General features: G+C 40.9%; 6 protein-coding genes across 8 annotated transcripts; 2 read left to right on the top strand and 4 right to left on the bottom strand.

Annotated features, from left to right (window-relative positions):
• Window positions 1-84783: 84783 nt before the first annotated feature.
• LOC133403727 (protein phosphatase 1 regulatory subunit 29-like) lies at window positions 84784-89502 on the top strand. Its single transcript, XM_061678916.1, has 5 exons — window positions 84784-84960; window positions 85884-86033; window positions 86109-87103; window positions 87975-88503; window positions 88579-89502. Exons 1-5 carry the CDS (start codon window positions 84784-84786, stop codon window positions 89500-89502), a joined length of 2775 nt encoding a protein of 924 aa, XP_061534900.1.
• A 60495-nt stretch (window positions 89503-149997) lies between these two features.
• On the bottom strand, window positions 149998-158652 carry LOC133403835 (GTP-binding protein 1-like). Of its 2 annotated transcripts, none has more exons than XM_061679156.1 (14): window positions 158581-158652; window positions 158075-158273; window positions 157348-157459; window positions 157103-157283; window positions 155462-155645; window positions 155213-155377; window positions 153427-153550; window positions 152518-152632; window positions 152270-152414; window positions 151889-152071; window positions 151662-151797; window positions 151282-151460; window positions 151088-151210; window positions 149998-150634 (listed from the first exon to the last, which is right to left on the bottom strand). In XM_061679156.1, exons 2-14 carry the CDS (start codon window positions 158264-158266, stop codon window positions 150509-150511), a joined length of 1965 nt encoding a protein of 654 aa, XP_061535140.1. In that variant the 5' UTR covers window positions 158267-158273; window positions 158581-158652; the 3' UTR covers window positions 149998-150508. The 2 variants fall into 2 exon arrangements, with proteins under 2 accessions (XP_061535140.1, XP_061535141.1); XM_061679157.1 differs by lacking the exon at window positions 158581-158652 and adding an exon at window positions 158410-158574.
• Window positions 158653-160416: 1764 nt separating this feature from the next.
• Window positions 160417-162971, top strand: lgals2b (lectin, galactoside-binding, soluble, 2b). The gene is made up of 4 exons (XM_061680177.1): window positions 160417-160451; window positions 161796-161869; window positions 161971-162130; window positions 162782-162971. Exons 1-4 carry the CDS (start codon window positions 160449-160451, stop codon window positions 162926-162928), a joined length of 384 nt encoding a protein of 127 aa, XP_061536161.1. The 5' UTR covers window positions 160417-160448; the 3' UTR covers window positions 162929-162971.
• A 3026-nt stretch (window positions 162972-165997) lies between these two features.
• Window positions 165998-168116, bottom strand: LOC133404545 (urotensin-2 receptor-like). Its single transcript, XM_061680527.1, has 2 exons — window positions 167757-168116; window positions 165998-166965 (listed from the first exon to the last, which is right to left on the bottom strand). Exon 2 carries the CDS (start codon window positions 166848-166850, stop codon window positions 166083-166085), a length of 768 nt encoding a protein of 255 aa, XP_061536511.1. The 5' UTR covers window positions 166851-166965; window positions 167757-168116; the 3' UTR covers window positions 165998-166082.
• An 84-nt stretch (window positions 168117-168200) lies between these two features.
• On the bottom strand, window positions 168201-179553 carry zgc:92360 (uncharacterized protein LOC436988 homolog). Of its 2 annotated transcripts, XM_061680525.1 has the most exons (11): window positions 179236-179553; window positions 175708-175838; window positions 175512-175603; window positions 175180-175262; window positions 174465-174577; window positions 173054-173200; window positions 172890-172973; window positions 172321-172383; window positions 170809-170880; window positions 169864-170092; window positions 168201-168522 (listed from the first exon to the last, which is right to left on the bottom strand). In XM_061680525.1, exons 1-11 carry the CDS (start codon window positions 179312-179314, stop codon window positions 168494-168496), a joined length of 1122 nt encoding a protein of 373 aa, XP_061536509.1. In that variant the 5' UTR covers window positions 179315-179553; the 3' UTR covers window positions 168201-168493. The 2 variants fall into 2 exon arrangements, with proteins under 2 accessions (XP_061536509.1, XP_061536510.1); XM_061680526.1 differs by lacking the exon at window positions 172321-172383.
• Window positions 179554-195589: 16036 nt separating this feature from the next.
• On the bottom strand, window positions 195590-287369 carry LOC133403676 (voltage-dependent T-type calcium channel subunit alpha-1I-like). The gene is made up of 36 exons (XM_061678796.1): window positions 287256-287369; window positions 283473-283606; window positions 271824-271921; window positions 264995-265154; window positions 263594-263936; window positions 263432-263524; window positions 256899-257238; window positions 255431-255708; window positions 249197-249348; window positions 246532-246717; window positions 244128-244245; window positions 243464-243619; window positions 243233-243320; window positions 242347-242516; window positions 240430-240500; window positions 239791-240262; window positions 238616-238716; window positions 233320-233443; window positions 232960-233028; window positions 227911-228089; window positions 227715-227841; window positions 225995-226120; window positions 225765-225854; window positions 223139-223331; window positions 221591-221742; window positions 217810-217919; window positions 213099-213232; window positions 209200-209270; window positions 207665-207743; window positions 207125-207246; window positions 204036-204461; window positions 202315-202449; window positions 202115-202249; window positions 201808-202003; window positions 200129-200307; window positions 195590-197348 (listed from the first exon to the last, which is right to left on the bottom strand). Exons 1-36 carry the CDS (start codon window positions 287346-287348, stop codon window positions 196977-196979), a joined length of 6072 nt encoding a protein of 2023 aa, XP_061534780.1. The 5' UTR covers window positions 287349-287369; the 3' UTR covers window positions 195590-196976.
• Between the last annotated feature and the right edge of the window lie 989 nt (window positions 287370-288358).

The following is a 288358-nucleotide window of genomic DNA, read 5'->3' as shown; positions in this document are numbered from 1 at the left end:
CCAAAACCTCATGCAACTTTCAACCACCATGTCTTATATTGTGAGACTGTTAGAGGGAGCATTAACACTAAACAAAGGGTAGCATATGCAACCATTTTGGTCACAGTCTGGAGCCCTGGTGAGCCCTGACTCAGTTGAATGTTTGTGGCTTTTTTACATGTCCTTCATTATTCACTCCATGAATTGCATCATCTTTTCTCACGATCGCAGCACACTTTCTACTACCAACCGCAACACATACTTTGTTTATACCATCCATATACAGTACATACTCATCTTGAGTATGAGGTGCCTAAAAAGGTGCTAGGTTGTATTGCACTGTTGATCTAGAGAATTATTGTTGCTGCTATATATTTCACATATGTGACTAGTTTTTACATATGTAAGTTGGAAATGTTGAGGTGTGATGCCTCATGTCAGTGTGTGTCAAACGTGTAGGGGGGGCGAGAATAGCAGTGACACAGCTCTGTGGGAGAAAGTATTATGCAGTCTGGGGGTACGTGCTTGTAGCGCTCTGTAGCGCTTGCCAGAAGGTAGGAGGGTGAACAAGGGGCTTCAAGGGTGCGTACTGTCCACGATGATGGCCATGGCTCTCCGGGTGCAGTGTGTCTGGTCCAGTCTGTGGAGCGGGGAACAGATGATCCTCTCTGTGGTTTTGATGAGACATTGGTATTGAAGGCAGAACTATAATCGATAAACAGCATTTGAACATAGCTGTCTTGCTGTTACAGGTGTGTCAAGGCAGACTTGAGCGCCATTGACACAGTGTCCTCTGTTGACCTGTTTGCACTATGGGCAAACTGGTACTGGTCCAGGCCAGGTGAGATGTTGCTGGTGATGTGTGCTACAGTGTGTCTCTCAAAGCACTTAACCGCTACTGGAGTCAATTCCACCGGTTGGCAGTCATTCAGTGACCTGATCGCTTGGCTGACTTGAATAAACATGGAACTCTTTATTTACTGTGTTTTATTTCTAGCCACTCTGTTTGTTTCTATTGTTTAAGTGGCAAGGAATGATGACCTAATTACACAAGTGCCCGTGGTTCACAAGCTGTGTCAGTCTCCATGTATATCCGTATGTCTGTATTATACTGGGGGTCACTGATGGTGTAGTGGTACACTCGCCTGACTTTGGTGCAGGCAGCGTAGGTTCAGTTCCCACTCATTGACAGTGTGAATGTGAGTGCAAATGGTTGTCCGTGTCTATATGTGCCCTGCGACTGACTGGCGACCAGTTCAGGGTGAAGTCCGCCTTTCGCCCGAAATCAGCTGGGATAGGTTCCAGCGCCCCGTGACCCTGAACAGGATAAGCGGTGTTGAGAATGGATTGATGGATGGATGTATTATACTGCCCTCAGGTGGCGATGGCGTGTACATCAGAAGGAGCAGCACAATGTCCTGTGAACTGAAGTAAAAATTGTAGCAAAAACTATTTAATTATTTTCATTATATTTGCTTGTGTTTTCAAACAAAGTAATAATATTAATAATAATAATATAATAATAATAATATTATAGAGAGCTATTTTTGTTATTAAATTTTTTTGGGGGGGCAGGCTGGAATGCAGTAATGGGATTTCTCTTCATATCAATGGGAAAAGATGATTTGAGATATGACTGTTTCGAGTAACGAGCATGGTCACAGTACAAATCAAACTCATATCTCAAGGCACCATTGTAATTATATGATGTATGCATGACAATTGTGCACCTACATGCCTTTTTCTAGTCATTCTGTTTAATGCCAACCGTGCACTGTGCCAGTGATTTACTCAGTTCTGTTTCTGCTGCATACTGGCCCTGAATCAGTTGAAATTGCGCGCCATCAAATCATATTAATGTGTTTTACACGGGCAGATGATATTAAACACAGGATGAAGTCAAATGAGGTCTACCGTTAGGCTAAACTTTTATCTCCTCCTCCTCCTCAGCGAGGCGGACCCGCAGCATTTTTTTATCTGTTAACTAATTTGCCGTCGCTAATCTGGTTTTTGGAGTTCCTGGACAAATATTTAGACCTATTTGACCAGCAGCCTCTTTTCAATTAGGCGTGGGTCGCCCGCACTGTCTGCTTAATTTCACTCTACCATTGATTTGATTTTTATCTTCAGCTGCCAGGCTTCTGCTTCCCCGACTCGGCTGTCATCAAACTTTTATTAACTACTCCTCTGTCTCTCCTTCTCTCGCTCTCTGTTTCTCCATCAGCTCCTGAGACTTCCTGTTCGCTTTCTTGCTTTCACTTGGAGAAGCGAACACATTTTGGGACGTTGTTAAGGGTGGAAAAGCTTGCTAACGAAGTTTCTTCATGGTCGAAAAAGTCCCTCATCGTTGAAAAGTGAAGATTGGCTTTATCCAGACCAAAAAAAAGGAGCAATATTAATAGGATTTTTGAGAAATATGCACCTGATTGGACTTGAGTTGCCTCCAAACAAATAGAGTTCTTGCTTCACCCACCCTGGAAATGTGAAGATGTTGTAGAAAAGGTTGGTTTCACTGTAAGAGTGCTCTCGAGGAGCATGCACCGGATTGGATCTCAGCTGACTTGATGTAGCTCCAAATCAACAGGATTCTTGGTTTTTAGAGGAAATATTCACCCCTGATGTATCTGGGTGTAGTTACGAATCATTAAGGTTCTTGCGCAGACATTGGTAAACAATATTTGAAAGTTTGAAGATGTTAAAGACCCTGTCAAGTGCATTTGTTTGTAAGTACTGGACATTATACATGTTTGCAGATAATTGGTAACAACTGTTTACTATGTCACACTCACTTGTGGTGATGTAGCGGTAAATTGTTTTTTAACCATTTCAATTGTCCTGATTTGTTTTAATGTGGGCCCAGTGATGCACTTGGGGGTCTGGCATGAGTTACACCTTTATAAGAACTTGAGCACCTTCACTCCCATCGGCTAATAACTAGGCTTTACACGAACAGAATTTTTGGGGCCGATCACCGATCGAGTTTAAAAAAACGATAACCGATCACCCATCCAATCACAAGATGGAGCAAGGTGTCTATTTAAATGACCTGTTCATTTACTGTATATACTTGTGTACTTAATTGCTAAAACACATTTTTATTTACAATAAATAATGTATCCTCTTGTTCATCTATTTATGCCAGTGAGGCATAGTGACAGACAGAACAAATGAATGGTCTTCTATTAGATGGCAGGAAGTACATACCGTAATTAATGTATCCACCTTTTGTGACATTTTTTTTTGTTGGTGTCCCGTGAGATTTTTCAATTGTAAAATATGTTCCGTGGCTCCATAAAGGTTAGAAATCACTGCTCTAGTCAGATTGTGTATTCTAATCAGTCTGGTCAAACCAACATTACATGACAGAAATAATGGGTGCTAACTTACTGTAATTAAATTATTTTATTTTAATTAAATGACTTCACCCACACCGAAACTTTACAGCATGATTCGACCGAACGGCGGCATGTTTGCGTAGAACAGTTAGCGCTAGCACTAGCGTGCTAGGCTACATAACATTTTTGTTGCCTGCTTGCGAGCCATATCGTATTAAAAGTACGGGAACATACCTCAAACAAGCCTTAAACGAACGCCCTCTCCTGTCCTGAGCACCGGTGACCACCAACACGTTTTCCCCCATTTTGTCCTTATAATACAGATAATGTCCTTTAGAGTACCTTGTTGTTGGACGTTAGTGCACGCATGTCACGCAGAGAAATGCAGAAGAAGCAGGAGAAAATAATTCAAGACATATTCCGACTTGACACCCAGGGTGTTGACCGCTGCGTCGGGCTGGCCTGGGCGCTTTGGATCGCCTCGTTGTTGCATCGTGGAAAGCCCATTGGGATATATTCCAGCAACCGGAGGCTCTAAGTGGGTATATTTTTACAGCTTGAACATCTAGGGTTGTGTAGGCATAAGAAAGATGCTAGACGCTGTGGTAATTGATTGACGTTTGAACAGGGTATGGTTTCAGTGCTTCAGCAGACATGCTCACAGCGTTTGAGAGCAGAAGCAACTGATTGATATTTCACAATTTTAAAGTACATGCCGATTTGTTTAATCGTACAAATTTAGCAGGGTTGTTAATAGGGCTGGGGGGAAATAAATTGAATAAGTCTGCTAAGTCGACTTAAAAAAATAGGTCGACACGAAATTTCTGCCTTGAAGCTCCGCCAGGACCATAAAAAAAAGTTCCGCCTGCAACCGTGTTTGCACTGCCGGAACCCATGGTTTACACAGACATTTATTGCAAACAGACGCAGTGTTGGGCCACTGATAAACTTTGCCAAAAACGACAAATGAGTCTCTGTAAAGGATTTTTAAGACACTGTTAGATATGTAATGTACATATAAAATGATAAGTATGAGGGAGCGTAATGATAGTTTGCGTTATTAAATTTTTTTTTGTTTTTTACCTCAGATTGTAATTGCTAGTGCACTAATGCTAATCGCGTTTGGTAACTGTTTAGCATTTAGCATTTTGCTGTCACAAATTCTGTATACCAAATTTATACCATCCACTCAGTACCAACATATGCAGTTTAAGGACTGAAGTCCATCCTTCATAAATGAGATTAGTAATAGTTGGGGGTAATTATTATTATATTATTTTATCAGTAATCAATCGGAGAATCATTTCTAAAAAGATTTGACAGCCCGAGTTGTTAACAACACTCTTCTCAGTGGTGTGTCAAATTTACAAGACATACTTATTTTCACTTTAGAGGGCCTTTATAGTTTTGAAATTTTTATCTGGTCAGGCAATGTAACTGATTTGATTTCAAACATCTAAGATTTGATTCAAAAATCAATAGGGTTCTTGGTTTTGAGATCCAATAATTACCCCCAAAAGACTGAATATTGGTTGATAAATGGAGTGGACAAATATCTAGTGCCAACATCTAGTGTTTGAGATTATTAAACTCAATATGATTCTTGCACAGACATGGGCAATCAATCTCTGAAATTTGTATGATGTTAGATTGAAAACTGGATCTGGTAAGGCACTGAACTGATTTGACCTGAAACATCTCAGGTTTGATATTGGCTCAAAATGAATATGGTTCTTTTTGTGCTGTGACAGTCATTCTCGAAAGTTTCCAGATCATGCCTGTCTTTGAATGCTCTGAATTTGTACCTTTTATGTCTACTCCCTTATCTTAATTGCTGTTGATATACCCTAAAATGAATAGTGTTCATGATTTTGGATCAAATAATGGCACCTGAAGGTTGACAAATGGATCTGGTAGAGTACAATACAGTGAAGGCGCATGTGCTAGTTAGAGTTTTGAGCTCAGCTACCACAAACATACAGGAAAGATATTATTGAAAATCAATAAGATTTTTTATATCCAAACAATCCCTGAATAAAAAAGAATAATTTTTTTCCCCACTCGATACACCCCACCCATTGTCATTGTTAACACTCAGACAGCTTATCAGTGACACACTTTTGTCAGCGTTGACTTCGCTCTTTCACTGTCGCTAATGAAAGCTGAGCTAATTTGGGAGTTTAAAAACTCATTAAGACCAAACAAGCCACTAGAAAGACACACATTCTGTATTATTAGACTGGCAGCAGTGGATGTTTTTTTTTTTTTTTTTTAAGTATGTCTCTGTCACTCACCACCACCTGTCAGATAAAATGTGTTGGGGATTATTGGTGTCAAATTCTTCTACAGCAGAAAAATCTCAGGATAATGGATATTTGAATCAAACTCTGTCTTGAGGCATTAGCAGAACATTGGACTTCACTACTTCATTTCATTCAACTCATTGCCTAGATGGGCTGCTATAGATGCGAAAACGGGAAATGAAAACCTGCTGATTCTATGTGATACCTCTAAATGGTTGAGCGATTAAAATCCAATTCCTCTGAATCTGACGCAACCAGCAGACAAGGCAGTAAATTCAGGCCCAACTAGTTTGCTGCCTCTAGAAGCTGCTGTAGTTGTGAGAATATGGAGTAAACAGCTTTTGAGTCCATGTGATGTGGCAAATAGCAGAGGAGGCCATTAATTCAGGCCTAGTTTGGTGCCTGTTTTAAATTTCTATAGCTATAGGTGTTTAATCTGTGATGATTGTCTTAGAAACTGTACCACCTCTGCACCAAAAGCAACTAGCAGAGGGCGCCGGTTCATACAGGCCCAAGTTTCCTGCTTTGGTGGGCTGCTATAGACATTTAGAACAGGCAGTAACTAGCTGTTGATTCTATGCGATGTTTGATTGATGTTTGAATCAGAATCATCTTTATTTGCCAAGTATGTCCAAAAAGCACACAAGGAATTTGTCTCCGGTAGTTGGACATTCAATTGACAGAGAACACTTTTGAGACATAAAGACATTGACAAAAACAGTCACTGAGCAATAAAGGGTTGCTAGTTATCTGGTAATGCCGGTACAATTAATTTTTTTTGACAATTGTGCAAAAAGATGCAGAGTCCTCTAACACTTAGAGCAGTTCGAATGCTAATCTTACAATAGTCCGGTGCAATGACCATTGTGCAAAGGGCGCAGAGACTTCAAGGAGTGTAGTTTAAAGTGACGAGTAGTGCGATAATCTGGGACAATGTTGATTGTGGAAATGTTGCAGATACTCCTCAATCAGTGTGCAAATGGGGCAGATGCTACTCTGGCATGAGTGGCCAGTGTTGGTCAACAACAAATATGCAAATTGTGCAGCGTGGCGAGACTACTACAGTGAGTGCACGAGTAGTATATAATTGGCCCGGCAGAAATGTGACAACAAACTCAGACAAAAGAAATTGGCAGCATGTTGCAATGGAATTGTAAGTTAGCTGTTTAAGAAGTCGATTGCAAGAGGGAAGAAGCTGTTGGAATGTCTGCTGGTTATAGTTTGCATTGATCGGTAGCGCCTACCTGAGGGAAGGCGCCGGAAGAGTCAATGACCGTGATGTGGAGGGTCCCAGAGGAGTTTTGTATACTCTTGTCTTAGTTCTGGCAGTGTGCAAGTCCTCAAGGGTGGGTAGGGGGGTACCGACAATCCTTTCAGCAGTTTCGATTGTCCGTTGCAGTCGGAGTTTGTCCTTTTTCGTAGCAGCACCAAACCAGACTGTGATGGAAGAATACAGGACTGATTTGATTCGATGACCGCTGGGTAGAACTGCCCGTGGCAGGCTGTGCTTTCTCAGAAGCCAAAGGAAGTACATCCTCTGCTGGGCCTTTTTGAGGATGGAGTTGCTGTTGATCGCCCACTTCAGGTCCTGAGAGACTGTAATTCCCAGGAACTTGAAGGTCTCGGCGGTTGACACAAGGCAGCTGGACAGCGTGAGGGACAGCTGTGGTGAAGGATGCCTCCTGAAGTCCACGATCATCTCTCCAGTCTTGCGCGTGTTCAGCTCCAGGTTGTGTCGGCCACACCACAGCTCCAGCCGCTTCACTTCCTGTCGATATGCAGACTCGTCACCGTCCTTGATGAGGCCGATGACAGTGGTGTCTTCTGCAAACTTCAGGAGTTCGATAGCCGGGTGCGTTGAGGTGCATCGTTCGTGTAGAGACAGAAGAGCAGCGGAGAGAGGACACAACCTTGGGGTGCCCCAGTGCTGATGCTGCGTGTGGATGAGATGGTCTCTCCCAGCCTCACCTGCTGTGTCCTGCCCGTCAGGAAGCTGTAAATCCACTGGCAGATGGCAGGCGAGATGCTGAGCTGGAGAAGCTTGGAGGAAAAGAGTTCAGGGATGATGGTGTTGAACGCTGATCTGAAGTCCACGAACAGGATCCTCGCGTAGGTCCCTGCACTGTCGAGGTGATCAAGGATAAAGTGTAGTCCCATGTTGACTGCATCATCCGCAGACCTGTTTGCTCGGTAGGCAAACTGCAGGAGGTCCAGTAGGGGACCTGTGACGCTCTTGAGGTGGTCCAGCATGAGATGTTCAAAGGACTTCATGACCACAGATGTCAGGGCGACAGGCCTGTAGTCATTCAGACCTGAGATTGTAGTTTTCTTGGGGACTGGGATGATGGTGGTAGCGATGATCCCCCCAAGCTTATAACAAAATCACACTAGCCAACGACTTCAATACCTTAGACTGCAGATTTGAAAACTAATGGAACATAACCCAGTAGGGCTCTGAGATTGACAGACTCAAATCAAATAGTGGAGCACAGAGTCCAAAGCAAGCATGGTGAAGCATTATTAGCTATTTTGCGGCACAGAAATGGAATAAGTTTCCAACAGAAGTGACATCAGTCGCAAGTGTGAATGTTTTTAAGTCCAGGTTAAAAACTCTTCTTTTTTTCCCCCTCATGCTTTTTAGAGCATTTCCACTTTTAAATTATATTTCTTGCACTGTATGCTGTTTTAATTGTACTTTTATTTTTTTCTCTGTTTTAAATGTTTAGAAACTGTTTTTTTTTCTTTGTTTTTAAATGCTTTTAATCATGTAAAGCACATTGAGTTACCTTGTATATGAAATGCGCTATATAAATAAATTTGCTTTGACTGGCTTGGACGGGCTGTGGTAGACATAAAAACAGGACGTAAAACTTCAAACAGGAAGTAAATCGGAAACGTTTGGTTTTGGACCTTAAGGTTAATATCTAACGTCTTCTCGGACTCAACCAGAGTAGGCATATTTAATCAAGTTTGCTGCCTAGATGGGGTGCTGTTCCTCCAACGATGAGGTCATTGATGACAAAGAGGTCAGTTCAGCTTGAACACCCCACACACACACACACACACACACACACGTACACACACACACGTACACACATACACACACACAAATTACCACTTGTCTATGTGTGCGCTTTTTAAACATTTTTACTGATGTTTTTTTCTTGATTAGCAATTTGCATTGTAATGATATTTCTATTTGTGTTTTAATTAATTTCTATTAATTTCCACTGTTCTTTATCTACTCTGAGTAAACCTTTCATCTGAGCATCGTCATACGATTTAGTATTTAGTTTGATGGTTTATGCTAATATTATGTAAAGTGTTCATGAATATTCAGTGAATGCTTGATTTGCATATTCTCCCAAATGGTTGCAGTTAATGATAGTTGCTGTAATGCGATTCAACAACTGGAACTATGTGTTATCATAATGCTTAAGATTGTTACATATTTAACTTGCAGTAATATATTCCAATCAATTGCACAGGCATTAATCAAGGCCGAGCTAGTTCATTGCTAGACGGACTGCTGTCGAAACACTAGGTAAACAGGAAGTAAATCAGATTTGTTTCAGGGCTATTTCTAACTAACTAAAACAACAGAGGGCGCCGATAATTCAGGCCCGACTATTTTTACTCCCTCGACACGCTATTGTAAAAATAGAAGAAAAATCCATTTTAAAAACAAACAAAACAAAAAATGTGATGGTCGTAAATTTTAATTTAAAATGATCTGAAGCCAATTTTTACTCTCATTCTCATACTTGCTGTGTCAATGGCTACAGCGGCCCATCTAGGCAACAAGTAGTTTGTCCTGGATAAACTGGATTAAAAAAAACATTTTATGGCGTCTTTCTGGTTTACCTGAGAGAGAGATACACGTTTAAGCAGCAGCTCCTCCTGTCCCCAGTAGGCTACTGTCTACCTGGCCTGCGCTCTCCAAAACATATTGTGTTGTATTTGAGGGCTTAATTTTATGCCCAGTCCAGGGCAGATACATTTAAAAATATAAATGACTTTAAATTAGCCTTAACGTTATCAAAATAAAACGTTTTCGCATGCACCAATCACATTCAATTAAGGAAAATCCATTGGTCAAAATGGAACATTTCTGTTCGGCGCCCTGTTGTAAATTCAAATTGCAATAAAGAAAATACATTTACATTACTTGAAACTGGCAAACTAATATTTTACAACAATTTGAATTAAACAAATTAAATGAATGACAGCTTAGTTATACTTTTTTAGTGTAAGCAGTGCAAAAGCAAATGTTTGGATTTGTGAGCTTCTTTGCATCGCTAATGAATCAACAAATGGTCTAATTTAACAATAAAAATCTAATTCTTCCTTGTAGGAGTGGATGTCGTCACCCTGGCTACTCTCTGCCACCTCACATTAGTCGGCCGTGCTAACGCTCACCGCGAGGGGGTGGGGCTTGTGGGGAGAGGGGGACATTCTCCGTCGTCCCGCGGTGAGAGAGCGAGCTAGCGAGCAGAGGCATTAGCCATGCTAATCTCATTAAAGAGGACTCGTGAGTGAATCCTGCGGGATTGTGCCAGAGACAGATGAGCCGCTTTATTATTGAAAAGGTTCGGGGATGCAGCCAGACAAAAGAGCAGGGAGACGGATGGCTGTAGAAAGGATGGAAAAAGGATGAGGAATGAAATATCAAGAGGGACAGACAGGGTCCCAGTGATGTCATCACTGAGGCCGATTAGATACAGTACATTCAAGACGGGCTATGACGTGATTCACTCCATTCCGATTCTTTCCAAGTATGATGTGATATGATTTACCACATCTGCGATGCAATGCATTTTAGTCCAATTACGATACAATATGAATAATTCCAGTTACAATTCCATGAGATGCACTCCAAGTACAATGTTATATGATATATTCTAATTATGATGCAGTATGATTCACTCCAATCACTTGATGACAATGCATACTATTCATTCATAAAATTACAATGATTTCTTCGATGTGCAATGCAATATGATTAAAAATAATTATGATATGATATTATCAGATTAATCCAATTACGATGCAATGCAAGACAATCTACTCTAAGTACAATTCAATATGAATCGTTACCATATGACACGAATTACCTAAAAAACGATGCGAGACCACAGGATTCACTTCAATTATGATATCATTCATCTGAAATACAATAGGATGTGATACGATAAGATTTACCTCAATCAAGATACAATACAAGTCACATGTACGATGCAATATACAGTAAATCACTTTATTTGATTTTACTCTACAATTACAGTAAGACATGATATGGTCACCCCAATTACAAATTGATGATGAACTCCAATTACGATGTGGTACAGTTTATTCCAAATATGATGCAATCTGGCGGCACGGTGGACAACTAGTTAGCACATCTGCCTCACATTTCTGAGGGCAAATCCCGGTCCCGCCTGTGTGGAGTTTGCATGTTCTCCCCGTGCCTGTGTGGGTTCTCTCCGGGTACTGCGGTTTCCTCTCACCAAAAACATGCGTGGTAGTCTGATTGAAGACTGCCCGTAGGTGTGAATGTGAATGGTTGTTTGTTTCTATGTGCCCTGCGATTGGCTGGCGACCAGTTCAGGGTATACCCCACCTCTCGCCCGCAGGTAGCTGGGATTGGCTCCAGCATGCATCATCCATCCATCCATCCATTTTCCGTACCGCTTATCCTCACTAGGGTCACGGGTGTGCTGACGCCTATGCCAGCTGACTCTGGGCGAGAGGCGGGGTACATCCTGAACTGGTCACCAGCCAATCGCAGGTAATAATAATAATAATAATAAATTGTATTCATTACAAAAAAGTGCCTTGACAGATCCCTTTACGATGTGATATGATTCACTTCAGTTATGATAGGATGCAATATGACAGTTGACTCTCGCCACAATATGATTAACCCCAGTTATTACACTATTCCCTCCAATTATGATATGATACAACTGAATCTAACTACAATACAATGCAATGAACTCCCACTACACTACATTAACTCCCTTTATGATGTGATACTATTTGATTCACTCCTAATGCAATAAATTACGATTTGATTCCACTAATAATAATGCTTTATTTATTTCATACAAAATTTTCAAATATTTTCTCAATAGTAGGGTAAGAATCATTATAAGCCAACAAGTCACGAAATGCCTGGCTTCTTCTCAACTTTTAAGTTGCTCTTTTAGTTCCTCATGTCCGTTAAAGTCCTGATTCAACATTTTTGCTGGTTATCCTCTGGAAATCTCTTGTGTGTTTGACGCTTCCTGTCTCCTCCTTCCTTTGTCTGCTTTGTCTTTTTGACACCGTCTGTCTGTGTGAATCCCGAGTGTTTTTCCTTATCTTCTCGCCCTCCTCAAGCGACACCTTCAAAGACAAGAATTCCTTTTCCCCCTTGCGTGCTTTCATGTCAACTTTTCCCCCGGTGACTGATGGCATTTCGGAGGCTTGCTGGAGATGGGAACGAACCTAGACATTTAGTTATTATAAGACGCATTGAGTGAAGATGTAGACTGCTGCATTAGCCTCTTGCGCCACTGTTTCGACTTATAATACACCCACAACGTTGAACATACCAACTCGAATTACATGCCGAAAAAAATCATCAGAGTTGCCCCATCAGTGCAATTAATAGTTTGGAACATTTAATGTAACCACGATGACACATAAAAAACAAAAATCCACTGCAAAAAATTGCATCTTAACTAAATTTTGCATTCTACAGAGAAGCCTGTGGCTCGTACACCCTGCCTCACGGTCGGAGGTTCTGGTTTTGAATCTGCTAGCTTTGAGCATGCTAGTTGTTAGCATTGTAAATGTTAATTTTGTCGGAACTACAATGAAAATAGCGAGTGGGGGAAACTCAATATATTTCCAACAATACCAATAGTAACAGGATGCAATTTGATCCTGATATGAGTGAGGGTGTAAATTGCTATGTTAACCTTTAACGCTACATTTTTACACATAATACACACACAGTGTCAAAATCACCCCCATAACTGACCTATCTATCCAATCACACCAATGAAAATGAGGTCAGATAGGGACCGGCCTTGCTGCCGCCACCGGCATGTCAGCGATAGCGGTGATAAAACGCATTGCCGCATCTGCAACAACGCTCGTCCATATTCACAGTGGGTACGGAAAGTATTCAGACCCCCTTAAATTTTTCACTCTGTTATATTGCAGCCATTTGCTAAAATAATTTTTATTTCCCCCCCCCTCATTAATGTACACACAGCACCCAATATTGACAGAAAACAAAATGAATTGTTAATTTTTTTGCAGATTTATTAAAAAAGGAAAACTGAAATATCACACAGCCATAAGTATTCAAACCCTTTGCTCAGTATTTCGTAGAAGCACCCTTTTGAGCTACCGCAGTCATGAGTCTTTTTGGGAATGGTGCAACAAGACCTGGATTTGGGGATCCTCTTTGCAGATCCTCTCCAGTTCTGTCAGGTTGGATGGTGAACAGTGGTGGACAGCCATTTTCAGGTCTCTTCAGAGATGCTCAATTGGGTTTAAGTCAGGGCTCTGGCTGGGCCCTTCAAGAACAGTCACAGAGTTTTTCTGAAACCACTCCCTCATTAGTTTAGCTGTGTCCTTAGGATCATTCTCTTGTTGGAAGGTGAACCTTCGGCCCAGTCTGAGGTCCTGAGCACTCTGGAGAAGTTTTTCATCCAGGATATCCCTGTACTTAACCACATTCTTCTTTACTTCGATTGCAACCAGTTGTCCTGTCCCTGTCGCTGAAAAACACCCCCACAACATGATGCTTCCACCACCATGCTTCACTGTTGGGCCTGTGTTGGACTGGTGCTGAGCAGTGCCTGGTTTTCTCCACACATACCGCTTAGAATTAAGGCCAAAAACTTCAATCTTGGTCTCATCAGACAAGAGAATCTTATTTCTCACCATCTTATATTTTTCCAACGATTGCAATTGTGTTGTGATACAATATTAGCGCAATATTTTTAAGCAATTGTGACAGTATCACAATACAATAGTATCTTGATATATTTCCAATAATACTGCTAGTATATAATACCACTGTATTTCTATACTTTCCAAAAATACCTATGTATCAAGGTACAATAAATCCTGATATCTTTTTAACAGTACCGATTGTACCATAATACAATAATACGGCATTCTTTTCCCAACAATGCCAATAGTGTTAAATACAATATTAGCTCTTTTTTTCCCCAACGATACAGAAAGTATCATGATGCAATATCACAATATTTTTCAATGATCCCGATAGCATTACGATATATCGATATTTTTCCGATGATACCAATAGGATCCCAATGCAATATTAAGAGGCACTCAAAACGCTTTACAATTGCATTATTCATTCACTTGACAGTCGCACCCTGGTGGTGGTAAACTACTTGTGTAGCCACAGCTGCCCTGGGGCAGGCTGACGGAAGCGTGGCTGCCATTCTACACCCACGGCCCCTCCAACCACCACCAAAATCTGACCACATTCATTCATAGCCAATGCGGTTTAAGTGACTTGCATAAGGACACGACGATGACATGCGCTTGGGCTGGGATACGGACAGACGACACTCCGGTTGCAGGGCGTACACATACACTCTGCCCCACTGCATCCTGTTACCACAATTTTTCAAACCATTGAAACTGACAGTATCACATTATCTTGATAATTTTCCAACAATAGCTGAAAAATATCACAATATTATCATGAGATCAACATTACCAATAGTAACATGATACACCCCTCACTGAGCCGTTGCCTTATCATGGTGGAGGGTTTTGTGTGTCCCAATGATCCTAGGAACTAAGTTGTCTGGGGCTTTATGCCCCTTGCAGGGTCACCCATGGCAAACAGGACCGAGGTGAGGGACCAGACAAAGTATGACGCAAAGATGATCAGAATCAGAATCATCTTTATTTCATGATCATGAACTTTGGAAGACGTTTCCCCACACCTCGACGTGGCTCACCGGGGCCCCCGTCTGGAGCAAGGCCTGGAGGTGGGGCTCAATGGCGAGCGCCTGGTGGCCGGGCCCACACCCATGGCTCCCCCTTCCCATGGGCTCACCACCTGTGGGAGGGGCCAAGTGGGTCGGGTGCGCAGAGAGCTGGGCGGCGGCCAAAGTCAGGGACCTTGGCGGTCCAATCCCAGGTTACAAAAACTGGCTTTTGGAACGTGGAATGTCACCTCTGTGTCAGGAAAGGAGCCTGAGCTTGTGTGTGAGGTTGAGAAATTCTGACTGAATATAGTCGGGCTTACCTCGACACAGCTTGCGCTCTGGTACCAATCCTCTTGAGAAGGGTTGGACTCTATTTCACTCAGGAGATGCCCATGGTGAGAGACGCCGAACACATGTGGGCATACTTATTGCTCCACGGCTTGGTTGCTGTACGTTGGGGTTCATCCCGGTGGATGAGAGAATAACCTCCCTCCACTTTCGGGTGGGGGGATGGGTCCTGACTGTTGTTTGTGCCTATGCATCAAGCAACAGCTCAGAGTACCCACCCTTTTTGAAGTTCTTGGAGGAGGTGCTGGAGAACACTCCCGCTGGGGACTCCCTTGTTGTTCTGGGGGACTTCAATGCTCACGTGGGCAATGACAGTGAGACATGGAAGGGCATGATTGGGAAGAATGGCCTCCCCCCCGATCAGAACCCCAGCGGTGTTCTGTTATTGGACTTCTGTGCTCCTTGCGCATTGTACATAACAAACACCATGTTCAGACATAAGGGTGTCCATATGTGCACTTAGCACCAGGACATCCCAGGTCGCAGTTGGATGATTGACTTTGTGGTCGTGTCATTGGACTTGCAGCTGCATGACTTGGACACTCTGGTGAAGAGGGGCGGAGCGGTCAACCGATCACCACCTGATAGTGAGTTTGCTCCGATGGTGGGGGAAGATGCCTATCAGACCTGGCAGACCCAAATGTATTGTGATGGTCTACTGGGAACGTCTGGCAGGGTCCCCTGTCAGAAGGAGTTTCAACTCCCACGTCCAGCAAAACGTCGCCCAAGTTCAGGGTGAAGCGGACGACATCGAGTCCGAGTGGACGATGTTCCGCGCCTCCACTGTTGAGGAGGCTGACCGGAGCTGTGGCCGTAAGGTGGTCAGTGTCTGTTGTGGCGGCAGTCCCCGAAAACGTAGTTGGACACCAGCGGTAAACGATGCCGTCAAGCTGAAGAAAGGGTCCTATCGGGCTTTTTTGGCCAGTGGGACTCTGGAGGCAGCTCATGGGTACCTGTAGGGTACCTGCAGGCCAAGCGGAATACGGTTTTGGTGGTTGCTGAGGCAAAAACTCAGACGTGGGAGGAGTTCGGTGAGGCCATGTAGAATGACTTCCGGACGGCTTTGAGGAAATTGTAGTCCACCATCCGGCGTTTCAGGAGGGGGAAGCAGTGCACCATCAACACTGTGTGTAGTGGGGATGGGACACTGCTGACTACTGACTCAGGACATTGTGAGTCGGTGGGCCGAATACTTCGGACACAATCTCAATACTACCGACATGCCTTCTTACGTGGAAGCAGAGTTGGGGAACTATGAGACGGGCTCGCCTATCTCTGTGGCTGAAGTCACCAAGGTGTTTAAAAAGCTGCTCTGTGGCATGACCCCGGGGGTGGATGTTGTGGGGCTGTCCTGGTTGACACGCCTCTGCAACATTGCATGGACATTGGGACAGTGCCTCTGGATTGGCAGACCGGGGTGGTGGTTCCCCTTTTTAAGAAGGGGGACCGGGGTCTGTGTTCCAATTATTATAGGGGATCACACTCCTCAGCCTCCCTGGAAAGGTCTATTCGGGGGTGCGGAAGAGGAGGGTCCGTCGGGAAGTCGAATATTAGATTCAGGAGGACCAGTGTGTTTTTCGTCCTGCCCGTTGAACAGTGGACCAGCTCTACACCCTCAGTGATGCAGACTCTGTATTGGTCTGCGGTGGTGAAGCAGGAGCAAAGCTGAAGGGCCAGCTCTGCCTAAACTGCTGCCCCTGCGATCTCGGAAAGGAGAATGAAAGAGAATGAATGAATGAACATGGTACAATATTTTTATTTTAATCCCAATAGAATCACAATAAAATTTTAGTGCAATAGTTTTCAATGATAATTATTGCATGATGATACAATATTATTGAAACATTTTTCCATTGATACTGATAGAATCACTATACAATATTAGCGCAGTATCTTCCAACTATACCGTTAGTATCATCACACATTATTCTACTATTTTTCCAAGAATACACAATACGTTACCACAATATTTCCAATGATACCGACAGAATCCCCATACAATATTATCGCAACACACTTCCAACAATACCAAAAAGTATCAATACAATATTACAAGAACAAGGACCCCATTGGTATTGAATGGTGGATGAACCCCACTGCTTTTGAATCATATTCACTGTAGCAGTTTCCCAGTCACTCTTTATCTCATTTTTACGTTTCTCCAGGGGCCACACAGACTGTGAGTTTAGTGTAGCGGCAAGAGATAACAGCACATAAACACACGCACAGACCCAGGCTCGCACACACACACACCGCAGTGTTGGTTATGTGGCAGCTGAAAGGGAAAAGCTTACCGATCCTCACAGTCCACATGAGATCAGGATGGATGATACTCCGCAGTCCACAAGTGTTCACACACACACACACACACACACACACACACACTTCACAAAATTCTATTGAACTTGTTGATGGCTACCAATAGCATTACTTCTGGGAAAAAAATAAAATATTTGGCTCATTTTTACTTTTCGTAGCCTGAACTGTTGGACCTAAGATTTGGTTTCCGTTTCCAGGTATATTTGACTTTTATGGAAAGAAAATCGAAGTCGACATCATGTACAGGAAATCCATGATGCATGAATTCGGGATTATTATTCTTCAGCTAATTTTTATTGTTCTTAAAAACTGACTTCTTCTGGCCTGTAGATTGGTTTTGGTTCAGAGATTCTGGACTTGTCTGAAATCTGTCACCATGTACTGTAGATTAAAGCCACGATGAATGAATCATCATCATTTGACTTTTATGGGCAATTGGACAAATGCTAAGCTAACCACTTATCTAATTGATGAAGCTCTGACCGGATGAGACTGGTAAAATGACAAAAGGATAATGAAGGGCCTATAAACCAATAGTGTGTTGAATGCTGAATAATTAATCAAGCCAGAGGCGTGCCTATATTTACACACCTCGCTTAATCAAGACCTCGTTAAAAAATCCAGCCAGGGTCGTCTTCATTAATGAGCGTAAAGCCTCTTACGTTGTTGATTATTACCGTCATCAGAAATGATGCTAATGGTTGCTAATTTATGCTATGAAAAGGCTTTCATGTGTAGTGGCTAATATGTCCTAGTAATCAAAGTCAAAATCAAAGTCTTAAGTGGATACATGATAATGATAGTAATACGATATTTTTCCAGTGATACTGATAGTGTCATGACATACTATTAGCAAAATAATTCTACAAAACCGGTCGTAACCTGATATAATATTATTGCAATCTTTTACCGATTATACCAATACTGTAGTATCTCATTATAGTTTCAAGCAGTACTTTTGCAATGATAACAAAAGTATTATGATACCATATTAGAGTGATAATTTTCAAATAATACTGATAGCATCACGATACAAAAGTATTATGATAACTGTACAGAGAGAGCATCGTAATACATTATCACAATATTTTCTCTACAATACGAATAGTATCACAATCCAATGTCATTGTGACATTTTCCAATAGTAGCGGTAGTATCACAATACATTCATTCATTCATTCATTTTCTGAGCCGCTTCTCCTCACTCGGGTCGGGGGAGTGCTGGAGCCTATCCCAGCTGTCATCGGGCAGGAGGCGGGGTACACCCTGAACTGGTTGCCAGCCAATCGCAGGGCACATAGAAACAAACAACCATTCGCACTCACATTCACACCTATGGGCACAGTCATGCCTCTGGGCAATTTAGAGTCTCTAATTAATGCATGTTTTTGGGATGTGGGAGGAAACCGGAGTGCCCGGAGAAAACCCACACAGGCAGGGACGGGGATTGAACCCCGCACCTCAGAACTGTGAGATTAGCATATTTTTCCAACAATACCCATCGGCTCATGATACAATATCAGTGTGATATTTCTTCCACTAAACCAATACCATCGAAATATAATACTATCAGGATATTCCAGATTGGCGTGATATTTTTGCAACAATGTAGATAGCATCACAATATTACTATTCCAATAACATGATGATACAATATTATCGCAATATTTTTCCAACAATACTAATAGTATCATGATACAATATAAGCACAAGATTTTTCCAATGATACTGATAGTATTACAATTCAATAATATCATGGTTTATTTATACATATATATATATATATATATATATATATATATATATATATATATATATATATACACAATATTAGTGTGAGATTTTTCCAAAACAACACTATCATTATACAATATTCTCACCATATTCTAACATTACTGATAGTTTCATGATACAAAATAGAAATGTTTTCCAATGATACCGATAGTATCACGAGACAGTATTAGCGTGATACTTTTTCAATACTTTTTCAATACTTTTACAATTAAATATTTAATTGCGATACTTTTAGTATCGCAATTAATTATTTCAATACTTTTAGTATCGCAATTAATTATTGTTCGAATATTTTTCCTGAGATGCCACTATATTATGTTACAGTATTATCTTGATGTATTTCTAATATATTACGCTACAATATTGTTTTGATATATATCCGATATTATTATGATCCCAAATTATATTTTTCCAACGATGCCGATAGTAAACCTGATATAAAATATAACAATTAAGTACAATCATTTTCCATCAATACTAATATATCACGATACAATATCAGCATGATATTTTTCCAATTTATAGTAACAAAATTACAATTTTCGATATCTAATAGCCCGATATAATAATTTCCAATGATACCGATAGTATCATGATACAAAATTAGCACAATCATTTTTTAACCATACTGATTATATTCCGATTCAAAATTCACACAACTTTCTCATGATAATGATAGTATCACAATATAATAATGCAATAGTGTGTCCAACGAAACATAGTATAACGATGTAATATGGCAATAGTTTGCAACACTAACAGTAATATCACAGTACAATGTGAAAGTTGGGAGCTTTTTTATGTTTGTTGAATGTTTTTCTATTCCAGAAAGTCTGTGGACTATTAATTCTCTCCCCTCTCAGCAGCAGTGCTTTTTTTAAATGCACCTAACGAGAAAAACACTTATCTCCAGCAGCGAGAACAAAAGAAGAGCACCCGGCAATTTTTTATAACGAGCCATCCTAGGCTTTGAACGCTCTTCTCTTTCTTTCTGTCCAATTTCATCAGCGCACTCCCCGAAGGCCGCGGCCTCCTCTATCATTTCAGTCTGTTTATCCGCCACGCTCGCCTGTCTGCCGCCCTCACTGGGGACCCCAAATCTATCCCCCTGCTTTGTCATCTAAGACACCCTCCCAACCCAGCCACCACCCTTATCTTTCCTAGCTTCCTGCCTCCAAAGACCAGACCCATTTAGGCGCTCCGCCGCAAACTTTTAAGGGAACTTCTCCATGTCAGTGCGAGAACACATCTTTGGGGGCGAACATGCAAGCTTCTATTTCAGTTCAGAAATATTGGATCCGCCATGCATGAGTGATTGTTATCAATATTGTAATGCAGACCATTTATACTGTGTGTGAAAACTGACATGTCTTAGCCTGTCTTAAGTTTTGGTTTCGATTCTGTTATATTGGACCTATCTGGCGAGAACATCAAAGTTGACATCATGAACATTAAAGCCTTCATGCATAAATCATTGTTGTTATTCTATACTATTTGATGGCTTGGATACTAGCGGGCATATTGGTACGGTAATTTAGGAGTGCTTACATCTATCTGACAAAACTGAGAACTGTTTTCTTTGTACTTGCTGAATTTCTTTATTGGTTCTCATCAGATTTTGTACCTAATCAATTGTCTAGTGTGAGCACACAATGCACTTTTCATGGCCTCTGAACAGCTACAGGCTGCATGCACGCTTGCTTGTGTGTGTGTGCATAAAAGAGATATAGTCACAAAGCAAGTACAATTAAATCCAGACAGGCACATATGTTTTCTCCATTAAAATGTTTGTGTGTGTGTGGACTGAAGATAGGGAGCTTCATTAATACTGGTCATTAACAAGCTCAGAAGACATGCACGCAAGCACACACACACACACACACACACACGCACACACACGCACACACACACGCACGCACATTGACATCTTAATGATTCACCAAATGGACTATTTCTTATTCGGATTTAAAGTCTGTGCCTCGTTTAAGTCCAGTCATCCACGTCCTTCGTGTCGTGTTGAAAGGGGAGAAATTGATGGACAAAGATGGACTAGTTTCTTCTTTTCCGGTATTAATGAAAATTGACTATGACCCCAACAGTCAAAATCTTTGTAATTTTAACCAAGAGTTAGTCAGGGCTAGGCAGCAACACTTTTTTGAAATCATCAGTAAGAACCTCAACAATATTTATTTTTGCTGTGGTTGACAAGGTCACAACCCCCCGAATCAGATAGCTCCAGAACTCCTAATAACAGATAATTAATTGCAATGAATTTGCTTGTTATTTTAGTGAAAAAAATACAATCCGCTAGGTTAAATATCAGCACAAATCAGAAAAATGATAAAATGATACTTCATCTGAACCCACCCAGGAAAAACTCTAATACCATGTCAGAATTTGATATTGTTGACCAAAAAACTGTAGCGAAAACGGTTCAGCAGTTGAAACCATCAATGAGCTGTCTTGACTCAATCCCATCTGACTTTTTCAAAGCTATTGAGAAGTCTGTGCTAGCTGATTTGCAGTAAATAATCAATTGCTCACTTCAGTCAGGCGAGTTTCCTAAAGCTCTTAAAGTAGCTGCCATTAAGCCTCTTCTAAAAAATAGAACGCTGGGCGCTTCCATTTTAGCGAGCTATAGACCCATCTCAAATCTCCCTTTCATTGCCAAGATTGTTGAGAAAGTTATTTTTAATCAACTCAGCAATTTCTTGAAATTAAATGGGACTTTTTGACAAATTTCAATCAGATTTCCGAACTCAACACAGTACGGAATCTGCTCTTATTAAAGTGCTAAATAATATAAGGTTGAATACTGACTCGGGAAAGCTGTCAATTCTGGTCTTGTTGGATCTCAGTGCGGCTTTTGATATAGTAGATCATAATATACTGCTGAACAGTTTGGAAACATGGGTAGGACCAAATGGAACAGTCTTTAAATGGTTAAGGTCCTACCTGGAAGAAAGGAGTTATTTTGTAACCATTGGAAGTGTTCAATCTCATCAAATGGCAATGACCTATGGGGTCCCTCAAGAGTCAGTTCCTGGACCCCTCAAAGACCCTAGTGAGGAGAAGTGGCTCAGAAAATGGACGGATGGATTGGATATTTTTGCTTAGATGCCTAAACACGCAGCCGGTACAAAACGCAACTGTTGCACAACTGAAATTAACACCATGACTTTAAAGAATCTCTAGTCCAAAACTCCAAGATGTGATTAGGCCATTTTCAAGTGTGAAAAACTAGAAAAAAAATAATGATTAAAAATGTAATTGTTTTTTTTTTTTGGTAAATAATGTTTTTTGTACTTGAACATGAAGCAGGTAGGCAACCACCACAAGAGAAATAATGAGAAGGATTCACAGCCAAAGCCCATAATTGGTTTAGTTAAGTTGCGGGTTGAATTGACCAAGCTTAAAATGCTCAAATTATTATTTATTTTAATGTAAAATAAAATGTTTTAATTCTGTATTTTTTTTTTTTAAATAATTTCAAAATAGAATTATTTTTTAGGGATCATTTCTAGTCTTAAATCTTATTTATTTACTTCTGAAGAAGACGACGAAGAAGAAGAATCACCTTTTATTGTCATGAACATGCATGCATGTACACGAAATTTGTTCTCTGCATCTAACCCATCACAGTGAACACATACACGTGTCGTGGAACAGACTGGAGCAGGGGGCACCTGAAGCGCCCGGGGAGCATTTCGGGGTATCAGTGTCTTGTGTCCATGGCTGCCCGTGCAAAGTGTCTGCAAAGTGGCCCCCAAAACAGCAACTTTTGGCCATGGTGGAGGTACAAAAATATAAAAATTTTACAAATATGTGAACATCTTAGATGGATTTGGGTATTTAATTTAAATTTATGTTTTTTTTAGTTGAGAGAAAGAAGAAACCAAGGTTTCGTTGTCTGTTTACCTCATTTTATTTTGTCATTTACACACACATGCACATGCACGTACTCACGCACATGCACACATTCTCGCACACACGCACGAGCACATGCGCGCACACACAGGGCTTGTGATTCAAACTGCCGTCCAAGCGTGTCGTAGTTTTTTAGCATTGCCATGGCGACAGATGCTACGCAAGATGCTGGTTTCCATGGCACCCAGCCTGCTTTCCTTCCTATGTGCTTTGATGCTGGCGCTCCAATTCTCAAAATGTGTTTATGAGAAACAAAGTCCACAGAGTGTGGAAAAAAAAAAAGTGACGCATTTAGCACCAAGTGAGTCAGAGGAAATCTGAGGGGTTTTAGGCCAGGGTAAGGTTTTAAATTATGGTTTGAAGCCAAAGTTAGGGTTTCAATTAATTGTTTGAAATTAGATTTTAAAGACAGGGGTTTCAAGTCAGGGTTTTTTTTTTTTTTTTTTTTTTTTTTTGGGGGGGGGGGGGGGGCGGGGGCAAAGTTAGGGTTTCAGGTTAAGGTTTCAAGACAGGGTTATGTTTTCAAATTCATGCTTCAAATTAAGGTTTTGAAGCCAAATATAGGATTTCAATTGAAAGGTTTCAAGATGGTGTGCATTTAAATAAGTCTTTCAATTCAGAGTTTCAAGGTAGGGGTAGGGTTTCAAATTAGTTTGTAAATCCTGTGTTAAGGTTTCAAGTTTGTAAGTGTGCAGGTTGTGCATTACAGTTGCAAGCCTGAATTAGGGCTTTGAATTTGGTTTTCAAGCGTGCGTTTGTACTGAGTGAGGTATGGTGTGGACTTTTGCGGCAGCCGTGTGGCGCTAATGTGGCGTAGCGAGCGTGGAGATTTCAAGACAGCAACCCCGAGCCTCTCGGTCTCATGAGCCCAGTGAACATTTAGTTTCGCTTGCACGTCTCCTTGTGAGCCGTCCATCTCTTTGTTACATCCGTTTTGGCATCTTCTACGTGTTGTTCCTCAACATCACGACTAAGACAGAGCTTCCATTTTTGAAATGCTTCTTCAGCCATGGTGACCAGTAGAACCAGCATAGAATATAATATATACCAGTCACCGATACTTAATGCAAAAATGTCTGAAATGGGGTAAGTCCTCATTGCCAGTAGTTGGCGCTATGCTGCGGCAGTTTGACACGTCGGCAAATCATGTCAGAAAGAGGAAGAAAGGAAGAAGAGAGAGAGAGAGAGAGAGAGAGAGAGAGAGAGAGAGAGAGAGAGAGAGAGAGAGAAAGAAAAGAAAGTCTTTGTTCACAGTTTGTACCAAAAGTACTTTCTAGGGATATCCCGATCACATTTTTCTGCATCCGAGTTTTTGATTTTAATGATCTGCCAATACCTAGTCCCGCTCCCATACCTCCACAATACATAAAAGAAGAAAAGCACGCATCCAAATTATAATAAATAATGAAAAAACAAGTGTGGTTTAAACAAAAATAAGTGTGGTTTTAACAAAATATAGCAAAATATAGCAAATACATGAAATATAGGCGTATGACATTTATGCTAAGCGAATGTTAACACTAAACGAATGACAGATCAGTGTGCAGGATACTTAATAATATTTCCAAGGTGCATTTTCTACATTTTATTTCCTGGGATGGAAATAGCACTAATTCAGTGGGATGACATATAAAATTGAACACAGTATGGGGGATTGCGTGTCTTAAGGCTATTATGACCGTCCATTCAGCTACAGAGTTGGTGGGATACGTCACGTGCGTGACTCCGCTCATCAACAAACGACACTATAGATCTATGACCACAAGCTTGCTTGTCATGATACAATTCACACTTGTTAAACTTTTATTTCAAGTCGCTTGAATATGACACAGTTGCTAATCTGTCTGATTTATTTAGAAATGGTGTCTTTCAACTTGGGCTGAGGGTGGGAGGTTGGTGTGGTGCAACGGACCAATAGAATGAAGGCAGACTGTGTGTGTGTGTGTCACACACACGCAGAGCGTGTCTCTTTCACAGACGTATATACATGTAGTACAAAAAAAAAGAAAATGTACATTGTGTAATATAAAATGAAGCTAGTACTTTTCAATTGAAAAGTGAACAAGTGAACATCCAAGATTTTTGTACCTTTGGATCATTTTGTCACTTTGTGACATTTGAAATGTCATAAAACGAATAAAACAGATATTTTTCCTCCTAAAGTATCCGTGACTGGTATCGGCAGCCTTCACGAGTATCCGATACCTTGGAAAAAAGACTGGTATCATCCTGATACAAATACCTGGTGTCAGTACTACTCACCCAGTCCTACTTGAAACCTTAACTTGGACTCCTAATTTAATGCCGTAACCCTGGCTTGAAACCCCAATTTGAAACACTAACCTAATTAAAAAAAAATCAATAACTAATGCGTGAATCTCTAACCCATGCTTGAAACCCTTACTTGAAACCCCAAGCCAGCCTCGAAACCCTGACCCTTGTTTAAAACAAATAATTTGAAGCCCTATAACCCAGGCTTGAAATATTGTACAGTAATATTACTATAACATCAGAAAATTCACAGAAGCATTTTTAAAATGATCCCACTCTCATCCCCCTGAGGCCTGTTACAGTGGATATGCTTAATCCCTGTCATTATTCCCACATTCCCACACATTCCGCTGCAGTCACAAAACCAACCCCCACCCACCCTCTGGCACGACCCCGTTCCTCTAGAGGCCAGCACTTTCGGATCGGGGTCGTCGCTTTCGGGCTGACTAATTGGCTGCTTGGCATGGCAGATGACTTTAAATTTATTTGGACGGAGCGCTAATTGGAAGTCGTCCGGACGCAACCGATTCTCACCACTGGCTCGGCTCGGGGCCAGAAAAAAAAAGATGATTAAAAAAAAGAGAAGAAAAGAAGAGGTGGGATTTTACTCTCTTAAGGCCACCGGGTTATTATTCCAGTAGAGAGGCAGCCAATTATTTAGCTTCACCTGGAGAATAGACAAGACAACAGCAACTTTTAAAGCCACAAACTTTGTTGGGAGTCCAAGTGCGTATTATTAGGGTTTGAAATTTGGGTTTAAAGACAGGGTAAGGGTTTCAAGTCTGTATTCCAAAGGTTAGGGTTAAGGTTTCAATTTGAAGCCACAATTATATTTTCAAATTAGGTTTCAAGGCAGGGTTAGGGCTTCAAATGATTGTTTTCAAATTAGACTTTTCAAACAAGGGTTAGGGTTCCAAAGTAGGGTTTCAAGCCTAATTTAAGTTTTAAATTTAGGGTTTTATGTCTAGGTTAGGGATTCCATTTAGACTTTCAATTAGGGTTTCAAGTAAAGTTTTGAAGAACTAACCCCATTTTAAAAATGAGGGTTCAAAGCCTGGGTTAAGATTTTGATTAAGGGTTAGGATTTCAAATTAGGGTTTCTGAGCCTGGGTTAGGGTTTCAAACAAGGGTTAGGGTTTCAAATTGGGGTTTGAAGCCTGTTTTAGGCTTTCAGAATAACCAACAACAATTTACCAGATTGACTGACTGACCAGCTATTAGAACCAGAGCGTGTATCTTTTATGAACATATTCCAAATACACTGCGTGTGCATTATTATTTTGCTGTATTTTCGAGCATTCGTCAAATGGACGTGGATTTATTGTTTGCCTTTCATGGACCGTCGACGACACATCCACAAAGACAATCGTCATCCCTCAGCCACTTATTAGCCTCGCAGGCAGGCGTGACTTTTTCAAACGAACTTTAATATTTCTGTTTCGCTCATCGAGACGCTATCTGCTCCGCATCCCCTCGTATCTTCGCCCTATCGGCTCGTCGCTTTGTTGTCAAGTTGAGTTTGGTTGCCGGGCAACACGTCTCGTCAGTTTTTGCCACTTGGTGAAAATAACCTCAATATAATAATATAAACTTAACATTGATGTACTTGGACATTGATAGAGTGATGCCTGCTGAGCTCCTGCGATTCAATATCCCTTGCTTCAACTCCTGGGTTAGTGTTTCATGTTCGGGTTTCAAGCCAGGGTTATGAGTTAGAATTCCATATTAGTGTTTGAAGCCAAGATTATGGTTTCAAGTTAATGCTTTAAAGCTGGGTTGGGGGTCCAATCAAGTGTTAGGGCTTTAAACCTGGGTTGGGGTTTGAAATGAGAGTTACGGTTTAAACTAAGGGTTTGTAGCCAGGGTTGTGGTTTCAAGTTTAAATTAGGTTTTTAAGATGGAGTTTCAAGTTAATGTCACGGTTTTGAATTATGGTTTGAAGCCAAGGGTAGGGTTTCAACTTAGTGTTCGTAGCCAGGGATAAGGTTTGAATCTTAAGTTAGGGTTTCAAGCTTGGGTTAGCGCTTCAAATTAAGGTTTACAGCCAAATGTAGGGTTTTAAATAGGGTTTCAACCTTGAGCTAGACTTTTAAATTACAATTTCTAGCCAGGGTTAGGATTTCAAGGTAGGGTTAGGGTTTCAATTAAGGCTTTCAAGCTGGGTAAGGGTTTCAAATTAGGGATCAAATTATGATTTGAAGCCAGAGTTAGGATTTTAAGACTGTGTTGGGATTTCAAATGAGGGTTTCAGCCCTGGTTTAGGTTTTTAAATCAGGGTTAAGATTTGAAACGAGGCTTAGTGTTTCAAATTCGGGTTCGAAGCCAAGATTATGGTTTCAAAACAGGCCTAATCTTTCACGTTAAAGACCAAGTTAGGCTTGAAAGCCTGGGCTGTGGTTTTGAGACAGTGTTAGGGTTTGAAATTAAAGTTTCAAGCACTGGTTGATGTTTCAAACAAGGGTGTACATTTCTACCGGGCTGACCCTTCACTTTAGTTGAAAACTAAGTGTTCTTTCTGATGTGGTGGATCACATCAGGTCATATGTTCACAGAGCTCCTTGTCAAGGTTCAGGGTAGGGCGTGTAAGGCTCAGGTTTATACTGTTCGCTGGTGAGGTGTTTAATGCAAATGAGGCTGTCTGCATGCATAATAGCTGATAAATAATGAAGAGAACAGCGTTGAGACAACATGTGGGTGAGCTTGTGCTGTTTATGCATCATGTGCTTTGAATGAAAATTGTGTGTGCGCGCGAGTGCGCGTGTATCGACCTCATTGCATTCAGAGCCAATAATGATCTCCTGACAAAGCTGGGCGCCATCTTGAAGCAGGTTATAAATGAAGACGAGAAGAGGAAGCCTCACTTCATTTGCATCCAAACATCCAATGATTGTCTTGTTTTATTATGTGGTGGTCTTCTTAACAAGTAGAACAAATATCTCCATTGGCCGCCTGAACTATTCGTCAAAGTCTGACAGGGAAACAGCCAATCGCTGTTGGAATAAATGCCAGTTGTACTGCATGTTTTGGGCTGAAATAGTCGGTTTGGGTTTCTATTAGGGTTTCACGTGAGTGTTTCAAGCCAGGGTTAGCAGAGGTGTGGACTCAAGTCACATGACTTGGACTCGAGTCAGACGAGAGTCATGAATTTGATGACTTTTGACTCGACAATATGTTAAAAGACTTGGAAATCGACATGGACTTGAACAGCAATGACCGTGACTTCACTTGGACTTCGAACCTCCTGACTTGTAAAGACTTGCTACTTTGACTAAAGCACTGAAAAACCAACTGTCATGAACGGAACAGAGGCTAGGACCCAAAAATGCAAGACTCCAAAACAAATGGACAGTTTCCAAAAAGAGAGGTTTAATAGACGGGCATAGGTCGGTACACGGGCAGGCAACAGTATCCAAGAACATGAGGCAAAGAGGCAAGGTCGATAATCGGAACAGGGTCAAAGTCTTACTGTGAGTCTGTGACAAGGAATGCTGGAACGTGACGACAAGGTACAACGAACTGGCAACGAGTGGGAATGAGACACGAGGTTAAATACAATCGGTAATTTGGTATGAACGAGGCACAGGTGGTGAAGATGCTCACAGGAGCAGGTGTGTGAGAAACGAGAGAGAGGAAGACAAAACCTGGAACACACGCACGCACACACACACACACACACACACACACATGACACCAACACTTTATAGCTTTCTCTTTCTATAGCTCTATGTGCAACTTACTGTTTTACTCCAGGAAAACATAAGTAACAACATAATGCAATACATTTTAAGGATTATTATTAGGTCAAAATGTCCCACATCATTATTGCTAATGTATAGTCGGTTCTTATTATGTTTTAACAATTCACGCCCTGATGGGAACATTCTGGGAGAGGAATTGACCCAGACGTCATTCACTACCTAAAGTAATGATTTCATAAAAAAACAAAAATACAACATAAATCAACAATAAATGTGAAAGCTAAATAAGGTATACATTCCAAGAACTACTGTTAACATGCACAAAAAGGACAATGACATTTAATGTAACAATAAGGACGTTAATTTTTGCGCGGCTGGTTTAATGTCACTTCAGAAATAAAGTGAGAAAAAGTAAGTCGTAGCACAGCATTTTCATAGAATAACTGAAAACGTACTATTGATTGGTTTTGAAGGGGCAATAAACTAAGCGACCCTCTTGACAACTGACTTTGAAGGTGCAAAAAGTTTGATCAGCCACCTAGTTTTCTTATAAAGGTTCAATGCACTTGTTTATCAAATTTGTTTTGCTAAATAAATATGGATTTTAAAATATATTAAATATATAAATGCAGCATGTCATATATACATATTAATTAAATATAAATAATATATATTAAATTATTTTGTTGATAAAATGACTCGAAATGACTTTCAACTTGACTCGGGGCTTGCTTGTCTCGACTTGGTACTTGATTTGGGAGTTGAGGGCAAAGACTTGAAACTTACTTGTGACTTGCAAAGTAATGACTAGGTCCTAGCTCTGGGGGTTATAACGGGTGTGGAGTTAGGGTTGAAGCAAAGGTTAGGGTTTTGAAGTAGGGTAAAAGCAAAGGTTGAGGGCTCAAATTACAGTTTCAAGCCCGATGTGTTTCATGTTCAATGTAGGGTTGAAGCTAGAGTTAAGGTTTCAAATTATGGTTTCAAGCCCTGGTTGGGGTTTCAAATTAGGGTTCCAAGATAGATTTAGGGTTTGTAGTTCGGGTTAGGATTCCAAAGTAAGGTTTTAACCCTGAATTAGGGTTTCAAATAAGGGTTAAGGTTCCAAATAAGAGTTTCAAATCCAGAATTAGGTTTTCAAACCAGGTTTGGGTTTTAAAGTAGGGTTTCAAATGAGGTCTCAATTGAAGGCCTCACCACTTGCTCATCCTTTTACCTTCATCCCCCCCTTAGAGGAGAGGAATTGTGGCTAGGAGGACGTGACGAGACGAGACGAGAAGAGAAGAGACGGACGGGGATGAGATTAAAGATCAGAATGTCGCACAAGAAAGGGAAAAACGTGATAGGGGAGGACAAGTTGAAGAGCAAAGCGATGCGAAGGAAGATGAAAAGAAAAGAATCAATGATGGAGAATGGATGCACATGCGTGCGCACACATAGACACTCAGACACACACTTAAATGGCGTGTCAGGGGCTCTCATCTGACTCGTCAAGCTTCAGTCAAGTTGCGTTGGACGCAATCGCTCCCTGGCCGAACCTCATTCACGCTGTCCAAAGCTTTGTGTGGTTTTCAAGTGTTTTACTTGCTTGAGCTCTTAGTCTGTTGAGTCTGTTGGGCGGGGGTCTGTTACATTCAGGTTAAACCATTGAAACGTTCAAAACACATATTCTTGTTTTTGCGCCTTCAGGGTGACAGTTGTATACGCTTTCAAAACCATGAAAGACAATTTAGTCTTCACAAACGTAACTTGCATGTTTAACAAAAACAGTTTTGTCTACGAGCCTAACGTGCATGTTTTTGTAATCATCAGAGGTGCAACAATTCATCGACAACTATTCGATTGACAACTATTTTGATAATCGATTTATCGATAGGAGCCTTTTCTTAACTAAAATCGTCCAAAATCCTCTGATTTCAACCTCTAAGCAGTAAATACTGTATTCTGTAGTCCTCCATCAAAGAAGACTGATTATCTTTGTGTTTAATCAAAATAAGACAATTACAAAGATCTGCTTTCACTTTGGAAAACAATTTCCTTTTATTTTATGTTATGAACCAAACCAGAAACTGAATCACAGTCAACTTATTTATGCATTTTCTCTACTGTCAGTTTGAAATACCACTAATGTCCTGTTCTTGAATAAAGAGATGGAAGAGATGGAAATTAAAAATGCTTTTATCTGATTAATTGAAAAATAATTGACAGATAAATCAAATATTAAACCCAATCGTTAGTTGCAGCCCTTACAACAAAGACAATTTATAATCTTCAAGGACCCTAACGTCCATGTTTTTATGTCAAAAACAATTTAGAATCTACAGCGAACCTAACATCCGTGTTTTTGTAAACGTCAAAGACCGATTCGTCTGGAACTAATATCACGTAGGCCCACTGTGTTCTCATAAACACTGAAGATGGTCTTCAATGAACCAAATGTATGTGTTTAGTGAAAAAAACAGACTCATTAGTCAACAACTTGTGTTTTGTAAAGATCAAAGACAATTTTGAGGGTTCAGCAAACCAAACGTTAGGTAAAAACATTTTAGTCGTCAACAAGTGTACAATGTATTTCTGTAAATATCAAAATGTTTATGTATACTTTAAAAATGAGTTAGTCTTGAACAAATCTAACATACATATGAACATCAATGATAAATGAATCTTCATAAAACCTAACAAACATTAAAAAAGTATAATGTATTCTTCTATTTGTCTCTGTCTGACTTATTGTTGCTTCACAATAAAGTTTTAAAAAGTTACACCTCAAAAAAAGTAATGTGCATTATTATGAACATCAAAGACAAGTTAGAGTTAAGCAAAACCAATGTGTTCATTGAAAACAACCTTGTCCTCAACAAACGTTAAGTGCATGTTTTTCATCGTCAAAGACAAGTCAGAACAAAACGCGTTCTTGTAAACATCTAAGACAAATTAGAGTCAAAGAACCTCCCTTACATGTTTTGCAATAAGTCAAAGATTTAGTCTTCAACTCCAACATGTGTTTTTGCAAGCATTAACGGCAATATAGTCTTTAAAGTAAATAAAACTTTTTTGTAAACACAAAGACAAATTTAGACTCTTCAACTTCACAGAAGTGCTTTTGAAAACATCAGTGCTAGTGTAGTATTCAACAAATCCAACGTACAATATTGCAAACTACAAAGAAAATATCACCTCGCTGATTTGTTTTTGTATCAAAGACAGTTTAGTCTTCATCAAATCTAACGTACGTTTTTGTAAACATACAATAGTCTTTCACAAACCTAACATAGGTGTTTTCAAAAACAAAAAAGACAATTTTGAGTCTACAACAACCTTAATATATGTGTTTTTGTAATTAAATAAGACAATTTAACATTTTGGAAACAACAAAGACAATTTTGGAAACAACAAGGACAATTTAATGTCAATGCATCTAACATCAAAGACAATGTAGCCTTGAGTGAACCTAACATTGGTTTTGGGCTGAGGGGAATCAAAGCCCTCAATGGTAAGTGCAGCTCTGTGTTGTCAAGGTCCATCATTGTTGATGTCACTCTGGAGGCTCGTCGTAAGCTCGCTATCAAAAATGGGGAATTTTTTTAGACGCTTTTGCATTTTTCATGGCCATTTCTGATTGGTTGTCATATAATGAAAGCTCCTGTCGTCTCTGCTGACTGGACGTGACCTGATTCTGGAAGTCTTGTTCATCAACTCTCACTGGCTATTTGGTTAGGGTTACCATCAGTAAAGCGCTTCGAGCATTAATTAAAAAGAACTGCATCGGATTTAAAAAAAAAAACTCTTTTTATTATTATTATTATTATTATTATTATTATTATTATTATTATTATTATTATTATTATTATTATTATTATTATTATTATTATTATTATTATTATTATTGGCGACACAGTGGCCGACTGGTTAGAACGTCAGCCTCACAGTTCTGAGGACCCGGGTTCAATCCCCGGCCCCGCCTGTGTGGAGTTTGCATGTTCTCCCCGTGCCTGCGTGGGTTTTCTCGGGGCACTCCGGTTTCCTCCCACATCCCAAAAACATGCATTAATTGGAGACTCTAAATTGCCCGTAGTGCGCATGGTTGTTTGTTTGTATGTGCCCTGCGATTGGCTGGCAACCAGTTCAAGGTGTACCCCGCCTCCTGCCCGATGACAGCTGGGATAGGCTCCAGCACGCCCGCGACCCTAGTGAGGAGAAGCGGCTCAGAAAATGGATGGATTATTATAATTGTTTTGCTGATTCAAATGCAAACATATGGCGGCAGGTGTAAGTGTCGCTTCGCATCTTAGGGCAGCCAACTTGCAGCTTTTAAAAAATATTTTCTTTCCATCTGCTCCAACAAAGTAACACATCACGTTGTTATCCAGATGCACGTGAGAAGATGGTACTGTAGATGGGAGAAAATCGTCATCTCCAAACACTCCAATGCGTTCATAGCACCGCACTTACCCTCAACCATCTGTTTGTGTACAGTAGAATGCTACCAATGCTTAGTACATGCTTCACTGGGCCTCCACTCAAGGAAAACTTTTTTGTATGTTGATCTTTATTCCACAAGAAAACTGTTTAACAGATTTTTGTAAACGTCAAAGACAATAAAACCTACACTTTGTAAAAAATCATTACTGAACACAACATTTAAAGCCTTTAACAAATCTTAAATTTCCATCCATCCATTCATTCATTTTCTTTACCGCTTATCCTCACTAGGGTCGCGGGCATCTTCAATTTGTTTCTGTAAATAAAGATGATTTAGCAATAAATGCAGCATTTTCTGAACCTCAAAGTCAATTTACCGTAAAATGCGCACCGATGTATAATACACACCCCCAAAGTTGACCTCAAAAGTCTGGAAAACCCTTTGATGTATAATACATTTTTAGAATGCATGATTTTGCTTCTACCTACATGATCATAACATGAAGTATTATCTGTATTTTGTTAGTTTTTTCAAAGAATTATTCTGAAGTTAAGCACTTTATTTGAACACGTAATACTTTCTTTTTATTTACTCTCTCTTATTTTGAAATTCACTGCACTACTTTTATTTAGTAAATTCGAAAACACACAGTTGCGGCAGTTACCCAGGCAGAATTTGTAAGATGGGTACAATTCTTTTAATTTTATTTCAATGGGATTCAAACTAAACTGTCAAGCATTTCAGAAAAGTATTATCATTGCAACAAAACATAACCATAAAGAAACTAATGATTGTTGTTGTTTAGTCATCAGTCATATTTAATAAAAACAATATTTCACAAATTCTGCCAGGGTATATAATTTATGAGCGCAACTGTACATATATACAGTCATACGTACCCCTGTTATAGTGGAATGAAAGTGTAGGCTACACTTTTTTCATAATCTCTCGGTGGCGGTGGTATCATTCATTCATTCATTCATTCTTATCCGAGGTCGGGTCGCTGGGGGCAGCAGCCTCAGCAGGGAATTAGAATGAAAGTGCACACCTTTCTCATAACCTCTAGGTGGCGGTGGCATATTGGAATTCAATTGTACAGCTGTTTCATAACCTCTAGATGGCGGCATACATTTATAAAATGGGATTTGTTTTTCATGTTCCCCTATACATATGTATAATGCGCACCATTGACGTTTGACATTTTTGGGGGGGAAAAAAATCTGCATTATACACGAGAAATTACGGCACTTAAACATCAAATATCATCATACATATGCTTGTCAACTAACCTAAAGTACGTTTTTCTGTTAACATAAAAAACAATTTAGAATCTGTCTAGCCCAATGCACATTTTTGTAAAGATAAAAGACAATTTCGTTTTCTTTAACCTAATGAATGTGTTTTTGTCAATGTCCAACAATCTTCAACATAATGCTTTTGTGCGAAACATCAAAGACAATTCAGTAACTTCACGGAACTTAACATTTCGTAAACAAACAAAAAAAAGAAACGTAACGTGTAATTTTAAACATCAATGACAACTTTGAGTCTTCATCTAACCTAGTCTTGTTTGTTAACAGTGTTGACAAAACAAAGACAATTTAGTCATCATCCAACCAAACTTACAAGTTCCCAAACATAAGACAATTTACAGTCGCCATTTGTACCTAAAATTTTGTAAATGATGACGATTTAGTTTTCAACTAACCTAACGTGTAGTTTTGTCAACATCAAAGACAATTTATAGTCTTCGAGGAACCTAATGTACGTTTTTATAAATATCAAAAACTAGCTATAGTGCTCAACTAACCCAACATATATTTTAAATGTTTCTGTAACGATCCAATAGCTGTGCACTTTAGTGACTGATGCGCAACTTTGATATCAAGACCCGTGCATACAGAAGAAAACAGCTTTTGAATAACCATACATTGTAGTGACTGATGCACAACATTGACACCAGAATCACAGCTAATGAATAGCTGTCTACTGTTTTGACTGATGCACAATATTGAATGCAAGACTCCAAACGGTTTTTGAATAGCCGTCCACTGTAGTGACTGATGCATAACTTTGACATCAAAGACTCAAGCATTCAGAAGAGAGCATGTTTTGAACGCATGTCCAGTGTAGTGACTGATACATAACTTCTACATCAAAGATTTAAGAAACTTAGTCGTAGGACTAAAAGAAAACGGCTTGTGAATGTTGTTTCCACTGATTGAATAGAACAAAACAAACAAAATCTCAGTTTATTTTATTCTCTTCTTTTATCACTGTGTTTGTAATCTGCCCCTTTAGGATTAAGTCCCTGTAATCCCAAACCAAGGGTGGATGTTTCCAATTCTGCTTTTTTTTCCACTGTGAAGAAGAAAAGATAAGAAGTTTGTCTGCTTTCAAACTCCCTTCCAAAGTGAACAATCAAGATGTGCCCGGGGATAGCTTCGCTTGGGCTTTTATCGCCTCCCGATCAATCTTTGATTACCATCGCAAAGCTCGTCATCCTAATGGGAATTCATTTTGTATCCAGGCCCTTTCTCTGTCTCAGAGCCGGTCGGTTGGTTCAGAATGCGAGACGAAGAACGTCTGCCGGGACTCCAAAACGAGAGAAGAGGAAGCAACGAAGAAGAAATATGGATCGGAGAAAAGATCAGAGCATTGCCATTCTTTCTTTTTTTCCTTCTTTCTTTCCTGAAACAAATCTTCGCCGCAATCTAGCCTTTCACATGGAGGCTCCTTTGATCCGATTGGTCGCTGGCAACCAGCCAGCTGCGCCCTGCGATTTCTCTTTAAGGCCTCCCAGGTTGGCTTTTAATGAAGTGACTGTTTGATGCAAGGTGCAGAATCATACCAAATAAGGACATAATGAACTACTGTGGCACTGTGCGTGTGTGTGTGTGTGTGTGTGTGTGTGTGTGTGTGTGTGCATGCGTGCATGCATCCGTGTGTATTGCTGTTGACGTCCTATAACACTTTCATGCATAAATTATGACAACCTCTCTTAGGAAGGTTTTTCTTGCTTTTTAGCATGAAAAAAATGTACTTGAACTTCACATTTTATATGCATGAGTCTTTGCGTCAAAGTTTCACATCAGGCACTACAGTGCTTGCCAATTCAAAATCTTTTTTATATGCGTGACTTTTCAATGTCAAATATGCGCATCTTTCACTCAAGTGGGCAACTGTTCAAAGCGGTTTTCTTCTAAATTTGTGCGTTTCGATGTCGAAGTTACGTATCAATCACTACAGTGGACAGGCATCAATCACTACAGCCAGCTTTTAAAAGCTTCAAACGTTTTCTTCAACATACACACGTGTTTAATGTCAAAGTTGTGCATCAGTCACTACAGAGTCACTACTTCTATATGCACTAGTATGATGTCAAAGATGTGCACTACAGTGGACTGCTGTTCAAATTATGTTTTTTTTTTTTTTTTGTATACCCACAATTTTTTAACGTCATTACAGTGGATAGGAATCAGTCACTATATTGGATGAGAAAAACTTTTCTCGTACATTAACGAGTCTTTGTGTGAAAGTTGTGCACCAGGCATTGCAGTGAACAGCTCTTCAAAAGTTATTTGTTTTCTATATGCATAAGTCTTAGATGTCAAAGTTGTGCATCAGTCACTATAGAGGAAATATTTTCAAAAGATGCTTCTTTCTATAGCCACTAGTATGATTGATGATGATGATGATGATTTTGCTTTAACTGATTTGTTTCCTGATCCAGATGATTCCGATGTTTAAACTACAACATTCATGTATGACAAATTTACTCTGAGTGTAAATGTATTTGTTTCATAAAAATGATTCTACAGTTAAAAATCGAAATGAAGTGACTGTAAGATGATATGAGAATTTGTGCAAATACATGATAAAAAGGAGGGAAATGTTAGATATATTTCAGGAGTTATCATTTATTTGCTTAGCTTGCATTAGTATTATGGACAATTTTTAGAAAGAAAGCTGTCTCGCCTTCAAGAAGATGACTCAGCAGGAATCATCAGAGAGAAGGACGTGGCCGGGACGTGGCAGGTGTTGGTCCCATGTTTTCACCTTGAAACCCTACCCTTAGTGTGTTGTGTCTTGTAGCTTAGTACGTTATGTCTTGTAAACTTAGAAACCTCCCTATTTTCAAATAAATGCAGGAGCGACGGGAGAGATTGTTTAGAGCGTGTTGAGAGGCTGTAATCTGAACAATCTCCCATGCGCCCTCCTTATGAGAAAAAGAAACCAGCGTCTTCATTCCTTTTGTGTCTATTTTTTATAATGTTGGGCAAGATAAATCCAACAATGATGCTAAAGATGTGCATCAGTCACTACAGTAGACAGTACAAAGGCACTAAAGTGGACTGCTATTCAGCCAATGAGGCCAGTTTCATTTCGCAACATGAAATTTAATGTAGCTTATGAGAAATCCCACAAAAAATGTCTCAAGAAGCCATGCTAGAAAACACACAGGAATCGTACAATTTTGGTTTGAAGCGATCATTTTAGGTTATTTTGTCCATTTCTAGGACTACTTCAATGTGGGGGGGCCCCCGCAAATTATTAGAAATTCAGCCCCCAGAGTCAGATTAATTTGGCAACTTGAAATTTAGGAGCCATGTAGATCATGGGTAGACCCATAAAAAAAATCTCAGACACAGAAAGTCAGCGAGTTTGGTTTGAAGATGACATTTCAGGCTCATTTTGAAATTTGTTTTTTTCAAGGGCCCTTGAAAGACTAAACTCTTAGAGATTTTGTCCGATTGCTACCAAATTTAATATATTCAGACCCTGAAGCCAGTTTCACTTGGCGACATGACATTTGGAAGAAATGTTTATCATGAGTAGATGTACAAAAAAGTGAAGCCATGCGAGAAAAGGGACAGAAAGTCCGCCATTTTGGTTTGAATTGCCCAGTTTGCGCTAATTTTCGCCATTTTTCCAAGTGTGCTTCAAAGACAAACTCCTCCTTGAGATTTTGTCCAATTGCTACCAAATTTGAACCATGTATACCAGACAGATGGATGACACTATATGGCGAGCATTTTGAGTGTTCGTTATTGTGTTTGGGCGTAACGTTGCAGCAGGTTTGGATGATTTACCGTAAATCTCTAGTGTGATAAAATGACATGATTGTTGAATAGAACAAAGCTACAGTCTGTACTAACATGAGACCCACATCAGTTATTTCAGCGATGTGTCATCATAATGTGACTCGGCCTGTCAGCTCAGCTTAGCCTCGGCTAGCATGAGAAGCGGCCCGCTAACAGGGTAAACAGTCCGTGTTTGAGCACCAGCTGGAAATAACCCAAAAAAAAAAAAAAAAGGTCAAATTGCACTCGTGAGTCACCCTGTTTTATTGGACGGACCTTTGTTAACCTGTCATCTGGCCCGGCTTTGACATTCAGTCACTAAAAAGAGAAGCAGAGTTAAATCCAATCGGATCTGCTGTCTTGTAACTCCTAAACGGGTTTGATGTATGACAGTGTTAAAGTTGCTACAAATGTGAGAGGGAACTGAGTTTTAACATCAGTTGGCAACCCTGTTTTTCTTGAAAATAACCATCCTTACATCATAATGCTAGGTTTTGATTATTTGGTAGGGACCAAGTGCAAAATGAGTAATAAGTAAAAAGTCAATAAATAAAAACAATCTCGTGCAAAGAATTGTTCATATGATTGTGTCCACGAGGTGGCTCAAAATTTAGTGTAAGTGTGACAACGACTGGGTTGTTAGTCGGAAGACCTTGACCGCCTTTCCTAATCTAGACGGACATGTCCAACTTCCCAGTTTTACCAAACACTGTGAACAGTGGCCTGCAAAGAACTTTGGGATTTGGGTGCAAACAATGTTTGTGATCATGAGGCATCTCTGTGTTTAGTTTAAGTGGGCCTTGTCTTTACCACTTTTACTAATCGAAGGGCAAACATTTCCAACTACCCAGTTTTCCAGAAGTCGTTTCGGTTGAAACAATCGTATGTTAGTGATCATGAGGTGGCTCGATGTTTCGTAGAAGAGTGACTGCAGCTATCGATCAGAACATGGCATTACTTTAGGAGCCGGCATGTGGCTCATTACCAAAGGTTATTGTTAACATCCCGTTCCAAGTAGCTTTAAACAATTGTATGTTTGTGATCATGAGGTGGCAAGATGTTTCGTTAAAGTGTGAGGACATCATTGACGACATCATTGACGACCCGCAATTGTTTGTCGAGGAAGGCCTTTTTTAAGCAGCATGCGCGACTCATTACCTAAGATTATTTTGAATGTCCTTGTTCCAAGCAAATTATTGTACTGTATATTTGTGATCAGTAGGTGGCTTGATGTTTCGTTAAATGTGACAATGACGTAAGGCCGTAAGCGATCGGCAATCGGGATAGTCTCAGATGGCCTTTATGAAGCAGCATGTTGCTAATCACCCACGGTTATTTTTTTCAAATGTCCTGCTCTCCAAGTCCCTGGAAACAATTGTAGCTTAGTGTTTATTGGTGTGACAGTAGCTTGCAAGCAGCCTGTGGTTTATTGCCCAAGGTTGTTTCGACTGTCCACTCCCAAGTAAAACACTGTACTAAGTTTGTGCTTAAGACTTGTAAATGGGGACACAGGGTTAGTCTAGGCGAGTCTGGTCACAGTAAAGGTAGGCTGAGGACAAACCACATATTTGGATTTTAAAAGCAACACTTAATTAAGGGAATGTATACAATGTGCGACTCAGTCAGGCCGTCGGTCATTAGCTAAACGGCGTTCTGGAAAGGAGGACGGGGCGGGCGGCGGCCCAGAGTGCAGTCGTAAAGATCCCGGCACTAACCAGCAGGAATAAATAAGCCAATAAAACGACGTCTTTACAATGGAGCTGCTGCTGCAAAATCACTGTAAAATGAAGCTGGCAAAATTGGACATTTTCTTAATTTTTCTCTTTTTTCTGCCGTAGGTGTTTGTTACTTTCTGGTTGGCGTGGACGTGAGCTTCAAGTTTCGTCTGTCAGGTACGTTGTTAAAAGCGACAATCACGGCTTGCTGTTCCACCTATGTCCTGTAGGTGTCAGTAGCCTACTTTAAAACTGTTCACAATCAAAGATTAAGAAAGCATTAGCCTACTGTTGTCTGTGGACAGGAATGGTAACACGAGAACTCCACTAATAACAAAGCAATGTTTTTCTCTTAGCGGTTTGACTCCTATCGCAAAGAAATCTAACCTTTGCATAAAGGTGATAGCATGGCTTCGAAGTGTTTCAAAGAGAGCAAAGTCTTACTTTTTTTGTGATTTTGTGCTTCCTTGATGTCCCACGTTTTGCTGTTTTACATTTTATGTTTCTGTGGTTTCATGTTGCGTGCATTTACAGTAAACTTCCTTTTGCTGTTTTATTATTTTGTGGTTTCATGTTTCTTTGCTGTCCTGTGTTTACTTGTTGTCCCACGATTTATTATTGTTCCTCGTTTTGATCGCTTACCTTTCTGTGCTTTCACATTTCGTGGTTTCACTTTCCTTGTTGGACCACATTTTTCTGTTTTGCCTTTTTCTGCATTAAATTTCCGTGGCTTCGTATTTCCTTGTTGTCACATGTTTTGCTATTTCACGCGTTGATTAACATTTTCTTGTAGTCCCATGTTGCATTGTTTTCTCCACATTTCACGTTTCTGTGGTTTCACATTTCCTTGTTGTTCCACACTTCCTCATTGTCCCACATTTTGCTGTTTGGTCCTTGTTTCCTGGTTTTTCCAGATTTCAACTTTTGTGGCTCAAATTTTGCAGTTTGACATTTTGCTGTTTCATCTTTCCATGCTTGGAGTGCAATTATTTGTGTTGTCTTTGTTGTAATTAACAAGTTAAAGTCCCAGCCCTGATACATGTACTTGATTATATTTCATGTGAGCGAAAAAAAGGCCATAGCAAAACCCTTTTTTTAGAAATAGTTTGACTGCGGGCGGCACGGTTGACGACTGGTTAGCCCATCTGCCCCACAGTTCTGAGGACCGGGGTTCAAATCCCAGCCCTGTCTGTGTGGAGTTTGCAGGTTCACCCCATGCCTGTGCGGGTTTTCTCCGGGTACTCCGGTTTCCTCTCATCAAAAACATGCGTGGTAGTCTGACTGAAGACTGCCCGTAGGTGTGAATGTGAATGGTTGTTTGTTTCTATGTGCCCTGCGATTGGCTGGCGACCAGTTCAGCGTGTACACCGCCTCTCGCCCGAAGATAGCTGGTATAGGCTGCAGCTCGCCCACGACCCTCGTGGTGATAAGCGGTACAGAAAATGGATGGGTGGGTGGATGGATGGATAGTTTGACTGCAGCAGAAGGTTGAGTGAGGTAAATTCATCACGATTTTTTTTTTTTGCAAGAGTATAAGCTATTTGAGCAGGCCACTCAAGTAATTTTCTTCCTGCCTAAGTACATCGGCAAAGCAAGCCTTCGTTACTGCAATTAAGCAGCAGCGAGGTAAGGCGGGTAAACACTGACTGCTGCTATTCAAGCGCAAAGCTATCAAACTCCCACAGAGGCTCACTAAACACTCGGCGTGTATTCTGTGTGTGTTGCCAATATCCGGTGAATATTAGACTTAGGCACTTGGCCGTATAATTAGGCCAAGCCAAAAGCGATGACATTACCAATCATCATCATCCTCTTAGCTGATGGGGGGGCCACCTTAAAAAGGCCGTCTGTCAAACATGTCCATGTATCATCTTCGGTGTAAATGAGCCCTCAGCAGCAGCCCAATGCAATAAAGTTTGTCATTTGACAGCACCAACATTCTGCTGTTGTTTGGCATGCTGATGTTAAACGTGTGTGCTAGATAGTGGGCTAGACTATAGTTAAGGATGTGTACAGCAGTCTTAAGTCTTTAAGTTTAAGTTTCTTGAGAGCTAAGAGAGAAAGGCTGGCATTGAGACATACTGTGGCCATGATTGTATGTTAACAAAGGCAAGCTTAGCTAAGGGTTTTCATATGTCGTCATTTTCACGTTTTTGATTTCTCATTTCGCAGCTTGTTTTTATACGTAACCTTGCTTTACGTAAGGTTGTTTTACGTAACATTGTTTTTCGTACACGTAAAACATTATTACATACAATTTTCAGTTTTACATAACTTTTTAAGAAACATTGTTTATGAAACGTTCTACGTAATATTGTTTTACGTAACGTTATTTTACATAACGTTTTATGTAACGTTTTTTACGTACCGTTTCATGTTACATTGTTTTACGGTACATTGTTTTTCTGTTACATTGTTTTATGTTACGTTGTCTTACGTTACATTGTTTTACGTTACGTTGTTATACGTTACGCTGTTTTATGTTGTTTTAGATCTGTCTGTTTGTCTATCCATCCGTGTGATGTTTCCCGTTTCGTTGATGTTATTTATTTATTTATTTTTTTGCTGTTTCACATTTTGCTCTTTTATTTCACGATTAGCTGTGTGTGTTTTGCGCATTCGCATTTTGCTGTTTAACATTTAGTTATGTTTCCCTGTTTTCCGTTTCCCTGTTTTCCATTCGTCATTTGCAATATTAAAATTTTTACACTTTCCGTTTCTCATTTCGCAGGTTCACATTTTTATGCTTTACTGTTTTCACGTTTAGCAGTTTTTTGTTTTAACTGCCCGGTTTTCTTTGCTGTTATGACGTTTCCCGTTTTGTGGTTTCCTGTTTTGTTGGTTTAGTCTTTAGAGGTTTTCACAGTTTACATGGTTTTGCTGTTTAGTGGCACTGCTAAATCTTTTGTTCTTTGACCATAACGATTTGGAGCTCAGCTAAATGCTACCTCACAAAGTTGCTCTACTTTTCACACCAGTAAATGTAGATTTGTCATTCATCGTATCGTATTAAGGTTAAGAGTGTTGTTCCCCACTTAATGTTGGTCAAATTCAAGACGTTTGAGGTGCTCTTAACTTAAGTGGTTGCTGTGTGCAACAAATTGGCAGCAAAACGGTGGAGCTGGTTTTCAGTGCGTAGAGTGATGGCTGGGCTAACAGCAGAGATGGATGGCGGTAAAGCGGGAGATTAGGGAGGTTGAGATGGAGACGACAGAGTGGGAGGAAAGGCGAGAGATTGCAGAGCCATGAAAGATACGATACACCAATGACGTCTTGAAAGAGTAGAATAAACATGAGGGATTCCAAGAGGCGGCGTGGGATATATTTGGGGGGGAAAAATGTAAAATGAGAGTGAAAAGCTGCTGGAAAGTGATGCAAAGTTGTGACTTTTTTTCCATGGGAAAAATGTCTAAATTGGACACGTTAACCATATTCTGCGGCCCCCGCTGTAAGGAAGATCAAATGATTTTAGAGCTGAGGAATAATCAGATAATTTGTTTCCCAGCACTAGTGTTCTGTTTCATTGTTACACATTTCAACTTTTGATTATTTTCAGTGTTTGTTTTCAGCATTTTACCATTTCACGTTCAATTGGTTTTCATGGTTAGCACATCTGCCTCATAGTTCTGAGGACCCGGGTTCAAATCCAGCCTCGCTTGTGTGGAGTTTGCATGTTCTCCCCGTGGCTGCGTGGGTTTTCTCCAGGTACTCCGGGTTCCCCGCACATCCCAAAAACATGCCCATTAGGTTAACGGAAGACTCTAAATTGTCCGTAGGTATGAATGTGAGTGCGAATGGTTGTTTGTTTATATGTGCCCTGCGATTGGCTGGCAACCAGTTCAGGGAATACCCCGCCTCCTGCCTCCAGTTAGCTGGGAAGCCTCCAGCATACCCGCGACCCTCGTGAGGATAAGCGGAACGGAAGATGACTGACTGATGACTATAACGCTTGTCATTGTGACACGTGTCGTCGAAATGCGCCGTCAAAACACGCCGTCGAAACGCATGTTGTCTTCACGTGTCGTTATTGCTATTTTGTTGTTTTCAAGGTTTTACGCCTGTTTTACATTCCATCATTACGCGTTTTGTTGTTACACGTTTCATCGTTATGCAATTAGTCGTTTTGTGTTTCAAAATTTTTCAGCCCATTTCTGTCATGACACATTTTGTTGTTTTGCCGTTTTCTCATTTTACATTTTCGTTTTTTCAAGATTATATGGTTTTACACTTTTTATCAATTAAGCTTTACGTTTCATTGTTTTAGGGTTAGGGTTTTTAAAAGCAGATGGAACTGAATAAATCGTTATGTGTTTTGTCATTACGTGTTTCTTGTTTTATCATTTCATAGTTTTGTATTTTCATGGTATTGTCATTTCATGGATTTGTTTTATGGTTTTACATATTTCATTGTTTCACAGGTTTATGATCCGTTGTTTTGCGTTTCTGTTGTCATGGGTTTTGTCATTTTATGCTTCATCGTTTAAGAGGCGATCATTCATACCAATTATAATGCTTGATTTGTCACGTACCCTCAAAATCATAGAAAAAAATTGCTTCTGGTTCAGGATGAATTGTTTTTTTTTTCATGCAAAATATCTGGTTATGGCACAAACTCTCACAAAAGTCTATGTAGGTAAAATTCTAAGGTATTATTGCCATACCCTAACAAAGTAGATAAAATGCTAACATTATAAAAGTTGATCTGCTAAAATCCCATATGCTTGAACCGTGCACTGAAGCAAATGCTACGACAGACTAGTACGGATAATGTATATAATTCCTCATGGATGTGTACTCTTTTAAAAGCAGATGGAACTGAATAAAATGCTAACATGATAACATTTGGTCTGCTTCCATCGTCACATGTCAAATGAGGTTGTCACATAACCTTGCAAAACCCTAACAAAGTAAACAAATGTTAACCTACTATTGAGAAAACCTGACAGAGTAGATAAAATGCTAACATTGTAAAAGTTGTCATTCTAACATGTTATGTCAAATTAGTTTGTCACATACGCTTGCAAAAACTAACATCTCCTACAGTATGGGAAATTAGGTCATCTTATGTACTCTTGTAAAACCTGATCAGCCCAACATGCCGTAGTGAAAGCCCAAAACAAAATGTTATCATGTTTTCAAAATGTGGTATGATATAACATCTCATATGCTAAAACCATGCACTGAAGTTAATGCTAGACATTATATGTACAGGTAAACCTGTACGGTTACTGTATATCATTCTTCATGGATGTGTTTTAAAAGCCAAATGAGTGGATCAAATGCTAACATGCTATCATTTGGGATGCAGTAGCTCTGTAGGGTGGTCTCACGGGGGTTACTGCATCCAGGGAGTGGAGCGGAGCCTCCCTGGACAGCCGATCCACTCTAACGGGCTACCGCAAGCAGCGCTGCCAACTCGCCCACTCTTTTATGAATCGCCCACATCACAGATGGAGACACTGCCCTAAAAGGGAACTCGTACATTTTATCTCCCTTCTCCTTTCTTTACTGCACCTTGTCATCCTTCTATTCCTCCTTGGCAGCTGAAAACATCCATCCATCCATCTTTCCATTTTCTGAGCTGCTTATTCTCACAAGGGTCACGGGAGTGCTGGAGCCTATTCCAGCTATCATCGGGCAGGAGGCGGGGTACACCCGGAACTGGTTGCCAGCCAATCGCAGGGCACATACAAACAAACAACCATTCGCACTCACATTCACACCTACGGACAATTTAGAGTTGTCAATTAACCTACCATGCATGTTTTTGGGATGTGGGAGGAAACCGGAGTGCCCGGAGAAAACCCACGCGGGCACGGGAAGAACATGCAAACTCCACACAGGCGGGGCCGGGGATTGAACCCCGGACCGCAGAAGTGTGAGGCAGACGCTATAAGGAAGGCAAAACAGTTTTTAATTAAACCTTATTTCATTGCTCATTTGTCTGCTTTGATTTTTAGTCTTTCTTTTGGAGATATTCGTTAGAGGAAACAGAACGTGGATGATGCAAAATGTCAGCTCAACGCTAAAGTTTTGTGGTTATTGAAATGTGTGTTGTTAGATATATTTCTATGCTGCTGCTTACACGACACTAGGACACACACACGCATACTAGCTTTTATTTGTTAAAACTGACCACACTGTTATGAATGCACACACGTTACACCGTTTTACATTTTGTCGTTTTGTTATATTGTTTTACCTTTGAGTGTTCCACGTTCTCTTGTTTCACCTTTTCTTTTCTTGATTCATGTTTTGTTGTTTTGTTCCGTCGTTCTAGGTTTTTATGTCACACGTTTGGCAGTTCCACGTTTCTTCATTTCGGTGTTTGAAGATTTGCCCTCTTACTTTTTGGTGTGCCACATGTCACCGTTTTACATTTTAGTATTCCACAGTTCGGTGCTTCAACTTTTTGTCATTTTACATTACAATGTTCCATGTTTCGGACGGTGTTCTGTGTTTCAGTTTTCTAGAGTTTGCCGTTTTATCGCTTTGTTCTGTTATTATGGTGCTCTGCGTTTCGATATTTTACATTTTGTGGTTACTGTATATTCCTGTCGTTTTAGGCTACAGTGTTTCTCATTTCATCATACTTTGCTGTTTCACAAAATCACAATACCTTTTTACTTGTTTAGTCAAATACTTTTAACGATTGTACATTTAGCCAGTGTATGGTAAGGTAATTGATTTGGCGTTTCACATTTTGCTGTATCACACAATAACGTTCTCATTTGAAAAAGGCTATTTGTATTCATTCAGCATGACATGTTCTATGGCGTTGATTCTTTCCAACTTTGTCCACTGGGACTTTCTATTGTCCATCACTGGCTGATTTCTTCACTCATTCTGTTTTTTACTCGCCTTCCTCTCTGCGCCAGCACTTGAACTGTACATAACCTCACTATGCGTGACTTGTCTTTAAATTCTGGTCTTCTCCTGCCCCATGTTGCAGCCCCTTCTGGTAAATTTCCATGACACACAATACAAGGACACAGGAATAAAGTTGTAATTTTCTGCCGTTAAAAGAATAAAGTCACATTTAAAAATAAAAAAATAAATAAAAAGGTTCTATTATTTGCGACATTAAAATATTTTGTATTCATGAAGAAATGTATAAACTGTATGAAAATAAACTTCATTTCGGAAAAATATGAAATGTCAGATTTCTCTAAGAAATTACAGTTGTGTTAGGAGACTAAAGTTGGAATTTACAAGAAAATCAACTCATGGTGTAACAAGGGCAAGTATACTGGCAAGAAAAGTCACAAGAAATATGTTAGTCTTACAAGAATTGTCCTATTCTTAGACATAAGTTTTTTGCTGAGCAAAAACGTAATCTTACGAGAAAAGTCATAATCATACAAGATTTTTGGGGATTTTCTTTTTTGAGAAAAAGTAGCATTACAAGAAGTATAATATTTGTGAGGAAAAAAAGTCTTACCTGAAAAATAAATCTAGAATAAAGTGTGATTTCTTTGACAGTCATAAAAAGTCAAAATCTTGAGAATGTGTTTTTTTCATAGCTGTTTATATTTGACATCCAAAAGTACTTTTTTTATTCAAGAAAGTCATAATCTTACAGGAATTTGTTTTTAACAGTTGTTTTTATGTGAAAAAAGTTCTATATTATTTTAAGTAACTTTAACTGAAGTTTAAATTTTAAAGGAAAATGTAACAGTCACCCCACCGGTTTTAAAAACTATTTAAAAAAAAAAAAAAAACCCCAACAACTTGAATACAGTATTTTTTTTTACTTGAAAAGTGGTTCTCAAAAAATTCATCATACTAGGAGAATCAATAAAAAAAAATTTCAACATAAAGCCTCAGACAGAAAACAGTTTGAAGTAATAGGTTTGCCATTGTGTGTGTGTGTTTTTTTTTTTTGAGTAATAAGTTGAAGTCTTATGAGAATAGTTGCATTTTTGTGTTACACTTTTTCGGTATGACATTGCGCTGTTTACGTAGCTAATGTGGGTGTGTTCAGTATTTGCATAGATTCTGATGTGCTGTGACGCATTTATAAGCATCGACGTCTTTTTCTTGCCTTTTGGCTCACGGACAGCCAGTCTCTGCATTCGAAGCCAATTAGTATGTCATTAAAGACGGTATTTAGCACAGATGATGTATGAGGTTCCGATCCGGTGGCAGTGAGATGTGCCACCGGAGATGAGTCCGGTGATGAGTCCGTTACGAGTAACAAGAGAAAGAAAGGTCACGCGGCTGTCGGGCCATCAGCGTGTGATGGATTGAAGCTGTTTCACTGGGACACATCTTTGTTCAACGACCCTTCAGTGCCACTCGCCTTTTATTACGTCTAATCTTCAGCTTCGTCTTCTTAGCCTTTGCTAGCACGGTCATTCCACCTTGAATTCTTCCCGTAGGAAATCATGGAAATGGAGATAATCTGTCACCGTCGTAAAAACGTTATTAACTGTAGAGGCCATTTGTTAAGTAACATTTTGACAAGTGTCACAAAGTTTTGTGTGATTTAAGAGGCATCGTGTTACCTAAAAACTTTATTGTGTAATGTAATGTATCACAAGTATTATATAGGTCACATGTAGAGGTGTCAATATCAATCGATAACTAATCAATCATCAAATTAATGAACAACTACTGTATTTTATATATGTCTATTTATAGATAATGCATTATTTTGTTTGGAGTCATTGTTTAATTTGAAAATTGACCAAATCTTCCAATTTCAGGCTCTCAACAGCAAATATTCTCTGATTTCTGTAGTTCTTCATGAATGCAGACTGATTATCCTTTGACATTTCCAAACATCTGCTTTTACTTTGGAAAACAATGATCAACATTGTTCCCAATTTTTTGACGTTACGGACCAAACCAGAAACGGAATCATAATTAATTTATCAAAAAAGAAAAATCTGTTTAATCTATGTATTATGAAAATAATCTTTCTTGGCATCGTAGTATGAATAACCTGCAACGGATATGTAGTTGAACCTGAAGCAGCCTCAGAAGTGTATATCAAACCAGCAGCCCTTAACAGCCAGTACCCAAGAAGTAGCTCTCAGTTTCTAAAAGGTTGGTGAGCACGTCACTTTCTCTTGTGTGATATTGCTTGGTCAGCCCACAAAGCCAGTTACACTTAATTAACAACATGACATTTGCTTGGCAATCTCCATCATGTGTAGAGCCACAAAAAAGGTCTCTGCTTGAAAATACACTGGGAATCTGCCATTGGGTTAGATGCTGCCCTTTTTGGGCCATTTTGACCATTTACAGGAGTCTTTCAAAGACAGTCTCCTCTGAGACGTGTTGTCTCATTTGTTACCAAATTTGAACCATGTATAAGCGACACATGGCTGAATTTTTTTTATTTTGCGTGTTGGCCGCAGCAAAGTTTAATGAAGCATGTTCATGCTGGTGGAAATATGTTTGGTTCAGTAGTGGTCGCCCTGAATTTTTCTTTGAAAATTCAGCCCCCGAAGCCAGTTTCACATGGCAATATGACGTTTGGTAGTCATCTCTATTTTGAGTAGCCCCACAAAAAAGTCTCTAAAAGCCATGCCTGATAGAATTCAGGAAGTCTCCCATTTTGGTTTGAAGCTGACATTTTATGGTCATTTTGGCCATTTTTCCAGGTGTCATTCCAAGATAAAATCAAAGAAATGCGACCAAATTTGAACCACACATACCAGACAGATTGGTGACACTAAATTGTAAACTTTTTGCATTTTTGTTAATGCGTGTCGGCAGAGCATGCTGGCAAGATTTCATGAGACAGACACAAAAACTGAATTTTCTGTTTCTTTTTTTTTTTTTTAAATTCAGACCCTAAAGCCAGTTTCACTTCACAACATGAAATTTGGTAGACATGTCTATCGTGAGTAAACCCACAAAGAAAATCTCAATAAGCAGTCTGTAATACACAGGAAGTCGACCATGTTGACTTGAAGTGGCCATTTGAGAGGCGTTTTGGCTATTTTTTCAGAGGCCCTTCAAAGACACCTCAGAGAGATTTTGTCCTATAGCTTCCAAATTTGAACCATGTACAGTAGACAAAGGTGCAACGCTAAATTGTGAAACACTTTAGTTTTTGTCTTTACATGTAGGCGAAGAATGACGGCAAAATTTGAACAGGAAACTCCAAGTCAGCTCCACAAGGTCCGAGGTTGACAAAACGACTGTTATATACTTCATGAAAACCATCATCGAGCTTCATCTTTTCATGCATTTTTCTATTGTCATTGCAGAGAGATTTCCGTTGCAGTAGAAAGTCACCTTGTATAGTTTCCCTACTTGATTATACCATTATCACCTGAGGAGAGGATACAAACAAGCTAAGAGATTTGCTCAAAGGTAAAAACAACATAGTGCTCTAGGATAATTGCCATCCTGAGCTGTCTCTCTGTGGACTGAAACAAACTGTTATTTCATCTGTAGATTTGTCGGGAGAAGAGACCAAACGTGTGGCACAAAAGAAGGCTGTTTGGCCAGTGAACACATTTTAGATGTCATTTGTAAAATAAAACATTTAAATAAAAAGAAGGCCTGCAGCAGTGTGAAAAGAAATAATATGTAAAACAGATGAAGAATACACCAGTAATTTGAGAAAGGAAAGAAATGAAGCATGTAAATGTAAAATATGAATGAAAAAAAGAAAAATACTATAAACAAATAGACAAAACCGTGATGACTGATACACTTAAAAAAAAAAAACAGAAATATAATTCAAAATATCAAACAAAAACTCCAGAAATGATGACAAATACACTGATATTGTAAAAAATACCAAAATAGTAGAAAAAAATGACAAAAGCATGTAAACATTAGGAAACATGGATAAAATGTAATTACAAAATAAAGTCAAATACGATAACAAACAGACAACAAATCTTACTAATGACAAATTCCGAAATACTATAAAACAATAAAATACGATAGTACACATGTAGATTTCTCTATTTGTTCACATATATTTTTAAATATGTCAACTTTGACCTTTTCAGTGACCAGTTGTCCATATTTTTGTTCCCTGTCATGGTCTTTTGCCGTTTCTTCCGTTGTCATGCTCAAGTGAAGTCCGCACAATCAATTGTGTAAAATTGTAGCTAATTTCCTGGACATTAAAGATCCTTTTAGGTCTTTGTTCTCTTGAGTTGCTTAAACTTGTTGTGACAGGTTGCTCAGCGGTTTTGCCACTTGACTTACCCGCCTACTGGATGACGGACACAACATGCTTCATCACCAACTTGCGGGGAAGCACAGCTAAATTGAGGTGCTCCTTTGTGGCCACTGATTGCTGCCATCAGAGGGAACAGTTATTGATTACAAAAATAAATACATTGACATATAGATAATTACCGACAGCTCAAATGGACCCAGAGGTGTACTCTTGAAGTCCGTAACCCAATCAATGCATTTCATTTCGTTTATCGATATGCGTTGATGAGGTTTGGACCGATGCCTGTCTCAGGGCTTATGTAGCCGTCTCAGTTTATTTCTGGAGCCCTAAATGTTTAATACCCTCCGGGGGTCCTTTTAAATGTCATCACTCAATTACATTCTGAGGGGAAAAAAAACAAAAATAATGCAAAATTCTACAAGGTACATTTTTTTTTTAAAATAATGCAATCATGACAAACCACAAAATATTACAAAAAAAAGATGTCATAAAAATGTGAGAAAGTGACATAAAAACACAATAAAAATTCTAATTATAGTAAACTATAATATTATCCAGCACTCCATTTTCTACACCGCTTTTGCTCACTAGGGTTGCGGGTATGCTAGAGCCTATCCCAGCTAACTGCAGGCAAGAGGCGGAGTACACCCTGGGCATTGACAGTGTTTTATATACATTTTAGTCTCTCTCTCTCTCTCTCTCTCTCTCTCTCTCTCTCTTTCTCTCTCTCTCTCTAATATTTTTCAATTTGCTTTAATGCTTGTGTACTTTTGTCTAATTTGTTCCTCCCAAATGTTTCATTCCGTTTTAGTTACTGTATTTTGTGTGTATATATATATATATATATATATATATATATATTTATTATTATGTACTATTTTTTGTATTTTTGACATTTTGCAGCAGCTTTGAAGAGGCAAAATGTAGCACCATCTTATGGACTTGTGTGAATTGCTTTGAGCCAGTCAATCAATCAATCGTGAGCTTTGACAGAGGTGCTGAAGCTAATATTCTCTTGAGGATTCTACATGTCCAATTCTGAGCATTTTAAGTGCAATCGAATATTGAGTTGATTTTTTTTAAAATGTAATTTTACCCGATACTTTATACTTTCCAATTTATTTTATTGTCATTTTTTTTATTACCATTGCACATGTCACAAGTACAGGCAACAAAATGCAGATTGCATCTGACCAGAAGTGTTAAAGCAGTGATTAAATGACAATGATACAGTGTATATATATATATATATATATATATATATATATATATATGTATTTAAAAAAAATATTTTGTGACATTTGGCTGCATGCTTTGAATGGGGAGAACGCAGCGCCATCTGATGGTGTAGTGTGAATTGCCCCCAATCGATGGTGAACTTTGACAGACAGGTCTTTCTAAGTGCAATCAAGCATTGAGTTGTTGACGGCAAAGTACAAGGTGAGGAGGCTATTCATAGCCCGGCAGGTGTTGTTGTTTATCCAGCGCGCTGAAAGCTGCCAGCGGAAGCGAGACACAGCCGGCTTCCCTGGTTTGGCCGGCCGCGCCTGTCGAACTGTCTGGCGGCTTCTCCGACACTCAAGGTTGTATCTCGACGGCGGGGCGAAGGACGACAGGCTAATACCTGCCACCTTCTTCCACGTGACGTAAATCAGAAAACGAGCTGTTAGCGGGCTAGTGGTTAGCGACCCGACCTTGTGTTTCAGGGTTGTGTGTGTGCGCTAACAGACGCTAGCCGCCGTGACCAAAGCGACTTCCTGTCATTTCTTTTTAATTAGCAAGGTTAATGAAGCTCGGCCTCGCAGAAGCAATGATACAGTCACGTGACACTAGAAGTGGACATTGTTGCCATCGAGATGGCTTTGTATTTATATTTTTGTCAACATTTTTATATTCCTAAATTTTTTTTTCTATACTGATGCTATATTTTATTATTAGTCATTGTTGTAGTCGTGTTAATAAAGTTAATGAGAATGTATACTTAAGTGGTTATACAATACTACTTACTATAGTATTACTATAAAAAAATAATGTGTATCGAGCACTATATAACTACTGTTTTTTTTTAGTATATACATACTCATAAATATAATTACTATTACTGTGCACTACTACTACTACTTCTACTAACACTAATAATACTATCTATGTGAATATAAGCATGATTATAAGAGCCTGATTTCGACTACTATTGTACTATTTCTACCGTGATTATGACAAAAGACACATTTACTATGATATACAGTATAACTATGATTTATGATAAATGTATTTACCATTTATCCCACTATAATTACTCGTAATTATTTTGCATTAATACATTCAGAAATGACGTGTCATCACAACCAGACCGAATGTGATGACAAATGCTGACATTTTCCCCCACACTGTAGTTTGAATGCTTGATTGTCATAGTGTGTGTCATAAATCATAAGCGACGTCCAAATGTCAGCGACAGAAAGCAATTGAGTCGCGAGCGGCCATCCGACGCCAACATCCGATTGAAATGTCTTAAACCCGGTAGGCCAAATCTTGAATTATGACGCAAATGACAGACGTTTCCGGGTTGTGCCCCCCCCAAAAAAAGAGACATTTGATCACGTGACCTCCAGCAGATTCAAAGAAAAATATGATTTATGACTTGAGCCTGCCTGCTGTGACATCCGTCGCAAGTTTCCAGGAGAGAGGCGGCGGGGAGGCCGGCGTAATGAGGAGTGAACACCCATAACGAGCTGCGATACGCCAGAAAAACAAGCAAGGATGGCAAATGGAAAGCGACAGACAAATGCAGAAAAACTCATTAAAAAGTACCCTTTTGTTACACCTAGAGCTGTCGAAATTAACGCATTAATAACAACTTCATGCAAATTCCCTTTAAACGCCCCAAATTCATTTGTAATGCTGGATTACTGCGCGACCGTAGAGTAGCCGAGTACTGCGTGTGTGCGTGCCTTGTTTAGTGTGCTGCTCCTGCTACGTGCACCTTGGCCTCTTAGGGGCAGTGTGGTGCATGCATGCAGATAACACACCAACAGTACATTAGTTAAATGACCAAAGGAAAGTTGCGATAAAACTGCATCAAAATTATGGTACTCATTTTTCACAGAGTAGGAATGATATACTGTATGCCCGTGAGTCTTCTTATGTTATCTGTCTGTATGTGTTCCTACATTGGTTGTGTGTGTGAATATTTGTTATTTAAAGGAAAATGACTCCCGTGACTTCGATGCTAATTTAGCATAAGAACACTAGCATTTAGTAAGAAATTATACAAAAGGTGAAGTACTTGACATAGACATGAATAGTCAGAATGTGCTGTTTTGATTCTGGGGTGGACTGGAAAATTTTTGTTTACAGCCTTCATAGTTTACAATAACTAGGACTTGGGAGAACTTAGTAGGATATCATGTAAAAGTTATATCTTACGGAAGCGTATTGCATTCACTTGGATAAAAAAAAAAATCCTGTTTTTCTGAGTAATTTTTTGAGGGCTTTGTTTTTTTGAATATTTTTATCAGTTTTTCTGCCGAATTCTTTTCCACCTGCTTTTCTGACTATTTTTTTCTGACTATTTTTTTTCCACCTGTTTTTTTGACTAATTTTTTTCTGAGTTATCGGGACACAACCTGCGAACTGCAAGTGACTCTTTGGGGACTCACTAATGGCGGATTACTGCTGGGCCGGGATTGTGGCACATATGCCGGCGAAGCCGATTCCGGCGCCTCAGTTGCACACCATGCGGGTCCAGTATTTTCATCAGTCTCCTGATCGTCTCTTGAATCATCACATAGCCAGCCTGAATGCATTTTAAATGCATCATCTTGTATCCATGGAGCATACCATATCTCTCTAACAGATTCTGGACAAACATTGCTGTATCTAGCAGATCTGAATGGGCTTTCCTCCTGAACAAATGCAAAGTCCGCAGGTGCCTGCGTAATGTCGACAAACTAATAACAATACCGTCTATGTGACTCAAAGACAGGAGTATCTCCCAGTGTCTTAAACCCATATCAAAATAAAACTTGATCAAACTAAAAAAAATTGTCAGAAAAACAGAAAAAATGTATTGAAAAAAACACAGCCCTCAAAAAAATTACTCAGAAAAACATTAGGTTTTTTAATCCGAGTGAATGCAATACACTTCCGTAATATCTGCTATAAGTGCAAAAAAAAAGTGGACTTTGGCGTATTTGTTGGTCCTGGTTTGTGAACAAAGAGGTTCTTTGCCATTTTAACACTAAAATTTAGTAAGAAATCATACAAAAAAAGTAAAACATTATGTATTACGTTCATAATCCACCAACATTTGCACATGTTTGCGCTCATTGTGTTATATTTTGTCACAAAAACACAATATTCTGCCACCATTTACGTCGAAAAATTAGCATAGGTCAATTCTCATCAGCATTGTGTAGGAAGTTATACTAAATGTTTAGCTGTTAATATAAGATACGAATGGTCAGAAAGTGACGTTTTTATTCCGCGGTGGACTGAATCTTTTTCAATTTCTGGCCTTAATATGTTCCCAAGACGAGAACTTAATAGACTCTCATACAAAAAAGTCAAACACTATGTATTATATTCATAATTAGATAATTTTCCAGCAACATTTGCAAATGTATTTGGCCACAAAACCCCGATACTCGGGTGGACTGTACGAGTTTCATTTCTGGCCTTGAAGAATGAACAGGACTTTGTAGAATTTAGTAGGAAATCATACAAAATGTGTAACAAAGATTTGGCCTGTTTGTTAGTTTGACCATCTGTTTATTTATCATTTCTGGCCTTAAAAAAAAAAAAAAAAGACAACATTGGTACAAAGCTTTCATTTTTTAGTAACCCTGCAAACTATCTAACTAACAAATGGTGATTACGGAATTAACTTGAAGTATACATAAAGCCTTTGGGATCTGCAAATTTTCATAGTGAGCAGACTCTATGAGCTTCAGAAAGCCTGAACCGACCGCCTTTTTATTTGTTTTGAGTTCTGATAAATATCCTCATTGCATAGTGATGGGTCATTCGTCATCCCAGAATGATTAATGCCGCCTGCCATTGGTGGAAAATGACACTTTTTACTTTCAGCCTTGTCCTTTAGAATGACAAAGATAACAACTTAAAGGCAGTGAAATTGCCTTGAAGACGGCCTCGGGCTCTCAGGGCTAATGCGCTGTGACCGCTAAAGCCATAATGTCTTGGAACCAGAGAGTTGAAAAATATCCTCGAGTCATGAGCCACATGCTGCTTCACCAGGTCAAGATGTACAGGATTAGCAGGCTACTTCCAGGTTCATGGAGCAGACAAATGATTGGAAGATTCCATCTACATTCTCCAGGGTGGACTGTAACATTATAATTTGAGGCTTTAATACTGTACATGTTCACAAAAATTGACTACTATTAAAACTTCTACTACCCTAATATTACTACCACCCCATTTACTACTACTACTACTACTACAGGACTAAACAATTGTATCAGGAGGCATCTCATGATTTTGTACACGTCGAACAGCAGATGCCGTGTCAGTCAGAAGACCCTTGGGTGCTGCACTGCATACTCTACTCTATGCAATTTCTCGCCTTTCCGTCCCAGAGTTGATAAAGAATTATTGCCGCAGTATTTCTTTTCTATATGCAAGTGAGCAGGAGGTGAAAACAACACGGGCTATTTTTAGCTCGCATGCATATGAGATCACAATGGTGTGGTCAGCCATATTTGTACACACGCGCGCACATACACACACACACACACACACACACACACACCCGCACACCAGACACGTAGAGCAGCTGGTTGTTGACAGGTCTGAAGTGACTGTGGCTCATTAGGTAAGGTCGGAGATTGGTTGCTATTTTTAGACACGGTAACACGACCACGTTTGAAGCGTCTCCAGTGAGCCGCGCTAACGAGATGCTCAGCGGAAGCATCGCAGCGGGGCGGAAGGCTGGAAGGAGGTGAGGGAAAGTTGGTCAGAAAGGGAAATGCTTACCTTGGTGATTGACGCACACTTTGCACATCACGCTGGTGCTTGTACATTTTGGGAAGGTTGCGTCGGACTTTCTGAAGTTCAGAATTTAGTAGAAAACTGTGCAAACAAAATTGACCATCACTTCACCTGTGACAACTCCTCATTACCATCACTACTACTATGCTACTACTAGTAATCCTGTAATATATTTAAATAGTACCGAAGTTGGGCGGCACGGTGGCCGACTGGTTAGAGCGTCAGCCTCACAGTTCTGAGGACCCGGGTTCAATCCCCGGCCCCGCCTGTGTGGAGTTTGCATGTTCTCCCCGTGCCTGCGTGGGTTTTCTCCGGGCACTCTGGTTTCCTCCCACATCCCAAAAACATGCATTAATTGGAGACTCTAAATTGCCCGTAGGCATGACTGTGAGTGCGAATGGTTGTCTGTTTGTATGTGCCCTGCGATTGGCTGGCAACCAGTTCAGGGTGTACCCCGCCTCCTGCCCGATGACAGCTGGGATAGGCTCCAGCGCGCCCTGCGACCCTAGTGAGGAGAAGCGGCTCAGAAAATGGATGGATGGATGGATAGTACCGAAGTCAGAGTTCCTTTGAGAGGACCAAATGTTTTGAGATCTGTATTCAAGCCAACCATCTTTTCTTTGTATTTCTTTATCAAAGGAATTCCTTCAGCCATTTGTATGTTTATTAGGGTTTTCCTTCTCTTCTCAGACCATAACCTGTCGTTGGTTTACAGCAGAGGTTCGAGTCTTCAAAGAGGACTGATTTACATCTTACGTGATAAGGTAATTAGCCTAATTCCAGGCCCAGATAATCAAACCTTTATAAACTGGCATCCAGGAGTTTTGGGGGCTTTTTCGTTGTCCTGGCTTTGTAAGAAGCTGCTATGACACTAAGGCTTGTTCAATAAATCGAATTAGCCCAAAAGCAAGTGTCTCAAAGTCTTCATTCATTCCTGCCCAACGGAAGCCGGTGTTCTCCCGGGGGACCACCGACTCAGAACCACAGGTGAAAGAATCCACCTCAATCCAACTACCACTACTACTCTGCTACTCCTATTAGCCTACAACCACTTCTGCTACAACTACTACTACTACTACTACTACTACACTGCTTCTGCTTCCTCTGCTACCAATACCATTACTATGATACTACTATTACTACCGCTATTGCCTACCACACCCAACAGTACTACTGCTACTAAGGCGGCTACGACTACTACTACTACGACTACGACTACTACTACTACTGCTGCTACTAAGGCGGCTATGACTACTACTACTACTACTACTGCGTCTACCGGTATCACTACTAGTACTGCTACTACCATTATTATGCTACTACTATTATTACCACCACTGCTGCCACTGCTATGGTACCACCACTACTACTAATGGACCAGTACTACTACGCTACTACTACTGCTACTACCACTACTAGTATTACTATGCCAATACACTAATACCACAATGCTAGTACTACCACTACTACTACTACAACTACTACTACTACTACTACTACTACTATGCTACTAGAACCACCACTTCTATGCTCCCACTACTATTACCACTACTACCAGTACTTTCTTTGACCTCTACCGCGACAGCTGCCACTATTACTGTTTCTGCTACCAATACTGGTACTACCATTACTTCTACCCCTACTACTGCATTTACATACCATACAAAAGTAAATGTGAACAACAGCAATAATATTCAGCAGCATTGTATGTAGAAAAGTAAACTCTATTCATCAGTAGTCTATGTAGATTATAAAGCATGTTTGGAAAGGAAAGCCACTTTGCACTTATATTTTTATTAACAGACCTGTTATAATATAGAATACAGGAGGTATTCTATATTTAAAACATAGGCAAAATTAAAACATGCTGTGCTTGGGCCATGAATAAATTATTTTAGTATTGTATTGATATTAATGTTATTAATAAAATAGTTTTGGTTAAAGTTTATTACATGAAATACAAAATATTAAAGATATTATTTTATGAAAACATTTTAATTTAAATTCTAAAAAAAAAAAAATCCGGGCGGCACAGTGGCCGACTGGTTAACACATCTGCCTCACAGTTCTGAGGACTGGGGTTCAAATCCCGGCCCCGCCTGTGTGGAGTTTGCATGTTCTCCCCGTGCCTGCGTGGGTTTTCTCCAGGCATTCCAGTTTCCTCTCACATCCCAAAAACATGCATGGTAGGTTGATTAAAGACTCTAAATTGCCCGTAGGTGTGAATGTGAGTGCGGATGGTTGTTTGTGTCTATGTACCCTGCGATTGACTGCCGACCGGTTCAGGGTGTACCCCGCCTCCCGCCCGAAGATAGCTGGGAGAGGCTCCAGCATAACCGCGACCTTAGTGAGGTTAAGTGGTGAAGAAAATGAAAAATGAATGGATGAAAAAAAAAAATCAATTTTAAAGCGAGCTAACCACTGTCAGGACCGTCAAAAAGACCAAACACTTTCCTGTGATGACTTTTGTAAGTTGGAATTTGATTTCTATTATATAGTGTTGTCGGTATGATTTCAGAAGCGTGTTAGTCAGCGGGCCGCTGAAGTGAAGTCTATTTCTCCCATCGGTGAGTCACTGGCGCTCGAGTGCTCTTACGCGCACCACCATTGTTGGACGTGTCACTATGCCGTCTCGCGGGCTTTTGTTCCTCCTCCGGTTTGAGTGGGAAAAAAGATTTTGTGTCAAATTTTCGGCGATTCAATGTCGATGCCGTCAATCAAGCTGGTCACTCAGTCGAAGGCTGCGTGTCATTTTTTAGGCCGGAAAAAAACACTTGTCTCCTCTGTGCCAGATGCAGTGAACATAAATCATCTGCTGAAACAAAAATCCCAGATGAGAGTCATTTTTTTCCCTGGGTTGGCAGTGCAGTGAATCACCGCATATTCGGTTGTGTTCAGTCCAAAGGAATTTAGTGCCAAGGAACTATGTTGAGCGGCACGGTGACCGACTGGTTAGCACATCTGCCTCACAGTTCTGAGGACCGGGGTTCGAATCCTGGCGCCGCCTGTGTGGAGTTTGCATGTTCTCCCTGTTCCAGGGTGGGTTTTCTCCGGGCACTCCGGTTTCCTCTCACATCCCAAAAACATGCGTTTTAGGTTGCTTGAGGACTCTAAAATTGCCGTAGGTGTGAATGTGAGTGCGAATGGTTGTTTGTTTCTATGTGCCCTGCGATTGGCTGGCGACCGGTTCAGGGTGTACACTGCCTCCCGCACGTAGCTAGCTGGGATAGGCTCCAGCAGTCCGCAACCCTAGTGAGGACACGCGGTGCTGAAAATGGATGGATGGATGGATGGATGGAACTATGTTGATGTGAGTTGGTGTCAAGGAACTATCTTCAAGTGACTTGAGGAGATTCATTTAAACAAAAAAGTGCTTTGCTGTCATCTTGTGGCATCTTTGAGTCAAGGAACTATCCATCCATCCGTCCATTTTCAGCACCACTTATCCCGGTTAGGGTCGCGGGGCGCTGTAGCCTATCCCACCCAACATCGAGCGAAAGGCGGACTACACCCTGAACTGGCCGCCAGTCAGTCGCAGGGCACATATAGACACGGACAACCATTCGCACTCACATTCACACCGTCACTGAGTGGGAACTGAACCCACGCTGCAAGTCAGGTGAGTGTATCACTACACCACACATCAGTGACCTCAAGGAACTATGTTAAAGTAAATTTAGGACCTTCATTAGACGAAAGAAGTGGTTTGCCACCATCTTGTGGCATGTTGGTGTTAATTGTGTGTCACAGTACTATTTTGTAGAGGAAATTCACGTTTAACGTTTTTATTTTGTAAAAATACCAGAACCCCATATATCTTTAATGTCGCACACTTCTGGGGTACAAAGAAGTCTTAATATTTGGGATGAAACTTTTCTGATATAGAGGAAATATTTAACCTTATTTTGTGAAAATGCCTTCACACCATTAAATTTTAAATGCTGTGCACCCCTGGTGGTGCACCAATTATATGTTTTTGGGTTTCCAAATTTTATTTTAAGGTGGAAATTGTGATGGTTAACGTTATTTTTTGCAACGCCTTTAAATTTTTAATGCCAGTGGATACACATGAAAAAAGTGAAAGTATCAATACATTTTCCATTAAAATTTCCTTTCACAGAGGAAATTGGTATATTTAACCTGTTTTTGAAAATACAGAATTCAAATAAATTTTTAATCTGGCTCACACCTGTGGGTGCTCTAAATTTCTCTTTTCAACACTATCCGCCTTCATGGATGTTTTAGTATGAAAACTGGCAGACAACCAGTCGCCTCTTGTGCGAAGAGCCTAAGAGACCACGCGCCGTCCATTCTTGCCATCTTGGCACGCACCCTTCTGCTCGAGCGATGCCTGCGGCCGCGCATTGGCCTACTTTGCAAACGATCATCACCGTGCTCCAGGACCCCCGCGGTATTTTAGCTTAGCATTGTTTAGATAAGGAGCCAGGCGGAAGAAGGGCCACCATTGACTTTGTAAACACGCCTCTGGTCTTCTTCTGCGATGAACAGATGCTTCTCAGCATGGCTGACAGCTGTGATTCCCGAAGTAAAAGGTAGAGATGCACGTCGCGTTCCTCTGGGCAAACTGAGGATCCTCGTTTCCCGTCCCTGTCGCCTGTTGCCTCCCTCAAGGTCGACAAGTTGAGATGCATTCAATTAGCCTCTTAGCACTTTATCCCGCTGAGATACCTGCAATTTATAGTCTTTCATCTGGAACATGGGGAAATTTTATGTGAAACACAAGAGATTCACCCTGGGGTGAAGGGGTGCGCTGACTATTTCAGGATGTTGGAGGCTGCTCTACTTTACAGTAACCTTTACTCAAACTTTTTAAGCCACGCACCCCTTTCAACATCCTGACTAGCTATAGACTAGAGTGGGCGCACCCCCATCACCCCCATGCACACCCTGAAATAAAAAAAGGCCTTTTCCTCGCAGATAATGCACCACATACATTCGCACATCCTTTGGGGAGCTGGTTGGCCTGGGTGGGGGTGACTGTTGTGGATCATTATTGCCTCGTGACCCTTTCCCCTCACCCCCATCAGTGTCCCAAATTTTAATGCATGACACCCCACCACATACGATCACGGTACAGGGATAATGGTTGTGAGTCGGAGACCTGGTAACCATAGTAATATGGTGGGTGGTGGGTATTCACATTTCCCTTGGCTTGACTCCAGGCAGGGAGGCTGTGACCTTTAGGTGGCAGCCGGCTCCTGTGTTGGGTCCTGTTTGTGGTTGGGGACCCCATGCTCTCCAGGGGTGGTGAGGGTGGCAGCAGTTGTGGGGTGCGCTGAGTGGGGGGTGGGGGTGATTGGGCGTGGGTGGTGGTGGTCCGGTACCCTTGCCCCTCCCTTTGGGACTGCTCGGGGCGCTTCGGTTGGGCTGGGAGACAGCTCCTGGCTGGGTCCCCCACGGGATGGGCTCACTGGCTTGGTTCCCCCTTGCATACCAAAATATTTGTTTTTTGTTTAAAATTAAATTTCACAGAACATTATCATGTTAAACCTTTTTACTTTGTAAAAATGCTGCAAGGGTCGCCAACATGGTGCCTGTGGGCCTGTTCTAAAAATAGCTCACCAGTGATGGGACAATTGTGATTCCCTAGGAATGCTGTAGAAGTGATCATTTGAAAAAGTAAACAAAGTAAATATTTATTAAAATAAAGTCTTGCATATGGATGTTTATCTTTATCCTACATTGTTAAATTACTGTTGATAATTATTGATTGTGAACATTTACACGATCAGTGTCTTCACATAAATGAATATCATTAATTATTAATAATAACCTAATGTAATAACATAATTATTAAATGTCATTGGAGGAAGTTTGTTATCTCAGAAGTGTGTGTCAAACTGGTAATCCTTTGCATAAATCAGAAAATACACACACACACACAAAACCATTCTCCCCTCACCCGGTGTGATTTAAAGTCTTTCTTCATACAAGCATGCCGTTTGATCACCGGAGTGCAGTAACGGCGTTGCTACAGCACAGTGTCGGTCGGCTCGCTTCAAGCTCGTTAGCGGCCCGCTAGCTCATTAGCGAGACAGCGGCGGGTGCGCCGTACGGAGATGTGAGTCAAACACGACATCCGTTTCTTTTAGGCTCATTACGGTAAAATGGTGCATTCGCTGTGATTAGCACAGTGCGACCATTAGCCGGGAAATTCCAGTGATGAGTGGAGAACAAATAAGTTAGATTATCGTTGTTTATTTTGAAGTTGTTGCTATCACTGCACACGTCATGCACAATCAGATGCACCCACACATTAATTTGAAACCCTAACCTAGGTTTTAATAATATCCCTAGTTTGAAACCTTCATTGGAAACCCGAACACTAGCTTGAAAATCATAGTTTGAAACCCTAACCTTGTGTCGAAAACTTAAGCTTGGACCTCTAATCCTTGCTGGAAACCCTAACTATGACTCGAAACCTTTATTTTTTTTTAAAACCAATCCTTAATTTGAACCCTAAACCTGGTTTAAAGCCTTAATTTGAAACCCAAACCACGGCTTGAAACTCTAACCCTTGTTTGATATCATAACCCTGGCTTGAAACCATAACCATATTTTTAAAACATAACCCAAACTTGAAATTGTGATTTGAGACCCTCACCTTATTTGAATTCATAACCCTGGCTTGAACCTTTAACTCTTGTTTGAAACCCTAACCCAGGATTGAAACCTCTTATTTAAAATCCATCCATCCATCATCCATCCATTTTCTGTACCGCTTATCCTCACTAGGGTTGCGGGGGTGCTGGAGCCTATCCCAGCTATCTTTGGGCGAGAGGCGGGGTACACCCTGAACTGGTCGCCAGCCAATCGCAGGGCACTTATAAATAAACAACCATTCGCACTCACATTCACACCTACGGGCAATTCAGAGTCTTCAATCAACCTACCACGCATATTTTTAGAATGTGGGAGGAAAACTGAGTACATGGAGAAAATCCACGCAGGCACGGGGAGAACATGCAAACGCCACACAGGCGGGGCCGGGAATTTAACCCCGGTCCTCAGAACTGTGAGGCAGATGTGCTAACCAGTTGTTCACCGTGCCGCCCCTAATTTAAAATGTCAACCCTAATTTGAAACCCTATTCCTAGTTTTAAACCATAATCCTAACTTTTAAATCTTAATCTTAAACTGTAACCCTGTCTTGAAACACTCACCCTACTTTTAAACTATAACTGTGGTTTGAAACATTATCCCTGGTTTGATTCTTTCACTTGAAACCCGATCTCTAGCTTGAAATCCCAATTGAAGTAACTTTCAAAATTATAAGGTGTCTGCTAAATGTTGATTTGATTAAAACGGTCGAGCTATTAAACACAGAGTGACTTAACTACCATTTATAAAGGCACACACAGAGACACACGAACACACACACACACACACCACCTCATATGATTTGTCGTGCCCACCCCCCCACCCCCGTGAGCTGACAAGCTTATTTGACAAAGGCAAAAGTTCATCGCAGGTGACAGGATGTGAGCTTCAGAGAGGGAAAAGTAATATCCTGACGATCACTCACTCAACCACACAGAACGAGAGCCCATAGCAGTTACTTCATCAATACCCCAACATCAACAATAGAAATCAATGAAAAGTCTCGAAATGAGGCATGAAGTCGAGACATATGGAACAAGACGTGGAAATTGCAAGAACATATGAAATATAGCTGTTATATGGTCAAGGCTATCACTCATCCCGCCAGGTATTTATGATAGCCACCAACCCGCACAATAGAAATCACAAAACACTCAAAATGAGCCATAAAGTTTACGGCATTTGAAAACATTCAAGAAAATGTGAAATATACTGGTGTCCCATAATTAATGTCCTGTTACTAATTATTTATGATAATGGCCACCTTGCACAACAGAAATCAATCAAAAGCCTAAAAATTAGTCAGTAAGTTAAGACATGCATAAAAACTCATACATGAACAAGCACAATATAGAGGTGTCATATGATTAATGCGATCGCTCCTCCCACCAGTTATTCATGGTAACTGCTACCTTGCACAAGAAGTACAGTGCGTGTAATCAATGTGATCACTTCTCTGGCCAGTTATTCATGACAACCACTGCCTTGCACAGTAGAAATAAGACAGAACCACGGCAAGTAATACATACAAAGGTGCTGTACTGAATCATAAAAAAATATATATATATTTTGTCTTTTGTCCTGCAGTGTGAATATAGGATATATTTTTTCTGGGGTTTTTTCGCGGAAAATGAATTTTGAATATGTTTTGAAATACATGCGTGTGCCCTATTTGCAAAAGGATCTCCATATTGATGCCATGTGCCCTCACATCTCATCGACACGCAGGGTCCGGACAGGACTGGCCGTTTTCCTCTCCATCCGCATTTTTCTTCTTCTTCTTCTTCCTCTTCTTCTTCTTGACGTGACGAGTGTGTTGAGTGCGTCTGAAGTTCAGACGTCGTGTCCGATTATGCGGCTTGCTCGTGACAGAAAGTCTGCGGCGTTTACACGAGGCCACTTTACTTCTGTTGACATATGCATGCTTGTCATGCTGCTTACTCAATGAGAGATGGATACTAGCCTGCATAAATACATCAATGAGTAAATAAATCCATAAAAAATTAAATGAGTATAGTGGTAGTAATAGGGAATAAATACTTTTTTTGTCAGTGAGGTGGAATGAGGGAGGGCCAAGAAAGAAAATAATAATAAATTATGTATTTATCTTTTTTATTGAAATTAAATGTATTAAATTTTGTTTGTATTTTATTTTCTTGATCTTAATCATTTTGTGTGTTTTTATTTAAATTAAATCATTTAAATGTATTTAATTTGACTGTATTTTTCATTTGCTTTAATTAATTTATTATTTTGTTTTATTTTACTTTAAATTCAGTATTTTTGTTTTTATTGTGCTTAATTTAACTTTTTTTACATGCAGTTTTACTTGTATTTTATTTTGTTGGACTAATATTTGTTTTACATTTTTATTTGATTTAAAATGGTAAATGGTTGCAATGGGTGTGTTTATATTCCTACGATCCAATTGGATTGATTTGTGCTCGGCAAGTTAGCCTTCTGGATAAAAATATATTGATTTAAATCGTTTTAACAGGTAATCAATAGATTGTACTGATACAAGGAAATAATGCATTGGATTTCCGCATGGCAGACTTTATATGGAGGTGTGTATATGTTTTATTTCCAAGAAAAACAGCTTGCTTGCCGCTAACATAGACACATTCGTGATCAATACATCACTCAGCAGAGATCAAATGTAAATTTGCCACTGAACACATCACCTCCAACGAGGATTGAGGGATCAAACCTTAACGCTCTTCAGAGATTTGTGGAGAACTTGGAGAACGGCCTGACTTCATGATGACAACTGAAACCCCCCAAAACCTCCACAATCGAATAGGATTTTTTTTAAATTTTATTTTATTTTATTTATTTTTTTACAAAAAACACAAATTATTGCTTACTATAGAGCAGACTAAGGTGGTGAGCCTGTTTGGTTTTTAAGGGGTTAATACTACGTATGTGAATGGCCGCTTAGCATCTATTTGGCTTTGTTTTATTTGATGTGACTTTATTTTATGTCTTCATTTCAGTTGAAATGATTCGATTGTCTGTATTTTTTATCATTTTCATTTAAATGTATTTTCAAAATTTATTTTAATTAAAAAAATAATTCAATTATTTGAATGCTCTTCATTGTTTTACATTCATTTTAATTATATTGTATTTTATTTATTTTATTTTTGTTATTAGACAATTTAATTTTAATCTATTTAAGTCTTTTTCCAATGTAACTTAATTTAACTTTATTCTGTGGACCTTAATTATTGTATCTGATTTAACTTCACACCATTTAATTTAACTTCATGATTTTGTTTCGCTGAATCGAGATGAATTTTTTTCCTCTGACTTTTATGATTTTTCTTTTATTTGTTTTACATATTTTCTTTTATTTTTATGTATTGAATTATTTTATTGGGTTTGTCGTGCAGAATTTTTATTTTACTATCCACTTGTATTTTTTACCCATGCAAATATGTGTATAAAAATCAGTCAAAACACATGCACACTCTACTTGAAACCGAGCAGTAGTCATCGGGATGGGGTCTTTCCCAGCTGCCCCAAAGAATTAAGGGAATGTTTAATTGGCTGCGATTGAGCAGGTGAGGATCTGATCTGCCGAGTTGACTCTTCCACATTCTGTTCTTCGCTAAGCATGATCACATGACTCGCTGAAACATCCTATCGTCAGGCAGGAAATTAAGTCAAATGGCTGGACAATTAGAAAGCCCGATGAGGAATTTTGTCATGCATTGTGTGTGTGTGTGTTTTAACAGATATGAACTCCTCCAGGGAAATTAAAAGCAAAGGGAACATACGACTCGGTCACGCTCAACACTTTGCGTAGACCGGAATCAGCAAAACATGTTACTATGGCAACCACGCTTGATTGCACCGTGGTACCGGATAGCGTTCCATAATGAAAAGCATTCTTGCTTTGACGTAGAGCAATAATCTGTTTGCAATGAACTCGAGCTGGGGGGAAAAAAAATTGAATAACTCGGCTAAGTCGACTTCAAAAAATACTTTCTGCTTCGAAGGGCCGCCAAAAAAAAAGAAAAAAAGAAAAAAAAACATGTTTGCGCCGCCGAAACCAATGTTTCACACAGACATTAATTGCAGACAGTGTTGGGCCACCATAAACTTTGCCAAGAACGACAGTGTGTATGTCATTTTTAAGATATTAGAAGTGTAATGTACAACCCCAATTCCAATGAAGTTGGGACGTTGTGTTAAACATAAATAAAAACAGAATACAATGATTTGCAAATCATGTTCAATATATATTTAATGGAATACACTACAAAGAAAAGCTATTTAATGTTCAAACTAATAAACTTGATTGTCTTTAGCAAATAATCATTAAGTTTCAAGTTTCACTTACGGATGTAGCGCCGAACTGCATTTACTGACATTGGTTTTCTGAAGTGTTCCTGAGCCCATGCGGTGATATCCTTTATACATTGATGTCGGTTTTTGATGCAGTGCCGCCTGACGGATCGAAGGTCACGGGCATTCAATGTTGGTTTTCGGCCTTGCCGCTTACATGCAGTGATTTCTCCAGATTCTCTGAACCTTTTGATGATATAATGGACCGTAGATGATGAAATCCCTAAATTCCTTGCAATTGTACGTCGAGGAACACTGTCCTTAAACTGTCGACTATTTTGTCACGCACTTGTTCACAAAGAGGTGAACCTCGCCTCATCTTTGCTTGTGAATGACTGAGCAATTCAGGGAAGCTCCTTTTATACCCAATCATGGCACCCACCTGTTCCCAATTAGCCTGTTCACCTGTGGGATGTTCCAAACAGGTGTTTGATGAGCATTCCTCAACATTCTCAGTCTTTTTTTGCCACCTGTTCCAGCTTTTTTGGAACATGTTGGAAAAACAACAAAAACAATGTTGCCATGATTGGGTATAAAAGGAGCTTCCCTGAATTGCTCAGTCATTCAAACAATCAAGTTTATCAGTTTGAACATTAAATATATTGTCTTTGTAGTGCATTCAATTAAATATAGGTTGAACATGATTTGCAAATCATTGTTTTTTTTAAACCTAAAATGGTAATCGCCAGCATGCTAATGCTAATCACTTATGCTAACCTTTTGGCAAAGGCTGATTTTGTTGTCTCAAATTCTGTACAGTTTATACCATACACTCAGTACCAACATATGAAGTTCAAGGATAGAAGTTCATCCCTCAGAATGATAATAATTGTTTGTAGTAAAAAAAAAAATATAATAATAATAATAATAAATTATATATATATAATTATTTTTTTGTTTTGGTTGTTTTTGAGGGGGTGGCGGTGATTATTCGAGTACTCGACGAAATATCTATAATCGATTCTAAAAAGATTAATGAACATGAATAGTGTTTTTACCAACGTATTGTTGAGTGCTGACGAGGCACGTTTAACAACCCATGACCTTCTTTGCCCAATAGTTTTCATAAAAAAAAATCAACACAGTTTCCGCCTGGGTCCCCATGGTGGGAGGTGATGATCTTAACCAACAAGGTTGAAAATCAGATGAAAGTTGTGACAAGGAAACACGTGTCACCTTTTTACTATATCAGCCATCTTGGATCCTAAAAGAATCAATACTATGGTTGCCATCTTGTGTGGGATGTTGTTCAAAGTCAATAAGGTTTTGCGTCGACCAAAGGACAATAGTTTCCAAAAGCCTGAAAATCAACTGAAAGCTAGATAATGACAATCCACCATTTAACATCCTTTAAAATCAATAGTATTCTTGCCATTTGGTGAGATATGGTGGTCAAAATCAATAGGGTTCCTGTTTGGGTGTGGTACAATATTCCCTACAAGACTGAAAATCAGCTGAAAATTGTAACAAGGGGACACATCTCACCTTTAAACAACCTCAGCAGTCTTGGTTCCTTCAACATCAGTACTATGCTTGCTACCTTGTGTGGGTGATGTTCAAAATAAATAGGGTTCTTGCACAACTGTAAGACCATAGCTCCCAAAAGCCTGAAAGTCAACTGACAGCTGAGATAAATTGATTATGATTCAGTTACTGACAGTCCAACATTTACCATTCTTTAAAATCAATAGTGTTATTTTCATATTGTGTGAGCTGTTGCTCAAAATCAATGGTGTTCTTGCTAACACAAAGGGCACATAGCATAGTTTGGTCATTAAAATGTCCACAAATGAGAGACTGACAAATCGACTCAGGAAGTGCAATTGATCCTTATTTTAGCGCCACTGCTGGTGTGTAATTGGTCCCCCTGAGGTGCCTTTTTTTGTTTGTTTTTTCTTTGTTTTTTTAATAGTTCCCACACTAAATTATGTATTAAAAAAAACAAACTTTTTTTATTTTTTTTAATTGAAGGTGGGAGTCAGTCAGTCCACCTGTTGCCTCGGGGGTCGTGTTCATGCTCGCTCGCACTCGGACTCTGAAACAGGATTAAATGATTTACCCGGAATAGCTCACGCCTTCTTTCACATTCACAAGCGTGTGTGTGTGTGTGTGTGTGTGTGTGTGTGTGTGTGTGTGTGTGTGTGTGTGTGTGTGTGTGTGAGAGTGCACATTAGGTGGAGGGAAAAAAGCAAAAAAATCAGTTTCTTTAAGAGTTTTAAGCAAAATGTTTTTTTGTCTAGAGTTGCGAGCAAGAATGTGACTTACCATTGCTAGATGGTCAAACCAAACCTAAAATCTTGGATGAATGGACCGTACATCAAAGCCAAAAAACAAAACTCATGCTACATTTTGTGATTTGATATTATACGAGTGGTGAGATTCCCAAACACTGAATTGAATGTTGCTGGGCTTTATTTGATAGACTGAGCCGCTCAGTGTGAATGGTTGTTGGTCTTTATGTGCCCTGTGATTGACTGGCCACTAATCAAGGGTGAAGTCTCCAGTTACCAGGACCCTGAATGGGATGAGTGATACAGAAAATGGATAAGGTGGATGTTTATTGGCATTGAAAACAAAATTCAGGACACGTGTATTGTTATTTTTAAAATTCAGTTTATTTTAATGTATTTTCTGTAGTTTTAATTGTTCATTTTTATGTATTTTTTATTATTTTATTTGTTTTCTGTTAAATGTCAATAATTTTTTATTTGCCAAGTCCAGTTATTTTATTCATTTGTATAAACAGGTTAAAATAATGTCTAATTTGTTGAGCTTCTTTGTAAAGAGAGTTTAGCGCTGCTCTATATGCAAATGACCTCTGTTTTTTTTTTTCGAGAATCCCATCAGGGTGACTTCTGAAGCAAAATTTTCTGCCGAGCACACCAGTCAGAGTCTGCTCACTCACCTTTGCCCTGGTGTAAGCGTTGACCTGATCACTGACCTCATAGCAACCTGCACCACATTTCACCTATCCATCCACGCTTAACGTAAAGGAACGTAAATGGTAAAAAAAAAAAAAAAAAAATACCCGGTGTGTGTGTATATATATATATATATATATATATATATATATATATATATATATATATATATAGTATTTGTGTATTTTTATTTTATTTACTTTATCCATCCATCCATTTTCTGTACCGCTTATCTTCACTATGGTCGCGGACGTGCTGAAGCCTGTCCCAGCTATCGCCGGGCGAGAGCCCAATTGCAGTTATTTATTTTATAGTTAATTAAATATTATATGTTTTAATTGTATGTAGTTTGTATACTGCTATTGTTTTATGTCATTTTATTTGATTGATAATTGATTTCTAATTTGTAGTATGCTTTACTTTTGCATTTTATTTTGTCTATATTCTGTGCCAGCATCACCAGAGTTTGTATGGTAAAGCAGGGACATCATCTTAAAGGGAGTTGGGTGCGTGGGGGCATGTATTGCATGATCTGTCAGGGGATTCCCATGTTATGCTGCGATGTATTGACTAGGCTCACTATTTCCCAGTATGAAAGCCTGAATTATCCTTCATTGGTGATTGAAGCAAGAGGCCGGGAAGTCCATCTTTTGTTTCCACGTCATGTCGTCATCTCCCATTGGATGCCATCAAAGGAGCGCTCGTGTCCTCAAGAACAAAGACCAGGGCTTTCATGTCCGCCATCTTATATCCCTTCAAAGGCGCAGGAGTGCTTCTCAGGAGTCTTGATGGCCCTCCCGAACACTTGTTAAATCAACAGTACAGGACGGCAGAAACAATTTTTACCCATAGGAAGTAACAGAAGAAATAGCATACAAAATGGATGGATAAAAATATGTAACTGGTATACAATATACAATCATACAATTGGTTCAAAGCCCCAAGGTTTGTGCAAGATTAAATTAGTGTCTTTTTATTGGTCTATTTTGGACATTTGGCATTAAAAGGCTGGACTCTATTTCACTTTCATTAAGGAGCTATCAGCATCCTGGACAGGAATTGGTCTTCTTTTTCCTTTTCTTATTGTTCTTCCTCTTCTTCCTTTTCTTCCTTTTCTTAGCTTTCTTCTTCTCTCTTCCTTTTTGTCACCCTCTTCGTTAAACAATAATATATAATATATTTTACATTTTATTATTTACTTTTGTTAAATACTATCATTGTGACATTGGATTATTATTTTAAATTTTATTTTAAATTTTTTGTTTCTACATAATATTTTGTAAGTATAACATTTGTTTATCAGGTCAAAATGTGTTTTCTTGTTTTTATTTTTATATATTTTATTTATTTTACACAAACACAAAATGACATTTTTCATTTTATTTTTGTGCATTTTCTTTCTTTTATATTTTATGTCAATGCATTTTGTTTACTTTGTATTTTGTATTTTATTTCATTGTTAAAAATGTTGCATTCGGTAACATTTTATTTTGGTCATGTTATTTTTTTTTTATTTCCATATCGTGCACAAATTTCATTCTTTCAGGCTCGCTGAACTGAACTCCATTAAGGTATACCGATGTCTCGGGTTGTCTTGTGTGATGACAGTTTTGTGCAACTTTAGAAAATTATTGGTCAAATTTGTTGAAATTTGGAATGAAGTTTTCACTGTAATACCCTTTCATTAAGGAGCCATCCTGGTGCTGCTGCTGCTTCTTCTTCTTCTGCTGTCCTGTTGAAAGATTAAAGTGGAGTTCATTCCTCAGCTCCTCTTCATCATCCCCTTCATTCTCATTTCCATGCAAAGGTCAACCTCAAAAAGAAATTCAAAGCCCGGTGGTGGTGCCGCCGAGACAGAGAGCAGTAATTAAAACCGATAAATTAAGGCTACAACCCCGCCCCCCCGCCTTCGCGCTCCTTCGCACGCGTTTGATCACGATCCTTCCCGATCTCGGTGTGGGGGTTTATGGCGGGGGGGATCATTGGCTTGACCTCCCGGAGAGCATTGATGGTGTGATGGTGACTCGCCCATGTTCCGTGGGTGCTGGGGCAGTGGCCGCTGGTGCCCGCCTGGGTCCCCCCCCCCGCTCTGGCTGCTGGTGGGGGGCCCCTGTCGCTCCTCGGGCCTGCTTCCTCCTCTTCTCTCCGTTCCTTGCGTCCTTGCGGTCGCTTCTTCCTCTTGTCGTGGGGGCCCCGGTTTGTCCCCTGCGGGCTGTGGGGCCTGCTGTGGAGTTTTCGTCCCTACCTGGTTTGGGGCTGGGTGGGGCGGCCCGCTTCGTGTGTGGTTGTCCTGCCCGATGGGGCCGACCAGCAGTAGCCATGTCTCTTAATCACTCACCTACCACACACTCACACCTCTCACTGTATGTATTTTTTTCACTAGTCAGATCTGGGCACCCATACATATCAGGGGTTCCTGGTGGACTGGTATGTGGTCGGTGGACTGCGGGTGTCGGACCATGTTTCAGCACGTCAGCGTTGTTTCACGGTCCGGCTGCCTGCCCCTGCCTGCGTGGGGCAGTTGGGGGGGTTGGCTGGCGTGGGGGGACATTGGGTCCCTGCGGCCTCCTCCAGGTGGCCGGTTGTTGGGGCGCCTCGGTGGGTTCAGGTGGACCGCCCTTTGTCCCGCCGTCCTGCTCTTGGGTGAACTCCTGGCCCCGATCCCGCCTCTCGATTGATTGGGTGGGGTCCTCAGCCACCGCGGTGCAGGCACAACAATTACAGGACACCTCTGGCAGTCATTGTGCATGCGAAACAGTGTCAATTCACTTGCATGTGTCCGCAAGCACACAACCCTGGGACTTTTTCGCTGGGTGTGGGGCCACTCACTTATTGCGACAAATAACTCATAAATCGGCGAATTGCTTGGGTATCCCCTCACTCACACTCTCGCCCTATAGACTTTTATAATTTAGGTAGTTACTCCGACCACACTTCAGTTGTACAGTCCGGGTTCACTACCCTTGTCCTGCATGCTTCTTCTCCTGTCCTTGTCCTGTTCTATCTTGTCCTGTCCTTCACTCACAGGGTGTACCACTACTGCTCATATCTAATGTTGTTCTAGATATGGAATGATTTACTTTTCTCATGTTTTGTCTTCGTTTCTCACTCCACTCCAGAAACTTTATGTTCGACTGATTCTCAATAAATATCAATTATAATACTAAGAAAGCACAGTGGCAGCTTAAAAACGCCACTGTGACACGGTAAAAAACTGTTCCACCACACAAAAATGGATACAGACCCTCTATTCTGCTTGACCTAACAGCCGAACAGGACAAAAAAAAAAAAGTCAACTCGTCTGCTATGAATAGCGACTGCCATGAATATAAAAAAAGGAGGATGGAGGATTGTGTTGTGCTTCTCTCCTTCACTCATGTAGTGTAAATCTCGGCTGTGGATGAGCGAGTGTGTGTAGGTTAAATAAATCAATTTCAGACTTTTTTGGCATGTTACAGAAAAAAACAAATCGGCCAATTTTTACGTCAATAATGGAGGTTGGCGACACGGTGGGCGACTGGTTAGAGCGTCTGCCTCACAGTTCTGAGGACCGGGGTTCAAATCCTGGCCCCGCCTATATGGAGTTTGCATGTTCTCCCCGTGCCTGCGTGGGTTTTCTTCGGGCACTCCGGTTTCCTCCAACATCCCAAAAACATGCATGGTAGATTAATTGAAGACTCTAAATTGTCCTCGAGGTGGGAATGTGAGTGCGGATGGTTGTTTGTTTGTATGTGCCCTGCGATTGGGTGGCAACCAGTTCAGGGTGTAGCCCGCCTCCTGCCCGATGATAGCTGGGATAGGCTCTAGCACTCCCGCGACCCTAGTGAGGAGAAGTAGCTCAGAAAATGGATGGATGGAATAACGGAGGTTAAATTCGAACAAAAATCCACACACAGGTGAATTTGCAAATGCCGAACCACGACTATGCATTGAACTGAATTAATCTGAGAAATGGCGATGTTATTGCATGCCGTTTGTCGCGGCTTGAAATTACATGTGACGGCTGCTCTCAAATATGCTAATCGAGGTCCCTGTTGGGGTAAATATGCATATCATCAGTTCACTAGTTATTTTTACTTATTTTTTTGCATATAAGCTTTTTCTCTTGCTTTTTTTCCCCTTTCACATCTCGGACTCCGCTAGCTACTTTCGTGATTATATACTGTAGATTAGTGAGCAAGAGTGTGAGGCTGTGGCGAGATTGGGTGGGGAGAAAAAAAAGTCACAACGTCCTCCGTCTGTAAGCAACGGCTGCTCGTACACTTGTTGTAAGATTAACTGCGAGGAACAGCGAACTGCCTTTGCGGTTCATTTCAGAGCTCGGCCTCGTGGGAAATAACAGTCTACAATCCAGAACTGGTAGGAGGAGAATAGTGTCACATCCCGGGAGGGGAGGGGGGGGGCACTTCTTGAGCCTTTACAAACCGTGGATACTCTGGGAGGCCGATCCCGATGGGTGACCCGGAACGCTAAGTGAACCAGTATCCATCAATCAGAGATCCTAAAGTACTCCGTAGTCTATAGGGTGCACATAGCAATTTTCTTTTTACATCTTAACCAATTTTTTCAAGCATGTGCTTACTGCTTTTATTATAATATGTGGCAGTGGCGGGTCCTGCATTGGGTAACTGGGCCTTCAGTGGAGACTGATCCATCTTAATCCGCCTCGTTGTACCACCCACCACTATTACATCACAATTATAGAAAATGTCAATACTACTGTATGCAAAAAGTGTATACAGCTCGCAATGGTTCCACATACATCAGTTGGATCAGTTCACTAGCAATATTTATCTAATAAACTGGCAAAAACATAAAACATTTACAAGTAAATAAAAATCCATCATATTCACCTAGATGCTGATTATTAAATGTATTAACGTGTGTAGATCACTACAGGTGTGTTTTCCTCGTGAAACCAATCTTGGGACAGAAAAGTGCTGACGTCATTGGTTGGCCCTGTGAGGATGAATTTGAAATGCGATTTGTTGAAGACCTTGTAAAGGGACAGAAAATGTCTTGTAAATTTGACACATCACACATGATTTAAAAAAAAAAAATCACCAAGTATATAAAATAAGGCTAAAAAATCATGAAAAATAGAGCCCACCTTCCATCTTTACGACGTGTGGGCGTGTGTGAAGGCGCTGGAAAACGCGCTGTGCTCAATCTTGGCCTGTCAATCAAAAAATGTTGATACAGTATGTGCTTAAGTATCTGTAGTCAGCTACAGGCTGAACAAATTTCTGCCGCTGTGTTTAATAAAACAGCTAACTTTCCCTTAAGGTTGTCGCTCACCGAATGACGCTTCTGAACCCGACTGAACTGTTGCGCAGTGTGTGTGGTTTTGCAACTGTTTTCATGAATGGCCGATTGGTCTGCCACTGGTTTTGCCGCGATTCAAATTTTTAATTGCTGTTGCAACATCGCAGCTTCCAGTCAATCAAAATGCACTTAAGCTTTCACCCATGCGAAAAATACATTTCCTGGCTTGAAGCGAGTGAGACAGCGAACGGCTCCCGCGCCACGCTCAAACCATATAAATACAGGTGACAGGTGATATGACTTGCCCATCTAGGGCTGTAACTTTCTTGGGACACGGGAGTGGTTGGAGAGGGAGTTGGAGTGCCAGTCCTTAATGAATGAAAATGTTGTCTGCATCAGAATCAATGAGGGCAATTACGGGTGTATTGTGAGTGGGACCAAGAATGCAAGCGGGAACAGTCATATGGGAAGAAGAGCTTGAGGAAGTAGTAGTTTGGCTCACCACGGTGAGCTCTCTCCCGTAGATATAGGAACATAAGAATGTGCAAATATTGAACAACTTTAACATTTCATGAATATAATTAATGGCTAAAGTCATTTTTGTATGTTGTCCGAAAACAAGAAAAAACTTCAACAAACAAGAAGAGTCCAGTTACCTCGATTTAACTTCAGAAGATTACCATGACCTGAATGACTGAGAATCTACACAGACATAAAGAAAACACCCAATTTTCAACATACACGTTGGTATTTTTGACATTGAGACAGTCAAAAAGGACTTTGGCAATTATGCCAGTAGGCTAAAGATTTATCCACAGCGGTCCGGACCGAGCAGTTTAGGGAGAAAATATCACTTAATGCACCCCACACCACAGAATAATCCCTTAGATACAGTAAGATTCTCAAGACATCTGGTAATCCAGCCTTTGCTGACTTTGACATGAAATGGGGAAGAATGAGAAAATGTTATTATCTGTAGATTTGTACCCTTGAAGTAGTTCAGTAGTAACTCTAGTTTTGTCCGAATCACTTAAGGGTTTGTAAACAATCTCCATTTTTGTGTTCACACTGTAAAAATGTATGGTAATGTCTTTGGTTTAGCATGTTAGCAGGTAGCAGTTAGCACACGTGTATGCTTAATATTTTACATTCACATCTGTTGTTTGGTCCAAAACATTTAATAGGTTTGTAAACAATCTCCATTTTTGTGTTCACACAGTGAATATGGAATATGGAATATCTTTGGTTTAGCATTTTAGCAGTTAGCACACATATATGTGTGATATTCATATTTTCGGCCTTGTTTTGTAGATGTTTGATAGCAGCACGAGCTTCGTCCTGTTTACATTCTTGCCACGTTGCATATGGGTTGTTGTGATGTGCTTTTTTAAAATGTTTTTTTTATTGTGAACACAAATCAAACGATACGGACAGACCTGATTGATCCACAAGTTCGTAATGACATCTGGTGACAACAACAGGAAGCCGTTTGAATTCGAGCCAGTTAGCGCTAGGTGCGCGCGATCCTCTCCTTGAAAAAGCCGTCGCGCTGCACCTTCAAATCCAATTTCATGCTCCTTTCTCGCCTCTTTTTCTGCTTTCAAGCCTCCTCAGAGCGTTCCTAGTCCTCAACATGTCGCTTACAGCTTGTATATGCTTTGCTTTGAACAGAGCTGTTTGACGGGAAGTAACTGGGAACGCAGGAGCATTCTCATATGGCATCTCCTGGAACTGTACCTTATGAAGTGGAGAGCTTCTCAGTCTCAATAAAGACAAAAGAAAAAGTAGCAAAAAAAAAAATCTATCAGGAATTCTGCCAATGTGATTTTGATTTGATGTTTGGGAAATACTTTGATGTACCCTATGTGCTTGTGCCTTTGGTCTTGTAGGAAAAAAAACATTTCGACAGTTAAAAATGTTTGCTGTGAGGAAAATAATAGCACACCCCTTGGGAACATGGCGCACAATTTGCTTTCAATTATATCTTAATCTTCAGAAATGGCGATCTTATTCCAAGTCGTTTGTTGCACAATAATGCTTGAAATTGCATATTTCTGTGATTAAACACCAACCAAAGAAAATAACTGAGGACTACAATACTGGTTAATACAGTGCAGCATATCGCGGATATCTCCAGAGATCAAGCAAATATTCTGATTAGATGTTGAGTCAATTCTACAACTAAGTGGAGCACATTTTGTCTATTTGAATCAGTTGAAAAATAGCGATGCTGTTAAACACCGGTTTTGGCACACTACGAAGAATTTTCTGTTTTTGTTTTAGCTGCGGGATGACACAGCCATTCTGTGTTTGTGTTGTTGAAATAACTGGGAAGGTATTGAAGCGGATCAAAATCAGACAGGCGAAACCCCACTGCCTTAATTTCCCCATGGGGATAAAATGTTCTGAATCTGATCTGAATCTGAAATGCCATCTTGAAGCTGAGTCTCGCTCGACCCGAAAGACAAACATCTTACTTCTAGAATGAATACAAAAAGTTGACACACCCCGGTTCAAATGCCAGGTTTTTGTGATAAAAGAATCCAAGATAAATCCTTTTCAAACTTTTTCACCAATAATGTGATCTATAATCTATACAACTCATCTGAAAAAAATAACATTTTAAAGAGAGGATTTAAAAATATTCAACTGTGGTAGTGTTGTTGCACAAGTGTGCACACCCTCTAGTAACTGCAATGTGGCTGTGTTCAGAATTATCCAATCACATTTAAACTCACGTTAAATGTGAGTCAGAACACACCTGCTACCATTTAAAGTGCCTCTGATTAACCCCAAATAAAGTTCAGATGTTCTAGTAGTCTTTTCCTGAGATCTTGTTTAAATTTTTTGCTTTCTAGCAGAAGTTTGAAGTTTTTGTGCTAACACTGATTGTTGTCACATGTACTAAAATGCCTGTACTTGGCAGAAATCTCTGATCAGTTTTCTTCTCATCATCAATTTTGGCGGAACGTCCAGTTCTTGATAATTTCACTGTTGTGCCATATTTTGTCCACTTGATGATGACTGTTTTCACTGTGTTGGAAATTCTTTTGTACCCATTCTCCTGACTGATACCTTTGAACAGTATGATCACTCTGATGCTATAGAAGCTCTCTGTGGCCCATAGCTAGACTGGGTTTTACTGTGTGACTCTTGCCCAAGCCTACCCTATCTGAGCCCCTACACCTTTTCGAGCCCACTGGCTGTCTCAGGTCAGGTAAAACTGAATGTGCCAAAAACCAGACTGAAGCTCAGAGGCTGAAGCTGCTGCAGCCCCAAAATTGTAAAAGGCCTGCCTCAGCACATCAGACAGACCACCTATTGACCTGTTTTTAAAATCCCCTTTTAAAACGCATCTCTTCTCTTTGGTCTTTGACACTCGGTCAGAGTTGACTTATTTATAATTTTTAAATTCCTATTGATTTGATTGCTCCTTTTGTGGCTTTTCATTTTATTTCCTTAACAACCTTTGTTTTTTACATTAACTTTGTCTCTAGTGTTATTTATCAATTGCTCTGTACAGCACTTTAGTGCACAGTGCTTAAAAAATAAAGTTAGATTGGATTGGACTGAATTGAATTGTTGGAAAACGGCTACTAGAACAGCTGAATTTATTTGGGTTAATCATAAACAGTTTAAATGGTGGCAGGTGTGTGCTGACTCCCAACGCAAGCCACATTCCCAGTTGTAAGTGGTTGTCCACAATTGAGGAACCACATAATCTCATTCATTCATTCATTTTCTGTACCGCTTATCCTCACTAGGGTCGTGGGCGTGCTGGAGCCTATCCCAGCTAACCCTGGGCGAGCGGCAGGGTACACCCTGAACTGGTCGCCAGCCAATCGCAGGGCACATATAAACAAACAAACATCTCCACTCATGTTTACACCTACGGGCAATTTAGAGTCTTCAATTAACCTACCATGCATGTTTTTGGGATGTGGGAGGAAACCGGAGTGCCCAGAGAAAACCTGCGCAGTCACAGGGAGAACACAGGCGAGGCCGGATTTGAAACCAGGTCCTCAGAACTGTGAGGCATATGTGCTAACCAGTCGGTCACTGTGCCGTTTTTTACTTCCCCTCTTGAAAATGTCTTCCTTTTAATTAATTGTTCTTGTTATAAGTTACATTGATGTTGAAAAAAAGTGAAATGATTTATCGTCCTCTCATTTTTTTCAATAATACAAAAATCTTCGAACAGGGGTGTGTAGACTTTTTATATCCATTGTAGTCTTTCGGTGTTAAGAAATATGTATATAATACTGGTGCAATCTCAAAGAAACATTGGAGTCTGGCTAAGATGAGTACAAAGAACATAATTCCCTTACAGAGTCAAAAGCCCCAGTTAATTCTGCATAATGAACTGTTTTTTTCTGGGGCATTCCATCGTCTTTTATTATATTGTAGGTTTGGGGATATACAGTGAGGTTGTTTTCTTTCTTCTTCAGCTACTGTGATTGGTCTGTTTTTTAATGGTGTCATGTTGTATTCATTTCATTATAACCAGTCTGTGAGGATCTTTACTGAAGCACAACACCACATTTTTCTTATTCCCTAATTACATTAGGGTCTTAACTGGCGTGGCTAGTCAAAAATGCTACTTTTTGACCTGTATTTATTGGAGTCAAACGTTCTTTAAAAGAGTGCATATGACAGTTGGTTACAAGCATCTTTAATATAGGAATAGGCACATATTTACCAAATGCAAACAAAAAGACACCATAGTATCAGAGTTGTATCAGATCCTATAAGTCTGTGTACCTAATAAAGTGACCAGCAAGTCTCAACCAAGTCCAAACACATTTTTGTTTTGTCAGAGGACCGCATCAGCCACTTTGGGGAACTTGTCATTTGCGTCGAGGCGGGAGAAGAATATAAAATAGCCTGAAAACTTTTAATTAAAGCACTGCTGTGACAAACAATAATTAAACACAAAAAGAAACTCATTTAGAGAAGAAAAGGCAGCGAAATAAGCCTGTTGTGGGCTTCCTGTCAAAATAAAAGCGACGACAATAAAAGAGCACCGCGGGAGCGACACAAAAGGTGCCAGGTTGTGATTTGGTGACAAGGCACCAGATAAATTGGATTAAATCAATACATAGTGACAAGAAGGCGAGAGTCCGCGATAAAAACAAACACCCAGAACCATACAGTCGGCATCATTACGGCAGAATGGATCTGATATAAAAGTAAACTAATGACCGTCATGGTGAGCGAACGTCAGTCAGTAAACAACTGAGCGTTTAATGGACTCATCGTTCACGGCGGTGAGGCGGAATAAATATCACTGTTGTCATATCGAGGGAAAAGAGAACAGCAACTCCAGACATCACTCACACGCTTCACGCTGATCTATTTACTGCTTGACACTGGATTGTTACATCCTGTCATCACAACATGCAACTGATTCTCTGATGACCAGAGGTGGGCAATCTTTTGGGTTCAGAGATTTGTTTAGATTTTTTTTGAAAATGGAAAGATGGGTCCAATGAATCGAGTCAGTCACCGGATTCAACTGTATCATCTGAGTCCATGGTGTTTCCAGTTCATCTGCTGACTCGATTCAGTGAACCAATCATCTGCTCTTGCAGTGTTTCTGCTCAGTCTACTGACTTGAGTCAGTCTACTTATTCGTCCACCCCGTGAATTTGCGGTGTTTCTTGTGAGTCCGCTGAACAAAGTCAGTCACACAATTCAACTGAATCATCGCAGTTTGCAGTGTTTCTGGTGAGTCCATTGACTTGAGCCAAGTAACCAAATCATCCGTGTCTTCTGTGTTTCCGGTCCGTTCATTAACTCATGTCAGTCACCTGATTTAACAGACTCATAAAAGTGTGGTGTTTCCACTGAGTCTGCTCACTTGAGTCATTGAACCAAATTATCCTACTCTGCAGTGTTTCAGGAACATTTGCTCACTCAAGTCAATAAACCAAATGATCGGACTCCACAGTATTTCCGTTCAGACCTCTAAGTCGAGTCAGTCACTTGATTCCACTAAATTACCTGCCATGAATCCCCTGACTGAACTGCTGAGTTCACTACAAGTCAGTCAGCCAAATTATTTTCGGCTGCACTTTTTCCGGTGCATCAGTTAACTCGAGTCAGTCACCCAATTCAATTGAAACATCTGTTTCTCGTGAATTTGCTGACTTGAGTAATTGAACCAAATCATTTGAGTGTGCAGTATTTCCAGTGAATACCCCAACTCAAATCAGTCATCCCTTCCAACTGAATAATCTGAGTCTGTAGTGAGTCCACCATACTCAAATCAATCATCCGATTCAACCAAACTATGAGTCTGGGGATTTGGTTCAATGACTTGAGTTAGCAGACTAAGATGATTCAGTTGGATCGGGTAACTGATTTAAGTTGTTTGACTCACCGGAAACACTGCAAACTGAGATGATTTGGTTCATTCAATGGAATCAGGGGAGTCTGAAGTGTTACCGGTGATTCCGCCAACTCGAGTGAGTCACCCAGTTAATCAGAATAAGAATTATCTGAGTCTACAGTGTTTCCGGGAAGTTTGCTAACTTAAGTCAGACATCCGATTCAACCGAATCGTCTGAGTTTGTGGTGAGTCCCCCAACTCAAGTCAGTCATACAATTCAACTGAGTCATGAGTCAGTTGATTTGGTTCCCTGACTCAAGTTAACACACTCAGCTAATTGTTTAATTGGGTACTTGAGTTAGCAGTCTCACTGGAAACATTGGTACATTATTTGAGTCTGCAGTGTTTCTGGTAAGTCTGTTAATTTGAGCCAGTCGCCGCGTTTAACTAAATCATCTGAATCTGCCAGTTAGCAAAGCAAATCATCTCTGAGTCTGCAGTATTTTCAATGAGTCTGCTGACACAAGTTAAGGAACCAAGTATCCACAGTCCACAGTTTTTCCAGTGAGTCCAACTTCTTGAGTCAGTCACCTGATTCTATCAACCCATTTGAAGCTGTGGTGTTTCCGGCGCATCTGTTGACTCGAGTGAGTCATCCGATTCTGCTGAAGTATCTGAGTTTGCAGTCTTTTTGATGAGTCCACTTACTCGAGTCAGTGAACCCTCTGGAAACACTGAAATAATCTGAGTCAGTGATGTTTCCGTGAGTCTACGAGCTCAAGCTGTGTAGTCAACATCAGCCTGCCAAATGACTCATATGATACCAGGTTAATGGAGCCCTTGTGATTCTTGATTCAGTACAAAGATTCAAATTATTAACCAGGGTGATTCAAGAACGGACCTGCTAGAACGGACATGGTCCAAGCCCTTGATTTATTGAGCCACAACCACAAGTGTGCGGTGGCCATTTGCCTTAACCAGGTGTGTCAGAGCATAGTGGTGGGGTTGGAAAGATAGAACGAGCCACAAGGCATCAATAAATATGAGATTGAGTGTGTCATTTCTTCTCTCGAGTGTTCTTGAAAGCTCCATCGTCATCTTGTCCTCCTGTCATTCACCTACACTGCGAGAGGCAATCTAAATTAAAACAGTCTGCAACACCGCGATGAGTCTCATTTTATTTTATGGCGGATTAGCGGCTAATCCACGGTTAATCCTTGTGAGGAAGGTAGCGGCTAAATGTCAACAAGCGTCCTGTTAAAACATGCAAATTACAAGGAGCCTCCTCTGTTTGCTACATGGCCCGTCTTCCCCATTTGAGAAACAAATAAAAAAAACAAAAATTATGCCTCCATTTGCATTTTTATTGCAGCGCGGTATGTAAACGTGTGCGCCTGTGATACAAATAATTACACGCTGTAAAAAGCCAACTTTCCATTAAAAATAGTTTTACCTGCAGGCTTGATTGAGATTTAATCCCGCCATCGTAGCTGCTAATGAATTCAGCATTTGTCAAGTGTGGGAAGTAGCTGGACCCAAGAGCAGGCGGAGGCTGATGCAAAATGATGAACAGTTTATTGAGCAAAGGTTATGGAGGTGGTCATGGATGTGTTGGCAGGCGGCGGCGTGGACAGAACAGGCGGCTGGCACTCAACTATTTGTATACAAGCCACTAAAAAGTCAATTTTCCATTGCATGTCAGTTTTTAATTCATTTTGTAATTTGTTTTCTCTGTTGCTGTAGACAGGCTGTGAACTCTCTGTGGGGGTCCAGTGGTGGCCTGGTCTTGGGCCATGAGTAGCAGCTGGCGGGACCATCTCCAGAACCTTTGCGCGTGGAACACCTAAAATGGGGTTGATGAAAGCTGGTTTCTAATCATTGTGAAAACCACCTGACCTTTCTCACATCTTGAGCCCCTTCAAGATCCTCCAAGATTCATCTTTTTTGCGGACTTTCTGTCTCAACAATGAAAGATAAACTTCTTTATTTCCTGCTCCTCCCTGCATTGTTGTTCCTGCGGCTGCCCTCTGTGGTCAGCGGGGACTGCTGGCTGATTGAGGGGGACAAAGGCTATGTTTGGCTGGCGATCTGCAGTCAGAACCAGCCCCCCTATGAGACCATACCCCAGCACATCAACAGCACGGTAGGTAGCATTCCCTGCTTTTACGACCCCTTAATCTCTGATTTTCTTTGAGTTTTTGTCAATATTTCGTCTCCTCGGGTAAGAGTCTGTGGTCTCCTTTAGGAACCCCACAATTAGTAATATAATTTACATCTAGACTCTGGTTGGGCCATTGCAAAATCCCGTTCTTTTGTTAATTTGGGGACCGATGGCAATACTAGCCGGAGATCTTGTCTGATGGCGAAAGCTATGCAGGGTTGACCCTGGCTGGGAGGGGAGATACCAGGCACTGTGATATTTGTCTGTTATTTACTAGTGACCTATTTAGGTTTTACCCCACCACTCTGCCAAAGTCAGATGGGATAAGCTCCAGCCTATATGTTTTACAGCTATACTAGCCAGAGTACGCCCAATCTTGTCTGATCTAGGAACCTAAGCAGGGTTGGGCCTGGTTATGATGGGAGATACCAGGCACTGTAAGATTTACCTGTCATTGACTGGCAACCCGTTCAGGGTTTAGCTCTCTTCTCAGCCATAATCAGATGGGATCGGTTCCAGTCTACCTGTATAACAACCATTCTACCCTAAAAATGTGCAATCTCGTATGATCTAGGAGGCTAAGAAGGGTTGGTTTTAGTACTTGGATGAAAGACTGCTGGGATTACCAGATACTGTAATCTTTACCTGTGTTCGATTGACAAACAGTTTCAGGATTATCCAGCCTCTTACCTTGAAGGAGCTAGGCTCCGGCCCAAGTATGTTTTAGAGCTCATTAGAGTCGTACATCTCTTGGTAGGACTCAGCTGGCCAACCCTGTTGATTATAAAGCCCCCCTCAAAGCACACTCAAGCCCCTAATTTAAAGGTCATTTGTAGGTGGTTACTAACAATGTTCGAGAAGAGCACATTTGGTTAACAGGCAATTTGATTTGATTCACCTTACAGGTTCATGACCTGAGGCTGAACGAGAACAAGCTGAAAGCTGTGCTCCTCACCTCAATGTACCGCTTCACCAACCTCACTGACCTCAACCTCACCAAGAACGACATCAGCTACATTGAGGACGGGGCCTTTGCCGGACAGGCCAACCTTCAGGTTTTGGCACTGCTCTTCTATATTGTGTTGTTGTAGTAAAGATTGTGAGAGATTTCAGTGTTGTGTTTCTGTCAGGTTCTCCAGCTGGGTTACAACAAGCTGACAAACCTGACGGAGGGTATGTTACGAGGCCTGGGTCGGATGCAATGCCTCTTCCTTCAGCACAACCTCATTGAGGTCATAGCCACCAATGCCTTCTGGGAGAGCCCCAGCCTCAGTAGCCTAGACCTGTCGTCCAACAAGCTGGCCCGCCTGGACCCGTCCACCTTCACAGTCCTCAACCGGCTAATGGTGTGCGAGCTAGCCGGGAACCCTTTCCACTGTGGCTGCGAGCTCTATAGCTTCCTCACCTGGCTGGAAGCCTTCAACAACGTCACGCACACCTACGACCGCCTCCAGTGTGAGACCCCACGCGAACTCAATGGTTACTCCATTCTGGGCCCCTCACTGGGACACGGGAGGAATGCCCGAGTCATCCTTTCCACCAGATGTCAAGACGGCGTGATCATTCCAGGCATTTCGTCAACCGGACCAGAAATGGATGGCTCCGGCATGGGTTTGGACAATCCGGACCCCGGCCTGTATCACCAGCCGAGCTTTTCCTCCACCCCTCACCCTACCAACAACCACCAGATCTCAATGAAGCTCCAGACTGTGTCCCTCTTCAGCGCCTTAGTGGTGGTTCAGATACCACGACCATACAGTAAGATGTACGTTATGTCACAGTACAACCACACCTTCGTGGCGGACATTATGCCCCTGAATAACAAGAGGGAGGTGGTAACATTGGATAAACTCCGGCCACACACCAACTACACCTACTGTGTTGCCTCTGTTGGGAAAACCCAGCGCTACAACCACACTTGCCTGTCCTTTACCACACGGGCTGTGGGACCAGCGGACCCCCGCAGCAACCCATCCACCACGACACACTATATAATGACTATTCTGGGGTGTCTCTTCGGCATGGTCATTGTACTGGGCTGCGTCTACTATTGCCTCAAACGGCGACGCATCCAGGAGGAGAAGGAGAAAGCTTTGAGTGTGAAGAAAACCATCCTGGAGATGAGGTATGACAGCTCGTACACCAGCCTGTTCTAAATTTAGGTTCGGGACCCAAAAGTGGATGTGGGCTTGAAATTTCACATCACTGTTGTAGTGACCAAAATGATGATGATTATCAGTATCATCGTCAAGAGTTTTCCCAGTTGTTTACATTGCTTAAATTTGCATCTAAGACTCATGTATTAACAAGAAATACCAAGATTAGTTCTCCAAATTCTGAAATCTAACCATCAAAACCATCAACATATCTTGCATCATATCTAGAAAGGGGAGGAGAATGATTTGAGTGTAGAGGAAAACATTTTGGAGATGCATGAGCTACGAGAGCTTGTACACCAGGCTTTAACAAATTAAGGGTGACGACCCAACATCATGTATTATAATGTACTTTGCATAGGATATAGTGAAATAACCTTATGTGTCTGCTCAGTAATTCTGTGTCAAAATGCCATCCAAGTTACTAAACATAAATGCACCTTTAATCCAGGAAGAGAAGAAGAAAGCTTTGAATGAGAGGGAAACCTTTTTGGGGATGAAGTACGAGCCCTCTACACTAGCCTATTCCAAATTTAGAGTCAGGACCCAAAAATAGGTGCCAAAGCAAAACCTTTCAGCCTTTCCACGTCCCTTTAGACTTGGTGGATCTTTGACGAGCCTGTCTGCCAAGTCATTAGCGAAGAAACTCGATGTGGGGCTGGTTATCATGTAAATAATTTTCAGAAATAGGTTTAATTTGATTGATGGGCAAGCCTTCCCAACTATTTGTATACCCAACTATTTCTATACGCAATTTAAGGCACTTTTACATACTGTATCAAATTTAAAACAGAATAACATTTTAAACACAAATAATGATATGATATTGCCACCCCTCAGGTATGGCCCAGAGACGGCAGCAGCGGTGGCCAGCGACACGGCTGCCATGCAGCGTCTACAAGATCAGGTCCTCCACCAACACCACCACGGGGGGGCTGCGGGCAGCAAGTTGCCCCCCTCGGCCTCCTCTAGCACAGGCATGCTCCACGGCTCTGCCAACACCACTTCTTCCCGCCTCTCCAGTTTACCACAGGTAGAGAACATGGCCAGCACCTTTTCCGAGGTCATGGGCACCAAGGGGAGCTACATGGACGTAAGGAATGCTGTGGAGGGCCGAGAGGGGGAGATGGTGGCGGTGAGTGCAGGTGGGGAGGTCGTTTTAGATATACGAGGCGGCGGAGCTGAAAACAGGAGAGACGTGGTTGAGGATTCTGATGAGGATGGCCGTGGTTCAGCATCAGAGATCTCCACCATCGCCAAGGAGGTGGACAAGGTGAACCAGATCATAAACAACTGCATTGACGCTCTCAAACTGGATGCTTCGACTAACGTGGAGAATGCAAGTGTCATGTCCTCCCCGCATCCTCCAGTTTGCATGGCATCCCATCCGCGGAACCTGCTGCCCCTTGCTTCAGGAGATCAAATCATGGCCTCTTCACCAAAGGCGAACCCCAAGTCCCATCCTCAAACTCAAGCTGCTCCACAGCCTCAAGTTCACCCTCAACTGCACCAGAAGCCTCTTCCTCCCTCCATGGCCCCAGTGCCCCTAGTGATGCCCCTGTCAGAGCGTCCTGGTATCAGCGGTGGGGGTTTCCTTTCTCCTCCATACCGTGACCCACCCCCGGCTAACGCAGTGCGGCCCCTTCAGAGGCAGTTGAGCGCAGACACCGCCGTGGCCAGGAACCGTTGCGGAACCCCTGCCATCGGGGGGCCGGTCAAGAGTGGCCGGGTGTTCAGCATGGATGTACCTGAGAAACGTAACGACCCGCCCAAGTACCCATCAGAAAAAAGCAGCCCAGTGGGTAGTTCAGTAGGGGGCTGCAATGGAATGGGGAGTGTCAACGGGGGCGGCGGGGTGAGCATGAATGGCAGTGGCATAGCATGTAGTAATGGAAGTGGAGGTCGAGGTGGGGCATCTGGTTCTGGTCCTGGTCCTGGCCTGCAACAGAAGCAGCAGCACCACCACCTGGAGGTTCAGTCCGATTACCACAGCTCCGAACACCGCCATTCCTTCCCTGCGCTCTACTACGAGGGCGGCAGCGAGTCACCCTCAATGGCCCAGAAAGAGTCCTTCCTTAAACCACTGGGGCGCTCCAAAAGGGATGCCGCAGCTGCCTATTCACAGCTGTCGCCTGCCCGCCACCACCACCACTACAACTCGGGTTACTCTTCTAGTCCCGAGTACTCATCGGAGAGCACACTGCGGATCTGGGAGCGATTCCGTCCATACAAGAAGAGTCCGCGGGAGGAGGCGTCTTACATCGCAGCGGGCCATGCCCTGCGCAAGAAGGTGCAGTTCGCCAAGGATGAGGACCTTCATGACATTTTAGACTACTGGAAGGGTGTTTCCGCCCAGCAGAAGCTGTAAGCCGAGTCGAATCGAATCAAAAGGAAGGTTGGGTGCCAAGAGCAGACTAAAAAATGTGGGTGATAATGTAGCAGGACACATTTCCTCTCAGTTTGCCCGTTGGAGGGAAGGTTAAGGATGTATATTTTCTTTATAAAATGTTTTGATGTTAATTTGACTGCCTCCTACTGGGCACTTTGGTTCTCGCAGGTGCCCAACACTGATGAGCTAAACCAGAGGTGTCAAGCTCTTTATCATCACGGGCCTCATCACAGTTATGGGGCCGTTATGACTGTGAAAACCACATAAATGCATAGTCACCTCATCATATTACACTGAACCGCCACATAGTCACGATTTGGCATTCGCAAATTTGCCTATTTGCAGATTTTTTTGAGGAACCTATCCTCCGTTATCGCTGAAGCACTAGCCTATTTATTGTTTTTGGGCCATGTCTCATAAAAATATTGATTTGGCACCATGTTGTGGCATCTAATGGAAATTACAATACTTTTTGTGGGTATCAATCATTCAGATTTCAGCGGGTTTACTATATTCAAATGAAATTATGTTCAAGTCATGGAAAATTATGGCATCCAAATATTTAAGAATACCATGACTGTTCAAATAATGTTAATAAGGGATTTGGTGAAAACATGGTATATATTTGTGATACAAGGGAAGAGAAAAACTTTGATACAAGAACAAACTTATTTAGTATAGATGATATGTTATTTGGGCACATAAAATGATGCAGCGGACAAGATCTCATCCACGGACCTTGAGATTCACAGATGTGAGCGAAACAAAGGTGATTTTTTTTTTTCCCACAAAGTATCTCATTACTAGGGGAACGTTGAAACCGAGCTATCTCGCTGGCAGCAGCTGCCCTTTTCTTGGCTTAAGCCAGCACGCGCACTCTCACTTTAATTACATCAAACCACCGTTCACCCAACAATCGTTCCACCACACCGCCAACACCTGCTCCTCCTACACAAGCACCATTTAGCAAGATAATGAGCGAGCAGGATGAGGAATTAGGCGGGTTTGTTGGAGAATAGTCGCTTGCTCTCGTGCGGCGGCAGCACCAGCTAAAGGACGCCAGGCGATAGTTATCGGGCTAATTGTTCTCGCTGGCGATTAGCCTGCATATCGATTCAGGAAACATACCTAAGTACATATGTTGGGCTTATCGGCATTGTGTGTGAGTGTTTGTGTGTGTGTGTGTGTGTGTGTGTGTGTAGGGGGGGTGGGGGGGGTGCTTACCAATTTATTTTGCAAACATAAATGATAAAAATGATCAAACTTTGAAAGCATGCCCCACCCACAGAAATGATGTAGGCAAAGTAGCTTCTTAATATAGCGTCGCTTATCTATATTGGACAACTGATTTGGGCGAATTTTGGGCAAATTCCCTAGTTGGAGCTCCCACAAATGAGGAATGTACAAACCGTGGAATTTGCCTGGAAAGGCTGCTTCAAACCTATATGGGCAACATTCTATTCAGTTTTGTGCATGGGTTCTTGAGACTTTTTGTGTATCCTGCTATGACTGACATGTCTGCCAACTTTCATGCCAATCAGTGAAACTGGTGTCAGGAGCTGATTTTTTTATTTTTTATTTTTTATTTTTATTTATTTTTTTACTTTTTGGGAACCAGAGTTATAGAGACTTTTTTCTTGGTGAATCCTCAAAATGATCATGACACCACGCTGCGCACCACATTAGATGGCGTAGACAAAAAAAATCTTAACAATTCAATTTACCAATCTTTAAAGATCTACCTGGTTAAGATTAGTATTAATTTTAGAAAGCTCCCACTTGGGAATTCACCCAAATAAGCACAAAGCCCAAGAAATCGTCCAAATTGGCTGATTCAAACCGAAATGGCCGACTTCCCATTCAATTTGGGGCATGGGTTTTTGAGACTTTATTGTGCATCCTATTACGATAGGTATCCTCGTCAGAGTGCACTTATCAGACAAACTGGTGTGAGGGGTTGATTTTTATATTTTTTTCTAACTTTCCGCAAGTGCTCCTGAAGGTTTTTTTTTTTCATGGCGACTTCTCGAAATGATTAAATCTGCATTTGACGGAGTAGGTAAAAAAGCTTCTTAATTCATCATCCATCACCTATCTGTATCGGACACCTCGTTCCAATTGGGGCTCATTTGGGCAGATCCATGTTCAGAATTTATCAAAGTGCAAACCTTGGAATTCGCCCAAAAAGCTGCTTCAAACCCAAATGGTTGACTTACTGTTCCATATCGGTCCTGAGACTTATCATGAGTCCTGTTATGCTAGAGATGTCCACCCAATTTTGTGTTTTTATTTTTCAAACTGTTGCCGGGTGCTGTTTTTTTTTTTCTTCTAACTTTCCAGTGATGTTACTATAATATTTTATAGAGACCCATCAAATGTAGCTGCCATGCTCCACCCACACACTGACGAAAACACTAAATTCACGCAGTTTATCGTCACCCATCTGTCAAGGATGCCCAATTCTGATTGTGGCCCATTTGGACGAATTCCCTAGTAGGAATTGGCCAAAGCACTGGAATCTGCCCAAAACGGCTGCTTCAAACCGAAATGGTCCTTGAGACTCTTTCATGCATCCTGTAATGCTAGACATCTCTGCCAAATTTCATGAAGATCGCTGAAAATGGTTTCGAGGTTTTTGTTCTGGGGACAGTACTTTCATGATGAATCATCATGATCATGATCATCAAACTGGCTGCTTCAAATCAAAATGGCCGTCTCCCCTGTTCTCTGGCATGGGTTTTTGAGACTTTTTTGAGCATCCTGTTATGATAGACATGGCCGCCACATTTCATGTCGCTCGGTGAAACTTGCGTCAACCTAAAAAAAGCAGATGATGCATTTTCCACCTCGAGATGCATCGACTCGGGGAAAGAAAAAACAGGTCAACTCCAAGCGCAACGGGATAAAAATGGAGCGTAAGTGGAGCAAAGACCCGAGTGATCACTCTACCTCCAACACACCAGAAGCCTGCTGCGGACCAAAGTGCTCTTGGGGATGCTGTCATTTCACTTTCATTTCACTTCACTTTGGCTTTCTTGGGGCTTGTCACTTTTTCTCAGATCTGTTGTTGTTGTTGCTAGGCTGAAATCATGGGGCACAATCATGTTTGCCCCATCCATGCCAGTCACGCCCACCTCGGCTGGTGGAATGACACACTCGGAGCCTGATGGCGCTATGCCCCTGGTACAGGAAGTCATATACAAAAAGAAAATTAGTGCAGAAGCGTCACTACTGAATAACTACTCTGTAATAAATACAAGATGCATGTTCATTGGAAATAATTCCCCATCTGCTGCCTCTTGTGGGTCACTGCAAGGCCCTGCCCGAAATCATCTGTGGCACCCTGCCCATAATCTTTACTCTATATTGTATATAAAATAGGTGTGAGCGGAAAAACTGCCCAATTTGATGCATTTGGGGGGGCGTTGTCCCACCACCGCCTAATTGCAACTCTGTGTCCAATATAAAATACACAAACGAAAATTGCAGCCCCTGCCCCAAATCAGGACTCTGTATTAAATATAAAACACACTATGGTCGATCTGAGGGGGAAACTTTAGCTAAACTTTTTACCAGCTTTCATTTGTTTATTCTTCTCTCTGATTTTCTTTTAAAATGGCTTCCCTGAAAAAGTGGCATCCCTCCAAGTTGCGTAAAATGTGTCTTTTGAGAAATGGTAGCAAAATTCCTTCATTTATTTTCTTCATTGTTCGTGCTATAATAGCTTTTTGGAAATGTTCTGTTATCTTTTTGTTTTGTTTTGCATGCACACTTTGACACACAAGAGGTCCAAATGCTGGAAATTATTGAATGTTTTGTACTCAAGGATGGCTAGGGGGTCCTCACTGGTGTCTACAAGGGAGCCTCCCCCATCCTGAAGCCCCCCACAGCCCCCGCAGCCAATAGCCATGGCTAAAGTCATTCTCACCTTCCAGCAAATGCGTCCGCTCGTTTGTCACACCGTGACATACAATATGTAACGTCGCCATCTAATCTGAGGCAGACCTCCTCCAAGGCCGACAGCTCGCTCGCCCCACAACCCACAGAAGAATTGTAAATCCCTCCACGTTAAGACATTTATTATCTGGGAAAATATATCTGCAGAATATATGAATATATTGGGAAAAAAATACCTTATCTTTGGTATTAAAGGTAAATCCCCCTTCTCCTTGATCTAATGCAAACAGAATCAGTCTGCCACGTTAACGCCTTAATCCTCCCTCCTGTTGCGGGTCAAATTGACCCTTTTAATTCACATGTTCACATATTGCTAATCTCTTATTCTGTTAACTTGATATCTTGTTCATAAAAATCCAGATGTTTCTTGATTTTACTACAGCAGGTCGATTTGACTTTTTTCAAAATCCTCCCAATTTGTCTTGGTTCTTTGACAATAGGTCAATTTGACCCATTTTGACATCTGGCTAATTTGTCTTGATTTTTCTAAAGCAGGCCAATTTGTCCCATTTAAAAAGCCTTGTGATTTGTTTGCTGTTACTACAGAAGTTAAATATGACCCATTTCTCAATTTGCACAATTTGTCTTGATTTTACTGCAGCAGGTCAATTTCATTAATTTTTCATTAAAATCCTCTCGATACACTTAGATTTTACTGCAATAGGTTGATGTGACCAATTTCAAAATCCTCACACTACACGACAGCAGGTAATATTGACCCATTTGAAGATCCGCACTTTTAATCTTGATTTTACTGCAACACGTCAATTGGACCCCTCGCGATTTTTCCCCAGTGGGTCTATTTGACCCATTTTCAAATCCTCACGATTCATCTTAATTTTACTATTGCGACTAAGGTTGCCTCATTTTTCTTAAATCCTTGTGATTTGCTTTGAATTTCGCACAGCTGATTATTTTTACCTATTTCAATATCCCCATGAATTGGCTTGATGTTACTACAGCTGGGTCAGTTTGACCCTGAACTGAAGAGCTGTCTATGGACATTGCCATTTCTATTACAGTATGTTTGTTTCTTGCATTCAATGACAATGTTCACAGGTCCGTCTGACCCGCTGTATGTTTGAATCATCAAAAAAATCAGGACCAGCAGGATAAGTTTCACCATGTACGTCACCATGCGTTTTATTTATTTTTTCTTCTAGCTTTTCAAACTTGGGTCAATTTGACCCGCAACATAACAGGAAAGTTGGAGGAGGCTCCTTAAGCCTCCTGTTATGTTTTTCTTACAGTATGTACACCAACAATATTATTTTGTCAATTTGATTTAATCATCCAAAATTATGTTAAAAAAAAAATAATAACATGCAAATTCATTTTTTGAATTTAATTTTACACACCAAAAAAATATTTAAAATAAGGGCCATAACAATAAGTTTAATCCTATTTTTTTGCATACCGTTTGTTTGTCTAGATTTTCATTTCCATTTTAACTTGGGTTCGTTCATTAGACCTGCAACATAATTGGAATATAATAATAAGGATAAAAGGTGTTCTTGTTCATGGCGAGTATGCCTTCTGTTTTGTTGGAATGTCCATTTAATCCTTTTTCGTGTGTTTGTCATTTTCGCCCACCGTCGTCATTAGCAAGCGATTTTGCCAAGGCTAATGTTGTTCCATTACGTCGGGTCAGACATGATTATCTGGGATTGAAATTAATGATGCCTGTTTTTCCTGCCCACCTCGTTATATCTCCTAACTGTCGAGAGCTAGTAGACCTCCAAGGCCTTCTTTTACTTGATTATGACATACTTTCGGGCCCTGGGGGAGGTAACGCTGCAACCTTGATGTGTTAACCTTGAAGTCTGGTAGACAGCATGTGTGAAATGAAAATAGATTAGCGTGACTGGACCTATACTACAGCTGTCATTGCTATCCATGTTGGACAATTTACTTCCTGTCTCCATTCTGTAAAGGGAATACTACCTTTCTACTGCAAGTTAGCAATTGTTAACCCCGCACCAAATACTGCTGGGCCAACTTTCGTTACCATGCCAACAGGGGGATGGAGCTAGAATGTTTCTATTACTTGCTGAAGTGGAGCCATGAATATGGAATAATAAGAAGCAAGCACTCGTAAAAACAAAATCTTTTTTCATTTGTAGAGGCAGCACTTCGAACACTAACCTCATAGACGTCTCTTAATTTGTTAAGATGATCGTGGATCTGTGAATGTTGCTCGTGCAATCGACACATCGCCAAACACTAACAACCCTCAACTCCACCAAGTACGTGCTGCTTCTTAGACGGTAGTGCTGTGAGCTAACGCTAATTTGTGCATTGAGTGAAACTCAGTGCAGCTCTGCTTACTTTTGGGCTTTGACCTGATGGGGTTTGGGAAAGTGGATCTGGATCTTCCACCAGCTAGGCTGCCAAATCATGGGCGCCGAAACTCGGTGTTGGGGCGAGATTATGTAAAGTAGCCCACGGTTATGTCACTTTCAAGCACTATTTGGACAAATTGTGGGTGCAAATTGGCAGATAACAATAAATATTTCCTCCCCTTGACCCCTACACTATTTATATCAAAACAATAAACAGTAACTTTAATGTTTGTCCCTTTTAAAGTCAAGTGCTTTGTTGTTAGATAGCGTTACAGATAGAGTAACAAATAATGTTACTGAAAACATTGCCTGTTTAAGTACAATCATCATGGAATGTGAAAAGAAAAAATAATTACTTGATTTTCGACATTCAGCTGCGTTATAAAGCCTCACGACAGAGAATAGCAAAGCCACAATGTTTTAAACCAGGTTGCAATTATTTCCCTTTTTCTCCCTAATACCCTTTTCGCCCATTGATCCTTTCACGCTAATCCAACAATCCTGCTAGCATTTTCATTGCCCTGTCAGAGTCATCGCGACAATGCCATCCGATCGATTCCGGATGGGCTGGACTGCGTAAAATGTGGCTGAATCTTCTCCGCTTTTACCTTTTGCGCCGACAATCAATTTGCCTGTAGATTAGCGCCGCAGGCTGTGCTTAGATGGAGCATTCTAAGAAGATTGGCTTCATGAGGGAGGAGGTGGTAGTGGAAGGCGGGAGGAGGGTGTTACCTGCGTACACACCCTAAAGGCATTTTTCTGTAGATGTAAGATTCACTTGGTTATTCATAAACCGCTGTGTCGCGAAATTATTCACGGCACTCATAACAGCGGTGTGCTTTTATCGGAAGCCGTCTTTATTTAAAGTAATAATAGAGTCGCTCTGTAACGTATAACAACGTAATGACAAAACCCACTGGAAATCTTTATGTAGTGCCTGTGTTTAGTTCACAGTCGTGCTTTTGCACAAAATAGGGGTGTAACGGTATGACGAAATAAAAGCAGGGTTGTGTCGTACCTTGACGGATAGTTGACGCCAGTGGCATGCAAGAGGGGGTGGGGGGTCGGGGCAGGACATCCAAACAGGCTTTGGTGGGCATCGATCCCCCCCGTTGACCATCGGTTTTCAGGGGGCATAGAAAATATTTTCCTTTCAGGAAAGTACGTCATTGAAAGTTTTCTTCCTTAAAAGAAATGGAGTGCAACAGTAACAGTTTGAACATCCATCCATCCATTTTCTATACCACTTCCCCTCAATAGGGTCGCAGGCTGCTGGAGCCTATCCCAGCTATCTTCGGGCGGGAGGCGGGGTACACCCTGAACCGGTCGCCAGCCAATCGCAGGGCAACAGTTTGAACAGTCTTATGAATTATTTTGTATGCTATTAAGTAATTGTCCCTTACCTTAATATGTTGTATTCGGTTCGTTTCAGGAAGAACATGCAAAATGTGAAAACAAATGTGAAGAACATGCAAAATGTGAAAAATCTGCCAATAGTAAAGTCTCCAATAACTGAAAGACTAAAAATGTAGTAATGGAAAAAATAACATCTTAAATATTTTCTTTTTAGTAAAGTGCCACATTAATTATTTGTTGTTGTTTTAGGAAATACTTAACGAGGACAAGTGGCCCAATTTTAAGAGAAAACTATAATTTAATCATATAGAACAGCCTAAATCTTTAAAAAACGAGCATTATAGTAGTATAATAGTTTTTCTTCTTTTTGGGAAACTAACGATGCAGTGTTACAGTTTAAAATCTCTGAATTGTTATGATACCAAAACACCTGATGAAATTGACTTGGCTCAATCTGAAGAAGTTGCTTTTGCACTGTGCTACTTTTTTTAATTCCCCATTTGCAATGCCCTAAATTTGCCGTGCTGCCAAAAGCATGCCACGAGCCATGCCGTCCACAAGACGAGGCTGAGCTGCACTGTAATTGTTTACCGAAAATCTGGATCAGGGTACTTTTACAGTCCTGGTCAACAATAATGCCAGTCACCATCTGCTTTGAAGGCACTCTTGGAATGATTCACCACCCTTTTGTTCTCACATAATTAGCTATACATTTGTGTCGACATTATTTTAGTTGTAAACTTTTATTAGTGGGTTACGTCGGGCCGGGAACCTCTGGACAGTTTTATTAGAGGAAAAACTTACATCGTTTGCGACACCAGTTAAAGCTAACGCACAGTCAGGTGTGATTTCTGCACAGTTTCAGAACTTTTGCCTTATTAAAAACACAAATCACACCGATTCCCGCCAAGATTCAGGAACCTTGAATGCCTCCCTTTGGAGTTGTTGTCGCCAACCCTCGATGGCTCCCTGGAAACATCAGTGAGGCCTCCTCGACCCCCGTTATAATTGAACCACAACGTTTACTGTGAACGCTGACTTGCTTTGTTTTGAAGCTGTAAAACATTGACACAAGATGGCTTACTACCACTTTGAGGACCACTTAAACCCAGAAGATTACCCCTCCTTTTTTCCGCTTCACTCTCAACAGGTTTTAATGGACCACAAGAACCCAACGCTGTGAATATGATGGAGACAATGGGACTGATTGGTATCAACTAGACAACATTGTCAGTTTCTATTGTAAACATGTAAAATACAATGTTTTTTTTCCATTCCCCCCCCTGAGGTAGTGCAATTTTAAGTATTTTTGTGCTGCAGTGTCACAGCGTGGTAACAGTTCTGCTTTCCAAGGAAGGGCTTGGAACAGACTAACCAGGGTTTTGGTTTACAAGAGTCTGCTGCATCTTTTTTGGAATGTTTTCTTGAATCATTTAAAACGACAAGAATGGGGATTATTAATCCAGGGACGCTATCGGGTCATAAGAATTGGGACACACCTTATTAATCAATGAAAGGGTAAATCACATGTTGGACAAAAGACCTTTTTGAAGTGTTAGAAATTCTCCCTTAGACTACAAAATTGTATCGAAGATTTTAACAGTGAATTGGAAGCTATTCGCTTTTCACTCCCTGTAGGTGTTCCAATACTTTTGTACTTATAGTGGTACTCATCGCCATGAACTTGATGATTTTTTTAAGCGTTAACCCAGAATGTGCTGCACAGATTTCTTTCAGGGTTGCCTTTGATCTGGACAGGCAGAATCGAGTATCGAGAAGCACAACAAAAAAACGTGCCAGCCGACACCAGGTTGCTCTCTCTGGTCACCTATTGTTTGATGGTTCGTAGTCTCAGTCTGTTTCCCACCTGTTTCACACGCAAAAAAAACATTTTTTAAATCCAAGCAGAGCAACATCCACTGCAAGGAACCACATGAATTTATGCTCTTCTCCTATGGGTTGCAAGATTGTAAAGGGAAAATGGTCCTTAGTTGAACACTTACAATGCGCCCGAGGTGGTTTGTAATCAATTCAATTTGTTTTGGACAAGTTTAAGGACCATGTTCACACCAGATAAAACAAATATGAGCTAAATGTCAAAACAGCTAATGTTGACACATGTGCTCCTTGGTTTAAGACCATAGAAACTAGCTTCTGAATGATGGTCCTTGATTTTAGACCACTAAAACTAGCTTCTATAGCAATGGTCATTGGTTTCAGACCATGCAGCATGTGATTGATGATCCTTCGTTGATGACTAAGAAGTACAGTAGCTTCTGTATGTATGGTCATTAATTTAGGACCTCAGAAACCAGCTTTTGAGTTAAAGGCTTTGGTTCATCACGATAAAAACCAGCTTCTATAGCAGTTGTCTATGGTTTTAGACCTTGGAAACGTGCTTGTGATTGCTGGATTTGGTTTATGACTATAAGAAACAGCTTCAATATCAACGGTCATTAGTTTAAGATCACAAATAGCAGCTTCTATATTGATCATTAACATTTGTTTCTATATCAATGGTCATTGGTTTACAACCTTAGAAACTAACTTTTGTTTGAGGGTCTTTAGTTGGAGACCACTAAAGTTGGAGTAGCACGTTCACACCTGACCATACAAATGTGAACTAAGTTCTTTGATACACACTCATTCTCCAATTTTTTTTCGTTGCTGCCCGATTGACTCTGCCTGTCCAGAAAGGTCTTAAGTGAGACGCTAATGAAAAATGAGCCGCTAGTCTGCCCTGGATAGTATCCCTGTCTTGCTGAAACTGGGTCATGGGACTTGGTTAGTCTGCTGTTGAGGACAATTGACTGTATGGATTTATTTCTGCTGAAATGACGACAAAAACTATAAACAAAACCGGACGAGTTTGTACCGGAGGTCAACTGTGACACGCGTGCACACACACACACGCACACACACACACACACACACACGCACGCACGCACACACACACAGGTAGAGAAACAACTGTTTGTGCTTGACTATATTAGCGTTGCACTGTAAAAACACAACGATAACGAGGTGTGACAACACACACAAGCGCACCACATTCACACCTGCCTACGTCAAATGTGGACTGCATATTTCTATTCACGTTTACAGACACTTATAGTCTTAAAAGTGCCAAAATGGCGGGTTTTGCATAGGCGGCGTCGAGACAAACGTCTGTAGAAATTATTTTGTTCCCCTTGTTATTTATTTATTTATTTATTTATTTGTATTTTTCAGTGCTGTCGTAGCTCTCAGATCCGCAAATGTTGAAGTATGGACTCCTAATGGCTCCTCTCTGATCTACCCCAACCCGCATGTAAGCTGGTTTACGAATGTTTGTTGGGTGGGTTTGTCAGTTAGCTGGTTTCCAGATGTTCTTTTGTTTATGACGTCTAGATTTATGGTCTTTGGTTTAGGAGTATAAAAAATGGCTTATATATCAACAGCCGTAGAAACTAGTTTCTGTCTATATAAATACAGTATTTGGTTTAAAACCACTGAAACGATGCTTCTATATCAATGTTCTTTGCTTTTCGAAATTAGAAACTAACTTCTGATTGATGCTCTTTGGTTTATGACTAAAAAACTAGCTTCTATATCAATGGTCATTGATTTTAGATGTTGGAAACAAGCTTCCTATTGATGGGCTTTGGTTTATGACTATAACAACTAACTTGCTCATTGTTTGAAGACCATAGAAACTAGGTTTTGTATCAATGATCATTGGTTAAAGACCTCAGAAACTTACTTTGTATTGATGGTCTTTGGTTTGTGACTATTAAACACTACCTTCTTTTTCAATGCCCATTGCTTTAAGAGCTTAGAAACTAGCCTTTGGTTTAAGTCTGTAACAACTCACTTCTATGTAGATCACAAGGGTCAAACTCACGGCCCGGGGGCCAAATCCGGCCCGCCACATGATTTTATGTGGCCCGCAAAGGCAAAATCATGTGTATCAACTTCCATGATTCTTGTTAAAATCTTTAGCAAAATTTCAAATTGTCATATATCATAAATGATAACGTTGAGATATTGTAAGCATTTTTGTGTTACCAAACATTAATAATAGTGGAAAAACCCATTACCCTTGATTTCTGATTCCAAAACTAGTTCATACATTTTGTGTGTAAATATGATGAGGCGATTAAATATTTTTACTTTAACGATATTGTAAAGTAGCTTAGAGTAATGGTCTTTGGTTTTGGACAACAGAAACCAAGACAACAGCGGTCTCTTACTGTTCATTGTTGTCGAAAACATGAATGTTGACACATGTACTCATCATGGCTCCTTTCCAATCTGCCCAAACTACTAATTCCGTTTAAGTATACGTTGCATACACACACAATATGCTGGTAATTCATACTGCACGTGTTGTTAGTTGTTAACGGGTTGAAAATTGCGGAAGTAATTTGTGCAATTTCGTTCGGGGTGATTGACGACTGAAAGGGATCTTATTTATTAATCTGCCCTCCAGTCAGAAGAGTTTTTCAATCAGACTCACTTACACACACACACACACACACACTCACTTACACACTTATACATGCGCATATTAAGATATAATTGCATGCTGCCAGTTCATATGTCCACACTGCGAATGCAAACACAATCAGCCAGATGATGGCGACACCAGTGTCACATTTCATAAGACACACATACTGTATTGAGACTACTGTAGTGTCCTTTGTAATCTCATTCTACACATGAAGGCGTCTTGTGTGTGTTCACTTACTCACAACTCGTTCTACGGATGCTTTGACTTGGACTTTATTGTAAAGACATTCACATCAGTATGAGATGCTCGACCCATGTGATAATCCAGGCATACTATCGCTATGAATGATAGCATTAAGACAAAATTAGATATAAAGAGGTATAAAATATGAGGAAAAATTGCAGTGTTTCGAATGTCAGTGGTTCAATGGACTTTCCCATACAATCGTCTTGCTCATAGGTTGTTGGTTTACTTGTGGTTCGTTACTGTATAGAATGTGCAAGGGAGTTCAAGCTGTCATTGACTTTCTCATATAATCCGGTGTCTCGTTGGATGGTCTTTGGTTCACTGGGATGCTAGAAACAAGTTTCTCACCGGTGAGTCTAATACAACTTCTGACTGTATGGTTATTGGTTCAAGACTGCTGCAACAAGCCTCTGAGTGATGGAGTTTTGTTTTATGACTATTAATACTAGCTTCCTTATCAACGGTCCTTGGTTTAAGGCCACAAAAAGTAACTTCTATCCATATCATCATTGGTTTACGACCTTAGAAAGAAGCTTCTCATCGATGCTCTTTGGTATAAGACCATTAAGACTAGCTTTCATTGGTTTAGGCCATACAAACTTGGTTCTGTCAAAATTGTCGTAGGTTTAAGACCACATAAATTAGTTTGTGATCAATGGTCTCTTGTTGAAACTATAAAAACTAGTTTATGAACAATGGCCTTTGGGTTATGGTGATATAAAGTACATTCTATGTTGATGGTAATTTTTTTTTAAAGCCATAGCAACTAGTCTTTAATTGATGGTCTTTATAACTCACGGTGGTCATGATGGTCATGGTGTTAAGACCTTTGAAACTAGGTTGTTATTGGTGGTTTATGGTTTAAGGTCATAATCTATGGTCATTGGTTCAGGCCACAGACAGCTGCTTCTATCTCCATTGTTGTTGATTTAAGACCGCATAAACGAGCTTACCTGTATATCAATGGTGTTTGGTTTTAAGACCTTCAGAACGATTTTTTGATCGATGGTCTTTGGTTTATGACCATAAAAATTAGCTTCTATACCAATGGCCATGGTTTAAAGACTTTAAAAACAAGCTTCTTGCTAGTCTTGTCTGATTTTTATATCCCATAGAAAACGACACCACTCAGATAGTCAGTCTCCTTGTGGCGTGATACAAAATAATAATAATAAATGAATGCATAGGATTATTGCATTTCTTACCATTTCCCTTCTGAAATGTGTTATCAAGTCAGTCAATACAGCGGTGGGTGTAAAATGGCATGTATGAGGTTACACTTTCTACTCTCACCGTCAATTAGCTCATTTCCTTCCACAATGTTTCCTTATTTTGTTGTCATTTCAGAGACTTGATTTAAAACTCTTCTGGAATGCCTTGATGCAATCTCACAAGCACACTCCCAGTAGATCGGTTGATTACAGGCAGCGGCAGCAGTTGCCCGGGGTGACGGTGGGTAAGAGTCAAGGTCACTAGTTAGCAGATGAAAACATAAGATCTCATTAATTGCCTCTCGTGGCAGGCCAGAGTACAGGATGACGGATATTGCCGCGGGACGCACACACGTCATCCATTCGGTGTGTGTTTTTCGGGTCATTTAAGACTCCATCGGGCGAGGGACCAGGTGCTCTGTGTTTCTTTTGACGATAGCAACAAGCTCGGATGGTTTCAATGGCTGATTCGGAATTAAAGGGATTTAAATGCACAAAGCTAGTGAATTACACACTAGGAATCAAAAGCAAAAAAATATATAAATAAACATGCCGGGCCATAGTCACCAGTGAGTTTGTTGTTATTTTTAAAGGAAGCTCTTGAGGAAAAAAAGCCTTGCATCAAAGTTACAAAGAGTATGCAATTCAATTTACTCATAAGTGTTCAAGTGATAGTAAGCTGCTTATAATCATAAGTAAACGTCCTCCTGTGGCTTATCCAAGGGTCAAATCATTCCCATGATTAAAGCATAGTTGTCATTTAACTCCTGTGACATATTCGAGCTGTGCCTCATAGGAAGCACAATTAATTAAAAACATTTGTAGCTCAGTATTATTTGTTTAATTTGTGTGAGTTTCTGGTCTTCAATTTTACAACTAAATGGGGTTCATCTCTCCCCTGCACTGGTCCCTCCCTCCCATTATGACACGGAGCCACTTTGTCAGTTTAGACGAAGAGAGTTGGGTGCAGGTGACTGGGAAAGAATGGATCGCATCCTAGGTCAAATAAATGTACATTTCAATGGTTTTTACATACTGCAAAGTTCATCAAATTTGGCAGGAGTGTTCATCCTGGGTGGAAAGTTACATCCCCAAAATTGGCTTGGTAGGATCCACTGTAATATTTGGGAAAATTCACCCCCAAGGCCAGTTTAATTTAGCTACGTATATATCCCCTTTGGAGCCAGGCCTGGAGGTGGGGCTCGAAAGCGAGCGCCTGGTGGCCGGGCCTGCACCCATGGGGCCCGGCCATGAACAGCCCGAAAGGGTAACAGTGGGTCCCCCTTCCATGGGCTCACCACCTCTGGGAGGGGCCATAGGGGTCGGGTGCAGTGCGAGCTGGGCGGTGGCCGAAGGCAGGGACCTTGGCGATCCGATCCCCGGCTACAGAAGCTGGCTCTACGGACGTGGAATGTCACCTCTCTGGCAGGGAAGGAGCCCGAGCTGGTGTGTGAGGTCGAGAGGTTCCGACGAGATATAGTCGGACTCGCCTCCACACACAGCTTGGGCTCTGGTACCAATCCTCTCGAGATGGGTTGGACTCTCATCCACTCTGGAGTTGCCCACAGTGAGAGGCGTCGAGCAGGTGTGGGTATAATTATTGTCCCCCGGCTCGGCGCCTGTACGTTGGGGTTCACCCCGGTGGACGAGAGGGTAGCCTCCCTCCGCCTTCGGGTGGGTGGATGGTTCCTGACTGTTGTTTGTGCCTATGCACCAAACAGCATTTCAGAATACCCACCCTTCTTGGAGTCCTTGGAAGGGGTGCTGGAGAGCGCTCCCTTTGGGCACTCCATCGTTCTGCTCGGGGACTTCAATGCTCACGTGGGCAATGACAGTGAGACCTGGAAGGGCGTGATTGAACCCGAGCGGTGTTCTGTTATTGGACTTCTGTGCTCATCACGGATTGTCCATCACGAACACCATGTTCAGGCATAAGGGTGTCCATACGTTCACTTGGCACCAGGACTCTCTAGGTTGCAGTTCGATGATCGACTTTGTGGTCGTGTCATCGTAATTGCAGCCGCATGTCGGACACTCGGGTGAAGAGAGGGGCGGACCTGTCAACTGATCACCACCTGGTGGTGAGTTGGCTCCGATGGTGGTGGAAGATGCCGGTCCGACGTGGCAGGCCCAAATGTATTGTGAGGGTCTGCTGGGAACGTCTGGCAGAATCCCCTGTCAGAAGGAGTTTCAACTCCCACCTCCGACAGACCTTTGCTCATGTTCCGGGGGAGGCGGGGGACATCGAGTCCGAGTGGACCATGTTACGCGCCTCCATTGCTGAGGCGGCCGACCGGAGCTGTGGCCGTAAGGCTGTCGGTGCCTGTCGTGGCGGCAATCCCCGAACCCGTTGGTTGACACCAACGGTGAGAGATGCCGTCAAGCTGAAGAAGGAGTCCTATCGGGCCTTTTTGGCCTGTGGGACTCTTGAGGCAGCTGATGGGTACCGGCGGGCCAAGCGGAATGCAGCTTTGGTGGTCGCTGAAGCAAAAACTCGGTATGGGAGGAGTTCGGTGAGGCCACGGAGAAAGACTTCCGTACGGCTTCGAGGAAATTCTGGTCCACCATCCGGCGTCTCAGGAGGGGGAAGCAGTGCACCGTCAACACTGTGTATAGTGGGGATGGGGCGCTGCTGACCTCGACTCGGGACGCTGTGAGCCAGTGGGGAGAAGCAGGATGAGCAGCTTCCTGCCCTCCACCTTCATCTAACGGGACTGTCGGAGCATCAGGACACTATGATGAGACAGGCGGCCTCACAGTTTGAAGTTCTAATAAATATGGTTCAGAAGAAAGAACCAGCTGGCACAGCACCCGATGCCGCCACTGTACCACCGTTTCCATGTGAATCAGTCACCATGCAGCCACCTCTGCTGCTCTCTCCCCACAGCTTTCTCGACTGGAGAGGTTCTCTAAAGATTCTGGGATCATTAACCCATTTATCACTCAGTGCGAACTCCACTTTGAGCTGCAGCCAGCTGCCTTCTCTACCGAGCAGGCAAAAATTGCTTTTGTCATTTCCCACCTGACTGGTCGTGCGGAGGCGTGGGCTACTGCTGACTGGAGCCACAATTCCGCCGCATGTCATTCTTGGGCTTCTTTCGTAAAGACTATGGAGCAAATTGTTCAGTATTCCACACCAGATCGTGAGGCAGCTCGCTCCCTGGTCACCTTACAACAACCGGGGCTGGATGAGATTCGCCTGGAGTTCCTAAAGGCTCTCGATGTTGTAGGGCTGTCCTGGTTGACACGCCTGTGCAACATCGCGTGGACAGTGCCTCTGGATTGGCAGACTGGGGTGGTGGTCCCCCTTTTTAAGAAGGGGGACCGGAGGGTGTGTTCCAACTACAGGGGGATCACATTCCTCAGCCTCCCTGGTAAGGTCTACACGCTGGAGAGACTACGTCTTTCGGTTGGCCTGGGAACGCCTCGGGATCCCCGCCGGAAGAGCTGGATGAAGTGGCTGGGGAGAGGGAAGTCTGGGCATCCCTGCTAAAGCTACTGCCCCCGCGACCCGACCTCGGATAATTGGTAGAAAATAGATGGATGGATGGTAATTTGATATGGCCCCAAAAATGTTCATGAAGCCATGACTGAAAAAAAAATAAAAATAAAAATGAAACACAGAGAGCTACACAGAGGCTCTCATTTTGATTTGAGTTGACAATTTTTAGGTCATTTTTGCTATGAACTCATCCTGGAGATTTGAACTGATTACTACAAAATTTGAACCACATATAATTAATTGGCAGATGGCCGATGCAAATTTGCAAAACTTGACTTTTTGTCATTGTGACGAAAAACTATGGCAGCAAAATTGAATGAGAAAATTGGTGTTGCTAGTCCCTCTGGAGTTTTTTCTTTCCAAATTCAGCCCACAAAGCCAGTTTCACTTTGCATCATTAAATTTGCATGGCATGTCTATCATGAGTCGACCGACAAAAAAAAGTCTCAAGAAGCCATGTCTGCAATTTTGTGTTGAAACAGGCATTCAAGGGCCATTTTGGCCATATATGCAAAACTAAATTGCAAAGGATTTTAGTATTCATCATTGGGTGTGGATGGAACACAGTAGTAAACTTGAATGTGTTATTTTATGTGTTTATCCTGGTGAAAATTTACATTTGGTGCCATAGCTTAGCCTGGAGCTTTTTGGAAATTTCAACCCCTGAAGCCAGTTTTACTTAACAGCATGAAATTGAGTAAAAATGTCTGTCATGATTAGATCCACAAAAAATATCTCAAGAAGCATTGCTGACACAGGAAGCCTGACATTTTGGTTTGAAGCGACTATTTCATGGTCATTTTGGCATTTCCAGGGGTCCTTCAAAGACTAACTCATATTAGAAATTGTGTTCGGTTGTTACTATAGTCAAAGGACGACTTCACTTAGCACAAAAGCTAAACCTTTCAAGAGCTATCCTTTCATTTCAAGATGATTCACTTCCAAAATAATCCCACTTGGTTTGATTCTCGGGATCCAATTCGGGCGACCACTTCACATCGCCGCCATCTTAATAAGGGAGCCTCATTTCTAATGACCGTTGCAGTCTTTCTATGAATTGCTAATCCACTTATCTGATCATCTACCAGCCGCACGGAGCTAATCATATAAGCCTAATGAGTTAGTTTAGTTGTGCGCTATTGCGCAGCTGTCGCCACGGCCACGCTCCCGGGTGGCGTAGTTTCTCACGCTGCCTCAAGTTATCGCCCTCGTCGAAATGAACCACAAAAAAAAAAGGTAATGTTCGAAAATGATAGAAATAACTAAAACATATGCCTAGCCATGTAATATTACAACCTTTTTCCCAAAAATATATTTTAAAAAATTGTTCCCCTCATAAAATACTTGTTTTTCTCCAGGATACTTTTTTTCTTGAAAAATAGAGACCTTTCTCTCTAAATGAATTACAACTTTTTCCTAAAAAAAAAAACACCTACTTTTGTCTCCTAAAAAAAAATAACACTATTGAATGATTAAGACTTTTTTTCCCTCTGAAGAATTATACTTTATTCTCTGAATAGCAAATATAAAAAAGATTCTCAATGGTTTTTTTATGATTTCTGTCCTCCAATATCCAACCTTTTTTAATCAAATAATGACTCCTTTTTAGCTCCCAAAATTACAATTTATTTCTTTTATGTTTCTCTGAAAATAGGACTTTATTCACATCATATTGTAAGTCCGATCTCTGGAACCTTGCGGGGCTTTTTAAAGGCAAGTATTGGCAAAATGTGGTTCATGTCCGAATTGTGCGACATTGGGGGAGGTTTAGCCGTATTTGCTCAGATGCTAACAGTTTATGGCGTTCATATTAGCCGTTTGTCCATAATCAAACACAACAGGATCGAGTTTGGATGTTGTTTGTTTGATTTACCTTAATGATGATGTATGGTTATTACCTGCGGTCGCATTAAGTAAATGGCATGTGTCTTTGCTTTAATCTCCTCTCATTGAGATAAATTGTATGCGTAGTCATTGTGTGTATGTGCCATTAATGGATTATCTAGTCACATGCACTACTAATCTACTAATGCGCGCATTAAACGATGCACCAAGGCACGAAAGAAAGGCATCATGCAGCAATGCTACGCTGTTTTTTTCCCCCCACTTTAATCCTTCTTGCTGTGCACGGGTAAACATACTGTACGAAAAAAATAAACACGCTATAATTTTAAAAAGGTATGACATACAGTGACTGTGTCTGTTGCTTGCCAAACTGGTGAGACAAAATAGAAAAATAGATGCTAGGTTTTGTATGAAATTGCTCATTTGGGTGTCATTTTTAAGAAAAGAGTGGAATGTTTCACAGGAAGGAGTACAGTGGAATCTTGGTCTTTGGGATGACTGTAATCTGTTCCAGGATGTCTGACTAAAGCCAAATCATTTAAAAACTAAAGCAATATTTCCAATTCCCAAAAAAATATGGAAATCCAATTACTTCCTCCCAGGCATCCAAAAGTATTAAAAAAATGATATTTAAAATTTCAGTTTACCTCCGTGAAACAGTGTGAAATAACTATAAATGACTAATGCAGTGGATAGATAAACATTATACGTTACTTTGACCATTATTGAAGACTCTTGATGACGTATTGAAGATGACGAGAAGGGGAGAGGGAGGAGCCATTTTCATACTTTGCTACGAGTTCTTTTTTTTCATTCCATCGTGTTTCTCGCCTTCTTTATCAAATGGCTGGCATTCTGAACTTTCTGTCATATTGTGTAAAAAAAGGGTTCAACAGCCTCTCCCACAATGCAATTTTATTAAAGGGGAACTAAACCAAAAATGTCCCTTAAAGGAATTATATTTTAAATATGCATATTTTCTTAATCTGAGGCTGTTTATTTAAATTTACAAATCATTTATCCCCCCCCCCCCCCTCCATCCCCCAAAAATAAAAAACATGTTAAAAACATTGCATATACTTACTTAGTTTTATTTACTAACAAAACCAGACAGAATTGGTAAATATTCAGCAACGACAAGCTACTCATGGGTCACATCCACGTATCTAGCCAGCTTGCGGCGGACAAAGGACTCAACTAACTTGCAACGGCTGTTCTTGCATCGTTCAAATTGGTATGCCACCTTATATTGCCATCATATACCGTTGCCACCAACGATGACACAACGCCATCTTGAAATCATGTTCAATCGCTAATTGTAGATGCTAAAAATTGCTAATTAATTATGCTTTGCACACGTACCTTTGATGCTGACAGCCTGACACAGTTGCAGTTCCTTCTGATGCATTTTTAACAAACCAGGCTTATTCAAATACTGTACAGCAGACAGTGCTACGGTGGCTACAACGTCACTTCCGGTCTGCACCTGTGCTAAACATCAAATAATTTTTTGTGTTTAGGGTTTAGTTCTCCTTTAACAACTCAAGGCAATAACAAGCCTCCCGGTCTGCTCGGCAACACGCAAGTTGGGGGCAACACAGGCGTAACATTCTGTCAAAAGTCAGGCCTTCAAAATATAGTAATATATATTATATAATATACTATATACTATAATATAGTACAGTGTGGTAATGCATTTCCACCACACTTTCTCTGGCACCTTGGTGGCTTATTGAGCAGAGGCACTCAAACTTTGTTCTGCTTCTTTATTAAGTGTGACTGCTAAATAAGCAGGTGGCTTATTTAGCAGTCACACTCAAATACAATCACAAATTATGGTTCTTTACTGAGTGTGACTGCTAAATAAGCCACCATTTGGCTAAAGAAAGTCTGGTGAAACTCTATTTTCAAGGCCTGCCTTTTGATAGGATGTGTTACGCCAATGTTGCCTGAGTGTTGCCGAGCAGACCGGGAGGCTTGTTATTGCCTTGAGTTCTGAATAAAAAGTTCCATTGTGGAATACACCTTGCTGTCTGCTGAACCACTTTTTTTTTTTTTTTTTTTTTTTTTTTTAAACGAAGTGCTTCGGAGGAACGTGCTGGATGTTGTTCACTCAAGGAGAAACAAAGGCAGAAATAATCACCAGCACAGGGCATGGAGTCCCGCGTTTGTTTGTACAAAAACCGAGCCGATGTACGGAACTTGGCAAAAAATTTAGACGAAAAAAAGTAATCGAAAACTAAATCATACCAAAACCGAGGTTCCACTGTTGTATATTTTTGAGAAAACAATGACATTACGAGAGTTTTTTTTTAAATAACAAGTTTGATTTAATGTTTCATTTAATTTGCATAAAATCAGTGCATACTTAGCATTTGCTGCTTTATTTTCCTCACCACACACCAACCAGTTTGTAACTTTGCTTTTCTACTGTCTTTCTGACCCAAGAAGAAGAAGAAGATGGAATATTACATGAGAAAGGAGCGGGGGAACGTGGCTTTAATTTGAACCAAACTTTATTAGTTGGTTTTTATGAGATACTTGGTGGGCCCTTGGGACTCTCCAGGCTGCAGGCAAATGCCTGTGTTTGCCTGATGCTAAGTCCACCACTGTGTAAGATTACTTTTTCCAAAGAATTCTGACTTCAAGAAAAAAACTCTCGAAGAAAATATGACTTGTTATTGTTGTCATTTCTATATCTACATCTTATTTTATTTTTCTCTTATTTTTTTTTTTTAGAAATACAACTTTTTCCTCCAACAAAAAACTTTATGCTCAAGAGATGGAGATTTTTCCTAAAAAAAATAAAAATAAATAGATAATCAGACTTGTTGGAAAAATACAACTTTATTCTTATATAACAAAGCATTTTTTCCTTAAAATATATATAACTTTTCCCACAACAAAATCTGACATTATTCTTGTAGTACAATTTTCCCGCTTCATCAATGGACGTTTTTTTGTTTTGTTTTTTTTGTACTAAATTTGCTTGAGAACAGGTCCACTTAATGAGTTAGCATTAGCATTAGCTAATGCTAACTCATTAGCTAATGCTATGCTAATGCATTAGCTATGCGCTTCATGACCACCTGTCTTTGACGTTTGTTGCGCTTAAGGTCACGGCAATTTGTTTTCCAAAATGCTCCCGTGAGTTGTGTATCGCCGACATTTCCGTTAGCTTCGCTCCCGATCCTCTCTCAGCAGTCATCGCTCAGATCAGAGGGGAGCCACGACCACGAGCTCAGCCGCACCTGGTTTGTTTTCTGCAGACGTTTGACAGCCACCTAGACTTGAAATGTGAATTTTGTACAAAAAGAAATTAGTGTTTTTCTACCGCGCCTGTTGTGTAGCTCTCTGTGTTTGTTTGGCAGCGGGCGGGAAACGTGGCGTTCATTTTTCCGTACGCGGTCGGGGATTGTGCAATGGCCAATTGTAATTATTGTTATTCTGATTATTATGAAGAGAATTAGAGGTGGAGAATTGAAATAAAGTGTTATATTTGCATGATTTTCTGTATTTTCACCAAACAGATAAATATATGTACAATATATATGTATATATACAATATATATATATATACTATATATATATATATATATATATATATATATATATATATATATATATATATATACAATATATATACATATATAATCCGTACATACAGTATATACAGTACTGTATATGGTTGTGTATTCTGAGTGGTAATGTACCTCAAATCAATGACATACTGTGACTTTCTTCTGTCAATATAAAGATGCAGTTTTCTAAAGTCTTTTTCTCAACAAGTGAAGGAGCTGTGCAGTGTTTCTCTCGCTAAAGCACAATCAAGATGGGAATCGAGATCTGCCGCAAACAATTGGATTTTGGTCGCGTAATAGTCGCTGGCGGGACTCAGAATTTTATTGTTTATTTATTTATTTTATATATTAATCTACCTTGGGGGGGGGAAATTTATTGTTTTTTCTTGAAAGAAAAATTAACTCGATTACTACTTTTTCTCCCTAAAAATGTCTTTAAAAATACATTGCCTCTAGAAATTCAACATTTTTTTTCTCCAAAGAATTTGACTATTCTTGTAATACTGCAACTTTTTATCTCAAAAACAAAATTATGACTATTTTTATTGCGACAATTTTGCTTGACAAACTTTGACTGCATTATCATAAAATTTCGAATAAAAAAAAAATATACAAGATTTTTTACAAATATATCTTCCACATTTTAAAAAGTAAAAAAAAAACAATTATTTTTCCAACTAAAAATGTAACGTCTGTTCTTCAACATTTTATCTTTAAAAAACTCAATTTTGATTTTAGTTTTCTAAGAATAGGACTTTTTTTCAGAGGATTTACGAATTTTAAAAATGACTTTCATTTTCTAAATGTTTTAAATTTAGTTTCACTTTATTATTATTATTATTATGATTATTATCATCATCATCATCATCAACCATTCCCCTCAAAATTTGTCATGTCATGTTAACAAAAAAGACATCGCTCGTATTTTTTCCTGAGAGGTGTTTCACTTCTGTCTTTGCATGACGTTGATTCACATTGGTGTCTTCGCAGCATTCACGTGAGCTGCAATCGTGACTCCTCGAACTCGTTTTGTGCTCTGACCTTCCCTTTTCCTCGATAGCGCCCCCTCTCATTGGCACACCCCGCTATCTCTCCGAGAAGCTCTCGAAAGTCGGCGTTTCGTTTCTTGAGTCCGACCGCCTCCTCTTCTCCCGTCTGACTTTCGTTGTCGTGATTTTTTTTTATTTTAGAATTTATTTATTTTATGTTTTTTTTAAACTGCAGCTTGTCTCTGGCTGTTTAGTGAGGCGCCAAGAATCAGTATGCAGGTTGCGCACCCGGCAACAATGGCAGCTGCCGCTTGGGGTCAGTGGGGAATACGGTGCCAAGAAGTCGTGCCAATTCAGTCGTGCAATTTTTTGATATATCGCACAGATACTTTATTAAATATTAATAGTGAACTATTTAATTTCACCACCAGATTCTCAAACAAACGCAAATACAAATTGAATGTTTTTAAAATCCATTAAATTAACCTGTTATTAGGTTATTAAAATAAATTTTAAAAACCCAATAAGATCATCATCAAACGGTAAAAAATAAAAACGCCACTTAATAAATACGAAATCCTTCGGGAAAAGCCAAGTAAAAGAAGAAAATGTAAAATCCATTCAATAAAATGTTTTTTTTTTAATCAATAAATTAATTTAAAAAAGACAAAATGTCACTTAGTCACTAAAATGCCATTCAATAAATGCATATATATATATATATATATATATAGCTATAGATGTATATATATAGTGAGGCTAAGCGGTACAGAAAATGGATGTATGGATATATATATAAAAAACATTTTAAAAAGTAAATATAAGTAAATATTCCACCTGATATTTTATTAATTCCTTGAAATAAAACTAATTAAATAAATACTAATACAGGCACGGGACGGTGGACGACTGGTTAGAACGTCAGCCTCACAGTTCTGAGGACCCGGGTTCAATCCCCGGCCCCGCCTGTGTGGAGTTTGCATGTTCTCCCCGTGCCTGCGTGGGTTTTCTCCGGGCACTCCGGTTTCCTCCCACATCCCAAAAACATGCATTAATTGGAGACTCTAAATTGCCCGTCGGCATGACTGTGAGTGCGAATGGTTGTTTGTTTCTATGTGCCCTGCGATTGGCTGGCAACCAGTTCAGGGTGTACCCCGCATCCTGCCCGATGACAGCTGGGATAGGCTCCAGCACGCCCGCGACCCTAGTGAGGAGAAGCGGCTCAGAAAATGGATGGATGGATGGACTAATACAGGAAACAATAATAAACAAAAGAGAATCGACAAAATAAAAAACATAATAAAATAAGTAGAAATTAAAGTTATACAGAAACAAATTCATGATCGAAAATATAACTAAACATAATAAAATCCAATTTATTTTTTCAATTCCACGACATAATCAGAACATTCAATTTAAGTCATTTAATGCACTAAAATGAAAAGAAAATAATGAAATTAGTAAATACTCTATTAAATATATTTTTTGAATCCTTGAAATAAAACCATCATAAATAATACTGTTAAAAATGGTAGAAAAATTAGCTTAACAAAATTCCGTTTAATAAATCAAATATCTGTTAAGTATATACAAAATCAATATCATTCCATCACATCGTAAAAAAAAACAAAAAATCAAACCATAAATATACTTAAAACGGCCTTTAAATACATTGCATGCATTAAATAGATAATCTCTAGATTTAAAAAAAAAAAAAAAAAACATGAACATTTGCCATGAAATAACCCAATTATTGAGTAACTATGTTACATTGACATTAGTCTCAATATTATCTTTAGATTGCGTTCATTTGTGATTGAAAGTGTCTTTAAATCCCATAAGCAGACTTTGTGTGTATGAGTGTGCTTGCGCTCCCTTTACCTCCGCTCAAACACGGGACGTCACGACCCGGACGGGGACCCTGACCATCTGCTGCGAGGACGGAATATCTGTTTTTGCGCCAAACATCGTCCGTGTGCAGAACTGCTATGAGTCCCTGAAAGCTCACAAGGCATCGACGTGCTCCTTGTAATTATCTTTCCCAAAAAAAAAAAACGATTTTCCAATATACATTTTTGATCAACCAATTTAGCAATCGTCAACAATACGTGCGGAGCAGTGAATCACAAAAAGGACAGACGGCAGGAACAAGGAAGTCAACTGTCAATTGCAACAAAAACAACATTGTAAAAAAAAATAAAACATGAAAACATTTATGAAACATTATCCCTCTTACGCACTCGTTTTAGAATTGTAGGCAAAAGAAAAAAGAAAAACCCTATGCTGGATATGGTGGGGCACTGCCCTCACTTTAAATTTAAGTAAAAATTAAATAAGTCGTTATATAATCTAAAATTACACTTAATTAAAATGGTATTAAATAATACAGAGTCCTTTCGATAAAAAAAATCTGTTAAATACAAATGTTATTAAACCATTAATGATGTCACTGAATAAATACAAATATTATCATTTAAAGTCTGATCAATTGAATTCATAAAAAGGCATTTACTCAATTCAATTCAATTGAATTGCATTAAATTTAATTAAAACACATTAATTTAAAACACAATACATAACAAAATGCAAATTTAATGGTCATGAAAAAACGTAAAATGTCATTGAATGAATTTAAATATCATCAAATCAATACAAAGGCCATTCAATAAAAAAATTCCATCCATTCATTCATTTTCCACCACTTATCCGAGGTCGGGTCTCGGGGGCAGCAGCCTCAGCAGGGACGCCCAGACTTCCCTCTCCCCAGCCACTTCCTCCAGCTCTTTCGAGGGGATCCCGAGGCGTTCCCAGGGCCGCCGAGAGACGTAGTCTCTCCAGCGTGTCCTGGGTCGTACCCCGGGGTCTCCTCCCGGTGGGACGTGCCCGGAACACCCCACCGGGGAGGCGTCCGGGATGCATCCGAATCAGATGCCCCAACCACCTCATCTGGCTCCTCTCGATGTGGAGGAGCAGCGGCTCTACTCTGAGCCCCTCCCGGATGACCGAGCTTCACAGCCTATCTCTAAGGGAGAGCCCGGACACCCTGCGGAGGAAACTCATTTCGGTCGCTTGTATCCGGGTTCTTTCGGTCACGACCCACAGCTCGTGACCACAGGTGAGGGTAGGAACGTACATCGACCGGTAAATCGGCTTAGCTCCTTCTTCACGACAACGGACCGATACAAAGTGCGCATCACTGCAGACGCTGCACCGATCCGCCTGTCGAGCTCCCGTTCCATTCTTCCCTCTCTTGTGAACGAGATCCCGAGATACTTGAATACAGGATCTCCTCCCTGACCCGGAGAGGGAACTCCACCCTTTACCGACTAAGGACCGGGGTCTCAGATTTGGAGGTGCTGATTCTCATCCCAGCCGCTTCACACTCGGCTGCAAACTGCTCCAGTGAGAGTTGGAGATCACGGCTTGCTGAAGCCAACAGAACCACATCATCTGCAAAAAGCAGAGATGCAATACTGAGGCCACCAAAGCGGACCCCCTCTACGCCTCGGCTGCCCCTTGAAATTCTGTCCATAAAAGTTATGAACAGAATCGGTGACAAAGGGCAGCCTTGGCGGAGTCCAACCCTCACCGGAAACGAGTCCGACTTACTAACGGATATGCGGACCAAAATCTGAGGCTGGACGAAAAGAGACCGAACAGCCCAAAAAATATTCCATTCCATATTTTTAAAATCCATGAAAATCACAATCAATAAATGTAATTACAATTAACTAATGTTAAAAAAAGATCAATAAAAATGTCGTTATGAATTTAAAAAATCTATTTTTCTGTAATTACTAATTACAAAGAAAACTGTCAAATTAATAAAAATCACATTTGATGAATACATCAATTGAATAAACTAAATAATAATTAAATAAATACAAAATCCAATATTAAATAAAAAAAATTATTTAGTAAATGAAACCCATCAAATAACAAAAATGTGCATTAACAAAGAAGAAAATATCCATTAAATTACATAATTAGAAAAGTGATTCAAATAAATAAATGTATACATGCAATATAATCATTTACTATAGGAAATTATAAAACAATAACAATTATTATATATAAATATTGCCCATAATCTCTCGCTCTCTGTCTCTCTCTCTCACACACACACACACACACACACACACACACACACATACTGAAGGGAGCGCAGCATGTGGTTCAAGTGATGATTGGATTGGCACAAAAGGTCAGTATTCATTATTAATTAATGGCCTCCTTTGTTATCCATCACCTGGAGGGCTGTCTGTGCGTTTCTCTGTGTGTGTCCTTTTAATGATTAACTGACATCCATTCTTGTCTTTATAGACAAGTTTTACTCCTTTTTGACTCCAGGCAAGAATCAATGTGTGTGTGTGTGTGTGTGTGTGTGTGTGTGTGCAAAAGTGAGCAACAAAGTAATACTGTAAGTACTCCACCAGTAATGTATTGCGACTACTGAGAGAAGATGTCACAAAAAACTGCTTAGTTGAAGAAAGAGTGAGCTGGTCATACATAACAATATATCATGGCCTTCCCCGGCTTGCTAATATGTCCCCGGTGAGTGGAGGGCTGACATCAGAGTGACCTGATTGGATCAACCAGCGATGCCATGACGTCATTGCTCCTCTTTGCTTGATTGGAAAATCGAGCATATCTGGAGAACAAAATGGCCAAAGACGACAAGAGCGGCAACAACAACGCCTGCTGGGACCTGGGTGGGGAAAAGTGGGGTTAAGCGAGGAAAGAGGTAAGCGCAAAAAGCAACACCCAAAGTCAGCAACAACAACAACAACACACGTTGCGACTTTGTTGGCGAAAGAAAGACAAAAGACAGAAAAAAGCAACAACAACAACACTTGTAGGAACCTTGTTTGAGATTTTTAGCATAATTGTATCTCTCATTTGCTTGTCTTGTCTGTTGTCTATTAAGGCTTTGCATTTTTCCCATGACAGTATGCATATACAAGTACTCTATACGGTATCAACACAGTATGTGTTGCATGTCACGGAGATGACGCAGTTTATGGAGTGAATGATGTTCAAGTCGACCATTCGGCATTGCTCATGATAGGTTTAATAGTTGTATAAGTGTAAATAAATGATTGTTTTGCCATGAAAAACCCTTTGTTAGTCTTTGTTGTTGTATAGTTTGAGGTGTCAAAAAAGCAAAAAAATATTCGCACCAAATTCTGCTTGACTTTTTTTTTTTTTTTTTGGCACCAAAAGCTCGTTTTCTCTGCTTGTTGATCAGAAACGGATGTTTTTGATGGAGTCAAAGCCTAGTTCTACTGCTGATCACTAAATAATGCAAAAAGCGTCAAACTTTTTTTTTTTTTTTTTTAAGTTTCCGACTTTGCTGGGTTTCATGGAAAAGTTCCCGATGTCCTTCCGCGGTGCCAAACTCCATCACTAAGTGTGGAGACACCATTTCAACTTAGTGTGACCCAGCAGGCTCATTTCCAGCCATCACATTCCTACTCCAGAAGATTTCATGGCACACCGAAGCCCCCAACACACACACACACACACACACACACACACACACACAGGTATTAAGACACATTTGAATTACACTGTAAATCTTACAAGTGAAAAGTGAACAACGCGTGTAGAGACTGGGAGGAGTAGTTCAGTATTTCATCTGAGTTTTAAGACAATTTCAAAGTGGAGTTTCAAGCCTGGCTTAGGGTTTCAAAATAAGATTCTGATTAAAATGAGGGTTTCAAGCCTGGGTTTGGGTACCAAATCAATGTTTCAAGATAGAGATTAGATTTTGAAACCAGGGTAAAGGTTTCATATTAGGGTTTTAACACAAGGTTATGGTTTCAAACTAGGATTTAGGTTAAAATTAGGGTTTCAAGACTGGTTTTCAAATTAGGGTTTCAGGCCAGGTTAGGGTCTCAAATTACAGATTCAAGACTATACAAGCAATCCAATGAATTCAATAACTGAGGGGTTACGCAAACGCTAAACCTTTTGAACAAGGATTTTTGGTTTCAAACAAGTGTTAGGGCTTCAAACTCGGGTTAGGGTTTGAAATGAAGGTCTTAAAACAGGTTGGGGTTTCAAAGTAGAGTTTGGGTTTCAAGATAAGGTTTCAAGCCTGGGTTCGGGTTTAAAACAAGGGTTATGGTTTCAAATTATACTTTCAAGTCATGTTTAGGGCTTTATATTGGGGTTAGGGGTTCAAAATAAGGTTTCAAACTAGAGTAAGGTTTTAAATTTAGGGTTCTGTGTGGTTCAGTTATCTTCAAATTAGGATTAACGTTGCAAATCCAGGTTAGGTTTTTAAAATTGGGTTTTAAACTAGGATTAGGATTAGAATTTTAGGATTAGAGTTAGAGTTTTAAACAAGGGTTGAGGTTTCAAATTAGGGATTTAATCTTGGGTTAGGGTTTTAATTGGGGATTAGGGTTGAGTCACTAGGACTTTCCAGTCAGTAATAGGGTTTCACACAAGATTTATCTTTTCAAAGGTTTTAAATTAAGACTTCAAGCCATTGTTAGGTGACATCCTCTCATCTGTTGTCCAATGACATCAGACAACAGGAAAGCACAGCCAGGGTTAGGGTTTCGAATGAAGGTTTCAAGAGAGGTTGTGTCTTTCATATTGGGTTTGAAGTCTGGGTTAAGGTTTCAAATTAGTGTTTAAAGCAAATTTAGGGTTTCAAATGAATTTCACACTAGAACTAGGGTTTCTGGCGGCACGGTGGACGACCGGTTAGAGCGTCAGCCTCACAGTTCTGAGGACCCGGGTTCAATCCCCGTCCCCGCCTGTGTGGAGTTTGCATGTTCTCCCTGTGCCTGCGTGGGTTTTCTCCGGGCACTCCGGTTTCCTCCCACATCCCAAAAACATGCATAAATTGGAGACTCTAAATTGCCCGTAGGCATGACTGTGAGTGCGAATTGTTGTTTGTTTGTTTGTATGTATGTGCCCTGCGATTGGCATGGCAACCAGTTCAGGGTGTACCCCGCCTCCTGCCCGATGACAGCTGGGATAGGCTCCAGCACGCCCGCGACCCTAGTGAGGAGAAGCGGCCTCAGAAAATGGATGGATGGAACTAGGGTTTCTAATCAGGGTTTCAGTTTCAAATTATGACTAGGGTTTTAAATAAAGGTTTCAAGCCAGGTTTGAATTGACTTTAGTCCATGACAAGAATGTTTTATTTTCTCTTTTGCAGTCCATGCAGCAGCCTGCTGTGCTAATCGTGACTTCCTGCTCGATTTGCGTATAACGTATAAATAAACAACACCAATCTGATGACTCTGCTCAACGTGTCATATTTCCATAAAGTCATGAAGTTCATCCTCCCTGCTAATAAATCATCTTTCTGTTCGGCTGACAGACTGGATGAAGATGATGAGGATGAAGAGCGTGCAGGCATACAGTGCAGTATCTGACGCTCTCCCGGGAATTCCATCCGTATGCCCGCCGCCTGCTGCTTTATGCAAATTCCCCACACTGGAAAGACATCATAAAATCTACTGTAAAAATATTATAGATGAACATTATGTTCCGCCTGAAATATATTCATATCAAATTAGATGTATATGTACAATATATATGTATATGTATATATCGGGGTGCACGTAAGAGTTTTGGTCTGGTTCTCTTTTTCATGACCCAATGGCCTTACTGGATGAACTTGTGTCCATTTGTAGACATACGTCCAATTCGTTACTTATCTTCTGTACAAATAAAGGAACAAAAATGTTTTGTGTTTGTTTAATGACCATTTCCATTTTTCAACACCGCTTATCCTGGTTAGGGTCGCGGGGCGCTGGAGCCTATCCCAGCTGACTTCGGGGGAAAGGCAGACTACACCCTGAACTGGTCGCCAGTCAGTCACAGGGCACATATAGACATGGACAACCATTCGCACTCACATTCACACCGTCACTGAGTGGGAACTGAACCCCATCAGTGACCTGTTTAATGACCTTAAAACCATTAGATTTTTTTTTTTCTTTTCATTTTTTTCCATTTGATTCAAGCTAGTGCCGCCCTTGACCTGCAGCATGGGACCTTTTTTTTTGGTATAACACAAAGACATATTTTGACGGCGCCGTCGTAGCTGCTGTGCAGCAAGACCAGCACGCCCACCGCGGAGCCCACCGCCTCGTCTCAGCCACCATCGTTCTTGTGCGCCGCAAGCTTGCAGCTGAACTGAGAAAGGAACCAATCAGTCCATGAAGTGATTCCATTCTGTACATTGTTCGTGGAGCCCCGTCTACTACCCCAAAAGATGCGCCTACGGACATCCCTGTGAATGTATTACAGTATATGTTTGTAAAACGTTTCAATCCAGGGCTATGGTTTCAAACCAAAGTTAGGGTTTCAAACAAGGGATAGAGTTTCAAGACAGGTTTTGGGTTTTAAATTAGGTTTTCAAGCCAGATTTAGGTTTCAAATTACGGCTGCAAGCCAAAGTTTCAAACCGGAGTTAGAGTGTCAGGACAGGGGTAAGGTTTCAAATTGGGGTTTCAAGACAGGGATTGGGTTTTAAATTAGGGTTTCAAGGCACCGTTTGGGATTCAAATTAGTGGTTCAAACCAGTTTCAGGGCTTCAAACTAGGGTTATGGTTTCAATGAGCGTTTCAAACTAGGGTTACCATTTCAAAATTAGGGTTTCGAGCCAGGGTCATGGTTTTACATTAGGGTTTGAAGCGAGGGTTGGGGTCTTAAATTATGATTAGGGTTTCAAGAAAGGGTTGGAAAGCGGGGGGGGGGGGGGGGGGAGATGCACGGTCCATCCCCCTGCGCCATCCATTTCCCCATTCCTGGCGGCGTGCCTGCTGGCCCCGCCGGCCATAGTGGACCATTATCCACTCCCCCCCAGTCATCTGTTTTTTTGTAAAAAAAAAAAAAATGTTTAATTCCAGATGAATTGTATAGAGTTGCCTTTGTTATTTATGTAATAATTTATTCTTTTAGTTGTGCTATTTATTAATAGGTATGAATTTATAATACATTTCGAATAACACCAACAAAAACCCACAAAATAAATCCCCCAAAAACTTTTTGTCGACCAAACGGTGTGCCTTGACAACGTTTCGGCTCTAAGGAGCCTTCCTCGGGTCTTGGCACACCAAATTCAAGAATTACACTGTACAAATAGGCGATGTTTACTGTCCAAACTCCCAAACCAAACTGAATCAGTGAAAACGTTTTTCCTTTTTATACCCGCTTTTTTGTTGGCCTATATTTTTAATTTTTTAAAAAAGAATAATATATCCAAAGTAAACCCCACTTCAAATTAATCCCATAATTGCCTTTCGTTCTGTATTATTACTATCCTGACTTTATAGTCCATCATGGTTTGGTTTCGGGTTAGTTAGGATTAGGTTTCGGGTTAGTTAGGGTTAGGTTTCGGGTTAGTTAGGGTTAGGGTTAAGTTAGGGTTAAGTTAGGGTTAGGTTAGTGTTAGTTAGTATTAGGTTAGGGTTAAGTTAGGGTTAGGTTAGGGTTAGTTATGGTTAGTTAGGGTTATGTAGGGTTAGTCTTTGGGTTAGTTAGGGTTAGGTTTCGGATTAGTTAGGGTTAGGGTTTGTGTTAGGGTTATTTTTCAGGTTAGTTAGGGTTAGGTTAGAGTTAGGTTAGGGTTAGTTAGGGTTAGTTGGGGTTAGTTGGGGTTAGTTAGGTTAGTGTAGTGTGTAGTGTAGTGTAGTGTGTAGTTTAGTGTAGTGTAGTGTAGTGTAGTGTTAGTGTAGGGTTAAGAAAAGAGGTCTGAACCCTTCCTCTCCGAAGGTGATAGGCCTCTGCCTGATCACCGGTAAGAAAAGGAGATGCACTGGCCTTTCACCCCTGGTACCTCCCGTCCCCCTGATTCCCCCCTCTTTGTCTCGCATTTTGGCCAAGTCGTCCATACTGGACCACTGACCACCTCTCATCTGTCATTTTGTTTTTATTGTTATAGTTTTGCAAATATAGTTATTTTTTGTTATTGTTTTATTATTTTTAGTTTTTGTCTTTTTTGTATATATTTCTTATCTTTATTAAATTTTTAAATTTTTATTTTAAATTTACTTTGTTGTGTTCGTTTTGTTTTTCCTTTTATATCGGCTTGGTTATTTAGATAATGATCGTTTCCCCTTTGCTATATTAGTAATACTTTTTATATTCTAAAAATAATGATTTTTGTTTTCTACTATTATTTAACGGATATAGTATCCTCTAATGTATATGTGTATATGTCAAACCTAGTGAGGATAAGCGGTACAGAAAATGGATGGATGGAAGGATAATATCTTAGGGTCCTTACTAACATTTATTGCATATAAATATATTAATGGATAAAAGTCATGGGTGCGCATTATACATAGGAAAAAGTGTTTTCCAGATATTTTGAGGCAATTTTGGGGGTGCGCATTTTACTTGAGTGTGTATAATACACATGGAATTACAGTGGCTAGGGTTGGCACCGACTATCGAGAATCGATTGGAACTGGGACTAAGGTTTCTATTCTCCCAGAATCGTCTGAATTTTAAAATTTTGGTTCCTGGTTTCGATGCCTAGTCCTCTGACCCCGAAGACGAACAGGCCAAAAAACAACAAATAAGTGGGTAGGCCACGAAAAAATGCGTGTGCTGTCAGCGATTGAAAGTGTGCCTTAAATTAACTTAAAATAAATGACGTCATCTCAGTGCAACACTTGCAATTAGATTATATTGAGTGTGGCCGACATGCACGCCGCAACTTTGACGCGTCACAGAGACTCGCGACCACCTAGAACTCCCAGTCCTCCACGCTGTCCTGCTGTGAGACAGCGACTAGGGTTAGGGTTAAGTGGACCTTAACCTAATTAGCAGCTTCCCGTCAAATCTTGATTCCTGTCTTCAAAAGACCGCTTCCCGGACCAAATGATTGGGGAAGACTATGTGGTTAATATCCACCAATGCGCGTGAGGCTCTACCCACTGGCGTTGAGAGGAACTGCAAACGCCAGAACTTGTGGACGGGCCTCTGATGTTTGTTAATTGAAGATAAAATGTCCGTTTTTATATCTTGCAAACTCTGTAGAAATATTCCAAAAGCATGCCTCTGTGTCTGTATCCCTATTCTCACTTTGACAATCAAATCGAATTTTACCATAAACCGGAAGTAACGCAAACGTCGCTCCCGGATTTTTACTTTATCCTAAATTACAATTCTTACTTCATACATAATCGCTACATGAGCAAAGGAGGTTTCATGGTGCTGCTGCTGTGCTCCCTCCCTCCGAGCCTCAGCCTCCAGCGCGCTGAACAACAAAATATGTCTAATGCCAACATTGAGACTGCTAACAAGTTAAACTGCGAATAAAATGGTGGGTGAACTCAAATACAAATCAACAATTAGAATATGTATTTTCTATACCAAGCAAGCGCAGGGGACATTCCGACCACAGCACTCACACACGTTGCCTGAAAAGGCAGATATGATAATCAAATGAAAACAACAGTTTTTGAGTTTATACTGTACCTGCTGCTAATCTAAACTTGGTTGCCAAATTGTTCAATTTAGTCTGACATCAGTATACACCAGGTTAGCCCATCAGTGGGAGCTCAGTAACATGTTTCAAGTCAGCATCTGTCACGTACGTGGTTAGGGCGAAGGCGAGGAACGCAAGGCAAGAACATGGTGGAGTCTCAAAATAATATCTAATCACAATGATAGAGACAACTGGCGACTATGACATGGCAAAGACACGTGACAACGACAATGAACCGACAAGAAGTGAAAGAAACCAGGGAACTAAATACAAACAGATTGACGAGACAACGAGGAACACCTGGACAAGACACGAGTGGCTGGAGAGAGCTGATTGGTCGACACAAAGTAGACGAGAACAGGTGGACACAACAACCTAATGAGCACACGACAAACATGGAACACAGGAAAACATGGAACAAAACTAAACACAACCCAAACCAAACAAAACACAGACCATGACAGCATTAGTACATTTATTTTCAAAAATAAAGCTCTCTTGTGACAGTGTAAACTACACTCCTGTGAAAAGAAAATGTATTGTACATTCAACTTCGTAGGTTTAATATTGATACGGATTAAAATTAACCCTGTGAGAGATTCAAAGTTTCTAAACAGTTAATACAATTAAAATGCATAGACAAGTTCAGACAATTTAATCTACAAATAACTGGTGAGCTTCTTCCTTTAAACCAGTGGTGTCCAAACATTTTCTTCTGAGGTCCACATACAGAAAAATTGGAGGCAAGTACCACTTTTGACATCTTTCACTTAACACAGTAAACCAATTCATCAGTTTAGGTAAATGCCACGACATGCCGCCACAAAGTGACAGCGCGATATAATGACTCAAAATATCACTGTAAAATAATGCTACGACGTTAAGCCATGAAGTAACGATGATGATGATGATCTAAAAGTAATGCCATAAAGTAACGCCACAGAGTAATGTCACGGAGTAATGACACGGGGTAACGCCACAGAATAAAGCCCCGGCGTAACACCCCAAATTAACGCCACAGAGTAATACCACGTAGTGATGCCACTGAGTAACGGCACAAAGTAATGCCACCTAATAATACTGTGCGGAAACATTGCAAGTCACACGGCCAAGTAACACTGCAGAAAAACAACACAAGTACAAGCTGCAAAGTAACACTATTAAGTACTGGCACGAAGTAACGATGCAAACTAACAATGCAAAATAATAACGCAATGTAACTCCATGAAATAACGTCGTAACGTAGAGCCAGAACGTAATGGCACCAAGTAGCGATGCAAACTAAAAACGCAACGTAACAATGAGAATTAACTCCGCAAAGCAAAGCCACAAAGTAATGACAAAGTAATGACACGAAGTAACGACACTGACAGACAACAGATAGACAGCAGATAACTAAAGGTTGTTCACTTGATTGTCAAATTCCACGCTTGGTGGATGACCAGGCACCCGAGAGACCCAACCTTTTTTGATGTAAACCTTAAAAAGTCACTTAAAAAGTCCCTAAACAGTATGTTTGTTATTGTGGTAGTCAAGTAGGTTACAGTTACCTACTCTAGTTAATCATGCTAAGAGCTGCTCCTGTGCTGCAACACTTGCGGGAGGCAACAGGGCATAGTTAAAATCCCGCACCCTTTTAAAAATGAGGCACTCAGAGTGTTCTCGTTGTCATGCTTGCGGCTCTGCGGAGAACTCATCCATTTTTCAGGCTTGAACAAATCTAGTTGTGTCTTGTAAATATTTCACGGCTCTCTAGTGGCGGCGTCTCTCGGGGCGTCTCTTCCTTCCTCCGCCACTGTCTTCTCGCTTTCACCGCCGCCGCTCCCCGACCGTGTTGGATAAAGCCGTCACCAGGCACCGCTGGCCGATCCGTCTCGCTTTTCTCCCGACGCGACATGGGCGGCGCCGCTGTGTTTTTAAGACGTGCTGATTTATTAATGGCATTTCCTGTCGGTGGCTGGAATGCAACACAGGGCTAGCTGCTTTTTCCCATCATAGCTCCGTCTGCTGGATCAGGTGGGTTACTGCTCAACCAACTTACCAATCAATTAACCTACAAAACAAAATAAAAACAAACCAAACTACCCACCTGTCTACCAACCAACTAACCTGCAAATCAACCAACCAACCGACAACCAGATTAAATCAAACCTACCTACCGACCAACAAACCTACTGATCGACTGACAGACCGATTGACCGACTGACTGACCAACCTACCAACCGACCGACCGACCCACCCATTACCAACCGACTTACCTATTTTACCTTCCTATATTTCCATTCTACTTTCAGTACCTTATAGTATCTATTTTACCTACCTACTTACCAAAGTACAGCAGTTAGACTTTTAACAGGAGCCAGTCGTAGGTTCGGCATTACCCCTGTCGTTGCATCCCTCCACTGGCTTCCAGTAGAATTCAGAATCAAGTAAAGGATCCTTTTGATTACTTATAATGCCCTTCATGACCTCGCCTTATTTATTTTTTAACATGTTTCAAATTTGCATGTGTATGTGTTTGTGAAGCGCTTTGTAACTGTGTGTTTTTAAAAAATGCTTTGTAAATAAAACCTTACTTGCTTACCTATATACCACTTTGTACCTACCAATCTATTTTACCGACCTACAGAACAAACTATATATGGACCTACCCATTTGTCTGACCTGCTTTCCTTCCTTCGTGTACCCACCTTCCGTCCATCCAGCCAACCAACCAACCAACCAACCAACCACTTTCTTCCTACCTGCCCACCTACCTACAAACTAACTAGCCAACCAATCAACCAACATACAAACCAACCAAACTTAATGCCATCAAACCCTAATGCCTCATGCAAGTACTAATAAACAAAATGAACAATAAATACAAGTACATTCTAATAAAAACACACCATGTCTCTCTCCACATTGCAAGTGTAATAAGTTCAAGTTGTTGTTGTTGTGCTCTATCTTGTCACTCTGCTGACAGGCCATCGTGGCAACTCCTCTGCTCATTTGCATATTGCTTCTAGTGCTGCAGGCAGGCACCCTTCATGTGTCAGCTCCTTTAACGTACATTTAAGCACGTAATCGGAGCATCAACGTGTTGATAACCTGCGGAAGAAAGCCCACCGAAACTGAGCGAAAAAACGAGTAACAGCACAAATTAATGTAAAAAAGTGACAGAACAAAGTAACGGTGCAAACAGGTCGAACGAATGGCACACCAAGTAAGTAACACTAAGTAACAACAAAGTAACAACAATTAACAAAACCAATTAACAAAACCAAATAACGGCATCAGGTAACGACAACAAGTAATGCCAGTAACCGACCAAGTGAATAAATGACAACAAGTGACGACATTAAGACACTGAAGTCAGGACACGAAGTAACCGCACGAAGCGACCGAAAGTAACGCTACAAAGTAATGACACTAACCGGCAAACCAAACAAACAATTCTAACAACACATGCTACTGACACAAACTTACACTAAGTCATGACACTAAGGAACTGGTTACACGCACATTATTTGTATATAGTTACTAGTCTTGCCTTCACCTCCTCAGCCATTGGTGACGTGGCGTCATTGAAAGGGCACGAGGTCGTGTCGTGTTTTCTAGAATATTGCTTTCAGCGCAGAAGGTGGCGAAACCAGGAGGAGGAAGAAGAAGTTATTTTCATGCTTGCATTTGAATTAGCAGCGCGGCGGCACGGTCTGCCGCATTGTGACAGTGATGCTATTCAACCGCATCTTTTGCCCTCTGGGATAAAGTGTGTGTGTACGCGTGTGCGTGTGTTTGCATGCAAAATTTCGATTCTTGTTTGTCTTGTAACACGTTTTATTTATGCTCCACAAACGATGGTGTCAAGTCTGAATTTTTACGCGGTCAACACAGAGGAACGAACCCGACTGATTTTGAATAATGAGCTGAAATGACATCAAATGTGGAATCGTGGAGGTACTTCCCCTGTTGGAACCGTGTGCCAGTCACATTTGCCTTAAGGAAACCTCAAAACCAAGAAGCCCATTGATTTTTAAACCTATCATAATGGCCAAGGTAGCTTTAGTGAAAAAAAGGATTGATTTTAATGGACAAGCAGAACGGAAAATGAATGAATGAATGAAAGATGTCCATAAAGAACTACGGTTGTTGACATGAATGTTCAATGTTCCATAACCTACTCCATATAAACACAGATAAAAACCTTCTGATTGTCCTCAAAACAACACTATTGATTTTTATGGAATAAAAATAAAAGATCAAATAGGTGCACGTCATCTTTTACGACTCTTTCACAGTCACGACTTCCATATAATTGTCTCCTTTAAACCTTCAATGTAAATCAGAAAACAGAAATTGGAAAAATCCCAAAATGGCCAAAATTGGTAAAAAGGTCCTTGTCATCTCTCTGGCAGTCAGTCAAGTTGTTTGCTGTTCAGTGACGGCAAAACAAGAACACTATTGATTTCTCGATGCTGGCCAAACAAGCTTTGATCAGTGCATTAACAATCTGTGACTTTTCATTATTGAAAGCAGCGATGGAATGACGCGCTGGCATGACAGCCTTGATGTAACAACATGATGTAACGACGCAATCTAACTGCGTGAAGTAACAACACAGTGTAACGACATGATGTAATGTCACAAAAGTAACAACATGAAGTCAGAACACCAAGTAATGACACAAAGTGACGATACGAAGTAACGACGACAACTAACAACAATGAGTAACGACCCCAATAAACGCAATATAACAACTCGGTGTCATGACGCATAGTAATGATATAAAATAAAGACACAAGGTAACAACACACTGTAATGATTCAAAGTAACAATGCTAATAATTGCAAAGAGTTAACAGTGCAAAGTAATAACATGATGTAATGACGCGCAGTAGTGACGCACTATAGTAACACAATTTAATGACACGATATAACAACATGAGTAAAAACACAAAGCAACACTAAGTAACCACACCAAGTAACAACATGAAGCAAAGACTAAGCATTGACAACAAATAACGACACCAAGTAACCACAAGTAACGACACCAAGTAACGCAATATAACAACCCAATGTAATGACACAAAGAAACGATGCAAAATAAAGACAGACGGTAACGATTCAAAGTAAAACGCTAAGTCACGACAAAAAGTAACAGCGCAAACGAAAAACGCGATGTAACGATGTTAAGTAGTGACAGTAGTAGTGGTAACGACGCAACAAAATGACACGACATAACCACGCAGAGTAACAACACGTTAAGTATACAAGCTATTGTTGCGAACAGGGCCGATTCCTCTTCAGCCATTCACACGCTACATTGATGACACAAAATGGCGGCGTGAAGACATTGGATGTTGCCTGTAACGAGGAGCTTTAAGTGGGAAATAATGTGGGGTAAAAACAAATATGTTTAATTCCGGAGGGGGCAAGAAAAGAAAAAGTGCAGTCATTAAACAGTGTGGGAGGAAGTTCAATTGTGGTACCTGTGTACTCGCAATTGCATTAAAACTTCTCAAAGCTCCACAATCTAATTAAGCACATTGCTTTCCTCTGGGCTTGTTTATTTGTTTGTTTGTGTGTTGTATTCCTTTCATTTGCACTCAATGAGAAATTAATCACACGCATTTATCACCAGGATGTTCTCAAATATTTATTTTGGGTTAAAAAAAAATAAAAAAAAATAAATAAATATGTTTTCGACTGCAGGTATCAACTGACTGTGATGTCATCAGCGGCATGATGGGATTGGACCAAGAAAAAGACGGAAGTTTTTATGCTTTTGGCTAATGACTCTCTCTCTTTCACACTTTGGTAGGTAAAGCATGGCAGTGTGTGCGTATGCTTGTGTAAGTGTGTGTGTGTGTGTGTGTGTGTCTGTGTGTGTGTGAGAGAGAGAGAGAGACACCTGACTTACTCACTTTGAGTATTTTTTTCACTGAGGACTTAGGTACTCTTACGAAAGTCATTTTTTGAGGACTACTTTTGACTTACTTTACTTGAGTCCTTTTATTCTAAAGTAACCGTAATCTTACTTTTGACTACTATTGTGTCCTCTGACCCACAGGCAACGACCAAAAGTCTAATGGTTCGCAATTTAGCATTTTCCTACCGTCTCGGTCATTGACTTCGCGCGTGACCATGTTGAAGCGTTGGAGGAGGTCTTTCTACCTCTTAGCGCTTTGATGTTTGTTTTGAAAGTGCCTTACAAACGGACTACAACGACAATGCCAGGATGCCATCTCCTGCCTGCTGGCTAACTGGCGCTACGAGCCGCCGCGGCTGCCATGTTGGCTCGGGCCGCGCCGTGCGTTGGCTGGCTCGCTAACACGCTAATGCAGTGATTAGCTCTTTGTGAGTTCATTAACTTTACGAGGTGTGGCACAGCGACAGGAGATAAACGTCAAGAGCGCTCACGAGTCGATTGTCACTGCAAGCTGCCGCTTTTCTGTGCACAAACAACAAACCACCTGTTTTCCTTGTATTGGATGCTAAGGTGTGTGTGGGTGTATGTACGTGTGTTTGTGTGTGTGTGTGTGTGTGTGTATGTGGCGGCTGTGTTACACCGCTCGCAATCAAGACCTAATTGTCCACATGGTAACAGAACATCGCCTTTGGATGTTGGCTCGGGCGCTACTGCTAATGCTAATGCTGTCTCATTGTGTCTGAACTCCCCAAACACCTCCCCAGCCCCCCGCAAAAAAAGAAAAACAAACAAACAAAAAACATTACAATGGGCAAGCAATTGTACGCAAAACGTCCAAGATCGAACGGTGTGAAATTCCCTCGCTCCTGCTCAGTTAAAGGATTTAATCTAATCAATCAAAGTTTAAGAAGAAAAATGCCATTACATTTCTATATGTTGAATGATTAAACCACTTTCACACTGCCCATCGAAGCCAACGAGCCAACAAGCATGAAATGGACCGACACGGGATGAAAGGGGATGAAGGCGACGTGCAAATAACCTGGATGTGTAAATTTGGTCCAGGGCTTAAGAGTCTACCTGTGTGTACATTTTGCTTTTTCTTGAACTTTTATGGACTGTGTGAAAGGGGCCAACAGGTCAACCTTCAGAAGCAGAATGACAGCTATGTAAAAGTAACACAAAGTCAGGACTGCCGTGTAAATTTGACCCAGGGTTTAAGAGGCTACGTGCGTGTACGTTTTGCTTTTTCTTTAGCTTTTAGTGCCTCTTTTAATAACTTAGCCTTGCTTTTCATGCAGATTCCGGCAAAAAAGGGGATATTACGGCAAAGTGTGTATACTTACACACAACTAAAAATACTCATTCAGACAATGTAGTCATACAATTCTTGTTAGACAATGACAATTACTTTCGACACGAAGAGCTAGTTAGTGTCTGACTCACCTTTGTTACGGCTCTTTTAATACCTTGGAAGACGGAACATCTTTGTCTTTAAATCAGAACAAATTCTTGGCAGACAAGTCTCACGAAATAGATTTGTCCAATCTTGGAGCTTCCATTGTAGTTGTCACTTTATCGGAATTGCAGTAACATGTAATGAGAATTACAGTTGCCCCCCCCCGCCCCGGTGTCCATCAGCCATGCAGGCAGGACAAATGGATGAATGAAAACAAACATGAACATGCTCTTCTTTTGTCTTCTTTTTGTCCCATAGCCCATTTGGCCTTGTTGTTCTTCACGTTTGAACGAGTCCCTGAAGCCGCGTTTGTTAGAGGGCGTTAATTAGCGAGCCCACAAAACTCCTTTCAAGAGCGACAGCAAGAGAAACAAAAGATGACTTCAAAACAGCCGTCCTCCCCCTCTACACCGGTACAATCATTCCAATTACGCCACTTTTTTTGTCTTTTGCTGTTTTGCCGCAAGGACGCTGAGGCTGTTATCATGGAGTCGCTCCTTGTCCCCCGTTCCAGCAGGAAGGTCAGGGATGAGGAGGTTGTGGAGAAAAATGCCATCAGCCCAAAATAAATGACCATTTTTAATCGATTTTACAAAGTACAACCCCAATTCCAATGAAGTTGGGACATTGTGTTAAACATAAATAAAAACTGAATACAATGATTTGCAAATCATGTTCCACCTATATTTAATTGAATACACTACAAAGACAAGATATTTAATGTTCAAACTGATCAACATGATTGGCGTTTAGCAAATAATCATTAACTTAGAATTTTATGGCTGCAACACATTCCAAAAAAGCTGGGACAGGGTCATGTTTACCACTGTGTTACATCACCTTTTCTTTTAACAATATTCAATAAATGTTTGGGAAGTGAGCACACTAATTGTTGAAGCTTTGTCGGTGGAATTCTTTCCCATTCTTGCTTGATGTGCAGCTTCAGCTGTTCAACAGTCAGGGGTCTCCGTTGTCGTATTTTACGCTTCATAATGTGCCACACATTTTCAATGTGAGACAGGTCTGGACTGCAGGCAGGCCAGTCTCGTACCCGCACTCTTTTACTACAAAGCCACGCTGTGGTAACACTGTGCAGAATGTGGTTTGACATTGTCTTGCTGAAATAAGCACAGGCGTCCATGAAAAAGACGCTGCTTGGATGGCAGCATATGTTTCTCCAAAACCTGTATGTACCTTTCAGCATTAATGGTGCTTTCACAGATGTGTAAGTTACCCATGCCATTGGCACTAACACAGCCCCATACCATCACAGCTGCTGGCTTTTGAACTTTGCGTCCATAACAGTCCAGATGGCTCTTTTCCTCTTTGGCCCAGAGGACACGACATCCACAATTTCCCAAAACTATTTGAAATGTGGACTCGTCAGACCACAGAACACTTTTCGACTTTGCATCAGTCCATCTTAGATGAGCTCGGGCCCAGAAAAGCCGGCGGCGTTTCTGGATGTTGTTGATAAATCGCTCTTGCTTTGCATAGTAGTTTCAAGTTGCACTTACGGATGCAGCGCCAAACTGTATTTACTGACATTGGTTTTCTAATATCCTTTACACATTGATGTCGGTTTTTGATGCAGTGCCGCCTGAGGGATCGAAGGTCACGGGCATTCAATGTTGTTTTTCGGACTTGCCGCTTACATGCAGTGATTTCTCCAGATTCTCTGAACCTTTTAGTGATATTATTGACCGTAGATGATGAAATCCCTAAATTCCTTGCAATTGTACGTTGAGCAACATTGTCCTTAAACTGTTCGACTATTTTCTCATGCACTTGTTCACAAAGAGGTGAACCACGCCCCATCATTGCTTGTGAATGACTGAGCAATTTAGGGAAGATCCTTTTATACCCAATCACGGCACCCACCTGCTCCCAATTAGCCTGTTCACTTGTGGGATGTTCCAAACAGGTGTTTGATGAGCATTCCTCAACTTTCTCAGTCTTTTTTGCAAGGATCTGCACACAATTCCTGGAAGCTGAAAACATCCCAGTCCCTGCATGGCCAGCATACTCCCCAGACATGTCACCCATTGAGCATGTTTGGGATGCTCTGGATCGGCGTGTTCCAGTTCCTGCTAATATCCAGCAACTTCGCACAGCCATTGAAGAGGAGCGGACCAACATTCCACAGGGCACAATCAACAACCTGATCAACTCTATGCGAAGGAGATGTGTTGCACTGCGTGAGGCAAATGGTGGTCACACCAGATATTGACTGGTTTTCTTGTTCATCCTGTTGAAATTTTACATTCAGTTCGGAATTGGTTTCCTGCAATCTTTCTAAAATTCAGGCCCGAAGCCAGTTGGGAGCTAGCAGCAAGACATTTGGTAGGCATGTCTATCATGAGTAGACCTACAAAAAAAGTCTCACGAAGCAAAGGCAAAAAAGACAGGGTGCCATTTTGGTGAAAATGTTCACTTGGTCGAACTCTCCGGAATGTTTCCAAAATTCAGCCCCCGAAGCCAGTTTCACCTAGCAATATGAAGTTCGGTCGGCATGTCTATCATGAGTACACCCACGGAAAAGTCTCTGGAAAACATGCCATAAAAGACACAGGAAGTCCGCCATTTTGGATTGAAGCAGCCATTTTAAGGTCATTTTGTCCATTTAGAGGAGTCCCTCCAAGACAAACGCCTCTTCGAGGTTTTGTCCAATTGCTACCCAATTTGAACCACGTATACTAGACAGATTGGTGACAATAACTGAGTCCGGGCAGAGGGTGGTAGCTCAATTTCTCGCGTCTCACCATCAAGCATAACTGTGAGGCTCTGCAAGCTGTCTGTTGTATTGTTCCTGCGTCGACGGCTGTGAAAGAGTGCATTCACACGCTCACAGCGGCTGCTGCGAGTTAGCGAGATTTCCATTTAAATGTGCCCTGAGTCGTCTCAGCACGTCGTCTGTAAACACGTGCGACCCCGCTGGCGACTCGCGTGAGGTCAGCGCCGCTTTAATGACCTCGCTGCACGGAGGCAGGCATCAGCACAGTGTGCGCGGCACTGTGTGTGTAGCACAGTGTGTGACAGTGTGTGTGTATTTGTGTTGAAGGACCACAAACCGCCTTCGTTCTCTAAGGATACGTAGCTTCAAAACAAGCCAAGGAAATAAGGTCGGGATTTATTTGAGTGTTTTGCTAAGAAATTGGCGAGCTTTATTTTATGGTTAGCCACAGTAAAAACATTATTTTTTTATTTTTTTTTCATTATTATCATTATACTCTTTTAATTTCACCCCAGGACACTGTCGAATAACACATATTTTTAATTTGATATTCTGGCTCTGTATAATAATACCATGTTAGAAAGTTCCACTGTTAACATACACAGTTTTGTTAGTTATAATTTGCTGTTATAATGTTACATGGTGACACTTTTTTGATTTGACATTGTAACACTATATTATTATAGTAATATACAGTGAGGTATTAGGCAAGGTAAGGTAACACGGTGACACTGTTGTAATACATGTAATACAGTATTTCAATATTAGACTTAAACCATAGTCACATTACTACAATAGAGTTACAATGTTACTCTGTGTAATGGTAGTTATAATGTTACACTATAATCCACTCTTACATCATCATCATTACACTGTGGCATAAAAGATACTACTGAAAGCAATAAGCCAAAGCAGCAAATGATGAATGAGCCACTAAGTATACATCGTGAGTCCAACAAGACAAGCTTATAGAAAATGTGTTGACTTTATTGTTTACTTCTGCTGCTTTATTATTTCTCACTCACGCCATTCAGTGGTGGACTAATGAGGCTGGAAATAACTTTTACCTTTTAATGAGAAACTTCTTGCCAGTCGTCTTCCCCGACGCGTCCAACCTGGAGGCGGCAGGGGGGGAAACGACAACTAATCGCGTCATTTAAGTGGACAAAAACAGGCGTCTTCAGCATATGTTGCATGTGAGTTGCAGTCAAACGGCACTCGTTACCAGTCCAAATTTAGCAGCCAAGCGACACGCCGCTGAAATAATTGGCTGAGATCAAGGCCCCCCACTGCGCCACATTTATTTAACATGTTTGATGTTTACGGCTTGGTAACGTTCATGCTCAGCAGAACTGCACATGTACAACGCCACACAAGTCGTACTTTCGTGTCACAAAAATGTGCGCAAGCTTCGTTGAAGACGAAGGTTTTTCTCCCACATGTACAAAAATACTAATACATGAATCATTGAAGACTCTAAAGTGTCTTTAGGGTTTGCAAAAACATGTCAGGTCTGTTGAACATTATAAGTTTATTAAACACTGAACATTGTCTTTGATTTTTCAAAAAAAACATAATTTAGATTAATTCATGACAAATGTGTCTTCTATGTGCATGAAAACTGTTTCTTCAGTGATGATTCTAATGTGTCTTTGATGTTCACAAAATGTAGAAAACATACAGTGACTTAATTGGCTGTGTCTTTGATGTTTCAAAGAACAAAAAGTTATTTTAAAATCAAAAGCGTCTCAAACGTGCATTGGATTCTTGTGTGTATGTGGTGTATGGTTGATTAAAGACTAGGGGTGTCTTTAATGTTTACAGAAACGTGAATTAGGTTAATCAAAAAATTCCACTTTTATCTTTGATGTTAACTTACATTGGCTTGATGGAAGACTCAAAATAAAAAAAAAAAAAAAAAAAAAACATTTCGTGGAACCTACTGATTGGTTCATTTACAATTCTACTGTGTCTGTGTTTACAAAATGTATACTAAGTTGAACACTGAAAATTGTCTCTGATGTTTAGAAAACTCTTGCATTGGGTTCAGTGGCGACTGTAATGTGTCTTTGATGTTTCAGAAAACACATACATGAGATTCTTGTGCGTGCGAGTGTGTTTGTGTGTGTGTCAACAAGCTCCTACTGCAAAACAGTGTTGTCGTCTTGTCTCCCTTTTTCAACCTGTCACACTTGTGTAATCGCACAAACTGCTTTTCTCGCTCTCTTTTTGTTATTTTGTTGTCCTTTTTTTCCATTCGTTGCTTAGTGTCTCTCTAATTGGTCTTCAGCGTCCACCCACCAGCTGTCAGAAGGGGGCTGCGTCGCTCCGCTCCCAGCCAACCAATTACTGTCTGGCCGACCGGCCCTCTCCGAGACCCCCTCATACAGCCGGCGCCTCCCCAGAGAGCCCCGCGGCACCCGCCCGGTGACGGCCCTGGTTGGCGGGGGTCAAACGCAGGGGTGGCTCCCCCACCATCCTTCGCCCTGCCTTCGCCTTCATGGATCTGACAAACAAGGAACATGGTGGAGTCGAGGCTGGGGGGTGTAAAGAAGAGGTGAGAGCGGGGCTACAGGTGCGAGACAAACAACAAAGTGTGAGCGGCAACTAATGAAGAGCATTAAACGTCAGGCACGGCTACGGACGCCCAAATCTGAGGTCGGACGACTGGGAAAGAAAGGTGGCGCTAGAGAGGAAAAATGTTATATAACCTCTTTTTTTTGCCATGGCAAATGAGACACCTTTGGCATTTAGGGGCGCTGTAACATCATCCATCCAAAAAAGTCTGTGGTACCTTGAATCACAATTCGCTCCGTATATTAGGTTCGTTGAGGACTCCAATTTTTTTTTCTTCACATGTACAAAAAGCACGTTTTTTGATATGTGCAAAAACATGTTAGGCCTCTCGACAATTTGAAAGTAGTGATTCTCAGCTGGTGGGTCGGGACCCAAAAGTGGGTCGCAGACCCATTTTGGTTGGGTCACAGGCAGCTCGTACAAAAAAAATTACATGTATTCCTGTTCTGATATTTTTCGGTGCAGTACAGAGAGGCCCACACGGAAGATAGAAGGAAATCAACAAGCAATATTACTTCCTTGTGCTCTAGCTACTAGTTTACTCAGTAAACAAATACAGTGCAGCCCAGCCTTCTGGGTGGCAGATGTAACGCCGAGCAATATACTTTTGGCAGTACAGCAAACTCATTTAAAACAGCATCTAAAAATATAATATACTGTACTGGTTTTCAGAGGCTATAAACAAACAAAATAATCTTGATATTCCTTAACTTCTATAAAAGTCTGCAACTTTGCAACAATAGGAAAGGCTCATAACTTGAACAACTCATAAGTTGGCATCAAGGTACTACTGTACTTCAGTGGGAATCCCTAAAAAATGCTGACATGACAATTTTATTAGCATTAGAACGTAATTGATATTGAAGAGATTTAAGAATTGTCCTGTGGTTGTTATGAAATGAATGTTTGTCTTTGATGTTAACAAACGTTCATTTAATCAAAGACTTCATTGTGGTCAATTGTTGTTTTGGTTTGGGAAACACGTACATTGGTTTTGTGGATGGTTTCAAAATTGTCTTGATGTTTTTAAAACAAGAATTAAACTTGTCTTTGAAAATGGTTATGGTTGGTTTTGCTCGTTGATGACTAAAAATTGTCTTTAATGTTTACAAAATCAATAATTCTTGAGTAATTGAAGACTCAAAACGGTCTTCGATGCTCATGAAAATGATGTTAATCAGTCCAAGACTCAAAATAGTTTTTTATGTTTACGAAATGTATCTATGTTCATAGGCGACTCAAAATTATCTTTGATATTTATTAAAACATGTTAGTTGGGTTTCCTGAAGACTCAGTTGTCCTTGATGACGAAAACGCATGTTTGACGACTCAAAATAGTCTTTGCTAAACTTTGCTAAAAAAAATGACATACGGTGAAGTGTTCCTACTTTAAAACACATCCACTGAGTCTGTTGTTTGTCTTTGATGTTTACAAAACGAGTACTAGTCAATGAACGGCGACCAATGCTTCGAAATACCCGTCTGTGTAAAATGCAGCTAGACTGTATCATTAACACCAAATTGAACAAAACTGAATTGAAATGACACAGAATCTAATTGTTCTAAGACCATTTAGATTTGTTTCACACTCGGCGGACGTCACATCGGAGGCAGGAAGCCATTATATTCCCGGAGAGAGCAAAGAAACTCCTGCAAGCGGAATCACGGCCAATTACGTCTGTTCAACAATAACGCAATAAGTATATTAAACTTAAAACCTGCCGACTCAATCACCATTTTAGATGGCTAGCAGAGTCCAGCCTCAGGTTCGCTTCATTCCACATCATAATTAACATTTAAATAATGTTAGCTTGAATCATTTGAGAAAGACTGGCTCTCTTCAAATGTTTCAACAGACGAAATGATCTTAACAGACTTACTTGAGTACAAAAACTTAAAAACTAGGATCAAACTATGACCCTATGATCCGCCCTCATTAGACTGCATAGCTAAAATAAATATTTGCAATTCAGCGCGACACATTTCTCTAGGATACCTAATTACGATGAGGGATCATTTGCGCAAATTCTCTAGTCGGAATTAATCAAAGCCCCAGAGGCTAGCTCGTCTATGATTTTTATGAAAAAGCTACATTAAGCTCATTGAAGATTCTTCAGTGTTAACCAAAATATACTTTAGGTTGGTTGAAGACTCAAAATTGTTGGTTGGTTGAAGACTCACTCTTGTCTTTGATGATGAAAAACGTGCGTCAAGCTCATTGAAGTTTCTTCAATGTTTTACAAAAATGTACTTAAGATTGGTTGGACTCAACATTTTTATGTTAGGTTCTTTGAAGATTATAGTGTGTTTGATGTTTACGAAGACACATCAAGCTCATTAAGGTTTCTTCAGTGTTTATGAAAAAGAATCATTGAAGACTCAAAATTGGTTTAAAAAAACGTGCATAAAACTCAATGAAGATTCTTCAGTGTTTATAAAACCTATTTTAGGTTCGTTGCAGACTTAAAATTGTTTGCGAAAAGATCTTAGGTTCTTTGAACGCTAAATTGTATCCGAAGTTTATGAAACGGTACATGTAGTTCATTCAAGATTCTTCAGTATTTACAAAAACATTGTTTTGGTTGGCTGAACACTCACTGTTGTTAACAAAAACTTACATTAGGTTATTTGAATGCTAAATTGTCTTTGATGTTTGCGAAAATGCACATCAAGCTCATTATAGATGCTTCAGTGTTTCTAAAAACATACGTTAGGTTGGTTGAGGACTGAAAATTGTTTCTGAAAATACATATCAAATCAAGCCGTGAGCTGCAACTCTCACTGGAGCAGTTCGCAGCAGAGTGTGAAGCGGCTGGGATGAGAATCAGCACCTCCAAATCTGAGACCCTGGTCCTCAGTCGGAAAAGGGTGGCGTGCCCTCTCCAGGTCGGGGATGAGATCCTGCCCCAAGTGGAGGAATTCAAGGATCTTGGGGTCTTGTTCACGAGTGAGGGAAGAATGGAACGGGAGATCGACAGGCGGATCGGTGCGGACTTTGTATCGGTCCGTTGTGGTAAAGAAGGAGCTAAGCCGAAAGGCGAAGCTCTCAATTTACCGGTCGATCTTCGTTCCTACCCTCACCTACGGTCATGAGCTGTGGGTCGTGACCGAAAGAACACGATCCCGGATACAAGCGGCCGAAATGAGTTTCCTCCGCAAGGTGTCCGGGCTCTCCCTTAGAGATAGGGTGAGAAGCTCGGTCATCCGGGAGGATCTCAGAGTAGAGCCGTTGCTCCTCCGCATTGAGAGGAGCCAGATGAGGTGGCTGGGGCATCTGATTCAGATGCCTCCCGGACGCCTCCCTGGTGAGGTGTTCCGGGCACGTCCCACCGGGAGGAGACCCCGGGGACGACCCAGGACACGCTGGAGAGACTACGTCCTTCGGCTGGCCTGGGAACGCCTCGGGATCCCCCCGGAAGAGCTGAATGAAGTGGCTGGGGAGAGGGAAGTCTGGGCGTCCCTGCTAAAGCTACTGCCCCCGCGACCCGACCCGGATAAGTGGTAGAAAATGGATGGATGGACATATGCTCGGTTTGTTTAAGACTCAAAGACAATCTTTACAAAAACATATTTACATTCATCTTCAATAAACTACACTGTGACGTATGACTAATGCCTTAAATCACTGCATCACAGCAAAAAAAAAAAAATGATGTTACTTGTTGGTGGCTGTGAAAAGGCCCTTAGCTGACTTCTGTAACATTATAAGTAAAAGTCGCTGGAAATTTTTTTTTTGCTTGATCTCTCAACTGTCACTTTTACTCAGTGACTCGGTTTTAATTAGGACCGCCGAGGCTGTCTTGCACAAGAACCAAGGACCGATGCTTTTTAATCCAAAGAGGCCAGGACATGTAAAGCATCAAATATGTATAGACGTACGGAACGAGTCGATGCGTAGCGTCGCACTAACGAGAGGATTGATCCCTGAGAGGGAATATTTGCAGCTTTCATCTGGGAAGACGAAGGGCGGCGTGTTTGCACAAAAGATTTCATAAGTGAAAGCTCACTCTGGCGCTAAAATAATAATGTATCATCTGCATTTAGCATGTTTCCACTTTTAGATTTAAATTTATGTTGGAAAAGTATTATTTTTTTACTCCACCTCGAAATGGTCTTATTCTTAGAAAAAATATATAACTTTCGATGTCGAAAGAAATACAACTATATATTCTATTAAGATAAAAAAAACATTTTTATCCAATTTTAAAAATACGACTTTGTGCTGGCAAAAGTACGACTTTTGGGGGCAATATAAGACTTATTTTTCCTCCAAAAAAATTACAACTTATTTTTGAGAAAATAATGTAAAAACAATATATATATATATTTGACTTCATCCACCTGAGATTATTTTTGTAGTGAATTCTTTCATGAAGAAATAAAAAATTGTAATTTCAAAATACAATTTCATATATAACGTTTTCATTTTCATAAAACCTTTTTCTCTAAAAACTTACCTTTATGTTGCGAAGACATAACATACTTTTTATGTTAAAAAAAAAAAAAAAAAAAGACTACTGTAAAAAAAAAAAAAAAGTCTTTCATTTCTATCTAATTCTCAAAAATTAAACATATGCCAAAATGTTAAAGTTATGTCAAATATTTAATTTGCTTGCTAATAAAATTTACTTTTTTGTCAAAAAAAAGTACAATACAAAAACATTCAACCGTTGGCTAAGTGATATTTTCTTGAAAATAATAAAATTGTACTCTCATGAGATTGCAACGTTTTTGTTTTTTTTTCCCAAACATTTTTTAGATATAACATGAAGCTGTTTCTATAATATCGAGTTTAAAGTTTGAGTTTAAAGTGATACGCTGAACCTTCTAGGAGGAGTTTGTTAAATTACAATGCCTGAAAATTGTGAAAATACTTTGTTTTTTGTTGTCAGGGATGGCTTTGAAAGACTTTTTGTTGCATTTTAGCATTCCTTCCCTCTCCTCCAAATGATGGTAAATTTTCAACTTCGTGTTTTTATGCCAACAACATTTTTCGTCCAAGTCGAACAACAAAACACGACTCGACAACTCTACATTTAGTTTTGCATAAGGCGCGTAAAACGTCTACTCGGAGGAAACTAGCTGAGCGTTAACAAGCGTTATGCAAATGAGGAATCGCTGAATTCCTCGCTTGTTAAATTAAGTCTGTCAGTATAAACAGAAGCATATGGTTACCAGAAATATTACCCGTTCTCCAGGTTTCCCTTAACACCTGTGGGAAAATCGATGACTGACTGACAGTTATTTAAATTGGGAACTTGACCCAAAAAATAAAAATAGATAACATTTTTAAAAATGTGATTTTTTTTCTTGTGAATATATTATCTTTTTTCCGAAACGTATTGCTTTAAAAACATGAAATCCAACTTTATTCTTGCAACATTCTATCATTGTTTTGTTATCTGGCTCTTATTAATTTGCTGCCTAATTGCTTTGCCTCTTATGAGCAATTCAACAAAAGGCCAGGCGGACGGTGCGCTCCACAAATTTGTTTTTGCATAAGCACATTTGCATTAGGTCATAATTTTACAAGTCACATTTTTCAACATTGCACACACTAGAGCAGGCGTGTCCAAACTATGTTGAAAGAAACTTTTTTTTTGTAAGCCCACAATTTTTTTTTCCTCTGAGGTAAATTACTTTTTATGTTGAAAAACTCCAACTTTTTTTCCCCCCTCGGCAGTAGACTTCCACAGCATAGTTTGTGTGATGCAAGTTTTCCAGAACAGGCTGCTCCATGCATGTGATCAGATCATGCATTTATTTGTCTTGGTGAGTAAGTGTGTGGCTCATTATTCAAAATATCATTAAAATATTAAAGTGACCTTCAAATATTGACTGTTGGAATATATGTAGAGAAGCGAGAAGCTTTTACTTAACATCTAATTCCGTGGAAGATGAACAAGCTGATGCTATCAAAGTGTGTTTATTTATTCATCTGGAGTCAACCGCAGTCAAAATGGCTGCCGGCATTTACTTTAGTCAGCAAACTTCTTTTTTTCTCTCTCTCTCGCTCTCTGTGGTACCAGCATGATGAATCCAAACCCAGCCCGTCAGCACTTTCTTACCTGCTCCACTAAAGAATCTGTGTGTGTGTGTGTGTGTGTGTGTCTGCAGTTTAAAATGGACTTCACGCGCACGCACACACACCTTCTATTACTTGCTAATAAATTAACAAATAGCGCTAACAAATAAGACAAATGAGATCTTAAATGGGACTATGTGAAGACTGGCGAGAATTGGCATACTAACGCTAAACCCGCAGTCTACCTTGAGAACATTTACAGTGGTGTGCAAAAGTGTTTGCCCACGCCCTGATTTCTTACGCTTTTGCATGTTTGTCACACTTAAATGTGTCCCATCATCAAACGAATTTAAACATTAGTCAACGACAACACAAGTAAAGACAAAACGTAGTTTTTAAATGGTTTTCATTATTAAGGGAGAAGAAAAAACCAAACCTACATGGCCCTGTGTGAAAAAGTGATTGCACTAACTGTGGTTTATCATACGTGAGTTCAATAACTCTAGCCACACCCAGGCCTGATACTGTCACACATGGCCTCAATCAAGAAATCACTTAAATAGGAATTGCCTGACAAAGTGAAGTAGACCAAAATATCCTCAAGACATAGACATCATGCTGAGATTTAAAGAAACTCAGGAACAAATGAGAAAGAAAGTAAGTAATTGAGAATTATCAGTGTGGAAAAGGTTATAAAACCAATTCTGAAGCTTTGGGACTCCAGCGTACCACAACGAGAGCCATGATCCACAAATAGTAAAAACATAGAACAGTGCTGAAGCTTCCCTACAGTCCGCCGACCCCCGAAGAAGAAGTGGCCAAACCCAACAAAAGAACCGGTGAAAACCAACGAAGAAGAACATGCACGGAGAAGTGCTTGTGCCCGACGGCGGCGAACAAAAGTGTCTCAACTTTGTTCAAAATGAACGACCGGTCGCCGCAGTGCGAATAAGATTATATTGTGCAAAGGAGGCTTTCACGATGTGTTGCGTCTGACGCGCTCCGAGCCTTCAGTGACGTCAACTGTCAGTCAATTGGGTGAGTGAAACAATCAAATGCGCTGATGCCAACATTGAGACAGAGGAAAAAGAGCAGCACACGTTCAGTCCGTGTCGCACATTTTGTCCTTTGATTGCATTTGAATCCATTGAGAAGCGACGCTGTCATTTTTGTCCCTGCAGAATAAACGGTAGCTTGGAAATCAAACCACATAGGACAGTTCCTGCTCTCGTCTAACGTACCCAAACACTGAGCGATGATTACTTACGCGGCAATGCCACCTGCTGGCCAAGTAACACACATGACCACCGCCCCCCCCCCCCCCCCCCACACGCCCCCCCTCCACCCGTGTACACACACACACACACACTCTCTCTTTCATCAGGAAATCAAAGTACTTTAAAAGTTGTTAATAATTCAAAGAATCCAAACAAGTGAGGACATAATCAAGTATTCTAATTGGAGCCGAGGACCGTCTTTTATTATTATTTTTTGCTGACAGCCAAATTCAATTATGCATGCGAATCTTTATTTATTAAGCCATTCATTTTGTGCTCCGCCAGGTTTCATCTGCTTTTTTTTTTTTTTTTTTTTTTTACCTTCGAGGCGGCTGATTAACTGTCGCATCATGTCGGCTCGCCTCGTTAAAAAAATGTCTAAGAAGTTTTGTCAAGTTTGCGCAGGAACTTTTACCCCGAAGGCAAACTTTTAAGATGAAATGGAACTGTAATGATACTAATAATAATTCCATCTGCGAAAACACCTCATTCATTGGCGGACGGGAAAACTCTGCAAACGACTTTTAATCAAATGTGTTCAGAAATACTCGGCCATCCACGTCTAATTATCCGACATATCGGGCGTTAGTAACGACTGATCGCTTTGCTGGCGTTTCAATCAGCTCCTCCTCCCTCTGAGGATGCAACTGCAGAGACCATAAAAAAAAAGTCACTACTTCGAGTTTCTCTAAAGAGGACAATATGGATGCTCCTGGGATACTTCATTAAGAGCTGAGTAACAGCGAGGCCATTGAAGTGTTGATAAACAGCATAGAAAAGCGGAGTTATGTTGTATATAGTCACTCGGTGTCAGTTATTAGAAAAGGTATTCCTGCCACTTACAACGTTACTCAAAAAATGTGCTCCGGTGACATCATAAGTAATCGAACACATTACTTTTTATATTAGTCAGATTACAGTTACTTTGATTTATCTTCCAATAGTTACTTTTTTTTGTTCGAGAACCAGCGCTTAATATGCTTTTGATGTTAAAATATGTTATTTATGCTCAGGCAACAAATATTTATCATTAACAAACTACAGTGCTTGGGAACATGAGGCAAGTCAATAACCAAAGACACTTGCTTCAGTCACGGTGCACGTGCATAAGTGAAGACCAATTTTCAGCCTTTGTTTTAGTAATGACTAATAGAATTCAGACGAAACACACTATAGTCTTAACTATCCATAACTAAAATGCACACAACGACGAACTACAATATTGGAAAAAAAGCGAAATATTTATAAAACGGGGCCGTCTGGGGCAATAACTTCATGTGACGTGTTGCAGGTTTTTCGCACATAGTCGGTCAACTCGCGTGTGCACAAGCAGCCAGCGGCGCAAACACAATGGACATGATGAGGGACTGGCGTACTTCAACTGGAAACACAGTCACTACTTCGAGTTTCTCTAAAGAGGACAATATTAAGGTTCGTTGTACACTACTACTACTACTACTACACGCACACACAGTTGCCTTCATGGACCCCCACACAGTCGGCAGGGTTGCTACAGTCTGTCTGTCACTGTCAGTTCAGAGTCTTTAAAGAAGGTTGGTTGGTTTCTGGTTGGTATGGCTGCAATTCTATATGAAACCAGTTTGGTCCTTGAGAAGAAAAAAAATGGATACAGTAATGTGGTTATAACACAAAAACAGATTTGGAGCGCTACGGGGGGGACACTTCACAACAATGGAATAAAAGAAACTGTTGCAACATTTCATATTCTGCTCAATAACGTATTTATGAGATCTGCTAGGAATGCTCCTTCTCTATGTCCATTCATTTATTTTTAAACAGAGGCCATGAATAAAAAAGCCCTGTCAGAATTTGCCATTTGGCAATGTGGCTCATGCTGTGCATTAGAGCAGCAAAAGAGAAGAATACATTCAATAAAATGGCGCCTTGAGCTACGGCTGGCTTGTCTTGAGTTTTTTTTAGATACAAGCCGTCATTCTGCCTATTGTGGTTTGCATCAAGTTGCGAGCAAAAATTTGATGATGGCGCTGAGGTTCTAATGCTTTAAAGCAACGGTTGTTTGAATACAAACGCTGCGGCAAAACATGTAGACAGACAATATAACAATACCCAAAGGCATATATTCTTCATCCGCTGTGAAAAATGACTACCGTATTTTCACGACCATCAAGTGCACCGCATTAAAAGGCGCAGTCTCAGTTACGGGGTCTATTTTGTATTTAACACATACATAAGGCGCACCGCATTATTGGGCGCAGGCATGGTAAAACTTGTGCGAGCTTAAAACATACGGTAGCATGCATGTACGCTAAAACAATGTTTTTAAAAAGGCAGCGGGAGCAAAACTGAGTTCGGTTGTACTTAATTGTTTTGTTCGGTTGTACTTAATTGTCTTATGTTTTGATCAATCCTCATCCACAAATCCATCAAAGTCCTCATGTTCTGTATCCGAAATGAACAGCCGGGCAAGTTCTCCATCAAACACGCCAGGTTCCCTCTCGTCATTGTCGGAGTCGGTCTCGTTGCCGTGCGGCTCCTCAGAAATGATGCCGGCTTTTACGAAAGCTCGAACAACAGTGCAAGCAGACGCGTGAGCCCAAGCATCCACAATCCATTCACAAATTGTGGCGTAACTCGCCAGGCGCTGCCTCCTCGTCTTAGTAAACCTGTGTTCGCCATCTGTCATCCATCGCTCCCACGCCGCTCGCAACTTCACTTTAAACGCCCTGTTTACACCGATGTCCAGCGGTTGGAGTTCATTAATCCATTGCCCGAGACCTCGCCTTGTTTCCGCGGAAACTCAGCTTCATCTTCTTGACTTGGCGAAGCTCCTTTTCCTGCTTCCTCCACTTGCGAACCATGGATTTGTTGATCTTCAATTCTCTCGCGGCTGCTCGAGTCCCACGTTCCTCCGCGTAACTGATAGCTTGCAGTTTAAACTGTGCTTCGTAAGCGTGTCTCTTCGTAGGTGCCGTTTTCGACTGCGGTCAACCCAGCCTCCACTCGTGAAGTAGCAGTCAAGACAGCCGCCCCTAATTTTGTTCATACTAGGCAATACGGTAATAGGTCGCCAACTCGAAAGCCACTTTCAAAATAAAAGCTTCCCAATAATACGGACGTCAGTGCTGTTCGGTTAAGGAATGCAACAAGCAAAGTAAATTTTAATCTTGAGATACATTAAAAAATGCAGTTTATTTGATATCTTAGGAAAAATAAATGGTAAATGGACTGCACTTATATAGCACTTTATCTACGTCATCATAGTGCCCAAAGCGCTTTACAAAGCCTCCCATTCACACACACATTCATAAAACAATGGGCGACTGCTGCCATGTGAGGCGCTGCGAGGCCGTCTGGGAGCAAATTAGGGTTCAGCGTCTTGCCCAAGGAGAATTCGACATGCGGACAGTCGTAGCGGGGAATCGAACCTGTTCTACCTACTGAGCCAAAGCCACCCCAACATAATTACTAAGACAAGAGCGTGCAAAATCCTCTCGGACCCTCCACACCCTGTTCACCAGCTCTTCAAGCTCCTTCCCTCAGGTAGGCGCTACCGATCAATGCAAACTAGAACTAGCAGACATTCCAACAGCTTCTACCCTATTGCAATCAACTTCTTAAAACAGCTAACCTACAATTCCATTTCAAGATGCTGCCAATTTTTTGTCTTTTTGTCACATTTATGTCAGACCAATTATATAGTACTCGTGCACTCACTGTAGTAGTCTCACCACGCTGCACTATTTGCATATCTGTTGTTGACAAATACTGGCCACTAATGCCAGAGTAGCATCTGCTCCATTTGCACACTGACTGAGGAGTATCTGCAACGTTTGCACAATGGTCATTGCACCGGACTATTGCAATATTAGTCATTCGAACTGCTATAAGTGCTAGAGGACTCTGCATCTTTTCGTACAATTGTCAAAAAGGATAAAAAAAAATACATAAAAGTACCGGCATTACCAACCCTTTCTTGCTCAGTGACTGTTTTTCTCAATGTCTTTATGTCTCAAAAGTGTTCTCTGTCAATTGACTGTCTGTTGTCGTACTAGAGCGGCTCCAATTACCGGAGACAAATTCCTTGTGTGCTTTTTGGACATCCTTGGCAAATAAAGGTGATTCTGATTCTGATCCCATTGGTATCGCAAGTCCTGTGTGACAGACCACCAAGGACTCCACTAAAAGAGGTTTGATGAAGATCTGATATTGTATTTCCAAATAAAAGTCTCCGAAAACTAATAAATTACATTTGTTTAATGCATTTCAAGATTCAAATTAACCTTGCTGGTTGCATTCCTTAACCGAAGAGCGCCGCATTATAAGGCGCCCCGTCCATTTTGGAGAAAATTTAAGACTTTTTAAGTGCGCCTTATGGTCATGAAAATACCGTAATATAACTGCAGATTACTTAGTCACTGACAGGAGTTAGATGAACCTCTTCGGGTTTTTTTTGGCATTACTGTATTACACTACGGCGCCAGGACCAAATTGCACACACCAAAAGGAGCCGCAATGAAATAATCATGATGGACAAACTGTTCAATTTTTTTTTTTTTTTTTTTAAATAAAGTACAATATTAAGTTCACTTTTTCTGATTAAAAAACATTACAAAAATGTTTTTGTTTTTTTGGGGGGGACTGGAACGGATAAATGGCATTTCCATTTCAATTGGGAGGGAAAGATGATTTGAGAAACGTATTTTGACAAACAAGTATGGTCACATGATGAAATGATGTATGTTAAGGCACCACTGTACCTATGTTAAAAGTGTAAACTAGTTTTCATCAGAATGTATGTCCCCAGGGGGCAATATTATATCAGCTGTTATTAAGAAGACGGAATGCTTAAAAATTGATACAGCGACCTAAACATCGCTTTCTACATGTAATTTATTGATGCAGACACGCAGGCTTAATAACAGCTCATACAGTATCGCCCGTGGGATCAAAAATGTAAACAAAATGTAGTTGACTCAACCCCGTTCTATGTCCCCGACTACATTTATCATCCACGGCGTGACTATCGTGGCAGATTTTTTGACCGTTTAGAAACCTCGTTTTGGACCGACGCCATTCATAGCATGTCATGTTTTCCCATCCCGTGCCCCGGCGGTGCTTCATGACCATCCCGTTTTGTGCACGTCTCCCTGAAACGTGGTCCACTCTCATTCAGAAATTGACGTCTTTGAAGTAAAATCCACTTGAATCGTTATTAAATTATAAAAGCGTGAGGTAAGTGTGAAAAATTAGGGGTTTTTTTTGGTTTTGGAGTCAATTTGTCCACATTTTATGGTTTTGGGCAACAATGAGTCCAATCAGTCGTGCCCTCGTCTGAATGACCTCATATCAACAAGAAGAGTTCTGCACAGTATGAGGTGCCAAAATGTACTCTAATATATTTAAAAAAAATTTTTTTTTATAAATGCACATTCACAGCTGTCCATATCTTTGAAAATTATAACATTGCACACCTTAAAGATCATTCCTTCCTTAAATAGAATTCATACAAACACTTTGTGTCACGGGTTCAGTTGTTTATCACAGCAGTTTCATTTAAAACAATTTACAACACAAACTACAGCCATTTAATTTAAATGGTACAATTTGTATATTAAAAACTGGGTTAAAAACAACAACAACAACCCTTTTTTGTCACTTTTTAAGGAATAAACAAAGAACACATAACAGATTGTGCCATCTCCCAGAGGGGACCACAAATGAGATCAAACGAGACACGATCTAAGTAGCTTATTAACAAAATAAAAAGTGTCAACTTTTCATTGGGCCGCTCAAAACATTTCACTAAGACAACTTGAACAATTCCATTTGTGTACTCTTAAGTGGTTTTGAATGACTGTACAAGAATACTGACTGGTGTTTTGTTTTCATTTGGCATATTTTGTCAGAAGAAATAATTTGCTGGTGATTTCTTGTGAAGTATTTCACTTACTTTGTGTGACTACAAAAGGAGGACAAAAATTAATATTGTGTTTTTCATGTCAAAAGCGTGACGGACCTGTATAGTCGTGTTTAAACGAGGCCTGCCGCTGTCGTGGTTGCGGGGACCACCGGTGGTGTCGTTGCAACTACGTTGGCACCTCCTTTCCCTCGGTGCCGCTGGCCGCCTCGCCGCCGTCCTCCGCTTCCTGATTTGAGCTGTGGACAGTACGAGAAACACACTCGTGACGCCATACAGGATCTCCTACAAATTTGAAATGTCTAAAATTCCATTATTTTACGAGCGTTCTCAGTAAAAATAAATAAATAAAATCTGATAATTCTTAAAAATATATACATTGTGACATTGTGAATTGAGTGCTTTGAGGTCCCACTATATTGTAGACTTTGATTACAGTTGCTACTCTTTTTTATACTGTTTGTACAATATTTTTGTGTTATCCAGTGTTCTTGCTCTCTCAATATATTATGTGTTTAAATGTTTTTGTATTGTCTTAGGCCAGATATTAATGATAACCACCACCTAGAGCATTAGAAATAATTGGCAAGGCTGAAAGTAAGCCCTAAACTTGATAGAATCCTCTCTGCAGTTGCTCATCATTTCTGCTACCGTGATGTGACGCCATGTTACAAGAGCGAGCGTGCACTCACCGGAAGCGACGCGGCATTGGAACTGGGCGGCACTTCCTCTGTGGTGTCCTTGTACATCTTCTTGCCGGCCAGCATCTTGGCCTGCTGCGCCTTGGCCGCCTGCGTGTTGACCGACTGCAGGAGCTGAAAACGCATCTCTACAGTCAGCTTTATTCAGTGCAATCACCACCGCACGGTGGCGCCAGGACGGCTACCTTGGTGATGGTGCCCACGGCTTTGGTGCGGCCCTCCCGGAACACCAGCTTGTGCTCGCAGTGCAAGTACTCGGGCGTCTTGATGAAGCGGAACCGGACGGCCGCCTTGTCGCCGGTCCGCAGGCAGTCCTTGTCCATGGTCAGGATGGTGGCGGTCTGCCGGATGCTGCCGCAGTGGACTGATAGCGAGCCAGAGAGAAATATTTTTGTGTGATTCAAGGATTGTCAGCACAGCGGTGGCGACCAAGACAGAGAAAATTTTGAGCGTGATTCTGGAAGCACCAACAAAGCTGCGGCAAAGACTCAGAAAACTTTCAGCGTGATTCTGGAAGCAGAGAATATTTTGTTTCGGCAGGAGTATCGGAGCACTCATCGCTCACCCATGGCCTGGTAGCGCGGTGATATCGTAGTGGGGTGGTGCAGCACCAGGATCTCCGCCTCAAATTCCCAGGTGGCCAGCGGCATCAGCTTGGGGGAGACCATCACCATGCCCTTCCGTATCGACGAGCGCTTGATCTACGGAGATGACGGCGGAGAGGCAGGAAAACCCGACCGGAATTAGAAACCGCTTGGAATGCCACTCCGACATAAAAACTGTACCGCTCACCTTTTTGAGCGCAAACGACGCCGTCTGCCCGCCGCGCACCTCTTTGACGGGCATCCTCTTGCGGTGGATGGACTTGACAGCGATGGGGATGAATGTGCCCAGCGGGTCGGGACCCAGGAGGAGTGTGTCGTTGAGGCGGATTATGCCGCGTAACGTCGTGCCTGACACCACCGTGCCCACACCCTGGCAAAAAAGAAATTGTTCAGTCCTTGCACAGTAGAAATCAACAGTACGACTACAAATAATCAACAGAGTTAAAACAAAAAAAGGTGTCCTATAATTAATGCAGTGGCTTCTCTTGACAGTTATTCATGATAACCGCCACCATGCACCATTGAAATAAACGACTAGTAGGAATCATCCTGTGTTTTTCCGACGCACTGGTACAGAATACGTGTCGTCTATTTGGAACTCTGCGGGCTCATCGTTGTTAAAGGTGGTCCTGGACGAGAGCAGGTTGAGGAACATCTTCAGGAGGTCCATGTTCTCGCCCGTCACGTTAGAGATTTGAAAGATCGGACACATCCTGTAAGCGGGCGGTTCAAGACAACAGGGGGGTTAAAACAACTACGATATCGGCTATAAGTCTTTGAACTGATGACGGATTCATCAATGACACACAAGCTGACCTCTCCGAGCTGAAGTTGGACGCCGTGACGATGACGTCGTCTTTGTTCTGGACCAACACTGGAATCTTTCTGCAGCCCGGAGACTTTAGTAACCGCTGGAGTAATTTTAGTGTTTCTGTTGATACGCACACACAGAGGAAACACACAAAGTCCTTATTAGAGATTTACAAACAAAAAAAACAACAACAACAAAGGTTATGAAAAAAAAACTGAATTTGACTTTGAGGTCAAACTTTTTTTAAATTGTGCAATCCATCCATCCATTTTCTGAGCCGCTTCTCCTCACTAGGGTCGCGGGCGTGCTGGAGCCTATCCCAGCTGTCATCGGGCAGGAGGCCTGAACTGGTTGCCAGCCAATCGCAGAGCACATACAAACAAACAACCATTCGCACTCACAGTCACACCTACGGGCAATTTAGAGTCTCCAATTAATGCATGTTTTTGGGATGTGGGAGGAAACCGGAGTGCCCGGAGAAAACCCACGCAGGCACGGGGAGAACATGCAAACTCCACACAGCCTGGGCCGGGGATTGAACCCGGGCTGATGCTCTAACCAGTCGTCCACCGTGCCGCAAATTGTGCAATTTTTATCTTATTTATTTTTATTTATTGTTTTTAAATCTATATCTTACCATTTTCATGGCTAAAATTTTTTAATCATTTTTATCCATGCTGCTCTTGCATTTCTCCACAGTTTCTCAATAAAGTGCTCTGAAATAAATGCACTTTTCACATCGATTTGTTCAAGATTAAAAGTATGCATGTTTTTCTGTTATCTAACAAAATACATACAGTACTATATATAACAAATTAGCTATGTTTGACTTATTAAATGGGTCGTGACTTCATGACTATTGGAAAAGGGTGAGACTTAATCATATACTGTTAATGCATGAGATACACATGTACCTTGCAGTATGTTGGCGGGACACATATCTATCTTGGTGACCACCACAAACACGGGCACGTTTAATGCGAGCGCCAGACCCAGGTGCTCTTTGGTCATGCCCACGATACCGGCGTTGCTGCCGACCTGGAAGAAAATGCAGAAATACTTTGAAAAGTTAAGCTATATATCAGGGGTGGGCAAACACTTGTGTCAAGAGCCACATTTGCTTTAGTTTTTTTAAATGGACAGATTGGCCAAGTAATTCATAGATGAGGTCAAATCTACCCATCCATCCATTCTCTGTGCCACTTATCTTCACTAAGTTCGCGAGTGTGCTGGGGCCTATCACGGCCGACTTCGTGCGAGAGGCGGGGTACACCTTGGACTTCCCGCCAGCCAATCGCGGGGCACATACAGTATAGACAAACAACCATTCGCACACACATTCACACCTACAGACAATTTAGTCTTCAATTAACCTACCATTTATGTGAGGTAAAGTAATTAGTTAAAAAGCTTGTCTAAAATGTATTCAAATGAAATAATTCACTCATTTTTAATTGTGTCATTGTATGGAAAATGTTTTAACCCATTAGTTAATGGAATTTATATATAAAACACCTACGTCCAAAAATTGCTTGTCATTAATACTTTATTAGATTGAATACATAAATTAACTATTTAATAAAATAACACGTTTTTATGTATAAAATTGTTTACAGTAAACCCACGCTATATTGTGGTTCACACTCTGCGGCCCCGCATTTTTCTTGCGTAATTGCGGTTACTTTTTCCCCCCCCCTTTAATACTGTTTTTACCATATGTCTGTCCTATTCATTGTGCTTGCTCTCTCTCAATATAGTGTCTGTGTTTAAATGTGTCTGTATGTTTTAAAAGTGTGTCTTTAAGACTTTGAACAATTAAATGCTTTAAAAAAATGGCTGGGATGTATTTAAATAGGGTATTTCTATAGCAGAGATTTTACTTATCGTGGGGGTGGTCTGGAACATAAACCTTGAGATGGAGGGGCGATTACTGTACAATTTGTTATTGTAATATTTACAATAAATACATTTCCAAATCATGTTATGAAATAAATAAAACGTTAAATGTACAGGTATCTGTAAAAGGGTTTGCATTACAAATCCATCCATCCATTTTCTGAGCCGTTTTTCCTCACTAGGGTCACGGCCGTGCTGCAGCCTATCCCAGCTATCATCGGGCAGGAGGCGGGGTACACCCTGAACTGGTTGCCAGCCAATCACAGGGCACATACAAATAAACAACCATTCGCACTCACATTCACACCTACGGGCAATTTAGAGTTGTCAATTAACCTACCATGCATGTTTTGGGGATGTGGGAGAAAACCCACGCAGGCACGGGAGAACATGCAAACTCCACACAGGCGGGGCCGGGGATTGAAGCCCGGTCCTCAGAACTGTGAGGCAGACGCTCTAACCAGTCGTTCACCGTGCCGCCTACATAACAAATATTTTGTCATTTTTACAATATACTAACTAATTATTTAATACATTTAAAATGATAAATATATTTCTTTTTTATATTACTAATTGTACTTTTACATTATTCTTTACAAGCAATTAATTCAACTATTAATTAATTAGATAATATAAAATGAAAAAAATTTATACATATTTTAATTAACCGATATTACGGGGAAAAAACAGCTAAACACATAGTACAGGACTCTTGATAATGTAAATGCTCGGTGGGGTAGATGATACAACAGAACGAGCTGTACTTTTCCCACCCCTGTTCAACAGGCTCGTCCGCGGCCTCACCATGAGCATGCAGAAGTCGGGCAGGTGTCCGGTCATGCCGAACACCGTGGTCTTCAGGTACTTCTCGTGGCCCGCCAGGTCGATGAAAGTGATCACCTTGGAGGACTTCTCACAGATCTTGATCCAGTCCAGACTGCCGCCGTGGCTGTCTGGCTTGTTGACCACCTGGACGAACAAAACCGTGACGGCACACGGTGACCTCCCACTGCAAGTGGGAAGTTAAACGGACACTTCACGTCCCGCACGTACCTGGCCCTCATGGTCGAAACCCAGGATGTCGTTGCCGACGCTGCTGGTCCTGCCGCTCTCCATCTCGTGCTTGTGCCTGAAGAGTTTCTGGCGCGCGAAGCCCCGCCCATTGTCCAGCTCGCCATGCGTCAGCACGCCCAGCAGGGTGCTTTTGCCAGCATCCACATTGCCCACCACTGCCACCCTGGACCCAGAAAACATGGTAAGAATTAAACCCGGGGCACCTTGAAAAATAAGAATTCAGCGTCACCCATCTGTCAAGTGTTCTTAAAACTTTATTGAGCCAAGGCACATATTTTACATAGACAGAGAAGAGGGACAGACGGGAGATAGAGAAAACAGGATAGAGGGGTTGGGCATCACGGTAGTCTACGTTGAACCCAAAGCTCTTATTCTGTTATATGAATGGGAACAGTTGAATACACAGGTTAATTCTGCCATCTAGTGGAAGAGCATTTAATTGTTCGGCGTGTCAGTATACGTTGCTGGCATAGATGGGTGAACGAAAACAATTTATTGTTGTAAATATATAAACCTTTTTTGACCAATTAGGTGAACTAATTTCCTGTGGCACACCTGACCTTCTCTTGCTATGCACTAATGTGCCAAGGCACAGTTGGTAAATCAGTATGTGTAGTATGTGATTGAAATTTGGTCGCAATCAGACAAAATCTGTACTGGTGGACTCCAGAATGACCCTAAATTGGCTGCCTTGAGCCAAAAAGGCAGACCTCTATCGCCTCGTGATAGACTAGCCTACACACATACTAATCCGTTAAGCATTTGTCTACACTCACACTAATCTGTAAGCATATATGTCCGCCCCCACTTTATTATACAAAGTTGTACTGCAATATTCATGACTTTAGTGAATTGTTTCTAGTCGTGTTTATTTCTACGCGCCAGTCATTATGAACAATTGAAGGATTGATGGAATTCATTACAACAGGTACAATGTGCAGGCATGTACCCATGTGGATTGCAGTGTTCCGTAAACTTTTTTTTTTTGTAACTTTGTAAATTATTTGTAGTTGTACTGTTTATTTCTATTGTGCAGACTGCTGGTACCATGAAGAACTAGGGGATCCATCGCATTAATTACAATACATGCGTTACACGCATGAATGTGACCAAGCATTCCATGGACTTTTTTTTTTAATTTGAAGATGATTTGTAGTTGTTCTATTTCTATTGTGCAAGGTGGTGGTTACCACTTATAAAAAAAACTCAAGGAGCAATTACATTAAAGTCAACGCGTAGTGTACGTTATGATTCTGATTCTGATGTGTATGCATGCATTTGAATGTTCTTTGAATTTATTTATTTTTTTCGACTGTGTGGCTTATTTCTAGTTGTAATGTTGATTTCTATTTTGCAGATGGCAGTTGTCAGGAATAACTAGACGAGCCACTGCATTACTTACGACACGTACATCGAGCACCTCCATGTGCCCCTGCGTGTTTGAGCATTCTGGGTAGTTTTACTTTACCCCTTGGACTAGTGTTAGCCATTGTATTTATTTCTATTGTGCATGGTGGCGGCTATCATAAGGAACTGGCGAAAGGAGCAATCAGATTAAATATATGAAAATTACACGTGGCACGCTAACTAATAACAGTTCAACCTTAGCCTAAAGCGCACCTGACTTCTAGGAAGTCCTGCTCGCCCACACGACGGCGGATGAGGTAGTCGCAGATCTTGCCGCCCACCTCCGTGCGCTCCCTTAGTGGTATGAGGTCGGCTTCCACCTGCTCACACAGCGATTGCACCGTGGCCACCGACGCCTCCATGTCCCTGTCGCTCAGGCCGTAGTCGCCGCCGTCTTAAGACCACAATGTTTAAAAATCAGCAATCGGGTCACATTTAATTGAGTTTTCCCGTCTTACCTGAGCCCATTCCGACCACAAAGATGGTCTCCCCGCAGCCCTCGTCTAGCCGCTCTCGTAGATGTTTCTGCAGCGCGTCGTACTGCTCCCCCGTCGGACTCACCAGGACTAGCTGAACAGTCAAAACATGCAAACATGGATTAAGGATGCAGTTACATTAGCTACAAAAAACAAACATAATTTTACAAGGATCACTTTGTAATATTACAGGAGAAAAAGGTTTACATTATCTCATTTTATGAGAAGATGTACAACTGTAAAAATAGTCGGAATATTACAGAAAAATAAATGTTACTGACCTTGTAATAAAACACAAAAGATAAATTACACATTCATAAATAAAAATGCACAACAATTAAAGAGATGCTTTTAAAATAAATATACACCAGGTTTTACATTTTTACAATAATTATTATGGGATTAGGTGTTGTGGTTACACATGGAGCGGTGTCGATTCATTCGATAATAAATAATTACTGTATACATCATTCTTACTTAATAATCACCTATGTTTAATTTATTTTTAACAAAACTACTGTCTCTCTTGAGTAAAGCACAGGGTGTCCCACTATCCCTTAAAATTTGGCAAGCAAGCAAACGTGTCACTTGTCTCATGTTTCACTGCCAGCACACATGTGACGTGTATGTATAGGAAAGTACTTTTAAATTATACAAGTTACAAACAACTTCAAAACATTTATCATATCAACTATCAACTCAGGCCGACCTTGTTGCTGAAGTCCAAAACATCCGCAGACTCCCCGTTGGTGCCCTCGCTGTCCTCGAAGCTCTCCGCCCCGCATACGTCGTCGTCGTCGGCAGCGGCGCAGAGCCCTCGGTCCGGGGCGAACATACAAGCGGGCACCGTGCACTCTGCGGCGGCTATCCCTGCTGCTGCTGTCGCCACGAACGACGCCATGATACGTCTGTCACATTCAAAAAATAGAGAAAGGACAAAGTTGAGACAAGACCACGGCTACTATTAGCAATTAGCCGCTAGTCAGCTAAATCCTAAATAATAAAGTTCCGTTAAGGTTAGCCAGCGAGCTAATGTTTACGCACACACTTTCAAAGGTATGAGACACTTTTTAGGTAGACTTTTGGTGTCTTTGCATGCCAGCTCTCTGTTCACACTGCTTGATGGTTAAACAGTTGACGAATCGACTTTTAAGTAACTTTAAACTGATTTCTCATTGAAGTGCGGCATACCAAAAAAAAAAAAGTCCTTGCTACCTGGTTTAGCTTGAACTCGGTGGTTGTTTACTAGCTTCAAAGATTCTCACAGCGTTGGACTCTTAAGGGAACGCCCATCACAAAATACGCACACACGTTTGGCTGAGATTTCTTTAGGTGACGCCCACTGCGTTAGTGTTCATCCAATGGGTGTATCCGCTAATACGTGAAGAAGAGGAAACCCATGACAGACATTCAACAAATAAGAAGGCTCGCAAGGCGCAAAATTGATGCTCCCATTACTTTTTTAAAAATGTTGATTTAAAACTCAATTTGTAACCCCTGGCATTACCTTTGTTATTTAAATATATATATATCTTTTTTACAGAAGTTTTACTGTTACACTGCATATAGTTTATATAATTGTATTCTTGTATTTTTAAATACAGATTTCTGGGGGTTTTTAAGCCGCAGATTTGTTTTAAACGCTCGCTTGCGCATTTGACACAGGGTGAAAATGAAACAAATAATAATAATTTTAAAATATGAATGGAGGGATACTAAAAGTGCTAGTTGACTGTTCATTAGCTCCGATCGGATTAGGTTTCCATAAAATTGGATTGAAGGAACGTCCATCGCAAAATACGTATACACAATTGGACGCGGTATATAAAAAAAAAAGTCTGGACATTGACAGGACAGGGCGCCATATTCTTACCTACGCTGACATAACTACCCAACGCAACATAACTGATTATGTCCAAAATGTACCATATGTAAGGGATATTCTCCACAGAAACCTCACGTTATATATATATATGTATATAATATATAGAATATATTATGTTAATATGATATTATTATCATGGCCAGTTAGCGAATTATAAAATAAATAGGCCGTGATTAATAAGACGTTTATTTATTTAAATCAGTGCCACTATTTATGTACTATTTATGAAACATATTTTCGGCTTGATGAATAAGTGAAAAAGCAAGCTTGGAGCAGTAGGTTAAACAACCGTCTGTAAACTCTTTCGGTTTAGCAGTGCATGACAGCTGCTGTTGGAGAGGGTACATTCTGTATATATGACTGGTCATCATAGCCAACACGGAAGTACTAACAGTATGAGTTAATTATTAATACGCTAAAACAATCTAACACAACTGACATATTTGACACAAGACATATTTGACAGCGACTGCAGTTACTAGTTACCTTAAGGAAACAATCAGCCTCATGTTTGAAAAATAGTCACTTTATTTTCTTTTTAAAAAGAATACGTGCCGTCTTTCGGGGTTTCTCTGGAAACGATGCATTTTGTCATCAACTCTTGTAGTGGCTTCGGTGAAAATTACTTAAAATAATAATAAAATGTAAAAAAATAGTGGATTATAGCTTTAACCGTACGCCTATTGGGTAACAACATGGCGCTCGAAAACCATGTGATGCCAATTAACCGATGAGAGAGCAATGCGGAGAGTTCACAGAGTGTCAAAACTTTCTTTACACGCGGATTTGATCTTTGGGTGCACCTGTTTGAGTTTCAGCCAATAAAGTGTGTCTGGCTAGTACGTGACGTCATAAGCCTGTCTTGTGACTGACTTTCAGGCGGATATATTTTATATATTTAAGCAATAATTAATGCTAGTACATTGCTTTATAATGAATTGATTATTAATTTGACAACTTCTTCCAGCATGCCACTTAATTTAATTGATTTCAACTCAATGCAATAGCGTAACTTTTTGTTTTTACTTTTTCCAGGTGGTAGGTGTCGTTAGCAGGGAAATGTTTTACTAGCTCCTTCCTCTCGCTTCAGGCCCTCTCCGCCCCCGCCCTTCCTCGCATCACCTGTGTTATATAAACCACCAACGCAGCCATCGTGGGCTCTTGTCACTGGAGGCACGACCCACTCAGGACAGCCAAGATGGTAAGCGGTGCACTAACATTCATTCTGAGCCTTTTTTGTTTCAATTTTCTGTCACCAGTCGTCTTGATTTATGAGATAAATCAAATTATGTTGACTTTCCCATTACATAAGCTTCGGACAGAATATTAAATGTCAATTTGCTGATAGTGATGCTAATCTCAATTTAATCACATAGATAATTTTTTTATACACCTATTTCATTTATTCAAACACTGTGAGGTGGACAATATTAAGTCTATCTGCTAAGATTCAGTGAAAACGTAAATGTGTACACTTTGAAATAATTATGAGATAGAGTGAACATAATAGCAATTACTCGCTTGCATACACCCGTCCTTATGCAATCAATAATGAACCAGCTCGTAGGTAAATCTCGATTGGAAGGAATTCTCAACGAGGCCCGAGTGTTACTCAGTCGGCCTCGCAAGCAAAAAGTCCGGATGGAATTCCTTCTTCCTGGTTCGTTTAATTTTTGGTGGTGTTCTTGTTTCCAAATAAGAAGCCCGATACACTAAACTTGTCTTTTGAGTATTTATTAATGACAAAAGCTTTGATCGGGTAAAAGCATACATTGGACTCTCTTCCTTCTCTTGTGGGATCCGGAAGATGAGCCATTTCTCTTTTCAGTTAATCAGTTCTCTCAGCGGCTCCATATCAAACTGGTTCATGCCTGTTTTCAGCCTGAATGTTATCAGTATGTCTGTGGTGCATGTGTATGCGTGTGTGTGTGTGTGTTCATAACATAGTGTGGTCAGTTTTAACAAACAAAAGCTAGTATGTGTGTCCGGGTGTCCTGTAAACAGCAGCATAGAAATATATCTTACAGTATCCATGTAGTGTAGCGTATCATATACGTGTGGGGTTGGTTCAGGATGTGAGCGATAGTAGGTGACTTTTATTGATGGTGAAAAGAGCACCAATGAATCAATGAATGATTGAATCAATCAATCAAATGTATTAATGTAGCATTTTAAATTCTATAAGCATGGACATAGACTGTGTATAATGTATTTATAAATGTAAAATATTTAAACTGGTACATGGAGTAAAGATGGTTTATGGTGAGGGGTGTCTTTATGGTTTTATTTGATGAGCGCGTATGCGGTGAACAAACAGCAGCTTCCTGTTTCCAAAGGTTATGTGGTGACCTGGTTGATCATCAACACTGATAGAACACCTCACTTAATCATTGGCAAAAAGTTAAATTGTTTGACTGAACAGGCAATCATAACGTTAACTCATTAATATATAGACGAAACAATACCACATGAAGAATTACACTATCTTCCATCCATCTGTCCATCCGTCCATCCATTCATCCATCCAATCCTTTGCCCATCACAGAAAGTCAAGGACATGACCTTTAAGGAGGGGCAGGAGTTCAAGATCTGTATCAAGCCCAAAGACGACTGCAGCAGGTCAGGCCTCCACATGGGTACTCTCCTAAAAAAAAAAAAAACACTAGCTTTGTTTGATTATTTAATTATTTTTACATTAATGACACATCAACATCTCTCAGATTCGCCATCAATATTGGCCACGACTCGGAAAACATTGCGCTGCACTTCAACCCGCGCTTTGACGACAGCGTCATCGTCTGCAACTCCATGTCGGGAGGCTGCTGGGGCGAAGAACACCGCGACGGAAACCTCAGCTTCGCCCGTGGCGAGGAGAGCAAGGTATGAGACCCCGCAAGTTCTTCAGCTCTCGACACACGTCAACACCTTAGACCAGTGGTTCTCAACATGTTCCTATTATTGCCAAGTTACGAATTCTACGGCCATGTGGACATTTAACCTTAGCGGTCGCACTGCAGCTTAAATGACTTATTTGAGGCTAGCTCCCCTAAAATACCATTAGCTAACATAAATAACGCTCACGCATATAATTTCAGTATTCTGGAATGCTTGAAAACAACAACTGTAAAATGTGTTGCATTTTGCTGCATGCGTTGAAAAAGTATAGAAATTTTAAACTTGAAATCCCCACAAAGGATTGCTTTAGTTTATTATAAGATAAGCCAGGGACTCAAAATAACATTTTGTCACAAGGAAATATTTTTTTTGTCAACTTTCGAGCTATAGCGCTAGCTCCGTTAAATTGAGCTTTTCATTTTAAACATGCTTTTCGGTGTAATTATAGTCATTTGTCTTAAATGTCTTCTTATTTTTTAGATGAAGCCTATTAGCGGACTAGGTCTTCTGTACTGTGACTGTGCTAGGTTAACAGCTACATAATCACACGCTGCTTTATTGGGTCATAAAAAGCCTCTTAAAAAGTCTTGTTTAGCATTCCAAAGTCCAGCAACATCTTTTTTCTCTCTCTTCCAGTTCTACATCAACTTCAACAACGAGGAGTTCTTTATCAAGATGCCCGATGGCTTCATGATGAGCTTTCCCAACCGGCTGGGCGACGTCAAGTACAAATATTTTGAGGTCAACGGGGACGCCAGGGTCATTGGCATCAAGATAAAGTAGAGCTCCTTCTTGTTTGAGGGTTGGCCGCTTCGCTGTTGACAAACCTGGACTTGACCCCTCATCATCCATCTTGGCACTCCTGGAAAGCTTGGGATGACCTTGTAACGGCAAGTAAATGCCTCAAGAGGGAGCCATAGAACAGCCTAGCTCAATGGTCAATGGGTTTGCGAATAAATACGCTACAAATGGAAACTGTCTTCATTTTGTTTTTACTCACACAGCATTATCCAACATCAATAGTAACATAGTTCTGACTTCAGTGGATAAGCACCCTGCAGAAAATGGTTAAAACGTGGGAAATTTTGCTGCATGCTTTGATGGGAAAAATAACTTTTAAATGTTTACCGTAATTTGTCACTCATGCATCGCAAACATTTATGCCTTAATGAACAGGTCCACGCTCGAGATTATTAACAAATACACACTCAATTTAAATACTTCCATATTTAAAAACCTGTATAGTCGTGCATATACAGTGGTGATAAAAAGTCAACACCCTCCTATTCAAAAGCCATTTTTTTGTGATATTACATATACAACGTCTGTGTGTGTGTGTGTGTGTGTGTGTGTGTGTGTGTATACACACACACACAAGATGGATAATTCAAAACATTTTCACCATTTATGTGACCTTTAACTTGTACAACTCAACTGAAAATGAAATATTTTCTTTTTAAATAAAGGATTGATAATTTTGTATACATTTTTGAAAACCTTTGTCGTAAAACTGATTCATGTTTTGAATGGGAATAACCATCCATTTTCTGAGCTGCTTCTCCTCACTAGGGTCGCGGGCGTGCTGGAGCCTATCCCAGCTGTCATCGGGCAGGAGGCGGGGTACACCCTGAACTGGTTGCCAGCCAATCGCAGGGCACATAGAAACAAACAACCATTCGCACTCACAGTCATGCCTACGGGCAATACAGAGTCTCCAATTAATGCATGTTTTTGGGATGTGGGAGGAAACCGGAGTGCCCGGAGAAAACCCACGCAGGCACGGGGAGAACATGCAAACTCCACACAGGCGGGGCCGGGGATTGAACCCGGGTCCTCAGAACTGTGAGGCTGACGCTCTAGCCAGCCGTCCACCGTGCTGGCTAGAGCGTCCACCAACCATTATTTCTTTATTTGAATTTATCACTCATACATTTTCAATGTATGCCTTAATGAAGAGATTCATGCTTATCAAATATTAATTTATTATATTTTAAACCTTTTTATTGATTTTGTTTAATAATGCGATATAAGAGTGCTTAAATATAAGATGACACACACCCTCTTCTTTTACACGTTCTTTTCTTTCACACACACACCATTGATGACCAACATCACTAGCTACACAGTAATCATTTTAGTTGTAAGTAACTCTTGCAATAAACAAGAAAAAAAAAAAAAAAAAAACCTGCGAAACTTTCCTGCGTGGTTCGCACGCCATCTGGTGGACAAATATAAAAACTAAGTAGTCCAACTTGAACTCTGAATCTAAAAGATTACATTAATTTACAATAAGAAGTGGTAAAAAATGACTACTCCAATGGTTTTCAGTGGGACTTTTTAGTAGATAGAGGGCGGTGGGGCTACGACTATTCGGCACGTCTCATTCAGCCAGAAGGGCATGTGTAACGTAAAAAGAAAAAAAAAAAGAGAGGAAAACAAATCAAATGGTCACGCGAGACAATTAGCAGGACTCTAAAGAGTGAGGAATGTAGCACGGCGTGAGTATATTCTCGGGAAGAATATCCTGCACAGCCATGTGGGAAAACTGTAGGAAAGATTAGAAGGGGATAAAAAAAAAACAACAACAATAAAAACCAAACCTTTTAAGTTGTTGTTCTGTGTAAATAAAACAGTATTCTGTATCATTCAGGAATTGGTTTTAAAGGGGTTTATAGATGGTTTATAAAGATGATCTAATGGGATTCATATATAAAACAGTGAGTCTACCTTTCATCTTATTGCTTTCCCGATTAAAGAATGTAATAGTTTATTAATGGTTTATAAAGGGGTTACGAACATGATCACTATGAAATTGTTTTGCTTGTGAGTCGAACAAAGGTGAAAAGGCGAAAAAAGACTAAAATTTGCTTTTGCTAGAAAAGTGTAGTAATTTTGCAAGACAAAATGTGTAATATTATGAGAAAAATAAAGTACAAAATGCCCGAATTGTGCTTTTGCAAGTTTTACCAGATTTATGAAGATGCCCGATGGCTTCATGAAACCGGCATTACCAGATTACCAGATAACTAGCAACCCTTTACTGCTCAATGACTGTCTCGAAAGTGTTCTCTGTCAATTGACTGTCTGTTGTCGTACTAGAGCGGCTCCAACTACCGGAGACCAATTCTGATTTATTTTAGTGAGCTGAGAAAAATATAGTAAGAAAACCTTTGTGATATTTCTGAGATTTTCTATAATTTAACCAAGAAACAGTGTAAGTTTGTGAGAATTGTTTTATAATATTGCAAGAAAAATTTACTTTCGCCAGAAAAAAATGTGAAATATTATTACATTATATTATTATATTGCAAGAAAATAATTGTAGATTTCCAAGAAAATTTGTGTATTTGTTTTAACTGTAACCTCTGAAATTTTTACAAATTTTACTCGGAAAAAAATAATCAATTTTGCAGGAGTAATTTATCAAAACTTTTGTAATTTGCGAGATCTTTTGTTTTGCGTTCTGTTAGTCCTGTGATTGAGAGGTGATCATTTCGGGGTAAGTCATCTAGGATAGCGGCACGGTGCCGACTGGTTAGAGCGTCAGCCTCACAGTTCTGAGGACCCTGGTTCAATCCCCGGCCCCGCCTGTGTGGAGTTTGCATGTTCTCCCCGTGCCTGCGTGGGTTTTCTCCGGGCACTCCGGTTTCCTCCCACATCCCAAAAACATGCATTAATTGGCGACTCTAAATTGCCCGTAGGTGTGACTGTGAGTGCGAATGGTTGTCTGTTTGTATGTGCCCTGCAATTGGCTGGCAACCAGTTCAGGGTGTACCCCGCCTCCTGCGCGATGACAGCTGGGATAGGCTCCAGCACGCCCGTGATCCTAGTGAGGAGAAGCGGCTCAGAAAATGGATGGATCATCTAGGATAGTCTCTTCTGTCTTCATGAGCACCATCTTGAAGTCATGGCCTTAACCTTGAGTCAAATGCTTTGCTCAAGACTTCCTAAACAACGAGCTTCCAGTCAGCTCGATCGTGCTGGCCACCGTGGACTGGCCTTTCTGGGCAAGGTAGTCCTTGTAGTTTCTTGTGAGCAGTGTGTAGAGGAAGGGGTTAATGCAGCTGTTGCTGTAGGTCAGACAGGTGACAAAAAAGTTGACATAATTGTGAGTGGCTGGGGATAGAGCTTTGAGGGACTCCGGCGAGAAAAGCTGGGTCAGTTGCCATCCCCAGAAGGGCAGGAAACAGGCCCAGTAGGCCACCACGATGCTGAAGATCATCACCACCACAAGGTGTTTGAGCCCTCGCCGCCGGGCCGAGCGTTCGCGTCCTCCTAGGCGGGCCTGGGTTGCCCAGTAGCGCTTGGCGAGGCCCGCGTACAGCAAGACCATGACCAGGCCTGGGACAAGAACGGTGGTCAGGAACAGAACGCCCACGTAGACCTTGAAGGCAAAAGTTTTGCACTTTTTGCGAGAGTTTGATTTCAAGACAAAACATTGGTAGATGTCCCAAATGAGGCCCCGATGGTAGACGGGTAGAGCAGGTCGGCCAGCGCCAGGCTTGGCCACGTAGATGTAGACGGAGCCCGTGCGGCGCGGTGCGGCCGAGCGCGTGACGGCCAGAGTGTACGCGTTGCCCGCCGTGCCCAGGAGCCACATGACCGTCAGGGTGGCGCCCAGCAGGTACGTCACCCAAAGGCCAGCCGCGCCGCCGCTCCTATTCTCTAAGGAGCCTCCAGTGGTATTGGAGGCATTAAAGTTCATTGCAGGTCCAGATGTCGATGTCAGAAATCTGATGACATCATCTAGAAGACTATTCCGAGAACAACGGCATCAATAAACATCGGGATGTCCCACGAGAATCGTCAAGATCCAAGTCCTGCAAAGTGGAGAGAGAGAGAGAGAGAAAAGAAAATTTGCACTGTTTTGAAAATTTGGTGTAAATATCCTTCTACTTCAGCAAGAAAAACTAAAATTTGGGGGGGAAAAGACAATTTCGCCAAATAAATCATGGTGTTTTTTGATTTTATTTTTTATTATAGTTGTAAAGAGTGAAATTTTGTATGAACATTTGATTCTGCGAGGAATTCTGAGATTTTTACTAGAACAAGGTCGTAACTGAGAAAAAATATATAATTTGCCTGGAATTCCTTTCATCGGAAAAAAAATACACTTTGTAATTTAGCGAGAAAAATCTCTCTTGCAATATTGGAAGTTTTTACTTTTTAGAATTGCAATAAAAGAAAATGTTTGTATTTTTGTGAGAATTAAATTAAAGAAAATCTAATTTAAATTGGGTATTTCACAATATAATTTCTGCCACCAGTTTTTAATTTTTCCAAGAAATAGTTTGTAATTTCTTTTGACAAGAAAGTAAAATTACCAAGAACAATTGTTTCTTATTTATTTATTTTTTTTTACATACTTTTGACATATAGTACTTTTGCAAATTTCTTTTGGGAATTTGTGAAAAAAACCTAACAGAGAAAAAAGTCAATTTGCAAGAATTGTTTTGCAATGATACATTGCAATGATATTTTTCGTACTTTTAAGAGATCGTTAATTTGTTAAAATGTTTGTACTATTGCAAGATTTTGAAAGAAAACTTTGTAATAAAACAAGAACGCAGTCCAAAAAAAAGTCTAGAACAAGAGAAAAACTATGAGAAACCTTGTGAGGATGTCCCATGAAGGCATCCCGAGTGACGTCCACATCAGATCTTTTGTTCCATCCGTGCCGATATTTCCAATCAATCCCGATTTCTCTGAGGTCTCATCGGTTGATTGTCGATTGAAGCCGACGCCCGTCTTCTTTCTGTGGTTCCTCTCTCAGTAGGGTGTTAAAGCAGCACTGCACTGCCTCTCAAAATGCTGAAAACCCCAACTCACAAACAGCAACGTGACGTTTTGGACCGCCTCAAGACACCGTTGAAACATTGACTGTAGTCTAATAATCTAGGAATTTTGGATGAACAGGAAACAGATTGATATTTTTAAAAAGTTGACAAATCTAAAACATTAAATCATATATGAAGAAATCAGTCAAAAATTGATATTGGAAACATTAAATGTATCTGGTGATGTCTAGGAAAACAGAAGTACAACAAGAAAGAAATCTGTTAAACTAATTTATTATGTGTCAATCATTTTGTGTGTTTTAAAATAAAAACCAAGAGTAACCCCTCAAAAAAGTAAACAAAAAATAATAATTGAAAAACATGTTAAAAATGGAGTTAAAAAAAGTACAACAGGAGAGACTTGTTGTGGGCTCGGGTTAAAAGAATGTCACTGGATGGCGCCTTTACACTTTTGAACGGTTGAAATATCGGACCGCTTGTTGCCTGTTACTTTCAGTCCTCATTTTTGGAATACTTAGTGGAAAAATCTGCTGTTTGGTGAGCTGCTGGGTCAATGTCTGTGCTTGAACCAAGCCTCCACTGGAAAAAAAAACAAATGCCCAGATAAGTTACATAAGCAGACATTCATCATATACTGTTTGTATGTATGAAATACATTTGCAAGAAGAAAGTCATACATTTGCAATACAAATGTATATAACTTAATGATAAAAATGCTATAATTTTAAAGACACATTTTGCAGAGAAAAAAAATGCAATTTGTAAGGATTTTGTTTCATTTTACAAGAAATATGTACATTAATTTGTGATTTCTTTTGTAATTTTATGAGAAAACCTTTGTAATTTTCCCAGCAATGTTTCATTATTTCTGCAAGTAACCTTAATGGCAATGAGAGTCAATTTAACTAAAGTTTTATCATTTTAAGCAGTCACAAATGTAGGACGAGAAAAGCTGAAATATTACTAGAAAAACAAATATTTCCATATTTGTTATTTTGAGAGACATGTTCAGTGATTAAGTGATAACATTTTTTAAATGAAAAAAATTATTACTCGAATTAAAAAAAACTAATTTAAAAAAAGAAAAATCAATCAATCTGAATTTTTGCACTCTCAATGTAGTAATTTAAGGATAAAGGTTTAGTTCCATGATCATTTTTTTTTGTAATTTAATAAAAAAAGACGCATATTTTTGTTCAAGAAAATATAGAAGTTTTTTAATTTTGCAAGAAAAGAAAATCATAATTTTGCAAAATAATGGTAATACTTTAACAAAAAAAAAAAAAAAAACATAATTTGAAAAGACATTTGTCAGTTTCACGAGTAAACAATTCCATGATTTATTTTGTAATTTCATGAGAAAATAATGATAATTTGGGCAAAAATGTTTTGCAATTTTTCGAGGACATAACGAGTAAATGAGAGTAATTTTAAGTATAAATTGTATACATTTTAGTAATTTTTAGAGCTTTTTTGTAAATGAGTGAGAAAGTCTCAAATGTATTAGAAAAAGTTGAACTACAACACCACAACCTTACGAAAACAAAGCCGTAATGTGATTTACAAAAACACGATTTAGCAAGATTTTTTTCATTTCTTTTGCAAGAAAACAATACGTAACTTGGCAAAAAAAAAAAAAATTCTCCCCTAAAAAAGAGCAAAGTTGCAAAAAAATTGTTATTTTTAAAAGTAATTTTAGCAAATTTCACAAAATCTTTGTAATTCTGCAAGAAATGTTCAGTGATTTTACCAAGAAAATGTTGGTTACTTTTTCTCTCACAAAATTGTCACAATTTTGTGAGAGCGTTTGTGCTGCTGTTCACATTCACCTCTGCTTATAAAGTGTCTATTTATTTATGTATAGATGTCACTATAGAGGGTTACGTTGAAGATTTAGGGTTAAAAAAACAGTTGTCTCACTGGTGTGCTCCTGAGGGGACATCTGAGCGTTCACGATGTCGTTGAAGAGCTTGAGCCAGTCGTGCTGCTCGGCCTCGGTCTCGCACGTGAACAGGAAACAGCGGTCGGGTGTGACGATGGTGATGCCGTGCTGCCACGCGCCGTTGCAGTAGGTGCCGGCGGGCAGGCCGGCCGACGCGCTGTAGTGCTCTTTGCTGCCCAGGAAAACCTCGCCCTTGGCGAAGGCGTCCTGCAAAGTCAACCGGGAAAAAAATGACTAAAATTGCTGACTTCATGTCAACGAACAGGCACAGAAAACCTAAAAAAAAAAATTCAGAATTTTTAAAATGTTGCAAAAACAAAAAAATATATTTTTGGCAAGAAATTGTTGTAATTATGTGAGCAAATAATTGTGGACTTTTACAGGAACAATTGTGTCAGTCAGCAGGAGAAATTGTGTATTTGGTGAGGAAAAATTCTCTTGATGCGATTTAAAAAATTGTGTCACTATAAGAATAAAAAAAAATGTGATAAAAATTCTGTAAATTTGCAAGATTGTGTTAACGTTTGTGAGACTTTTGGTAATTTGGGGAGAAAACAGGTAATTTTGAAAGTATTTATTTTTTTATTTTTGATGTAAAGAGTTTGCAATTTTGTGTCACCTTACAAGACAAAAAATGTGTATTTAGTGAGAATATTTTTGCAATATTATATTTTTCATGATAAAATTTGCAATTCGTGACAGTGTCACTGTACAATTTGTGGGGGAATTTTGCAAGAATAGTTTTTTCATTTCCCACAATTCATTTTTTTTCTTTAAATTTACACACAAAACTTTTGACATTTTGCGATATAATTGTCCATAATTTTGCAATATATATATATACACATTTTCTTTTTTTTTTTTTTTTTTACTTTTACACAGAAAATTAAATAAGAGATACGTGCAATGTGTGCTTGTCCTACCAGTGGGTCTTTGTAGTACATGAGTCGTCTCTGGTCCAAAGTGAACCAGCGCTTCTTGAAGCCTTCTGTTTGCTATTCACACAAAACAAAAACCTCATGTAGCTTTCGGAACACTTAACACCAGTACTTTTGATATTTTTGCTGTTACTATCCGAGTAGAGGCTGAGGTCAGCTGCAGCAAAGCGGAGACTGTGGAGGACAACGCCCTAGCGACAAGGGTAAACTAACATTAGCGTGTGTATGGGAAATTGTACTACCTGCTAGGACCTGCTTATATCAGCATTTTTCCAACAAATAATGGCGTCCTTTCATCTGTCAGGTGGAAAGACGAAGGGGGAACCCGAGTCTGAGCTCAGCCGGTCATGCTGGTTCAGGTTGCTAAATGGCTAACTGTGCAAACAGCGAATATGAAAGAGGCATTGTTAGCATATGCCCAAGTTGTCTCCTGGATTTGAGTCTTCTAATAGAGCACAGTGTTGTTCCCTAGTAGGCAGCCCATTCACTGTCATTTGGGTGCATGTCATACGCAAAGTCATACAGTGAGCACAAAAGCCTTGAGATACGAGTGCCTTGACTTATGACGTTCTGAGAGAGCCGTGTCGTGTTTTGTGCTCGCATTTTCCGTGTTTGCAGGTAATCTGTAGGGCAGATTTTTATCACTGTGTTTTTATACTATACAACGGCGTTAAGTGCATTTTTTTTCTGCTAAAAAAAAAACACGTCATCATACATTTTGGTGTTTTGGGGGCGCTGGAATGGATTAATTGCATTTTCAATCATTTCAGTGGGGAAAGATGATTTGAGATACTGGTGGCTTGAGATACCAGTTTGGTCACAGATCGGTTTAAACGTGGACCTCAAGACACCACTGGATAGCTTTGGATGAACTTGACAAGTTCAGTTTTTTGCATAAATGAAAAAAGTATTTTCAAAGTGATATATGACATATGACTACTTTCAAATTGGGTCAAAATAAAATCTTTAAAAGTTAATTTATGTAATTGGAGTTTTTGGCAATTACATTTTTATTTGTCTTTATTTTTTTATGTTTATTTCAAATTGTATTCTTTCAATATTTTTTTAATTGAAGTTAGGTAAACAATGTTTCAAATTTCATTAAATTTCATTTTCTTTTTAAGCATTTTTATCTTGTTTTACATAAAAACATTTTACATTTTAAGTTTTTATCTATTTTTAAATATGATACTGAAAAAACTAACTTGACATTGTTTGAAATTTTACAGAAACCTTTTTTGTAATTACATTGAAATATTTTTTTTCAAACATACTCTTTTATGCTGCATCTCTATAAGAGCTAGTTGATACGTCTTTTTATTTGTGACCCGAAGTGTCGCCCTCCACTTTCAAAGACCAAATCCTTTGAGCGCTGTCCACCTTTTACTCAATTTCCTACTTAATTCTTGGAAGTTGCCCTTTGAGGAAAACGAGAAGTTCCTGGCTACAGAAGATGGGAAAATAAATAAATAAATAAATACAGAAGAGTTAACCTACCCTAGGACCCGTCTTCTCCATGTAGCCCTCCTTCAGGAAGTTGCGGGTGAGTTTGGGAACCAGCTGAGTAACATACATTTATAAAAAAAAAATAATACTAAATAAAAAACTCGTAAATGAATGCACCCTTTCACATTTTGTGCGGCAAATCCTCGAAATAATCATTAAACTTTGACGCCACGCTGCACCCACAATAGGCAAGAACCTTCGCAATGCCTGCTTCTCACCGGGGCCTCATTTGGGCCAATTTCACATTTTCAAAATGATGCATTTAATAAAATGCTCTAATCTTAAAATGGAATAATAATTTTTAAAAATAACATTTAAACGTTTTCTTTCAATTGTACACTGGGCCTCATTTGGGCCAATTCCCTCGTAGAAGCTTGTCAAAGAATGAGCCCTGGAATTCTGCCTAAATAGCTGACTGCCTGTTCAATTCTGGGCATGGGTTCCCTGAGACTTTTTCTTGCGTCCTATGATGATAGATATGTCCTCCCAAATTCGTGTCAACCAGTGAATCTGGCGTCCGGCCGGGGCTGAAGCGTTCTAACTTCCCAGTGCGCACTGACCTCGGCATCCGTTGCGCCAGGAAAGGCCACCTTCATGTAGTGAAGCTGGACGGCTCGGATGGAATTGAACCAGTCGACGATCTCCTGCAGGGACAAGGCGAGCGAGGAGTCAGGCCGGGACCAACGCGGGGAGTCCCGCCCTATAGCGCCGCCCCAAGGCGGACCTTGCCGCTGTCGTGGTAAAGGAAGATGTTGCGGGTGCTGTAGTCTTTGAGGTACGTGATCTGCAGGCCGTTGGGGTGACCGATCTTCTCGGGCTGGAAGGTGGCGTTGATGCCGTCCACCTTGATCACCGCTTTGGGCTCCTTGGCCTGCAGGGGGCGGACAATACAAGTTCTTACAAGAAGATCGTTGTGTGTTTTTTTTGGAAAGGGAAACGTATTGTTTTTCATGAAAAAAAAAATACATTTGTTAGGAAATAATTTAATTTTTTTTAGAAAAAAGCCATTTTATTCGAATTTAAGATTCCCTTTTCATGAAAAACTAATTAATCTCATGACAACAGAGTACTATATTTTTTAAAGGTGCCATATTTTACCAAACCAACTTTTTCTAGTATTTGAGATGTAATATTGTTTCTATGGTGCCTCAGTAAACATGTAAAATATGAATTAAAATTGCCCACACATTCCCGAGTTCCAGATGTTTTTCTGCCGAGAGCTCATTAGCGAAGAGCTCCACTTAGCGCTCCACTTCTGAGCCAGAGTTGTTAACATAACAAACGTGTGCGCTCTCACAAGTAGTGAGGGTTGGGTCTTCTACATGGAGGCAACCAATCAGAGGACAGGGGGCGGTCTTAGACAAATATGGACAAAACTGGGTCAAACTGAAATAGCTGTCAGAGGGGCCTTTTCTGGACACTCATATGACAAAACCAATGTGTTTTACCTTTCTTTTCTTTTTTAAATTAAATTGACAGTTATACAAAGTCCATGTTAGAGAGTCACTATATGGAGGTCTAAATAGCCAAAATATGGGACCTTTAAGTCCTTCTTTGAACCACAAAAAGAAAAAGTTACTTTTTTACATTATTTGAGGGAAAAAATATTCTAAAAAAAAAAAAAAAAAAAGATTTAAAAAGGCGGCACAGCGGTCCATTGGTTAGCACATCTGCCTCACAGTTCTGAGAACCGGGGTTCAAATCTCAGCCTCGCCTGTGTGGAGTTTTTCATGTTCTCCCTTTGCCAGCCTGGGTTTTCTCCGGGCACTCCGGTTTCCTCCCATATCCCAAAAACATGCATGGTAGGTCAATTGAAGACTCTAAATTGCCCGCAGGTGTGAATGTGAGTACGAATGGTTGATTGTTTATATGTGCCCTGCGATTGGCTGGTGACCAGTTCAAGGTGTACCCCACCTCACGCCCAAAAGATAGTTGGAATAGGCTCCAGCACGCCCGTGACCATTGTGAGGATAAGCGGTACAGAAAATGGATGTATGGATGGAAGATTTTAAAAAAAAAAAAAACATTTTCTCAAGACATATTTCTCAATGTCATGAGAATAACATTTCAATTTTGTTGTTTGTTTGCATTTAATTTATTTCCATTATTGTTTTTGTACGCGTGTGTTTGCTTACGTCGTATTTGGTGAAGTACTTGAGCGTCCCCTCCCGCTCGCAGAGGACGAATCGCCTGCTGAGGAACTGCCCATTGTCCCGCCCCATTTTCATCAAGGCTCCGTCTCTGGTGGCTGCAGTTCAAAGGTCAATAACTTTTGTCTAAAAAAATTTTTTTCGAAAGAAAAATACTACTTTTTCTTCAAAAATACACACAGAAATCCTAAGATTTGTTTTACCTTTTAGGAATAAATGCTTGTTAAAAAAGAAATACTATACTACATTTTAATCACATTTAAAAAAAAAAAAAAAGAATTCACAAAAAACACTAATTAAAACATTTTTTCTCCCAATTTTTTTCCTTAAATTATTTTCTTCTCAAAAGACAAAAGGATGATAACAACAATTCTCAGAAATACTACTTTTTTCAAAATACATTCTATATATATATATATTTTTTTATAATCAATTAAAAAAATTATTACATTTTTAATAATTCAATTTTTTTTCAAATCCTCAAAAAACACTACTTTAAAAGTACAACTTCTTGCTAAAATAAATGTTCCTTTATAAATACGTTTCTCAAAAAAATGATAAAAATCCCCCCAAATATGACTTTTCCCAAAAATAAATGCTACAATGAAAAACTGTACTAAAAAAATATGACTCTTTTTTTATTTAAAAAATACCCTTTTTAAGGTTTCGCATACATCAGCATGTGTGAGCGTTTACTCACCTTCCTCGTACGTAAACTTGTTGCCGGGTTCGGTGAATTCCTTGCGTTCATACTTTGCTCGTATCCACTGCTCCTTCAGTACCCTGGTAAACAACACATTAAAGCAACACCATGTTAATAGTAGGAGCTTAATACAGCATTGGAATTCATGTGGGTACTACGCTAGCTCGTTTTGAGTCCCACCCTGTCATTGTTGTTATGACAAACCAAATATTGCCAGACCAACCGGGACACATTAAATGTTGAATTAACATGCTAGCATCAATGGTAACTTCCTCATCTAACTCAATAATTTTTTATATGTATATAAAAAAAAAAAAGTCTGTTCTTACTGGCAGTCCTTATGTGACGGCTTGTAGTAGTAAACGGGAACGGCGGCCTCGTATTTGCTCTTCATCCGTTCGTTTCCGTTCTCCGCCATGAACTGCCAAAAATTCCAAAATAAGAGCACAGACAGCACGTCAAAAAAGGGAGCGATGAAATCGTTGAAAAACAATCTACAAAAGGGAGTCCAATCGATGGGGTTACCTGGACCTCGTGGTCCTCCCAGTGGGAAAGACTCAGCGACTTCACCTTGCTGACGTCCGGAATGTTTCGGTGGATGCCGGAACAGGCCAGACAGATGAAAACCCCCAACGAGGTCGAGCCCCAGTCGGGATCTGCGCCACCGTAACAGGAAGATAACTCATTATACCCCAGACAAATTTTCACTGACAATAACGCAATAATAGCGTGAGATAGATCGACACACACTGAGAGAGTATCCAAAAATAAAAACTTAAATAAAGTGATTTAAGTATAATATTACGTTATTGGCTCAGCTATTACATTGTGAAGATTTTAATTTTTTTTTACCAGGCCAATAACATAATACAGTTATAATGGTGTCGTTTGCAAAATTTGATTATGTTCTCGGTAGTTATTACGTTATGGGCTTCTACAAGGCTGATAACTGATATTTGGAGCCGATATTCCTTTGCTGTAAAAAGGGAAAATATTGGCGTACACATTTTCAACAAAACAAAGTCCAATACATTTGTTTAAATGCTTTTAAGCATATGTTTATTAAACCCCTTTTTGGATTTAGAACATGTTATTTATTTATTTTTTTAAAAAGCTGAGACAATTGACACCTTTGTTTTCAAATTCTAACAAAAGGTGCAGGGACCTCCCAGCCTCAGCAGCATGTCCTACTAAGTGAAGTAAATATATATTAAATAAATACATACATATGTACAGTTAACTTTTTGGAGAACTCCCAGCACTTTTTGTTTTTGTGCGAACCTAAAACAAAGATAAATGAAAGATTCACATTTCAGTTACACTGACATTTTGGGAGCTATTTATTTGTTGAAGTTTTCATTTAACTTGATAAGACATGCTGCTGAGCCTGGGAGCTTCCTGCACTATTGGTTTGAATTTTCAAACATAAATGTCTATTGTCGAAGATTTAAAAAAAAACCAAAAAAAAAAAACGATGATGTTGCAAATCTGAAAAGCTGTTTAGTAAACATATGCTTAAAGGCATTTAAATGAAGGGTTGGAGTTTGCATTATTCAAAATGCTGACGCCAATATTTTCCGTCAGCAATTCAATATTGGCTCTGCATATTGGTTATCGGGCTCCTTGACTACTAATAATTGTATCGGCCCTGATACTATTATTTTATTCTCTCACCCAGTGAGAATTGTTAAGAGAATCTCTAAGGAATCTGATGGATAAGCAGCCTAAATAATGGAAGGCAAGACAAGGTTGCGTAATGGAACACGTGACGCTCACGTGTGTTGTGTTGAAAGCAATTGTCGATGTCTGAAAACAGAATAGTGCCAAAAAAGTGGCAGCGTTCAGTGTTTTTAGATGGGAATTGACCTGGCAGTACATCAGCATAATAAAATCTGCATATTAATACAAACTCGTGGGCTGTTACGTAAAAGAAATAAAACACACACACACACACACACAATATGAAACAATACATATTTCAACTTTAAGCTTCATTGGCTTCCTTTGCCTTTTTCTCATCTGGCAAGCAAACATTCTTATCTTACTCTTTTCTCGGAAGATGGCAGAACACAACATTCCCTTAAAGGAGACTGGACCAGACTACAAAAGAGGGCAGAAACTAGCGGGAAGTTTACTTCAAAATCACATATTTTAGCCATATGTTTACGACACTGATGCTTAAGTACATATCGGTGTTTTCATTGTCAGGCCTTACCAGATAACACTTTAGTTATCTTTTTGGGCATGCTCTGCTTATGTGAAACCTTTCAAAAACGCACCGATTTTTGTTTTACCACATTGTTGTCGAGTAGATGTACCCTATAGGCCGGTTGGCTTGGTTTGGTTGAAAGAGTGCGCATTTTCATTGTAAAGCTTAGCCAAGTATCGCTTTTGTTATCTTTTCAGCATGCTTCACGTATGTGAAACTTTGCCAATTCATACTGTTCTTACAAGATTTGACTGATGTAAAAGCACCTAGTACGGTTAGCTTTGTTCAGTTAACCTACTTTTCGGTGGTTTTATTGTAAAATGGCTTTTGTCCGCTTACTGACTGCAGTCACATGGCATGCTACGTCACGTGAAACATTTCAAAAACACTCTTTTTAAAATTATTATTATTATTTTACAAAATTGTTGTCGTGTAAATGTAGCCACGCGCGGTTTGATTTTTGGATATTTGTGTGCGTCAGCTTTACCGATTGCAGTCATAATGCATCGTTTACATGAAACCTTTTGAAAACACACCGTTTTGAAGAGATTCTTGTGATCTAAATGTACTCCAGTGTAGTTTGTTTGCTTCTGTTTGTTGCTTAGGTATTTCCTGTTGTTTTCATTGACAACCTTTACCAAATGCCTCTTTCGCTATCTTTTGGGCATGCTTAGCTTTTATGACACACTTCGGAAACAGGCTGTATTTGTTGCGATTGTTGTCGTGCAAACACACCCGAGTGTAGTTCGTTTGGTTCGGTTTGCTAGAGTATGTCATTTTTGGTGTTGTCGATGTTAAATCACTGATCACAGTCGTACGACATGCTTTGCTGAAGTGAAACCTTTCAAAAACACACTTTTTACGAGATTGTTGTCGTTTAACGAACTCTAGCGTGGTTCACTTGGTTCACTTTGGAGACTACGCATGTTTTGTTGTTTCCATTGTAAAACCTTTTACCAAATATTGCTTTCTCTATCTTATGCATGTCTTTATGTCTCAAAAGTGTTCTCTGTCAATTGACTGTCTGTTGTCGTACTAGAGCGGCTCCAACTACAGGAGACAAATTCCTTGTGTGTTTTTTGGACATACTTGGCAAATAAAGATGATTCTGATTCTGATCAACATGCTTTGTTTGAATGAAATTTTTTGAAATTACACAGCTTTTACAAGATTGCGGTCATGTAAATGCACCCTGACACTGTTTGGCTTGTTTTGGTTTGCCAACTTACATTTTGTTTTTTGGTTGTGCATGTTGTAAAGCGTTACGAAATTTCTCTCGATTACTGATTACAGTTGTACGTCATGCTTCTTTTCCTTGAAACTGTTCAAAAGCATACAGTTTTACGAGATTTTTTTTTCCCACCTAACTATACCCTTGCACAGTTCGGCTTGGTTTGGTTCCTAGGCTTAATATTCCTAGGCTTAATATTTCCCCCAGTGGGTATTGCCCAATGTTCATAAAGATTTTCTTCAAACTTTTTACATGTTTTGGCCTTCCATTCATGAATAAAAATTGCTTTATCATCTCCTTTTTGTCTTTTATATGTCTCCTTTATAACCTAATCTATTCCTAGCCCCACACAATAAAGCTAGCCTTAATACACATTAGGAAAGACTCCACATCGGAGTCCCATTTTGATTTAGAGAAAATTGTAGCTTCCTCTGCATGCCAGCAAAGACTGCTGGAGCAGGCCGAGGGCGTGTGCATCATGTCAGGACTTGCACTAAACTTCTAGTCCTTTTAGATTCTTCACATTGTACAACCAAACTCAAGTTTTTCTTACCCAAAAAGAAAAGAGAAAAAAAATAAGTTAGTTGTCTAGTAAATTAAATGTCCTTCTCACCTGGTGCCCCACAGTCTGCACAGGTGTCATTTCCTGCTCTGTGCAGGATCTCCCTGAGGGCACGAGTGGACATCGACATGAGGGACAGATGGATTTTCCTTCTTATTAGCAGAGAGAGAGAAATAATGATGGTGGTCTGTGGTAGGGGGGGTCTTCCAAGTTGTGTTTCCTCCTGGCTCCCCTGCCGGAAGTGCGCCTCAGGCTGAAGTAACACGATGGCAAAGTCCTCATAGGGTGAGCGCGCCCATGCTGGAGAGACGCAATCAGTGCGTAAATTCCACCAGCGACACAGCTTGCGATTTTGTGTGCGTGTGTAACCCGATACTGTACAAGGAAGTGCATTGCAGAGGGTTGCGCAGACTTGTTTTTTTTCCTCCTGCGTGATTGCGCAAAAACCCACTGCGCATGTTGCACCTGAGGACCTTATAAAAAAAAAAAAAAAAAAAAAAAAAAAAAAGAAGTGGTTGGAGGGGCAGATTAGGTGAGCACAATTGTCCGAGGCAATTCCCTTCCTTGGACGGACATCAATGCAAACCGGATTTGGCAATCTGCTCTGGAGCTCTAATTTACAAAATACACAACTTAAAAAAATCTAATAAAATTAAAATGAAATATTTGAAATGCACAAATAAATGGCACCTGTTGCACCTGAACCTCAAAAGAATAAATAAATAAATAAATACCCCTCCTTGAGCCGTCACCTTATCGTGGTGGAGGGGTTTGTGTGTCCCAATGATCCTAGGAGCGAAGTTGTCTAGGGCTTTATGCCCCTGGCAGGGTCACCCATGACAAACAGGTCCTAGGTGAGGGACCAGACAAAGCACAGCTCAAAGACCCCTTATGATGGCGACAAACTATGAACTCAGTTTTCCCTTGCTCGGACGCGGGTCACCGGGGCCCCCCTCTGGAGCCAGGCCTGAAGGTGGGGCTCGAAGGAGAGCGCCTGGTGGCCGGGCCTGCACCCATGGGGCCCGGCCGGGCACAGCCTGAAAGGGTAACGTGGGTCCCCCTTCTCATGGGCTCACCAACTGCGGGAGGGGCCATTGGGGTCGGGTGCAGTGTGAGCTGGGCGGTCGCCGAAGGCAGGGACCTTGGCGATCCGATCCCCGGTTACAGAAGCTGGCTCTAGGGATGTGGAATGTCACCTCTCTGGCAGGGAAGGAGCCCGAGCTGGTGAGTGAGGTCGAAAAGTTCCGACTAGATATACTCGGATTCGCCTCCACACACAGCTTGGGCTCTGGTATCAGTCCTCTCAAAGCTTCCACCACATTGTTCTCTGCTCTGCCTTTGTCTTCCTCTCCACCACCAGAGTCATCTTACACACCATCATCCAAAGGTGTCTCGCCACACTCTCCCCTACCACTACCTTACAGTCGGTAACCTCCTTCAGATTACATCGTCTGCACAAGATCTAATCCACCTGCGTGCTTCTACCTCCACTCTTGTAGGTCACCCTATGTTTCTGCCTCTTATGGAAAAAAAGTGTTCACGACAGCCATTTGCAACCTTTTCGCAAAGTCTACCACCATCTGTCCCTCTAAGGGGTTGGACTCTATTCCACTCTGGAGTTGCCCACGGTGAGAGGCGCCAAGCAGGTGTGGGTATACGTATTGCCCCCCGGCTCGGCGGCTGTACGTTGGGGTTCACCCCTGTGGACGAGAGGGTAGCCTCCCTCCGCCTTCGGGTTGGGGGATGGGTCCTGACTGTTGTTTGTGCCTATGCACCAAACAGCAGTTCAGAGTACCCACCCTTTTTGGAGTCCTTGGAGGGGGTGCTGGAGAGCGCTTCCGCTGGGGACTCCATCGTTCTGCTGGGGGACTTCAATGCTCACGTGGGCAATAACAGTGAGACCTGGAAGGGCGTGATTGGGAGGAACGGCCACCCCGATCAGAACCCGAGCGGTGTTCTGTTATTGGAATTCTGTGCTCATCACGGATTGTCCATAACGAACACCATGTTCAAGCATAAGGGTGTCCACACGTGCACTTGGCACCAGGACACCCTCGGTCGCAGTTCGATGATCGACTTTGTGGTCGTGTCATCGGACTTGCTGCCGCATGTCTTGGACACTCTGGTGAAGAGAGGGGCGGAGCGGTCAACTGATCACCACCTGGTGGTCAGTTGGCTCCGATGGTGGGGGAAGATGCCGGTCTGACGTGGCAGGCCGAAACGTATTGTGAGGGTCTGCTGGGAACGTCTGGCAGAATCCCCTCCCACCTCCGGCAGAACTTCACCCACGTCTCGGGGGAGGCGGGGGACATTGAGTCAGAGTGGACCATGTTCCATGTCTCCATTGCTGAGGGATGCCGTCAAGCTGAAGAAGGAGTCCTATTGGGCCTTTTTGGCCTGTCGGACTCCTGAGGCAGCTGATGGGTACGGGCTGGCCAAGCGGAATGCGGCTTTGGTGGTCGCTGTGGCAAAAACCCGGGCATGGGAGGAGTTCGGTGAGGCCACGGAAAAAGACTTCCGGATGGCTTCGAGGAAATTCGGGTCCACCATTTGGCGTCTCAGGAGGGGAAAGCATTGCACCACCAACACTGTGTAGAGTGGGGATGGGGCGCTGCTGACCTCGACTCGGGACGTTGTGAGTCGGTGGGGATAATACTTTGAAGACCTCCTTTGAAAGAGGAAAAAAAAAAAAAGAGAAGTCAAGTCACTCAGCAGTATGTAATATAGAATATGACCAGTAGGGGGAAACAGTGCACCATGTTTGGACTTTGTGGCGGCAGTGTGGGGCATTTAAATAAATAAATAACTTTAATCATCGCTATTATTTCATCACATTATAAACAAAGATTTAAATTTGAATAAGCGGAAAACATTTAGTCTCTTGCTGAAAGTCATAGATGATTGACAGATAAAACTGAGTCCAATCCTGTGATTTGTTTTAAAATACTGTATAAGAGAACATTATGAGCTTTTGTTCAATTGCACATGCACATGAAAACAAACAAGACGTTGAAAGAACAACACACTACCGAAACCAGAATGAAAGACACAGTCCAGTATAGATGCCCTACACTAAAACAAGCAAAACACCCAATCAAAAACTGCAAAAACAAACAAAGATGAAATTGAAAGAGGCATGACTAGAATAAGAGACAGCACTGTCAAGATGCCATATATTAATAACAACAGGAAACAAATTAAAACTAAAATAGCAACACAAATGACCCAAAATTGCAGACACACCACAGTACAGACACAGTTAAAAGAACAACAAACGAGTGTGACAAGAATGAAAGATACAGTTCAATGAAGATGACATACTGTACATTTTAAACAGCAAACACAATTTAGAAAAACCTCACAAAGTATAGCAAGAAAAAGAAAAAGTAATGCACAGATAATGAAGAAACAAAGATGAAGTTGATACCAACAAATGAATGACTGAAAGAAACAGTCTAATCTCGACATCATACATTAAAAACAAATCACAGTAGTAGCAGGCAGACAGACCAAAAATAATGTTAAGTTGCAATGCACGTCGAAATACAGACAAAATTGAAAGAACAACAAATGATTGTGACTAGAATGAAAGAGAATACTGTCAGGTTGGTGGTCTGCATTCAGAACACCAGGAAACAAACGCACACACAAAGAACAGCCTGGACAAAAAAAACAAAAACAAAATGATACAAAGATACACGAGACAAAGTTGAAAGAACAACCGAGTACGACTCGAATGAAGGACACATTCCAGTCAAGATGGCCTACCTTAAAAACACTACTAAATAAATAATGCACAAATAACGCCAGGAAAAACAATCAACAAGTCACGCTGCATGTCGAAACAACAAGATGGCCTCCATTAAAAACAATAAATATGCATAAAAAAATTGATACGCAAATTATAGCAGGACTAAGTCAACAAGGCGTGCTGCATGAAGAAACAGACGAGCGCGACAAGAATGGAGGACACACACAAAACAAGAACAAAAAAACTACTTGTAATGTGTTTTTTTAGTAAGAAAAATATTGCTCCATAAGTGCAGTACAGTAATGTCATAATTACATAGAACGTAAAGAGATTAAAGTGTCTTTGCCACGTTTTGTTTCAATTCAATGGAAATTGTGCCGCTATTCCTGGGGGCAGCAGAATACATTGCTTGGATGGCAGCGAATACATGGAGAGAAATCTTAGCTCCTCAGTAAGCCGCCGTAATATTAGTTGTTCTTGGCAGAGGATAAAGAATCAATGCTTATTAGTATTGTGACATTGTCTATCTGGAGGTGTTGCTACCGTTTGTGTTCATGTATAAATTGTTTAAAAGTTTATAACTACCTGTCTGCGTAGATTTTCAGTGATCCAGGTCATAGTAATCCACAAAGGTTGAATCAAGGCAATTGGGCTGTTCTTGTACGTCGAAGATGTTTCACTTTAACCCAAAAGGCTTCTTCAGGACTAAATTGCCAGTGTGGAGTCCCTCTATTAATGTCTTGGTGGGTGTGTTCCCTAAGGGGCGTCAACAATAAAGTGTTTGTGCCCGGCGTGGTTAGTGGAACTGCATACCAATCAGTAGTTCACTTGTCTTTTGGCAGAACAACTCATTGAGGCAACTCTTCCTGTTGAATGTGGAGATCTTTGGGGGGAGAGATGTCAGGGAATTGTCATCGATAGGTGATGCCTCAAACCTCTTACTCTGTTTAGAGATGGCTTTTCTAGTTTAACATAGACGGCTTTTTTCACACACCTTTCAAACCAGCAGTCCTCCTTGTCCATAATGTGGACGTTGTTGTCCTCAAAGTAATGTCCTTTCTTTCTTTTTTATCCTGAGATGCAAATGAACCGTGATTCTGGACCTGATGGAGCCTCCCGTCGATGCCGCGCCATGCGCCTGTACAGCGGCTGCTTCGTCTCTCCAGTGTAGAGGTAATTGCAATCCTTATTGCAATGCACTGCATAAAAATTTTATTACCGACCACAATATCAATGCTCGTTTAATTAGCCAGTCTATAGCATTTCCCATTATGTGTTAGCATTAATCTAACAGGCAAAGTTACAGTATGTGCTTGTTTTGAATACACAATGCCTAATTCTTTTGTTTTATGTTTAGTTTGACAGTAAACTTCAATTGGGATCGGCATTAAAAAGCTTGAAGCTGTTTTTTAAGAATTGCCAGAAAGAAAGTGAGAGTTCACGGTCACTGTACAGCAGTTGTAGTTTTTTGCTCACAAGTCAAAGCAAAAAATTGTCTGAACGACGGCTTGTATCTAAAAAAAAAAAAAAAAAGTGAGTCGGATTACTTACCACTGAATTGCTGAGATAAGCAGTATAGACATCAAAGCAGCATGACTAGAATGTAAGACAGTCTACGCATGCTTGCTTCTCTTAGAAATACAAAACAGAGAGGCAGTAATACGAGATAAAGCATTCAGGAATGAAAAAAGGAAGCTCATGTAATTGTAGGTATCTCCTGTCATCCTGCATACACACAAAAAAAGCTTTTCCTCTTTAACTCCATCGGGTTTCAGGGTTCGGAGCCTTGTTCAAGTAAGAATTCCATCTGTGTGTGACCTTTGCGAGGCCTCACCTGCGCTGGTGTTTGCGCTCAGCCGAGCACAGAGGGTCAAAGCCAGTTTAACGAGGTCCAGCCCGAGCGCAACTTCCCGTCGGAACAGGAATAGATTGGACGCTTTCTCCAAAAATCTAATTTTGCCTGACTCGCTCATCTCTACAGAATTGGGATGAGGCTCTGACTTCTTCCCCAGGGAAGAAGCAGACAGATTTATATCGGGAGCGTTCATACAGGTCAAATTTCATCCACATGCAGAATTCACTCGGTGTCGGAGGGAGCAAAAGGTCATTAAATCCCCAGAAAAAAAAAAAAAAAAAGACCAGCTGATCTGATGATATTTTAGCTGGAAGTGCATGAGCATGTTCAGTTGTGTTTTACTAGGGTGCATTTGCATTGCTGCCACTTCTGAATCCAACTGGCATCGAAGCATTTTATAAGCATTTGATTTTCATTTGACCAAGTGTATAAATTAAGACTAGAATTTTGGTTGAAAAAGATTTGCAAATCATTGTATTTTGTATTTATTTACCTTTTACACAAAAGTCACAACTTCATTGTGAATTGAAATGTTCCTTATAAAAATAAATATTATATAATTTATCCATCCATCCATTTTCTGTACCACTTATCCTCACTAGGGTCGTGGGCGTGCTGGAGCCTATCCTAGCTTTCTTCAGGCAGGAGGCGGGGTACACCATGAACTGGTTGCCAGCCAATCGCAGGGCACATATAAACAAACAACCATTCGCACTCACATTCACACCTACGGGCAATTTAGAGTCTCCAATCAACCTACCGTGCATGTTTTGGGATGTGGGAGAAAACCCACGCAGGCACGGGGAGAACATGCAAACACCACACAGATCGGGCCAGGTATTGAACCCCGGTCCTCAGAACTGTGAGGCAGATGTGCTAACCAGTCGACCTATATAATGTACATTACATATTATTATATGTTGTTATAATATGTATGTTTTTTTAAATTTTTATATTTTCAACATATGTTTTATTATTTTCCAGTATACCTTCCTTTAATGAGGCTTATCATTAAATTTAAGCATTAGACAATGAGATGAAAGACTGACAGTCTTTAATTTTTCATATCAGATTTTTTGAAACATAATTAGTTCAAAGAGAAAAAAAAAAGCTTTCAAAGCTTTTCCACACGCAGGGAAGGACGTGATTATTTTCCCCATCTCGTTATAATCTGCTTCAATGTCAGCTAATGCTGGTTAAAGAGTTCTAGTGTCATCCCTTATTAAGTACTTTAAATAAATTGCTGCTGCTTAGGTCTCCTTCCCTCTGGAATATCCACATTCACCCTGAGAGGTGTAACGTTTTATATATATATATATTTTTTTAAAGCGTATTTTACGCCTGTTATGTAACCCGCAGGGCAAACGATTGGTCCTCATCTTGGGGTGTGATGAGTGGGGGGAGCCTTAAAGCAGATATCATGCTTTTATATTAATTCATAAATATAGACAGCAAATTGCATGTATGGCAAACATACAGTAAGCACACAGTGTGGGTGTTTTTATACATGTACTTTATATTTGACCCGTGGTGAAGGGTCGCCTGCCAAGCTTGATTCTTTGAGCGATGACAAGGTTTTATGATTTAAAGCCTTTAAACACGCTGAACGGCACGTTTCAGAACCGCGTCAGCTTGGGACAACCTTTGGTTGAACTTGGAGATGTTGACACATGGTAAAAAGAAGCGAAAGGAGTCTGAAAAGGAATGAAATGTCGAGAAAACATTTGGAATTGAACCAAAAAAACCTTTCGGGAAAACTAAAGTATATATCAATTGTCATTTGGATGTCAGCAAAATGACCGTGTGACAACCTTGCTGGAACAAGGGCCCACTTTTGAGAGTGCTTGGGGATGTTGACGCATGGTGAAAAGAAATGAAAAGATTCTGAAAAGGAATGAAATGTCGTGAAACCATTTGTACTAGCATCACAAAAAAGTTCTGGAACGATAAACTTGTGTCAATAGACGTGTGAGAACGTTGGTGAGTTTGATGATGTTGACATGGCAAAAAGAGTAGAAAGAGGAATGAAATGCTTTGGAGTGTGGGACCATTTGGAGTCCAGCCAAAGAGAAATCCGAACACGTAGGCCTCAAAAGTCAAAAAGATGTCAACAAAATTACTTTGTGAGAACCTTGAAGATGTTGACACATGATAAAGAGGAACAGAAAGAGTCTAAATACTTTAGGAATGAAATGCAGTGGCAACATTTGTAGTTTAAGTCAAAGTGTTAAACAGACGCCAGCAAAATGACCGTGTGACAACCTTACTGGAATGAGGGGCCACTTCGGAGAGAGCTCGGGATGTTGACACATGGTGAAGAGTGTAAAGAGAAATGGATCGCAGTGTAACCATTTGTAGATCAACCCAAAAACATTTCTGGACTGATGGGGCTCAAAAGTCAAACGGATGTCAGCAAAATGACAGTATGACAACCTTACCAGAATCAGGTGCCACTTTAGAGAAAGCTTGGGGATGTTGACACATGGTGAAAAGCGTATATAGAGGAATGGATCTAACCATTTGAAGCCCAACCAAAAAAAACCTCTGTGGAAAGATATGACTCAAAAGTCAAACAGTTGACAGAAAAATTACTTCGTGGCAACCATGGAGTGAGCTTAAAGATGTTGACACATGGTAAAAAGAGGCAAAAAGAGTCTAAAGAGGAATAAAGTGCAGTGGAACCATTTGTAGTTCAAGCCAAAAAAAAAAAAAAAAAAATCTTTCTGGAAAGATATGTCTCACAAGTCAAACGGACAACAAAATTACCTTGTGACAACCCTGGATTTAGCGTTGAGGTGTTGACACAAGGTAAAAAGTGTCAAAAGCGGAAAGAAATGCAATGGGATCATTTGGAGTTTAACCAAAATATATTTATGCAAAGGTAAAGCTCAAAAGTTAAACGGATGTCAACAAAATTACCTTGTGACAACCTTGCTAACTGTAAAGAAACCTTGTAGATGTTGACATGGTAACATTTTTCAACGTCATAAAGCAAACCAGCGTATGTGGCTGGATCTGCAGTTGTCTTGTTTTTTTTTTTTTTTTTTAAGAAAAGACCACCGTAGTGTAGAGTGATGACAGTAATGACTTTGTCAAAAGCGTCAAGGGAACGGAATAACAAGCAGCGTGATTGACTTTGATTGGCGGTTGGCAACGAGCAACAGTGACCAGCCTCCATCACCGTGACAACCTAAACACGACGTGAATTGTGCACGGCTGTCAAAACAATCATTGTTTGTTGGATGAAGGTGACAGAGCATGGGATGATACCCTACTTACTCACCTAGGGACAATAAGAACAGATGGCTTGATCTTGAACACGATTATACTACATCAAATGTCAGAGAAGCAGCAATAACAATCATTCTGCTGCTGCTCGAGTGCTAACTCAAACTATGAGGAGACCTCTTAACTGGACAAGTCATGTTTTGCTGAAAATGTGTTAAAAATAAAGAAAAAAAAAAGAATCTCATGCAAGCAACTGGGGGCAAGCATGCTGTTACTCCTTATTAGAATTGGAAGAAGAGATTTCTCCGGTACTATCTTCACTGCAGTAAAATTTCCAAAAACTGAAATCCATCTCCTCAAAATTAAATATTAAATTCAAAAAAATATTTTTCTAACATCTTTTAAGGCAAATAATTGTAATTCCATTCAATTACAGAGCAATATATTTCCTTCCAGGGGTTTTTGGGAACTTAGTATTCTGCTGCTAGAGTGCTGACTAAAACTAGCAGAAGAGATCATATTTCTCTGGTGCTTGCTTCACTGCACTGGCAAATTATTTAAAAAAACAACAATAACGATAATAATGCAGTTTAACATGGAATACCGATATTTCCCATGTTGTAACATAAAAAAATACAACGAAATAAATGGTTTCTTAGTTATAGAACATTATTTAATTTTTTTGCAATATCATAGGCTGCTGCCATTTGAGTGCTAACAAGAATTAGGTGAAGGGATTGTATTTTATTCCTATGCTTGCTTCAATGGACTGGCTGCCTGCAAATTGCAGAATTAACCCTCAGACACTAGCTTCATCCGTCATGGTGACTTGCCCTACAGAATCCAAAAGGAAAAAGCACTGGTCTTTGGGGACATTGTTAATTTCCTTACACAAACAAATGCTTTTTGAAGCTATAAGGCAAGCGGCTCTATAGATAGAGGAAGACACTTTTCCAAACGATTGCAAGTTACTGTTCCCTCGTTGCCAAATCACACGCATACACTTGAGTGTAAATGAAGGACATGGAAGCATACAGCTCATATATGGACAGGCGTGCTCAGGCATCATCAAACAGAATTAAAAGAGACGCAGACGTGTCGGAAACTTCCAACCCTCTTCTTGCCGTCAACATCAATTAAATTGGACTGGATATCAATCAAAGTCAATAGGGTTCTTGTTCTGACATAAGAATAATGCATGGGGGGCGGGGGGGGGATAAATAAAAATAAATCAAGGAACAAACGTCCGTTCCATCCTGACAATCCACTGTTTTTTGTTATTGAAAACTAGTAGGGTTGCTTTTGCTGACATACAACAACAACAACAAAAGTTTTGTCAAAATCAGTAAGATGTTGAAAAGTATTATGTAGCTCAGAGTCACTAAAAATCTCACAGAGAAACGCTAATTGGTCGCAGAGCTCTCTCCCCCTCCCATCTAGTTCTTCGGGCTTCTCCCGGCGAGTCCTACATCCCATTGCCTTTCCTCTCAACCTTGAGCACCTGCTTCATTAACGACCAGCATCTGCCGCCTGCAGCCGGTTAGCGAGTCCGGAGCGGTGGCCGATTTTGCCAGAATTCCTCCACCACGTCGCTGATATTTTATTTATTTTTTTTTACAATCACTGCACTTGATTACAGGTGTCATTTTGTTGAATGTTTACTCTAACGCGGCTTCATTGCTGACTGAGTAAAGAACAAATGTGTGCCATTTTATTCATGACACGTGTCCACTTTGACACATTTTAATCATTCATGTGGATGAACTGGCTATTAGAAAGACTGCAATGCATAGTCTCCGGAGTGCTAATGCTGCTGCTCAAGTGCTAACTAGCAGGTTGCGTTTGTTGTATTTTTAATACTTCCAACCAAATGCAGCCGTAGTGTTTTACGATTATTGCAATTCTTGTTTGGCAAGCAGCACCAGCACACCTCTGAAGAGCTCCAGAATCCTGCTGCTTAAGTGCATACTAGAATGTTTGATTCTCCATTGACAGGCAAAACCAACACATCTCAGACAGTCTCCCAAATGCTCCTACTGCTGCTGCCCGAGTGCCGACTAGAACTTGGCTTTTTTTTGCAAGTCATATACATACATATATACATACATATATATATATATGTATATATATATATATATATATATATATATATATATACACATACATACACACATATGTATACGCACATATACATTTGCATAGTTTGCACCAGCAAGTCTTTGAAAGTCTCCAGAATGCTGCTCCTACTGCTGCTCGAGTGCTGACTAGAACTCGGAGGACTTCGTTGACCACTAAATTAGCATAGTTGGACTTCAATAAAATGGCTTTGCAACTTAATGATCGTGGGAAAATGTGGGAATTTATTTTAGCCTTGTAGCACCTTCTTTCATTGTCGTGTCTTGTTTCACATCAACGCTCGAGCGTTGCGGCACACTCGACGGGGGAGGCAGGGACAGTAATTACACGGCCCCGCCTCTTCAGACTGTGCCGTGCATATTAAGCGGCTATCTCTGTGGCACACCACTCACCCTCTGCGGCCTGTAAATGCATCCTTTTTAATTGAATAAGAATCCAAATGAAAACAGTCCTTCTGTCTTGGGTCAGATACCATTCAAAATCAATTGGTTTCTTGCACCAACAAGGAATAATGGTACCTGCAAGTTTGAAGGTTGTTTAAAAATTGTGAATGGCAGAGATCTTCAAAGAGTAGCGCTGTGATACAAACTGCACCTACCAACTGTTCCAGGGAGCTGAAAGAAAAAAATTGTAACGATGTTTTACCCTTTGTTACATCAGTGATCTTGACTCGCATAATGTTCAAAATCAATTGGGTTCTTTCTTACACCCTAAAACCGGGAATCCGGATGACAATCTCAGGAAAAAAAAGTTAATAAATAATATAACTACATGAATAAAATAATGAATTTGCTTCGATCCCTATCGTACTGGTGGTGATGTCGCCGTCACTACTACGCCGGGACCTGCGGGACCAAAATACTGTTTGTGCTCTTACCAGAAAGATGTCTGGGAGACGTCTCCAAACAACGTGACAACCAATTCAACCTGAAGTCGCTAATATACGCCTATATACAGTATAGTATATATTTTTAAATATGTATATAATGTATATTATCCGTGCACGCTCTCTTGCTCATCTGGCAGAGCAGGAGAGTCCTCTGACGAAGAAAATGTGTTAACCTCCATAAAACTCAAAATATTGGGGCGATGGTTCTGATATTTTCTGAAGTTGAAGTGGGCAGGTAGAGCTGTCCATCTAAATTTTGGTGATGATTCCTTGCAGTTTTGTGACATTAAGCTACGTAAAGGTTTTTCTCCATAGGAAGCATATAGAGGAGTCGCCAAACGGTCTCCAATGAAATCGAACATTCGATTTCTCTGTGACTCCTTGGCGACCACTTAGCTAGTCTCCAGGAGATATCACGGAGACTCGAGTCGACATCAGGTCACCAACTAAGTATCCAGGCCAGTGAGATAGGGGTCTTAGTTTTCACCAGCAAGTCTGCAAATTTCTAAAGTGCTGCTGCTCGATTGCTGAATAGCACTAGGAGGACTATTTTGGGGAAGCATTTCCTTACTATCTTAAGCTTGTGTTTTGACATGCACCACCAGCAAGTCTCTAAAACTCTTCACATTGTTGCTGCTCGAGCACTCGCCACAAAAAGGACTCTTTTTTTCTTGCTAATAAATTAGCTTCGTTTGCATTAGCAAGTCTGAAACTCTACATAATGCTGTTGCTCAAGTGATCACTACAACTGTGAGGACTTTTTTTTAAACTAATGAATAGTAGTTAGTTTTAATTAGTTGGCACCATCGAGTTTCTGAAAGTCACCAGAATGCCCCTGCTGCTGCTTGAGTGCTGGCTAGAATAAGGACGACTATTTTTTTAACGTTCTTAGTTTGTTTTGTAAGTCTCCAGAATGCTGCTACTGCTGCTCAATTGCTGACTAGAACTAGGGTGAACTGTTTTTTTTTTTTAAATTTCCTTTGTTTGCACCAGCAAATCTATGAAAGTCTCCAGAATGCCCCTGCTAGTGCTCGAGTTCAGATGAGAGTAAAGAGGAGGTTTTTTGTTTTAATATAAACTTGCTTATTTTTCTCCCGCAACTATCTGAAAGTCTCCAGAATGTTTTAGTTAGAGTGCTGACTAGAACTAGCAGGATTACTTTTTAAAAAGACAAATAAACTGACAGTGTCGAGAATACTGCCGCTCGAGCACTGAATACAGCTAGGAGAATTTTTTTTGTTTGGTCCTGTTGCTGCTCAAGTGCTGACAAGAACTATGAGGACAATTTTAATTGATATGGTGGTATACCAGATCTTATTGTGTCCGTGTGTCCAAAATGACTGGTCAGAGACGGTCAGCTGCTGAAAAGCTTGTTTTATATGACACCAGAGTGACGTTTGGAAAAACAGAAACAGAACCGCACATGCAATTAGGGGGATGTAAGGGAAGGAGGTGTGGGGAGACTTGTGGTGGGGGGTTGGGGTTAGGGGTACGGATGGGGGTTCGGATACACATCACATGTAACAACAACTTTTCTGTGACCTTTGAATCCCACTGGTATTTGCATTCAATTACATAAATATAATCTCTATTCTCACACATCTAATTGTACATCTACTATAACATATTGCATATCTCCAATGTGTGCGTGTGGGGGGGGGGCTTTGGGGGAAGACTCAATACTTATCTAACACTGCAGTTTCTCCAAGGAAGTCCGATGATGAAGTCTCAGCTACAAAAAACACTGTGTTGACATCTCTGCTTCATGCATGTGTGTGTGTGTCCACCTGAGGTCTACACAACGGCATGTCGCAAAAAGGAGACTGCCATAAAGATCGGACCAGCTCCAATTAGCCACCGGCGGACGGAAAAAAATAAAAGTGATAAATGAGTCTTTTGTTCCACACGGCTTGCCGTAGTTTGTTTGTTCTCTTGCTACACGTCGGCAGACCTGAGTCAGATAAGTGTTTGGAAAACAAAAACTGAGAGTGATCGTTTTCAGCATTGGTTTAATAGCCTTAAAGGAGACATATTATGCATTTTTTTTCTCCCCGACATGCTAAACTGTGCATTTACTAGCATCCCAGCTCTGCTTAGCTTTCATGGCGTGATTGCGTTTCCATGTAGTCTCTCATTTGCAAAAAAAAAAAATGGTGAATGTAAATGGTGAATCTTTGCCTTGGTAGCTGCCAATTCATGGGTAGAGAAACTGTATTATGTCTATTATGTATGTCTGTATTATGCCAGTCACCAAACTGCTGCTCCTGATGCTTGAGTGCTGACTAGAACTTCCTTCCATCCATCCATCCATTTTCTGTACCGCTTTATCCTCACAAGGGCTGCGGGCTGACTAGAACTTAGAGGACTATAAATATATTTGCTTGGTCGAACTTCGATAAAAGTGGCAGCACCAGCAAATCACTGAAAGAGTCATCAGTTCCAGAATGCTACTGCTCAAGTGCTAACTAGAACTGGTGGGAAATACATTTACTGTGGACAGTATTATGCCTCTGTAAGTCTTTAGAAGACTGCTGCTGATGCTGCTTGAGTGATAACTAAATGTAGGACCATGTTTTTCAGAAATACATTCTGTGAGATCTCGTTCTATGAAAGACTCTCCATTTGGTCCAGAATGCTGCTGCTGTAGTGCTGACTAGTACAATTTTTTCACAAGTACATTTGTATGCATTTATTAAAAAGTTACTTTCCATAATATGTCCCCTTTAAAAAACAAGGCATTGGCGCAAGGAACAGCGAGTGAAAAAACAGCCAACAGGTGGTGCAACACAGAAAAACTAAACTCGCCAGGATACATATATAAGACTGTTTTAAACCCAGGTGGGATGGATGATAAATTTCCATGCAGCCCCTCGACGCCATACCTGCGGTTAAACACAACATGTTTGGGCATCAAAGACTGATGCTGACAGTATCTGGCCCACATCTGCACTCTTTTGAACCACACATTTTTAGCCCTTTTCGTGGGTATGCAGGCACGACTAAGGAGCCCACGTATTCTGTTTAATATTCCACATTCAGACCCTACAAGTGACGAAGACCTGTTTCCATCAAGCAGCAATATTATAAGATATGGTAAGGAATTCGTTGTCCAAAGTCTCGACTTAACCGTGAAGGAAGTCAAACATACTGAGATGCACTATATTGCCAAAAGTATTCGCTCACCCACCCAAATAATCGGAATCGGGTGTTTCAATCACTTCCATGGCCACAGGTGTATGAAATCAAGCATCTAGGCATGCAGACTGTTTTTACAAACATTTGTGAAAGAATGGGTCGCTCTCAGGAGCACAGTGAATTCCAGCGTGGAACTGTGATACGATGCCACCTCTGCAACAAGTCCAGTCGTGAGATTTCCTCGCTCCTAAATATTCCACAGTCGACTGGCAGCTGTATTGTAAGAACGTGGAAGGGATGCTGAGGCACATAGTGCGAAGAGGTGGTTACGTTTCTGCCGAGTCAATCGCTACAGACCTCCAAAGTTCATGTGGCCTTCAGATTATTTTAAGAATAGTGCGCAAAGAGCTTCATGGAATGGGTTTCCATGACCGAGCAGCTGCATCCGACCCATACATAACCAAATGCAATGCAAAGCGTCAGATGCAGTGGTGTGTAAAGCACGCCCCCACTGGAGTCTAGAGCAGTGGAGACGCATTCTCTGGAGTGACAAATCACGCTTCTCCATCTGGCAATCTGAGGGGCGAGTCTGGGTTTGGCAGTTGCCAGGAGATCGGTACTTGTCTGACTGCATTGTGCCAAGTGTAGATTTGGGTAGACATGGGATTATGGTGTGGGGTTGTTCTTCAGGAGTTGGGCTTGGCCCCTTACTTCCAGTGAAAGGAACTTTGAATGCTTCAGCATAGTAAGAGATTTTGGACAATTCCATGCTCTCAACTTTGTAGGATCAGTTTGGAGCTGGCCCCTTCATCTTCTAACATGACTGTGCACCAGTGCCCAAAGACATGAATGACAGAGTCTGGTGTGCATGAACTTGATTAGCCTGCACAGAGTCCTGACCTCATCCCAATAGAACAACTTTGAGATGAATTAGAGTGGGAGAACCAGGCCTTCTCATCCTTCATCAGTGTGTGACCTCATAAATGCTTTTCTGGAAGAATGGTCAAAAATACCCATAAACACAATCCTAAACTTTGTGGACAGCCTTCCCAGGAGAGTTGAAGCTGTTATACAGTAGCTGCAAAGGGTAGACTGACGTCATATTGAACCCTATGGATGAGGAATGGGGCGGCACGGCGGGCGACTGGTTAGAGCGTCAGCCTCACAGTTCTGAGGACCGGGGTTCAATCCCCGGCCCCACCTGTATGGAGTTTGCATGTTCTCCCCGTGCCTGCGTGGGTTTTCTCCGGGCACTCCGGTTTCCTCCCACATCCCAAAAACATGCATGGTATGTTAATTGACAACTCTAAATTGCCTGTAGGAGTGAATGTGAGTGCGAATGGTTGTTTGTTTGTATGTGCCCTGCGATTGGCTGGCAACCAGTTCAGGGTGTACCCCGCCTCCTGCCAGATGATAGCTGGGATAGGCTCCAGCACGCCCGCGACCCTAGTGAGGAGAAGCGGCTCGGAAGATGGATGAGGAATGGGATGTCCCTTAAGTTTCTATGTGAGTCAAGCCAGGTGAGCGATTACTTTTTGGCAATATAGTGTATCACTGATCAATTCCAAACCATGTTCACTGGTTCATTTTCAGACCTGATGAGTTCAGAAGACCTGTTTCCACCAAGCATCAGTATGGTTCAGTATGGTATGAAAAGTTTTCATTTGGGTTTTTGTTGACCGTGAAAGAAGTGAAAGGTACTGATATAACTGATCCAAAGGACTTTTAGTTTTTCATTTCAGACCCACAAAGACACTGTAGACCTGTTTCTACCAAGCAGCAGTACATTACGGTTCGCGTTTATTTGGGTTTCTGTTTTTCAAAGTCTAAGCCTAACTATGAAAAACGTGAAAAGTACTAGGAAAAAAAAAAAAAGATTAGAACCGCTTTTAGGGGTCCACTTTCAGACGCAACAAAGATACTCAAAACATGTTTCCACCAAGCAGCAATATGGTTTTGGTTAAATTTGGTCCGCATTCATTTGGGTATCCATTTTCTTCACTTTCAGACCAGACGAGCTCCAAATTACTGTTTTTGCTGAGCAGCGCTACAGCTCAGTACGGTACGCGTTCATTTGGGTTTCCATTTTCCAAAGTCTTTATTTTGTCCGCTCTCTACCTAACCTTGAAGATTGTCAAACATACGGACATATTACTGCTCTGAAGGGGCTCACTTTCAGACCTGACGAAATCTAAGGACCTGTTTCCACCAAGCCACCAAGCAGCAGTTCCCTTTGTCCTTTTGTCTCTAACTAACTCTGAAGAAATTCAAACATACTGTCTATTGTCAATACTTGTCTATAGTGCATGGTCAGGGTGTCGATTTAACCCTTCTAACCCGCCAACTGGACCCGGTCGCTTTGTGGAAACGCATCTTTGGAGGACAGATACATGGACATTCACGCACAAGATCACAGAAAATAACCTGGCAATGTTGTGTACCCGACAGAATCCACCTGTCTGTCAATGCCATTGTTATTGACGGTGCAATATAAACGTGGACACCGGCTGTAATATGACCAAGGGGGTTCTGGTTCGAAAAACCAAAGTCCCGAATCACTGGCAGATTCCACAGACAGATTTCGAAGCTCCAAGAACATTTTCCATTAACATCCAGAGCCTAAATCCCCGGGTTCTAAACTCTTGCCTGTCATCCCAGAGTCTGGAAAGCGAGGTTGCTCTTAAGACGACCAATCCCGAGCAGTTGAGCAACAGAGAACAGATGGTTCAAAGACGAGAGAGTTGTGTCATCAAGAACAAGTTGGAAGAGTTCTGAGCATGGTGGGATGACAAAAAGTTTCATCTGTTCTTCCGGGAGTTTATGTCCCGTTCCCGGCTGCTCTTTCTGTCTGTTTGCTGACGGGTCAGTGAGAGGCTGTTGTTGGTGTTAGACAGACCCTCCCCCAAGTCTTCGTCAGGGGGCCCCACAGAGTCCTGGTGCGGGGGGCTGGGGCTCCTCTGGTGCCCCTCGGTGGCCTGGTGGTGGGAAGTGGGGCTGTGGTTCTTCACTGTAGGGTGATCATGCTGGACTGGAGTGGGCTCTGATGGGTGACACGGGGGATCAAGATGCCGAGGTGGTGAGACACTGAAGGTGAGGCCTTCCTCCAGCGCCACCTGTTGGCTGCCCTCAGGACTACCAGCGGCTGACGACGAGCCGCTCTGGGACAGGTGCTACACACAGAGAAGCAAGAGTTTACTTTAGTGTCAAGAACTCTGCCAAGGACGAAAAATCCCAAATTTGCCCGTATGACTTCAGCTGGCCTATACTGCTCTATTCTAGTCATGTACATAGCGGTAATACCCAATACAAAGCCACACACAGCAAGATTTTTTCCCACATGGTGGGTCACTGTTCCACTTGGCCTCCATGCAAGCATACCATAATGACCAAAAACGAAAATTGCTCGAGCCACACCTTTATCTGCATCAGGTCAACATTGATTATCTTCTTCCTTAACCCATGTTTTGAGGGAATTGGTTCTGTAGTTCTGACATATTTTAGCAAATTAAGTAACGAGCAAATTAAGAAAGTAACAAATGAATGAACGAACACATAAATGGATGAGCAAGTGAGTGAACAGACAAATTAACTAAGTAACAAGTAGACAGACAAACCAATTAACCCAAATAAGAAACAAATGAACACAGGAACCAACTAGGAAAATATGAATTGAAGAAACGAGTAAGTCAGAAAACAAAAGAACAAAAAACCAACTAACCAACTAACAAATAAGTGAAAAAAGGAGCAAACAAACAAATGACCAAACTAATACAAGAGCAAACGAATGAGACCAACTGGTCTTCAACGAACAAACAAAATCAACCAACGAATGAGCTAACAAGGAAACTAACTATAAGCTAAGTAACTAACAAACAAAGAAACACTAGCCAACCAAACAACCAATCAATAAAAGTGAGAACAAGAATAGCAAGCAAACAAACGAGCGAGTAAGCAAGCCAACAAATTAGCTAAATAACTAAATCACTAACCATAAAAATGAAGGAAGGAATGAGCAAACAAACTTACAGGCTAACCAATTAACAAATAACCAAACTAACCAAGCATCGAACAAGTGAGCGACCAAGCTAGCCAACCAGCTAACGAACTAACAAACAAAGTAGTGTGCGAAGCAGACCGAGTGAACATACGAAAAGTACTCTAACAAGCGAACAAAAACTAATCAAGCAACGTAATGTACGAACGAGACAAACAAAAAAATGACCAGTGACTGACTAGAGCTTTAAATCATCCTATCTACTGAATATCATGGACGAATGACAAAATTATTGATAGGGAAATGTATTTTCATCGTATTGTTTTTTTATTTTTATTTATTTTTATTTTTTTTAAATCTGATCTTAGTTTGTATGGTATCTTACTTTTAGCTTTAGACTACGATCTGAAAAAGATCTTGTTGGTCGCAAATACTTTTAATTGAAGCTATTGGTACTGCAGGATTGTGAAAAGCCTACCGCATCCTCTGTGCTCTTGTTGACTAGTAGCATGACGGCCAGTGGGGCAGACATTGGGGGATTGGCGCAAAAACAATTAAAAGCAAACGGCCAGGGGAAGGGAGAAAACAGCTTTTGGACAACAAAGAATAAACCTTGCGAGAGATTTAATGAGATTAAGGAAAAACATGATAACCAGAAAGAAGAACCTGAACGCAAGTGCGAGCCAAGAACAATGACAGCCAACAAAGCTGAGCGGCAGCCATGCTAATTAGCTCAGCGCCACTGAGCGCTAACGGATCACAGAGGCATTGAGCTTTACAAAGCCTCCAGGTAGAGAGAGAGGGATGGGTCACCATGGATACACAAGAACTAAAAAAGACCGGGAGCTCTTTATTTTTGTTTCATGCTCATGCCAATTGAGGGAAGCGAGTCAATGTGGATTCAGCTTGGATTAAGTGAGGGTGTGATAATAATAATTAAAGCTAAATTGGGAGGTGCGCTAGATGGAGGCTCGATGTGAGTACACAAAAAACGCAAATAGTATAGGGACAATCTCTAGGACAAATATTGCATTGAAGGAAACCTGAACATGTGCAAAGTAAGGCTAAAATGGCTGCTTCAAAACAAGATGGCAGACTTCCTATGTCTTTTCAGGAATGGCTTCTTGAGACATTTTTGCAGGTCTACTGTTGATAGACATGCCTACCAAATTTCATGTTGCGAAGGGAAACGAGCTTCAGGGGCTGAATTTTCACCAGGGTGAACATGCCTCATCAAACTTTGCCACCATGCTCCAACCACATGCAATAACGCAAACTCAAATGGCTGACAATTTAGTGTCACACATCTGCTGAGTATACATAGTTCTAATTTGGTCGCAATCGGACAAAACAACTATTAGGAGTTCGTCTTTGAAGGACCCTTGAAAATAATGACAAAATTACCGGTACCCTAAAATGGCCGTTTCAAACCAAAATGGCAGACTTCCTGTGTCTTTTTGTACACAGCTTTTTGAGACTTATTTGTGCATCTACTCCTGATAGACATGCCCACCAAATTACATTGCGAAGTGAAACTGGCTTTAGAGGCGGAATTTTTTTAAACACTTTGAGGACAAAATGGACCTAAAATGCCCGCTTCAAACCAAAATGGCAGACTTCCTGTGTCATTTAAGGCATGGCTTCTTGAGACTTTTTGTGGGTCTCCTAACGATGGACATGGCCAACTTTTTTTCTTTCTTGCGAACTGAAATGGGCTAAATTTAAAAAATAAATTTAAAAAAATCCCAAGGGATGCTGATGGACCAATTTTGAGAGGGATGTCCAGGACTCCTACCAAATAGAAATCCTCACCCACATGAACATGCCTGTACAATTTTGTGAATTTTTGACTCTGGAAGAGCCCTAAAAAGGATCCATCTTGACTCTAATAGATGTCAGCTCCTCGCCCATCCATTCATGCACACACTCATGCATCTATTCATCCGGTGTTAATACCCGTGAGCGCACCGTCCCACTGTTGGCTCTGGGTGAGCGGAGGGACGCCCAGGAGGCCGGGGAGGCCAGCCGGGACGAAGGCCTGTCTCGAGGGTTGGGGGCGGGGTGAAAGAAGTCAGCCGGGAGGTGGAAGAGCGGCGAAGACCTGAGGCCTCCATCGATGCAGCTTACGCACTCATCTGCAAACACGAAGTTTTGTTGTTTCACGTTTCATCAGGTTTCGACATTTTACACTTCACTGCTGCACCACGTTTTGCCGTTCCGCATTTTGTTTCTTCACGTTTCACGGTTTCATGATTCGCTGTTTCACATTCTGCTGTTAGAGGTTTTACTGTTTCATGAGTGGCTATTTGATTCTTCGCTGTTTCAACATTTGCTGTTCCGTTTTGCAGTTTTGTTGTGTCACATTTTTCTATTTCACATTTTCTTGTTTTACATTTTGTCATTTTGCAGTTTTATGTTTCACATTTTGCCATTTGCCAGTTGGTAGTCCACCGATACATTTTGCCATTTCAGGTTTCACCGTTTTAGACGCCGCTGTCTTAAATTTTGTTGTTTCACACCTAGCTGCTTAATGTTTTGTCAATTCATGTTTTAGCCTTTTGTTAAGTGACATTTAAATATTTAATGTTTCGCTGTTTTACTTTTCGTTATTTAACGATTGGCAGTTTCGTGGTTTGCCATTCCACGTTCTGCTGCTTCACATTTCGTCAAACAAAGTTTTGCTATTCCATATTTTGCAGCGTCACATTTTTCCATTACAGATTTTCTATTTTATCATTAATTGTTTCAGCTTTTTCCCATTTCAGCCCTTTATACTTAGTTTTTTCATGTCAATATTTTACTTGTTTCAGGATTTGCTCTTTAACGTTTTGCTGTTTAACTTTTCGCTGTTTTGCTTTTTTGCCGTTTCACTTTTTACCGTTTCACTTTTCTACATTTCACCTTTCGCCACTTTACATATCAACGTTTTGCCATTTTATGTTTTGCTGTTTCAATTTTGCAGCTTCATGTTACAGTGTTCCCTCGCCACTTTGCGCTTCACGTTTTGCGGCTTCTGTGCTTTGCAGGTTTTTCCAAAATATTCATCAAAAAAAAAATTACCCATCACCATGTTTTTCCCCAAGGTAAAACCCCAGCTACACCATCAGCGCCTCCAGCAGAAGAGTGTCCGAATGAACCTAAAGCCTCTACGAGTCAAGTGAGAGCCTCTCCTCCGCCACCAACGCAAGACTCTTCGCCTCTCTCAGAAGGCAATGTTGATCAATGTTAATTACTGTATAAGGTTTTATAATGAAAGATTTAAGTAAATACATCGACTGTTGTAATCTTTGTCTCAAATATGTAAAGTATAAATACTGTTTACATATTTTAAACATTCTGGTACCCACATACACGAAAATTACTAGGGCGGGTGCGCGCTGGGGGGCAAATCCTATTTTGCGGTTTTTCACCTTTCGCGGGGGGCTCTGGTCCCCATTAACCGCGAAAAACTAGGGATCACTGTATACCATTTCAGCTTTTGCCGTTTACATTTTTCTAAACAGAATTTCTTGCCATGCCAAGTTTCAAATTTGATTGTTTCCCGTTTAAATCACCTTTAAAAAAATAGTAATTATTTTGTTTATTCTGTTTTCAATCTTCTGTTCTAGCTAGAAAAAGGTCATGTGTCCTGGTACCTGTGCAATGCGTTGGGCTTTGTCGTTCCACCGATGGCGGACACAAGTAAGGATGGATGCTCGCCTCAATAAGCTGGTGAACCTCCTTCTCTTCATCTTCTTCCTCTCCTCTGGAAGGGGCTGTACAAGGGAGCCCCTTGTAGAGCCTCTCAGTGTGCGACTCACCCAAACTATGGGAGTCACCACTGCTGCCCTCCTGAAGGAGAAGAAAGACTGTGAAGACGGAAGTGTGTATTTCTGTGTTCTTGTTCCTGTGTGTGTGTGTGTTTGCCTGTGTGCATGTGTGCACACGTGTGAGTGTTTGTACCTGGCTTCCTCCTATCAGCATCTGGTAGCTGGCGTGTTCGTCCAGGCTGAGATCATCGGGCAGCGCCGGTGATGATGATTTGTCAGACAGCTGCTCTGACATCAGTGACATTCTCTCCACCTCCGCCAGACAGACCTGTGACCCCCAACATAGTCAGCCACCAAATACGTGTGTTTGTGTACGTGTATATGTGTGCGCACCTCTTGTGTGTGTCCGTCACAGTCCTTGCAAATGTGGGAGTAATGATGGAAGACGGAGCCGGAGAGATTGTCAATCATATCGCCTTCCATAGAGTCTTTGATGAGCAGAGACACACTGTCCAGCCACTGGCTCTCCTGTAACACACACACACACAAATACAAATAATGGACAGGTAGTGAGAAATTGATTTTTCGTTGGAGGTTGGGGTGTTAGGGTGAGCATGTGTGTCTCACCTGAGGCCGATCTCGACGGAGAAAAATCTGAGCCGGCCCGCGTGGGCAGATTGTTCTGGAGCTCCAGTAGCTAAACCTAACTTGAAACCCGAATTTGAAACTGTAACTTGATCTCGAAATCCTACTTTGAAATCCTAACCCTGTCTTTAAACCCTAATTTGAAACTGTAACCGGATCTTGAAATCATAAACTTTCACCCTGTCTTCAAACCCTAATTTAAAAACCTTACCTGATCTATTCTGATCTTGAAGCCCTAACCCTAGCTTTAATAACTGAATTGTAACCTCAGTTTGAAACACTAATGCTGTCATGGGTGTGTGTTATGGTTGTTGTCTTCCCCCTGTCCCTGGCTCCTGAGAGCCCTCTTCCCCACCTGTGCCTCATTTACCCTAATTACCCCATGCATTTAACCTCCTGTCTCATTCTTTCTGGCCGCCAGTTCGTTGTACCTTGTTGTCACGTTTCAGCATTCCTTGATTTCCACGTCACCGACTCATAGTAAGACTAGACCCTGTTCTGATTATTGAACTTGCCTTTTTGCCTCACGTTTTTTTGGATATTGTTGCCTTTACAGATTGCCTGCCGGTGTACCGATCTCTGCCCGTTTATTAAACCTCTCTTTTTGAAACTGTCCATCTGAATTGGAGTCGTGCATTTTGGGTCCTTTCCTTTGTTCCGTTCATGACAAATGCTGGTTTGAAACACTAACTTGAAACCCTAATTTGAAATCCTAACCCTGTTTTCAAACCTTAACCCCAAAAATGTCTTGAGAAACTATACATTTAAAACGCTTTCGCAATCTTGAATCCCCGGTTTTGACACCCTAATTTGAAACGCTAACCCTAAATTAAAATGGTTACTCTTACCTAATTCAAAACCCTAACTCAAATTTGAAACCCTTACCCTATAGCTTGAAACACTAACCCTAAATTGAAAGCCAAACCCTAAGATAAAACCCTCTCCGGATCATGAAACCTTATGTTGAAACCCAGTTTCATATCCTAATCATGTCTTGAAACCCTAACCCTGACCCTAAATTTAAAAAACCTAAACATGGCTTGAAATCTTAACCACACCTTGAAAACCAAACTTGAAACTCTAAATTGAAACCCAATCTTGACACCTTCACCCTTATTTGAAACCATACATTTTAAAGCCTATCCAAATCTTAAAACCGTAACTGGAAAACCTAACCTTGTCTTGAAACACTCATTTGAATCCCTAAATTGCAACCCTAACTCAATCTTGAGACCCCAACTAACCCTGACTTTAAACACTATTTTAAAACCCTAATTTGAAGTCGTAACCCTAGTTTGAAACCCTAATGCTGGCATGAAACAATAATTTGAAACCCCACGGCAGGCTCAAAACCCTATCCTATCTCCAAACCTGAAACCCTGGATTTCCAACATGGGCGTCATATGTACAAACCACAAACCGCTTCAAATAAAAATAATCATCACAATCATCAAATAGAATATATTTACCTGAGCAGGAGAATAAAGTCGACATCTGGGATTCGTGTGTCCTTCCTCAGGAGCCCCTACTCCACCACCTCCTCCGTTTTTTGGCAGCGGCATCAAAGCTCCGCTCTGCCCTCCGACCGCACCGTCGCCCACTCCGCCGACAGCCCCACCCGTGACCCCCGCGATGGCCCCGATGCCACCCATTATGCAGCACAGGCCGCCCTGGGCCAGCTCCAGCTCGATCTCTGCGTCCATCTCGGCGTCCTCCTGTGCCTCCTTGTTGGAGTCGTCCAGGTGCTTCATGAGTACGGCCACCACCACGTTGATGAGGACGAACTGAGCCGTCAAAACGAATGACACGAAGTACAAAGGAGAGATGAACTGGAGGCCCGCGTGGCAGCCGTAGTCGCCGCCCGGACGCCCCGGAGGGCACTCGCGGAGGGTGTCCTGGTGGTGCAGAAGGTGGGAGAGAGACACCCCATTCAAATAGGTGAAAAAGCCAACATTAACATACAGACAACATTATCATCATGTCTGCTAATTCTGCTTTTCTGCTAACATTAGCGTGTTACAGTGGTCCCTTGAGATACAAGTGACTCGACGTACAGGTTTTTTGAGACTCATCATTCAGACAATTATTATTATTATTTTTTTTGCTTTGGCGAGTTCAACCTTTAGAGCGTCTGCCTCACAGTTCTGAGGACGGGGGTTCAATCCCCGGCCCCGCCTGTGTGGAGTTTGCATGTTCTCCCCATCCCTGCGTGGGTTTTCTCCGGGCGCTCCGGTTTCCTCCCACATCCCAAAAGCATGCATGGTAGATAACTCTAAATTGCCCGTAGGTGTGAATGTGAATGGTTGTTTGTTTATATGTGCCCTGCGATTAGCTGGCAACCAGTTCTGGGTGTACCCCGCCTCCTGCCTCGATGATAGCTGGGACAGGCTCCAGCGCTCCTTGTGAGGATAAGCGGCTCAGATAATGGATGGAGTTCAACCTTGCGATAAGAACGCTGTGTGGTGGCAGTGAACTCAACTCAACTCACTTCACAATAAGCAGCCCTTTTGCAAATAGTGAACACATTTTTTTTTAAGAGGCTTCAAGCTGTTTAACACCCTTTTGAAGTTTACTGTCAAATTAAACATAAAACAAAATGAATTACATGTGTATTTAAAACAACCATAGCTTAGCCTTTAAGGCCACTAGCTTGATGCTAATGCTAATTACCATCTATGTTGCGGTACTTTAACTCTTTAAACAACTCACTGAAAACAAATGGTGCAGCAACAGGCACACTCACAATATAACAGGACTCACATTCCTATATCCTTTGTCCTTTGTGGAGAATGGACTAATATTACTGCCAAACTGAGGAGCTGAGAGACGAATTGAAGCGTTATTATGAATCCCTCTTAACTTCTAGGCAGGACATGCCCTGCTGTAAAGTGATTGGCTGCATCCAATCTCACATAACCAAACATGAGCAGAATGTTTTCAAAGGAGGAGTACGAGGCTGCCATTGATTAGTAATCTTCATTCTGTTGTGTGCTTGAGAGACTGTTTAGCCTTTTGACTGCGTCTTTGCTTTCATTATTCCCTCCATCAGGCACGGATACCTGCTTGCTGTGGGGGAGCCAATGTGTGACCTTTTCCCTTTCAGTCACTTTACTGCCTCAGTCACATTGTGTAGAATTATAACAAAACGCATTCAGGCTCTACGTGTGATGCAATGCAGTTCTACATCACTGCATGCTACAACCATAAGAATACACACAAATACGAGTGATAGTGTCAATCAAAGGTGACCATAATGTATTTACTGTAGGACCTGAAGAAAGGGATTTTGAAAACAAATGGTCTTATGTTACAGTATAAAATTCAAGATGTGTTTTCATATTTAAAATAGAGATTTGTTTTCAGGATTTAAATGGTGTTTTTTGATAAATAAAAGTCACAGTATTAGGAAGAAAAAAAAAGTATATATTTTTAAAAATACATAGTTTTATTTCTGAGGGGAAAACATGTTTTTTTGGAGGAAAAAGTAGTGTTGTTCAAGGAAAACAATCCTCGTAGCATTACGATTGTTTCTAATTTTCATGAAAAAAGTAATAAGATGATTAAAGTTGTGGTTTTGGAGAAAAAAATACCTGGTATGAAAATAAAGTAGATTTTCCTTTTCAAAAAACATTCTAATTTTAGGAGAATAAAGTTTTTCATTTATTGTTTTACTTTGGGCAGCACGGTGGACGACTGGTTAGCACATCTGCTTCACAGTTCTGAGGACTGGGGTTCAAATCCCGGCCCCGTCTGTGTGGAGTTTGCATGTTGTCCTCGTGCGTGTGTGGGTTATCTCCGGGCACTCCGGTTTCCTCCCACATCCCAAAAACATGCGTGGTAGGTCGATTGAAGACTCTAAATTGCCCGTTAGTGTGAATGTGTGCGCAAATGGTTGTTTGTTTTTTTTGTCCTGCGATTGGCTGGCAACCAGTTCGGGGTGTACCCTGCCTCTCGCCCGAAGATAGCTGGGATAGGCTCCAGCACGCCCGCGACCCTTGTGAGGATAAAGCGGTACAGACAATGGATGGATGGATGTTTTACTTGGTAGAAAAAAAAAAATCAGATTATTTGAGAATAGTTTTTTCCAAGCAAATTAGTCACATTTTCTCGACAAAAACATCTGTTTTCCCAGAAAAAAATCTAATTTTTGGGTTTCAAGAATAGAGTAGAATTTCCAGGAAAAAAGTAATATTTATTTGAGGAAAAGAAAAATCCTAGTATTTTAAAAAAGGTAATTTTTGGAGAAGAAAAAAGTTGCAACATTACGAGATAAAAATGTTTTTCAGAGAAAATTTCCTGATTATAAAAAAGTATATATATATTTTTGAAAGAAAGTTAAAATTTTAAAGATACAAGTTAAAATAAAATGAGAATAAAATTATATATTTACAGTACATTGTGATCTTTCAAGGAAAAAGCTGTATTTTTTAATTTACTTTTTAAGAAAAAAGTTGTTTGTCAAGAAAGAAGTAAATCTATTTACTTCACCAGAATGTATTTTAACTCTTAATTGTTCCTATGGAGGCTTTAGTACACGTCATTAAAAGAAGTAACAAACCTTCATGATGCCGTTCCAGTTGTCGCCCGTGGAGACCTGGAAGAGTGTGAGGAACGCCATTCCGAAGTTCTCGAAGGTCGCATGACGGCTCATGCCCTCGCATGGATAGTCAACGTTGCACACTGACGGATTTTGGACAAAAAATAAATTAAGTAATTATTTGGCTGCAATTTGAGGCGTTTAAAACGAGGGTGGGTTAATGTAGTTTTTATAATTTTTGAGTTAGGTGTATAAATGTAAACAGAAAAGGCATATCTTTCTGATGAATACCTGGATAAAAATGTTGTACCCATCAAAGTCATTATATTTGGCAAAACATACAAATTTGAGGCAACCACAATTTTTGTAAAAACTCATATTCAGAAGTAATCATTGCCATATAAACCACCAAGATATAAAACCCCAGATTTTATTGCAGCCATAAAAGTTTCACTCACTCATGCTCTATGACAAAAATTGGGTTAGCCCATTCTAGTACTCAGTGGCTTGATTAGTAATTAAAGTATTTACACCCCCAGTAGGGGGCGTGTAACTTCTTACCCAGCTCTCCAAAGAGCTCCACACCGAGGGCAGCGTAGATGAAGAAGAGCAGCATGAACAGCAGGCCGAGATTTCCCACCTGACACGCAAAAATGACGGTGCACTGAATATTTTCTTGCACAATTACTGCAATCAAAGCATTTCTTTCATCGGATACTAATAATAAATATTTTGAAAATGCAGAAAATTAACTCATGAAAATGTTGTGATCTCACAGAGCTTTGTAAAAAAAAAAAAAAAATCCCAAAGAGTAAAATTTTTATGCATATTAGTCTCAAGAGTTCTTTGAACCCTTCAAAAATTCTAGTCACCTAATGCAAGCTGCAACAAATGCAGCCCCAGAACTTAATAGTGATTTACAGTAGCTGGAATATATCCCAGCAGGTCGTTACAGGGCTTTTCCACTCTGCAACAACGAGGCGCTCTAAAGTGGCCATGCCAGGGTGAAGCCCCGGTCCTTATGCTGGCTGGCAGGTCAGACTTTTTGCTGTCGTTTTCGCTCTGCGTTCACAGCTGACAACAAGACGCTGTAAAATGGCCACGCATGCAGACTATGAGAAGGGAAGAAATCCTGAAAACTTAAAAGGTAAAAACTGTTTGCTGCTTTTTCTACACAATTCAATAATACATAGTTCTCAATATATGCTCATGTTTTCAGCAATCATAGTAACTTTAAACGTGTTGTGTATTTAGAAGCAAATCTCTCAATTAATTTTACAGGGTCTTAAAGTCAGTCGATGCTCTCAGCGACAGTCAGAAATCACAGGTTTTCATATTTTCCGAGGAAAAAAACGTTCAGGGGAAAAAAGTTTTTTAAAAGTCATATTTGTAAAAAGTTTTTAAAAGTCATATTTGTTCAGAAAAAAAGTCACAACATTATGACAAATAAGGGAAATGTTACTGTTTTTCTGACTTTGTATTATGAGAATAAAGTCATAATTGTTTCAAGAAAATGTTTATTTTTTTCAAGAAAAAAAGATCTTAGAAAAATGTCACATCATGAAAACAAAGTCTGTGAGTTTCAAGACAAAATGTGTCATATTACCAAAAATAAAAGTAATATTTTAAAATTAAAATAAAAGATAAAATATTATTAAAATATTTTTCGAAAAAATGTATTTTGGGGGGAAAAAGGCACATTATAAGCAGGCGAAATAAGGAATATTTAGTAAAACATCATGCTTTTACTGCATCTAGCAAAGAGTGTCGCCTGTCCAGTGTACAATGAAATCTCAAGACTATCAACCCATCCAGCTAGACCCAGATAATGATCTTTTTAAGGAGCCAACAATTTTGACTCATTAATGGAGGGAAGGTGTGTAAAGATAAATTAATGAAATGTCTGCTGTGCCTTTTCCAAAGCAAATCCAAAGTTCACTGAGAAAAGGAAAACTAATTTCATCAAAGATGTCGCCCTCAAGGTCGCAATTCTCATTGGGGGAACCTCCTCGGACAGTGGGCATTGATCATTCCGCAAATGTTAATCAACTCCTGGGAGTTCTTGTATGCGTGTGTGTGTGTGTGTGTTTGCTCACTTGAGGCAGAGCTTGGACGACAGTATCCAGCAAAGCTCTCATCCCGGTTGCCATCTTAAGCAACTTCAACACTGCAAAGAGAGAACACACACACACATTGAGAAAACAAGTGAACGATGACAAACAGGGTAGATAAAACTGGCTAAGAGAAACCAGGAAAAAAGAGATTACGCCTGATCAATAGATGGAGACTCTCCAATTCCCGCAGGCCTAATTTACAAATGCTACCAACAGTAAGCAGGAAGAGACACAATAATGACTTCTGAGAGACGGGCCAGAGTTAAAGAGTACAGTAGAGTGAGTGTGAAGATATTGTGTAGTGTTCTTTGTACAACTCCATAAATGGGATGAGTGTGCCTCACGTCCATCCGTGTGCTCGTCAGCCATGTATTTTATTGTTGTTGTTTCCGTTTGACTGGAAGGCTTTGAGGTCACATGCAGAGACATGTTAGAGACACAAAAAATTGTGTCATATTCTTGTTAAGAAAAGCGCCCCTCTCTCTCTCTCTTTGAGAAAGTCATACTTTTTTAAATACAAAGGTGGAAAAGGACATTTGTGGGAATTTTGAAATTTTCTTTTTATAACATGACTTTTATTTTCGTTAAATTCGACCCTTGATCTTAGGACTTTTTCCCCGACTTTTTCCCAACGAACATACAACGTCTTCAGAGAAGGAGCTATCAGGTGAGCATAGTAACACATTCTCCCTCTAAACATTAGCTTGGGTGATAAAACCACAAGATCGGTCACCAGTTAGCCTCCAACTAGCCATAAAAGCACCACTCCGCTCGTTCGTTAATTACTGACAGCTGCTGTTTGATTAGCACATCACGGACGCGGGCCGCGCTCAGCGCTCATCGCGAAAGGTCGCGGCGGGATCGCTTGGGAGAGATGGGATAAAGTGCAATTGCCGTAATTAGCTTTTATCCAACTCCATTCAAAGTTGAAGCGGTGGAGCCCAGAGAGCTAAGATAGTCAACGTGGATTCATGCGGGGGAGAACTTGGAAATGGCAAAGTAACGCTTCACTGCAGGAAATTAAAGGAAAGCACAATGTCAGTTTATCCCACGAGACTTCAGTTCAGCAAGCATCCTTGGGATCATTTAGCATACAAATAGAGTTTTCTTTGTGACACCTATTCCAATGGAGTGAGTAGACAAGAATATGTCAACCCTTATTCACTGCCTTCTGTTTTCAAAGCAGAGCTCCCCCGCCCCCCATATTGCGTGCCATCTTAGAGCATTTCGACAGATCTTTTACGACCAGAAAAAAGTTTGTTTCTAGCTTTTTCCGTTCTTTAGTAATCAACAGTTTATGACCCCCCCCCCCCCGAAAACAAAACCAAACAGCAAAAACAAGCTTTTTGTGAAAAGAAATGTAAAAAAAAACAGTAACTGACTTTTTTTTGTTGCTTTTGTGACACCTCAAACTGTAAAACAACAAAAACAAGACTGAAAAAGGGGTGATCTGTTTCATCTTTTCTCATCATCGCGACACAATTTCTATGACCGCGACACATACTCTGTATGTACCATACAAAAACATACTGTGTTCGATTGTGAGGTACGTAATCTTACAGGACATCAACGTGTTGGCATTTCTCTTCTCATAGTCGACTAGTCACTGCCTAATCTTTTTCCTCTACTCAAAAGCTGTGCTGAGCTCAAACCTCTACAGCGATCTGTTTGTTTGTCATTATAATGGTTCATAAACTTCCACGCCTACCCATTGAAAAACTGATTTGACAAATCTATTTGTTGGTGGCAGTAAAGGGCTGGATTCCAGTTGACAAATGCAATATATACGTCCACAGAGGTGAATGAGTTAACAACAGTATAAAAATTGTTTAAACATCTGTACAGTTTCTGGAAAAGGGTTAGGATTAGGTATAAGCGGTTTGGGTTTGTGGGTTAGGGGTCAGGGTTGGGGTTTGTCACAATCCTTCCAGCCTGCTGTGTTGGAATTTTCCACTCTGCTCCTGGTCTCACTTCAGCTTGTTAGCCCACCCATACCTGCAGCGCCCAGCTGATGCTTGTTATCCAGCCATCTTATAAGCAGCCTCACTCCACTTCAGCTTTGCCGGATCGTCCTCGCATTGTGCTGGACTTTCCAGTGATCGCTTCCAGATTGACTACTTTGTCCTAACTTGGTTGCTCCGAGTGATGGCAAGATGAAGCTTCATGAAGCATCGTAAGACTTCCGCCATTGGGTCGAGTAATGGTTCATTTCCTGAAGATTCATGTGCACGCAAAACCACCTGCTAGCCAGGTGCATAATCACAAGCAGCTGTATCTTAACCACATTTATGATGAGTTGCATTATTGTGTCTTTTTGGCTCATGTGAATGACTATGTAGAACAAAATGTTTGACCAAATAATTTCCCAACATAAAGTGTAAAATATATTATTTTTGAACGTACTCTGTGTGTAAATGCTCATCACTGGTATGGAAGGTTGGATAATGTTTTTTCTGTCACATTCGGAAAATGGCATGGGGTTAAGCGGACAGAGGACTTTGAAATTGCTTATTAAGAAATAACAGTTTATCACCATTTTTGTTTTAAGTGATTTGTTCAAGAGCAACATTATATAACTTGAGGTACAGTAATTTTTCCATTCCCAGTGAGGTTTTATTAAGACAATAAATACCTTCCCTTTGAATAAAATAAGAAATGGTGGAAAATATATTTTTTTAAATAAACAAATGTAATTAATAAACCTCAATCTTCTTTTCCTTTTGGCTTGTCCCTTTAGGGGTCGCCACAGCGTGTCATCCGTTTCCATGTAAGCCGATCTCCTGCATCCTCCTCTCGAACGCCAACTGCCCTCATGTCTTCCCTCACGACATCCATCAACCTTCTCTTTGGTCTTCCTCTAGCTGTCTTGCCTGGCAGCTCCATACTCATCATCCTTCTACCAATATACTCACTATTTCTCCTCTGGATGTGTCCAAACCATCGAAGTCTGCTCTCTCTAACTTTGTCTCCAAAACGTCGAACCTTGGCTGTCCCTCTGATGAGCTCATTTCTAATTTTATCCAACCTGGTCCCTCTGAGAGCGAACCTCAACATCTTCATTTCCGCCATCTCCAGCTCTGCTTCCTGTTGTCTCTTCAGTGCCACTGTCTCCCATCCGTGGATCATGGCTGCCCTCACTCCACAGCCACCTCTCCTAGATGCTTCTATACCTCCACAGGAATGTCATCAGGACCAACTGCCTTTCCATTTTTCATCCTCTTTAATGCCTTTCTAACTTCCCCCTTACTAATCATTGCCACTTCCTGGTCCACCACACTTGCCACTCCCGAGATTTTCCTGTCATAGTCCCAACATTCAAAGTCCCCACATTCAGTTCTAGGCTGTGTGCTTTCCTCTTCTCTTTCTGCCGAAGAACCCGGTTTCCACCTCTTCTTCTTCTTCGACTTCGACCCACAGTAGCTGGTTTCCAACGGCGCCCTGCAGGTTGACAATGTCGGTGGCGGACGTGTTTTGTGTGCTATTGAGTCCTGCCACTCGCCCTGATTAAGGTTTAGGCCAAATTTTATGGTAGAGATTAAGGGTTAGTTTTTTGGATTACAGTTAGGGGGGGTTAGGGATAAATTGAGAAGTTAGGGTTCGTATTATAGTTTGTTTTTTATGGTTAACGGTTGGCGTTAGTCTTATGATTTAAGGTGAGTGGGTTACGGTTCTTATGTTTAAGGGTAAGGTTAAAGTTAGGTTAGTTTTCAGATTATTGGGTGGGTTAGGCAATGGTGTTAGTTTTATGGTTAGTGGTTAGGATTGAGGTTTAGGGGGCGTTGCGGGGTTATGTTTTGGTTAGGTTTAGTGTTAGGGCTAGTGGTTAGGATTTCCATTCTTCTCAAAAGGGCAAACGTGTGTGTGAGTGCGTGTGTGTATACCTCTCGCTATCCTGAGCACCCTCATAATCCTGATGATGGTTGGATTGATGGGTAGAGAGGCATTGATCTCAATCTCCTCCAGCGTAATGCCCATCACCGACAGCAACACGATGGCCAGGTCCAACTGGTTCCACCTGCGCACACACACACACACACACACACACACACACACACACACACACACACACACACACACACACATCTGTCATCGCACTGCAGAAGTAGGAGCAAGTGAATTGAGAGTGTCATCAATGTTCAGGCCAGAGGACCGACTGCTCTGTTATGTTAATTCTCCAATGAATATTAATACTTACTTCACGCATCATTTGCATGATTCTCCCACCAGTAGCATCGCACCTGAGGGCCGACTCATGAATATCTACTTCAGTATGAGAAGATCGGCATCAATCCCGCCAAGGCCCTAAAACCTCCTACCTCGTTATAATTTACTACCTCTTCCAAAAGGGGATTAAATTTGATCCACTGTTGGTTTTCATGCAATAAATCAAAGAAAAATACTTATTTTTACACCTGTATGACAATTAATAATATGCAAATGTGTCGGTACTTTTCAAAGCGGCGAAAAAGACAGGTTTAACAGTGCAAAAGGGGCTACAATGAGTGAGCAAAAAATATGCCAAATATGAGGTGCAGCATCTAGTAAATAAGTGAAAAACAAATACAACTTTCTTTTGGGGAAGTCAATTCCCTGCCAAATTGCGGAATGAAATAAATGTTTCCTCGGACCAGATGTTATCTCTAGCAAGGAGATAGAGGAAGTAGTACATGGAATAATGTAAATAATGTAAACACCCTCAAAACCGGGTGGCCAGGGAAATCCAAAACACAGAAGAGTAGAAGACTAGACGCAAAGGCAGTATGAAATAGAAATAATGGGTATTGTCATAGATGGATGCAAAGGGAAGTAGACAGGAAGTAAAAAGCTTCCTTCAGCACATTTCTAAAAATGGAGCAGCAGATGTAATAATAAATATTTCCACGTTGGGAACTGCTGAAGTAATATGCAGCAACAGCTGCTCCATGCGGCAGCCATGCTGGGCGGTAGAGGACTCCACTGATATTGATATCCATTAAAATTCTATTTTTTGCAACTGCACAGCTTTAGCGTGGGTGTAAAAATATATTATTCCTCCCAAAAAAATTTCACAACCAGTTTGTTTCCCGACTGAAGGCTTTTTTTGTCCAAATGGATTAGTCACGCATGAACAAACATGACTTTCAACCATCCATCCATGAATATGAAACACAAACGCAAAATGAAAGCAACGAGCACCCCCGCAAAAGTCAGGGGAGCTGAGTTATTAGAGGTTCGTGTTTTATGGCGAGTCATCAAATTTTGTTGCCATGCTCTGCCCACACACAATGACACACACTCAATTTCTTCGGCATTTTGGGTTGCCCATCTTTCTAGGTTAAAATTTGGTCGCTATCAGGCAATCTCTAGGGTGAGTCTGGTTTGAAGGACACCTAAAAATGCTCAAAATGTGACCTCAATGGAATGCCCAAAATGGCAGCCTTTCTGTATTTTCAGGCATTCGTTTCAGAGATTTTGTTTGTTGGTTTACTGATGATAACCAACCATCCATCCATAAATTTTCTGAGCCGTTTCTCCTCACTAGGGTCGCGGGCGTGCTGGAGCCTATCCCAGTTATCATCGGGCAGGAGGCGGGGTACACCCTGAACTGGTTGCTGATGATAACAATCTATGCCAAATTCCATGTTGCTAAGTGAAACTGGCTAGGGAGCTGAATTTTCAGTCACACCATTTCATAGAGAGTCATCAAAATTCCCCGCCATTCTGCACCCACACACAATAGCTTGGTTAACCTGGAGTCTTGTATTACAATTATAATCTGTCTAGAATTCCAAACCAAATAAAAAAGCTCCATATAAACACGTCAGTCTTAATAAATGAATCCAAATGGAATCTCCTTTGGATTTACATGGATGGACTATTCCTTTTGCAATCAGATCAGAAGTAAATTTTCATCATGTAAACAGTGAATCGGAATTATGTCAGGCTGCGCTCTGTCCTCGCATGCTCTATCTTGACGTAAATGCATGGTGACGTCATCGTTTAAGAACTTGAAAACATAGCAGCTTCCTACCAGAGCTTGTCTCTGATAGGGATGTTTTTAACCACTTGTAACTTGTTTTTACCAAGCCGTTGCTTTAATCAAAGTGTAAAAACTATAGCAACTACTGTGCTAAATAGACGACTGACCTCCATCTTGGTAAATGACGTGATGTTTACCTCGATCTGCGCGTGTCACATGCCTGTAAAACATCTGTTCTGATTAAATTAAATGTAGTGGCCCGTGTAAACGCTCGTTCATAATAGTTCACGTTACATGCAAACAGTTGACCAGAGCTCTTAAAGTAAAACCCTGCTACTAATTTGGATTTATTGTGTGTATGCTAATGTTAATCAATTACCACAAAGTTGTTTAATTGCATTAAAAGATAAGAAAACATAAATATTAATGGTACAAAAATTTCCCATATTAAAATAGACCGTTGAACGTCTCAGTGACGTATTTTATTTGTCCATTTTTTTAGAAAGGTGTCTATATTGTATTAAGAGCCAATCAGAGCCAAGTGGAGTGATATACAATGACCTATCAGATTCCTAATGGAATGGGGTCAAAAGTGCAGAGAAAAAAAAAAATTGAGGGGCCAAAAGGTAAGGAAAGGTGACAAGAGACACGGGAAAAGAAAACGAGAATTACACAAAGAGAAATGGAGAGTTAAGACATTATTTGTTCAAGAATAAAATTCTACAGTTCAGCCAAGTTAACTAACAGTGGTTTTAAGAGTGGATGCATCTACCTGGCTAACGTAAGGAGTTATTTGTGTGGAATTAAGGTCTGTTAATAGTGCTGTGTCATCGACACAAGGCCTGCTATTAGCAATTAGCTTTGCTTCGCTCAACGAGGAAGAGACAAAGTGCGTGTAGGAGATCAAGGGGTTTCTTATAATAGGTGTGAATGTGAATGGTTATTTGTTTATACTGTATGTGCCCTATGATTGGCTGGCAACCAGTTCAGGGTGTAACCCCGCCTCTCGCCCGAGATCAGCTGAGATATGCGCCAGCACACCCGTGACCCTAGTGATGATGAAGAGTGGAAGAGTAGGATAAATAGTATACTGTTAATGATGAGTAAAATGAATTTGTTTATTGTCGGTGTCCCATTTCATGACGACACTTCCAGTTGGGGCACTCAGTCTTTGTGCTCAGTCGTTTACCGTTAATGTATCGTTAAATTGTGACACGGAGGCGGGGGCGGAGTCATGTACAATGCAGAAGAGATTGCTGCGGTAGGGGGTCGAATTCCAGAGCCTGCAGCCAATAACGTTAAAGTTACCGGTTACGAGATACCCTCCCACCCCCCCCGGTGGCATCAGCCGTTTCTGCCGACGTCCCCTTCTTGCGCCATTCTGCAGATGACAGTTGTCGGAAACATTGGATTTAGAGAGTAGATTAACTATTTGTTGATTTCAAAGTAATTTTTAAGGGAAGACACATTTTATTAAATTGTTGCCTGTGCGGCGGCACGGTGGACGACTGGTTAGAGCGTCAGCCTCACAGTTCTGAGGACCCGGGTTCAATCCCCGGCCCCGCCTGTGTGGAGTTTGCATGTTCTCCCCGTGCCTGCGTGGGTTTTCTCCGGGCACTCCGGTTTCCTCCCACATCCCAAAAACATGCATGAATTGGAGACTCTAAATTGCCCGTAGGCATGACTGTGAGTGCGAATGGTTGTTTGTTCCTATGTGCCCTGCGATTGGCTGGCAACCAGTTCAGGGTGTACCCCGCCTCCTGCCCGATGACAGCTGGGATAGGCTCCAGCACGCCCGCGACCCAAGTGAGGAGAAGCGGCTCAGAAAATGGATGGATGGATGGATGTTGCCTGTGCTGTTAAGGCAGCCCTCGCTTTTCGGCTGGCTTAAGAATGGTGTTTGGCTGCATGTTGACAACCGCGGCTATGAGTGGGAAGGCCACTGGCATCAATGGTGGATCACCTTGTACAAGTGAGTTCAAATCCCACTGGAATAACATTGGTTTTTTTGTAACTTTGACTTTTTGTGAGTCTACTCATGATATACATGCCTACCAAATTTCATGCTGTTCAGGGGTTGATTTTTCCAAGATCAAAATTGAATCTTTTATGGAAAATCATCAAACTTTGCTGCCATACTGCACCCACACACAATGACTTAATCTAAAAGTCTGCCCAATTTACCATCACCAAACCGTCTAGTATATGTTGTTAAAGTTAAAAGCCATCGGACAAAATTCTTTCGGACAACACTCTTTTAAGGATGCCTGGAAAAATGGGCAAAATGGCCCTTAAATGGCTGATTCAAACCAAAATGGCAGACTTCTTTTGTCTTTCTAAGCATGGCTTCTTGAGACATTTTTGTGAGCCTACTCATGATCGACAATCCTCCTAAAATTGATGTTGTGAACAGAAACTGGCTTCAGGGCCTGCATTTTGCCAATTCTGGACAAATTTATCTTTGAAAGACCCCTGAAAATGGCCAAAATGGCAGACTTCCTGTTTTCAGGCATGGCTTCTCAAGATGTTTTTGAGGGCCTACTCATGATTGACATAGCTACCAAATTTCATGTTGCTTGGTGAAACTGGCTTTGGGGGCTGAATTTTCCAAACATTCACCATCCTTTTCGTACCTGTCCTTGAAAAAACGTCGAAATCCGAAGGCCACAAGCTTTAGAGTTGCTTCAATGACAAATGTGGATGTGAAGAAGTAGTTGCAGTACTTCAGTGCAGTCTCCAGAGACTAAGACAAAAAAGACAATACACCTTTTGAAATCAGAGTGCTGCTATAATGATTGACACGCAGGACCGTCCAATGAAAGCTCCAGCAGGTCAGGAAATGCTGGCCAATCACAGTACAGTCACACAGTGCGGTTCGGTGGGCCTTAAAAACGAACGTCATTGATGTGATACTATTTATTTATTTTTTAATGAATGCTTATTTTTGCCATAATTAAATAAATAGATCCAATTAATTACCCAGTCAAAATATAAAATAATAATTGTTAATTCAATTGTGACTACATTGAACACTATTTATATTAAAAAGGCCATTCAATAGTAAATACAAACGTCCTGAAAATAATAAAGATGCTCGTAAATAAATAAATGCCAGGATAATCCCCTTTATAAAGTAAAATGTGACATATTTCATTAAAGCGCCCATTAATTAAAATGCTAAATATTGTATTTATCAATTAAGATGAACATACTAAATAGTCATTTATTTCATGATGTATGGATATATTCCATGACATTTTAAATTATTTAATGACACATATTTAATACATTTAAATATATATTTAATCAATGGATTTTTAAAAATTTTATTTCAACCATCCATCCATTTTCTACCGCTTAGCCGAGGTCGGGTCGTGGGGGCAGTAGCTTTAGCAGGGATGCCCAGCCTTCCCGCTCCCCAACCACTTCCTCCAGCTCTTTCGAGGGGATCCCGAGGCGTTCCCAGGCCAGCCGAGAGAGACATAGTCTCTCCAGCGTGTCCTGGGTCGTCCCGGGGACTCCTCCCAGTGGGACGTGCCCAGAACACCTCACCAGGGAGGCGTCCAGGAGGCATCCGAATCAGATACCCCAGCCACCTCATCTGGCTCCTCTCGATGTGGAGGAGCAGCGGCTCTACTCTGAGATCCTCCCGGATGACCGAGCTTCTCACCCCTATCTCTCCAAACTCTGACTACGGTCGTATAGGGACCGAACAGCCCGTATCAGGAGGTTCGGTACCCCATACTCCCGAAGCACCCCCCACAGGACTCCGCGTGGGACACGGTCGAACGCCTTCTCCAAGACCACAAAACACATGTAGACTGGTTGGGCGAACTCCCATGCACCCTCGAGGACGCTGCCGAGGGTGTAGAGCTGATCTACGGCAGGACGAAAAACCACACTGCTCCTCCTCAATGTGATCTCCCTGTAGTTGGGACACACCCTCTGGTTCCCCTTCTTAAAAAGGGGGACCACCACTCCAATCTGCCAACCCAGAGGCACCGTCCCCGATATCCACGCGATGTTGCAGAGGCATGTCAACAAGGACAGCCCCACAACATCCAGAGCCTTTAGGAACTCTGGGGAATCTCATCCACCCCCGGGGCCTTGCCACCAAGGAGCTTTTTAACCACCTCGGTGACCTCAACCCCAGAGATAGGAGAGCCCGCCTCAGAGAACCCATATTCTACTTCCGCATGGGAAGGCATGTCGGTGGAGTTGAGGAGGTCTTCGAAGTATTCTCCCCACCGACTCACAACATCCCGAGTGGAGGTCAGCAGTGCCCCATCCCCACTATACACAGTGTTGGTGGTGCACTGCTTTCCCCTCCTGAGATGCTGGATGGTGGACCAGACTTTCCTTGAAGCCGTCTGCAAATCTTTTTCTATGGCCTCACCGAACTCCTCCTATGCCTAGTTTTTGCCTCAGCGACCACCAAAGCTGCAATCCGCTTGGCCAGCCGGTATCCATCAGCTGCCTCAGGGCCCGATAGGACTCCTTCTTCAGCTTGACGGCATCCCTCACCGCTGGTGTCCACCAACGGGTTCGGGGATTGCCGCCACGACAGGCACCGACAACCGTCCGGCCACAGCTCCGGTTGGCCGCATCAGCAATGGAGGCGTGGAACATGGTCCACTCGGACTCAATGTCCCCCGCCTCCCCCGAGACGTGGGTGAAGTTCTGCCGGAGGTGGGAGTTGAAAGTCCTTCTGACGGGATTCTGCCAGATGGGCAGAAAGATGAGTTTGGGCCTGCCAGGGCGGACCGGCATCTTCACCCCACCATCGGAGCCAACTCATCACCAGGTGGTGATCATTTGACAGCTCCGCCCCGCTCTTCACCCGAGTGTCTAAGACATGCGGCCGCAAGTCCGATGACGAGACCACAAAGTCGATCATCAAACTGCGACCTAGTGCAGGTGTGGACACCCTTATGCTTAAACATGGTGTTCGTGATGGACAATCCGTGATGAGCATAGAAATCCAATAACAGAACACCGCTCGGGTTCTGATCGGGGGGGGGGGGGGGGGGGGCATTCCTCCCAATCACGCCCTTCCAGGTCTCACTGTTATTGCCCACGTGAGCATTGAAGTCCCCCAGCAGAACAAAGGAGTCCCCAGCGGGAGCTCTCCTTCGAAGGACTCCAAGTGTCGGTACTCTGAACTGCTGTTTGGTGCATAGGCACAAACAACAGTCAGGACCCGTCCCCTCACCCAAAGGCGGAGGGAGGCTACCCTCCCGTCCACCGGGGTGAACCCCAACGTACAGGCGCCGAGTCAAGGGGCAAAAGGTATACCCAAACCTGCTCGGCACCTCTCACCGTTGGCAACTCCAGAGTGGAAGAGAGTCTAACCCCTCTCGAGAGGACTGGTACCAGAGCCCAAGCTGTGTGTGGTGGCGAGCCCGACTATATCTAGTCGGAACTTCTCGACCTCACTCACCAGCTCGGGCTTCTTCCCTGCCAGAGAGGTGACATTCTACGTACCTAGAGCCAGCTTCTGCAGCCGGGGATCGGATCGCCAAGGTCCCTCCTTCGGCCACCGCCCAGCTCACAATCCACCCGACCCCTATGGCCCCTCCCACAGGTGGTGCGCCCATGGGAAGGGGGACGCACGTTACCCTTTTGGGCTGTGCCCGGCCGGGCCCCATGGGTGCAGGCGCTCGTCATTGAGGCCAAATTCACCTTATAGCTTTTAAAAATAGATTTAACAACATTTTAATGGTTTGTGGCATTTTTTTTATTTTATGGCTTTTTAATAGTTAATTACATTTGATTCATTTGATGACTTTATTAAAAATTTATTATGTATTTACTGCCTTTTTATTTAGATTTAAAATCAGTCATGAAATAAATAATCATCGACAGTATCTGTATAATTATTATTAAACAGTTATTTTTTGTAGCCACGGTGACTGACTGGTTAGCACAGCTGCCTCACAGCTCTGAGGACCAGGGTTCAAATCTGGCCTCGCCTGTGTGGCGTTTGCATGTTCTCCACGTGCCTGTGTGGGTTTTCCCCGGGTACTCCGGTTTTCTTCCCCATTCCAAAAACATGCCTGGTAGGTTAATTGAAGACTCAAAATTGCCCGTAGGTATGAATGTGAATGGTTGTTTGTTTATATGTGCCCTGCGATTGGCTGGCGACCAGTTCAGGGTGTAACCCGCCTCTCGCCCGAAGATAGCTGGGATAGTCTCCAGCACGGCCGCGACCTTAGTGAGGATAAGCGGTACGGATAATGGATGGAAATGAACATATATTTCACACATTAATCATCTGTTTGATTGGCTCTGTATTTCGTGATTATATATTATCATCACCAAGTTGCCATTTTACATGACACAGCATGAGCAGTCTGCCATGTTGTTTACGTCCAAATACTGTACGTTACATATATATGTTATACTGTATCTTACCTGAGGCTGGCTGTAGTGCTCAAGTGACATGGTGATGACATTGATGCAGATGATGAAGGTGATGACCAGGTCCAGGTAGTGGCTGGTGCACAGTGTGTGGATGGCCAGTCGTGCCGGGCCATAGGAGGCGAAGTAAGGAAGCTTCTGGGCCTCTGCACGTGAGCACATTGGGTTAAGAATGCTGGGTTTGAGGCAGCAGGGAAATTAGAAACATACCGCTCTCACTGGGCATCATTCACGATGTGTAGAAATGTTCCCAACTCTGCAAAATCTCAGTCGGATTCATGACGTGTACCGGTCAATTTTCTACTTACCATCGTACATGTCAGTGAATCAGAAGTTATTCTAAAAGACAGGGTCTTTCCCGCTGAGGTGCAATCTGCATAAACCACGCCCTCATTTCCCTATAAAAGGGCATCCATTTGATGCCGAAGTGAGTAAGTTATAGATGTTTTTGATGGCCGTTTGTCAACTGTAAATTTTGTCAAATGTTGTTTGAGATTTGCAGCATGTGTACTGGGTCGATACAAAAACTTTGAAGCCTCGGATAAACTAGAAAACGCGAGCAGGATACACACATACTGTACATACAGCACAAACTGTACAAGCACTTGAACGGAAAGGGGGTGAAAGTGATGAAGTGTCCATTTCACGGTTATTTAGAACATTTAGTTAACTCAGCAAATTCCCGCTTTCAGTTCTTGTTGTTACAGTTTTCATAAAATACTGTAGTTTCAACACATTGTGCATCTTCGGTAAAACGTGTTTAACCTTCTTTCAGAAGCTGATCCTTTATTATTTGCGCGCACGCATGGTCTGAGAAGATTTGTTCGCAGAGTAGACACACATTCATGTACGGCCATATTCATGATCACAGTTCGTCAAACGCGCGTATGCACAATTTAGGCACAAATTTGTGCATACCCTCCGTTAGTGAACGAGGCCCAATATTCGTCAGAGCATTTGAGGCGGCTGGAAAATTGACACATTCTAATCAAATGTAAGCAAGAATTTGCTACCAAGTGGCAGTGAGCAGTATAGGGATGACAGATGAGATAATTGGACGATTGGCGTGTGTTCGAGGCTGCTAAGAAATCAGGAACAGCTAACCTCAAAGCATTCTAGATATATGTAAATGATGCCTCGTGACTGTGATGCTGCATTTGAGGCAGCTGGAAAATTTGAAACAAGGTCTGACGGCAAAGCATTTCCAACTTGTCATCAAAGCAGCATTTAGCAATGCCATCCATCCTTCCATTTTCCGAGCCGCTTATCCTCACAAGGTTCGCGGGAGTGCTGGAGCCTATCCCAACTATCACCGGGCAAGGAAGCGGGGCACACCCTGAAATGGTTGCCATTTTAATTTTTTTGTCTATGATGTTATCTTTAGTCTCGTTTTGGGGAATAGCTCAAATATTTTGGAATCAGCCAACAAAGAGCCTCATATTTTTTTGTGTGACAACTTTAAATCCATTAGAAAATGGGGACGCTATGAGCATTAGCAAAACATTTTGCTTTTCTTTTTTTTTTGTGGTCAATATTACTTACTGCGCCTCTTCTTCTCCATGCGCCGCAGGCGCTTCTCCTCGCGCCGCCTGGCCTCCTCCACCTCCTGGTGTTGGCGACACTTGTGGAAGTTCTCCACCACCACGCCCACAAACATGTTGAGCACAAAGAAGCTGACGATGAGCAGGAAAGAGATGAAGTAAAGCAGCATCCACGGGTTGTTGTTGATCACTGGCTGTAAGGGGGGACGGCAACGACGGGGAGGGGGGGGGGGGGGGGGAACAATGTTAGTGTGCCAATCACTAAACATAATCCCTTATCTTTGATTTATATAGTTAAAGTATAAAGTTTCCACCATATCAGACTACCTAGGTGTTCCTAATAGATTGTCCAGTGTGGAGGGTACTGGAAGACTATTATATATTTTTACAAATATACTGTATAATATTTTATCCCACATTTCATCTTTTTAAAAGTCAAATCACTGTCTAGTTTCTATAGAAGTGTCAGCCAATTATCTAAAGCCAAGAAGCCAGCTCCGCACAAAAAAAACACATATTCCGGTCCTGTATAAATATAAAGTTATAAGTATAATACATCCAAAGGATTGGAGAAGGAGCAGGTAAAGGTTATTACACGACATCATTACCAACCAACAATCATGGTTCAAGTGTCACCAAAAAGCAGCAGACGTTCAATTGTGTGAGAAAGAGAGCTGAAAGCTAAAATTGGATTAGTCTTTTTTTTGCTTTTTTGCCTTCCTCCCCGCAGCAGCCTGACAGAATCTTCCGGAAAAAAGGAGAAAGTCTCCCTGGAGTAGATTACTTAATGGCTTTGAAATGAAAGCAGCTGCGAGGGAGAATCTGTTCACATCAGCTGACGCGTACGCGTGGCGTATGTGCGCCTGCGGGCAACAATGTGCCACGCAAAAAAGGTCGACACTTGAGTTGAGGACAAAAATGCTGATGTGGTGAACAAATGCGTTTAACCTCTTGGCAAATATCTAGAAGTCTATGAAGTTCACGTTTTGGCACATTGGAAGGAAAGGAGTTCATTTGGATCCCATTTCTGACACCAAACGCGGTGGCAATATGGTTGCATGTTATAGCATGTAGCTTCTACAAACACGAGGAGCCTTGTGAACATAGCATACAGCTGTTTACAGTGTCCACTGGATCCCACTTCTGACCCAACTGTTGTGGTGAATCTGTCTGACCGTCCCGTGCAGCTAAATATGGTAATAAAAATATTAGTATCGAAGTCCCATGAAGAGGACATTCAGATTGTTAATTTATTGGATCCCACTTCTATGACACCAAATATTGTGGCAATAAAAATGTAAGGTAGACAAGGTCTTCACACTAGCTGCTACAGACATGAGGAGCCTTGTGATAATCAAATAAAACTCTATACAGTGTCCTCAGGATTCCACTTCTGGCTTACCCCTTAAACTGTCTGACCCTCAAATGTAGCTACATAAGGTAACCAACATTGTTACCCAACATTCGGTAGCTCAGTCCTCTGGACCTCACTTCTGACATGACAATATGGTCACATACTAAATTAGGTCTTCTGACTCATATGCAAGTTTCCACTTCTGGCACCAAACCTTGTGCAATTTCTCAGACTGTTTGACCCTGCTGCGTAGCTACGTAAGGTAACCAACATGTCCAGTTGGTCGCTCCTCTGGATACCACTTCTGACACCAAATGTTGTGACAGTATGGCTGCATCGTAGACAAGGTCCTCGTAGCATGCTAGGTTCTACATAAAGATGAGCAGTCCCGTGATGATGATATACATTTGTTATCAGCATCCTCTTGATCCCACTTCTGGCACCAAATGTTGGGGCATATATCAATGTCATCTCATCTTTTATGTTTGTCCAGTTGTATTAAATTATACATTGCTCTTGGAGCCCACTTCTGATGCCAAATGTAGTAGAATGTAGTGCTAAGTACTGCTACAAACATTTCTTTACCGCTTATCCTCAGTAAGGCCGCGGGCTGTTGGAGCCTATCCCAGCTATCTTTGGGCGGGAGTCGGGGTACACCCTGAATCAGTCGCCAGCCAATCGCAGGGCACATAGAAACAAACAACCATTCGCACTTACATTCACACCTACGGGCAATTTAGAGTCCTCAATCAACCTACCACGCATGTTTTTGGGCTGTGGGAGGAAACCGGAGTACCCGGAGAAAACCCACCCAGGCACGGGGAGAACATGCAAACTCCACACAGGCGGGGCCGGGATTTGAACTCCGGTCCCCAGAACTGTGAGGCAGATGTGCTCAACAGTCGCCCACCGTGCCGGCCTGTTGTGCTGTTGCTGTTGTTACAAACAGGAATGTCAAAAACAAAATACAGCGTCCATGTCCCTCTTCTGACAGCATCCCATTATATTGTCTAAAACTCTTTTGTAGCTAAATAAGGTAACAAAGGTCATTTAAAATCCTCTGGATCCAACTTCTTTCTCCAAATGTCATGGCAAAATGGTTGCATAGTCGACAAGGTCACTCAGGTAGCTAAATAAGAACAAATTGTTTGCTCCCAATTGCCACTAATACATGGCTGGTGAATCTTCGGATCCTACTTCTGACACCAAATATTTTTCCAAAATGGTCAATATTATTGTCTTTGTAGATTATTCTTTGCAGGAAGTGGGTTACCTGCTGGTCGATGCCCACTGCATCCAGTCCGTGATACATGATATTCACCCAGCCATCTTTGGAGGCCAGCACAAACAAGGACATCAGAGCCTTAGGGAAGTTACAAAAAAATAAAATAAAAATAAAACTGATGAACAATTTTTAATCTGGGAACACAATAAGACTTAATGGAAAAAAGTATTGGGACACAGTTCTTTATTAAAAAGTAATCAATTAAGGGTGCTTTGTACCTGACCAAGATTGTCAAAGTTGTATTTGTGGTGCACCCATCGGTAGTTGGCGGCCAGGCAGTCGGACTTGTTGGTGATGTTCTTCACGTTGATACTCACGCAGTAGTAGAATTTGCCTTTGAACAGCTGCCTCACACACATGCAGAGAAATACCTCCATCACTTGTTGTGATATGCATTTCTGAAGTGCTTCCATAATTAGCACCCGATGCAGCTCCAATGCGCACATGAAAGACTTGACAGCGTGAGTTGTTGACAGCCTGCTTTTCCTTCATGAGGAAAAATGTCATTCAGAAGTGTTGCATGATGGGAAGGCTAAGAACAATATGAGGGTTTAGAAGGATTATGCAGAGGAAAAGCAACTGTTTATTATGGGGTTCATATAGCACGAAACATAAAAAAAACTACCTAAGGCTACCTACAACCCTACTCTTAACACGGAACCCTAACCCAAACCCCACTATCCCTACTCATAACCATTTACACATACCCTAATCCAATTATTAACACATATCCTAACCCTCACCAAAACAGTTAACCCTAACACTGAACTCTAATCCTAGCACTAACACTCTCTCTAACGCTAACCCATAAAATTACCCCTACTACCCCTAAAACTAACACTAACCCAATGCCTTGACCTTGTAACTAACCCAAACCCCTTACACTTATGCCGAACTCAGCCTACAGGGCTTTCTTGTCGTTCACAATGGCCAATATGTCAAATTACAAGACATAGTGTCATAAATTTGTTTACCAGACGAGTGGCCACACTACAAGTATGACAGTAACCAGACCCCGCCTAGTCATCACATGCTCTCGCCAAGAGCAGGGGCCAACAGCACAGGTCTTCGGGCAGGCGGGGCAAGAAGAAAGAGCCCAGGCAGCAGGGAAACAGTTTGTGGGCATGCAGGACCACAGGACGCAAGTGCGAGAAGTGCAGGTTTGACCGGAGCTTGGCTCTGCAGGAACAACCAGCACATAGCAGGTGCTCCCGGCAGAAAAGTGAGCGAGAGAGCGCGCGAGTCAGGAAGTCACGGATCACACTATTGATCAATGTCTAGGAACAATTGTAGGAGCATCTAGGACATGTCACACTATGCGGGAAAACAAAAACATTCAGACACGGCAAACTTTTTGCGTTGTGAGGCGTTGTTGAATATGTCACACTACACGGGGTGACGATGCTTGATCAGGGAATCATAACCCAAATGATCGGCCACGACAGTAAATGTTGTTTGCGACGTGTCTGTCAGATCAAAATCTGGCTACATTTGTGTAGTCTGAGCTCTGCCTTATCCTAACACGAACTGATAACACTAACCACAACACCAACCCCATCACTAACCCTAGCCCCTGACATTAATGCTAACTGAACATCAACCTCTACTCCAACCTCAAAGCCTAATTCACAGACCAAGCCTTTACAATGACACCAACACCAACCTTAACCCATCCGTCTATCTATTCTCAATACCGCTCATCCTGTTCAGGATCGCGGGGTGCTGGAGCCTATCCCAGCTGATTTTGGACTACACCCTGAACTGGTTGCCAGTCAGTTGCAGGGCACATATAGACATGGACAACCATTCACACTAACCCGAACCCTACCACTAATCTTCACCCATGACAGTTACTCCAACCCATAACCCTAACACTATCCCCTAACTCATTAACCCAACACTTATCCTAAAAGCAACCCTTTGTAGCATTTTATTTACCTGAACTCCAAGAATTCCAAAGATGATGAAAAAGGCACAGCATATGAGGACGATGTTGCCGATGGGCTTGAGAGAGGTAATGAGGGTCTCCACCACCAGCTTCAGACCCGGAGCTCTGCTGATGACCCTGCCAGAGGACAGAGGGAAAAAAATATAACCTTTGTTACAGCTCCAGATCAAATTTCCCCCAGCCCACCTGAGGGGTCGCAACGTCCGCAGTAGCCTGAGGACGCGGAGGACACCGAGGATTTTAGCGCCCCCCGCCATGGACACCACGATGTCGATGAGCGACACGAAGACCAGGAAGCCGTCCAGAATGTTCCAGCTGCTCCGCAGGTAGGCCGTCTCACCCAGGTACAGACCCATGGACACCACCTGTGGAGATGACGGGTGCGAAGATGATGAGGACACGATGAAGACCATGCAGAAAACACAGCAGGGGCCCCTCGTGTTGACATCTTTTAATATTTGGTTCATTTTTCTTCCAATTTAGTCGCTCAGATATTTTTGTTTTGTTTAATGCTCCCTTGATAATGGATGCAGATAATCACAAATTGTGGGATTTTAAAAGACACATGAAACCACAGTATACCTTACCTTACTTTCTTTATTCGCAGAACTTTTGGGTTAGGGTGCTTGTGGAGACGAGTTTTGAGAATGTGGGCAAATCACCGAAACTTTGCTGTCAGGCTGTGCTCCAAACCTATGAAGAAAACCCCAAATCTTTGCAATCCATTGTTGCCCTTCTGTCTAGTATACCCTGGTTCGATTTGGTGGCAAACAGTTGAATTTACTACTACAGAAGTATGTTCAGGTACAACTCCAGTGTTCAGGCACGGATCCCTGGAGCAAACAGTGGAAAATCTGTGAATTGATGCCCCTCTTAAAAAGGTCTATGCTGTAATATAATTGCTATGGATGCCGGAATTTGGACTTTTGTCCAAATAACTCATTAACTAGCATTAGCACCAAGATGACACCAAGATGCCAAAAGATGGCGGCAAAGCAATACCTTCCTTTGACTCTTTCCTTGTCCAAATAAGGATCGGTTCCAAAAAGAAATCTGCCAATAATCGAATTTACAAATGCCAACCTGCGAACATGCTCTGTACTGGAAATGGCAAAAAAGGCACATTCAAACCAAAATGGTCAAATACCTGTGCGTTTCACTGTATAGATTCCTGGGGATTTTCGTGTGACTGACTTGTCATGATGGTCATGTGTGTCGGATTTCATGTAAATTGGACTCACTTTTGGTCAAAATGGGCAACAAGTTCATTTTGTGCTTCATGTTCAATCACTGCAGATAGAATGTACCCCCGCATATTCCTGGTTTGGGATTTGCAGATTCACCTATTTGCAGATTTTTTTGGGGAACCTATCCCTGGTATTCACATAATTATTTGTGGTATTTTCTTCCAACGTACCCGTTTATTCATTTTTTTTGGAATGGTCCCTTGGCCTTTCACATTGTTTGGGTGAAAAAATAATTCAAAAAAATATATATATCTTTTTTTGTCAACAGTTTTAATGAGTGTCAATTATTTGTATTTTCGATAACTTAGGCAGCATAGTATATGAGCTCTATACAGGGCAACTTTTGGTGAGACGTTAAGACATCGGCCATGTCAAGTGAGCCAGATTTCACTGTACACTGCAAGGTTTCAAGACATGCGAGATGCAGCAATATCGCTCTGTTTCACAGACACCAGTTGCATCAAATGAACCATATTTAATTGTTCCCTGCCCAGATTCAAGGCACCCTTTTCAAAAAATGCCATGCTTTTTCTTTGGACAGCGACATTATCTTTTTACAGGGCAACCTCAAAGATGCCCGTTGTGTTCAGTAGGGTTGGGCATCATTTGAATTTGAGGAATTCCGGTCCCGATTCGAGTTCCTTATTTCAATTCCGGTTCCAAACGATTCTCAATTCCGATTCTTTTAGGGGGCTGGGTCAAAGACGTTTGCTTCATGTTGCTGACATCGTTCTGTAACTTGTGTGGCGTACATTACCAGGTAATGGGTACGGTTAAGCTAATGCTTTTTATTGTACTGTGGATAAGTGATATTCCTGCCACTTGCGAGCTGCCAAAAGTAACAAAAAAGTTACTTTTTTCTAACTTAGTTACTTTTGAAATCAAGTCATCAGCAAAGTAACTAAGTTACTTTTAAGCTCAAGTAATCAGTAAAGTAACTAAGTTACTTTTTCAAGGTAACTGTGGCAACACTGGTTGGCATGGATGTATTTTATTGTTTCACTCACCCAATTGACTGAGAGTTGACTTCAGTGCAGCTCCCCGCGGTGTAGCCTGAGGCTCGGAGCGGGACTCGGGAGGGAGCGCATCAGACACTACACAGCGTGAAAGCCTCCTTTGCACATCCATCCATATCCTCACTCGGGTCGCGGGCATGCTGGAGCCTATCCCAGCTATCTTCGGGCGAGAGGCGGGGTACAGCCTGAACTGGTCGCCAGCCAATCACAGGGCACATAGAAACAACCATTCGCACTCACATTCACACCCACGGGCAATTCAGAATCTTCAATCAACCTACCATTCATGTTTTTGGGGATGTGGGAGAAACCGGAGTACCTAGCGAAAACCCACACAGGCACGGGGAGAAGATGCAAACTCCACACTGGCAGGGCCTGGATTTGAACCCCAGTTCTCAGAACTGTGAGGCAGATGTGCTAACCAGTCGTCCACCATGCCGCCCTCCTTTGCACAATATAATCTTATTCCAAGTGTTGCACTGAGGTGACTGGTCATTATTTTTTTACAAAGTTAAGACACACTTTTGTTCGCCGCCATTGGGCACAAGCACGTGTTCGTGGGCATTCTTCTTCATTGGTTTTTGCCACTTCTTCTTCGGGGTCGAAACTGGGAACCGAGATTATTATTATAACGATTCAGGGAGATCCGGTTCCAATTGGTTCTCGATTCTCGATGCCCAATCCTAGTGTTCAGTGAAGCAGATGTTCCTGTAACTTACCCTGATACAGTATTTACAGTACAGTATACGGTATTCGCTTTTTATGAGGCAACTTTTAGTCCAATGTTAAAGACGCTGGTCACGTCAAGTGAGCTATATTTTAGTGTATCCTGTAGTAGTCGTAGCTAGTCGTAGTAGTTATTTTCTTTGTCGAGTGACACTATTAGTTTTACAGAGCAACTTTTGGTTTGATGTTAAGTGGGCCAGATTCATCAAGTGAACCAAATTTCATTATTCCCTGCACAGATTCAAGATGCCCTGCACCGGATGCAGCACAAACTTCACCTGCCACAGTAGGTACTGTAATACTTTTAAATTTTACAGGGCAAATTTTGGTTGGATGTTAGGTTGGGTAAAGTCAACCAGGTTTTATTGTACCCTGCACCAATTCAATAAACCTCGTGCTGGAAGCAATACATGCCATGCTTCACAGTAGAAACAGTTGGTTTTTCTTTGGACAGGATTAAACTTTCACAGGAAAATTTTGATCCAATGTTTGTCTAACCAAATTTCATTGTAGCAAGCACAGATTCATGACACGCTGTGGTGGATGCGGCAAAACGTTCATGTTTCACAGTGTTCGTTGTGTTCCATTTTTCTTCCCATGCTCATGCAGACTTCCAGGCCATGTTACAAATACATCAACATTTAGCTCAGACGACAAAGGCGAGGAATAAGAATATCCTGGTGAGGGATATGCGGGTATCACGGTGGGCAGGATAAAGACTGTGACAGGAAAAAACGTCAGAGAAAAAAGACAAGGTTGGAAGATGAAGGCGTGTGCGAGATGTTTTGGAGGGGTGTCATTTTGTCACTTGCCGGCACTCGCTTGCAAAAAAACTGTCACAAGGGAACACAAAGCTTCCTGCTTTCTCGAAGGGAAAGAAAGAGAATTGCGGAAAAGAATGGGTAATTCTGTCATGAGTTTTGTCAGGAAACAACAGTGGAATTGTCTTTTTTGTGACATACATGTTGGAAATCTAGCGCCATAACTACATGCTCTCAAATACAGAATGTTTATTATTGAGCATGAGCACAGTACACCAACAATTAACACATTTTACTTTGGCCTGTGGGTGTGTTAAAACTTTTAACACTTCCTCAAGCAGTTTTCTTTGCTTTTTTCCTTTCTTTTAACTTTAAAGAAAGCAAAAACCAAAGACAAATGCTGGAGAATTTTTGCCTTCAAAGGAAGTTAAATGTGCTAATTAGAGGCCCGTGTTCAAGGTTGGAAAGATCAGTTTGCAATGTGTGCGTGCAAAGTGCGTGCCTGCCTTCGTGTGTGTGTATCTGTCCATCTGTGTGTTTATAGGAACATTAGCTTAGTTTAGTATGTCCAGATATTGAAGCCAATGGACATAAGCTCTATTAAATTGGCAGGAATAAATGGATAGGAAATTGGAAATTGGAAGGATGGGAAAATGTAGGTAGTTAGGTAGGAAGGTCGGATAGGTGGGAAAATGGATAGGTGGGATGGAAAATAGATATAGGATTGTAGGTAGATCGGAGAGACAGATAGGTAGAACGGAAAAGAGGTAGGTAGGAAAGATAGATTGGTACTGGGTAGGTGGGGTGGGCCGGTCGGTAGGTAGGTAGGAAAATGGATAGGTGAGATGGAAAGTAGGTAGGAGAAACTGATAGGTAGGATGGAAAAATAGGTAGGTAGGAAAGATAGCTTGGTAGTATGGAAATAGGTAGGTAAGTAGGTTTCCAAGTAGGGTTTCAAGCTAGGTAAATAGAAAGGTAGGCAGGTAAGTAACATAGATGGATAGATTAGACCAAATCGTAGGTATAGTAGGAAGGAAGTGAAAATAGATAGGTAGTTAGCAAAAATAAGTAGGTAAGAGGGAAAACAGGCTGGTAGAAAAGATTATTAATCCATCAATCAAACTTTAATTGTATGGAACTTTTCAAACATACAATGCAACCCCACGTGCTTTACATGAATTAAAATCCACACACCCACTACTTCTCCACAAGGACAGAGACAAGCACACACATACAGTTAAGAAAAGAACTCGTAATGCCCCAAGACATACACGCTCACATACTACTTAAAAACATAATACTGAAATGACCTAAGAAACCTGAAGCTGGGCACAAAGCATCCAAGTGAGGAAACACCATCTCAAGGAGCCCTTTGGCACCAGGGCCCTATTATAGGCTGTAGACACGAACCACAGGCACACACAACGACCGGTGGGATAGGGAGTTAAGGTTGGTCGATAAGAGATGAGGAGGGACGTTTCTTACCTTGAGGGTCATCTCGGCCACAAAGATGGCAGTGAAGACATAGTTGGAAATGGTGAGGAGAAGCCTTTCCTGGGACACAAGATGGAAAAATAGGTAAGTTAGGTACAAAAAATAAGTAGAATGGTAAGTAGGATAAATAGTATGGAAAAATAGGTAAGTCTGGAAATGGGTAGGTAGGTAGGTAGGTAGGTACAGTAGATTGGTTGTAAGGTAGGTAGGTAAAAAATAGATTGGTAGGTAGGTAGATAACAATAGGTGGCGCTCCAGCTGGTAAGCACAAACATAAACATTCTTCCCTCCTGGTATGCTCCAGGTATCTAAATTCATAAACTAATAGGTGATATTAGTAAATCATGTTACCAGACTGCCTTGGAGGATCCTGGGCCTCTCAAGAGCCACCGTGATGCAATTGAGAAAGATGAAGACCAGCACCACGTAGTCAAAGAGCTTGTGAGCAATGATTGACTGGCAGACTGCCCTGAACCTGGCAGAGGAAAACCACAAGAGACCATGTAAGATTTGTTCCTTTAATAACCTCAAAGACGGCATCATGGGAAACTCCAACATTACTCAATCATGCTATTATTTACAGTACATTCTGCATATTTCTGCACCTCGCTTCACCAGCAGTCTCAAAAGTTCATTTGATTTGCGTTAAAGTCTGTCCGCGGGAAGTCTTACATTTAATGTTAAAAGCAAAAGAGTTAATTGGCCCTAAAAAAAAAAAAAAAAATTTCAATCCTTAAATCCAACAATCAACCGTCTGAAAAGGGCCACGGCCAAAAAACAACATTGCACAATTTTCTTCAGATCATAAAATTTCAGTCATCATATTGTAGTTGAAGTTAAATGCATTGTATCATAATTTGAGTTAAATGCATCAAATCTTATTGCAGTATCGTAGTGAACTATTGTATTGTACCACATTGAAGTCGGAGTTTAATCGTATCGTAGTTGACAAATTTGCAAATAGTGTTTTGCATTTTAGCATATCGGGGCTCAGAATGAGTCGAACCACCAACAAACACAAACCATTTTTTTTAATGGTTATACATTTAACTGCAATTACGATGAGATACGATCTAAGGGTGATTTGATACGAGTCAGCGGTATTAAAATGGGTCAGGATTCACTACGATTACGATGTGATACGATTCACTCCAAGTATGATGCAATCCTATACCGTTCAGTACAATCACAATGCCTTACAATATTAGATATTTAACTCCAATCGGAGTGAGTCATGCTCCATCCCATCATAAGTGGTGTCAAATGAGCTGCATCGTATCACATCGTTATGGGAGTCAATCATATTCTATTAAAATTGGAGTGAATCAAATCATATTGCATCATAATTGGAATTGAATGCATCATGTAGTGTCACTATTTAATTGGAGTGAATCCTATTACAGTGTAAACTTGATAAAACGGACCGTCACTACTGAACAATGTGTCCAAAAAATAGTTTCCATTTGTCACTTAAACTGCCGTTGACAAAGTGTGTTAGTTCTAGAATTGGCCGCTGGTGTTTATAGACATATTTCCGGGTCACAGATACACAAAAAAATGTATCCAATTCCAAAAGGCATGCCTCCCGTGCCGAAGTGGCAGCCCTGTTGAATGTAGGGCAATGGCGTGGCAGCGAAGTGATGATGGTTATACAGTATCTATTGTGCCATAGAGCGCATGCAGAGAGAAAGAGAGAGAGAGAGAGAGAGAGAAACATGGCTGCGGTGTTAACTCTGAGGAATAGAACATTCTGGAACATGCTATTTCGTTCTTTTTGTCAACTTTGGAACGAGGAAGCACACGCATTCCTCGCGGCTCATGAAAGCAACTCGCCTATGCTGAGTACTGCACGTCAACAACGTCACCGGCACACCGACGTGGTGAATTTGGATAAAATGTGAAACTTTCAAACATTTTCAAGTTTTTTAAAATTTATTTCCGATAACTTATACTCTACTCGGCGTTTTAACCCCAGAAAAAAACCCTACAAAACAACAATTTTGTACTGTGGCAGTAATATGGGTGCATATGGCTTAAAAAAGTGTTTCAATGTAACAGACAATAGCTATATCGGACGAACCCCTCCCCTGCCCCTATTAGTCCGTTCTATCGAGGTTCCACTGTATATCGGAAATGGAGTGAATCGATATCATCGGTATCATGATTGGAGATTAACGTACTCGGAGCGCCTTGTATCATATTGTCTTGTTATTAAGTTTATTATATCATATTGTATTGCATTGTAGTATTAATGAATCACGTTGCATTGTGTCATAATTGCAATGAATCATATCATATTGCATCATAACTGGAGTTCAACATGTCATATCGTCATGGGAGTGAATCGTGCTCTATCATATACTGTAGTTGGAGTTAGACGGATCATAACGTATCACATCGCATTTTAATTAGAGTGGATCAAACCGTACCATAATTCGAGTCAATCACATCACACATTGTAATTGGAGTAAATATGCAATAGAATGCGATTCACTGCAATTATGATGCGATATGATAGGTTGAACTCCACTTTTGATATGATACAATGCCGTCCATTCCAAACAATCACCTCGTCGACAGAGTCAACAAAAACAAAAAGCACCTCCAGCCTCGTACCGGATTCCTCCCTGAAAGTCAAACACAGTGCAGGTGTGTAGCGAGATAGCGAGAGAGCACCTACGCCTGTCAGGCCAGGCCTTTCAATAAACCCAAGCCCACAGTCGCACTGTCCCCAGTGACAATTTACATGTCTATGCATGTTAAGCAGCTCCCCTCACCGACCCCCAATTCTCCTGGATTGTGTTATGTACTATGCACAAAATTCAGTTCTACAAAACTGACAGATTTTTTTGGGGTTATGATGAACATCAATTCCAACAGTGTACACTAATTGCTTATGCATTTGTGTTTGGTTACAGTAGAGCATATGCATATTTCATCATGTGGAGTCAATTTATGAGCGTAATGGGGTGCTTTAATTGTCTTTTTGTAAAATTTCCTAGAATCTTAAGTCTATATTTCAATTTTTCCAAAAATGTTGGTACTTTGTTGAACACAACTGCAGCATAATTGGAGTCATACTTGGAGTGAATTGTATCATATTGGAATTTGGACTGTCAATCGATAATTTTAATCACACTTTTGAATTTTGATTAATCACGATTAATCACAGGCGCCAAATATACCACACACAGTAGCATATTTTGTTTTCAAATGGTAATTTAAACTTGTGTTTCGATGAAAAGCGTTAACCGCTGCACTGTATGCAAATTACCTTTGTTTTATTGAAAGGTCCATCAGGGTGACTTTTGAAGCAACATTTTAAGATGAGCACACCAGTCGGAGACTCCTCACTCACCTTTGAACTGGCGTCAGCATTGACCTTATCACGGACCTTTTCGCGACCTGTGCCACATTTCAGATATCCATCCGCAGTTAAGGTAAAATAAATTCAATCAAATCAAAATAAATTGTCTGATTAATCTGAGTGAACGCATGATTAATGCGATATTTTTTGTGATTAATCATGAGTTAATACTTTAATTTTGACAGCCCTAATTGTAATGTACTTGAGAGCATTGTATAGCATCCTAATTGGAGTGACTCATACCATATCGCATCGGTAGTGAATTGTGCCGTATCGCATTGTAATCATGCAGGGTGATTGAAAAGTAACCCCCTATTTTAAAATACTTATAATTTATTCATATGTTGTAATATTTTTCTCATTTTTTTGTGTATGTTCCATGATTACAGGAGCAAGACTATTCTACCAAACGGTCTTTGGAAGAACTTGAAGGGCGAATACGAGAAGTTATGTCTTCCATCCCACAAGAGTTCCTTGTGAAATCAGTTAATGCGGTTCCCACCCGGCTTGAGAAACTGGAGGCTAATGCTGGCGCCCATATCGAATTTTAAATAAAACTCCATGCAATACACTTTCTTCTCATGCTCATTTCTTGTAGGAATTATAGTTCAAGTACTTACAAATAAGGAATTACTTTTCAATCACCCGGTAGGGAATCGCATCATATTGCATCGTAACTGGAGCTAAATGGATCATGTCATAACACTTTGTAATTGGAATGTATCATACCGTATCATATCAGAAATGGAGTGAATTATACCTGTACCGTGACGGTGGTGCCTTAATACACATCCTGAACGTATTGTATCATTCTCAGTGATGAAGAGTGAATCACTGAGCTTACTGCAATACTTTCCTCATGGACCTGCCACTCATTTGTCCCTGGGTATCGAGCCTGAGCTGACATTTCCTCTGACATCGGATTTCCTTGCTATCGTTTCGTCCCGTTTAGGCACACTTCTCAACGGCTAAACATACAATGTAAAACAGCAAATGACAAACATGCTGTAAAACTGTGCAAATATTACTTACACACACGCACACACACACACACACACACACACACACTGCTTGACAGATGGCCCCAGCCAGCAAGCCAAAACATAGCTCAGCTCCCCCCTGGCTTCCTTAAGTGGCCATTGCACAGTGCCTTAGGGGATGTTGCCAGCGGCAGGGGGAAAAAAAGTGCAGACAATCTTGGGAGTCAATAGCAGTCTGTGGGCGGCAACAAATTATTCAGCCGGCACAGTGGCGGGTTTTTATCCAGCCATTTGCGGGAGAAAAGCAAATCATTCCTTATTGACAGGATAATGCTTGTTTCCAAGGCCATGCTCACATCCATCCAATACAGAGCCTGTCCTGTTCAGTGTACACCAGATCGTTGATGCTTTTTTGGATGAGGTTACAGTTTCAAACAAGAGTAAAGGTTTCAAATTCCCCTTTCTAATTCGCCTTTCAAAACTTGATTAGGGTTTGGTTAGGTAAAGCTACATGGGTAAGTGAATCACACGATATTGCATCATAATTGAAGTTAAACGTATCATATAGTATTGCATCGTAAACATAGTAAATCGTACCATATTATAATTGGAGTGAACCAAATCAACATTTTAGTGAAGTGCATCACATAATAATTGGAATTAAATGAAGCATTAGGGTTTCAAATAATGGTGGGGTTTCACATTCGCAGCCAAGGTTTGGGTTTCAAACAAACATAAGGGTTTCAAAGAAGGGTTTCAAAATGGAGTTTCAAGACAGGTTTTACGTTTCAGTCTAGGGTTAGTGTCGAAAATTAAGATTTCAAGCCAGGGGTAGGGTTTCAAACAAGGGTGAATGTTTCAGTTTTGGGCTTCAAACTGATTTCACCTTTTAAGTCAATAAGTAAAACTAGTGTACAAAAAAGGTTTTCAGTCATTATGACATCCATACCATATTGACAAATAATTAGTGATCTTTAAAGTCCTGATTAGGACTTAAGTTTTAATTCCATTGCCACCAAAACAAAATCATTTAAGTGGCTATTTAACGGCTATGGGCCCATCCAGTTTCAAGGCAATTAGATGAATAATGGCAAATTTTGTGCGCGTGTGTTTTCTGTGTTTGCCCTTGCTGTGACCCTGACATTTAACAGAGTCCTTGTTACTTTGGCATATCCAAAGCACTGACATTAAAGAACCTACATGGGAAATATCAAGTGTTTTGGTGTGTATTTGTACGTGTAAGGGACAAACAAACAGACCAACCAAGTTAATAGAAAGTAACAGCGAAAAGCACACTCACTTGTTCTGTGGGGAGAAGAAGTAGACGGACCAGTCCTCTCGACTCTCACACCAATCCGGCTTGTACACCTCAAACATCTTCTGCACGCGAAAACAAACACTCTGTATGGAAGAAGAAGAAAGTTTTATTGCTTCCAGTTACAACAATCTACAGTGTAAAAAGAGTTTTGGAGTGGATTCATGATCTAATAAAGTGGAAGTGGCCTGAGGAAACTCCCAGCTTTCACCATGGCAAGACTGACTTTGTTGTGCTGTACTTTAGTGCCACATTTTAGTCAGGTCATTATGATTAAAACAACAACATATATATATATATTTTTTTACTGGGTTCAAGTTGGGTTTCAAACCCGGTTCAGGGTTTAAAGACTTTGCAGTGGGTTCAATTAAGGTGTCAAATCTGGATTTTATGGCCAGAGTTTAGGTTTCAAATGAAGGTTTCTAGACCTGGTTATGGTTTTGATTAAGGTTTAGGGTTTCAAATTCGGGTTTCAACCCAGGTTTAAGGTGTCAAAGAAAGACTAGGGTTTCAAAGAAAGGTTAGGGTTTCAAATTAGGGTTTCATGTTATGGGTACAAACAAATAAGGTTTGATATTTGTTTGTTTTTTTACGCTTGAAACAAAGATCACAGTTTCAAGCCTGTGGTAATTATTCAAATTAGTGTTTTAAGTATGGTGTGAGGTTTTAAAGCAGGGTTAAAATTGAAGAAGTTAAGAGTTTAAAATTACCATGGATTTGTGTTTCAACATAGGTTTTCAAGCCATGGTTAAGATTTCAAATTAGGGTTTCCAGACTTAGTTTTGCAAAATAATGTTAAGGTTTGATGCCATAATGTTTAAAAACAGAGGTTTGATGTTAGGGTTTAAAATTAGGGTTTCAAGCGTGGGTAAGGGTTTCAAACAAGGGGTAAGGTTTCAAGTCTTAAGCGAGTCTTAGGTTTTGAATTTAGAGTTTCAAGTCTGAGTTAATGTTTCAAGTTAGGGTTTTTAATTACAGTTTCAAGCATTGGTTAGACTTTCAAATTACTATTCCTGCTTGGCTGAAGAGTTCAATTTAGGGTTTTAAATTAGCATTTCCAGCCTGGGTTAAGGTTTCAAATTAGTGTCTGAAGCCAGCATTTGGGTTTGAGGTTAGGGTTTCAAGCTTAGTTTATGTTTTCAAAGTAGGTCACCACTTACATAGTCAGTCTCTTCATCTAGATTTGTTCTCTCCTTGCGTGCATTGACTTGCGGGAAAACATTAACCATCAGTAGGCTGTGGGGTCCGGGAGTCTTGCCGTTACAGTCCCGGTGGTCCGTCCCGACGCCGCTCCCCGTCCCGGAACCCCCTGTGACAGACCCCCTGCTTCTCTTCCCGGAGCTGGTGTTTGCGGGAGGTGGGCAGCCCCCCTGTCCCCCGGCCCGGAGTAACTCCGGTAGTTCCAGGGACAGAGCCCGGCGGTCCCTTCTGGACAGCAGGAGTCCGGCTGGGGGAGGACCGTGGAGGGGTGGAACATGGTGGGGGTGTGGGGGCCGGGAGAGGAGGGACTCCTGCTCGGCAGGGTGGGGGTACGAGTAAGGGGTGCGGGTGCTGTGTATGCGGAGGCTCCCCCCCACCAGAGGAGCCCCACCGAAGCCGTAGTTCCTGCGCCCCAGGCTATTGGAGCTGGACCTTGGGATAATGTGAGAATCAACACGGGAACCATTGACACAGTTTTGTTTTATTAAGCTTTTCATTTGCAGTCCAATGAGCAGCGCCAAAGTTTTCCAATCATGAAGCAGTTGTGACGGTTTTAAAAATTCATGAAGGAAAATGGTTGTCTAATTGTCGTTTCTTACCTGCGGCTCCACGCAGATTGAGGATGAAAAGGGCGTCCCCAGTTGTGGTAGTTGGAACTGCGACCGAGCCGCTAAAAAAAACGGAAACAAAATAGTGATAAACTTGCACGCTGATCTGGATTTGTTAAACAGGATTTTTTTCCCCCAGTGTGTTTACACTGCCACCAAAGGCATAATCTGGATCAGATCCGGATCAGATCGGTGGATGGCTACTGACGCTGCAATCGAAATTGGATTAAATTTGATTTCCATTGAGCATCAACATAAGGAACTTTGTACGTTTTGCTTTTTCTTCTTCAAGGGCTCTTACAATAAGTTGATCATGCTATGTTCATGCTATGTAATATAAGCATGCTATATTCTATGATCACTCTATGTAAAATGACCACACATTCCTGGGGGCGCTCCAGAGCCAAGTGTCCAGAACTGCTTAGACTGTTGTCCGCTGAGAGGGACCTCAGATCGAACACTTACAATGACAAAGGCCCTATCAAACGCTGGTTCTTTTTTTCTTTTCGGATTAAGTATATCAGTCAGTGGTCATCATAGAAGACTGCCGATACTCAGAAGTATAATTCATAAGGAAATTAGGTTTGCTGTAGTGGGTCAATCATTTATGAATAAACAAGGAAAATACAAACTTGCCATTGTAAATAAGGCCACCCTCAACGCTGTGCCGTTTAAAATACAAAACCCCGGCGTGTGGCAGCCCTTTTTTTTTTTGAGGAAGAGAAGGCAGCCATGTTTTTCTCAGCGTGTCTAAACCTCTCAGCAGGATGGACCTAATTATATGTTTTACCCTTCGCCAAGACGCAACCCCGAGCCGCTACCGTACGGCGGAAAAAGAAAATAATTCCGTGTCGCCGTCACTATGGAAACAGTAATGAAGTGTGCAACACAGGAAGTTAAATCCCGTGTGTGTGTTGAAGTCAGGAAAATTGCCGTCAGGATAATTTATTCCAACCACAAGCGACAACTAATACGACAACAGAAACTCAATGCTGGGACATGTTTTCGCTTTTCAACTTTTTGCTGAAAAAGTCCAATATTTTTTAAAATTTGAACTGAAACAGTACTTAATTAATGACCAATATGTCCCCTAGTGGCTGTGAGTAACATAGTGGTGACATAAGAGCAATCTAATTGTGGGCGCTTTGATCTTCTCGCGATGCCATTAAATTGTTGTTTCTCGGTCAACAAGCTCACTTTGGAACTTCTTGCAGAAAAAGTCCAATAATGGACTCTGTGTATTGTATAGAGAATAGTTTTCATAATAATTGTGTAAAATTCCATTCACATACTTTGAATGACCGTAGCATTCAATTGCTTTGTTTTACTCAGGCTGCCTGCAGTCAGGTTGGCATTGCAAACAAATGAGAATCTGTTCTCAACTGCCTTACCTGGATAAATAAAGGTTAAATAAATAAAACAAGATTGCTTAACATTGGAAATAACTTTTGAAGGAAAGGTGATACAGAGATAAATTTTACTTCCACCCCGATTGTGGGGTAAGCTTTCCAACAGTACCACTAGCATCCTTGCTATGACTTCTGACAGTATTTGAGATGGGATTTTCGCTCTTTCGGTGGTCCACGGATCGTTACCATTATAAATAACTTTTGAACAAAGGTCATACAGGGATGAATATACTTCTACCTCAACACTGAGTGATATTTAGTGAATACATGTTTAGTGCTGTTACAGGTCGTCTTTTGGCAAGTTTCTACAAAGTACTTCCTGTTTTTGTATCCTTGGCTTGAAAAGGACTTAATTAACAAGCTCCACGAAGAACTCATTTGGGCTGACAAAGAGGAGCTCTGAGTGAGGATGTAGACTGTTGAGTTATCTTAATGCACTAGCGGCTAGCTGCCTACATTTTGTGTTCGACCAGCTTCACCGAATGGATTTTGAACATACCAGCGAGAGGGACCGTCTCTCCAGGCTCCCCTTTCCCCCACTAATCACGCTGCTGTTCCGTGACTCGCCAGTGAAGCTCTGCCTCTCGGAGGAGTGCGAGCCCCCACGGGACCATGCGAGGGCGCCGAGCTCTAGGTGGCCGTTGGGCATTAAGGTGCAGATCCTGGGGTCTGGAAAATGAAATCCGAAAAGAGAGAACTTTGTGAATTCCTTTTAATATTACTGTCATATTTCGAGACAGCTAGAGGTGACTCCTTGCCAGTATGACCATCAATCACAGAAAGTGGAAGGAATTTGGTGGGAAATAACATCGCCACTTTCTAGTAAAAGTACACAAAAACTAGATAATGCTATTTCTGGAGGAATTGCATGTGAATGCTGAAAAGCTGACAGTGAACTGAAATGAGAGAATAGTTTACATGATTTGAATTGGTTGAGAAATGTGGAAGGAGGAGGTCAACATGTAAAATGTCTACATTGATTTGGAAATGCGGAACACTGAAAAATGTGCAAATTTCTGGAGTGGGAAAAATACTTTCCAATATGCCACAAATGAGTTGAAACTTCTGAAGTTATAATGGTTTGAATCAGTTGAACAAGTAGCGAAATATGGAAGGTTAACTGAATATTTGGAAAATGTCTCCATTCATGAAAGTACGATTTTTTTCATGTAAAATTTGGAAATGGGGCTGTGAGAATTTTTGGAATGTGACAAATAGTTGCCCAGATATCCTGAATGAGCTGAACATTTTGATTGGCTGAGAAATGTTGAGGTTTTCCAATGACAAAAAAGCATGGCGAAGGATAATGATTACAAATTATTTTGGTCCAGCATAGCATTATGTATGAACACTCTGCAGCATTCACCTTATAATAAAAATCTCACCAGACAGTTTTATGGAATCGTGCTTCTCGCTCTCATCAAAGTTGGAGGAGGATCGGTCGTCGTCAGAATAGGAACGATTGGCGTCACCCTGATGGTCACATGAGGAAGTGAAGAGAAGAGTTTGTACACAGGGGCTTCTGACCAACATGATGTAGTAAACATGGAGCCGCTTCATGGTGACAAACATGCCATGGTTGGAGCCAGACACAGTTTGATGTGTTGATGCCTTACCTCTGCCTGAAAACCCTCGACCAAGATGGCCACCAGCAAGTTGAAAAGGACGTAGTTCCCAAAGGTCATGAGGGCCACAAAGTAGAGCGCCGCCAGTGGTGACGTGGCCGCCATGCCGTTGTACAAGACCACGTTCCAGTCCTCCTGAGTCAGGATCTACAACAACAGTGAGGAAAACATCTTATTGATTATAATATTATTAAATGTTCCTTTGTCAGTGTTTACTAACTCTCTTGCTTGCTCACGCATATGGATTTTGCATAATCACGCCAACTTCTAACTTGCACTCCTTCATTAACACAAAGTCACTCACTCACGGCATTTTCCATAATCATGTTCACTAGCTAACTTGCTAACAAACTCACTCAATAATGAACAACAGTCACACAGTCATCCACTAACAAAGTCACACAATCAATCAATAATATAATCACTCAGTCACCAACAAATCAAGTCACTCACCAAGTGACTAACTGGGTCACTTATTCACTCACTCAATGACTGACCAGAAGACTAACTGGCTGACTAAGTCACTCACTCACTCACCAAACCTCCATTATTGTTTTAGTGAAAGCAGATTTGTTTAGCACATCTTTTGGATTGGATGTGACATGATAGTGTCCCTAATGAAGTGGCCCGTGGTCGTACGCAGGCAGCGGAGTACCTGGAAGACCGTGACGATGGCCCACAGCAGCGAGTCAAAGTTCTTCCTGTCGGGGACCGTGTCTCCCATCTCCGTCTTCAGGCTGAACTTGCAGCCAAAGATGTGCATCCCCAAAATGCTATTGCAGAGAGAACGCCACTCATTAACACACAATACACACGTTCAGTGTATACGTAATCTTATTGTTGTTTACATCTACAGACAACCACTTGTGGTGCTCTCTGTGCCAATGAATCTCGCCCAGTGGAGCAGTTTGTTGGCCCTCAGGCCACTGTTGCCGTCTGAGCGTGTGCTCTCCATTTGTCGCTCTTCAAGCGTCTGCTTGTTAAAGCGTGGCGCACAGGCTCAAGTATCTTCTTGTTTCATTGCATCCGATGATAATAGTCAGCCACTGTGATCCTCCAAGGCTGCCAAGTCGGCACGTTGCACAAAACACTTCACGAATAAAAGCGGCTGGCAGAAAACACTTGAAACTGGAAAATAAAGATGTGTGTGTGTGTGTGTGTGTGTGAGAAAGAGAGACTAACATGCATTTGAATGACTAAATTATTGGGACAAGAGGTCATTCCAACAATAGCAGGAGTGTCCAAACTTTTCCCATTGAAGCAACATACACATAAAAAATGGTAATTTGCTAACTGATTTACTGTTTTTGCATAATCAATATGAATAACGCACTGGTTAACTAACTGACCGACCGACCTACTGACTGACCGACCTTCCAACCAACTAAGTGAATAAGGAAGGAAGGAAGTAGGTTGGTAGGCAACTACTAACTAATGGACTGATTGACTGACTGACTCACTCACTCACAAATTAACTTACCAATCCACTCGCTTACTTACTCATGCCATTTTTTTCCTGTAATGATCTTAATTACATACATAACTAAATACCTAACTACCTAACAAACTTAATGGCTAACTAATTCATTTTCATTTCCATTTTCTCCCGCTTGTCCGAGGTCGGGTCGCGGGGGCAGTAGCTTTAGCAAGGACGCCCAGACTTCCCTCTCCCCAGCCATTTCATCCAGCTCTTCCGGGGGGATCCCGAGGCGTTCCCAGGCCAGCCGAAAGACGTAGTCTCTCCAGCGTGTCCTGGGTCGTCCCCGGGGTCTCCTCCCGGTGGGACGTGCCCGGAACACCTCACCGGGGAGGCGTCCGGGAGGCATCCGAATCAGAAGCCCCAGCCACCTCATCTGGCTCCTCTCAATGTGGAGGAGCAGTGGCTCTTCTCTGAGCCCCTCACGGATGACCGAGCTTCTCACCCTATCTCTAAGGGAGAGAACTCATTTCGGCCGCTTGTATCCGGGATGTTGTTCTTTCGGTCACGACCCACAGCTCGTGACCATAGGCGGGGTAGGAACATAGATCAACCGGTAAATTGAGAGCTTCGGCTTAGCTCCTTCTTTACCACAACAAACCGATACAAAGTCCGCATCATTGCAGACGCCGCACCGATCAGCCTGTCGATATCCCGTTCCATTCTTCCCTCACTCGTGAACAAGACCCCAAGATATTTGAACTCCTCCACTTGGGGAAGGATCTCATCCCCGACCTGGAGAGGGCACTCCACCCTTTTCCGACTGAGGACCATGGTCTCAGATTTGGAGGTGCTGATTCTCATCCCAGCCGCTTCACACTGAGCTGCGAACCGCTCCAGTGAGAGTTGGAGGTCACGGCTTGATGTAGCCAACAGAACCACATCATCTGCAAAAAGCAGAGATGCAATACTGAGGCCACCAAACCGGACCCCGCCTACGCCTCAGCTGCGCTGAGAAATTCTGTCCATAAAAGTTATGAACAGAATCGGTGACAAAGGGCAGCCTTGGCGGAGTCCAACCCTCACCGGAAACGAGTCTTAGTTACTGCCGGATATGAGGACCAAACTCTGACACCGGTCGTACAGGGGCCGAACAGCCTGTATCAGGTGTTTCGGTACCCCATACTCCCGAAGCACCCCCCACAAGACTCCCCGAGGGACACGGTCGAACGCCTTCTCCAAGTCCACAAAACACATGTAGACTGATTGGGCGAACTCCCATGCACCCTCTAGGACCCTGGCTGTGAAACAGTGGACCAGCTCTACACCCTCGGCTAACTAATTCATGCAGGGCAGTGATTCAGTTGCAAAAAAAAATTGTGCAATTCAACGGATCTCTATTGATCAAGTTTGATATAATGTCCAACGTAGCTAACATAGTTTGTCATGCAAAAAGCCTTGTCGGGGTGACTATACAGTATACATTATGCCATTTTTGTTCCCTCGTCTATGACGAAGTTACGGTGGAGCCCTATAATTGTGCCTAGCAACAAGTGGTCCGTGTCCAGGTGTCTAGTCAAACCTCTGAAAAATGGGTAACATTGATTGATGATCGATTGATTAATTGATTGCTTAGGCTTACCTGAAGATGAAAATGAAGAGCATGAGCAGCATGCAGAAAGTGGCCACATTGTCCATGGTCTTCATGAGAACCACCAGCTGCCTCCTCAGAGCCGGCATGAACCTGACGAGCTTGAGGACCCGCAGAAGCCGGAAGGTCCTCAGCACCGACAGTCCGCCGTCAGACTGGCCCACGATCTCACACACGCTGGACACAACAACAACAGAGGACGGAGAAAATGTCAAGTGGGGTTTAATGATATCCGAACATATTGAATGTTAAACAGTGTTCAGGAATTTATGGCATAAAGCCTGTTGTGTGGGACCAACCCCAATGGACAAACATTCCATGGCGTGGGGGTTGGTGGTCAATTCTGGTCAATTCAGTGATTCTTTTACACTAGTGGTACTCGTACCACACTTCACGTACCACTCTTTTTGTGTCAATGAAACTCTGGGATACCCTGAACTAGGGCTGAAATTTCCGATTAATTTAATAATTGATTAATCTGTGTTGATTAATTGATGAATTGGATTTTTTTTTTTTTAAATGAATCATTTCCATCCTTTTATCAAAAACAGGACATTATTTCAAATTGACAGTGCAGAAGATGGACAAAAATAATGATTATGATTCAGTTACTGGTTGGGTCCTTTAGAAAATGGGCACAGATGTTGATGATTCTTTTCCAAAGTAAAAGCAGATGTTTGCAAATGTCTTATTTTGCTTAAACACTCATAATCACCCTGCTTTCACAAAGGAAGACAAAGATCTGAGAATATTTACTCTTGAGAGGCTGAAATTTGAGGATTTGGTTAATTTTAAGTTAAATAATGTCTCTAAACGATTAATCGATTAGCAATATAGTTGTCACTTAATTTGATAATCGATTAGTTGTTGATAGATCGATTACTTGTTGCACATCTACCCTGAACCTTTAAAATGTACAAACGAAATGTGTTCGGTAAAGAACATGAAAGCCCGGTTGCTCCTCTTCTTCCTGCTTTATCGCATGGGCATCAAAGACTCCGCCTGCTTGATCACAAGAGAATAGCGTGGCCTCAATGGAGCTCTGTACGCTTTAGCGAGCACATTGAGGCGGATCAAGAGCGGGAAATTGGAGATAAGACAGTGATACAGATATGTTGAATGGTGCGGTGTGGCGTGACGGCCTCATTTGATCTTGCAAAGCTTTCGGGCGGCTTTCATGTCTTTGATGGGGACGCCCATCAAATGAATGGCGACAAACTGGAAACGCACGAAAACCACCTGAAGCCTGACAAAAAAGCAAAAGGCTGTTTTGACGCTGTGGCATTCAAGCACTTGACGAGGTTTCAAGCAGGTGGAGCGCAGGCAGCGATACAAAGCATAGAGAAGCGTTCAAATACCAGGATGCTTTCTGCGGTTCATGCATCGCCACTTCACTGGGTTTGTCCTGGTGTGGTTTCAAAAAGGCGTTTCAAGTAAAGGGCGTGGTTTCATAATCCAAGTTTGATGCCCTAACCCTGGCTTGAAACTCTGATTTTAAACTGGACACGTTGCTTTAAACACTAATTTGGAATCATAACCATGGTTTCAAAGTCAGATTTAAAACCATAACCCATGCCTGAAACCTTAATTTGAACCCCTAACCTTGGGTTCAAACCGTCATTTGAAACCACAACCTTATTTGAATCCGTATGATTGGCTTCAAACCCTAATTTAAAGCTATAACCCTGGCTTGAAACCCTATTTTAAACCCTATCCTTTGTTTGAAACCCTAACCTTTGCTTCCAAGCCTTTTTTGAAACCAGAACACTGGTTTGAAACCCTAATTTGCAACATCAACACTGGCTTAAGATCCTAATTTGAAATCATAAGCCTCGATCGATGCCCTAACATTGGATTCCAACCTTAATTTCAAGCCATAACCTAGTTTTGAAACACTAAATTGTAACCCTATCTGTAGTTTTGAAACCCTTTACCTTTGCTTCCAAACTTTATTTGTAGTCATAACTTAGGATCAAAACCCTAATTTAAAACCCTATCCTTTGTTTGAAATTCTTAACCTTTGGTTCCAACCCTCATTTGCCACCCGAGCTGTAGTGACATCCTAACCTTAGATATAAACCCAAAGCTGAAACACTAACCCTGACTTGAAACAGTAAACCGCAACCCCAATACTGGCTTGAAACCCTAAATTGACATTATTACCCCAGTTTCAAAACAAACATGAAACTCAGACCCTGGTTCGAAACCTGAGCCTGGGCTATAAACCCAAATTGGAAGCCGTAACCAAGGTTTCAAGCCCTAATTTGAAAGACTAACCCTCGTGTTAAACCATAACCCTGTCTAAATTGAAACCCTAAATGGAAATCCCAACCTTGGGTACAATCCCTAATTTGAAACGCTAAACCGGATTCAAAACCCAAAATTGTAATGCCTACACTGGCTTGAAACACTAATTTGACACCCTAACACTAGTTTTCAAACCCTAATTTGAAAATATAAAACCCTAACCTTGTCTTAAAACCCACATTTAAAACCCTAACATCGGCTTAATGCTATAATGTATAAGCCGATGCCTAGTTTGAAGCACAACCTTGGTGAATTAACTATATGCTGCTACACCAAGCCAGCAATTTCTCATACTTTTCCGGAAAATGTCCATTCCATCAGTGACGACTCATCGGTGTAGAGGCCTTACCTGATGATGACGATGATCCCGTCAAAGACGTTGTAGGGGTTCCTCAGGTAGTTGAAGGAGCCGAAGGCGGTGAGTTTGAGGATCATCTCCAGGGAGAACACGCTGGTGAAGACAATGTTGCAGATCTCCAGAACGTTGGTCAGCTCCTCTGGCTGAAGGGGAATAAACAAAGAGATGAATTCGTCCATTCGCAGCATGCTTTAATGCTGCGTTATTGTTTATATACTGTACCTGCTTTCATGCGCTGAAAATAAGATAATGTTATTATTCAGTGCATTAATAAGGTATAACTTTTGTTGTTGTTGTTGGGTTCAAATCCTGGCCCCGCCTGTGTGGAGTTTGCGTGTTCTCCCGGTGCCTGCGTGGGTTTTCTCCGGGCACTCCGGTTTCCTCCCACATCCCAAAAACATGCATGGTAGGTTGATTGAGGACTCTAAATTGTGCGCGTGAATGGTTGTTTGTTTATATGAGCCCTGCGATTGGCTGGCGACCGGTTCAGGGTGTACCCTGCCTCTCGCCCGAAGTTAGCTGGGATAGGCTCCTGCATGCCCGTGACCCATGTGAGGATAAAGCAGTACAGAAAATGGATGGATGGATTCTCTAAACCTGTCTTCAAACCTAACCCTTGTTGAAAACCCCCAATTAATCTTGAATTGAAAACCCAAATTTGAAACACTAACTTCAGCTTCAAACTGTAATTTGCAACAATAACCCTGGCTTGAAACCCTAACTTGAAGAGAGAGGGTGAAAAAACTGCATACTTGGAAACAGTCTGACTGGCTGACAACAAGTAGTCCTGCTGCAGATAATTTTTGTATATGGCTTTCTAGTGATGTGCATCAATGTGTGTTTGCTGACATTTGTACAGCAATAACCACTAAATTTGTCCACACACACACGCGCACACACACACGCACAGCCACCAGTGACGTTTCTGACCTTTCAACATGACCACCGCAAAATCGATGCTCTGTGTTCTTGCATTTACATGTATGTGTGTGTGCGTGTGTTGTGACAACACTAATAAGATCTTAGTGGCGGGCTAATGATGCTTGCCCACCAGTTTGGCTAACGAACTGTGTTGCGCTCTCATTAGGGGCAGACCTGGGATCAAATCTGAAGACCTGACTAATACTGAACTATAACAAGCACACTGGTGTAAGCGAACCACAGGAGGGGCTGTACACGGCAAAAGCAAGGAAGGCAGTACAGGAATGAGGCTCGCCACAAATAACCAAAACGTGCGAGTGGTTGAAATTGATAAAGAAATTGAAATCCTATTTGAAACCATAATCCTAACTTGAAACCCTAATTTAAACTAACTCTTGCCTGAAACCCAAAGCCAGATTTTGGATTTTTAATATGAAATGCAGAACCCATAACTGAATCCTTAACCTTGGCTTGAAACCCAAATGAGAAACTCAGCCCTACCTTTTGCTTCAAATTCTAATAAAAAAATTCTAATTTTGGGTTCGCCTAATTTAAAACCCTAACCCTTGATTTTAAGCTTTGATTGAAAGCCTTGAAAGCCTAATTTGCATCCCTAACCCTGGCCTCAAAACATAATTACAGATCCTAATTTGGGCTTCAAACCCTAATTTAAAACCATAACCCAAGCTTGAAATCCAAATTTAAAACACTAACCATGACTTCATATAGTAATAACCCTAAGACACCGTAATTTAAAACCAGCGTAGTACGTTGACTATTATTTGCAAAATTAGTTTAAGCGCAAACCATTACGATCAACATTCCCACAAATCCCATCTGATGTCATCACGCTGGCTCTCCATCCTGCCTTCATCCGTGCAACGAGCTCTTCACGGCGTATGAATAATTCCTTGGCTTCTACAAGGAAGACTAATGTGATTTATAGGATGCAACAGTTAGGACAGGTGACCAATCCCATTTTTTTTTAGCTCATAATTGTGACGGCAGGAGCGATCCCGGGAGTGCTTGGCTCTCGGAAGCGTGACATTTACACTGTCTTCTTCCAGAATGTCACCACTGCTTTTAACATCGATCCAAAAAAGACGTCGCATATTTTAACTTGGGGGTGATTTTTTTTTTTTTTTAAGGAAATTAGTGGCTCAAGCTGGAGATGTACGTCAGTGAGAACATAGCATTAAAAGGAATAGTATTCTTGCATAGCATCATGTAGTAGCGTGTTGTATGAACTATGTTAAAGGTAGCACATCATAATTGGAGTGAATCCTATTTTAATTTTAGTTAATCATATCGGAATTGATGTTAATCGTAACGTATCGAAATTAGAGTGAATCATAGTGTAACTGGGGTGAATTGTAAGTGAATCATATTCCATCATAAACCGTATTGTAATTGAAGTGAATTGTATTGTAACTGAAGTAAATTCTATTTCACTAGGTGTGTATCACATCGTATTTTAATTGAGCTGAATTGAAATTTTCACATTGAAATTGCTGTGAATTGTATAGTATCATATTTCAAGTGAGTCATAATATATTATGATTGGAGCCAATTGTATCAGAATCAGTGTAAATAGTACCAAATTATATTTAATCACACTACTGTAATTGAAGTGAAATCGTATCGTAATTGGTGTAAATTGTATCATACGGTATAATAATTGAAGGTGAATCACATCATACTGTAATTCAGAATCAGAATCAGCTTTATTGGCTAAGTATATTGCAAGACGCAAGGAATTTGTCTTCTGTGTCTTGCTTTATTGCTGGTCTAATTGGAATGAATCACGTTGCAATTGAAATGAATCATATTGTAATTGGTGTGAATCGTTTTGTCGTTGACGTGAAACATATCGTAATTGATGTGAATCATACATTAATTGGAGTGAATCGTACCGTAACTGCAGTGAATCTTACTATAACTGAAATGGATGGCATTGTAATCAGTGTGAATCGTATCCTATCATAAATGGAATGAATCCTATTGTATTGGAATTTGAGCAAATGGTATTGTAATTGATGTGATTTGTATCGTATTGTAATTAAAGTCACATTGTCTCATAATTGAATGAATTATATCACATCATAATAGAAGTGAATCATACTGTAATTGGAATCATTCAAATCCTGTTGAAATTGTATTGTCTTTTATCAGAATTAGAGTGAATCATATTGTAAATCAAGTGAATCATCATAATCACTCACATCCTAAGTAAAGTGAAATGTATCATAATTGTATCGTAAATGTATCGTATGAGTCATTCCAGTATCAAAATTGAAGTGTATTTTATTGGATCGTAATTGGAGGGAAGTGGATTTTATCATATCCTAGATGGAGGGAATTATTGATTTGAGATTTTGATTGAAATTGAAGTGAATCTTGACGTAACTTGAGTAAAACCTCTCATATATTAAATGAAGTGTATCATATCATATTGGAGTGAATCATATTGCAACTGGAGTGAATGGGATTGTTTTTGGAGTGAATCATATCGTATTCTATTGTATTTGATCATGATTGGAGTGCGCCGTATCGTTATCGGAATGAATCATATTGTAGAAAGTGTGTTTGTCTTCCACATGAGTCTGGTTGAAAGACAAGCTTGCGACTGTGGTTGGTCTCCAAGGCGACACAGGTGCAGTCACAATGAGCCTCTGATTCTCCAGTACAAACGCAACCAAGCAAACGACAAGTTTGGGAGCAAGCGAGCAGGCCTACAAGCTCTCTACCCTATTAAACTGAGTCGCGTTCCGCCATCGTCAGAATATTTTTAGCCGCCTCCGAGATGTGAGACGAGAGTGAGGGGGCGCCGGCGTGTATCGAGCGCGGGAAACGTCGATAGAAAGACAAAGCGGGGACGGGAAACTGGAGGTAAAAAGAAAACAATGGGCCAAAAGCCACATCACCGCGGCCTAAAGAAGCAATTTAAGGTTAAACTCACACTAGGACATTGAAACCCAGACATCTTATTGTGGATTATTTCTAGTTGTTGTGTTGATTTCTATTCTGCAATGTGCCAGTTATTCTGAGTAACTATCAAGGAATGATTACATTGGGCCAGAAATAAACTAATGTGCCGAGCAGCAGCGGAACAGATAACATTCAGGTCGTGAGGAATACAAGTTGGAAGTGTCTGCCATCTGATGTTAATTTGTATCAGTATTCACACTTTCATTCATTCATCAATATTGGTTAAGAAGTTGCAAATACTCCACAGAGTGCAAAAGCACATTTGAGTTCCCCAAATCCTTGCTTTCTACTTTCTGTGAACCATGCTCCTTTGGAATATAGCAAACGTCAATTAGATCGAGAAATGAATAATTACAGATGACTGCAATGTACCCCAGGATACAACGCAAAAGTAGACATCTCCATTTTTGGTGAATGTAGTAAAAAATAAAATTAAATAAAATGAGTATTTCTGGTTTTCAGGTCAATGATAATTTTCATTTTGGGTATTTTAAATTCATATAAATTAAGCAATTAAGAAGATAATTTGGAGAAAAACAAACCTTTATTGAAAGAGTCTTTTAGGGCTCCAACGATTATTTTAATAATCAATGAATGTGTCAGATTTTAAAAAATAATAATTAAAACATTTCCATGCCTTTATTAAAAAACAGGTCATTATTTTGAATTGACAGTGCAGGAAATTCGAAAACATAAATTGATTACTTCAGTTACTGGTTTGGTGGGAAACATCCATCAGGAAATAAGCAAAAATGTTGATCATTCTTTTCCAAGGTAAAATCAGATGTTTGCAAATGTCTTATTTTGGCTAAACACAAAGATAATCAGTCTTCTTTCATGGAGGACTTCTAAAATATGAGAATAAAAAAAAAGTTTATTTAAATTATCTCTCTAAAACAAGCCATTATCAGAATAGTTGTTGATTAATTTGATAATCGAATAGTTGTTGATTAATCGATTAATTGCCACACCTTATATAAAAATGTCTTTTATGTTCTTTCATCGCAAAACCCGACAACTCCAAGAAAATGACTCTTGAAAATGGACAAGTCCAAAATGTTCACATAACTGTGAAATTATTACAATTGGTAACAGCTGAGTGCACTAGAACTACAGTTCTCTTGAATGAACGATGCCGTGAGAGGCACTCTGATACCCTCCCCTACACCCACCGTAGCCCTAACTTTAAGTCACCATTGCAAAGTGTCAATCAAAGGTAAACATGGTTATTTTTGTAACAGCAAAACATTGTCCCTAATGAAGTGTCCTGTAAAAGCAGTAGGATCTGGGAAGTACAACAAGCACCAAAACAAACTCAAGCGAGCACCTTTAAATGTGCTAGTGGGACAGGAGGATGTAAGACGCGTGGTAGTGAATAAGAAAGTGTGGCACACATTTAGAAATGAAACAGAATTTATGAATAGAAAATGGAAGCCGAGGATGAGTGTGTGTGAGTGTGTGTGTGTGTGTGTGTGTGTGTGTGTGCTTACACGGTTGCTTGCAGCCCATACCGAAGGTGCTGATCAGCATTGTAATCATCATTTTGTGGCCACATACAAAAGTAACAAGAATTATTTTATTTTTTTTCCAATAAAAGTTATATATTTTAAAGAAAAAGAATATTTTTGAGGAAAAAAGTAGTGTATTTTAAAAAAATTACATTTTCAAACGAAAAAAGTATATTTTTTAGAAAAATAGCTGAATATTTGTAAAAAGGTTGTATATTTAAATAGGTAAATAAAAAAAATTATATTATTTGTAATAATAATTTAATAAGAAGACAAAAGTAGTATGATTTCAGGAAAAGACATTGTATATTGTCAAGAAAGTCGTACATTTTCAAGAAAAAGGTTTGATTGAACATATACAACTTATTTTTAAATATAAACATTTTCTCAAAGAAATAAGAAGTATATATACTAAAAATAAGTTTTATGAAAAAGAGGTTTTGAACAAAAAACAGCAAAGATTTTTCAATATCAAACCTATATTTTTTGATAAAAAATTGTATGTTTTGAAGAAAATATTGGCAAAAGAGATGTATAGTATATTTTCAAAAAAAACTAATTGAGAAAAAGTACAATATTTTCAACAAAAACAGTATATTCTTGAGAAAATAGGTGTGTCTATTTCAAGAAAAAAGGTTTTGACAAAAGACTTATCGTTCAAACCAAGTCATCTATTTTAATGGAAAAAAGTGTCAATTTGGTGTCATGGCTCACATTTGGAAATGAAACCGAATCGAAAATGGATGTGAGTGAGCATCTCAGGAAGCCAAGGAAGAGTAAATGTGTGTGTGTGTGTACATGCGCATACCTGCTGGTGATGCTCAATGCCCATACTGATGGTATTGATGAGGATGGCGATCATGATGCCCCTGTTGAAGTACTTGCTCTCCACGATGCCCCACAGCTTCATCCTCGTGTCGTACCACAGCCTCCCGCAGCGCTCGCCGGTGCCCTCGCGGCAGTCCTTGACGACGACGCCCTCCGCCGCCTCCCCATCACCCGTGACTGGCGTCACCCCGTCAGTGAGGGGCGGGGGCTCTCCAGAGCGGGCGTGGTTGGGTTTGTCATGGTGGTGGCAAGGTGGGCCTGAGGGTGGACAAAATGTTAAACAAAAAAAAAAAGGTGGCAACATGACTCATTATTACAACCAAGTAACGCCGCTGACTATTTGCAAACACTGTCATTGTATCAAGTTTAGCTTGCTGTTTATAAAAAAAAAAAAAAAAAAAAGGGGGGGGCTTTATTGCAAAAAAAAAAAAAAAATTTCTTCACCATAAAAAAGCCTTTTTCTTCCAAGAAACACATTTTTTCAGTTTTTCCTTCCTCTTTCCTTCATTACCTCTCAAAATGTAAATTTTTCTTCTTCAAGATTTTTTTTTAGGACATCCATCCATCCATCCATTTTCAACACCGCTTATCCTGGTTAGTGTCGCGGGACGCTGGAGCCTATCCCAGCAGACTTCGGGCGAAAGGCGGACTACACCCTGAACTGGTCGCCAGTCAGTCGCAGGGCACATATAGACACGGACAACCATTCGCACTCACATTCACACCGTCACTGAGTGGGAACTGAACCCACGCTGCCTGCACAAAGTCAGGCGAGTGTACCACTACACCATGAGTGATTAAGTTATATATTACTTTTTTCAAAAAGAAGATACTACTTTGAAAAAAAAAAAAAAATTATATATATATACATAGGCTGTATACTTAAACATATATATATGTAACTATTCTTAAAAAAAACTCTAAAATATTTACAAAAGAAGATCTTGGAAAATATACAATGATATACAAATAATGACAATAAAACAATACAATTATATAGCTCTTACTGAAAACCATATTTTTGAAAATATAAAATGTTTTCTCAATTTCTTTTTTCGAGAACTGTTTTTTTAAAATGATTTGCCTGTGTGGGTTTTCTCCGGGCACTCCGGTTTCCTACCACATCTCAAAGACATGCAAGGTAGGTTAATTGAGGACTCTGAATTGCCTGTAAGTGTGAATGTGTGTGCGAATGGTTGTTTGTTTTTATGTGCCCAGCGATTGGCTGGCAACCAGTTCAGGGTGTACCCCGCCTCCTGCCCGATGATAGCTGGGAAAGGCTCCAGCACTCCCGTGACCCTTGTGAGAAAAAGTGGTAAAGAAAATGGATGGATGGATGGATGGATTTTAAAAATTCTCAAAAATCTGCATTTTTTTTCTAGAAAATACCTGTTATGTACAACTTCATTAAAGATCACATATCAAGTCCAATATGTTCTTGTACTTACCAGGTCGCAAAACGGTGCGGCTCTCCCGCCCACCCCTCCCATTGGCCCTGCGCTCCCTGGCGTCGCCCCCCCGCCGGCCCCTACCGACGCCACGGAACCCTCGGGGTTTGCCGCGCAGTGCGTTGAAGAGGGCGAGGGCCTGCCTGCGGGCCTTGCGGATGACGTGGCAGAGGAGCTGGAAGAGTGCCTCATAGCAGTCGCCGGGCTCGCTGGCCAGCGTGGACGAGGACGAGCATCGCGCTCGCTGCTCCTGCATCAGCTGGTGCTCGCGCTGCTTGGTCTCCGAGAACTGCGTGGCGATCACCACCAGGCACAGGTTGATCATGAAGAATGAGCCCACCTTGAAGAGTCAACCACATCGTTTGTGAATATACAGAAAATATAAAAAGTTTACAGAGCCCTGTTCAAATGCCCGGTTTGCATTATATAAACAAAAAAAATGAGGCCAACATAAATAATTTCCACCATTACTGTGGCCTATTACGCACCCAACTCAGTTGATTTAAAAACATATATTTTAGAGAGGAAAAGTAAACAACTGACATAATTTGTTTGCACGAGTGTGCTCACCCACTTATAACTGGGAAATTACTGTGCTCAGAACGAATCAATCACATTCAAACTCATGTTAAAGGCAATGTATGCTTTTTAAAAAATAAATAAATAAATAAAAATAAAAAAAATCAGACCTCTCTGGTTCCATCTTGTATCTCTAATTTGATTCCTAGAAAATCACCGCGCCCGAGGAAAAAGTTTTCCACGCACTCACAGTTTGTGGGCATGCCACCGCAGGCTCGCGCTGACCTGTTACCTTGGGCTTCAGGAGCTTTGGTGAAACTATGTCAGAAATGTTTAATCCCATTCCTTGTTTGCCAAGAACTGGGCACAAGATGAGCAAAACTGAAGCATAGCAAAGATGCAACAAAAGAAGGATTTGGACAGATCCAGAGACAAAACAAGTGTGAACATAGGACTTCCCTTACAGGACTCAGAAACAACAGCAGTACTGTATGTCTTTCTTGACTTCCCCCCCTCCCCACCTTTTAGCAGCCTGAAAGTTTTGTGCTAACGCTGACGGCTATTTGAACTGTTCATAATTCCCTCCATCTTGTCTAAGGTCCCAGTTTCAGCTGAAGAAAAACAGCCCCATGATGCTTCCATCACCACGCTTCAATTTTGGTGATGAGCAGTGCTGTGTTTCCCCCAAACATACCTTTTGCAGTTGTCACCAAACAGTTCAACCATGATTTTGGCAATAAATAAAACACATGCTAATTATGATAAGAACTAAACTAACAAAGCAACACTTCAAACGTTTAACTGAGAAATCAATCCTAATGCCAAAATTTGATTTTAAAGTTTATCAAACAGGGACGTTTAGCAGGGTGACTGTAAAAATTGAATTACTGTTGTGTGCGTGTGCCCACAACCTGATGAATACACACACACACACAAACACACACCGATGAATCTACTGGTGTTTGCTTGGCCTCAGCCGTGTTACGATAAATATGGTGTGTCATAGCGAAGGCTTCTGGGACCTGCTGACTGCTCTCAGCGAGTCAATCAAGAGAAAGTGAGAAAAAGGAAGTAAAAGCACAGCGAGACCAAATGAAATAAAAAAAATAAAAAAAAGTGTTGCCGCCAATCTGCTTTCAAAACACACGCTTTTTATCCTACTGAATTTTAAAAACATTTAATCTGGTAATCTAAAATAATGACATTATCTGGTGATATTACAAATATTTATTCTTGTAAAATGACAATATTTTGCTCAAAGATTAAAATTTAATCACACAAAATTATTTTTTCATACTATTACAAGTAGGTTTTTTTAACTAATTATTTCACCGTAAAATTAGGACTTTATTCCCATACAAATATTAGCATTTTTTTGGTTACATTATGACTGAATTTAACGTGAACAAACATCCTGAAAAACTATGAACTTTTTTTTTGATATTGATATTTTTTTTGACAATTATATTATTGTCGTATCATTGTGATTTGCCCTATTACAATTTAATCTTGTAAATTGAAAACATTATTTGTTAAAATTATGACTTTATTGCCATACAATTATTACATTTTTTGTAATATAATGACTGAATTTAATTTATTGAAATTTAATTTAATTCTCACCCAAGACTGATTAGAATACAGTAAGTGATAGAGAATGCATGGATGGATCATATTGAAGAGCAACTTAATTAAAATAAAAAATACTGTACAATTAATAAATATAAAAAAATACAAATATTAATGAGAAAATACAAAATATGCAAAAAACAAACTAAATTAAATTCTGAAAACACATGAAATAAAATAACCTCTAACTCCAATCAGAAAGGCAAACCTAAAGACGACAGTATATAATGAACAGTAGCCAAGTGGTTGTCATATTAGCGTGCTGTCTGTTGGTTAGTTTCAAGTGCGTCAAATCAAGTGGGTTTAGCAATCCCATAATTCTTGTGGTAGAACATGTTGAGGGAATCATTTTCTGCTTGTTAAACATTTATTCCACATGCTTCTCATGCAAAGCTTTTAATTATACACGCTGCCTGTTGACTAAATGCCAGCACACTACAACCAATGTGCAGTGTTTTTACATCATGATTGATATTTCTCTTTACAACCTGACAGTGGAATGTTTAAAAATCTATCCATCCATCCATCTCACCTATGACCCTGATCAAAAAAATGAATGGAAAAAATAAAACATCAACATAATTAAATTAATATTATTACTAAATTAAATACAATTAAGTATTATTTAATAACATTAAATTAAATAACCTCTTACCCCAAACAGGGTGGCCAGTTGAAAGTGGACTGATGGATAAAATAAAATACCAAAAAAAACTAAAATTGAAAACAATTACAAAGATTGAAATTACACCGGCTGAAATAAGTATTTAACACATCACCATTTTTCTCACAAAATATATTTCCACAGATGCCATTGACATGAACTTTTCATCACATGCTGGGAACAACCGAAGTAATCCATACATGCAAAGAAAGTAGAACAAATAAGATCAGAAATTAAGTTGTGTGTAATAATGTGAAATGACACAGGGAAAAAGTATTGAACACATGAAGAAAGGAAGGCGCAAAAAGGTATGTAAAGCCAAGACAACACCTAAAATCTATCAATAATGAAACAGCAATCCAGTCCCTTGTCAGTGCAAATGAATACCAGCTGTTTCAGTCTTAATTGATGGCCTACAAAAAGGTCTCTTTGCCAAGGTGTGAGTCAAGACACATCTCATGATGGATAAGAGCAAAGAGCTGTCTCAAGACCATCGCAAAGTAATCGTTGCAAAACATAACGATGGCGTTGGTTACAGGCGCATATCTAAGCTTCTGAACGTTCCAGTGAGCATGGCTGGGGCCATAATACGTAGGTGGAAAGCCAATCATACCACCATAAATTTGCCTCGATCAGGTGCTGCTCGCAAGATTTCTTATAGAGGAGTGCAAAGAATAATCAGTAGAGTTGTCCAAGAGCCAAGGACCACCTGTGGAGAGCTTCAAAAAGACCTGGAATTGGCAGGTACTGTTGTCACAAGGAAAACAGTAATGTACTCTATCGTCATAGCCTGTATGTGCGCTCACCACGCAAGACCCCATTGCTGAAAAAAAAAACATTTTAAAGTTTGCTTAACTACATTTGGACAAGCCAGTTATATACTGGGAGAATATAGTCTGGTTGTATGAGAGCAAAATTGAACTCTTTGGATGCCATAACGCAAACCACATTTGAGAGAAATGGCCCTGCACATCACCCTAAAAACATGGGGACATGACATGATGGTGTGGAGCTGCTTTTCAGCAAATGGTACTGGTAAACTTTACATTATTGAAGGAAGGATGAATGGGCAAATGTACTGTGACATTCTTGACAAAAATGTACTGCCATCTACGAGGATGATGAAAATGAAACGAGGGTGGACATTTCAGCAGGATAATGATCCAAAAAATACTGCCCAGGAAACTCCCAATTGGTTTCAAAGGGGGATACTGCTTCAAGGGCCCAGCCAATTACCTGACTTGAATCCAATTGAAACTCAAGGTCCATAAAAGAAGCCCACGGAACCTTCAAGATTTGAAGACTGCTTTCGTGGAGGAATGGGCCAAAATCACACCCGAGCAATGCATGTGACTAGTTTCTCCATTCTTGAACCTGTCATTGCGAACAAAGGCTTTTGAACAAAGTATTAAATAAATACCAGTTGCTGTGTTCAGTACTTATTATTATTACACATAGTAACTTAATTTCTGAGCTCATTTTTCTACTTTGTTTGTATGTATGGATTACTTGGGTTGTTCCCAACATTTGGTGAAATTTTCATGTCAGTAGCACCTTTGGAAATATAGTTTGTGAGAAAAATGGTGACGTGTTAAATACTTCTGTAATTAAAAAAATGAAACAAACATTCACAACTTGGAATTGTACAAATTTGGCTGGACCTTACTTGTAGTTTAGTGTTGTTCTTTTTCGCTTTCCACCTGCTGTGGGTCTCTCGATTATTTTATCCACTTTGTGTATTTTCCAGTGTGATTATGCTGAGTGAGCTGACCGCACTGCACCCTTTACATTTGCCCAGAGACCAAACGCCTGCCGAACTCTTTAATTGCTTTTAGCGGCGTAATCGGATCAGGGCTTTCTAACTATCCCCACAGTTGCACGGTGAATACGAGCCTCCTTGTTTTCACTTAATAGTGGCGTAAAGCAGCGTATACGGGACATTAATCAAAGGGATCAACTCGCGATTAAAGGCGATTAGCCGGCTGGTCGTCCTGTGGCATTCTTTCATATTAACACATCCGCTGTAAGATCAAACACGTGAATGAATCCCATTGGTTCATCTCCTTCGCTCCATGGATCCTTCATCACACGTCTTCATCATTCTCTGTGCTTTCATCTCCCACCACCACCTTCCTTCCATTTTCCAGGCCATTTCATCTTTTTCCCCAGCATTCCCAACAAGCCGTGAAGCCACCAGTTTCATTTCCATGCTTCCTACGTTGGCCTGCTCCTCCCTACTCATCAGGAAGACACCTATAGATTATGTACAACCTATGCATATATATTACAAGTCATTATAGTGAGGATTGCAGAGGATCTGTGGTGGATGTGGCCATACATTTATGTGAGTGAGTGAGTCAGTCAGTGGTCGGTCGGTCGGTCGGTCGGTCAGAGAGTCTTAATCCGATGAGGAGAGTTAGAATCATTAGTTTTGTTAGCTGAGTTAGAGCAGAAAGTGTAGTTAACAGAGTTAGCAAAGTTAGTAGTGAGTTGAGTTAGAATAGTTAGTGTTATTAGCTGAAGAGAATGTGTTAAATGAGTTAGAGGACTTTGTAGAGTTAGTGATATAGTTGTGCTAGAATAGTTAGCAGAGTTAGTCATATTTACTGAGTTAGAGGAGTTAGCAGACTTAGAGTTTGCAGAGTTACTGGAGGTGGTCAGTGGTGTTAGGAGTGTAGGCTGATTTAGGAGTTAGAGGAATTTGAAGAGTTAGTGGTGTTCGTCAAAACAGAGGAGTCAGTAGAGTAGATTTAGAGAGAGAGAGGTGTTAGTGGAGTCATAGCATTTAGCAGATTGAACACAGTTCTATAGAATAGTAGGGTTAGATGATTTAGATTAGTTATCGGAGTTAATTATCTCAAAAGACTGCATTTATCCACATTAAAAGCAAGTATATTTCATCGATGAATAAGTTAGCAGACTTACATGAGTTAGTGGAGACAGAGGAGTTAGTGAACTTAGAGAAGTTTGTGGTGTTAGCAGAGTTAGTATAGTTATTGGATATAGATGAGTTTGCAATGTTAGAGAAGCTAATAGAGTTAGTGGAGTTAGAAAGTAGGAGAGTTACTTGAGTTAGAATATTTAGTGAAGTTAATGGTGTTCGCTGCATTGGAGGAGTTGGTAGTTTGTGGAATCAAATGAGTTAGCAGTTATAGGAGTTATTATTATTGAAAGAGTAGATTTGTGTGTGTCAGAAAAGCAAGTATAGATGGAATAGTAAAGTTGGAAGAGCGAGATGAGTTTGAAGAGGTAAAGATGCTAGATGAGAGAGAAATTAGTAGAGTTAGAGGGTTGCAGGAGTTAACGTACTAAAGTTAAAACAGTGAAATGAGATAAGTCTTAAGAGTTAAAAGTATAAGTAGAGTGAGAACAGTTAGATGAGTTACAACGGTTAGATGACTCGACAGAGATAGCACAGTTAGAGGTGATATGCGTTAGATGATTTTAAGAACTTACATTCATTAAAAGAGTTAGCCGAACCAGATGTTTCTGAAGTTAGAAACTTAAAGAAATTAACAGAGTGGCAGTGAGAAGTGACGGACAGAGGATTAGGAGCAAACTGGACTTAAAACCTTTAACAGAACTGAACCTTTTGACCATGTTTCACACACGTATAGCATTGTCCTAACATGAGTTACTTTTAAGGCTTCAATTACAGACAGCTAACATAATAAAGTCGATGACACATGAGAGCAGGTAGTTAGTTGTTGTCTGGACTCACAATTATTAGTAGGATAAAGTAGATGAAGTTGTAGAAGGAATGCGCATCCATCACATAGTACATGATCTCGACCCAGCCCTCCAGCGTGATCACCTGCACACATACATCAGCGCACATGAACACTTCCATTAACAAAACAATCACCGACAAGCGTGTTGGTACCTGGAAGATGACGATCCAGGCGTAAGCAATGTTGTCGAAATTGATGGCTCCTTTGTGCGGGTTGCTGAATCCGGTGTGACACCTGGTGTAGTACTGGTTCCAGTTGACGCACAGGCCCGATGCCCCGGCGCTGCCGTTTTGCCGCGGCTCCACGTCCAGGCCCAGCGAGCGGCGGTAGAGCACGTCGTCTTTGTCCAGGCAGCACGTGCGACCTCCCTCGCGCCGCGCCGGCATGTCCCGGCACGACATAATGCCGTTGTCCACCGGCAGGGAACAGATGAACGGACGCTCGTCGTCCTCGTCCGCCATGTAGTACGGACGCGGAAGGCGGATGCCTGTCGTCCTGAGAGAGAGCGGGCACCCACACAAACATGATTTATGCCTGGTACAGACACAAGGATTTCTCAAATCTTGAAGATTACTGTTTCTGTTGTCCACAAATGCAGATTAAAAAATAATCTGGCATTTAACAGTTTTGGTTGTACTGTGTGTGGTGTGCTGCGATAATCTCAACACAAAACACCACACAGAAATAATCTGTTCCACGACGAATGTAGAAACAAGTGCTCCAATGCACAAATCTCACGTGACCACACGTGAGCTAACTAAAAACGAAGAAGAAACACACACTGGATAATTTACGCCAATGTATGGCGATGTTGTCAATGAAGACTTGTTGCTGTCTGGTGAACCCGCTTTTATAAAAAAAAAAAAAAAAAAAACGACATTTGGCAGGACATGTTTTTTTTTTTTTTTTGGTGGCTCCTTCCTTGTGTCTAATTCAGGTGACATGAATAAGTCTTAAGAAGCCATGACTGAAAAGAGTTCGTTTTTGGATTGAAGTGACCATTTTAACCTTAGTCTGGTCATTTTTCAAGGGTGTTCTTCAAAAAGACACAGACTGTTTCACTTGGCAACATGAAATTTGGTAGATAAATTGGCTTAGAGTAGCACCCCGCAGACTTGTTGAAAATTTAGTCCAAGTAGGAAATTTTCCCCAGCAACATACATTTTGGTAGATATGGCTATCATGAGTACACTCACAAAAAGTGTCAAAAGTCTTGCCTAAACAGTAACAGGAAGATGGCCAATTTGGATTGAAGCGACCATTTTAACATCAGTCTGGTCATTTGTCCGGGTTCTACTAAATTTAAATTACGTATCGGTACTAGACTGACATACAACACTAAAATGCAAACCATTTGTGTTTTCTTCATTGGTCTTGCATTTCCATAAAACGACTGACAAGACGCTGGACACTGTGCGGGTGTGTGTGCGCATCGATGCACGTGTGTGTGTGTACACTGAATGAAGTCATGTGGGTCAGGGTGGTACATTATTGCTCTAAAATCACCAAATTGATTGCCATGGCAACACACAAAAACACACACACAGACTCACAGCGTGAAATTCTCCTCCGGGTAGCAGCGGTTTCTCAGCAGCCCCGCCCACAACTGCACGCCGATGATGCCGAAGATGAAGAAGACGAAGAAGCACAGCAACAGCACGTTACCCAACATGGGCAGCGTGTCCAGCAGCAGGTTGACGAGGATGCGCATGCCTACGTAACACAACACATTCGCACATCTTCATGAGTAGACCCACAAAAAAAAAAAGGGTCAAAAAGCCTTGTCTGTAGTGACACAGGAATTCTGCCATTTTGCTATGAAGCAACCATTTTAGGGTCATTTCCAAGTGAACTTCAAAATTAAACGTCTCCTCGAAATGTAATCCATTTGTGACCAGTGCTCTTACTAGATGGATGGACACTAAATTGCAAAAATAAAACGAGTATTTTTTTATTTTTTTTTTGTCATTGTTTTCGACCAGAGCCTCCACCGAAAAAAATTCTCAACAAGCCATGTAAGAAAAAAAACAAGGGAAGTCTGCCATTTTTGTTCAAAGTAAACATTTTAAGGTCATTTTGGCTTTTTCGCCAGCGTAACCATCAAAAACTGGCTTGGCAGCACACTGCAAACTTTTAGAAAATTCAGCCCCAGATGGCAGTTTGTCCCAGCAAAATAAAATTTGGTAGACATGTCTATCATGAGTAGAACCACAAAAAAACTCTCAAAAAGCCATGCCCAGGAAGACAGAAATTGTTCCATTTTTGTCCAAAACGAATTTCATTTTGGCTATTTTTACATATTATCACTCAAAGATGAACCCCTTTGAACCACATATGCAACCCCAATTCCAATGAAGTTGGGACGTTTATGTTAAACATCAATAAAAACAGAATACAATGATTTGCGAATCATGTTCAACCTATATTTAATTGAATACACTACAAAGACAATATATTTAATGTTCAAACTGATAAACTTGATTGTTTTCAGCAAATAATCATTAACTTAGAATTTTATGGCTGCAACATGTTTCAAAAAAAGTTGGGACAGGGTCATGTTTACCACTGTGTTACATCACCTTTTCTTTTAACAACATTCAATAAACGTTTGGGAACTGAGGACACTAATTGTTGAAGCTTTGTAGGTGGAATTCTTTCCCATTCTTGCTTGATGTACAGCTTCAGCTGTTCAACAGTCAGGGGTCTCCGTTGTCGTATTTTACGCTTCATAATGCGGCACGCATTTTCAATGGGAGACAAGTCTGGACTGCAGGCAGGCCAGTCTAATTCCCGCACTCTTTTACTACAAAGCCACACTGTTGTAACACGTGCAGAATGTGGTTTGGCATTGTCTTGCTGAAATAAGCAGGGGCGTCCATGAAAAAGACGTTGCTTGGATGGCAGCATATGTTTCTCCAAAAGCTGTATGTACCTTTCAGCATTAAATGGTGCCTTCACAGGCGTGTAAGTTACCAGTGGCACTAACACAGCACCATACCATCACAGATGCTGGCTTTTGAACTTTTCATCCATAACAGTCAGGATAGTTCTTTTCCTCTTTTCCTCTTCCTCAATTTGAAATGTGGACTCGTCGGAGCACAGAACACTTTTCCACTTTGCATCAGTCCATCTTAGATGAGCTCGGGCCCAGAGAAGCCGGCGGTGTTTCTGAGTGTTGTTGATTAATGGCTTTTGCTTTGCATAGTAGAGTTTCAAGTTGCACTTTCGGATGTAGCGCTGAGCTGTATTTACTGACATTGGTTTTCTGAAGTGTTCCTGAGCCCATGTGGTGATATCCTTTACACATTGATGTCGGTTTTTGATGCAGTGCCACTTGAGGGATCAAAGGTCACGGGCATTCAATGTTGGTTTTCGGCCTTGCCGCTTCCATGCAGTGATTTCTCCAGATTCTCTGAACCTTTTGATATTATGGACCATAGATGATGAAATCCCTCAAATCCTTGCAATTGTATGTTGAGGAACATTGTCCATAAACTGTTCAACTATTTTCTTACACACTTGTTCACAAAGAGGTGAACCTCGCCCCTTCTTTGCTTGTGAATGACTGAGCAATTCAGGTACACTCCTTTTATACCCAATCATGGCGCCCACCTGTTCCCAATTAGCCTGTTCACCTGTAGGATGTTCCAAACAGGTGTTTGATGCGCATTCCTCATCTTTCTCAGTCTTTTAGGCCACCTGTCCCAGCTTTTTTGGAACGTGTTGCAGCCATAAAATTCTAAGTTAATGATTATTTGCTAAAAACAAGGTTTATCAGTTTGAACATTAAATATCTTGTCTTTGTAGGGTATCCAATTAAATATAGGTTGAACATGATTTGCAAATCATTGTATTATGTTTTTATTTATGTTTAACACAACGTCCCAATTTCATTGGAATTGGAGTTGTACTTGACAGATGGATGAGCCTCAATTGCAAAACATTTGAGTTTTCTTCATTGTAGGTGAGCGGCCCAAAACGGAAATTTTTTAATTAATGTAGTCTGCCATTTCCATACATGTCCTATATTATCATAATTATCTGATCAATCTCCAATCTCCTCGTTAACTGTGATTTGACGGTCCATTACTTTGCTTCTGAGATCCTCCAGAGAAACCAAACCAGCTTCCATATGCACGATAATCGGATAAATTAGGCATTTAACTGACTAATCAGCGCTAATGGGCACACACAGGCCAAGTGATGGAGCTGAAGAGGCAGAGGAAGCCTGAATTTAATATTTGAGTGATTTATTCTTTGAAAAATGGGTGAGGGACGTGACCTTCTTCTCGTGAAAGTTTCTTTTCAATAAGCAATGAGTGATATGATTCATGAATGCACTCGCTGATGAGAGTCACCATACAACGATCGTATTTATACATAAAGTAAAATGAATTAACATGAAGATGCCACGTGCATTTTAAACAGAGGACCCCACATAAAATAAAATGCATTTTAATATAATTCATTGAATTAGTAGTTGTAAAATTAAAAAGCTGTTATTTTATTGCAATTAATTAAATATAAAATAATAAAAACACGCTACCATAAGTTGTTTTGAACATAACCCCACCCAAGTAAAAAACAAATAAATTACATAAAATTCAATTAAATGCAATTATATAAAATTGGAATTAACCAAATTAAATAACTGCATAAAGTAAGCTATTAGATATTGTGTGTTGAGCATCATCTTCCCGCCAAACTAGATACAATAAACTAAATCAGATTCAATTATTCAAAAAAAAAATGAACAGGAATATAATTAAAATTGGAATTTGATGAATTAGAGAAATATACATTTCTGATTAATAAAATCCTACTAAAAAAAATAAAACAAGCATGTTTTTTTTTTTTAATGTAAATGCCCAAAGCAAATTAAATCAAATTTGGAATGAATCAAATAAATAAGCAACTGTTTAAACCCTAATGTGAAATGAGATTAAAACTATTACAAACCTCAGTGTTATTTAAGTGAGCTCATTCGACAAAACCAAACAAGTAGCTCAGAAGCAGGAAAACAACAATGGGCCGAGGGCCGCTAATATCCCTTCTCCCAAGGGGGATTATGGGTAATGTAGTCAACAGGTCCAAGTGCGTTTAAACCGCAGCCGCTGGGAACTGGTATTGGCCGTCTTCCATTAGCGTCCCCATTAAGCGACTAGCTGAGGGAGCGGACATTATTTTTAATCCGTCAGTGATTATGGGTGCGGTCGGCCAGCCATTGGCCCAGCCGCACCTGCCACCGTGCGCTCGTATCAGTGAAAACCACTGAGCTTGAATCCTCCCCAAAATGAGAGATCTGTGCTAAATCGCCCAGAATACATGCAACGATGGCTTTATTTAATTGACACATGAAGAGCAGTCAAATAGGGCAGCTGAGTGCATAGTTGTATTTTAAAAACCTTGGCTAACGTGATAAAATTGCTAATGACATCATGTCCAAAATTAAACTAGAGAAATTTAATTGAATTCGGTCTAAAAGTGAAAATCTTAGGGGAAATTTTCATTTTCATTTTTAGACCATACTTTCCTTGGCATTTCACTTAAGGACCTGATTTTTGTTAAAGTTTTCATTTTCATATGTGATTTTCCAAAGGTTTTTTATTTTTAGATGTGATTTTTCTTACTTTTGGACCTGATTCTCCTTTACGTGTTTACTTTTCGACCCGATCTTCCTTGTAATTTGCATTTTCCGACAACATTCTCATTGGATTTTTAATTTACTTCTTGAACTGAATTTTTGATTTGTCTGAATTTCCTAAAATGTCAACATGTCAATAACATGTCAACACTAAAACAAGGATGACTAATCAATACGCACATTTCTTCATAATGGTCAAGCGACAGTATACTTTTGAGACAACTCTATATCACAGTGAGTACTTTATTGATATTGAAGCCAATGTTGTGTTCACGCCGACTCTCCCTGTCTTTTTTGTGTTCCGAGCATGAGATAAAGAATGTCATTTCGGGCGAGTTTGAGCCAGGTGTATTAATCAGAAAAGAATCAAAACAGCGCTAAAAATCCCAGCGCCAGTGCATCCCACTGAAGCTCACCACTGTCTGGTGGTAAATGAGAAGCATAAAGAATAAAAGCAATCTGATTGGGAGCTTTGAGTGTCACCGTAAGGCCGATGAAAACCCTTCAGATGAGTTTGGAATGATGTGAAGATTTAGTGTGGATTAGACAAACTCCACACACACGCTTTGATTTGGAAATTCTGCCCTCGAAGCCAGTTTCACTTCGGCATGTCTATCACGAGTACACCCACAAAAATGTCTCGAGAGCCCATCCTGGAAAAGACACAGGAAGTCTCATTTTGGCTTGAAGCAGCCATTCACTTTGGTCATTTTTCTAGGTGTCCTTCAAAGACAAACTCTTCCTACAGATTTAGTTTGATGGCTACTACATTTGAACTACCTAAACTAGACAGATGGACAACCCTACATTGTGAAACATTTTATTTTTGTGTACTATTGCGTATGGATGGGTCACATAGCAGTTATTGTGATGACTTTCCACTGACAAAAAAAAAAATGTCTATAGCGGCCCCAATTTTTTTTTTTTACTATTTATTAAATTTTTTGTTTTTGTTGTTTTTATATACAAAAAAATTATAATAAATAAATCAGCCCCCAAAGCCAGTGTCACTCAGAAGTATGACATTTGGAAAGCATATCTATCATGATTACACCCACAAAATATTCTGCAGAAGCCATGACTGAAAAGACACAGGACGATGTCCATTTTGCTTCGAAGCAGCCATTTGAGGGGATCATTTGGCCTTGTCTGATTACCGTCAAATTTGAACCACATTAACTCGTCAAAATGACACCGATTAGTTGTGGAACATATTAGTTTTCATCATTGTGTGTGGATGCATCATGGCAGAAAAAATTGATGACTCACCCTAAAACGTGACAATCTATTCAGTCAGCTCCACAAGGTTAGAGCGTGGCCAAACATCTGTGATAAAATTGCCATGACAATGACAAAAACACTGGCTAGCTGTCTAGTAAACATTGTTCAAATTTGGCAGATTTCCTGTGTGTTTTAACGCATATCTTCTTGAGACTTTTTTGTGGGTCTACTAATGATATATGAGTACCAAGTGTCATGCTTTTAAGCAAAACTGTCAACGGGAGCTGAATTTTCCAAACACCATTTGTATGAGACACGTGGAAGTGGACGTCAACAGAGTGCATCAACGCAACATTTGATTCCCTCGCCTTCACTCCCAAATGATGGCCTTCAAAATGATTGATGCACATTAGTGTTCCACTAAACTCATTTCCACTGTGAGCTGCACCGAGACAACAAGTTGTCAATATCATCTCCAATTTGTATGCACAACTAGAGGCACGTTTGCCTTCGAGGAGTCACTGGATGTCGATTTAGTCAAAGACAGGTTTGCTGTAGCTTGACGCGATGGCAGAATAATTAAGAACAACAAGGAACAAATGAGGCGTTAAACAATTCTCGATGCAAAATCATCATTGTTGACACACTAAACTGCTCTGCGGCTGAGAAGAGTCCACCGGCGTGTGTTGAGTTACACCGTCATGTGCAACAGGTTAGTACAGCGGAACCTTAGAACCATTTGGATGTCCAACATCCATCAGAACATTAAGGAAAATCAGATCCCCAATATGAAAATGTCAAGGAAAATCATGTCAAAATTAGGAATTCCAAGGAAAGTCTGGTCCGATAGAGAAAATATCAAGCTAAAAGATCTAAAAGTCAACATTTCATGGAAATTCAGGCCTAAGTCACATTGTCAAGGAAAATCTAGTAATCTTCCTCAAGTGTATTGTTTTTCCCATTTTCTGTGTATATACAATTTGTCCGAGGGTGCGAGTGTTGCTAAGAGAAATATGGTAATGACAATGATTTAATATGGTCATTTCCCTGTCACAGAGTGGGATGGGGTACAGAACCATGGATAGCAAACAAGCGGTCTTGTGACGCTGTCCTTGCACCTGAAACAACCATTTGCAATGATGACTTCCAACTCGGCGTCACGACTGGTTAGAGCATCTGCCTCACAGTTCTGAGGACCGGGGTTCAATCCCCGGCCCCGCCTGTGTGGAGTTTGCATGTTCTCCCTGTGCTTGCGTGGGGTTTCTCCGGGCACTCCGGTTTCCTCCCACATCCCAAAAACATGCATTAATTGGAGATTCTAAATTGCCCGTAGGTGTGACTGTGAGTGCGAATGGTCTTTTGTTTGTATGTGCCCTGCGATTGGCTGGCAACCAGTTCAGGGTGTACCCCGCCTTCCTGCCCGATGATAGCTGGGATAGGCTCCAGCACGCCCGCGACCCAAGTGAGGAGAAGTGGCTCAGAAAATGGATGGATGGATTGATGGACTTCCAACTCACTAGGCACTCTGTTGATGGCTTTGAGCGGTCGCAGGACTCGCACCGTCCTGATGGCCGTGAAGTTGAGGTTCTGCAGGTCCAGCGAGTACTCCACCATGCTGAAAGACACAAACACACACGTACACACGATTTCCGTCAACTTTGTTAGTGTTACTTCTTGGCCCGTGGTTACAAACCAATTATCAGGCAGGTAGAAATATGCAAAATTGATGCAGAAAATGTGGAGGAGATGTACAAAGAATATGTAGGCAGAGATAAACACAGTATTTATATAAACACATATATATACACGTATAAAAGAACTATGTAGTACTCAGTTGAGGAGATATTGCATTCAACATTTTGTCACCATTTCGGTTTTTCAGCTTTTTGGGGCGAGGCTAAAGCGGCGCCGTGTGACGCACTTTGAAGTTTGGCATGGGTTACCCCTCCCTCACTATATAAGAACTGAACACCTTCAATCACATCAATGGTTATCTGTTGCAATTGCAACATGCAGTTTTCTAGCAAGCTATGCCTCCAGACTGAAAATGCATCTTCCCTTCAAATAGTCCGCTGGCGTGGCCACTGGAGAGTGCCTCGTTGGCGTTGTTCGAGAGAAAGGCAAAAGAGCGAGGGGCAAGCTGAGCACTGTGTTTCAAATTTAGAAGAAATATTTTTTTCCCTCCTTAAATCTTCCTGATTCACGTTCCCATGCTCCATTAGACTGACGCGCTGTATCTATCAGTTTGCGACCACGTGAAGAAATAGAGGAGGTGAACGTGCATTACTGCTTTAAGTGACCCCACAAGACGAGAAATTTCAGATGAGAGGACAAAGAACCCCGTGAGATGACTGGGTTCAATAAAAGCACGGCAATAAAGCAAGATGGAGGAAGCTTTGGAGATAATTACGGGGCTGCAGACATGATGATGATGAAAAATGCTGAGCTCACGAGGAGGTTGGGTGTCAGAAAATCGCATTACTGAAATTAAAAAGCGAGGAAAATCCAAATGAGGTGGAAAGAGAAAGGAGACATCTCTAAGAACAGCAATGGAAAAAAAAAAAAACGTCAAAACATTCTTTCAGCTTGAACATTTGGAGTGCTCGTATTCACGAAGAATGTTTTGTCGGGCCAGAGTTGAAGCTCGCGGTCAGATGCGCTTCGGCGATCACAGCTTCCGAGGTGACGCCCTCCCGATTACGACAAAGCAAAATTCCCAGAGCGTAAAACACGAGGTTGGAGTTCATGAGTATGTAGATGCGACACTTTAGCTGTAATCGTACCGGACAGTAGCAAAAAGAAGCCACAGCATCATCAGCTTACACTACGCAAGGAAGGGCGACTTTCACTGTATTCTGTATGATTATATGTAGAATTTCAAGAGTAACACTTGAATTCCACTAATAGAACATAACCACAACCATAATATCACACTAATTACAATTTGATTACATCATGCACCCTTACACATGCAAACTGACTGCCTCCTACACGATTTCATTTCATTGCATACAGTATACAGCAGCTACAAGTTCACTGAATCATGTAAGATTAAACAATTTCATTGCCAGAATTTAGGGTGGCCTGTCCGTTTTAGTTTAGTTTTTAGATTAAACTGCAACTGCAATTTCTCTGCATCCTGTAAGATTAAATATACAATTTCACCGCAAGTTGTTAAGAAAATAATAAGAAAATAATTTCACTGCAAGTACTTTAACTTCAATTTCACTGCAAAAATAGGACTATAATTTCACTGCAATCAAGTTGAATCAGTTTCACTGCATTCTGTACAATTGTGCATACAATTTTACGCCATGCTGTACAATTATGCACTGGAAATTTTACAGTTTAATTAGGACTATAATTTCACTGCAAGTTGTTAGAGTGTAATGATTTCACTGCGAGTTAAAACTATGACTACAATTTCACTGCATCTTGTACAATTAGACATACAAATATGAGGCAAATTGTTAATATTATAACAAAATTCACTGCAACCACTCCAAATTGTTGAGATTATTACGACAGCTTGAATCTCATTACAAATTGCAATGGGTATAACGACAATTTTGCTGCATTCTGTACCATTAGACATACCATTTCACTGCAGGTACTTAGAGTTTAACTTCATGACAGTGCAGATTAAGAGTATAACTGAATATAATTAACTGCAGCGGCACGGTTCAGGGTGTACCCCGCCTCCTTCCCGATGATAGCTGGGATAGGCTCCAGCACGCCCGCGACACTAGTAAGGAGAAGCGGCTCGGAAAATGGATGGATGGATAATTCACTGCACATTGTTGGAGTATAACTGCAATTTCACTGCATCCTGTTGGATTGTACAGGACATCATTTCCCTGCATGTACTTAGAAAGTATAACTATAATTTCAGTGCACATTGTAGGAGTAAAACTGCAATTTCACTGCATCCTGTAATATTATATGTATCATTTCACTTTCACAGTTCAATTTAAATTTCACTTAAGAGCTTAACTACAATTTCACCTCAACCTGTATGTGTGTAATTTTCACTGCAAGTTGTCGAAAACATAATATAATTTCACTGCAAATACTTCCGTTTCACTGAAAGTTGTTTTGACTATAGGAGAACAATTACACTGCATGCTGTATGACTATGTAACTTTAATTCCACAGCAATTTACATGTGACCATAACTTAAATTTTACTGCAAGTTGTTAGCTAATAAGACATTTTGTTAACATACAGCTAGGACAGAAAGAGTTGTGCAGCCACCTCAGCTCTCGCCCAGCTTCTATTCTCATCTAATGAGCAGTTCACGGCGTTGACAGGCTGTGTTTTGCTACTTTTAAATACACTTTGTTGTTAACTCTATTTCGGGAGCCAAAATGGAAGTCTAAATGTCGCAGGGCTCAAGTTAAAGCCAATAATTCCAAGACTAGAACTACAACCCCAATTCCAATGAAGTTGGGATGTGATTTGCAAATCATGTTCAACCTATATTTAATTGAATACACTACAAAGACAAGATATTTAATGTTCAAACTAATAAACTTTGTTATTAGAAAATAATCATTAACTTAGTATTTTATCTTTTTATCTTATCTTTGTGGTGTATTCAATTAAATATAGGTTGAGCATGATTTGCAAATCATTGTATTCTGTTTTTATTTATGTTTAACACAACGTCCCAACTTCATTGGAATTGGGGTTGAACAATTTGACTGCATGTTGCAAGACTTCCATCAAGTAGCAAAGTCCAAACCAATCTGCTTTCACGTGAGAGCCTCAAGCCAAAATGTATGTTCAAATATCAAAAAGCTCTTTTCAACATCCACCCATCCATCCATCCATTTTCTGAGCCGCTTCTCCTCACTAAGGTAGTCTATCCCAGCTGTCATCGGGCAGGAGGCGGGGTACACCCTGAACTGGTTGCCAGCCAATCGCAGGGCACATACAAACAAAAGACCATTCGCACTCACAGTCACACCTACGGGCAATTTAGAATCTCCAATTAATGCATGTTTTTGGGATGTGGGAGGAAACCGGAGTGCCCGGAGAAAACCCACGCAGGCACGGGGAGAACATGCAAACTCCACACAGGCGGGGCTGGGGATTGAACCCGGGTCCTCAGAACTGTGAGGCTGACGCTCTAACCAGTCGACCACCGTGCCACCTTCTTTTCAACATGTCCAAATGTAAAAAACAAACAAACAAAAACTGACATGAGAGTCAATTAAAAGAAATAAAGTCCAGATGACTTTTTTCACACCATGAAAAGTTCAGTATCACACATACAGTCTGGTGAATTTTGAAAAGGAGAATTTTTTTCCCCCCTTAAGCAATTAGAAAAACACATCGGGTTGGCCTCTCGAGGGGGTTTCTCACCCCCCTTGTTTACGTTCTCCTCGTCGCAAGTTGGCCCCGCGGAAAATTCTCCTGGGGGCTTCTCGAGCGGAACTCCGGGGCCTTGGGGACTCGCCGCCGGTTTGTGTTCGTGTAACGGGAAGTCGTTATGGGGAAACATCAGGAAGTGAAAATAAAAATATATATAGTTGTTAGAGGAGAACTCCACTGCAGGCTAGAGTAAAACTAACAGTACAACTTCACTGTACTGTGCAAATACAAATAGACACTGCTAGTTGAATGGAGTTAAACCAGAACGAATTCCAATACACGCTATAAGACGAGAGAGAAAAACCCATTTCACTGCATGCAGTTATAGCATGACTAATTTCACGTTAATAGTAAAAAAACAAACCGAGAGAATGATTTATAACTCACTGCGTGTTACTGTAGTAGGCTATATCTGCAACGTCAATTTTACCGCAGGTTCGAGTTAAACCGTCACTGCAGTTTCATCGCATGCTGTATCAGTAAAATCTAACTGCTTTGTCCGTTTCTGTTGAATTATTCAGCCAGGTTAGAAAGTACAAGTAGTTGGCATCCTGACAAATTTGCATCCATTTGGTCTTTTTATAATATGCATTCCGCACATAGACAAACGTAAACATGCATTTTATCATTAGCATCAAATGTTGATGCAATTTTTGTCAACGACAGCATGATTTATGACTACAGAAAAAAAAATTAAGATGGTGAGTCAGGCTACAGGGGGCCCACGCAGCCAGCTATGCAAATAGATACAGTACTTATCATTTAGGCTATCGTGGCAGCCTAATTAAAGCAAATAAACTGAAACGTCAATTAGCAGCTAGTACCAAACGGCCTCATTTTGTGCCAACGCAGCCTGCTAATGGAGACCATTGCATTAATTATTCAAATGAGACGAATGGACGCTGTCTTCACTGTCCCACGAGCATTAAGTCAGAATTAGCTCTTATTTGCCTTTCAGTCTTTGGTAACTTTTCACCTTTTTTAGCGCCTGACTCGACATGTACAACCCCAATTCCAATGAAGTTGGGGCGTTTTGTTAAACATAAATAAAAACAGAATACATCCATCCATCCATTTCAACACCGCTTATCCTGGTTAGGGTCGCGGGACGCTGGAGCCTGTCCCAGCTGGCTTCGGGCGAAAGGCGGAGTCCACCATGAACTGGTCGCCAGTCAGTCGCAGGGCACATATCGACACGGACAACCATTTGCACTCACATTCACACCGTCACTGAGTGGGAACTGAACCCAGTGTACCACTACACCATCAGTGACTAAACAGAACACAATGATTTGCAAATCATGTTGAACCTATATTTAATTGAATACATTAAAAAGACAAGACATTTATTGTTCAAACTAATAAACTATAGTTTTTGGAAAATAATCATTAACTTGGAATTTTATGGCTGCAACACGTTCCAAAAAAAGCTGGGACAGGGTCATGTTTACCACTGTGTTAAATCACCTTTTCTTTTAACAACATTCAATAAACGTTTGGGAGCTGAGGACACTAATTGTTGAAGCTGTGTAAGTGGAATTCTTTCCCATTCTTGCTTGATGTACAGCTTCAGCTGTTCAACAGTCAGGGGTCTCCGTTGTCATATTTTACGCTTCATAATGCGCCACACATTTTCAATGGGAGACAGGTCTGGACTGCAGGCAGGCCAGTCTAGTACCCGCACTGTTTTACTACAAAGCCACGCTGTGGTAACACGTGCAGAATGTGCTTTGGCCTTGTCTTGCTGAAATAAGCAGGGGCGTCCATGAAAAAGACGCTGCCTGGATGGCAGCATATGTTTCTTCAAAACCTGTATGTACCTTTCAGCGTTAATGGTGCCTTCTCATATGTGTAAATTACCCATGCCCTTGGCACTAACACAGTCCCATACCATCACAGATGCTGGCTTTTGAACTCCATAACGTCCATAACAGTCCGGATGGTTCTTTTCCTCTTTGGCCCGGAGGACAGAACGTCCAAAATTTCCAAAAACAATTAGAAATGTGGACTCGTGGGACCACAGAACACTTTTCATCAGTCCATCTTAGATGAGCTCGGGCCCAGAGAAGCTGGCGGCGTTTCTGGGTGTTGTTGATAAATGGCTTTTGCTTTGCATTGTAGAGTTTCAAGTTGCACTTACGGATGCAGCGCCAAACTCTATTTACTGACATTGGTTTTCTGAAGTGTTCCTGAGTCTATGTGGTGATATCCTTTACACATTGATGTCGTTTTTGATGCAGTGCCGCCTGAGGGATTAAAAGTCACGGGCATTCAATGTGATTTTCGGCCTTGCCGCTTCCATGCAGTGATTTCTCCAGATTCTCTGAACCTTTTGATGATATTATGGATCGTAGATGATGAAATCCCTAAATTCCTTGCAATTATAGTTGAGGAACATTGTCCTTAAACTGTTCAACTATTTTCTTACACACTTGTTCACAAAGAGGTGAACCTCGCCCCTTCTTTGCTTGTGAATGACTGAACAATTCAGGGAAGCTCCTTTTATACCCAATCATGCCACCCACCTGTTCCCAATTAGCCTGTTCACCTGTGGGATGTTCCAAACAGGTGTTTGATGAGCATTCCTCAACTTTCTCAGTCTTTTTTGCCACCTGTCCCAGCTTTTTTAGAACGTGTTGCAGCCATAAAATTCTAGGTTCATTTTTATTTGCTAAAAACAAAGTTTATCAGTTTGAACATTTAATATCTTGCCTTTGTAGTGTGTTCAATTAAATATAGGTTGAACATGATTTGCAAATCATTGTATTCTGTTTTAATTTATGTTTAACACAACGTCCCAACTTCATAGGAATCGGGGTTGTAGTTTGTCTTTGACCATCTCTTCCCTTTTGGGCGACGCTCCAGTGTGTGCATGCATGACTGGTTCAGGCAGAGACGTTTCTCATTTAACGCATTCACTGCCAGCTGTTTTCAAAGCAGAGTTCCTCATATTGCCAGCCTTTTTCTCTTTTTTTTTTTACAGCATTTTGACTGATGTTTCAAGAACCACCGAATATTCAATGTACAGTTGTCAATTAACCTACCATGCATGTTTTTGGGATGTGGGAGGAAACCGGAGTGCACATGCAAACTCCACACAGGCGGTCCTCAGAACTGTGAGGCAGACGCTCTAACCAGTCGCCCCCCGTGCTGTCGCATCATATACATGTTATATCAATAACGTGATGGCTCCTCTCATCAGTTATGAAAACAGACACAATGCAAAATAGAAATAAACTACAATGACTGGAAATAATTCAAAATAAAGTCAATGGCATGCATGCACATGTGCAGACCATCACACATCCCAATTTATGCATGGATTGTCTTTATACTCTATGCATTATTTCTAGTCGTTCTATTGATTTCTATTGTACAAGGTAGCAATTATCATCAACAACTGGCGAGAGAAGAAATTGCATTAATTATTTAACAAATACATAACCCAGGTGTGACCCAGTGCCATGGGCTTTTCTTGTACTATATGGATTATTTCTTATCAGGCAAGGTGGCGGTTATTGTGACTAAATGGCATGGAATGATCATATTACAGTAATTTTCTGATATGTCTTCATTGTGCACATGTGTCTGTGCTTGGCTGAGTGTGCTGTGATTTTTTATTTATTTATTTTCCCCCCCAAACTTTCTGGGTTATTTCTTGCTGTTCTGTTTATTTCTATTGTGCTGGTTATCATGAATAATTGGTGACAGGCGCGATCACATTAATTATAGGACATATCCAGTTATGCGCTTGCATGTGACCGTGGCCGTGCCACAGACGGTTTTTTTTTGCAGGATTATTTCCATTCGTTCTGCTCTCAAGCATATACCTGACAAGGTAAAACATCAACAGCGGAACTAATGAGGGTCAAGACGCTTGACATGAAACGACTGGCACGCAGATGCAACGCTGGCTAAGCAGCATTTAATCACTGGCAGCATCTCTCCAGACACTCGCAATTAACTCTGTGATCTCACGCCTCAATCCCACGATTAAACTAATTGAGTATGCATACGCTCAAAAGCTCAAACGCCTGCGCACGCACACACATACACACACACATTCAGGGTGTTGATCTTGCATTCAAGAACATTGGTCAGTTTCACATCCAAAGACCAAACCACACTGGACAACACTCCATTATACTGCATTGCACTGTAGCAGAGATGGGAGTAAGTCACATATGTGCAAGTCACAAACAAGTCTCAAGTCATACCCTTCAAGTCCCAAGCAGGTGCCAAGGCACTGTGGGGAAGAAAAAAAAATAAAAATCATGCTAGTCAAGTCATTACTTGGTTTAAGCAATTCGCAAGTCAAGTCATCCAATCTTGCTCCAGTCGCAATATATATCGGAGTGGTAATAAAAATGTTTTGTGCTAACCAGTCGTGTCGCAACATAATCCTTGAATTCAAATTTTATTATCTTTGGAACGCCTTCCATTGTCAATGCAGACTGTGTCACACTGGAAAGTGCGCAACAACACAGACTTGGTTGCCAAGTTAGCATGAATGACCCTCCCCCCCAAAAAATAAAATAGGATAAAGAATATGCTTGTGGGTATAATTATGGCTGTCTACACATGTTGTAACAACGCTACAAAAAAATGCTACAAAAATGCTATTCGCTAGCCCATCTATGGCGTTTTCCATTATGTTATCATTAAGACAACATAATTCTCTGTATTATGTTTCATTTGAAAGTAAACTGGGTGTGTTATTAAACACTTGAACCCTCTTTTTGGAAAGATTTGTTCACTATGCCAAACTGCTGCTTGTTTTGAAGCGAGGTGAATTGAGTTCACTGCCACCAAACAGCAATCGCATCTTACATTTTTTCCCGCAAGTTAAAGTAAAAAATTGGCCAAATAATTACATAAAATGACACAAATAGAGTTTTGGCAGCAGCCTGCTGTTAATGCGATATGAATTATACTATTTTTAATATTATGTTTGGCAGCATGTCCATATGTGTGTGTACAAACACTGTTGAAAGTCACAACTCTAACTAGAACAGCATGGATGGTTTCAGACCGCCATAAGCATGAGAACAGGCAACCTCCAATGCGTAATGGTATATTTTGTTCAAGCACCGAGGTGCTCCATGTCTCATGAAAATAGGATTATAAAAACCCTAATCCTAAAACACAAACCCTAATAGTAATCCACTATTCCACTAAATTTAAACCCGCTTATGTTTGGAACGCGGAAACGTTCTTTTTTGTGAAAGCTCGTACATTTTTGAGTGGCTGTTCCATCTGTGAGGTTGCGACACCGTTCACTGCAGAACCAGTGGCTAACAGTTGGCCACTCTGAAATCTTATTGGAAAACTCCACACACTGCGAGAAAGTTCAATCCGTTTCGACCTCGTCGCTCGGTGTCTGGCGGGCCTAAGCGTAAAAGTATCATTATCCCTCATTAACCCAGCACTCAAATCTTTTGTTTGAGAATATGTACGAACGGGTTGGTTTGTGTCTGTGAGCCAGCCAACAAAACCAACGTGACAAAACCACACACACCGCAATTAAACGCACACTTACAGTGTTTGTTTGAGTCGAGGGAACACAATCGTGCTTGGCTGGAGAGTCACGCTTGGCGTAATTAAAAATTCTGTTGTGTTTTCAGGGGAAACTCGCACACGCGCACACTCTATTTTCACGTGTACACACTTGCTGCTTCTGCTAATCCCTTTCCCGCAAGCTCGCCAAGTTCCCGGCGGTCTTTTAATTACGCCACCCCTCCTCGCCATTCTGATGAACAGGCTGCATGCAGCGGACTAGCGTGTAATTGGCGGTACCACCTCTACTGTGCCTGCTCGGAAGAGGATATAGAAGATGAGGTCAAGGAGGAAGGGGGGAAACTGTGGGATCAGACCGGATGAAGAAGAAGAAGAAAGATTTTAGCTGGAGGACATTCTCTAGCCTGAGGCCTACAACATTGTGCTGCTGACAAGGGGGCACACTTAGCGGCCATGCTACATCTACACACGACAAAAAATGTGTTTCAAATTTGCTAGCAACCGTAAAAAATCTCTAGAACAAGTTCCTTTGTGAAGGACACCTCGAAAAGGCAAAAATTACTCTAGAATTGCTTTTTTCGAGCTGAAATGGCAGACTTCCTTTGTCTTTTCACGCATGGTTTCTTCAGCCTTTTTTTTCTGGATCTACTCATGCTAGACATGTCCTCCAAATGTCATGCTGCTAAGTGTAACCAGCTTTGTGGGCTGAAATTGCTGTAGAAGTCTACACCAAGCCATAAATGGCCATTTCAATACAATGACAGACTTTGACTTTTCGGGCATGGCTTCTTTTGATTTTTTTTTGATGGGTCTCCAGATATTCTGGGTGGGAACCCCTTAAGAGTTTGGAGTTTGTTAGAGCATGTTTCACGGAGAGTCTATCTTTACTGCCATGCTCCGCCCATAGACAATAACGAGAACTCAAATTATTCACAATTTAGTGTAGCCTATCTATCTTTTATACACTGTTCACATTCAGTAGCAAACAGAAATAAAATCTTTTGGACAGTTTCCTCTGTAAAGGACACTTGGAAATGGCCAACATCACCCTAAAATGGTAGCTTTGTGTCAAAATGACATACTTTTTGTTTACCAAATGTTGCTGACTGAAACTGGTTTCCGTTGCTGATTTTGTATTTAAGTTTCGACCCATTGAATTTTGCTGACATGTTCGACTCACACGCAACGATGAAAACTATGATTTTTCACAATTTAGCATCAGTCATTTTTGAAGTATACATGTTTCAAATTTGGTAGCAATCAGACCAAATTTCTAGGATAAGTTCCTCTTTGAAGGAAACTTGGAAATGGGCAAAATTACCTAAAATGGTCACTTTTGGCCAAAATGGTAGGCTTCTATCTTTTTAGACGTAACTTCTTGAGTCTTTTTTGTGGCTATAGTCGTGATAGACATGTCCACCAAATTTCATGTTCCCAAGTAAAACTGGCTTCGGGGGAAAATATTTTTATTTGTGGGTATCATGATTCTCGTGCACTGGCTCTCATTAGATTGTGCACCTAATAAAGTGGGTGAATGTGTACATGTAGGTCGCGATGCTCTTGACGGTGATGTCGCTGACTTCCTGCAGCCTCTCAAAGGTCAAAGTCAAAAGAGAAATTATGCTAATGTACTAATATATTTTATCATGGTGGTTTGTCATTAAACAAGCCTGCAGAGGGGGAGGGTGGTTTTAATATAGGGACTCCTAAAACCATTTTGACATTTCTTTAACCCACATTCTTTTCATTTTACGGTGTTGCTGAATAAAACATGAACATTAATTTGAAAGAGAGCTACACAGATGTTTCATTGTTACGCTTCATTGTCACGGAGCAGCCAGTACAAGTCGTTCCACCGCACCTGGCAAAGGATTAATTAAATCAGCGGTGCAAAGTATGCTGGGTAAATTATAAACTCGTATAATCCCTATAAACCGATCTGAACTCTATTGTTCGGGTGTCATAGTCGGCCACGCTGCAGGTACCAGCCAATCACGGAAATATTGTGCTAATATTTAATATCTATTTAACTGAAAATGAAAAGACAAATTCAAATAAAGCAACGAATAATCAAACTTCGCTCACATGCTCCTGCCCACACAAAATGACAAAAATGTAGTTAAAATTTGGCGTCAACAGAACAAAGTTTGTCTTTGAAAGCCCCCTGCAAAATGATCTAATTGACCCTATCATGGCCACTTTGAAGCAAAATGGCATGGTTTATTGAGACCTTGATAGACATATTTACCAATTTTACATTTTGTATTCCTCACCCTGCCATGACGATAAAGAAGTCCAGGCGGTTCCAGGTGTCGCCAAGGTAACAGCGTGGGCCGAAGATTCCCAGCGCCACCATCTTGATCACCATCTCCAGGGCGAAGAAGATGTAGATGAAGGCGTCGAAGGCCTGCCGGGTCACGAGAACAAACATCTGGAGCTCATCATTAAAGTCAGAACAAAGTACAGTAGGCTTTTTAATGTTTCGGGTTGCTTCTTATACTTCAGAGTATTACAAAAACGTATGTGGTTTTGTAAACATCAAACATTTGAGTCTTGAACAAAAAATAAAAATCGCAAACAAACATGCATTTTCATAATCAACAGTCAAGTAGCATACTAGGCTAATGAATGTCGTCAGGTTTCGGTTTATTTTTAGCTTTGATTTCATTTGTAGCTCCATCTCTGTTGCCTCATGTCAATCAAATCAGTTGCGTACCCCTCCTCCAGACCCCCCACCCGGCCTCTAAATGTAGCAGAAAATCATTTGCTTGCGCGGTAATCAGATAAACCCCACGCATGCACCCAGCCCGCACTCCCTACAGTCACAGCTTTAATCAAGCATCTAATTAAAAGAAGAACAAATCCAAATAAATCAAAAGACACACTCCCGGCTAATACGTGTTATTGCCGCTGTCAGCACAAAACTGAAGATTAGCTGCTACTGTTGTTGCCGTTGTTGTTCTTGTTGGATTACAGTTTCGCTACAGCTTTCAGATTCTCGCAAAGCTATCCCATCTTTTGTTTGCGCGGCGAAGAGAAGGGAAAAAAAAAAAAAAATGTTCGACTCAGCGCTTGCCTTCTGGAGATGTCAGATGCTTGACGCTCATGCTCACACTCAAAGACCATTTTGCATGTGTAATGTGTGCGCGTGTGTGTGAGTTTTGCATTAAGGACAAGTAAAGCACGGCCCTGTGAGATCCAAGTGGTTACTGTGGCTACATTTTTACTCACGTTTTAAATGTAATAGAGCGAGCATATCAAATGTTGAATAATTCCTATGGTAATGTTTGTGAAAGCATTTTTTTTGTTTAAGTCTTGACTTATTTTACTACCTTTTCTGCTATTTTCTCTTATTTGTGGCAACGGCTTTTTTCATATACATCAAAGGCAATTTAGGATAATCAATGAACAGAATGTAGCCTACATGTTTTTGTTAACAAATAACAGTTTAGGTGTTTTGGTGACAGTCAAAGATGAATAGTCTTCATTTAACGGTTGGTTAAGCAGCAAAGGTAATTAGCAGTCTTAACATAACATGTTTCCATAAACAAAGACATTTTTATTGTCTTTAAAGAACCTAACATGCACGATTTTAAATCAAATATATTTTATGGTCATCATAGAATCTAACGTACATTTTGGTAAACTTCAAAGACAATTTCTAGTCGTAACGTGTTTTTGTAAACAAAGGCGATTTAGAGTTATCGAAATGTTTTTGTAAACACCAACAGTACAAAGAGAATTTAGTCTTGTTTTCATAATCAGCCAGAACAGTCTTGAATTAACCTGGTATAGATTTTTGTACAGACAAATGCAATTTAGAGCATTGTACACGATTTAACCGTGATGAAAATTTTGTGAAATGTGCGCTGAATGCTGCTCCTTTTTTAGAAAACAAATTAAAGACAAACACAATTTAGAGTATTAAAAAAGTATTAGTTTTCTAAACATACCAAAAAAAAAGCAAGCAAAAAAAAAAAACGATTCTCTTAACACTGATGCAGTTTTGAGTTGGATTTGTGTAAACAAAGACAATTTAAAGACAAGAAATGTTAAAAAGTATGTTTTCAGAAATGTCAAAGACAACTTGAAAAAGAAAATATTGTTCACACTGATAAGAATTTACTCATTTTTGTTTAAACAACACAAACTGGACTTGAGTAAACTTTATGGTACAATTCAAAGCAGCTTTAGTTTTTCGTAAACAAAAATTTTTGTCATCAATTTAATACAACTGCGTTTTTTTTTTTTGTCACACTGATTAAAATTAGTCACATTTACATAAACAAAGACAAAAGCCTATTTAGATTTAAAAATTGAGATTTCATAAACATCACAGACAATTTAGAAAATGCAAGTAGTACATTCATTGGTAAACATCAAGGACATTTTTTTTTTGTTTTTTTTTGTTTTACAAGAACTTGTTCGTACTGATAAAAAAAAATTAGAGCCGTTTTTTTTCATTAAAGACAAATGAGTTTTTCGTGAACCTTCCAAACAGCTTTGTAAACAGCAAAGACAATTTAGTCTTCACAAATGCATGCATTTCTGTCAACATAGATGACAATTGTTGTTGTTAACGTACGTTTCCATACACGTCAAGCCAAAATGACAATTTGGAGTATTGAAAACCTCTTTTTTTTTTTTTTTTTTTAAACAAAATGGTGTTCATGCTGATAACAATCCAGCCATATTTTTGTGGTCCTTAGTAAACCTTAGCAACATTTTTGTAAACAAAGACATTTGGGAGACTTCAACCTATTGCACGTTTATTTCTAAACAAAGAACACAATTTAGAACATTAAAACATTTAGCAATACAATTTTGCATTTGTGTAAACACCCAAGACAATTTCTCATCTCAACAACGTGGTTTACACATCTGTCGAAACTCCACGTTTTTACATCTGTGTGAACATCACTTTTGTGAAATTTCCAACGGCGCCCGTCTGCACTCGCACACGCGGCTCCACCGGCCATTGAGCCGGCACTATTCATCGTCGAGTTTTTCGAGAGTAGCCCATCGATCGCGGTCTCCGTTGCCCACTAAAGCCAGACTGATATCGAATGTGGGCGGGGGGACCTCCCCTCTATGGATACGGGAGGAATTCTATTAGCGCCGACTCTGCAGCCTCCCTCCCCTAGAGAGACCAATCAATCGCTTGCATGTGTGTTGTGTAAGTGTGTGCGCGCTAACAGGCATGAGACTTATGCCTGCACGCAGCACCCACTCGTCCACCTTTGACATGGGTGCGAGGGTGGGGAGTACGGGGGGGATTCTGATAAGTGAGATGCTCATAACAGCATGAAGACCTCATGCTAAGCTGGTGAGTCACGGCCAGGAACTTCTAGTGGGCGTCGATACGAGCCACAGCTGCACAAGAGAAACGCGGACTCGGCCAAGCTGCTTATTGGTGGCTGAATGGATGTTCTATTGGCTTTTGGCCCCCTTTTTGTGCACCTGAAGACTCACCGAGTAGCACCTCCTGGAATCTTTGTTAAAAATAAGCCACTCTCCATTTCTGGTCTTAAGCCAACACGTTTTCAAAAACATCAAAAGGAAATTTTGAGTCATTGAACTCAAAAGTCAAGAAATTGGAGGCTTTTTATCAGAAACATGAAAGACAATTTTGTGTCTTCAGATTGTATGTTTCTGTAAACATCAAAAACAACTTGGTGTTCATAGTATCAGACAAACCAGCTTAGTTTTCAAAGACAATTTTTATTTTAACCAAATGTATTTTGTAAATAAAAGTAATTTAGAGTCAACAATGAACTTACTCCCTGCGTTTTTTGAAACAAAGACAAAAGCAGTCTTCAAAAAAAAAAAAATCATGTTTTGTAACCATCAAAGACAAATAATTTACCCTAGAGAGGATAAGCAGTACAGAAAATGGATTCATGATGTCAAAAGTTGATCATTTCGAGAGTTCACCATAAAAAAAAACAGGGCCCTGGGGTTACATTATCTGCAAAAATGTGTGATTGGAAATAAAAAGCTACTACTTGATCTTTGAGATGAGTAAAGAATAATTGAATAAAGAAGGTTGCGCTTACAGACAGTATCTGGCATCTGTCGGAGGAGCAGTCGATGTTCTGGCAGGGTTGGTACATTCCCAGCGTTACGCAGTTCAGCAGGATGATCATCATGCTCACTCGCTCGAACCACGTGAAGACGAAGAGCTGGTTAAGGTCAACTACAAACAGCTCATGCACCAATGACAACATTGCAACAAACACAATTGGAGTTCCCCAGGGCTATGTACCAAGACTCCTGCTGTGCTCCCCAAACTGAATGTTACTGCTCGACCAGCTGTGTACAGCTTTAATTATTGTTTTTATTATTATATATTATCACTCCCTCAGGTGATCTGGTGACTTTGTTTTCCATCTTTTAAGGAAATTGTCTGCCAGCCCCTGTGGTGAATTTGTTTTCTGTCTTTTTGGACGTTCATCTGACAGATGTTCTTGTCGCCCAGTTTTTTTTTGTCTATAAGGGTCCTTGTCTGCTAGACTTTGTTTTCTGTCTTCTAGGGTTAAACTTTGCTTTCTGTCTTTTTAAAAAGGTCCTTCTCTGTCAGACATCCATCCCTATGACATTGTGTTCTGTGTTTTAGGGTTCTGTCAGCCAGACATTACTGTGACTTTGTTTTCTCTGTTTTAGGTTTCTCGTCAGCTAGGCTTTTAAGGGACTTTATCCTCTGTCTTTTAGGGTCCTCATTTGCCAGACATTGTTTATCGTCTTTTAGAGTTTAATTTTATGGTCCTTGTCTGCGTAACCTTCCAGTGGCTTTGGTTTCTGTCCTGTTTTGTCTTTCCGGGTCCTCATCTGCCAGAACCTCCATCTTTTTGGACCCTCATCTTCCAGAGACTTAGGTTTTTGTCTTTTAAAGTCCTTAGGTGCCAGATGCTGCGGATGGCCAACAGGACACCTAATATACTGTATGTACATTTTTTTTGACAGCATACACGTCGGCAAGTTATTAAAATCCCTGTAAAAGGCGATTCAGTTGCCAGAATAATTTTTTTATTTTTTATTTTTTTTAAATCTGGCCCAGTCCTGAAAACAAATTTATACAAAAACGGCACCATAATTTTGGGAAGATAGCGATGCTTTCTGACTTAAAGGTAGTTTAAATTGAAAAAATATATATAAAATA

Source organism: Phycodurus eques, chromosome 6 (assembly GCF_024500275.1).
Source record: "Phycodurus eques isolate BA_2022a chromosome 6, UOR_Pequ_1.1, whole genome shotgun sequence".
Classification (NCBI taxonomy): Eukaryota; Metazoa; Chordata; class Actinopteri; order Syngnathiformes; family Syngnathidae; genus Phycodurus; species Phycodurus eques.
The sequence above is the reverse complement of the archived record's forward strand: the minus strand, read 5'-3'. Positions and strand labels throughout refer to the sequence as shown.

Coding starts and splice junctions, on each gene's coding strand:
- LOC133403727 (XM_061678916.1), top strand. CDS start 84,784: ATGAAAGATAAACTTCTTTATTTCCTGCTCCTCCCTGCATTGTTGTTC. Junction 84,961..85,883: donor CCCAGCACATCAACAGCACG/GTAGGTAGCATT, acceptor TTCACCTTACAG/GTTCATGACCTGAGGCTGAA. Junction 87,104..87,974: donor AAAACCATCCTGGAGATGAG/GTATGACAGCTC, acceptor GCCACCCCTCAG/GTATGGCCCAGAGACGGCAG.
- LOC133403835 (XM_061679156.1), bottom strand. CDS start 158,266: ATGGCGTCGTTCGTGGCGACAGCAGCAGCAGGGATAGCCGCCGCAGAG. Junction 157,284..157,347: donor TGTGGTCGGAATGGGCTCAG/GTAAGACGGGAA, acceptor TGTGGTCTTAAG/ACGGCGGCGACTACGGCCTG. Junction 152,415..152,517: donor TCCAACTTCAGCTCGGAGAG/GTCAGCTTGTGT, acceptor GCCCGCTTACAG/GATGTGTCCGATCTTTCAAA.
- lgals2b (XM_061680177.1), top strand. Junction 161,870..161,970: donor CCCAAAGACGACTGCAGCAG/GTCAGGCCTCCA, acceptor AACATCTCTCAG/ATTCGCCATCAATATTGGCC. Junction 162,131..162,781: donor CCCGTGGCGAGGAGAGCAAG/GTATGAGACCCC, acceptor TCTCTCTTCCAG/TTCTACATCAACTTCAACAA.
- LOC133404545 (XM_061680527.1), bottom strand. CDS start 166,850: ATGAACTTTAATGCCTCCAATACCACTGGAGGCTCCTTAGAGAATAGG.
- zgc:92360 (XM_061680525.1), bottom strand. CDS start 179,314: ATGTCGATGTCCACTCGTGCCCTCAGGGAGATCCTGCACAGAGCAGGA. Junction 175,604..175,707: donor GGGAGGACCACGAGGTCCAG/GTAACCCCATCG, acceptor AATTTTTGGCAG/TTCATGGCGGAGAACGGAAA. Junction 175,263..175,511: donor CCGTCACATAAGGACTGCCA/GTAAGAACAGAC, acceptor GTTGTTTACCAG/GGTACTGAAGGAGCAGTGGA.
- LOC133403676 (XM_061678796.1), bottom strand. CDS start 287,348: ATGATGATCATCCTGCTGAACTGCGTAACGCTGGGAATGTACCAACCC. Junction 263,525..263,593: donor CCTGGATCGTCATCTTCCAG/GTACCAACACGC, acceptor GTATGTGTGCAG/GTGATCACGCTGGAGGGCTG. Junction 249,349..255,430: donor GCATTGAGCATCACCAGCAG/GTATGCGCATGT, acceptor ATTCCCCTTCAG/CCAGAGGAGCTGACCAACGT.